Below are 288358 nucleotides of genomic sequence, written 5' to 3'. Positions count from 1 at the left end.
GGGTGATGTCCGAAGACCATACATCCTGGATGGCAGATACAAAACTTCGGGATGAACATTAGCGAATGTACCTAGGTAAGGAACTCCAGTCTTCTATGGAACGAGGGAAAAAGCTGAATTTAAACATATTAGCGCGTGCAAAGTACGACGTCAGGTACTTTGGTTATGATGCCGTCTGGTCGATGACTCATATGCCAGGTTACTATAGTTGTCTTTTGAAAGTCTAACGGAAGAATTGACGATGGTCTAGAAGAAACCTAATGACGCTACGCGGTGACGTGAACAGAAAGAAGCGAAAATTCAAGGAAAGAAATGCAGAAGAGGGTCAGAAGTCACGGTCATAACGGTGACATAAAGATCATATCTTTTTTCTTCTGCATTCCTTCTAGCTTGTTGATCTCACAGTGCTCGGAAAGGTTCGAAACGACAGATGCGTAATGAAGAACAGGACAGATTAGCGATTTATTTAATAGTAGCCTAGCATATGTTGGAGATTTGGATAGTGCACGACGTAAGTGATGTAATTTTTAGAGCTTTCTTACAAATGTAACCAATGTGATCAGCCCATGACACATAATACGTAAATATGACACCGAGATGCTCGTACTGAGATACCCTAACCATAGCGCGGTTATAGAATGAGCAACGCTAAAGAGAAGGAGAATACGTTTTTACAGAATGGCATCAGGACGGTTATATCAAAATTTATGCTTATTTGCCAGGTGTTGCACCAAGTGCAAAACCTAGCAAATGACTCCTGGAGGTAGTAACGACCATTAGAACAGTTATTCACTTCATATAAAACAAAATCAACGGCGTAAAGACGAATGTTAGAACAGATGTTAACAGGTAAACATTTATGCAGACTAAAAAAGCAGTGCCCCAAGAACGCAACCTTGGGGCACCCCAGATGTCACATCAATAGCAGTAAAGTCGGTCGAGCTGTAAGAGACAAACTGGTAGCGATGTGAATGAAAAGTTAAATTCCAGTTAGCTAGCTCAGGATTAGTTAGTGCAGCGTTAAGTTTAGGAAGGAGTTTAGAATGTAATACTGTGTCAAATGATTTAGAGAACTCTCTAAAGATGGGAATCAAGTTCACGCTAACATCAAGGTTAAGGAAAATGTCATGCGTAAACTCAACTAACTGCGCTGTCGCAGTAAAACCGCGCCTAAAGCCATGCTGTACGTTAAATACCAGGTTATGTGATTCCAAGAAAAGCGTTACGTGTTTATCAGTGATGTGATCTAAGATTTTGTATGACCGTGATGTTATTGAAATTGGTCTGTAGTTCGACAAAGACTGCTTGTCAATGGATTTATAAAGACGAAGCATTTTACCTAACTTCCATGAGGTAGAAGCAGTGGCAGATGATAAAGATTTATTGCATATGACCGCCAGACATCTTTATGACCACAAGGAATAGCGAACCAGGAATGCATTGCGTATTCTGTTCGGACTGGTTCATTTCTTGGTATTCAATTTTATTGCGAGGTTAAAACTGCCTTCATTGTTTATGTCAGTGTCACTGATTGCTTAAGAACAAACTTTAGTTGTTAGAGAAGGAATGAAGTTGAAATACTTGTTGAAAGTATGCGATATTACTGCCGGATTGCTGAGGACGTCATTATCCATTTTGAATGAAGTGAGTGAAGAATCGTGAGGTAAAATACAAGACCAAAATTTATTAGGGTTACTTCTTAGGAGATCAGGCAATTGAACGCGCAAAAAGACAAGAAATCTCTGGTCGTTTTCAGTTTTAAATAAAGTTCAGTTTTTTCCTTGTGAAACCTGTGAAGGGTTATGTGAGCGTTGGTTCGTTTAGAATGACTAAGCGTACGAGCAGGACGAGATAACTGCACGATGTCGCAAGTGATCCGGTGAAGGTTAGCATTACTTTTTTAGTTTTGATGTGCATAAATTGTTGGATACATGACTTGACAAGATCCTCAAAGTAATCAACAAGACAATTTACATCCCGTCTGTCTGAAGTATCGAAATGATCAGCTAAGAGATCAGTAATAGAATTAAATGTCCGCACAAGCGAAGCTACGGGAATCTAGTAAACGTATAGGGTTATTTGGAGGTTGGACAAGAAAGCGATAACAAAATGCCTTTATAATATTACAGTCCCTCAATTACATCGCAAGTCATTATTCGCTTAATAAATTATTATAAAATTATTAAGTAAGTATAGCCGCACGTCTGTGAGGAGACCGTTCTGCAACTGCGCGAGTGATTTGCGAATATGCGTTCGTGTTTGCGTTAGTTAGTGAGTCTGCGGGTCTGCAGTGCTATGGTACACGGCAGCGCCGAGTGTTAGAGAGTGGAGGCTGCTATTATAATTGATTGGGGTTTTACGTGTGCCGAAACAACAATCTGAGGAGAATTATGCCACAGTCGGGGCTCGAGGGTAGTTACGACGAGTTGGGTTTATTTGATGCGCATCGACTGCACGGCACACGAGCATTCTCGCACTCTACTCTATGGAGGACGCTATCGAAGCAACAAGTGCACGTACGAATATATATATATATATATATATATATATATATATATATATATATATATATATATATATATATAGCCACGAATATATCGCTCAGTTTATCTTATCGCGCTCACCATGGAAACTCATGCACCGCCTCGCACACCTTGGCTCAGTGCGGTGACTTACAGATGTAGATGTAGTGCCAGGCAGTTAGTAGCACATCTTCATTCCTTCATCGATTCATCCATTCATTTTATTTATTCTTCAGAAATACATATCGTGAAGGGTGTGCACACTCTATGATATTGGTTTTGGGGGGCTGCGTAGTTCGCCATCAACTGAGAAAGCAGGAATGTAAGAGAATTCAAGCAATACTCGAGAACAGTTGTGTTAGAAGTGAAAGAAGTAGAATGGGGGTAATAAGTTATTGACGGGGGAGATTATACTTTTTGGTACGGGTATGGTTACTACTTATCCGCGAAATATTGCTATACAGATGATGGCAACGAGGCACGCAAGAGCTTCTTTCTGATAGTCACCAATCTTGATGTAAGAAAAAGAAAAAAAAACCATTCCCCACTGAACGAATAGAGAACGATTGTGCTGCCCGCCATCCTACAGCTGCGCCAGATGGGAGGCGAAGGAAATAGGGAAAAAAAGCGCCATGCACACTGAGTCATATACATCGCGCAACTTTGTGCGTGCTGCACGGATGTAAACGATTCCGCCAGCGGCTATTCAAAATGCAACAACACGGTACATTTCTAATGCGCACTCTCAAAGGCGTTGATGGAAGTTTTGATCTTGTATGCATATTCAAGGCAGGTGCACCTTGGTTGCCCGGCCGAAGAATATCGCGCAAGTCGGCACAACGCGTTTTCGTTTGATGATATGCAACTAGCCTTACCGTCGGCTCTGAATTCGTAATGGTACAGGAGTAAAGTACCCGTTAATTCTGTTATAAACATGATAAAGCGAGTCTTATTTGTTTTGTTTTTTTCATATAGGTTGCAGCAACCTATCTTTTTTTTTGAGCAGATAGGAAAGGTGAAGCACGTGAGCAACAACAAAACCATACGCGTCTTGCGGCTATTGCCCTGCATGGTGATTCTTCATGCTACGAAAGAGTTGAGGGCGCTAATTTATTTTTGAATATCGACGATACAGAACCGCTGAATTTGTAAACAGGCTGCCGGGCAGACGTAATTATATATTAATAAAATCCGTGCGCTTGTTTTATATTGTCTGGTGAAAGAGATGAGTTGATTTATTATTCCCTATGAGCGAATGCTGCAGTTGAAAACGAACATATTGCGTCCAGGTGCGAAGTGTGCTGCAGGAGCCATAAAAGCCCTTCGATTTCCCCCGAAATTCATGCCCCAATATGAATAATGACTCGCGTACGCGTGTTTTTGTTGAAGCACGCAGGCTCTTCATGCATAATGCGTCTCGACAGAAGGCTTCTTATGGAATATCCAAAAGCCAAATACACACAACTCTTTCTTCGAAATTGTTACTCATTCACAGGCCGGCATCTGCTCACATCAACAGAAAGAAAATTACTTAGCCCATCGAAGGTTTATGCTATAATAAGGGTAGCTTTTCTAGACGTGAGTATTTTCACGAGAGAAAGTAAACACCACTCTTTCATTTCATTCAATCATTGGTTGAGTTATCTTTATTTATTTTTTGCATTGGGATTACGAGATAAACACAGAGCGCAAGGACAATGAAAGCTTGTCGTGAGACAATGACGGGGTCGATTTATGCATGTAGATGCTAGAGCCAGCAGTGCTAAACAAGTTCGCATTTTAAAAAATGAGGAAACATGACACGCGTTGCAAAACAAATATAATGGGAACCCATGGCGATCTCTTCCGCAGCGAATGAATGGCTTCGAATAAAAAAAGAAAATACTACAGCGGAGAAAGAGAGCTGCTGTCTTGCGCCGCAAAGGACGCCATTGACTACTACCAACTCTCCGAAGCTTTCGCTCTTGTAGGTAAGACTGATTTACAGTGATCACAACACCAGCCCTCAAGATTTTCCCCAGAACGGAATAAACGCCACACCAAAGAATAGCGAAAACACGCCTTAAGTGCAGGTAACTTTTCGTCACTTTTCTATGCAGTAGAGGGAGGAGTGTACATGTGTACATTACTTGTACATATGTGAGTAATTCCCACCGTTTGCCCGCAAAAGACAAATGTATTAAGGTGTACCTCACATGTACGCCTGCGAGATACACCTTTGCTTTTCTTGGCAAACAAGGAACCACAAAAATAAACTCGCGCAGAAAAGATGCGCAGGAAGAACACTGCCAAGAACAAGTAAACAAGCGAAAATGTATAAGAATGATTTCTGATATTGTTTTTGAATTAGCTCTGGAAGAATTATAGATAAACATATATTTGCGGAACAATCACAGTCCCTTTGGATCTCTTGCTTACTGCTCTACCAAGTTAAGTGCCAATACCGACTCGTATTGTTATTCAGGAAGTTGCGTAACGATGCGCGGCCGCCAGTCCCCTGCAACCGTGTAGAACACAGGACACTGCGGTTCTAGAGGTACTGCGTCCACCAGAGAAGGTTAGAAAAACACCCCCATTAGCACAGCAGGTAAGTAGCTACGTCAGGCGGCTCGAATGATGCCTGTAGAAACGTCAATGAAAACACACGAAATCATTCAGCACTTCCGGCGGCGTATTCTCTACTTCCTCTTTAAATACATTTGCACAAAACATTTGCACAAACGGTGAAATTGGTAATTTTCGCTTTTACTTCCTATTTGGCTGTTTCATTGGCTCTCTCTCTTAGTAGATTGCTTAATTTCTCAACTCCTCGCGACTCTTGCTTCCAGTCGCCAATCTTGCACGAAAAGCGTGGTAAAGGGTGACATTCGCATTGCTTATGGGCTTAATGGTTATTGCAGGGTGTAATGATGGGCACTGTTTTGCATGATTTTATTTTCCACCCTATCTAACCCCATATCACGTGCATATGGTTCCGAGAATGTGCCAGCGTTGTGACAATCCGTCGCTCGAGGAAAAAATGAAGCAAAAGGAAACGTTAAACACAGCTGGCGTTTTCTCTAGCCGCAACTCGTTCCACGGCCATACAGACCAGCTGACCACGAACTGAATCCCTTTCCAGGTCCCTGCATCAGTCTAAGCAAAGAAGGTTGAACTAGCGAAGCAACAGCGATGCGCCTGACCGTAGCAATAGGTGCTGACAACTGAACCCATCTCGAGTTAATTGCGCTGGTACCGAATCGACGAGAAAACTGGTCTTCACACCCCAGGAGATGTCGATAACTACCACCATCCAAAATCAGTGAAAAAGGCAGCCAAACCGAATAGCTGTCTCCTCAAGATTGAGTTGACCGCGCTTTTGGAATGTGTGCGAGGAGTGGTGGCGTGTCTGGGAGGGTGGGGAGACGGGGGATTATGCCGCTTAATTTCGGTGGGGGGTGGGCTTTCTCCCCCCCCCCCCCCAGGCCTCCCTCCCCCTGGGTACGTCCTGTCAGTTCAGGAACATCAACCTCGGTTATATAGCAATGTACTTAAATCACAGTAATTCCTAAAGCTCGAACGATAGAATGTTCAGAAAAATCAATTTTCTTGCTGATAAGCCGTTCAGCGGCTTACGTTAACTTAGGCAAAGCGAGCGACTCCCGAAACCAGCACTTCTACCTGCATAACAGACTTATTTTCTATAGTTTACTCCCACGGAATCCAAAACTGCCGACTCGAGTTTCTCTTTCGCATTCGGTAAGCCTCTCGCGCTGCCCGGAGGGCTTGCGAAAACCATTTTCATTTCTTCAAAGCAATGCCTCGCTGGAGCGTCGTCGCGCACGTTACACGCTCCACACCGAGAGCAGCAAGTGTACTAAGTCTGTATGCTTTAAGGCATGCGAGGCTTCTCAGACAGGATTTCATCTCGGCCGCTCGAAAACGGGAGTGTCGCGTAAATTCTCAGAAACAAAACAAAACGGAGAAACCCTCTCGATGCAGCATTTTCCTTCTGTTCAGAGAGAAATTCAATCTTCCCTAGCTTCAAAACGCGGAGCACTCGTGCGCAGTTGAAACCTCCTTAATAGCTCCCCATTACACTCGTTTCCAGTTCAGCCTCCCACACGCTATGCAGTCTCGACTTACAAAAACATTCCATTTCTCGAGAGGTGCTCCAGCTGTTCCACTGTCGTGCGCACATCGTCGTGCGGACGAGAGAGAGCCGCTTGTCAGCAGCGACTGGAGCAGAAGGCCCTTTTCGTCTGTTTGTCTCGATGACGAGCGCTCGGCTATAATGAGGAGACTGGGAAATTCTAAACGCTCTCGAAGCGAGAACGTACGCACGGCTTCTGGTTATCTCCGCCAAACGAATAAATGAGGCTCGCTGATGCAAACTGAGGAGACAGAGTTTCCGAAATCTCAGGCACGTGTCTCAAAATGTTTCCCGATGACTTTCATAAGGACGTCTCTGACTTCATGTTTGTCCCACTACTGAACGAGACTTCTTTGCGAGACCGCTGGATTTCCTAACAACCAATAATAAAGAAAAAGAGTTCGCTCACCTACGCGTGCTAGCATTACTTAGATTATGTTATTGTCTTAATGTTCAAAGTTAAAATGACGCAGTCATAATGATGATAACTATGATGATTTATTGACATCCCCTTTGAAACCGGGCGCTGACAAATGGTCACCTAGGCTGCTTGAGCTAATCAAGTAAGCTGCAGATGCTGATACCAATCTACCGCTGTGTCTATGTCTGCCTAATAGTTTTTGATGGACACTTTTTTGATGGATACTGAGGATGGATACTTTCGCATTGCATTATGTGCTGAGTTTTCTCCAGATATTTGCTGTAGCAGACACATGCCTCATTCTCTTGCGAATAACAACACCATCCTACCGCAAGAATACTCTTGAGGGCGACCTGTGTAGAGAATATCTCCACCCCCCCCCCCCCAACTGTTATTGCAGCGCCCATGCATGCTGCGCACCGTACTTAATAAAATTTCCGACATCGCCTGCACCTCCGCACAGAAATTTTCTATGTTTTACTCGCTCAGAACTGTAGTAAAAAACTCCTGGACCAAATGATCTTTCAAAAATAACTTTCCTGAAGACGTATATTCTGCATCTTCTGCACAGGTCTGCACAAGTGCTGCCGCTTCACCGAGCACGTTGCCGTCACGGGAACACGGAAGCATAACGCCCGAATTTTAAATTTCAACTCTTGTTACAACGGTTAACAGGAGTACCACGTCAGGTTGTCGCATTTTTTCTTGGTTTTCCTATTGCCTTGCATTTTCTTGCAAACTCCTTGCCTCCTCACGAAAGGAGCTGTTTTTTTTTTATGAAGCGAAGAATCAAGAAACGACGACCATTTTATTGCACGAAGGCTGGCTCGAATTGCCGCAGCAATTGCCAGGTAGTTCGCGCGTCCACCTCGCCTACACGGTAGTTGCGTCGGTTATAAACCCACAACGCTACGCACGTTAGTTTTCTGGAACGAGCACAGATGTCACCAGCCAGGCACCTTGTTTTATTAGTGGCACGTTAGAGATCCAGTGAGAGAAGGAAATGGAGAAACAGAAAGACAGGCAGCTAAGTTAACCAAGCTAAACCTGGTCTGCGCACTCTACACTGGAGATAACCGGGAAGAGAATGAAAAACGAGAGGCAAGAGCACCGGAATAAAGACTGGAGCGTGCGCACACACACAGCACACGGCGGCGTTCACGGTGCATTTAAAGGCGGTCGCACAGCCCAACCCACCGCGAACACGCGCACGCACGAACAAAAAAAAAGCGTCATCCACTCTACTTATTGCAGGGTGTTTTCGTGCCTTGACTTGCTTTCGCCCATCTCGCTCCCTTTAAGAAAACACACAGAAAAACTCACATACACAGCGAAGTTGAAGTTTATGGCCGACAACAAACCAAAAACAGAGAGCTGATATCCTTGTTTTTTCACACAGAAATTACTCTGACGGTATACAGCCGACATGACCCGCGTATCGACAACCTCTCGCAAGTCTGATTTCAGTTTAATTTTTTGTATAGCGATGCAATATCTAATAAAATCTTGAGCATAGGCCCTCAAGAAACACTCATCTATGAAGGTAGATAAAAGGTATAAAAACAAAAGTACCCGCTTTGGAATGGGTGCTGCTTATGCAGCGTATTAGGCGTGCACAAAGGTACTCCACAGTAACTCCACAACCCAAAACGAAAGCCCACCGTCATCACCGCTCACCGTCTCACGGCTGTTATTGCCCCGCGGGAACGCCAGCTCTCGTTGCAATTCTTCAGGGTCTTTGTAAACTGTCTCGTCTCGTCTGATGGTAGCGTTCGCTCCACAGCCGAATGCCATGGCGCACGGAGACGATACTTAGTTACTAAGCGCGTTGTTCCCAAAGACGTCTTAAAGACGTCGGCTCCAGAGGTTTCGTAAGCGTCCATTTGTCTTTTGCAGTGGTTCGTTGCGGGCGCAAATATTGTGCGCGCGGCGGCAGATTCCACAGTCCAAGAGAAACCTTTCTAAATGCATTCAGGATGCATAGAAAACGAGCGAAAAGACATTCTTGCATGCTTTCTGTGTGTGCGTATGCGTGTGTGTGTGTGTGTGTGTGTGTGTGTGTGTGTGTGTGTGTGTGTGTGTGTGTGTGTGTGTGTGTGTGTGTGTGTGTGTGTGTGTGTGTGTGTGTGTGTGTGTGTGTGTGTGTGTGTGTGTGTGTGTGTGTGTGTGTGTGTGTGTGTGTGTGTGTGTGTGTGTGTGTGTGTGTGTGTGTGTGTGTGTGTGTGTGTGTGTGCGTGTGTGTGTGCGCGTGTGTGCGTGTGTGTGTGTGTGCGCGTGTGCGTGTGTGTGTGTGTGTGTGTTCGTTGGTTGGTTGGTTGGTTGGTTGGTTGGTTGGTTGGTTCACGTCAGACATTATCCTTGAGGGTTCTTCAAATGGGGCAGAGTTTTTCGAGAAACTTGGCTCACTTTTGTTGCCGATAAACAGGTAAGCTTTCCCGTTTTTCATCGTGTGTTGGATCTTCCAGAGGCCGTACTTAAAAGGTCTCTAAAGATTCACTAGTGCCTCGAAAGCGGACCTCCGCTTTCGAGGCACTACGAGGCACTTTCGAGGTACGTAGGTTTCAGATCCTCTTGCAAAAGCCGTCCTGATGAATGATGGTTTTAAAAAAAAATTAAAACAAGTCTTCCGCCTAAGGAGTCGCCGCCCCAGCGCTGAAGGATCGTTTTTCTTCGGTTCACCTGAGTCTTTTCTGCCGCGAGCGGAAACTGTTCTTTTCTCGCACTGTAAATCATTCTCCGTGCTGCTAGGCTCTCGACCAAAACACGCAAAACAAACGGCACCTTAACAGTGTGTCTAGAGCAAACAATGCTGCTGTTTGCTTGCTCGGGTTTCCATATAGGGTGGAAAAATACATATATAAATTGAACGGGTGACTTAATCGTTTTGCGACGCTCCATTTCAACGTGTAAAAAAATGTTTACGTGGCAGACGTTCTATATTTTTTTTCGCAAGTTGTAAAACGTGCATGCAGGAATGATACACTCGTACGCGCTCCTGCACCATGATTTTATGGAGAAAACTTCAGTGTAATTGATTTGAAATATCAGTCGCAGAATGCGGACCAGTGTGTATCAACACGCACCATGTGCTTGAATGGTAAAGAGCAGAAAACTCTTGATATATCGCCCAGTAGAGGTTGAAATGCTTCATCTTAATGTGCTGCAAAAGATTATCAACACCGGACGTGAACATGTCTCAAGCCAAGATTTTAGCTAAATAATTACTTAAGCTTTACTAAGTAAGTTATTTTGTGGTAAATTTAGCACACGCGTGCAAGGGCAGTATTGATGCTAGACAGTGCTTACTGAGGAGTAATTCTGATCTTATCAGCACTTTCACAATAGCGTTCTGCAAAAGTTGGCGATATAAAAAACATGCAGAAGCTCCAGTGGAGTTGTCTAAGTATGCGTAAACATACCGCAAAATTTCAGATTGCCCCCTCCCTCGCAAAAAAAATTCAGTTGTCCGATACCTACTACACGCTTCCCCATGCATATTTTATAGAGTCCTATGTATCCCTATCGGCATGCAAACATCTGATCATATGGGTATTCTGTCTGATCAGTTTGTATTTCTTTAGTTTTATTGTTCCTTATCGCTTACCAAGCTGCTAATCATCTACATTTGCACTATTATAACGATCAGCTGCGCATTTTTGCGCAGATACAATATGCTTTCCTGGTGATAAATTTTCCTGGGATATTCGCCGAAAATGTTTGTGCATTAAGAGGTATCTTTGATCATTTGGGTAGCGACTGACCAAAATGTGACGTTTGTCTCATCTCTGTTTCTCTGTTTAGTTTCTTCTTTAGAGTAGCTTTAATACCACTCTAATCCCCCATCTGAAGTAACAAGCCCTGTATGTGTAGTAGAATTAGGTTAGCTTTCACTGAAGTTTCTTTATGCATTTCTAACCAACTTCATTTCTACCACAGACCTTCTGCAAAAATGAACCTCTGCATACGCGATAAGGGCTGTTTTCTCGCCTAAAAGCCTCGACCAGAAAAACTACGTATTTTTCCCAAAACAACAGCATTACCATCGTTGAAACACCACAAACTCAATATCTAGTCTTCGAGGGTTCTGCTGGGGTAAAAGATGAATTGAATGGCAACAATTCTCCCTCTAGTAGAACATCTTTCTTAGCTTATATGATGCGCATGCTTCTAACAGACATACCTGTGAGAAGCATAGGCTCTCTCGGTGAGGCGGAGAGGTCTAAATAAACCACGTTGACATAACAAATTTGGGGTGAATAGTGAGATTCAGGTATATCGGATCCAAAGCTAGGGGACACTATGAGTCATTGGCACCATCTATATAGAACGCAAGCTAGTGTGAGTATTGGCGTACGAAGGTAGCTTGGAGACGCTTGAGATGATGATGGTGGAATGTTACTGCGAGCAGACGAAGTTGTTTCGTCACCTTTCTTGCGGACGACCTCCTCAGTCCCAGAAACATTGTGACCTGGCCACCTGCCTGGCCCAGTTCACCAGCTCACACTTCTAATCAGGGTTGAGGCTGGTGAGCTGCGTCGCCCACTGCTTCGGCCTGGGGAGGGGGATAAGGGAGATGTCGGGGTTTCGGTCACATTCACATACCTTGTGGTACAGTGCGCGCGGACAAGTTTGCACCCGTATCCCTAAAGTGTGGGATCAATGAGATGCTATTTTGTGCCAAGTGAGAAAGCGTTGGTTTGTAGTTGTCTAAGTTTTCGCGTCCTCTTTCGGGAGCTTCGGGTATGGTGGGGTAAATATTCTTCAGCCTATTCGATCCTTAAGAAATAAGGGACTCAATGTAAGGGGACGCTCTCCGCGACGTGTACATAAAGAACATACAAGACGTGTACAAAGGAGTTTGGTATTTCAGGTGCGTAATGCTGCTAGGGGGCACTTTTCTAAACGTTCCTATTTTCTGGAAGCCTTCTCACTCGCGTTTCTTCCGTGGGAGGTGCAGAGATAAAGGAAGAATAGTAGTGTGAAGGCGACAGTTCTCGTTCGAAAAACAGCCTTGCAGAGAAGCCGACTCGTAGAATTTTTGAAGCCGACTCGTAGAATTTTTGAAGCGGTCGGTCGCAACACACTTCAGCCGATCAGCCCATTTAGTCGAACAACACAGCGACTGAGCACGAAAACAACCAGAAATTATGATTATCTATGATTATCTTGCATTTAAGAATGTCCACCGCAGCTAATTATACATTGCGGAGAAAGAATTGAAAGCAGGAACACCATCGATCGAAATTTCGTTATGATCTTGCGAGGTGAAAAGTTCCGGTTTGTTTTTTGTTTTTCTACGACCTGCAAATATCTGCGGGAAAGAGCAGTTCCCGAGATGAAAGCCAATCCAGACCTCTAAATTCTCGCTCAGAAGCCAACGAAAGCACTTTCTAGCAAACACAGAGAAATTCCGCACAAATGCGGCAGCTGCAATAGCTGCGTTGGGGGCTTAAGTTATTCGTATTTCAGGCAGGGCTAGCCTGTGTGCCTTTTCAGTATTACGTCCACTCATATTTCTGGCGCCAGCAGAACTCCGCTCTCGCGAGTCTTATATAAAACCACGAACCAAGTTTTCGTGCATACGCTATGCGTGCTTTTTTCTGCTCTGTTTTGAGATTTGGATACGAAGTCAATTTTATTGCGTCGGCTTAGTCCCTAAGTCGGAACTATACATAAAGAACTTTTTTTCCGAAAAGTAGCTGTTCATTTCTAGCTCTCTAATTTTAGTTTTGGTTGTGGTAAGGTTTACAGCAGGCGGTAAGCCATGTAAAATGTTAGGATTTTATCTGCGGCCGTAGTATTGATGCAGCCTGATCTAACACCCGCGAAATTTTAGACCCTCAAGACCTCGTTACGTTTTAGCGGCTAAACAAGTACCTTCTCTGATTCATTAAAGAAGACAAGAGCAAAGCTTCGCCTCATCCTTAGAATAGCTTGTGCGACGACAAATATTTCATTTTTCGCCTTTTCGCCTAGTTTACTTTTGCCTTCAAGAGCAGAGAACATTAACAAATGTAACATTCACGTACTTTCAGCTCGTTCAAAGTACTAGGTTATACGAGAAACAGTTTACAAATATTCACCCCTTAAACGTCATTCACTTTTGAGAGCCGATTCGTTATTTTAGTAATGCCGGAAGGACAAGTGGGCAATCACTCACCAGCTTACGCTTAAAGAATATGCAACGCATCAATCTTTACTCAGTATTCGTCTACCATTCGAAACACTTTAATGTCTCGCCTTACTTCTACGAAGTCATCGAGCAAACGTCACTTGATATAGCGACAAGCATAGAAAGTCTCACTTTCATCTCCGATCCAAATAAAAAAATAAACAAGCAAATGTCAGCCACGATCTCCTTTGACCGCTGACATTTCCCGGCAACTCCTGCGCCATTCCTTATTGTCTTTCCTTCGGCGTCTCACTGTGTGCCCCTTTCCTCCCCATTTCCCATTTTCCGTTCTTGGATTCCCCAAAGCTTCCCTATCATCCCCACGCTCTCCTCCCCTTTTCCCATCGCTGAATTCTTTCATTCCTGTCTCTCCCTATTCGCCGCGAAAACCTCGCCTTGCTCCTGTCCCTCTTAATGACGTCATAAAATTCGAAACGGCCATCCATCGCTGCATCGTAAATGTCGAAGCCCCCGCTCTGTGTGTGTGCGCCTCGGGCCGTAACCGGAATGACCCGAACGTGAGGTCCCAGGGCGCGCCGTTAGGGACACGTGTCGTGCGTCCCACCGTTCCATTAATACGGAGCTCGGTCGACGAGAAAGGAAGAGCGCAGCGACGAGATTGAGTCGACGTAGCGGAAAGAACGACGACAAAAGGAATTAGCGAACGCCGTCATTCGCGCTGACCGTGGACTTCGATATTGTGTATGTCGTGGAGACATAAACGCATGCCAAGCCATCTTTTTTGTGCGGACTAGTGCGATTTCCTATGCGGACATTCATTCGCGTTTTCTTCGTTTGTTCCTCTTTATTTATTTTTTTCCTGCTTGCACTGCTAGACTTCTCGAGTCGCGGTCGTTACCGTAATTGTGGCAACCCCTTTCGTCCTTAATACAGGGCTCATAGGGCCCCATAATCGGAACACAGAGAAGCGATGTAGTCGATGACATCGTAAAATGTTTGGATCCACGTTCCGGTATATGCATCGCGGTTCTGGAGCCGATCTTGTACCTGGCTCATTATGCAGCGGCTGTGGTTTGAAGAGATCGACGGAATCGCAAGGTGGAGATCGACGTCCCTGCCATTCACGCGATTTTCGAGACGCGAGAAACGACTATGGTTGCCCGGAGCTCGCAGCCCAAATCGTGCGTGAAAGAAATGAAACGTTCCGCGCTTCTTTCACGCGACTTCACATCTTCCGCGTCGGAATGAGGACCCGTGCACAAGATGCGTTTCATGCATGTGCATCAAACGCAGCAGTACACTGCTCGTAGTGCACGTACAGAAAGTAATCTCCGTCACAGTAACAAATGCAAGATCTCACCTTTAGCTTCAGTCAATATTCGTAAACAACGCGTGCACAACGCCTTATACCTGGACGCCGCGTGCATTAGAAACGTGACAGCAGCGATTAGGTTGGGCACTGTAGCGAATTTCGAGCGGCCGTAAGAATTCCGTTTAAAAACCTAGAGTACAAGGAGGCGGGAGTTGAAGGAACTGTTAACATAAATTAAATTATGGTGGTTTTATGCGGTGGAACGATGATCTCATTATGAGGCATGCTGTAGTGGGCGGGAGGTCTGGAACAATTTTGACCCCATGAGAGTCTTCGACGGGCACCTAAGTAAGTACTATGTACACGAGTGGCTTGGATTCCACCCCCATGGAAACGTGGCCGTCACGGCCAGGAACCGAACCCTCGATCTCCCGCTTAGTAGCGCAACGCCACAACTTTGCTAAGCCTCCGCGAAAGGGTGTAACACGTAACAGATTTGTTGCGACAACACATTAGAGCAACAGGAAAGAGATACAAGGCATTATTTTCGGTCGCGTTCACCCCTTCCCTCTATTTTATTTTCCCCTTCTCTCTTACCTGATACGTAGGGTAGCAAACGAAATGCTCGCCTGGTTAACCTTTCTAGCATTTATCCCTCTGCCTTCTCTCTCTCTCTCTCTCTGTCGTGGCAGAGCATCGTTTTCTCCTCCAGGCCTCTTTGTTTCCCCCGTGCCATTCAATCTAAAAGTGCGGTTACATTTATTCCCGTCGTTTCGTAGTTGTTATTGTTACCCGCGTTTTATCGGGAACCAGACTGCTTAAGTTATTTTTCTGTGTCCACTCGGTCCGTTATTTCGCTCGGCCTAGCAGCTGTCTGACAAGCCGTTAGAAATGCGAGTGACTTAAGGGAGAAAGAATGGAGAAAGAAACATGTAAAATGAAACGCAATGGGGGTTGGGGGGGGGAGGGGGGCAAAGAGACAGCTGGTCGGGCACGGCACCGTGCCATAGTAGGGCACAACTCCATAACATTCCCCGATGTCGCCGATCCCTGAAATGAAAAATCGCGTCAAAGAGGAGATTGAGGCTGACACCACGGGGTGAGCGAAGCGCTGCAAAGGAGAACTACCCGCATGGAACGGATAACGTTCTGATATGCAGAGGGCCGTGTAAAAACGTCGCGTTCACTTTTTCTTACTTTTTTTTCTTCCTTTCTTTATTCTTTTTTTTTTTTTAAGCTTTAGCTTGGAGCCATATAGGCGAGGCCGCCGAGATGTAGGAAATGCGAAAAGAGATGCTGCGGCCATATTCCACTGGAAGCTGGTGTTCACAATTCGCGGGACTTTTTTTTCCTTTTCGAATCCCCTGCAGTTCTTTATTATTTCTTTTATAAGCCTTGCCCTATATATTGTTGGAATTTATGCTTTCATATTGCTTTTTAAAAAATCTTTCTTGTATTTTATATTTATCAACCGAACGGGTGCTACTTATTTCCGTTATAATATTTGATTACTTGCCGTTTAATTCATAAGCGAGCACGAAAACAGGAAAGCTTTAGAACATTGCACGGTTACCTTTCCTCTTGAGAACAGCGAGGCAGGTGTAGACCCTCCTTACTCAACTATTTTTGGTGGCTGCTTCGCAGGCCGGCGTTGCGCAGCCTTTTATGCGTCGGCTGTGTGCGCCGGACAAGAACACCGAACTGTGAAAAACTCCACACTTATAAAAAAATACTGAAGCATGTAAACCAATGCGCTCGGATCGCCATCACCTCTACAATATCATCCACAATAGCTACACGAAAGGGAGGGAACTCAATATTTTTGTGGTACACACATAGGAGGCAAAGCAGCAGAGGTGCACCAAGAAACTGTTTACTATAGTAAGGCAGTGGTTTTCCATAGGAGAGCACCGGTCTGTCATATGCAGGAATTTACTTGTTCATTTGCTTGTATTAGCTTGCTACTGCATTTTAACGCGATAGCGTTAAGGGCCCTTTGTCGCAGGAAATCCGCCGCCCAGCGTCTCGCGTCAACCAACTTGACAGTAATTCATAATTACTGTCAAGCTGTTTGTATTACGTTACATTGTATAACACTAGAAGTGAACCTGCAATGGTTAACAGTTAAAAGGCCTTGTTAATTGTCGCCCTTTTTGTATGCCTTGTATATTGGGGGCTCGGGTGCTTCTCAAGTGAATTGATTTTCACCTTTTGCTCGAGCATTCCCGCATTTTGATGGTGCAAATAAATTTCAACTTCAACTTCAACCTTTCAGCGGAAAAGTTTTTTCCGAACCACGCCTACCCAACACGCAGGTCCTCCGTGTAGCGCAAAGTAGTTAGAGCACTAATTATATTTATCAAAGTAAAATATGGCAGAAAAATCGTAAAGTGCGACTTGCACACAATCTAGAGACACGATTGCGTCGGACTGTAATTTGAATACACGAGAAAACATAACTCTGCTACGCGGAAACTTAAACACAAACCCCTTTTCCGGCATTTATACCATGCATACAGAGGCGCGGTTCCTGGCAACACTTCCACATGGTACTCATTTCCACGCATCGCGGCCCACGCAGGAGGCCGCGCTTCTACGAGAAAGTTTGACCTTGACCATAGCATTCGTAGCCAGCGTTTCACAGTAAATAATACGATTACATAAGCTACAGTTCCCGTGAAGCGCGAGAAGCAGTCAGGGATCATTGAATGCTGTCGCGTTCGACTCTTACGAGGAAACTTTAGCTCGGCCCCAACTCCTACGCAGCCTATTCAAATACATGTAAACGCAAAAACGTTTTTATGAGATAACCCCTGGACCGATTTTAATGAAATTTGTTGCACTTGAAAGAGAAAGTTACATTCTAGTGACTGTTGGAAGCGGAATTTCGATTTAAGGCTTGAATTTTCTTAAAACTATTTTCAAACAATTGACCGTTCGAAAGAAATAGAAGCACGAAGTTTACAAATGCATAGCTCTGCATCAAAAACTGATATCACAGTTCTGTAAACGGTGTCCATTAGACCATTCAAAGCGGACAAATTCATTGTGTCACTCTATATCTTACGTGAATTTGTTACGTCGGTTACGAGGGTTTTGCAAAAGTTGTATTTCCCTATAAATAATTTTCTTTAGATTCATGTGTAACATATGAATTTTGTCCGCTTTAGATGTACTATTAGATGCAATTCACAGAATTGTATTATAACGTTTCGTTGTTGAGTTACAGAGTTGTAAACGTGATAGTTTCGTTTTTTGAAAAGTTTCGATTTTTGCCAATTTTTAATAAAAATCGACGCCCTAACTCAAAAATTCGAAACCAACAATCATTAGATTTTAAGTTTTTATTTTAAATGCGACAAACTTCGTCAAATTTGGAGCAGTGGTTGCCGAGAAAGACGAATTCTCCTTTTACATGTATTTAGATAGGAGCACCCGAGCTAAAGCTTCCTCCTAAAGGTGACGCTTAAGCGTTCTCCAAATCCTATATGCGTACATGGAAACTACGTACTTCAACGTTTCAACATGCATTCATGATCGGCTTTAAATGCACGAAGATCTCATCGACGATGGGTGGGAAATCAAATGTGACGTAGGTTGAAATCATCGAAAATACGGGCGTGGCAAAGAGAAGGGACCAGGTGATACCGAAGGCGAAAAGCAAAGATAGAAAGGGATAAAATGGCACGTGAAAGTTTGGCCGCAAGACGACCACGTTGTCCTGCAGTGTGTAAGATACACATAGTTCTTGAGTGAAGCTAAGTAATGGTGACAAAAAAAATACGAGTGCCCTTTTCCATTCGTGAAATAACATTTTTCTTATAGCGATGTCGCGCCCACGCGTGTCTCGACATGAAGTCGCAATAGGGTGACAACCACTTTAACAAAGGACGAATGTTCCTGACGCAATTAGAAGAAAACAACTGTCTGTTGGATTGCCTATTGTTAGCGAAGGTTGAACGTATGTGCGACCCGTTTTCCTGTTGTCTTCTCTTCCATCACATAAAAAAACCGAAGCTGCGGGATGAAAGACCGGAGCGTCGGTCTAAATTAAACGCTACATTTAGCCTGACGAAAGTAACTACAGTTGCTTGAAGAAAAAAAGCGCGAAAAAATGAAGTCTGCCTATCGCAATTAGCTCCAGCTCATTCAACGCGCAGTCAATTATGCTAACCTACTACACCAGCGGGCTTGCCTGGTACTCTACTACTTGGTGAGCTGTGGTGCAGGTTCGTAGTTCCTTTCTCCTCGTCAAATTCCCACAGTCATGGTTCATTGCACATCTGTCGCCAGCGGTTGACAACACGCATAAACGCAGTCGAGTGGGTCAAGGTTGTAAGTACACGTAATAACAACTAATATTAGACGAGCCACTCTCGTCAAGGGTCTATCGTACACGTCCAAAAGGTTTCAGTGCACGCTGGCTGTCTTAAATATACAGATAGCTTGAACGAAGCGCAGGACTCACCGAGGAGGAGCTACGTGTTGAGAAATCAAAAAGGCGAAGTCCACGGCAAACGCAGATGTAGGGCTATGGCACTCCTGGCCCCTTAAGCAGCCCAACGACGCCAACGGCGTTCCGTAACTAGACAGCGCAATGTCTCGAAACTTGCCTCACAATTGCGCTATCGGGAACAGATGTCCGTTATCCTTGTGTGTCGTCAAGGTGGAACACGTACACGAACACCATGTTACGAGGACAAGCACCGCCATCGCAAATGCATGCATGACTGCTGCGCATGCTACCACGACGCAGAATTCAGTTGAGTTAAGTTGTAGGCTACTGGTGGGATTAGCCTTGCAGCTCACACGGAGCACGGTGAGGCCTGCAATGTAGTCGTGTTCCCGGTACACCCTGCGTGATCGTCGTTTAACCGCGACGCTCAGCTGTTTCCGCGTGCGCTGCTGTGGCCACGCTTCTGTTTTTCTTTCTTAAGACGTTAGTCTAATCTCGCACTTCGTCAGTCTTGGCCCCATGCCGCCTTATCGCCGAGATGGGCCTCTCTCGACAATTCGGTGTCGTAAGAAAACAAAGAAAAATTCAAGAAAGCGGCAGGGGAGCACTGATGAGGCGTCACCATTAATAGGAAGTCGGAATTGGATTGTCCGATAAGCGTCTATTGTCTATGAAAGCACCTAAGCTCATGCGGATACCGGCCGCATGGATAAACTGCAATTAACTGGCGCATCACCTATGAATGAAGCGCCATGACTGGATGTCGTTTCTTCTGGCGTATCTAGGTGCCTCTATCTTTTTTATTATACGTTCTCAGCAAAAAACATGACATGAAATGGCCTCGATCGGAATCCATTTCAATTTTGGTGCGCCGAGTCTAACTCCTCTCGCAGCATCGCACTTCGTGCTCCTACCAGGTAATTATTATAGTTACTTTTAATGCGTGGGATCATTCAAGTTGTTCCAGTCTTGACATCACTTGAGCTTTCTGGGCGTGTTGGTACGTTCGCGAGAAGACAAAACATTGTAATATCATGGCTTTGCTATAGCAACGACTACAATGTACAGACAACGAAAAGAGAAAACAATTTTAAAGAAGACAGACCTCATGCACATGTGTAAATGTGTAACAAGTGAAACTTTCTGTGTTGTGTATTGAAATCTCTTCACTTCTCCTTTTTTCCACTTATACGTACTTCACTTTCATATAGCATCACTATTATGCCAAACACTCCTCGCTCAACGCGCGCTCCGATTCCGTTTGTTTCGTTCGCTTTTTTTTCACACTCGGCTTTTTCCCTTTCCCACAGCGCCACTTCTGTGTAGACGAGTTCTTCGGTGTTCTGTCGTCGTTTCGCTTCTTGCCTCTTCTGCTTATCTATTCGGGCACCTAGCGCGGCCCCACTCTGTGGATGTGGTCGATTTCCGGAATGCCCACATACCCAGTTTCACGAGCACAATTGCACAGGCCCCCTGGTGTGCGTTGAGTGCAAAAAAAAAAAAAAAACACCTGGACCTTTATTTTTTGGCTGTCGTTGAAGCCCGCCCTGCAAGCCTGTCATACAAGCCCAGGTGTCGGGTAAGAAATAGAACGTGCGCAGTGGTCATACGCGCGCACGCACGCACGCATGCACACACACACATACACACACACACACGCATACACACACACAGCCATACGCACCCACCAACACCTAAGCACACACTAAAATTCGTAATCAAGTATCCTTAAGAGGGCCCCACGCCCAGCCAACCTAAGTACTTTCGATGTAAAGAACCACTAAAAAAGAACGAACAAATAAATAAAGCATTGAGTCAAGGCAAGTACTTCTAACTTCCTGGTAAGTGATCTCAAGTGGCTGCAAGCAAACGTCACTCCGAGAAGCGAATCGCGAACTTGGAATGTTATTTTTTTTTTCACTTCAAGTGCATTTATTTTTAGTGCATTTTATGTTCAAAGCAACTGCAGTAGGTCTGTGTGAACGCTAATGAAAAAGAAAACAGTTTGCCAGGAGACGCTAGAGGTAAATTACGTGTGCGCTTCCATCTGTCAACGGAATATAAGGACGTGTCAGGTACTTTCTTTTCGAGCGCCAGCGAAATCTGAATTCCTTCGCCGCCGAAAAGAGCAAATTAGTTTTCTATGCAAGGAGATTCGATATATATATATATATATATATTGGACAAAGACGTCGCTTGTTTTCTGCCATCGCTCGCGAAAATTGTCGACTTCCCATCGGCGCCAACTTGAAAGCACCACTTCACTGTATTAGCGATGTCAGCAACTCCTCTTTCAAGAGGCATAAAGGTGTGTGTGCCTTCGTTGGGAATTCCTCGCGCTGCCGTCTCCGTCGTGCGTACGAAGCCAATTTTCTGCCGCTGCGACGCACTGCTCCAATATCGCTCTACTTTGATTTAACCTTCCCGTTGTCTTCCTCATTCCTTCGCGTATATTCTCTTCTTTCTTTCTTTTTTTTTCATTTTGCGGCCGTTCGCGTGCTCACATAAAGTTTTTCTTTTTTAAATCTCACCTTTAATGGAGATGAACCACTCCCTTTCCGAAAATAAAAATAATTCTCCGAACGACAAAAAAGAAATGATCGATTAGCCACTCCAGAGTCTGCCGCTGCTTGAACGCCAAGCCCCATAATAACGCGCACGAATATTCGTCATTACTCATTAATATTGGGTTTCAGTGGAGATGAATGGAGATAGAAAGGTGCGCGCACTGCTCAGTTGATAAGAATAATAGCTTTTGATCAGAATAATAAGGATTAACAGAGTAAAGAGTAATGCAAGTCTCGAAACAATGAAAAATCACGCGCGCCGTTGAAGTTTTCGGCCTATAACGCAGCTTCCCTCGCCGATTTGCCCGTTTATCTTCTCATATTCCCTTAGTATTGCCGTACTGCTGAGCTGCATGTCCGCTGAAAGATTGCGGCCGCTATAAGTTGCTGAAAAATGCCTCCAGAGATTCGGTGCGATATTTCGTGGTCCTCGTACATCATGTGCCAAAGGCGAATAATATGAATGCTAAGTTGTAGAACTTTCTGTTTTTTTCGTGTGTGTGAGAAAACAAATACCGCGCGCAAGCCACACACACGCAGATTTTTCCGCTGACGCTCAGCTCGCATTATTATTCTAAACTGTTGCATCCGTCAACACTGACTAGATGCGCTGAGTGCGGAGAAGGAGATCATAAAATATTACTATTGCATTTCCTTCATTTTAGTGAACTGGCAACTAGCATCCCCCAAAGCACTTTCTTTTTGATCTTTCAGCGTTTTCAAGCAAATAAAGAAATAATTGTTGGATTACAACACCTCTTGACAGGGATGCCTGAAAAGGATATGCTTGCGAAGGCCCTGCGTGACATTTATACTATTCCGAAACTCAAGTACCCTGGATATCAAATTAAATGAAGTTACGCAGTTCTCACAACGCTGATATCTTTCGTGGAAATCCATTTCTCCTTTGTGACATGGAGTAGTCAGAAATCTTTAGAACAGCATAACGAGATTATATCTTTCACGAATGAAAGAATAAAGGGCACGTGCGTTGAAATAACGCATATCGAGACAACTGGCACGAATTGTAGCAGTGCTCCTGGCAAGTGACGACAACTAGTGTGACATGGAGGCGACGGCGTGATGATGACGAAGATGGCAGGGTGATGTCGGCATGACAACGTTGGCAGGCCGACTACGACAATCCGATCGTGATCACACCAGGACGTCCTCGTTGTAAATGCTTTCGCCTAACACAGGTTGTCACGTGCGTGGGGTCTGCGCAAACGTTTAATTAGGGCCTTGCAAAACGCGGCATGTCTCCTTTGCAGATCGAACGCGCTACGTTCCGAGTACCAAAACTCGACAGGTGTGCCTGTAGAGCGTGCTTCACTACATAGGGAATAATTATGCGGCAAAGCACCTTTACTCTTTCAGTGAATGGAATATTGCGAAAGCTCGCCAAATGTACGTCCTCTCGGTCTCTTTCTGAATGTATGCAGGGTGTCGCAACTATAGTGCACCAATATTGAAAAATATGCAAATGCCATGTAGCTGGACAGGACCAAGGTAATGATGCTTGCCGTCGCTTGGAGGCACCTGGAGTAATTTAACGCGACAGCGTTAAGGAGCACGTGTCGCAGGATATCCGGCGTCGGACGTCGTTTCGGCGAACATATTTTCGAGCCCCGCATACACAGGCCTTGCATGTGACGCAAGAAATTGACTGAACTAATTGAACTTCTCAAGCAAAAGCACGTGGAACAATCGTAAACTACGACTTACACAGAACTTACAGACATGATAGCTCTCGGATTGTAATTTGAATTTATGAGGAAACATAACTCTGTTACGTGAAAACTCAACCAAAATGCTTTCCCAGTATTTCTACAATACATAGACCGGTCACGGCGTCCACCATTTGCGCACGCCGGCGCGTAAATATTGACAGTTACGTGCGGCAGCATGGCGTCAAGCGTCGTCGTCGGGGTCCTGCCGTACGTAACCCTGACGTACAACACGGCGGTGCAAGAAACAACACAGATCACGCCGTTTAAGCTGGTTTACGGCAGGAACCCGACGACGACGCTTGACGCCATGCTGCCGCACGTAACTGACGAAGAGAATGTTGACGTCGCTAGCTATCTCCAGCGCGCCGAAGAAGCCCGACAGCTCGCCCGCCTGCGAATCAAGAGCCAGCAGAGGACCGACAGCCGACACTACAACCTCCGACGACGCTTCGTCGAGTACCAACCTGGCGACCGTGTTTGGGTCTGGACCCCGATACGCCGACGAGGACTCAGTGAGAAACTACTCCGACGCTATTTCGGACCCTACAAGGTCATCCGACGTATTGGCGCTCTGGACTATGAGGTCGTGCGAGACGGCATTTCGCATTCACAGCGGCGCCGCGCACGATCTGAAGTGGTCCACGTGGTGCGCCTTAAACCCTTTTAAGGACGCTGACAAACTTCGCCATTTTTGTTCTTTTCTTTGCTACCAGTGCTTCTGTTTATTACCTTCGTTTGTTTGCAGCATCGGGTCGATGCTTTTTAAGAGGGGGGTATATTCACGTGTACTTATTCTGTGCTCTCTGCATTTTTGGTGAACTCTTTGCCTTTCGGGGTGCCTCACCTCCGCGTCTTGCGACCATGGACGCGGAGCGTGCCACAGGCCCACCTGGCCAGACGTCATCACGGCTGTCAACCGCAAGGAAGCGAGTTGGCTCCCCCAGCGACACCGAGGACACCGAGCTGTACTCTATGTCGGAAGACGACTCATCCGACGACGGCTTCATACCCGTCCGGAGTAAGAGGGCGAAGAGAAAGATCGCCAACACAGCGCCGTCACCTCCTGCGAGCACTACGACTATGAAGTCAAGGCCTGCGCGCTGGCCACACGTCATCATCTTTATGCCGGCAGAACCGTCAAGCAACCTACGGTTGCTGAACAGGCAAGCCCTCTCCATTTTTCTGGAACGTGCGGTGCCGGATCATATTAAAGACATCAGAATAAACCCACGCAAGAATATACTCGCCATAGACGTGTACAACGCGAGTGCGCTTGGAACACTTGAAGAAATCACGGAGCTTGGCGGAATCAAAATGCGCCCCTTCATCCCGATCAACGACACATCGATAGCCGGTGTAATTTACGACATTGACATTGCCATTCCCAATGAAGATTTACCTAGCCTCATCAAGCCGGCAAACGAGGGCACGATCATTACGCAAGTGCGCCGTCTTGGGAACACGCGCTGCGTAAAAGTAATCTTCAAGGGGGATTGCATACCCTCCCACGTTAAAGTCGGACATTTTCGACATCCAGTTCGACCATTCATCCAGAAGCCGCTTCAATGCCATCAGTGCTTCAGGCTAGGACACGTAAAGGGCGTGTGGCCCAACTCGCTTCTGTGTCCCCGTTGCGCTGAACCTCATGCAGAAGTGACCTGCGGTGCCACAGTTCTGAAGTGCGCCAACTGTAGCGGCCCTCACGCAGCCTCGTCGAAAGACTGCCCCCGCATCAAGAGGGAGCGCGCAGTTCTTAAGCAAATGGCCAGAGACAATTCGGCCCACAGGGAGGCAGCCGAAGTAGTCCGGCGTCGGCGTCTACGTCGGCACCGTCGTACGTCTTCAAAGAAGGCGCATGAGCGAAGCGATAGTACCCGCTCCACTACGGAACCATCTAGTCGCGACGCGAAAGCGCCCACCACTTCCACGAGGGCATCAGATAAGACTCTTTCTTTAGAGGAATGGCCTACGCTACCGAGAGGCTCCCTTGCTAAGGAACCTCAGAAGGTCACGGCGCCACCGGAGCCTTCTCCGGCCATTGATGATTCACCTAAAACAGATCAAGTCATCTCGGTGCTACGTTCCCTCATGGAGGCCATCCGAACGATTTTAGTTGAGATGGGGACACCGTCTGCTCGAAGCGCACTTAAAGTGCTGGACGCCTTAAGCCCAGTGCTTGAATCCTTCAACTAGAGAGATGGCTACCCATACCCCATCCTTCCGAAAAGAAGTCAAGGCAGCGTCTGTCATGCAGTGGAACGCCAGAGGGCTAAAATCAGGAATTTCAGATTTCCGTCAGTATGTGTACACCAATGTGTTTCCACTCATCGTCATTTGTGAGCCCAACTTGTCGAAACCAATCAGACTGTCAGGGTACGAATGTTTCATGTCATCAACAAATAGTGCATGCAGCGAGATCATCGTTTTTGTTCGCCGTGAACTCAACTATGTTTTGCAACCAATTGCGCCCCACGACGACAATCAGTATATTTGCATCACAGTTAAAAAGAACAAACTCTTGTTTACTCTCATAGGCGTGTATATATCGCCTTCCAGCAATTTCGACACTAAAAGATTAGCGGATATTTTGAGTGTTTGCCCCGCCCCATGGGTCATCATAGGAGATTTCAATGCACACCATCCTGCATGGGGAAGTACAAAGACAAATGCAAGAGGACGAAGATTATCAAGCATCGCCTACAACTATGGCCTTACTCTCTTGAACGATGGTAGCCCCACCTTTCTTCGAGGCGTGACATACGGCAGCTGCCTCGACCTTGCTTTTGTCTCCAACTCTCTCGCCAGATATGTGAAGTGGTTACCAGATATTGAGACACATGGGAGTGATCACATTCCCACCTATCTGACCATCAAAGGCTTGTCGTCTAGATCTGGCCCACGAAATACCATTCGGACGATTCAATGGGCCAACTTCAAATCTGATATGGAAGATGCCTGCAGCGAGGGCCTACCCTCTGGGTTAGAACAAACAATTAAATATACGATGCGGAACGCCACTCGCATACTGACGATCTCTCACACGCGAAACGACTTCGACATAGATTTAGAGCGACTTCGCGCACTTCGTCGCCGGGCGGAACGTCGATATCGGCGTACAAGATCAATCCATGACCTTCGGGCAGCCAGGAGGATACAAAAGAAGATTCAGCGTCGAATGAATAGACTAGCGTCGGAACGTTGGGCAACGTTTTGCCAAACACTCGACCCCCGCAAGCCTCTGTCTCACATTTGGAAAACGGTGCAAGGTCTGCGTTGCCTTCCGGAACAGCGTTTTCCATTCAAGGCACTCGCGCTTTTCCAAGGGCGGCAAGACATCGATGTCGCAGAAGACTTTTGTGCGCGAATGGCAGACTAAGCGACACGTCCAGATCCTCCAGCCCGAGATGATGTCCCCCATTCCCGAGATCGCCGCACGGACCTTCCTTTTACAATGGAGGAGCTCGAGGCGGCACTAGCACTCTGCAGGCGCTCATCATCTCCGGGTCCAGATGGTATATCATACCGAGCCTTGTGCTATCTCGGAGAATCCGCACGGATAGCACTATTGAGTCTCTACAACACCTCATGGCAGGAGGGAAATGTTCCTGACGAATGGAAAGTGAGCCGCCTGGTGCCAATCTTGAAGCAGGGCAAATCCCCGCTAGAGCTCACCTCTTACCGCCCGATAGCGTTGGCCAGCTGTGTAGGAAAGATAATGGAACGGATGATCCTTGGCCGCCTGGAATGGTATTTTGAACACTACAAGATTTATCCGAGTTCCATGGCTGGCTTCCGACGTGACCGCTCTTCCATCGACAATGTAGTCGATCTTGTTTCATATGTCCAGCACGAAAGGTCCCGTAAAAGTTTATCTGCAGCTTTATTCCTAGATGTGAAAGGGGCATACGATAACGTATTACATGAGGCTATTCTCGACGCTCTTGTGACGGTTGGCTTAGGCGGTCGAGTATTTTTATGGATTGCAAGTTACCTATCTGCAAGATCATTCTATGTATTAACTGACGATGGGCCAACTACGCGACGCTATACCAGCAAGGGCGTTCCTCAAGGCGGTGCTCTCAGCCCGACGCTATTCAACCTCGCTCTTATTGGGCTTGCTGAACACTTGCCAACTACCACTAAAATTTCAGTATACGCAGACGACATCTGTCTCTGGACTTCGGCAGTCACACGTCCTCAGATACGTGCACGGCTTCAGAGAGCGGCTACTTTGACAGCGAGCTACTTGTGTGAACAAGGTCTCAGCATATCGCCAGAAAAATGCGCCCTAGTGGCGTTTACTCGCAAACCAATGACGCCTTATGTCATCTCAATCAATGGGCGGACCATTTCCTATGTCAGAACCTACAGATTTCTTCGCGTAATTATCGACCGAGACCTCTGTTGGAGCCCGCACGTAGCTTACATGAAACGACGCCTAACAGCAACCTCCCAGTTGTTTAAATACCTGACAGGAAAGACGTGGGGGATGTCAGTAGACGCAATGCTGAGACTCTACAGAGCTCTCTTTCTCGGTTTTTTAAGATACAGTCTACCTGTACTGAACAACACCTGCAAGACAAATATTCGTGTTCTGCAAGCAGCGCAAGCTCAAGCACTCAGAGTTTGTCTTGGTTTGCCGAGATGCACGTCAACTGAGGCAACTATTGCGATTGCTCGGGACCATCCAATGCAGACTCACATCACGGTGGAAACCCTGAGAACACATATCAGACATTTGGCACGAGCCCCCTATCACCACCTTGCAACACTACCTTCAGACAGGCACCAAGCATCATTCTCGAAAACTATTGTCAAGTACAACGACAAACTTCCCTCGGGCTTCACCGCTGCATCTAAACCATCGATGCCCCTATGGTGCCTTGTCAGCCCCACAGTCCATCTCAACGTGCCAGGAATCGGGAAAAAGTCTGAGCTGTCGTCGCCTGTGCTGAAACAACTGTCTCTGCTTCTTCTGCACGAGCGGTACGCAGACCGTGCTCATATTTATACTGACGGTTCCACAAACATCCAGTGTTCGTCCGGTGCTGTAGTCGTCCCAGAAAGAGGTATTACCATCAGCTTTAGGACTGACCACCCAACGACTTCTACATCTGCGGAACTAGCTGCTCTTCGAGCTGCACTTTGTTTTGTCAATCGGGAACAACCTCGACAATGGTCAATTTTCAGCGACTCAAAGGCAGCCCTACAATCTGTACTATCAGCTCTGCGTCGCGGGCCATTCGAACAGCTCGTATTCGATATTAGATGCCTACTCCATACATCACATGAGAAAGGACATCACGTGACGTTTCAGTGGCTACCAAGTCACTGCGGCGTCATCGGAAATGAAGACGCCGATAAAGCCGCTCGGACAGCTCTTGAAGACACACAGGAAGAGGCCATACCACTTTCACGGTCCGACGCAGCCAGCAGACTTCAAGTGCTTGCACGGGAGATCACGCTCTCTCTATGGTGCACACCCAGCAGCCAGACCAACCGCAGCAATCATCAACACGACCTGCCCTCCTTGATGCATCTATGTATGCCAACCGGACTCCGCCGAAGTGAGGCCACCCTGCTTTATCGCTTATGGCTAGGGGTGGCCTTCACGAAATCTTACTCGTTTCGCATTGGAATGGCCGAGAACGCTCTCTGCAATGCCTGTCTTTGCGAGGAGACGCTGCAACACATTCTGTACGACTGTCCTGAATATAATGTTCAGAGACAGTCCATGGCGTCCGTTCTAGCGCACCTTGACAATAGACCATTGTCAGTTGCAACCATTTTCACATATCGCCGACTGAAGTCATCGCAGCTGAAGGCGACGAAGGGACTACTTCGGTTTATGAAGGATACGGGCTTGGACAAGCGGCTGTGACAGTGATGTCACGTACCGCACAAGAGTGACAGACTGTAACCAACGATGTGTGTGCTGTGTTATGTGCCCTCTATCTCTTCTCCACATCTTTCATCCCCCCCATCCCGCTCCCATGTGTAGGGTAGCAAACCGGTTAGGCAAAACTGGTTAACCTCCCTGCCTTCCTTCTCCACTTTTTCCTTCCTCCTTCCTTCGTTATCTTTGTCGGGCGACCACGTTTCGCCGCTTAACAAATGTAATCGCACAGCGAGGGACGCGCCTGCATGTATCCGACGTTTCTGGAAAGTTATCGATGCTTCTACCCGGCTGTCTGTTGTCGCCGAACCTTGTGTTATCTGATTCCATCGCGTAACGCGAATGGTGTAGAACATTGTGGAAGGCACGCGGGTCCGAACGATTAGTCTGGAACATTCGACGACTGCTCTATAAAAGCCGACGCGCTTGACCCGCTGATCAGATTTCCGACGATCGCCGACCGTGTTCGCCGCTATCGTTGTGCTATAAGTGTAGCCTGTTTTGTGGGCAAAGGTTCGCCCAATAAGAGCTAGTTTTGTATTCCACCGTACTGCTTCTTTCTTCACCGTCACTACCACGTGACAATATCTCAAAGTCCACGGAGCGGCGCGGTCGCTTCCTTGAAACACTTCCAGATGGCAGTCGCCTCCGCCGCATTGAGGCACATGCAAGAGGCCGCGTCTCTACCGAAAATCGCGCCTTCGTATATGGCATTCGCCGCGAGCGTTTACCGGTAAATATTACGGTTACATAAGCTGCAGTTCCCGGGCAGCGTGAGAAACAGTCAGGGATCTTTAAATGCCATCGCGTTTCACTCTCAAAGGCGAAGCTTAAGTGTCATCCAAATTTTTTTGCATTCCGCCTAATTAGATCATTAGTCTTCATTTATTAAGTAACTTCGCAAATATTATAGTAATATTAAATGTTTCAACGAGAAAATTGTACAGCGCTATGAAATACTGCCGATCGTCTATTGCTCAGTACGCGGTACACAAATGAGTTCTTTGCGAACATGCAATATGCTCGCAAATATACGCAAAGTGCCTCGAGCGGCCAGTCGCGCGGCAATTTGGCATTTATTCGCGAGCTTCTTTCACGCTCAGAAAAACGCTTTCTTGGGTATTCAGCTAATACTCTGAGAACTTCAATGTAGGGTCTAAAGATAACAAATGTGAGAATAAGAAAACAGACAATGTAGCGTATACAGCGGGTGCATGAATTCACTTCCCGTTGTTGCAGCACTAACGCTGCTAGCGCAAACTATTTGCTCCTTTAATATACAGATACACCATCTTCAGGAACAGATCGACAACTAAGTTTTTCAACCTTTTCCAGTCTATGCCATTTAACTCATGCAAGGCATTTATTTTTTGCCAAAGATGTTTTCTTTCTTTGTTGTTTTTTTGCAAGAATGCCGACTGGTTTCGTTTTGTAATTCTATTTTTGCTTGCAAGCTGAAAAAAAAAACACTTTGCTAAAGCTTGGGGCGACTACAGCCCTCCGCTTCGAGTAAGGTAATAAACCTGACAAAACAGACAAAGCCCCCCCCCCCCCTTTTTTTTCCGTCTCTTTCAACCTAGAACTCGTAAATGTTTGGGGTCGAGAGTCCCCCTACATACAGCAACTGTGTGTGAAGCTTCTGTGTCCAGCTCAGGTAATAGTGTTTATCGCGCCGCAAATTGAAAATTCCCTTTGTCTAGGCACGTCAGAAACAAGGTAGAAAGCGAGGAAGAAAGGGAAGTAGTTTTTAACTTTTTCATTCTATCTTTCTTTCTTTCTTTTCCTCTTCCTTTAGTTCTTTGTTTCTCTCTTTTCAGTTGCTAAATGATTTCCGGAATGTACTTCGTTGAGAGGCATTCCAAGAGGAACTTGCTAAAAAAACACCAAATCATTGCAATCATAACTGAAATTACAAAGAGACAACAAAGCTAAAGAAAACAAAATGAGAGAGAGAGAAAGAAGGAAAGGGAGGAAAGAAAGCTTGGGAGCGGGACGTCGCAGCGTTCACGTTTTTCTCCGTCGCACAGTTTCCGGAACTGACGCTTGTTGTGCACCGGCGATATTCTTAATGAACCATAACACAACCGACAACAGTACACTCCCCCCTGCCCTCCCTTTCCGATTCTCTCTTGCTAGATAATTTCTTTTTTTCTGACGCAGAACAATCACGGCGACTTCGTAATTGCTTTCCCGAAATGGCTCGGCAGTTCTCTTAACGTTCCTTTCATTTTCGTACTCCCATTTCGTTTTTTTTTTTCAGCCCCACTGCGACAACAGTTTGGTTTTTCCGCGCAAATTCTTCGTCTCGCTGGCTCTGAACGAGCACATTCTGGAAATCATTTAGCTAATTGCCGTTTCAACGCTATTTGGCGGGACAGAACCCCGCTGGGCAGCAAAAAAGAATGCGTCGTGGCATTTTCAGGCGGGGGCCGCTCGTGGCTGTGTATTGTATCGTTTAGTGCTTCCTCATTGTATATGCCATTTTTCACACCTGACATCGTGTCCTTTGTGTCAGTGCGCCTGACACCTTAAATAACCGCTACGTGAGCGATTTGCTTTGTTTTGGTCTTTTGTTCGTCACGTCTTTCTTGTATCTATATTTCTAACTCCCAGCTTCCGAGAAACCAAACGCATTCTCCTGACTCTGTATGCTGCCGTAATAGAATGAACAATAAAATAAAACTAACATTAAGAACAAGCAAATCTTTATGGGACAGAGCAGCCCATTCGAAGAACATGCAGTTTAAATTGTAAGGAACTGTAATAAGCCGTATGAACGTCAGCTGAAAGACAATGTTAATAATGAAGTTTTACCTAATGGAGCCAAACTGGGAGGAAGTGCCTGGGAATATGCCTTTTTTAACTATCCTCGCTATCTCTGGCCCTCCGAATCGTAAGCTCACGTGATCTGCATGTTAGGTCAGGTTTGTGAGCCAACAGTGACACAAAGTACCGTTTTCGCAACTCGATGCGAAACGTAACTGCGTTTCAAGGCACCGTTCATAATCTTTCGATAAATAGTTATACTACATCCTCCCGGAGCTCACAGGCTCACAAAGCTTCCCATCGACGAATGTAAATAGTCCGATAATTTCTTGCTTGAAGAATGCCACCGAAAGCGTGCTTTAGTCCTCATATTGTGAGAAGGGACAGGAACCAGCGCAGTAGTTCGATTTGCTTTTAGACACAATCACATGAAGCCTGCACGTATGGAAGGCAAGAAAGGCACAGCGAAAATTACAAGTTGTTGAAGTTGAAACGCAGAAATGATGAGGCTAAGAGAAATCAAAGCTGACAAAAAAAGTACTTGCACATCATATGGAAGACCTGGGCTCGAATGCAACCGGCGGGAAGATGTGTTTTTTTTTCCTCCACTTTCATTTTCTTTTCTGTACTTTATCACTATTTGACTTCGATGAACACCGTATGTTTTTTCCCATCTGCTGTCCTTGGCTTCAGTGTCGGTTGACTCGATCGCGAAGCGTGGTTTACTGGTAGTTTTATTCAAACTATCCTGTATAGCACCCCTTATGTGATACTCTATCCAGGGTGTCTTCAAGCCTAATTAACTCCAACGTACTGAACTTCTTCACACTTCTCCATCTTCATACACGTTTCACAGATAAAGATGAACAAGGAAGAGACACTAACGCAATAACACGGCTGGACGAAAGCGCGCACTTAATAAACGCATAATCCCATTCGGCCTCTTCCCTGCCTCGCAATGGCGGTTACGATACATACAGCAAAAAAAAAACGGCCTTTTGCTGCAGCCTGTAAGTTGTTTCCAAAAGCTCCGTATGTCTGCGGCCGAGTGAAAGAAAAAGAAAGAAAGTCGGAGAGAAGGAAAGAGGCATGGAAAGAAAGAAGTAAGAAAAGAAACGTCGAATATGCGGCTTGCTGAGGCACGTGCGCACTTATTTTAAGCTGACGTCCCCGCACAAAATCTATGGCGACACGCTGCCCGCAGAGGCGCCGCCGGCGGACGTGACCACCCCGCCCTCGTCGCGCCTGGACCATTCCGAATTCGGGCTCGGACCCGGGCCTGCAGCGGCCAGACTGCACCACGGTTCGGGAACCCTCGTCTTGTGCCTTCTGTGCTATATAGCGCCAGCGTTTTATGGCGATGGCCTGCCCCATCCGCGTCGTCTCTTCTTTATGCTTTCCGCAGCTCTTAGCTCCTTATTCTGTGCACCCTGTTAGTTGGTTCCTCCTTACGTCTTGTTTATATTTCTCGCCGGCGCGATGGAAACGGACGTCCGCCGCCGCCACGACTGCAATGCAGCAGCTCGACTCGGTCCGTAACGTGAAACCCGATGGAAGTTGCGTGCACCGAGAATTGTATCTCTCATCATCGCCGCACAGTGTAATGCGTAGCTGCGTGCCCAGATGTTCCCATGCGCGACGGATGCTACTACGAGATGGTGCTACCAGGAAGACGGCAGTTGCGATAACAGTGTAGAGAGCGTATTAAAGTTACAGAAAGCTATGATGTTTCCCCAATTTCCTACGCGACATCTTGTTTTAAGGAAATCCCAGCAACACGTGGTAACCTATATTACTGTCAGACCTTTCACTCGTTAAATCTCGGTGAAGATGGAAGGAGTCCGCTTCTGAAGTTGCACGCGCAGAACGTGCTATGCTCGCGCGTTTCAGTGGGCGTAAAACCATGGATGAGGCACAAAAGGTCAGTAAGAGCTTTGTTTTCATTGTTTCCTCGTCGTGTTCCTCCTCTCTCCTCCTCCTCCTCCTCCTCCTCCTCCTCCTCCTCCTCCTCCAAGACAGCAATAGTTTTGGGCGATCCGAACAGCATTGTCACTCAGTAACACCGAGAAATTTTGTGCACGTTCCACGTATACCGAGCTCAAGCGACGTCGTGACCACTTTTGTTTTTTTCTAGAAGCATGACTTCCAATGGACCGATAAGCTTTCTGATAAGACGTCACAGTCACAGCGCGCAGGCCCGTTGTCTAAGTCGTCTAGGCGTTGCTGAGCAGAGCGGCAGAAGTGTCGCTGCGAAGAGACGAAAAACGAAGCGATCCCAGCATCAATCACTCATACTTTCTACACCGTTATCCGGCAAAGCGATTACACTATGAAAACGATGATTTGTCTGTAGTTACATTTTCCCCCTATACGTAAATGACAACGTTAAAATTGAATCGCCTAGCGCAATAGATCACCAGGGGAGACCCTTCGGTACGCAGCATGCACATTATACGGTGATAACAAGGACGGGAATTTCCATGACGATTATTTTGCCGGACAATTAACGCTATTAAATATTTTTTTTTTTCATAAGCGCAGCAAACATTTCACTATGGGGAATAGGTGCAGATTGGTCTATATGTTGGTGAGGGGGAGGATAATATTATGACCATCCCCTTGTGCCACCAAGCACCTTGCACTCACTAACAATCAGGGTAGCAAGCAAGACAAATGTATCGCTAGGCTCATTTTAAAGCAAAGAGCTTTCCTCGTCTACCGTAACAGGTTTTCCGCATCGACCCGATTGACGTCACACCAGGATACGAATAGCGGGCATACGCCAGGAAAGTTTCAGACGGATGTGCGGCCAGCGGAGCCAAACTAGGAAAACGCGGGAAGAAAGGTTGGGCCAAGATTGTTCACTCCCCGTTGCTGACCTTGCTGTGACCCCGAGTCAGTCGCGGAGGCGTGCAATGGGGCTCTAGAAATTCTAAACAAAAAATCGAATATTCTGCAAGACGGAGTTCGTAGAGAGTTGTCTGCGCGCTAAAAAAGCCTTGACAGCGTCCTGCTGTCAAGAGGCATGTGGAACGGCAGCAACGAATCGGTCGATTGAGGATGTTCAACCCGATGTACTACGGAGTAGAACATTATCAAACATCTTCGGCTGGCTTTGCATGCTAACTATTTGGCTTAGCGCTTCGCTGTTGACTACTGACCAGGCCTAAGTAACGTTGTTGGTTTAATTTGATAATCATCTTCGACTTGTGCATGATTTTCTTCCTTATGCTGGTATCAAACGACATAACTTTTTAGTACAACGCCTTTTGTCGCTTAGGGCATGTTTGTTGAATTGACTTTCTCTATAAAAAGGCATAAACAATGGCCATATTATTGCTCCATTTAGTTTAGCGAATTCGAAAGGACCATTAAGTGGACCGAAACAATATTTGATGAGCACGAGGTGGTGCACCGGATGGTTGATCCAAGGTTTAACATATTCTTTGGGCTTCCCCACAGCAGGAAACGCGAACGCAAAAGCGTTAAAATACGCACAGTAGGCACTACCAAAGCGATAAATTACTGTGCGCTGGTGGGCCCATATTAGATGCGACAGTCCAAGCGCAAGAATCAACAGAGGAAGAGAGTAACTGCCCAGTATCTATACCAGATTGAGTGCCCCATCCATGTGAGATCGCATTTTCCTCTCAAATAATGTCGCATATAGCGTAATGTCGTGTAGCATCGACTCATTCTTGTAGTCTGCATTTTTACTAAGCACGCACTGCATATTTTTGAAATGTTCGCATTTCATTTTTTTTTTTTGCCAGTCGCCTTCCACTCTCTCGTCTCACCGTAGCTGCCAGTTGGTCGCGGGTCCAGCGACTATTTTTTTTTTTTTTTGATGTCGTTCTTCTGAATTACGGTTACAGTTTTGGAAGATTTTCAATGTCGTTTTCTGACCTAACTTTTCTATATTTATTTTATTTTTGCATTTTATTGCTCATTGGTTGGTGAGACATTAAAGAAAAGAAAAACATGATTCGAGCTGATTTCTTTCTTGCGTCAAATCTTTTCTTTTCCTTCAATACGTGATTTCAAAATTTTATGTGCTCGTTCTTTTTTTTTTTTGTCACTTCCTTCAATGAGACATTTGTAGGCTTCAAATGAAAAGCGCGAGTCCTGCTTTGGCCGCCAGAAAGAGGCTGTCAGTATTTCCAAGATCAGCACATTTCTGGCTGACTTGACTAAAGCAGAAATTCGACGAACTGTTCGCCACCAGATTGTTTAAAATATTTTTCTACTGCACTAAGGCGGCTCGAATAGAGGGTACTGTGTTTCAGCAACTTCTCCAGTACAGAAAATCAGGTGGACGCTATTTCCTGTGCTTTCTGACTCACTTTCGCGCTTCTGCAGACATGTCGAGACACGCTGCCACACACACAGAAAAAAAAGAATGAAGCGATGTCTAGGCAGAAGAAAAAAAGGAAAGATGTAGTGCCTTTCACGGTAGAAATAGGAGTCCTACATTCCGAAACGGCGAGCGCCAGCAGACTGTTACACGCAGACTTATGCAAAGGAAGCGACCTCCCGCAAAAAAAGAAAAGTCCGAGAAAGGAAACTAAACTGCGAGGCAGTAAAAGCCGTCTTTACGAGGTTTCTTCGGTGCTTCGTTTCCATATGTCCAGGAGGCAGGTATCTTCGCGTAGCTGCCCAACTTCAGACGGAGTCCGCAGACTAGTGATTTTATAGGGAAGTTCTGTACCTCGAACTCGCATTCGCGATTATGCTCACCAATATTTCTTGGGTTTACTTCGTGTTCACAATTTTCTTGCCAGCAGTCCCGCCTGCCGAAGCCTCTTCGTTGGTTAGCGTTACCATACAGCAACAAATTTTAACATCTCTAATTTTCTTTATTTCAATCTTTTCGTGTTGGAGCTGCCGCGACTGCTATACCGGAAAATTTGTCTTCTTCTTTTTAATGCGTTTTCAAGGGATTTTAAAGATCCGTGATGTCTTCGCTCATCCTAGAAAACCCGTTCTGGAGGGATTTTGCGTAATTCGATGCAGCGCAGGAATTTCGCACGCAGCAAAATCTGCTGGTGTTGTTTGCACACGATAAGCTAGATGCGCCGAATAATTCACTAAGGGCCTGCTTAAAAACTCTGCAAGTTCGAGCTGGTGATCGTAATCATCGATCAATTTTACGCCCACTGCAGGACGAAGGCCTCTCCCAGCGATCTTCCCACAAATCTTCTCTCTTTACCCCCTGACACCATCATAAGCGTGCAATCATTTTGCCGTTTTCTATAACTGTGCAGTGTTTTTCGCACAATAGCGTGCTTCCATGCGTGTAGACCGATTTCACTTTTGTACTACTGAGTACGTTCCAGCAAATGTGTATGCGCGAGTGTAAACAAAATTGGTTCCTCTAGCTTTATTTATATATAATATTAGTTTAGTTCTGAAATAAGTATCAAGTGTAATGTGCACGTTCTTAATGTTGCTCTCACTGAATTCGTAATACTCATCGGCTGGTACTAAAAAGTTCTTAAGTGCTTCAAGATATGTGCTTGCATTTGTTTCCAAGTATGCGTAACTTGGTCTGCCCGAATTTTTAGATACTAGATTGTTACGTATTTGTGTAAAGAAGGCGGAGACCCCGTCAGGCATTGTTGACCTTTTGACTCGGCTTTCTCGTACACAATTTCAGAGGAAAAATATAAAGAAAAAGAAACATGTGATTTTCTCAACAACCATTTGCTTCTCTGCCGTTCCCTCAGTTTAGCACTTACACACACACACACACACACACACACACACACACACACACACATATATATATATATATATATATATATATATATATATATATATATATATATATATATATATATATATATATATATATATATATATATATATATATATATATATATATATATATATATATATATATATATATATATATATATATATATATATATATATTACCCGCCGTGGTTGCTCAGTGGCTATGGTGTTGGGCTGCTGAGCGCGAGGTCGCGGGATCGAATCTCGGCCACGGCGGCCGCATTTCGTTGGGCGCGAAATGCGAAAACACCCGTGTGCTTAGATTTAGGTGCACGTTAAAGAACCCCAGGTGGTCAAAATTTCCGGAGTCCTCCACTACGGCGTGCCTCATAATCAGCAAGTGGTTTTGGCACGTAAAACCCCAAATATTATATATATATATATATATCATCAAATAACGAAACAAGGCGAAAGTTATGGCATGTGTTTCGGCCGGTGGGCCGGCCGAAACGTCAGTAAGAAAATACGCCATAACGTTCGTCTTCTTTTCTTTTTTGTACATATATGAAATAGAGAAAGAAAAAGAAAAGGGGGTGAGCAAAACCTCGAGCTTCCTTACTCAAGATTCCAAATTTAAGTTCTCCTCCCATGTCCGCCCATTTTTCACGCTTAAATTGGCCCCTCAATCCCGGGAAAAAACAAAGAATCTCTAGAGTGCCACTAGGGCTATATTAGTTACAGTGATACCAAACTGCGAAAGCCCGCTGGGCTTCGAAATGACACTTTCGCGTTAGAGACACAAATGTGCCGCACGAACACGAATGGCGTAGTATTTGACCACTGTCCCCCTCATCAACACTTCAATGTGAGCAGGTACCGATGCCTAAATGATACTTGCGGCATTTTTCGTGATAGCTCGTTTAGTGTAAGTAAAACTGTGGACGACAGGTTCTCTATATATTTATATAAAGAATATCCTACAAATGCAGCGTGCAACACAGGGCAGTATAATACAATACAGTAGAACACAGTACAAAGCTGTCGACCTCCTTCATTTCAGCACATCCCGGCCAGGGCGGCCGCATTTCGATGGGGGGCGAAATGCGAAAACACCCGTGTACGTAAATTTAGGTGCACGTTAAAGAACCCCAGGTGGTCGAAATTTCCGGAGTATACGGCGTGCCTCATAATTAGAAAGTGGTTTTGGCGTGTAAAACCCCATAACTTAATTTTTTTTTCATGTCAGCACGAATTATGGGTGAGAAGTCACCTGAAGAATTGGATATGGAGTACCATCACCTCCTCTTTAGATGCAAAAGGCCCTGGAAGTCTCACTATGTTTTAATACCGATAATCTTATGCGATTTCATTTGACCTTGTGAAGCTTCCCGCACGCAAGACTAAGTTGTGGAATCTTTTCATAATTTTTATTGACTGTAATAAATTGGCTGCTTTGCTAGCGAAATGATCGGCTGCCGCAAAAATTTAGATAAGAAAAGAATACAGAAAGAGAAGGCGCACTAAAATAACAGCGAAAACAAGTGGATGAATCACTAAGAAACACAATAGGAAAAACAGTAAGGCCATACCCGTAATTCATAAACAACACAAGCACAAGCAAGTCATTACAGCTTACAAGGCATTCACGAGGTCCCTGAACGCAAGAAAACATTGCAGAGCGCCTTGAATAAGACACGTTTTGCTGGGGCACGAGAATGTCGAGGTAGTTTCTTGTCCTTTTCTCCCTCTGGTCTTTCATACATTCCTTCCTCGCACTCTCTCTAAGGTAGCCAACCGGACGCTCTTCTTTTTACCATCCCTGTATTATGTCCCTTGAGTTCCTAAGCTGTCGTACACTCCCATTTGGTTTTGAATAGATGGTTTCAGCTGTGTCGCTTGACCGCATCAGCGCTATGGAAAACCGGTAATTTCAAACTTTGCCTTGAATGCAATCACACCGCTTCGGATTGCCTGATATAGGGAAATACCTTCTTTAGGGAATTGACCACATGGCCTGTGTCAGTGCTGGCGCTAGCTTACGAGCAAACGCGTTTGCTTGCAGCTACAGCTACAGCTACAGCATGCAGCTACAGAAATATTTCGAAAAGCTTCGCGACCGAAGTGGACGCGCAATCCCAGCCGCAAGAAATCTGCTGTTTTGCTCCCGCCGCTCATGGCTTATAAACAATCTTTCAACATTTCACACCTTGGCTTCATTTGTTCCTGTCCTTAGTTTTTGATTTACTTTTGCGCCCTCTTCACGTATATGTTCATTTAATTTTTTGCATACCAACTGCACACCTATATGAAGCAGTAAGCCCCTCATGTAGCATGGCATGCACCTTCAGTTTTTAATAATTTCGCATTTCTTCATCGGTCTGTCCTTGTAGTTTTTTTACAAAATATTTACTGTACAATGTGGAGGCACGGCGAAAGCTCGCTAATGATTCTGCTGTGATTCAGAGGGGTTAAGAGATAATGCTAGACTACGGGGTCACCTCTTGATGCATCACCGTAGTGTGTTTTCTTCACCGAGAAAGTTTACTGCGTTTAGTTTTTACAGCGCGTGGATTAGAACCCGTGGCACGTCCATTAGAGAGCGCAAGCCGCAAAGATTCCCTCTGGGGCTACCGCCATTGCTAAGAGCATGCTGACCTTTTTCATCATCCTTCTCTCCCTTCGTTTCTCTGTTTCTATGTTGTCGTCGTCTTTTTCACGGTCGTTCTTTTAAAGTGCACTCTTCAAAAAACTATACCAACTGCTGTTCTCTAAGTTATCCTAGGCCAGAACTTGCGCGGACAAAGTTTTCAATTCCGTCGTTGGCAATCGCTGGAGGCGTTGAGGTGATAACAGATCGCACACTTTTTTTATCGGTGACGTCTCCTTTCTATGTCAATCCTGCAGAAACTGTAATTGAAGAAAAAAGAAAGTCGAAGTACGCAGGCTTAATAAGAAACTTCCCTGGAGGATTAGATATAGTAACTCCTGAACAAAGTTTTAATTTATAGTTGAGCCATTCATTTTCACATTCATTCCTCGTAATTCTTGCACCTAGACTTTTGGCCAGGCGGAGGCTTTGGTGTTAAATTCAGAAACACCAAAAAAATTCGAAGAGAAAAAAAACGGTGTTCTGAATGCTATTTCTTATGAAATATTTCCTTTCACTTTGCTAGAGTGAGAAAAAAAAGCAAAGTCTACCTAAATATTATTTGCGTGTAGGCAATAGTGCATTCCTTGTTTTGTTGTTCGATATTAGAAGTTTGACAACGTCGCGCCTGGAACTTCGGATGATGTTAATGGCATTCAGAAAAAAAAGAACGAAAGAAAAGTGAGAAGAAACTTTTTTTCCCTCTATTGTGAAACGCACTTTCATGCAGAAAAAAAAATACCAATACATGTGCTGCGTACAAAACCAAATCACAACACTTGCATATTATATTTATTGCTAATATTTTTTCCTAATTCTGAGCATTTTCTCGTCTCTGTAGGCAGCTACTTGATATTATTTCTATTTGAGCCATATTTTCATATGAATAACGACTCCTCTTTTGTTCTGTTTTAATTTGGTGCTTAATTTTTTGCTATCAACCAGAGACAAGCTCGGCCTTCTTTGTATTCAGTGATGCAGTAAAGCGTTTTGCATTAAGCGACGGAAAATATAGCTCTGAAAAAAAATACTTTTTTCGAGACAAATTTAAATAATTTGTCTTAATTTCTCCCTGAAAAGCATAGAAATACGTGGTACAGAAAGAAGTAACAAGAGCTCCTAAATCCACCGACTGTTTTGATAACATTTTCCAAAGAACGTGTCGGCCACGACATACTGATTAGGTCACTTCTCACAAGGTCAGCGCTGTTAAGCAGCATTTTGATTGGTTTATCATTAGTAGGAGATCAACTGGAATTAGTAGATCCACTCAATAAATCTTCGGCGAAACTGGCTGCGCACTGCCCCACACTGCACACTGTGAACATATATTGATAAACAATGAGGGTGTATGCTGACATTCGCGCCACCTACTGACAACATGGGTAACTACTAAATGCCCCCTCTTTCCAACACAACACAAAATTAGGATCTAAGCTTGCGCCGTAAGCAAAGCCAAATACAAAGCATTTCCCATCAGAAGTTTTTTACTCAGCCAACCCACTTTGAAACCACTTAGCACGCGATGAGTGACGACAAGTTCTAAAATTTTTCTAAATGTTGGCGTGCCAGTCCCATTATCCTTGGCCAAAAATTGAAAGGAACTTTCTGCAATGGTGTAATTAAAGTACCAGTACTCCGGAGACTACTGGTGGGCCGATGGCTTCCCTTCTACAGTAAGATACTTTAGGTGAAGGCCTTCCACGTCACCACATATAACTTGTACGAACTCGATAACCAGCTTTAGTTATATAATCACAATTATATTCATAATAATATAAAGGTACATAATTATAATCATCACCACCATCATTACCATTGCTGGCTTGCGTATGTTCACTGAAACACGAAGGCCTCTCCCACCATTTTACAATTATCCCGGTCTTGTGCCAACTGTACCATCCATTAGGCTTGCAAGTTTCCTATACTTTCCTTTCACCACCTATAGTGCTGGGCCGCCCTCGACAGCGCTTTCCATTCCTTGGTCGAAATGTAACTCTATTCAACCACCAGTAATCTTCCCTACACATTACAAGGCCATACTTGTTCTATTCCTTGTTCCAATGTTCACCAGAGTATTGCCTACACTCGAATATTGGCCTATCTGTACGCAAATCTAACGCGTAGACCTAACGCCCGATACCGCAGCTTGAGAACTTGTTATTCAACATCTGCTCAGTGGCTACTAAGCGAACACGTGATCGTCCATATACAAATTAATGATGCATTATGTGGGAGCATATTCACACGCAGATGCTCGCACTAAACTTTCAACAAATTACGTCAGGTCGGATCCCAGCGCAATAGGCAAAATGCGACATACCGTAGTCAGGCCTTTTACCATGCATCCAGATATGTCGCGAATAACCAGTATTGCCCAGTGTCCGCTATTTGCCAATTCTGAAAGTGAGAGACGCAATTTGTAAGTTTGAGTGGTGCGACAAACTGGTTGTAGTGTAAAAGGTGTCACCACTGCGCGCGCTAACGACACAAATGCGACTCTATGCCACGCTTAGGTTTTCAGTGTAGGGGAAATAGTACATGGACGGAGATAAAAAAAAAACATGACACACGCTGAGTTTGTGTGTCTTGTTCTTACTGTGCGACAACATACAATTGGCGCTAGAGTGAACGCCTTAGGAGGTGTAAAAAAAAATCGCAAGTTACAGCCCCAGCTGACTAAGTAGAATAGCACACTCGTACTTATAGTTCATTCCCACACACGTGCCTGTACTTATCCGCTTTAACGAACGGCACATTCAATAGATGGCGATCCATTTCGACAAGCCGAGGTACATCAGCATGCACTGAAAACTACGCACACCATCGGCATGCGAGAGGGAGTCGAACTTGCGACCTCATGCTCAGCAGCGAAGCCACAGCCGCTGAACCTCTGCGGATAGTATGCACGTTATCTCGATGATCTCGATCACGACGGCAGCTTATTTGGCTGTGCGTGGCTCTAATTGACCGCAAGGCGACGCACTTAGATAATAGCACCGGAAGAAATAGCTCGTCAAGCACAGTGAAGTAGCAATACTTCGTGATACCTTCAATGCTTCAGGAAAACTTATCGTACCAGTCTAGAGTAGCGTGAGTGATTCGCAGCGAAAATCTCGAACAATTTCATTGCGCGTGGTTCGCGGAGCTATAGACTAAATTGCCTTTCACAGGCTTCACATCATTCACATGCGTTTAAAAAAGAAACGCGTCAGAGATTGTGCAGTGACCATACTGCACAAACAATAAAATTCCATTAGCCATGAAGTTTCCATCATCGACGTCATAAAGCCGTTGCTAACTGAACATGACTTTCCTTGAAGGCGTATCTCTACTTACGCTGGCGGGCTTGTCAAATTTCTGTCAGCCTAAGGCCTTTCGTTCCTGTCGATTTGGCCAGTAGCCGAAACGCGAACGCAGCTTAGACAACGAGAGACACGGTCGGGCCAGTGCTTGTAATGTGACAATAATTTGCTCGGCCTTTGAAGACCTCGCTGCACCCTCCTGCAGTCGCGCGAGGAAGCGAGACCTCATTTCCGAAGCGCGCAGCGCCGTTTCAGCGTCTTCTCCCATTCGGAGCCTCCGGGGTTTCCGGCACTGATTGATCGGAGCTTTAGCGCTAAGCTTCCCGTCGTGCCGAGGTGCCCCGCGGGAAGACAATGACTGCCAGCATAAAGGCAAGTAAGCGGCGATTAAACAGACGTATAGAGACATTCCGGCCGTTAGTGAAGTAATGACTGTGACAACCTCTCTCAAACGCACGCACAAGCGCACACACACACACACACACGCGCACGCGCGCGCGCGCGCGCGCCCCTTCTTTATTCACGGTGTTCGCTGCACTCTCTGCAAACCTTCTCGTTTATTTTTTTCTGTCTTTCACAGCCTTTCCGTGTACAACTCGTCCAGCGTTCTCTGTCGAACTGCCAGCATGAGTACTTTTTGTTCATTTATCGGCGGCGGTGAAACGGGTCCTTGCTCTAATGGCTTGGCTAGTTATGAACATGAATTTGCAAAGGGATTTCTTTTTTATTTGTATAAACGCTTGGTTCTTCTAAATGCGCACTTGATGATATCATCAGTTGTATCTGAATATTATCGTTGTATCTGCTTTCAGTTACAACGTTGAAAAGCATGACGCCTAATATTGCCACTCAACGGAATCGCTGGCGCTCATGCCGGATGTACCCAAGTGTACGTCAGCCAGGAATGTGGTTACGCCGCCACCTCGAACATTCATAATTAGGAGCACCGCATTCGAAAATTTTGTTTCCGTGATAATAAGGTCACCTTTGCCTCAGGGTTTGTTCCGGCTTAATAAGGCTAAGCAAACCGGACAATGAAACACGAGTGGCCTACTATATTGAGTTAGCTTCCCCTTGATAGATCCAGTGGAGTCATGGAATAAGACACATTATTTATGCTGGTGACTAGATAGGTGGCTGATATTAAAAGAGGGCTTCATTTCGATAGGACAAAATTATCACGCAAGAAAAGCTTGAGGAGATATTCGATGAAAGAAAATCTTTCTGTACCTTTGCAAATCTTGACGATCACTCTCAAAAATGCAGGCGTCTAGGCTCTTCATTGTTTCTAACACTAAAACCCAACAATAAGGATGCACGACTAACATTGAAAGTCTGTAGATATATTAGCGTAGGTGATCTATGGTGACCCTTGTCCTTATTTATATCCAAGAATCCGCTATCAAGTAGATACGAAAGAAAATTTTCCTTGGCAATCTTCCGAAGCCAATTCAAATAATAAAGCACCTCCCAAAAGTGTACACATATTAGACATATATTATAACATTTTTAAGTCTCTTGTAAGTTCTACTTCCTTTTGTTGCTGTACTACTGTCTTCCAGCGGCGTGGACACTTTAGCTGACAGTAGTCATTAAGCCTGGGAGTTTCATCAATCATAAATATCTCTTGCGCTCAGGAGTGTAGCCAAATCGTCAGAAACATATAGATAAATGCTCGTCACATCGTAAAAAATGTGACAGCAAGATTGCTTCGTCAAAGAGTCAAAGGAGCATCCGTCTTCGGATGTAGTTGATGATAAATACCTATGGGATCTACTAGAGTTGCTAAGGAATTCAGCTACTGATGAAATTGGAAAATTTGCAGGCGCAAATCGGAATAGGCTAGTGCGAAACAGAGGTAGTTGGGGATCTGAGGCAGAAGTCCTTGTCGTGCAGTGGACATAAAAAAAAACGCTTATGGTGATGATGGTGAGGATGATGATCGGCTACTGCGTGCAGGTTGGCATTGAAACATTTACGTTAAATTCTTGGAGGACAGTATTTTGCCGGCCTAGTTGGCGCATGATGTAGAGAAGAGCAGCTTTAAGCGTGAGCCACATGCAGGTACGTGTGCCGCCACAAAACACACACACACAACCAAAGGATCTGGAAAGACAGACCCACTTTCCTGTCTCTCCTCTGATGTGTGTGTCTGTTTGCTACAAGCATTGGTATAATGCATATTTTACTGGCACTACCCACCGAAAACAAACATAAGAAATGCAGGACCCGCGTCCTTTCCACCCGCAGCAGGAATAAAATCGCCATCCGAACGGGAGCTATCATCCTTGGTCCATAAGTTGCACGACACGTATTGCCTGTACGGCCGCAAACCCTTTCGTCCTGCATCTTCACCTCATCCTCATCAGTCGGAGCGAGAACGCATCACCAGGCTTCTTCTCAAGGACCAAGGAAGCCACTCGGTCCGACAGCTTGCGCACAATGAATGGGGCGGATGCTTGCCTTCATTTCCTGCGGACTCTTCCTCCCCCTCTGATCCGAAGCCGAGAATGTTGCTTCCCGCAGGCGTCTCTCTCTCTCTCTCTCTCTCTGTCTGTCTGTCTCTCATTCAGCGTTTCTTCTTGCGGCCCTTTCTCATTCCTCCTCACCTCTTTCCACGCCGTCATTCCCCAGGGGACTGTCGTCCAGCGTCTTGGCCCATTCGAACGTATCCTGGCAGAACCGGAACAGGAAAAACGATTACCATTCGCTCGCCTTCTGCTCTTTCGCGTTCTGTGCACTCCGAGGCCTGTTGACTTGCAGTGCGGCAAAATGGGATACAGGAAGCAGAAGAGAAGGAATAATAATCACGTCCAATTACCTCGTCCTCGTTTGTTTTCTCACTGTCTTTCTCGGCTCGCTGAGAGCGTGGAGTGTTCGAGGACTTCTCATATAGTCTACATTGAAGCCTGGCCCCTGTGTAACTAGATGTGCGATAACGTGCTCGTAATGACGCTGCTTCAAGGTCTCCACCCACTACCTCCTCGAAAGTGTTCTGTGTCCCATATGCACCGGAGCCGTCTTAAGCAACTCCGTCAGACAAATGCATCTGGCACAGCTGTTGGCACACTCTGACTGGCAAAACATTAGAATTTGTGAACGGAATTGTGTGCAGTATAAGGATGACGCTTTTATTCCTAACCTGATATCAGGAGTTCGCAATGTTTACGACGCCTATAATGTGTAGCAGTAGAGAAACAGATATGGTCATTTTCTTCCTCGTTTAGTTCTTTTCAATTTCTCAGCCATGCGAAGATTTCCCACGTCTTTTACTCGGTGCAACTATTGGTGATGTCATTTCGGCTGCGTGTAACCGTGATGTTCAAAATGATGTGTTTCACGCCGTGAGCACTGTCTGTTTCTTTCAGCGTTGGTCGTTCTGACACAGTGTCAAAGCGCTCATGTGTTCTGAAGAGCAGCCGTATAACTCTTCTCCGGTGCGCAGTTTTCCCTCCACACGTCCGTTTTTCTCCGCAACTCGGCAGCTGTGTGTTTGCGAGCCTAGAAACCAGGGAGTCACTGGCAAAAATTTTTTTCCAAAAAAATTGTGCTTCCGTAATCAAGTAACTATATGTGCTGATAAAGTGTTTAAACATAGGAAACATGCGTTGTAATTCCAGCTTATGCATGCCAAGCACACAAGCAGCAAATTTTACAACCGCACCAACACTTGCACTTTTGCAGCCCCCTGATTACCAGTGACCTAAAAACTACAGTGGAAGAATATCAGTATGTTTCAAGCGTAATCTACAAAGCACTTGAAATCTTTCTGTGTATTTGCTTTCGCTTAACTTTTGCTAATCATTTCAGTCATCGAACCACCTACTGCACTCAATGTTTGAAGTCTTGAAGAAAAGCTCATCCACACGATCAAACGTGGCAGGCTATCTCAATAACAGCCCTGCCTGTCTACCACGCATATCTGTTTGCTTTTTGCTTATTTGTGTTTGTTTTGCATTGTATTAATCTAGAATCCTAATCCCATTTCTAATTTTTCGTTAACTAGTTGTGTAGCTGTTCTACAAAAAGCAGTTACAGAAATATGTAAGGCTGTACTACCAGAATAAGTGAGCCCGTTAGCAAAGATAGGTATTCACTATCACCACTGGATCTTGGTTGTATTCCTACTTAAGCTGCGGTGTTATCTTAGGAAGTAAACATGGTGTTGTTAGAGCGCACTAAAAGGCCATTCGAATATGCCGTAAGTAAGCAGTGTAAGCACATGTGACTACTACAGATAAAGCTACTACTGAAAGTTATGCGCTAAGGATTATTTACCCTCATTTCATGAGTCTTTGGAGATGTTTCTCGAACATTGCTTGAAACTACATTATAGCAAATGTATTGCAGCTGTAAATTCCTGGTTGTTGATGTTTTCTATGTGCAAAAAAAAAGAAAATTGACCACCCTTCCACTACTGTGAAGAGGGGTACAAGCGAATCTCGGGATCCGCGGATCTTCGTTGTCGTACCACCTCGGCTTCACGCTCCCTCACGGCAAGGTCGGCACGTCGACGACGAGCCCTTCCTTGAACGAATTCCTGTTGGCGCTCATCAAACGCCGCCCGTTCTTCGGCAGAACGCACGACGCGCGGCCTGTTCCCACTGCCGTTCCTTCAACGCAGCCTGCTCTTCGGTAGAACGAACCAAACCCGGCCTCCCCATCTGACTGCCGGGCCTGAAGTGGCGGGAAACGGCGCGCGCGAGGCGAGCGAAACCGCGATCACACCCTTTTCCTCCGCCGGAGAAAGGGGACGCCTGTGATTGGCTCGTGCCTTGCGCTGTGTCTACTTCTTCATGTATACAAAGCCCCGCGTTAAAAGTCGCGTATGATGAACCGACTGTGGCTGAATCGGCTATCGTGGTGGCCTCGCAACCTGGAGGTCGGTGGTTCTAATCCAGAACTCGACAAGCAGTTTCTATTTTTGCGCAGCTTGGGGCTGTTCGTGCGGCGACACCAACGCCGACGCCGACATGAGTGAAGCAATACAGGCTTCGCCTTAAAAGGAGAGAGAAAATTACTGCCTATATACACAGCATCCATGAAATCATCCCCTTGACGACGATGGCGAGCAAAGACACGTGCCTCTAAGGGCAATGCATACTTGTGCGAGAACTGCTATCGTTACAACAAAACCTGCTCCGTAACAGTGCGCACGATATCACTGCGTGATGGTGGCGCGTCCTTTGACTGAGCTACCACCTAATGGCCAGAGATACAACCAACCATGCTACAACCAGGGACAACCAGGGGTGTCGAACCTCTTTATTCATTCTTCCAACCTTAAGCTTTCTAATCGGATGCAGCGAACACGGGACATGTAGTGTTCCCTAGTAGACATGGTTATACGTATCTCTTTCTCAGTGGTGAAAAGTTGGCCAGATAGCGGTCACACATTGGCTTGAGGCCAAAAATACGTGGCTCTAATTTGCGCTGCCGAATAACCATTGAATCATTCGTGGTGGTTGCTTAATGGCTTTTGCATTGCGCTGCTAAGCATGGGGTCGCGGTGTCGAATCCCGGCTACCGCATTTCGATGAAGGCAAAAAGCGAAAACGCCCGTGTACCGCGCGTTCGGTGGACGTTAAAGAGCCTCAGGCGGTCAAAATTGTTCCGGAGTCTCTCGCTACGGCGTCCCTCATAATCAGACTGTGGTTCTGACACGTAAAATCGCAAAATTTATATTATCTTATTCAGAAACGCTGAACTCCTTACCAGAACGTGTTCACGAGATGATAATCACTAATTCGGCAAGTATGCCTGGGCTTCACTTTTATTTGAAACAAAGGGGAAAAATCACTTTCTGCTGGCAGTTCCAACGCAACTCTCGTTCTTCGACCTCTCATGTGCATTCCTAAGTTCTGCCTATTCGCCTAGACCAACGTTAATAGATTGTTGGTGGGATTCTGAGCAGGAAAGCAACGAGGAGGGGAACTTTCTTCTCGCTATGCCAGCATGTTCGAAAGGCAGAAAGAGACTAGCAAGACTAGAACTAGGGCTTTTCTGCAGCTACCACTGCCTTCACGTCGCTTCTCCTGACTCAAGAATGGCCGATAACGATCGGCCTCGGCCTGATGGGGACACCCTTTTGTTCAACGGCCTTCTAGCGGACAGACGGGCCTCGGTCGCGGATACTGGCCTTTGTACTCCCGTTCCCATCGCAAGACAAGCGTTGGAGCTCGTTCGGAACAGGGCGAATAAAAAAAAAAGACAAGGCTATTGCGCATTGTGCATTGTCGAGTATCGGGAAATCCTTTAGCAGCCTACACGACATGAAAGCTGCTTCTCAAGGAGGAACATTTGCTGCTTCTCGTAGTTTCCGGTCGGGATACTGCGAAGTTTAGCAGCGGCAGATGCTCCGCCAAGCGTGGATAGCCATTTAGTGAGCGATGGTATCGGTAAGATGGAAAGTGCATGACTACTTTCAAGAGAAACTTTTCCGACTACCGCGTTCGATACCTATATTAATGCCTATTTCGAAATGCCACCGCTTCTTTCAAGAGTGGTTTTGAGAACGGTTCACGTATCTGGATCGGTAACTGTCTCTTGAAACGTTGAGAAATGAGCCTTACTGGCTTGTAACATCTCGAAATGTCCACACACTTTGGTGTACTTACCTCTTAGCGACATTAAAAAAAAAACTTTTTTTTTTACGTATCCATAGCCATGAAACGAGTTTCGTTTCACAGTTTCCTGGCTATCGCCTGAATTACCCATATTATTGCACAACTATTTGATTTGGCTGCGTAGCAAATTAGTAAAGGCCAGTACGATACGATTTCCCCAAAATTGTATCCTGGAACGTTTACTCCAAGTCTAATGGAATGTTGACCTTCATAACACAATTCGCAAGGAACCCGCCCTCTCTTGAGAATGCAGTTGAAACTTCTTATCAGTAATAACGTAATCCTTATGGACACATCCGTTTATCACGATGGCGGTAACATGCTCTTAAGCTCTGCAGATTGCGACACCGAGGTTTCTGAACTAGATTTTATAACGTCAGGATCCGCGCCTATCGCTGTTGGAATTCCCACTGTCGGAGTGCACTCACATGACCTGTCAAAGTAGCTCTGCAACTGACGCTTTCTGCGGCTGAGCTGTATACTGCATGATAGCATACCCACCATGATGGCCGCGAATGTAAGTGTTGAATGAATGCACCGGTCAATCATAGAGACAACATCGCCGTCATAATTACAGGACACTTACGTGTCGTTGTGTGTACTGCGGGAAGCTCTTCATCATTTCGCGGTGATCATCTTACTATTATGCGTAATATTTGTGTCACTGCTGCACAAGTGCACTATCTTTGGAGGCTGATGTCGATTACAACCATCACGCTTTAATAATTCGAGCCATTCAGCATCCATTAATAGTTATTGCTGCGTAGCGTTTGTGCACAGCAATTTCTATGTACCAAGAAAAGGTACGGAGGCCTATTCGAAACCTGTTTAGCACGACGCCAATCAAAGCACGTAGTGAAGCTCTGCGAAGCAACGTGATACACAAACGCAAATTTTTCTATCTGCACCCGTCCTCGACAATCGAATCAAGTTCCTGTGTGCCGTGTTCATCAGCTGACCGAGCAGCATTATCACCATGCTAGCTACGCATAATGATCACGTGAAACGTTGCAAATGTTCAACACAATTACCAAAGAGCAGCGCTCGGACTCAATGCTTCATTATGGAATGTCATCGGAGCTTTTCTAAAGCCGACCGAGCCTGTTTCGGAGACAAAGGATATATGAATAGCGTATGCACTAAGTATTTTGCTTTCCTTAACACATGGAGCGGCAATCTTGCGTGTAATAACCATCGTCGTGGGCAAGCGCTTCTGCGCATTCTCTGTTATTGTCCCAAATAGGAGACGGACAATAACTCGGGACTGTCCTGACTACCGTTGATGACAGACCACTTTCTGAACGGACCATCTTGGAATACTGACCTTGCCAGCCGTCACCGTATAGAGAAGCCCTGCCCCGGCTAAGAGATATCCTCCGGTCCAAACGTTGTCTCTAGAGACATCCCTTGTTTGACCACTGGTTTACTTGAAGCCTTTGTGATCATGCGAACCTCTCAATCTCGTTTGGATTTGGGCAGATCAAGTTATCGTCATCACCGACATCGCAGCAACTGCGATTTAAGCGAGGGGGCTGCACAACACGTCCAAGACGCTGCATGTGCGTCACAGCGCTTCTCTGAGAATCTCCACGGTGCTCACGATTACATGCCTATGGCCAATTTTTTTCTAATATTTGTACTCCAGGCTATAGCATATCAAGAAAACAAGAATAACTTTCGATAGGAATGCGCCATACATAACATCCTGCCGTGTCGTATTAAGGCATCCCCGTCACGGTTGCTTTAATACCCAGAAAGCAACGGAAGCGTTTATTTTTTTCCTATATTCGTAAAAGAAGCCCCCCGACATAGCCATAATAAAGCCTAACAAAGGCCTTTGTACTATGAGGCTTTCTATAAGGTCGTTTTCTTTTTTAGCAGCCGTTTTAGGAAGGCCCCGAGTTAACAAAGGGTGGTCATAAGGAAAGCGCTTTGGTTCGGCGTCAGCGCCTCAATACTGCTCTCTCATTTGTGGCGCAAAACATAAAATTTCAAGAAAAGCTAACGTACAGACGACAAAGTAAAGACGCACGTCGTCTGCTTTCACTACAGCGCGAAGGGCCATCGATCAGCATGGACCAAAGCAGACGAAACGATTCCAGGTCAGCAGACAACGGCCCCCTCGAAGCAGACGTTCGAAGAAGAACGTAAAATCGATGGTGCTTCCCGTTCCTGGAACTGCGCATAAGCGCGGGATGCTTTGTGTGTTTTTGGTTGCCGTCCTAAACCTGGTACGTGTTTGCGTGCACGTCTCCTCCCACATAGTGTCCAGCGTAACCCGTGCGACAAAAAATGGTGGGTGCGAAGTATTGGTTATGGGAGTACGCGTAGAGCTGCACGCACGCCACGGGCGAGGCGGTCATCGCTCACGTCTGGCTCGACGAGTTACTCAATCATAGGGCAGTCGTCTGTATCGCACAGACGTCTTATAGACTCAGAGAGTATATCCGGCCGCATTCGTGCCCCGACAGTTGTTGTTGCTCCCAAGTGCAACGGCTCGACTCTATGAAAGGGAGATGACAATGGCAGGCATGTAGAAGGGATGAGAGACGGGGACAAGAAATCTAAAGGAATGTTTTCGACAATTATAAAAAAGTAGGAAAGTGGGCAAAACGGAAAGACAGCGAGATTAACCAGACAGGATTATGCGGTTTGCCACCTTGCACCATAGAAGTGGAGAAACAGAAGCGTAAAATCTAAAAAGAGAAAATACCCCATCGGCCTGTGCAAAACACAAATGCGAAATAGAGAAAAACGGCACACTGAAGTGTTGTACTCGTGTCCACAGGCCAGCTGTTCTGAAGAAGCACACTGTCTTCTCTGTTTAATCGCTTACGTGATGCCTTTCTTCTGTGCACGTAATTATTGTATACTATAGCGAAATCCACTAATCGAGGGTTGTCAGCGCAGCATTCAATGTGGCTACCACAAACGCATGCAATATTATATGAAGCAAATATACAATAAAGACGAAAATGCATTGATAGATTTGTTTGTTGTTTTAATTGAAATGCAGAAATGCTAATGTAAACGGAAATAAAAATGACCGTAAGAACAACTTGGCTTTTCTACGAGCCAAATCCGCATCCTCTGCCTTACGCCTTCGACGATCTTGTAAAATGAGTTCATAGCGACGGCTGTTCCTACAACGCAGTGCCACAGACACCCTCGACGCGGAAGATGCTATGAGCATTAGTTTCTTGGCATTGGAGAGTAAGCGAATATGGAGTTCGTGGTACGGGCTGTCACCTATTACGTCGAGAAGGCAGGAGGACTGCCCCTTCATTCTTGCAAAGAGAAAAAAAAAGACGAATTGACGACCAACTCAAGCGTGTCCATAAGAGGGGCACTTGGTTGTCCAATGTTAAAAACGAAATGACAGAAAAATAAGCTATCTTAGATTTCAAACATGCTCAACTGACTACGACAGTACCACTATTTTTTTAAAAATGTCCATTTCGTTGGTAGGCACGTGGTTGTCGCCGTGGTGCTTTAGCGGGGATTAACGTTGTAGGACGCCCGCCTCGCCTACGTGAGGTTGGGGGTTCGATTCCCACCGTCGCCGGCCACCCACTGGTTGGTTCTCAAATCTGCACAAATGTACCCCGGCCTGGCGTTTTACTTTCTTCATAGATGATACGCTGGGGAAAAGGAGCTTGCGCCCTAAATTCCCATCGAAACCCTCGTGAGCACAAAAATATGACCTTTGGGCCGCTACCACGGCGGCCATTTCCCATGTGGCGCCCCAAAGTGTTCCTATAGAGGTGGGGACGCCTTCGGGTTGAAAAGGCGAATTTTGATTGGAGCGAAATGCGAAAAGGCTAGTGTATACTTGGATTTAAGTGCGCGTTAATCAACTTCGGGTCGTCGAATTTGATCTGCATCTCTCCACTACACACCAGAATCTGTTCCTCTCGCACACCCGCTTTGATGGTCGTACGCCCTTGATCTCGACTCCAGCCAGCAGCTGTCCGTGCAGCCAGAACTGGGCTGCCATTTCGATGATAAGGTTGCTGACAACAAAGTCATGGCTAGGGATCACTCGGAGGCAAGCATTCCATACGAACAGGTTGCGAGTTATCGCGGCTGTTTATTCGCTAGTTCCGCCAGTTCCCACAGGAACCGTGAAAAGGTGGCTGCTTCTGAGAAGTGCGGAAAGTTCCTGTCAACACGGTGTCCCTCATAGCCCTACAGTTGCTATGTAACATTAAACTATGCGAATAATCAAACTGAAGCACACAGACGAGCTTCTCCTGACATCACGGATTGTTATGGGATCTGGTCGGCCCTAGTGAAGCGTTTATTAGTAAATTATAACCGCAGTGTAAAGGGTATGGTGGTGCGGTGTGAAAAGAGAGCCCATGGGGTAACCGCGGTACTGAAGGACTGGCGAGGTCACTGTTAGTAGCAACAAAGCGATTTTTGAACAAAAAATGAATTACGATAGGGAGCGAAATTGGGCGAGTCGCTTGAAGCTTATACGATTTCAGCCCGAACAGGACGGCGACACATAAGGAAAGAAATTATGCAGATCCAACACGCACAATCGGAATCTGCGTGGGGCGAAAGTTTTGTGAAGCACCCACTTGAATGGCATCGAATCAAACACGATGCTTACGACTTACGCCCCAATTTCCGAGTAAGCAAGACGCAATCTGACGCAGTGCTTTATGGTTTTGCACCGTACCATTCGCAGCGTTACTGGGAAGCAACATTTATGTCGACCTGCTGTACCATTCGCCATCAAATCAGAATTGGAACCATCTGGTAATGTGAATGCCCACTGTTAAACATCGATGCAGTGACAACATCATGACGAAGACGATGCTTCTATATAGGGAAGAATGGTGAAGACAGACGTATGCTGATCAAAGTACGACACGAATGAATGGGCTAAGGATGACTGTTATTTTTTCCTGTTTTATTCCTGCGTCCACGCCCTATTTGAAGCTGGAGCCCTTGCACATACTCTCACGCGAATTTGATCTCCTGTCCACGCGCTACGAGACTTAACCCACTCGCTTATTCGGCAGGACATCAGCTGCTGCGGCTTTAAACGTATAGAAGGTTTCGAAAAGAAAGCTTCGCTATCAAAAAAAGAAAGCTCAAGGCTTAAGGCGCTCACCCATTCGGCAGGACATCAGCAGCTACGGACATAATTATATGGGAGGTTCCCATAGGAGAGCTTCACTTTCAAAAAAAAAAAAAAGACAAAAGCTGGAGACTTAAGGCCGTCACTTATTCGGCCGGACATCAGCTGCTGCGGCTTTAAAGGTTTGGGAGGTTTGGATAAGAAAGCTTCGGTTTCAAAAAAAAGAAAGCTCGAGACTTAAGGCACTCACCCATTCGGCAGGACATCAGCAGCTACGGACATAAATATATGGGAGGTTTCCATAAGAAAGCTTCACTTAAAAAAAAAAAAAGAAAGACGAAAGCTCGACACTTAAAGCAGTCACTTATTCGGCAGGACATCAGCAGCTGCGGCTTTAAATGTTTGGGAGGTTTCGATAAGAAAGCTTCGGTTTCCAAAAAAAAAAAAGCTCGAGACTTAAGGCACTAGCCTATTCAGCAGCTAAGGCTTTAACAGTATGGGAGCGTTTCGATAAGAAAGCTTCACTATGAAAAAAGAAAAAGAAACTCGGTGAACGAGAGCTTGTCCTGTGTGCATATATTTTCGCTGCGTTAGCGAACTCCTTCGCACTACCCTCAAGCTTATCTCCAACCTCTTGCCGCATTTATCATTTGGAGAACAATTATACGTTCCACTAAAATGGGCAAATACACTTTACACGCATGAAAGCATGTAATTCACGATAACGGCGAAAACTTGGGAAGATGCACTCAAGTCTGTGATGTCGCCGTTGACGTGGATGCTCAAAAGCTTTAAAAGAGATGGCTTTCTCTTCTTCACAATAATATCATCATTTTCCTCCAAGGACACGCAAAATGCCACACAGCAGTGTAAATGCCGGAGAGATATTGCTGAGATCATAGACGCGCCATTAAGGCACACCACCATACAATAGCGAAGCGCGGACGCGTTGCGCGAAGCCGCAGAAGCGCTGCGAGGTTTCTCAACATCCACCAGCCCACGAGAACGCTCGGTAATTGACCGCAGGATCGACCGAACGCTCGAGCGTGTGTGTGCGCGTCCTGCCAACGTTTCTTCTACTCTTCTCCCCTCTCTCTCTCTGCCCCCTTTCCAGGTGCGGCGGGGCCAGCCATGCAGATCTACATTTTCCCTTATGACCACTTTTTTTTTGTCCCTCCAGAGCATACCACCCTACTATATCTGAGCGAAAAAACAAAAAAGAAGACTTGCGACCTAACGCTAAAATTGACAGAACCTAAAGTGCACGATTGCGTGAAAAATGTGTTTTCGATGTTGTCGACCTTCCTATAGTCGATCGCTGTCCCAAGGAAGCCGCTATCTCGCTCTCGGCCGTTCGATGCAAACGACGCGCTCGCGTGGGCGTGGTCTTTCAGTACCCCGTCGCGAGATCAGTGCCGTGAAGGTTGCCTGGCACTGACTTCGTTCGCCTTCGTGTCCTTCGCTTCGTGAATAATGCCTACCTGTCGACTTCGCCGTCGGGCCCTCCTCGGCCCTTGGTTCGTTCTTTGTTTTTATGTCTTCCAGCTTGGATGCCCACGCCTTTGTGGGCGGCTTGGTACTCAATAATTACGTTCTTCGTCCCGCTCTACGTCCGCAGAAACCACGCCATCATGGCGTGAACGAGCGTTGAGAAAGCGGGCGACGTCGTTGTGTATCGTTTCGTAAACGGAGCTTGCTCTTAAATCATGCAGGATGGGTCACCGGTTTGCGACTCCCTTTGTAAAGACCCGCCGCGGTGGTTTAGCAGCTACGATGTCCCGCTAGGGTGTCGGCTATGGTATTTCGCCCCCATCCGACCGCGTTTCCGCGGCGGCGAAATGCGAAAACGCCCGTGTCCCATTCGTTGGGGGCACGTTAAATATCCCCCTCGTGGCCGAAAATTCGTCCGGAGTAGTCCACTACGGCCTGCCTCATAACCAAATAGCCGTTTTGAAACGCAAACCCACAGAATCCGTCCGTTCCCTTTGTAAAGACGAGACCTGAACAGGTAGGCTCCTTGCGTGTAGCAAGCTGTGGTACGTCCGATAATAGCCGAGGTTCCAAGTCCGGCATGAATGATGAAGACGTGCCATTTGTTTTTGTTTTGTTTTACGTCGGAGGATGTTAACGTTGAATCCGACTACTGCATGATCTTGCTGGCGTTGTCTTTTTCGGGTTCTCCCACCGCGGCATCCTGCCCTGTAGGCACGATGTGCGCGCGCTTCGCGCTCCCAAACTGCGGAATCTCGTCGACGTCGTCGCCTAGCGTCGGCCTCCCGTTACAGAAGCACCACGTCTTGCCCCCTCCAACGTTGAGTTGTAGCGTGCCCCAGCGCGCGATGGAGCACGTTGTTCCTGCGTTCGGGCACGAATGGGCACCTGCCTTTGCTTCGGCGCGATTATAGCGTTTCGCTGGAGCTCCTTGGTAGGCGTCCCGAAAACACGCGGAGGGCATGTTTGCGCTATCTGGAAGGTGAGGAGCTCCGACGCTTTGCCGGGGAGACACCGCACCAGCAGGTGTCATGCCGTGGTTGTACAGCTCATGCGAAAGTAATGGCACAAGCCGGCAGAGTGTACGTATAATCTTTGTTAAAATTTGCTCCGGCAAGCAAAGCTGTCTAACCTGAGCATCTTAGGACACAGCTTCTTCTCTGCATCGGCCTGTGTCATTGGAGCACAAACACACGTGGACATATTCTTCCACTTGGCGTTCAAATTGTGACGCGAAGTGAAGTTCAACAAGCAATGCTATTTAGAAAACGTATTAGAACTAGTGAAATTTGTATTTTAAGCGTAATTGTCGGCAACGCCGACTATTTGACTTGAGTGTCCGTATATTTGACAGCACAGTAAGACACATAAAACGCGCGAATCGTCTCAACTCACTGGCTTGCACAGGGGAAAATTTTGATGGATTTAAGGAACCACCACCCGAGGTAGGCGCCCGTGGTGAAATGGTTAAGGTGTCAGGCGCCTATGCTAGTGGTTCGTGGTTCTCTCTTCAGATCCTGCTGTGGGTCAATCAAATTTACAATGTTACTATATATATATATATATATATATATATATATATATATATATATATATATATATATATATATATATATATATATATATAGCAGGGCCGACAACCAATGGTCATTAAGGGTTACGGTCTGGATTCCAAGGGAAGGGAAGCGTAGCAGGGGGCGGCAGAACGTTAGGTTGGCGGGCGAGATTCAGAACTTTGCAGGGACAACGTGGCCACAATTAGTACATGACCGGGGTAGTTGGAGAAGTATGGGAGAGGTCTTTGCCGTGCAGTGGGCGTAACCAAAGACCTCTCCCATACTTCTCCAACTACCCCGGTCATGTACTAATTGTGGCCACGTTGTCCCTGCAAACTATATACTATATATATACATATATCCGGAACATCACGGCGACGACAACGCCACAGGCGAAAATTTCTTGGAGTCTTCAGTAATGACTATCGCAATAATATCCGCTGTTGTGTACATCAAGCAATAAAAACTACTTTATTTCGGTCATTACGCCGGCATTTTCTTATTTAACATTTCGGATGATTCAGCAAAATTTTGCAGCCGCCTAATGGTCAAATTAACCATTGTCGACTGTATTACAACAAATTATATAAGGCACTGCCACTAATTTTCAGTGGTTAAAAGTGTATTGAACATCCATTGAACGCAAAGAAAGAAAAATATAGAGGTGAGGAATGACACGCGAGTGCATTAAATCTGAGGACTGACCGGTAGGCAAGTGCCACATTTACTCGCATGTTACGGAACCGCGATTGTAACGCGAAATAAAAAATAACTAATTAAGAGCGCCACTGCAAGGCGAGATGAACGCAAGGAGAAATGGTACCTTTATTCGAGGAATTAATTTGGAAGCGAGTTCACTTATCTTCATCGTCTGGATAGGAAACGGCTCTTCACTTGCACGGTATTCCCAGGCGATCAGTTCGGGAGATTGTTTCGCTTTCTCAAGATTTCGCGCGACTCGGTGCGGAAAGCGTCCCCGACAAATCTTTCTGGCACTGTGCCAAGCTTGTTATCAGTGCCGAGAGCACTGTCGGCCGCATACACCGATGGGTAGCGTGTCGAAACAAGAAAAGTCTCGCGAAAGCGAAACTATTTCCGAAAGGTGTCGTCCGAGAATCAAGTCATCCGCCCCAACAAGCTGGTTTGGGATTCGTACACTTTTTCAACGACCGCGCAACCATTTCATTCGGGGATAGCACAAATGCCACTACGAGGCCCTTCCGACCGATCCGGCATTTGCAAAGGGCTCCCCGTGGGTGCCACTATCCGAGAATTGTCGACTCATCGACGTCGAGCCACGGAGCCGTGGCGGAGTCTCCCAACTCATCGGCCATAAAAATTACCCGTCTCTCGCAGCGGCCGTCATACCGATTGTTCTGAGTCACCATAACGTTGCGAATGAACGCAGTCGACGCACGAAAGGCTGCAGTGTAATGCAGCGCCATAGCCGTGACACCAGTCGCAAGCACATTGAAAAATAGCGTCGATTCCGACAAAAAAGAAGTTTCGACTTCGGTCGACTCGTCCGTCGATTGAATCGCCACGTAAGCGCAAAGGTTGCCGACGTAATGCTAAAAACCGCGGAATTCAGAATATTTCTTTCGAGATCGTAAATCTTACCGTTACTGGAATGAAACGCGAGGGTCGAGTTCAAGCGACGAGACTCAAGGGGAAAAAAAAACACACTAGCGTTACGATCGCGTAAATACGGCACTTGCGTCCCTCGTAAGCATCGACTTCATCCGGGGCGTCACCATCGAATCATAGCCGTCCTGCAACACCCCATAAGTGCGCTGATCCAATTCGCAAGTTTTCTTCGCGACGGACCGTGCAACATAAGTTCGACAAGATTGCGAGCGAGCGAGCTTGTAAAACGACCCACGCACCCCCTAGTGGGCAAATGTAGCGTTACGTGCCCCTTTGGTTACTGCCGCCCGAAGTATAGAATGGCCGGAAGCACTGTGAAGTATATACATACTAAACGCATACGTAAACACATCGAGGCAGCGGGGAACGCGCGAACGTCACACGAAAAGGAAACGCAATCTCTCTCGGTTGAACGTTGACTGACTAGCTTTGTCGCGTCGTCTCTGTTTGTTCGTGGCTTCGTCTGTAGAAAAATAAAAATAAAGTACGCCTTTGGCCACAAAGGAAAGAAAAATGGAAAGTAAATGTTCTAAAGCGTCACAAAAAAAAAAAAAGGACCACTGAAAGGTGGACTTTGCCCCGGAGCTAGCACTGCCAGCTCTCCGTAATGGAAATATGATCTCCGCCAGCTTCCCCCGCTGTGTTTGAAGTCCGCGGTCGATTGCGCGCGTACGAAATCTGGCTTCGACGCAACGCGTCCCGCGCGTGTAGCGTCATCGCGCTCGTGAGCGTGTCGATAAAATTTGCGAATACGCGGACTCAAAACTCAATTAGAAAAGAAAGAAAATTCCGGGTAACGTGCTCCGCTGGAAAGCACCGCTCGCTCTAACATGCACACGTATAATCTGCGTTATGGAGGCCGCGTTGCCGAAACGAAAAAACGAAAATGCCGATGCGCCTGCAGCTCTCTTTTACGAGAAAGAAAAAAATTCGATAGAAATTGGGCGAAGCGATGTGTCGCGAGCGCATACGTACGAGCAAAGCCCAGCGGCAAACGCGAGGCGCAACTCAATGAGAGTCATATTTCATCGTCCGTGCAAGAACGGTAAAGCCTCGCGAGATGAGGGCGTGCAAATTTAAAAGAAACTTCAGGTCGGTCAGATAAACAAGTAAGAAGGATAAATAGAAACTACAGAGTGCCGCAAGACTGGTGTATCGCACGAGGAAGCGAAATCAATATCGGTGCAAGTCAACTATGGGGAAAGTAAATACTTAAACTATAAATATGGGGGGGGGGGGGTGAGGGGGCATGTGTCGAAACAACGTAAGAATATCGCAGAGCTATACTTTCGCAGCAGTACGTTAATATACTTTGCATCATTACGTCGAGAACAGTGTTAGCTGAGAGCGGAATCCCAAGGCCTGCAATCATTTGTCAATGCAGAAGTTAGCTGATAGCGGAGCATTCGCAGAGATCGATCGAGTGGCAAGGAGTTTAGATAAAGGTCGCTAGGGTTTCGACCGAAGTCCGGTCTTGCTCGGGCTGAAGGCTGGGCTCCGGTGGAGACGTAGGAATAACAAAGTTTTTGATTCGCATATGGCCTAATCATCTAAGTATGTATCGACCTCTACCGGGTACAGCGACGCCTACCCGATCACTCCTAATCTTGTTCTGCTTAAATTATACAGTTGTAAGCAGAAAAAACAATCACGCATATTTTTCACTTACTTTAACGATCAATGTTTTAAATAAAATCGCAATATATCACGAGGAGAGCGCTCCTTTATACTGCAATAGATTTAGCTTTTTAAATGACCATGTTACTGATTGTATGCAGCTGTGTTCCACTGAAATAGCCATTTTTGTCCGAAACAAAGTTCCACAGTCGTCGATAAATTAGCTGGAAGGTTACTTTACATTCCTGTACCTGCCCCCATGCTTAAGCATACGGGAGGATTTCCCGCCTACTTTAATCGACTTCGGGTGAAGCTGCCAATTTGTTTGTTTGTTGTTGTTGTTGTTTTGGCACTGTTGTTTGTTGGAACATCCTTGAACACTGTACTCTTTATCTGCATAGGACGGAACGCTCGTCATTATAGAACATTTACCGCTGACAAGTGCAGGCCATGGAAAGCTTTCTGCTTTGCACGCGGAAATAGGCTGCCAAGTTAAGCGGGAAGGATAAAGTATTGCACGTCGCCGACCATACCTGCCGTCACATTCAGACCGTGTCGTCCACGTGCTAAGCCGATTTTGCTTAAAGCCGAAAAATACCTAACTTCATACGAGACTACTCACACGATATTTCGGACTGTATTGCGTTCAATGAAGGTACCGGATATCGAAAACATAGTCGAAATAGCGCGTAGCCGTAAGGCGCGCTATGAATAAATTTCGATATTGTAGCTTTTCGACAAACCAATTGGGATTTCAGTTCACAGGTGGTGTCTGCATCGCGACGTCATTACGCAGAAAGAGGTGACGTATTAGCAGAAGCGTGCGACGTTTCGCCAAACGCTCCGGCTTGCTCAGTCGTTCATTATGCTGCTACTTCGGGCCACGCAATAAGAAGCAGTATTACAGGTGACCGAGTGAGCTAGAACGAGTGCCTGAACATCGCAGTGTTCTGATCCCACGTGAACACTTTCTGCATCATGGCGTTGGGAGATTTGAAACGTGCGGCACGTGAAATAAAACTGAAGCCGTATGGTTCCTAGAATATATAATGTGTAGTATAATTACTGAGGATGTTCAGAGGTTTGTTAGTACTTATTCTAGGATTCCCATGTTAAGGTCTTCACTTTAAGGCCAACTGGAACAATATCTTGCACAACGTAAAAAGTCCAATTTAACTAAAGATAGTTTAGATAAAAATAAGTACCCGTGCAAAATATGACGTTTGAAATACGAGCGGAAGCGTCATGAAAATCTCACAAAAGTAGCCATTTCTCATATCAAAACTAAAAAGGAAATCGTTATCGCTTGCGTGAAGTTACGCATTTGACCTAAGGAGCGTGGCTCCTCAGCGTGGCCTCCGAGATTAGGCGGCGCTCTAGGAGCGCTGAAAAATCTCGGAGGCTCCATGCTGGGACATACTCGCACGTCATCGCGGCAAGCCCCAGGCACACGCGTCGTCTGCTTAGGTGTTGTTCAAAAGCGGCTAACGAGAAAACTATACAATCAACAGCCCTGCGGCTTCACCACGATCGCTTCGGTGGTATATACTACTGATTTATAAAAAATTTAGCCATGTAAAATTTCGTTCCAGTTGGCCTTTAAACCTAGCAAAACTGAAGCGTTCGACATATCCGGTCAGTACCCTTTATGAAGGTGAGCATTTAATAGTTAAAGCATTATTGGCTCAGCATGTGGAGGACATACATTGGACGTCGCGCCAACTATAGTCAGTAATTTAAAGGTTATTAATATATTCCAGAAAAAAATTATGCATGAATGGCGCAGTAAACGCTTATATATACCACAGATAATATCGATAGAATATTGACCTTACGAAGGCTCTCTTCTAAAAAAAAATGTTTAACGGATTGGACGCATCGCAACGGTGATTTGCCACTATAATGCCTGATTTAGTATTCGTCGTCTGTGTATCCTAGTGGCTTCCTCTCGGATTCACCAGTATTCTTTCTGGTTCTTTTTCTCTTCGCAGGTAGGTAACATTCCGCTTCACTGCATATCTTCAGAGCAGGTGGACAATGCTAGTGACTCACCTTCTGCTGAGTCATCCATGGTGAGTGATAAAGGCCTGCATGATCAGGAGACTCGTATGATCTAGCGAGAGAGCTTGCGTTGGAAACCTCATACCTGCTGTTTATGCTCTTCACTTCACTTACCTGACTGTAAACTTAATGAAGGAGCGCCTAGGAATCCAGGAATGAAGAGATACAATTTGGACTCATTTGTGGACATTCTATGATAGTTAGTGGCTAAACAGGTTATGTTCAATAGTAGCCCGTCGGCCTCGATGACCGTAGGAACTGTCAGGTGGAGTTAAAATCAGGTTAACAGAAACCCGCAGATTTCACCTGGAAGATCGAAGCGTTTCCTTTAGTATAATGAAACCCTACGAACTTGACTAAGCATGTGGAAATTTCGCTCAAATCAAAATACAAGTACAGGAAAAAGTGAGACAATTTCATACCGCTGCGTTCCCGCTGGCATGATATGAATAAGAAAAGAAGATTATATAAACTTTTAATGCGTAGACAGTACACAGGAGTGTTGAAAGTGGCGCCACGTGAAGATGACTGCGTCCTCAAGACAAGCCGTGGACACCAAACGCGGAAATCGGAACAGATCCTATTTGAAAAGAGATCTGAAAAACAGAGACCAAGCCGATTTATCAAGCCAGTTAGAAAGCCTGCTCCCCCGGGTCTCATCAGCTAATCAGGATTAGGCTCTCACGCTCTGCGCTTTCGGATTTGTTTCGAAATTGCGATCTTGCATCCGACGAGAAGACTCATTGATCCCAGTTAATGCAGTCGCAACTGATCTATCTTGTTTCCGTCCTTTCGTTCTTTGCTTTATTTTGTTTATGACTGACGCAAGCTTAGAAGTGGCAAAGGAAACAAGGCCTACAACACGCGTGGTGCGCGAACGCTCAAATGAATTCAATATTTAGAATGCGAAATAAATTTCAAGTAAAGTTCGAAGTGCTTGGTGTACCTCAGCAGAACTGCGCTCACTGCAACGTCACAATGACGTTCGCAGCTCGCCTATTGTTTTTTTTTTAACAGTATTACACTGGTCCCTATATCAGCGCTCTCTATAAATGCCAGCACGTAAATTAATACACACCATATTCCGCGCAGAGACAGGAAATCTCGTTCTGCGCTGACAGCGTGGCAAAAATATTGAAAAAGAAAGTGACGAGAAAAAAGTGCGAACGCACTCCTACAATGCACAACTTCGTACGGGATGGTGGCACCACCTGGCGAGCATGACAGAAAACTTCCCCACTGCGCTGCTTCTCTCTGACCCGAGAGGGCGCGGACGTGCTTTAGAACAACGTCTGCATTTTATTTTTACACCTCTTTCATTTGGCAAGAGATTGACACGTGCTATTTCTAAGCCGATATTACGCCGGCTACTTCTTGGCGCTCCTGATGAGAACTCATATGTTTCAGTTAAATACCTATGCGGGCATAATTTTGCAGTAATCCGTGTGTGTCCCGCAACAATCAATACAGAAAAGAACGACGCTGCCTGAAAAAAAAATGACAACCATTCCACTCTGTGAAGATGGAATGGCAGCGAAAGCACTTTGCTTTTCTTTGGAGAGCTTTGACTGTCGTCAGCTTTCGCTCACATTCCATCTTCACAGAGTGGAATGCTTGTCATTTGTTTGAAGTGTCTCATGATGGGAGTTTGTGTTTGAATAGATGATATCGTAAAGACAGTGGTTGATGTTCGATAGAGAATGTTTCTTTTATGTTTCTTTATGATCGCTGTGATATATGCTCAGTGGTTCGACTGTCACCCTAGAGAGGTGGTTGGCTAAAATGAAATCACTGCACGTCCGGTGATGCGTGGTAGGTATCATGGGGTTAGAGTAACATTGCAGGCCAAACTCTTCCAACATGTATTGCATGAACCATTTCTTCTCTGGCTTAGAAATGTTGTCCTTCGGGGGTACGCACTATACGTGCTGTCCGTTACAACGATAACGCAGCTGTTGAATAGCTTACACCATCACTTAATCAATGGCTCCTATCCCCATAGACGCGACTTCCCTGTCACGACGATAGGAGAGAAGTCAATTGGACGCTGCATTGTTGAGCGGCAACGGAGCCACCTGGGGAAGACTACGACGCTCGAGCCACTGCTGATGATGAAAGCTTTTTTGCACAATGGAGCCAGCTGTGGGAGACTACGACGCTCGGGCCATTGCTGATGATGAAAGCTTTTTGCACAACGGACGCAGCTGTGGAAGCCTACGACGCTCGAGCCATTGCAAATGATGAAAGTTTTTTGCACAACAGAGCCAGCTATGAAAGACTACGACGCTGGGGCCATTGCTGATGATGAAAGTTTTTGCACAATGGAGCCAGCTGTTAAAGAAGGCGACGCTCGAGCCATTGCTGATGATGAAAGCTTTTTTTGCACAATGGAGCCAGCTGTGGAAGACTACGACGCTCGGGCCATTGCTGATGATGAAAGTTTTTTGCACAACGGACCCAGCTGTGGAAGCCTACGATGCTCGAGCCATTGCAGACGATGAAAGTTTTTTGCACAACGGACCCAGCTGTGGAAGCCTACGACGCTCGAGCCATTGCAGATGATGAAAGTTTTTTGCACAACGGAGCCAGCTATGGAAGACTACGACGCTGGGGCCATTGCTGATGATGAAAGTTTTTGCCAACGGAGCCAGCTGTGAAAGAAGGCGACGCTCGAGCCATTGCTGATGATGAAAGCTTTTTTTGCACAATGGAGCCAGCTGTGGAAGACTACGACGCTGGGGCCATTGCAGATGAAAGTTTTTTGCACAACAGACCCAGCTGTGGAAGCCTACGACGCTCGAGCCATTGCAGATGATGAAAGTTTTTTGCACAACGGACCCAGCTGTGGAAGCCTACGATGCTCGAGCCATTGCAGATGATGAAAGTTTTTTGCACAACGGAGCCAGCTATGGAAGACTACGACGCTGGGGTCATTGCTGATGATGAAAGTTTTTGCCAACGGAGCCAGCTGTGAAAGAAGGCGACGCTCGAGCCATTGCTGATGATGAAAGCTTTTTTGCACAATGGAGCCAGCTGTGGGAGACTACGACGCTCGGGCCATTGCTGATGATGAAAGCTTTTTTTGCACAATGGAGCCAGCTGTGGAAGACTACGACGCTCGGGCCATTGCTGATAATTAAAGTTTTCGCACAACAGAGCCAGCTGTGGAAGAAAACGACGCTCGGGCCATTTCTGATGAAGTTTTTTGCACAACGGAGCCAGCTATGGAAGACTACGACGCTGGGGCCATTGCTGATGATTAAAGTTTTTTTGCACAACGGAGCCAGCTGTGGAAGAGGACGACGACGATGAACGCGCGAGCAGTGGCACTAGCGCGTTTGCGCGGTTGGCGCCGAGAATTTTTAGGTCCTTTTTGAAAAATTTGTACGACACATCTTTTTCAAAAACAACTGTTCGTACCCGTCTGCATGGGACCTCGTTGGGTCCCATGTGTGACGAGAATAGTTCAAGCCTACGTTAAAGGTTCCCGAGCCCATAGGGGTATGTTTAATTGAGCTTGGAGCACCGTCACCAGGATCGGCCCACATGATAATTTTTTCTGTTGCCAGACACCGAAAACACTACGGAAGGTTAGTTATATACAGCTTTCGCTGTATAAAGGAAGAGGGAGAACAAAGGAAACCATCGAGGAAATATTATAAAAAGAACTCATGTTGAAATTGTAACACTTGGGCACAGTAGAGAAAACAACGTCTTTATTTACCATGCTGTTTGAGTGCGGGTACAGCAAATACTATTTACGCTAGCTTTAAGGAATTCCGAGCGTGTGGGCGTAATGACGATTGTAATAATAATGATGATGACGAAAACTTGCACCAGCTAAGTGTACAGCGACCTTTTTATTCGCTAGTGCCAGGGATGTACTTAGAAGCCGAGATTAGTTGTAGTGTGATCAACTACGTAAAAACAAATTAACTAGTGAATTAACAGACACAAATTAATTAATGACAAATTGACTAACAAATAAACTAAGTTAATTAATTAGCGTCACATATTCAGTCCAGTATGTAAGTTAGGACTAATGCACCGAATAGAGTCACCGTTCTGGAATTAGTCCATTCAGTATGAATTATAAAACCAGCACTTCCTTCCAAGCGCACGAATGATACAAGCGAGGAAGTGGGACAATAGATTGTGGTGTCATACAAAAATATGGGCCGCAGTTTCACTTAATTCCGGAGCAAATCCTTTTTATTTTCTTTGTACGCTAATAGGGAAACATCGCCATTTCGGTGAACATTGCACATGAGCCACGCTTTATGAACGTAACATATTATGAAAAAAGGGGGGGTGGGGAAGTAAGGGAAAACGCACAAACGCATGTAGATGGGCACGCACACAGTTCCGCGCATCGCAGCGCAAAGCTTTAGGTGACCTTACGGCGTAAGCGTCATCAAAAATTCACAGCTCGCGCGGCCAACGCGACGCGCCGGAAGAGGAGACGAGGAGGACAGAAAAGCCACACGTGATCCTGCCCTCTGCACCGTTGCGCCAACCCGCGGCCACCCGAGGGACTACAGAAAACATACGTTCCCTTTAGCGCCCGCGAAGAACCTCCCTCCTCTCTCTCTCTCTCTTGGTTCCTCTTATGAAGTCAACGTCACGCAGGCACGCGTGAGTGGGAGGTGTACGAAAAAGGGAGGGTGGCAGGTCTCGAGCGCGGCGAAGGTTTTTTGTCTTGTCGTGACGAGAAGGCGCAAGACAGCAAGCACGCCCTGGCGCGCGCGCGTGCGCGCCAATGCATTAGGGCGTCTACCTAACGAGGGCGCTATTTCTCTTTCACCCCTCTCCCCCCCTTTTTAACGCCCTTTCCGTTCTATCTTCCTCGAGAGCATCTCCTCATTTTCCTTCGCCAGTCACCTATATCCCACCGTCTCATCAATTCCGTGCAATGCGGCGAAAGGTGCGAGTCTCGTGTACCAACAACACAAGTAGATCGAAGCGACGGCGTTCCTATATTGTCCGCCGCTGATGTGCCTTCGCGGAACGACGTCGACTTGTGCGGAACATTCGGCGAGATCTCGCAACTCATTGGCTGACATATGACTTAGCCTCCACTACTGCTGCATGGAACTGACGAGAGGGAGCGCGCGCTGCGCCGTACGTACCCATCCTCACTCTTTGCCCTGCATTCTTTGGATCGCTAGTGAAGGGGCATACTAATATATGCAAATGGACCCCGGTGATTAAATAGCCTCCTCGGCCGCCTTTCCACCTCCACACCCGTTACCCTTCCAGTGGCTTCGAGAAGTTAGACCAGTTGGCCTGATAATAGCTCGCCGCCGACCCTTTTTGCATATTTTCATGTTTGAGTTTTCTTTTTCTTTTTGATTGTGTGAGCGCGTGTGGTTGGGTGGGTTTTTCGAGGTGCTCACCTTTTCGTTTTCTTTCTTCTTCGTTCTCGCGTTGGGGAACGTAACGCCCGGAGCTCACGGTAGTCGGTAGAGGTTCCCGCAACAAACGGGGTAACCTTATGAGCAGTTGGCCCACGGGGACATGTTATCATTAGTATAGGACACGCCGACATGGTTCCCGTTGTTTCAACCGCACCGCGCAAAAAAAAAAGAAGAAAGCATAATGTGCCGTCATAACGACAGACATTGCCTTTTGCGGCGTTGTGGCGAAGCAAAGAAAGCAAACAATAAAATAAAAATAGTGTACGGACGGGAGTGCACGACACAGCTTAGAGGGCACGTGGTTCTCGAGCAGTAATGAACAGAATGCATACGGCGGCCTTTTGTTGTGATTTGGTGTCTGCAGCCGCTAACAGCCAGTAATAACTGAAGCCTTATTGCTAGGACCAAGCCACGTTGAGGTAGTTCTGAAGAACATATCTCGAATGCGTGCGTTATAATAGTATGGTATAAAAGTTACATAAAGAGAGATAAAGTGCCTTAGAAAGGCCGGCCTACGTCTCAACAGGTGGACCTATCATTTCCAAAGGGACATATCTTCGCCGTTCTCAAAAGAGTTGGTCCATCTATCGAAACGTACTCCAGCCTTTCTGAGGCCCCTTATCCCGGTTTATGTTGCTTTTGTACCTCATTGTGCTACTTCATTTGTTGGCCCCCTTCTTGAACTTCGCACGGTAAGCTGTTTAAGAGCGACTATAGCTCTCAGCCACGAAGAGTTGCCATTGGGATCCTGCACGTATTAATGATTTTGAACAGCAATCAAATTATTATGTTTGGAAACCCAGTTCATCGCTTTAAGACCGATATTTAGCCGATATTTAAGACCGATATAATAGTCGATTACGGTCACAAGTGCCCGTTGCTGCTGCTATTGGTGCATGCCACTCATTGGAAAGGACCTTCCCCCAAAACATGCGCTCGTTGCTGAATAAGGGCTCTTGAACCTCAGTCACCGAGTCAACCAATACTATAAGATACAAGCGCAACTGAACGCTCCTGTGCAATGAGAACGTCAGTGTATGCTTTAGTATATCTTCGATCATTAGACTAAAACTGTGCGAATTTTCATGTCTTCTGTCATTTCCCATCTTAAATATAAATAGCATTTACGACATTTTAGACCTTAGGTTTTTGCTTAATGCGGCACTTTCGGCTCTGAGCCACAGTTGCCTACATACCATTTTACCGTGTAACCATTTAGAGTAGAGTTCCCGAGACAAATTACCATAGGTAACTGGCGTTGTTTGCTAAGGAAGCCGCCATCACGCCAGTTCAACCAGAACAGAAATGATAGTTAGTAGGTCGGTTTCCAGAATCCTCGTCCTTCTCGCTTCGAACGGCTTCGTGACTATGCAGACAGTTCATTTACAATGAAATGTTGAGTTATAAATGCACCAAAATTGCAGTAATTATGCAGATGAAGGTAATATTGTTATTTCCGCGTTTTCAAAAAAAGAAAGGATAGTAGTGCTTCACAGTTTAGACTCATAAGGGCACTAAAGTAGTGAGCAAAACCAGGCGAACTTTCGAAGCCAGCAGTACAATGATAACACATATCTATGCATCAACCATCGTTCCCCTGGTAGGTGAACGATCGGGGAGCCCTCTGTTGATTTTAGTAGGTAGCTCTACGGCTATAACAGCCTTATACTGCCGCAGTAAAGGAGTTTAGAGCAGGAGGGATTATTGAAGTCTGCTTGGTAGTTTTCGTCCTTTATTCTAATTCCCACTTCCCGCGCACGTTCAGGGAGCAACGATCGTTATTTTGTAACCTGTAAACTACTGCTTTTGTGCGCAATATCAAACATGTCGTTCACCGAGCAGACCGTTTTAGTGCACAAGAGTATGATGACAAGCGTGGCATTAGGCCACACTTCAAATGTTGTCGGTAAGCCCTTTCGCTTTCAAAGTTTCGTCTTTCGTAACTATCAGTATCACAGAACACGTCTCGGAAGCGCCTCCAAAAAAAACGCCTTTCTCACAGCCGTATGTAACACTTACTGGGACCCAGGAGTGGATGTGCGTAAAGTAATTACCAATCCAGCGAGTATTTTTTTTTTTTTTTGGATGGCGGGTGGTTGCCTGGTGTCACGACGTGAAGTGTGAAACATAATGGAAGAGGTGACAGCGTTGACAGATGGGTCTGTGGCCATACTTCCGACGTGTTTCCGCTCACGCTATTGTGGCTGTCACACGGAGGCAATCACGCAGGCTGTATATTACGTTCTGGTTTCTTTTCTGGCGAACAACTTTTTGTATGCACGCTTGCTAAGAAAAAAAGAAGCTCATTGTCGTTGATAGGTACTAGAATGCATTGACTGTAGCACAATACGGCGGTTCACGAGATGTACGAAGCCTTAACAATATCGGTGCTGGAGCGTTTGAAATTTTCATACTGATCGTTCAGTCATACGGTGATGGTCACATGATGTCTTTGATATCGTATGTTAATTTCTTGTGACAAATTCAGTAATTGGCCAATTTTTACCGCACCTACGTGCAGAAGTGTAGAAGTGTGCTACGTGTAGGGCAACCGAGATGGAAGCTGAAGTCTTTGTACTTTTTTTTCAAGCGCCTACGTGATGCAGTGCTTTACGACATCGTGAACTTTTATTTCCCTGTCTCCTGCCAATAAACCTTAGTGTAGGTTTTGCAGCGACAGCATAAGAGAACTGCGAAAAATAGATTGTCTTCATAATCACTTACTTTTCTGCCCAATATACATGACGAAAGCACTTTCCCATAGACTTTCATTTACCCATCTCTTGCCCCCAGCTGACACCATCGAATGTCTGCAAATTTCTAATTTCATTACACCGCCTGGTTCCCTGAAGTAATTGACTTCCCTTATCTTCTGCTGACACTGATTCTGCAAGTGCCTGCAACTACATGCAACAGCCTGCCCAACTTCACTTTTTCATTTCACCTGGGACATTGTCTAGCCCCGTGTGCTTTATAATTGACACCGCTGTCTTTCTGCCCTTAAAGTTACGCCTATCAAGTCAGTGGTACTCATGCACAACTTCAACGTGCACCCCACGCTTCTAGTGAATGCTTGTAATTTTCTTTCGCGCGCGAAACTGCGCCATAAATACAGTTTATGTCTGTTTTTTGAGGGTTCATAAGCAACTCATATTTTCCTTTCCTTCTAGATTATTACCTTTCTCGCTTGCCTCCCCCTGATCCACATCCTCCCTCTGTCTTGCCCTCTATGTGTGATACGAAATGCTTCAAATCTGCGAGCGCCTGCAATAACTCAAGCGTTACTTTGAAACCACTCTGACGCCGCAACGTGACGCCCATGTCGGACGACGACCGACGCCATAATCCAGCGCAACCCAGAGAACATTACTCTGGCTTTTAGCACGATGCGGATGCACTCTAAAACATAAAGAAGAAGTACGTAAGCCGATAAGCAAACCAAACAAATCTGACGTCTGAAGAAAGTATTTGAGTGACGCCGAACGGAGTACATGAAAAGAAACGAATGAAGAAACGCCTGATTTTTGTATTGTTTGTTTGTTTTCCGATACTCGGGAAAATCCTGATTTGTGCTGCTCTATGCTGCTCACGACATGGGCGCCTCTAAAACCGTCACCTGGAATGGCTCGACAGCACTTTCCGTCCATTTCGTTCCTGCACAGCCTTTTTGGACGGCAGCTGTCTGTATAACGCCGCAGGGATGAGGAACCCTCACTAACACGTGCGTCGAGAGAACATCGCGCCTTCATGTGCGTGTGTGTGTGTGTGTGTGTGTGTGTGTGTGTGTGTGTGTGTGTGTGTGTGTGTGTGTGTGTGTGTGTGTGTGTGTGTGTGTGTGTGTGTGTGTGTGTGTGTGTGTGCGCGTGCGTGCGTGCGTGCGTGCGTGCGTGCGTGCGTGCGTGCGTGCGTGCGTGCGTGCGTGCCGAATCTGAAGAAGCTTGTTAGAGCTTACAGCTGCCGATGACTATCAAAAAAGCTTGCGCTGAAAATTTAACGGCATTGCCGCTAGTCGCGGAACTGAAAGTCGGGAGCCAAATGTTTATCTGATGCATTAGTACCACATTTTATTCACACCTGATATTACAAAACACCGCCTATGGTAAGCGAAAGCGCCAATCTATATAAATATAATGGTCTAACCACGAGGTTGAGAAGAACGAGAGTTTACTAAACCGGTTATAGTATGTAGACCAAGCTCGTACGGCACGGTTTCCCTTTCTTGGTGGTACCCTTGCGCAGCTATGTTTGTACCATGGTATTGATATTCGAGCGGTTCGTTTCTGTAACCGACGTGCTGGCAGGTCTCATAGGTATTGCAGCGCCACATGGAGCGTCAGTTGAAGTTTCATCGGCATTGCTCAACCCATTCAAGAACATGACAGGCTCAGTGTGTTATACAAGATTTTAGAGCGCAGCTATTAAGCGCCCCTTCCTGGGTTGAGCGTCGGGGTTACCGGCGTAGCCGAGCGAACTAGCGCAGCGCGATGAAAGAGCGAACGCGGAGCGCAGTGGGGCAGGAAGACTGTGGCGACAGCGAAAAAAGCGCGAGGAGGAAAGCGGTGGAGGATGGTGCAGCGGAAGCATGTGGCGGAAAACGGAGGAGGAGGGTACGGCGAAAGAGTGATAAGGCAGTGTCCCCCAGCACGTGCGCTGCGGCGGCGATGGCTACGAGATGGCGCTAGCGTAGCGCATGTCGTCTGGGAGGTTTGCCTGCCGCGGCTGCGGTGAATCGCTACCACGCCTCGCTCACGCTCTGCGTCTCGCGATCGCCCGATCAGCGAGGTAGTCGTGTCACACTTCGCTTCGTTCACAACGCGTCGCACGAGACAGATTGTCCGCGCCAGACAACATATGCGAAATGAAAACACGTACACAGCGCGTTCGCATGAGGTAGTATCGTAATCGTCGATGATTCTTTTTACGTATTATAAGAAATATCTCGGTTGAAAAAAACGGTCGTTTGAAAAGAAAAGGTTCTGGTTTTTATCGTGCTAATTACTACGTGAATTGTCGAAGCAATTTTTTCTGCTGTATTCCGCTGTCCTGGTACAAGTTATGCATTAGGTCCACTAGGCGCTGCTTGAAGGTGCGCCTGCGCAAGCACTACAATGGACTAAAGGCTGCACCTGGCTTGCACTTGTCCGCTCATTGCGCAAAATGTGGGTGTCTTCCGGAATTTTCGCTCACTTCAGTACTGCATCGCAATCTAGACTCGTGAACAAAGGAGATAACCGAAGCATTTTTGTATGAAAAAAAATATGGTGAGACGTGTGTGGGTTCACCTTCGATATCACTATTAACGTCTGAAATTTCATTTCAGAACGGCACGTGTCTTTAGCTTAGCCTTTTCCTTTCCCTTTTGCTTTCTCCTCTCTTGCCGTTTTTCTCACGAATTTATTCCATGCGCGAACAAAATTTAGCTTCAGTCTGCGCTAGTTGTGGTTCGTTACTTATGCGTTTTGAGCGTTTGTGCTTCAAATCAACCATGAACATACATACATACATACATACATACATACATACATACATACATACATACATACATACATACATACATACATACATACATACATACATACATACATACATACATACATACATACATACATACATACGCGCTCCCGCCTCACACCCCCTCCCCTTTAGAAGAACCCCACCTATATATACTGTGACGAGGAAAACATATGTCGCCTTGAAGAAGACAAGTCCACTTGTCGAAACGTTGGCTCCTGCATTCACCTTGTTCACGTTTTGCTCATCGTCTTGAATTGCCTTCTCCCGCATTCCCCGTCTTTTCTATACATACATACATACATACATACATACATACATACATACATACATACATACATACATACATACATACATACATACATACATACATACATACATACATACATACATACATACATACATACATACATACATACATACATACATACATACATACATACATACATACATACATACATACATACATACGCTGTGCCTACAAAAGAACGACTGGTATTGGTGCGCAGTTTACAGCTACGAGGGGTGGCCCACATCTAAAGAGACATTAAATCTTATTACATTTCTGGTTAACATCCCTGCCTTATCTCTTTATTTCCTCCTATTACATACTCAATGTTGGTATTTTCGTCCTGGCTACTATAAAATATATCGCTAGTTTCTTTTACAGACCGGAGATCAAAATCGAGCTCTATGCTCATATGCAAAACACCGATTTGCCTGCATAAAACTGAAAGTGAAACCTAAAGTTATCGAATATCGTTTCAGGTTTGTCGGTAACCTGTGCCATTTAGTACATACGCTTGCGTGAGTTACGGCAAGCGTTTAGATGGATCGCGCTGAGCGGCGGTCAACGAAAATGTGTAAGTGGTAAAGCCCCAAGATCGACCAATGGTGCAGGAGAGCGCTTCAGATAGCCCAACTTATGCCTAGGCATCCAGTTGTGATATCATGCCGGTGCGGAGACATTTGTCTTAAGATCTTGTAGAGATGCGCCGTGGTGGCGAAGTGGTCTTGGTATGGCTCTGTTAAGGCCGAAGGTGTGGTATCAAATCCCGGCCACGGTGGTCCCACTTCTGTGAATGCGAAATGCAAAAAACCGCCCGTGTAACGTGCAATGGGTGCCTGTTAATGAAATGCAGGCGGTCAAAACTTTTCCGTAGGCGCCATGTACGGAGTACCCTATAATCATATCTTGGTTTTAGCACATAAAACCCGCGAAGTTAATTTTTAATCATGCATAAAAATACAGTGATATCTCAGTAAACACTTCTTCGCATGATAAAGGAATAAGTGTAGGTATGTGTTAAATAGAACACCAACGCAATTCGCTTCGAGATTTTATAATGTGTTTCTCGACACTCGACGCTGGTGCCGAACACGGGTTACAGAAGCGTACTCTCTTAATTTAGAGACACGACTATGAAGACGTAAGTAGACACATGGCTTATGTCCTCCCCCGAAACATGGCTGAGGCAAAATGACCACAATGTGTCGTGCTGTCTCTTTGTCCTGTCTGCAAAGTCGTAACCTAGCGTAATCATGAATTATTTAAGTCACATGCAACCGTTGTTACCAAGCACAGGATTTCTGCTAAATTGATATGGCTTCCTTACGTCTCAGTTTCAATTGCAACATCAGGACTTCAACTGCAATTTCTTGTTTACAAGGTGTTACAGTGAAGTAATTGTAATGGAATAGTATCGTTATGAAATTAGTCGTCTCCGTAACCACCGCTTCTTCGAGTTGTCCAGCTGATATGGTAGAATTGCTTTATCAGACTATCTTTAACAAGCTTGCTTCCACTGTAACAAACAGATAAAAAAACAACACCTATGCATCCCCGCACGAACAAAACATTCTTCGCGAACACCGCAATGGCGGACTGGCGCAGTGCGACATAGCCGTAAGACGAGAGGGATTCTCAAAAAAAAAAAAAACATAAGGGAGAGCGAGCTGTCAACGACACCCAGACCTCACACACGGTGTAGCTGCCACCACCATGCGTGCATAATGGGAGGCTTGCACATTGTCTTTTTTTTTTTTTTTTTTGACCACGTACCTAGAGGGTCTTCCCCAGGCATTTGCAGTTTTCTTTTTCTATACTAAACTCAAACACTCGGCTGAAAGGGGCCAACCGCCGTCTTGGTAGATGAACGTACGTGAGCAGCCTAGAATTGGGGGTTCTAGCGTTTCCTTTGATTGTGCTTTAACGGACTTTTTTTATGCACCAGCATTTATTTTATTATCTGCCTTACATTTAACCTGTCAGCTCTCTTATTTTCGTTGTCTGCATTACGTTTGAAGCGTTCGTTGATGCGATCTCTCGTTGCAATGTTGCCTTCGTCGAGAAATGTTCATGATTAAAGGGCGGTTTTCGGTTTCTTTACTTTGTATTCCGTATCTTTGTGTTTGCCTACAATGACTGTAGTAGATTTAGAACCCTAAAGAGGTGAATCAAACAAAGCTGTCTACTAGTTACGTAGACAGGGCGCGTGAAACGTTAGAAGCAAGGCGAATTTTCTCATGGGTGGGATGTGACATGAGCTCATTCATTTATTGTTAATGAAAAGGCTGAATATTTATTTTCAGGTGGTATACTTCTGTGGCATGAGCGTATTATTATCAAAATTTGCAAATGACAACCTGATATTGCCCGGCGTTTTCATCTGAGCCTGAGAGAGTATCCTATCAGCAATGAGTGAGGTCCGTGTAACATCTGTACTGCGACGGCTCATTTACGGCCACCAATCTCGGGAACCACGCTGTTGCCTTACTGTGAGTTCTGAAAAAAAAAAAAATGGTGACTTCATGGAGGCTATTTTGAGAACATAACCTATGTGAGAGGCACGCTGACAGAGCTATACGCTAGTGTCCGCGCCCAGCAGTACAAGGGTCGTTTGCTCACTTCGCTCGAAGCTTTGGTATACTGGCCTCGGATGACAAGCCGTACTAATGAGCAATACGTGAACAAGGTGAATGATGGAGCCAACGTTTCGACAAGTGTACTTGTCTTCTTCAAGGCGACGTATGCTTTCTTCGCCACAGTATCTATAGGTGGTGTTCTTCTAAAGGGGAGAGGGTGTGAGGCGGGAGGATGCGGAAACGAGGGAAAATGGTTTTAGCGTGCGAATTGAGAGTAAAGGAACGCTGTGTACAAGGTCAAAGCCAGGGCCCCCCCACCCCGGTCCGTCAACGCACGCGCGTTAGCCGGCGTGTCAAGGGCGTCTGACACGCCGGCTGACAAAAAAAAAAAGAGAGAAAAAGAAAAGGAAAGGAAAGGAAACGAAAAAGAAAGCGGGAGGGGGGGATACGCCAAGAAATCAAACTAACTGTTGTTGCCTATAGCTTGAAGTTTAGCATAGCGAATAGATTCTAAAGCTCCCTTTGAAACGTTTATGCCTATTGGTTGCAATGTCTTGAACTTTTGGATAAGGTATGATTCTCTCTATTTCCTTATCCATACCTTTTAATACCTTATCCATATATATCCATATATATATATTGTTACAAGCACGGGGAAAAGGGGTTTATTTAGGCGTGCGAGAGCAGGAACGGCAGCCTACGAACAACAGGAATGGCCGCTGCACAGTCTTCGTTCTCGTCTTTCTTTCTCCTCTTGATCCACTCGTCCCTTTTACGCGCTTGGACGTAACATACCTCCCCTCGCAGACAAAGCCCCCTGGGCTAGTCAACTAGCTTGTCGTGGCGTGCATGATTTCAACCGTGCGACATGCGCGACTTGTGTCCTAGCAGAACGTCTACCATTGTTCGTGAGGCGCGCGAGAGTATAGTTCACTTCGCTGACTTTGTCGATGACAACATACGGTCCATCGTAGTTTGCCAGCAGCTTTTGGCACAAACCGCGCTTCCTTGTAGGAGTCCAAAGCCAAACGATATATCACCAGGGTGATATGCAACAGGCCGATGTCGTGCGTCGTAGCGGGCTTTGGAGTTTTCTTGTGATGCCAAAGTCCGCAGACGCGCAAGTCTCCGAGCCTCTTCAGCAAGGCATAGCGTATCGGCGACCGTAGGATTGTTGTGGTGGTAAAAAGGGAGGACAGTGTCGAGCGTATACCGGGGCGGCCGAGCATATAGAAGGAAGAAGGGGCTGTAGCCGGTTGTCTCGTGCTTGGCGGTGTTGTAGGCGTAAGTAATAAACGGTAGAACTTCATCCCAGTTCTTGTGATCGGACGCAACATACTTTTAAAGCATATTTGTGATTGTCCGATAAGTATATATATATATATATATATATATATATATATATATATATATATATATATATATATATATATATATTCGGCAATGTGATGCTTGGTGGTACAAGGAGAACTGCCTGAATAAGTCCTTGCATCCCGTGTACAATGAACCAGCAGTACAATTAGCGTGTCACCGACGGTATATGTTATGCGATTCAATGCGCAAAGCGTGCAACGACATTTTAACAACGCCTTCCTCTAAACTACGGTGGGGCGGCTCCAGAGATTTAGCTTCCGCGCCATTTAGTCAAGGGAAAACAATAAAGCGTTTGCTGCTTAGTTTTCTAACACGGAACATGACGAATAATTTTCTTTTTTCTTCTACAAGAAAAATACAGGGCTCTTTGTCTCGCAAAATAAAGAACAGTAGAGCGGCTTTAAAGCCCACAAGCAACACATCGTCTATTAAGCACGCTTCAGTGAAGCGCTCCGATTTAATTATGACGAGTTGAAAGTTCATCAACGTTCAAGTAAATCACAGCAACGAGGTGGTTCTGCATCGCATCCCTCTAAAAATGCGGCCCCTGTCACCGCTTACCCCTTGGCCACGCGTTAACCAGCAGACGCCGCATTCATTGAGAAACCACGGTGAGTGGCTGCAGATATAAGCGGGAGAATTACATGTAAACGCAATATGGCGTCACCGCCGTTGACTATAAACACGCACGCACACACACACACTCAGACACACACACACACACACACACACACACACACACACACACACACACACACACACACACACACACACACACACACACACACACACACACACAAAAGAGATTCCTTGATTTTGGCAGATATCGTGTTAAACGGGGTTTCACTGGAGAACTGTCCAATTCATTTGTCACATTCAGCCGCTTTTGATGCCGACTTCTCTGGAGCGCACTTCTTTCGCTGCAGCTGACTCCATCAATTCTAGGCGTCTTGTTCTCCTTGTCCATTCGACAGATACCTGTTGGCACATCCCCATTCCGGGGGATTGAATAAGAATTTCCACCTACCCAGTCCCCTGAGTTGTCTGTTTGGGAACGTCATCCAGCAGCACATACCAAGTTTCCCACGTTGTTCTAGTAAGACAAACGTGTGTACCGGCACTGCCACCTTTGCAGGTCATATAGGGGTCAGTTCGGCAACTCGTCGACGTGAAAAGCGAGAGAGCCCACTTTTTCGCTTCCTTCACTGGAACACACTGTCGACAGGATGTAAAAAAAGATGTCTATACCATTACCGGCTGGCTTGCGCATATTGCGCAAGAACAGAGGTGTCTTCACGAGCTGCAGTCACCAACACACCACGTGACTAAGCGATTGCCGATTTGAAATGGATCATTTGTTGCGAACTGCTATAGGATACGATTTTCTATCGCTCCTTATTTTAATTACAGGAGCTGGAATTATGCCAGGGTGTTTAGCGCCTACGAAGCGCACGAAACCGACCTCAGGCACTCGTATAGTTGAATATACACAATCTCATGAATTGAAATTCCATCAAACCTTGCGTTATGCGGTCCCATTTCATACGTGCTACCCTAACCAGAATGACAGAAAGCTGAGCTACTTGGTAAGGATTCATTATGCAAAAAAGGGGTGAAGCGTGCAGACAGGACACAAGAGAAGTGGACAACACGACCACCGTTTGCGTTGTCCACTTCTCTTCTCTTGTGTCCTGTCTGCACGCCTCACCCTTTTTTGCATAATCTACCTATCTAGCTTTCACTGAGACGCGAAGGAAAAGGAAATGTTGTCACTGTATTTTTTTTTACAACCTCAGTAGCCATATATATGTTCTCTTTTACTCGATTAGCTCTGCCTTATCTGTATCCTAGCATCACGGATCATTTCTTTGGAAATCGTACTTTAATAGAAAATATACGAGATTTGATATGAAAGGAAGACATGCAAACGAACGGAAAAAATATAGCATGCTTTCTTGCTGCAAACTATTCCTTTCTCAGTTATGTAGAGTGAGTTCTGCGTCTTTGCGCCAACTCGATCCATTTCTTTTGCTGTTGTACGCACTTTTTTAAAAAAAATTCCTTCTTCGAGGAGTGATAAAAAACAATCCTTCCCAAAATCGAAGTACAGAGAACACAGTGAACATTGAGGAAATTCAGCGAGGCCGAAGTTTGATTTTGTTGAATGTTACCGAGAGGATTTATCTAGAGCCCCGAAAAACATGCGCATATCCTGGTACTTTCTTATGCATATTTTTTTTTTTGTGAAAATCACTAAATCTTGTTCAGTAAAGTTCACTAAATCTATGAACTGCAAGAACATTTCCTTAAATATGAATGCACCTTCGTTCTTCCTTTATTGTTTATTTTTCACCTTCACCACACCGAGTTAGCGAATTCTTCGCAGGTATGCGATGGGCAAGAATTAGCATTTGATAATGTCGAGCCTCAATTTCCTTTCGCTCGTCCTCACAAGTGCTGCATGGAACTTGGCATCAAAGGGCCAACTGTCTCTTATAGTACCTTCTGAATACCTCCTTTCGTTCTAGTTATTGAATTGATTCCTTGCACTTTAATCCAGTTACTATTCTCGCAAATATCACATGCAACGTATACGGACCTTCGAAGGCAATTTGCTATATCTCTCTTCATCACTTACAAGAGGTGCGCAGCTATTTAGATTCTATCGACTTTACGCAAAGTTAGGAATGCCGTTATTATATTTTTAACCTTGGGAATGTTAGGCAGTACACAAAACTCACACTGATTTTTCATTCCCTGTTTGACGGAGCACAATGTGTGCCTTTACTTTTCAACGTGTTCTTTGTGGACAAACTGTTTCTTGCTCGCTACTCGATGATTGTTTAGAATACTTGAGTACCTCACCTTGGCAAATAACTCGTTATATTGCGTGAGATACATTGTATGAATAAGTCTCAATAGCTTGGAGCGTGCTTACATACCTACGTCGATATAATTAGGGGGCAGTAACGATAATTACGGGTGATTATTTCTGTAGGTTCAAAGCAATTTTCTTTGGCTTTATTGTTCTGACAAATTATTCATTGGCAGAACGTATAACTTAAGCTGCATTTAAGATATACAGCCCCAACATTAAGCAACATATTTATACATGCATATTACGTGTTTCTTGTGGCCGATGCATGCGGACGCCCCGACGAAGACGACGAACGCTTTCTGGCTCTCGAGCGGTCGGCTGGACTGGCCAGCGCTGCATTATCCTTTGTAAGTACACTTTGTAAATAGTCTCCAGTTCTTATTGCTTCGTTCGCGTAACAATATAAACTACAGTAAAGGCAGGTTATTTGTCTATACAACTTAAATGTGGCTAAACTTCCCTATGCATCAAAATTATAATAACTTCTTAAGTTAAAAAAAAACAACAATATGCTCTTATAAGTCAAAGCAGTAAAAAATTGTCAGAGTTCAGTGCAATTATCTACCACTTTTATGGAGCACGAAACGCTGTACTGGCGCCTACGTGTAAGACGCTTGCACCGTAATTTCCTCCGCTCTTCTCAAGGTGGCACTCTACAACTTAAACCTCCGCTTGCTCTCTCTCTCCCTGGTTAAACGGTGTCCTGGTTGCCACGCCCCTCTTTTCATACCGCCGAAGCGGACCGCCTGTCAAAACGACGACTTATAGGGCACACGTTCGTGTTGTCTCCACTCCCCCGCCCCCCCCTAATTTTATTACGCGTGATGTCAGCCTGACACGTGATCGACTTTTCTTGCGACCGTCTGCATAAGGTACGATCGCCCGCATTCGTTAAGCTTTGCACCTGTAAGTGCTGTTCGTCATTGGACGCCCGCCTTCTCTAGTGCGTCCAGCATCAGGATTGGCTGCGCCCTCCTCTTTCGAACAATAAAAGCCTAAACTTTTTTTCTTTTTTTTTGTGAATGCGACTCACAAATTAGAACAGCGCTTCTCATATTTATGTCGGCAGTGTATGTCGACGCTCTACGAAAAAGCGCATCTAAGGTACTTAAGCTAATGTGATGGCAAGTACGGGCACGCTTTAAGTAAATTACAGCCTCAGATTGAGTTGAGTCAAGACGCCCTTTTGATCTATAAAACTTCATTTCCGAGTCGAAGTTGTCACCCCCCCCCCCCCCCTCCCGAGACATCCAACGAACGCGGGGTGAAGTTAAGGAAAGAAAACTGTCATCAGCAACAGCGCTTTTTCTATTCGGCTTCGTTGATCAAAGCAAGGTAATGACATTCAGTGAATTTAGCCTAAAGAAGTAATATCTTAAGTGCAGCAGATTAACGAGAGCACTCGACTTCGCAAGTAAGTGCGCGGAAATAATGTAAGATACCCAGCATCGTCTGCATAATATTCCAATTATACAGTATAAAGTATGATCATTTTCAAGTTTTACGTAATTTTGAAAGAGCAGCATGTTGTTTATAACGTAAATCTAACCCTTGACCCGGATTAACGAGAGAGGTGTACATTATTTGCACGATAAATCGAAACTCATAATGCCCGCCCCTTTGAATAATCCAGCTGTAAGATAAGAATGATAGTATCTGCCATAGGCAATTTAAAAAAATTCCACAGAACTTAGAAATGATCCATCTGCCGTTAATCAGAAGGGTTCACAGAGACGCAGACGAAGACCGGATTCAGTCGCGCGCTGTATGCGCTTAAGCACGCATTTGCGCACTCGTGCAATCAACACGCTGATATCCCTCCTTATATAAATTTAGAGAGAGAGAGAGAGAGAATTCAGCGAACCTCGACTAATTGAACGCATTCCATATGGCGCCACACGATCCCCTGTGCATGTGAAGTCTAAGATATGTGAGAACTAGCGCAAGCAAGGCCACAACGCCGTCGGCGATAGAGCAATAGAGAGAGAGAGAGAGAGAGAGAGCAAATGATAAGGAAAGGTAGGGAGGTTAACTAGGACTGAGCCCGGTTGGCTACCCTACACTGGGGAAAGGGAAAAGGGGACGGAAAGATTAAAAGAAGAAGAGAAAGTCCACCGGGGATATCGTTCAGTCACTCAGTCCGGATCATAGTCGCTGACTCAATCCAGTAGCCTTCAAATATCGCAACAGAGCTTTTGTGGCCTTTTGTAGCTGCGATATGCGAGGCCATGGTCCCAAGATCTTCTTCAAGGTGAACGGTGTGCTATCTAGCTGATTGAGAGCTGTGCAGAGGTCATGTATTTCGTTTCGAAAAGATGGGCAGTAGCACAGTAGATGTTCTATAGTTTCCTCGGCACCGCAGGCATTGCAGTCGGCGCTATCAATAGAGCAATAACCTTCAAGTAGCACAAACACATATTTAAAGTGCCGGCACGTTCTACATACTCATGAGGCACGAAGACGAAGAAGTGGGCGCTTTTGTCTCTCTCTCTCTCTCTCTCTCTCTCTGTGTGTGTGTGTGTGTGTGTGTGTGTGTGCGTGTGCGTGTGTGTGTGTGTGTGTGTGTGTGTGTGTGTGTGTGTGTGTGTGTGTGTGTGTGTGTGTGTGTGTGTGTGTGTGTGTGTGTGCGTGTGTGTGTGTGTGTGTGTAGACACACCCCCACCCACATTACTCTGCTCAAGTCGAATCCATATTCATAGGTCGCGTGTATTGTTCTGTGCCCTCTTTCCACACTCGTTCACCGAAAGAAAAATGCTAACATCTTGAAATTTCTTAAACAAATAGCACCGACTCGACGACGGTGGGGGAACACCTGCAACAGCGCAATACGAGAGATTTGTTCGCTGCCTCTCAAAAGGAATAAGAAACAGAAAAATATATAATCAAAGAAGTTAGTTCCTTAAATACGTTATTCAATCTCCGTTCTCCGAGGGGCACGCTTAAAATTCAACTCTAGCCCGCCAATAAAATACGTTCAAGCGGGCCCAAGCCCCTACTTATGAATATGCATTTGTTCACGGACTTTCTTTGGCGTCTTGCGAGTTTCTGTCTTCTTTTTTCTTTCTCTCCTGCTCGCGCCCCTAGCTCGCGCCGGTTTTCCTTAGCATAGCTCCACCGATGCTCTGGCAATCTCGCCCCGTCCGTGGCTCACGGAACAGCGCCATTATTCAGCAGCTTCCTCGTAAATTTAAAAGAAACTGAGAGCGGACTGTTTCTTTTCGTCCCACGCGTTCTACGAGAAATTAGCCGATCTGAGATATATCGGAGTTTCCTTTCGCCTAAAGACTGCTAATTTGATCAACGCGTTTCGGTGCTTTGTTTAACGTAGTCTGTTTGCGCAGGTAACTTAACTCCTTGCTCGGAATGAATACCGAAACAAACTGACCAAGCGATTCAATTTGCGCAGTGGCGTTTTCCTTTCTCCCTTTTTTTACGGTTTTGCGAGAAATTAACTACAGGAATTGCTGCTATGTGTAGTGGTCCCAGGGCAAGGAAAATGCGAATATTCGATTCACAAACATGATAGCTGATGATTACCTGTAGTGGCATACTTCTTCTGCAACCTTCTCGTCGTTTGCTTTCAAAAAATTCTTGATATTCTTTTAGTTTAAAATAAGCCTTGTGTCAATCTTTTACGAAGAAAGCAATGTATTTTCGAAAAGGATAGCCACCGTTTCTTTCTATATGGGAGGGGGGGGGGGAGGACTGGATCGATAATTTTGCGAGCAACATGATTGATAGCATGTGCAATGAAATCTGTCATGTACGCTTAACTTGTAAATGTGTTCCCGTTAGGCAGGAACTGTACATGCATGATGTCCATATTATTTGGTACTCGTGGGGGTGTTGTGGAAGCCATTCAAAGCGTGCAGCACAGACAATTGTAAGGTATGTTTATAAGTCGTCCTATTTGCGCGCTAGACATGAGCAAACATTCGGCGCCCCCCCCCCCCCCCCCCCTTTTGAGAACCTGACATCTCACATCTCACATCTTGCTTATCCTGCAAAAGTGCTTTCCCATGAATCCGCATGCACAGACAAATTGCACAAGTAAGTCTGCAGATGTAATTTAAGCTTAAAATTTCCAGCCTTCAATTGTAATATCTGCAAGAAACTGCGGCATTGCCAGCTGTGCACGATGTAAGCAGACTCAGAAAAGGCAATTGTCTGAGAGCCCTTAACCTGAACTGCTGTTGCTAACAAGACGGCTCTCTCACTTGACTGAATGAGTCAATCCATAGCCATTTACTGATTTGCTTGATTCTTGAAAAGCCCCAAGCCACTCTGTATTAGTCATAAAAAATTCATACCAAAAACTCTTTTCTGCCGAGTGTGCTTCCCATGTTTGTGTCAGCCGCGCACCTATGTACACTGGTTTTTCATTTACGCACGTAACCGATATTGCAACGGAATGTTGTTCCTCTCTCTTGCAAAACAATAGCGGACGCATCTAATCGCTTCTCTAAACATAGTTCAAATCGCCCCACTTGCAGAAGGCGGACCCGAAGCCATCCATGTCACATGTCGTTGACCAAACAAGCGTGTCGCATTTCTACCTGGAGAATCGCCTCCCTAAAGATACAAATGCCCAAATGGCAAAGTACAGAATCGCGAAATTTTTACATCACTCTCAGTTGCTAGCGCCGCACAAGGCATTCACGCTGATTCATGTCCTTCCGTTTGTTCGGCACTTTCCGAAAGAAGGCGATACGAAAAGAAGCGAAAAACGCAAAAAACAAGCCTACGTGAGTGAACCTCTTCTAGGCTGAAGTAATTCAAATCAAAACCTTTCATCGTTAAACGCACTGAACACATGAACAAGGTTCCGACACAGGTCGCGTCAGAGGTACATAAGGCTCAGAAAAAGAAACAAGTTAAAAAGAAGTATTGGTCTGGGGCCGTGTTTAAAGCTAATGTGCGACAAGGAGAAGGAGTACCCGTCAAAGCTATGCGCCATTTTGATAGATCACCTGTCACTCCGGCATTCGGCTTCGACTTTTATTTTCTGTTTTTCTTTTTTTGTTCTTTCGTTCTTGACAACCGCTCCCTTTTGCGGGCATGGTCTGCTTGGCGAAGGGTGACCACATTAATTCTGTCAGCGCAGACGACGGCAAGGTATGGGACAGACGAACTGTTCCAGAAGACTAAAAAAAATGAAAAATACCTACAAGAGGAAAACATAACCTCGCTGTAGGCGGGGAGCTGGTAAGAAAAAGAAAGTGGGTAAAGGAAAATTGACTGGGAGACAAATTTGTACAAGGCGAAAATGAAGACAGAAAGAAAACCAGGCCGAAAGGTGGCGCGGCCATTTTGTACAGCACACGAATGAACGATAAAGCAAGAAAAAAATGACAAAGCATAGAAGAAAAAGAAATGCGGTTCCCGCAGAGAGCGCGGCTGGGCAGAACGCGACGCCGAAGGAAAATATGCTGCGTAAAAGGCCAGAAGCAATAAACGCAGCGTGAGACACAACTACTTTAGCAGAGTTGGCCGAGCCAGCTAATCAGAAGCAGGGAAAATAACAGGGAAAACGAAAAACAGAAGAATGGTGCACCATAGGCCAATATGGGAAGGAAAGACCGGTTAGGTGATAGGAACCCAGAACCTTTTCCCATTAGCTGACGGAGGGAAAAGCTGGATAGAAAACGGACCGATGTGCTTGGCTCTGTCTTGGTAGAAGCATCAAAAGTAGTGCCGGCTACATTATTTTTGTTTGTTTGTTTGTTCCTGGCAGCGGGTCGCTTAGCATTCGACGGTAGCGTCGCAGTGCAGTTCACGTACCATTACCGCTATGGCTCTTACCCCCCCCCCCTTTTTTTTTTTTTTTCATCTTACCGCAACGTTGCGGTACCGACCTTGAAGTTGCTTCTTTCTTTTGTTTGCCTGTTCGTTTGTTTTTCTCTGACAAGTTTTGCCAGCTAAATGAATGCGCATTATGACCTGCGTTGTTGTTCACCATGTGCTTTTTATACAGCGCCGTGTTTTTGTTTCGCTTTCAGCACGCTTCCCCAACTTCGCTCAATACTTTCGTCACAACCATCCAACTTGTTTGCTTCCGTCTTGATCATCTTGATTTGTCGTCTGCTGTCCCTGGCACGTCGTCTGCTATTGAGAAGAATAGAACGACGAAAGGGGTGGTTTTCTTCTGGTTATTTTCTGCTTCACTTCCCTTTCACGCCACGGAGGTGAGATCAGAGGCTAGAGCAATGGGACCTTGCGCACGGAAGCGTTTAATTGCGTTTCTTTGCGTCAGTAACCCAGACGGCAGAAACGCTGCGCCATTCGCCCAGCTTTTGTACGGGCGCCAATCTGATTTGCGTTGCACTCCCTCTGCGATTCAATTTCTCCCACGCGTGCCGTTCACTCCACTAGATCTGGATTTTTTTTTTTCATTTCAGAGGAAACATACTGTTTCGATTATTATTTTCCCATTGCTTATCACTTCCTGGGATGTCACTAGCACGTACGGGTAGGCTACGTATGGATGATCCCCGGCGGAACGAGAGCAATCTAGAGGTCTTTTCTGGTTGAATACAATGTTCGGTATGTTCGCGAGAACCAATTACAGCTTCCTTAACCGAACCAGCGATCTTAAGTAAACAATGTGCCCTTAAAACAATATGAGCAATTGACTAACGGTAGTTATTCTTCAAGCTAATTAGTTCTGCATATAAACTTAGGACATGAATGTTAGGTGTGAATTTGTCTCTTTTTAAAGGCCCAACGTCATGATTATGGCTACTGTTAGCATCTCCTTTGAAGCGGGGCGGTGACTGCAGTGATGATGATGATGATGACGATGATGATGACGATGATGATAATTATGATGATGGCTTATTGCCCCCCCCCCCTTTGAAATGGGACGGCGGCAAATAACCTAGCCTGCTTGATTTATTGGGTTATGCTGTACATGTTTTCTTCATTCTAGAATTTGTTGTATAGATCCACGTAAGCACTCCCTTCTATTTTTTTCCTCAAAGCTTCTCTATTCACCTTGTATCGCGACCTATTCCTGTAGCAGATCCGCTCGTATCAATCTCTTTGCTGCCTTTTTTTTATTTTTTCACCATCAGCAGCAGCAACAACACCAGCAGTGGCGCTTAGGTTCAGCTCTCGAGGACCTGGGGAGTTATTCTGCAAGAGTCCACGTAGTGGACATGTCCATTTCGTCTTCCGTTGAAGTTCTGATTGGCTGGGCTCGGCTGCACGTCCGCAGAAACCAGGAGCCCTAGCCAATCCGCGCTTCAGCAGCAGACGAAATGAATATGTCCACTATAGGTGGACCCTTACAGAATACCTCCCCTGAAGTCATGAAAGGAAGAGATGCGATATTTCTCGAATATCGGAATGTATTCGTGCAGTAGTAGCAACAGTTGTTGCGTATCTTGTCTGCGTAATGCTTTGGTGCCTAAGTTTTGCATTGCCAAGTTGGGAGCTAGAAAGTAACGAAGGCAAGCATAAGAAGTCCTATAAATGTGGCTTGGTTCCTTGTTTTGCGGACTTTAACACGCCGGGTGAGTTTGCTTTGTGGCAGCGTCAGCAAGCGGCTCCGACAAGGAATACGTAGGAAGCAGCGGTAAACGGTTGTCGCTCAGAACAAAACCCTATACTTTAATAACCCGGGTCAAGGACGCATTTTGAAATGGGCGTTCTTGATCATCGCGTTGCTCTTCGCGCAACCTGGCGTCTACGTCTCCCTTTTAGTCCTTGTCTGCGGGCGCTAAGATGTTATACAAGTTATCATATACTAACACGCCCAGCACGCACCAGCGATATGGGTGGGACGTTAAAAAAAAATAATTCCTGCGCTCGGATTTACGTTTGCCTTTCCTGTTCCTGTGGGATTCGGCATTGCCGATTTGCCATTTCTCCTTGCTATTCTTTCTTTTTTTTGCAGTTGAATTGTGTTAAAATATCTGCTCCGAAGAAAACACAACATTTAGAAGTCAGCGCCATGCTCTACGCCTTCGTGGTGTTTGTTTAATATAATTTCCAAGAAAGAACGCTTGCCGCAAGAAATGCGGCTTTTCTTGGCCTCCATCTTTGAACCAGTTTTTCAATCGCAATCGCGGTACGTTGCGCAGGCATGGGCATTATGCGAACTGCGGTAAATCTAGTCGGAGTCCGCCTCGCTGGCTGGCTGGCTGACTGGCTCTTGCGTTCATCAAGCGGAATCATTCATTACGGCGCGCCCGCATAGTACATTAATCACTGATGTTAGATGGCTCTCTCTCTCTCTCTCTCTCTCTCTCTCTCTGGGAGTGACCACTCTGAAAGTACGTGTTGAAAAACATAAACAAAAATGAAGCATGAACAAACACGCACTACGTTCGCGATACAAGCCCGTATGCCGCTTATACGCCCTTATAACAACCTCCCGCAAAGTTCACTTTGTTCTCTGTCTGCAATGAGGAATAGCGCGGAACTTCACTGTCGATGTTCAAAAAAAAATGATTAAAGATACAGCTTCATTCAATCTCGTGACAGAGGGAGGCAGAGTAAATATAGGTTGTGGAAGGCGCAGTTATTTTCCTTCTACTTAAAATTCAAACATTAAACCGGCGCGCTTGATGACCCTGAGTTTTCGCTTTCCTTGCGTATTGATTGAACAGAGCGAGCGAAGCTCATCTCGGTAAACTTTCCCGGCGCTTTCGACGCGATATTATGGCTTCAGCCCGCCTTGTTGAGGAGCTCTTCAAAGCTGTGCCGCTATGTGCACTCACTGGAAACATATACCGCAGTGTTTTACGTTTAACGTTAAGAGAATTTTTTTAACCACCTGTGCCATTCAGCACAAATGTACTTACTTAGCTGCTGACACGAACAGGAGTACATTACACTAACACTAGAAATCAAACGTGCGTCAGTTACAAATTCATCGAAGTTCTCTGATCAACTTTCAATCTAATTACTTGAGCGCACATAATGCAATATACACTAACTGAACCAAGTGATCTCACAGGACACGTTCACTTGGAAAGGATTTTGAAAGTAGCACCAGTTTTCACGTAAGTGCGGTCATACTTGGAGTGAAAATCCTCTTTTTTTTCCGACTTACTTTGTTATGAAAGCGCCTTTTTATGCACAGAAGCTCAAATGTTACTGGAACGCCAATGCATTCGGTCGCAAAGCGCAAGAACGCACATCTCGAAACTTGCGTCATCCTCAGAATTCGTTGAAAGTGGATGTGACTTTGGAAGTGACCTGCTACAAATACTAAAATGCAATATGTGGCGTGATGTACTTAGTTTAAAAGTTAATTAGCAAACCTCTGTTAAATAGTTGATCACCCCATTTCTTTCTTTTTTTATGCAAGTTTTGTTCCCCTCGGAGAGTAACCTAGATCAAGAAGTAGTATTATGCTGCGTGTCACGGGTGATATTTAAAAATTATGTCAGCAATAAAAAAGTAAAGCACCCGTAAATACAGGTAGCTATGTAATATGCTTAAAGTTTGCTTTGTTTTAAGGTTTGCATTGGAGATACAGGTATAGAGACTGCTGTCTGCCGATTAAGACATGTAAGATGATTGATTTATACCATTGGCAAACTCCTCGGTCAGGCTACGTGCCTTTGGTCCCATGCCTACTATGGCGAGTGTGCTCAAAATCAATTAATCAAATCAAACCACTGCGAAAGTTTTGTTTCTTAATATTCCTCAGGTTTTGGCTTCCCTGATCGTTTCCTCACCGGATACACTTGTCAATACAATATATAGAAAACTTAGGCAATTGGGGTATGTGCTGGGAGCTGTCTTGCAGAGCAGACGAATTACGCGATTGGGTACCTGTCCTGGCTATATACCATCTGTCTCAATGGAAAAATTCGGTCACGGGGTAAGGGCTACTGTGCTCGAACAGCCAATTACGGCACTGGGTATACGTGCAACTGGATATGTGCCACTTAGTACTTGCCCATTGCTGGGTAATGCCCAAGAACGGACGTGCAAAATTGACACAGAGGTTACGAAGCCTTAAATGCTTTTAAGAAATTGTAGCTTCGTCTCAAAAACACGTGGTAAATAACTTCGCAGAACAAATACCCGTCTAAAATCTGCGTTCAATAACTCGCTCTCTCTCCGACTCGCTTTCACACATACGCGAACACAGACGCACGCGAAATCTGAATGGACAAAGTTCCCTGTAGGAAACCCCCACGCTGTGTCGAGCGGTGGCTAACAGGCAGCACTAATCATAGCGTCCAGTTGTCTCGCAGCTCCCTCTGTCGACAAGCGCGTGCAAAATGTTCAGGGATGCATACGCGGAGTGTAACGCACGTGTGTTTAATACGGGAAGAGGAAAAAACGAAAGAAGCAAGCCACCTTCACAGTGCTCATTAATTCAGGACGCACGAGAAAGCAACGTCTGCCAACTTCGCACGCCGGGCTGACGAGCCTCGTGAAAGCAAGCGAAGGCGTGTCACTCATGTCGTCTGCTACGAGGCTGCTGCGCAGCTGCCATTAGAGCTTCGCTAGGCAGACGGCCACATCAGGTTTCCCCGCTTCCAGCAGCGAAGCAAGCCTTTCAGCAGTTCAGCATCCGCGTTGTTCCGCGCGGTTCGGGGAGCGGCTTGAGCTGCCGAGCACTTTACGGGTTTCAGCCGGATGCCTGCATAAGCCTGAGAGTGTTCAGACAGAGATATTCGCGACAGCAACACCGCGTGGCAGGCGGCAGGCGACTACGCTGTCGCACATATGGCTCCGCGATATCTGTAAGCTCTAATGCGCTGGCTGCTCGCGGAGAAGCAAGTGCGGCTGTCGTCACGCACTTCTCCCGAGAGATGGGTGCACTGCAGGGAAGCCCTCCAGTCGAAGCTAGACGGTCACAGTTGTTCTGCTCGGCTGTTTTGAAAGTATTCTTCGTTCTGTTGTCTTGAGGTGGATTGTGAAAACTTCGCTTGGGAACTTTCCTGCGAACATCTCGCAAAACATGCAATATACGTTGATTGGAATAACGTTAGTAACGAGAATTAGTATACCTGAGTCGGGAGTATTCCTCACGAATGTTTTTGTTTGTGAAATGATCGAGTCGCGTCACATTGAAAATATTAATAACATCGACATTGCCAGGAGTGTTAGTGACATTGACATGAGTGACATTATCAATGCTTGTACGAGGTTACTGCCAAGAGTGTTGCCGGCGGTGTCCTTGATGTCTGAACCTAAAGAAAGGTACTATTTGTTTCGTGTGCAGATTTTCTCATTGCTTGGAATTATGTATTTTAACGCGATAGTTCTAACGGCCCCATGTCGCAGCAAAGCCGGTGCCGGCGTCCGGCGACAACCACCTTGTGAGCCAAAAACCATTCCGAAGCACACATAGTCAACCACGCAGGCCCTCCGTGTAGCGCAGAGCCGTTACTGAACTAATTGAATTTCTCAAAGTAAAATGCGTCACAAAATTCGTAAAGTACGACTTACACACAACCTGCAGACATGATTGCGTCGGACTGTGATTTGAGCATACGAGAAAACGCAATCCTGTTAAGCGGAAACCCAAACGCAAACCCCTTTTCGGGCGTTTCTACCTTTGATGGAGTGGCGCACTCGGTTCCTTGCAACACCTCCAGATGGCGCTCGCCTTGGCGCATCCGCTGCCCACGTAGGAGGCCGCGTTTCTACTGGGAAGCTCTCCTTCGTGCATAGCGTTCGCCCCCAGCGTTTCCGGTTAAAGATGGCGGTTACATAGGCTGCAGTTGCCAGGAAACGTGAGAAGCAGTCGGGGATCTTCGAACGCTGTCGCGTTAAGTAGGTAGAAAAATACCTAGCAACCAAGGCGAGCACGGTATACACGGACGCCGCGGTATATCCTCGAGAACGAAGGGAAAAAGAACAAAGAGTCGTCGCGGCAGTAATAGGCTCGGACTATAGGGAAATCGCTTGCGCGTCGGCACGGGATTGTACGATAATCGAGGGAGAGGAAATGGCTGTTGCTCTAGCACCTGTGGAGGGCTACCACACAAATAGATCCCTTATAATTCTAACAGACTCCAAGGAAGCATGCCGAAACTACATTAACGGCAGAATCGGTCTAAAAGCGCTCCAAATCTTCCTCCGCGCTGGCCAACAGAATAAACGCATTAGACACACCATCTTTTGGGTACTGGGGCACACTGAGATTGAGGACAACCAAAGGGTAGATAGGATCGCTCGCGAGCATACAAACCGAGCGGACCTAAACAGAGATCCTGAGGACTTCATGACAGTGATACTAACGTACTCTGACACACTAAATTACCATAGAGGGACGAGGATCAAATATCCCTCGCCTCACAATACACTCACTCAAGAACAGGCAGTTTACTGGCGAAAGCTGCAGACAGGAACTTTCCCAAATTTACATCAACTATACAAAATCTTCCCAGGTCAATACAGGGACACATGCCCGTGGTGTGGCGCAATACCCACACTGTATCACATCACATGGGGGTGCAATACGAATAAGGCATTCCACAAAATAGAAAATCCCAGTGCAGAGCAGTGGGAGAGCGTGCTCTCCAGCGGCGACCCTAGCCTCCAACGGAGGCTGGTGGATCATGCCCGACGAGCAGCCACGCTCAGTGGTGCCCTGGAATAGGGGCGCCAACCATGCAGGCCGGAGATCGGCATCAACCAATAGAAGATGAAGACATCCGGCCCGACCGCTGAATTACTCTTTCTAGGGCAATAAAGTTTACTTCCTCCTCCTCCTCCACTCTGAAATGCGAAGCTTAAGTGTCCTCCAATTTTTTGTGAACATGAGCTACCTATTACCATTGAAATTTTTATACTGGTGATTGTCCCGAACTTACGTTATCGCTATCTACGACTCCATCAGTGCAAAAAGACGGTGACGTTAACGACGACGACGACGACAACGACGACGATGATGATGATCATAATGATCATGATCCACTGTTGGTTTATGGCGACGTCCTTCCATAAATGTTTCCTGTGGCAAATATTCGCTAACTAATAGAACATTCTGGAGTCACCTTCACTGAGCAATAATCTGGTAGGCAGCTATAGTTTGCCTCTGATCCAACTGCACCCATACACAGACGGGGTACCAAGCCCGGCTTCAAACGATGCCACGATCGCAGTTTGTCACAACACTTTTCGCAAGGCACGCTGATCCTACGAGCCTCGTCTGCAAAGTGGCAAAAACAACCGCTCTCGCGTGGAAACGCATTAAAACGGAAACGGGCTGCAGGGCGACACGATATAGCGATACACGCAACCGCTCGCTTCCCTAAATTAGGGATACAGACTGACTTGTGCCGGGGAAAAATGGCAGGCACTCGGGGTGACGCTCGACCTGTGTTAGCGGTGCACGCATTCTTTCCCCAGGGAGTCCATGCAGCTCGACGACAAAGTGCATTAACGCGGCGAATGCCGGCTGTCGCGGTGGAATGCTGGCTTGATGATCGCCTTACATTTCTCTGCCGTACGTCGTCCTGCGATGAGGGATTCATGCGATTTCGTGTGGCGCCATTCGTACACGTGCTCCATACTCTAGTGCTGTTGCATTGTCCCTATCATCATCATCATCATCATCATCATCATCATCATCATCATCAGCATCATCATCATCATCAGCATCATCATCATCATCATCATCATCATCATCATCATCATCATCATCATCATCATCATCACAGCAGCAGCATATTTTATGTCCACTGCAGGATGAAGTCCTCTCCCTGCGATCTCCAATTACTCCTATCTTGCGCTGGCTGGTTCGAACTTGCGCCTCTAACTTTCTCGATTTCATCGGCCCACCTAATTTTCTGCCGTCCTCGAGTTCGCTTCCCTTCCCTTGGCACCCATTTTATATTTATAATGGTAGACCTGTTATCGGCCCTAAGCATTAGGCATGACTAGCTGGGCATGGCTTGCCAAGCTCCATTCCTTTTCTCTCCAATTGTGAACTAAAATATCGACTACACCCGTTTGGTCTCTGATCCATGCCGTTCCCTCCCTGTCGCTCAACGTTACGCCTAGCATTTTTCGTTCCATCGTTCAATGCGCGGTCCTCAACTTGTTCTCGTGCTTCTTTGTTAACCTCCAAGTTTCAGCCCCATATTGTCCCTATATGCGTACACAAATGTTGCTTGGCATTCTTTTTTTCGTGTACAGGGAAACGTCGTCATATTCCAGCAACGCCCCATTAAGTGAGGGGCGGTTAGCCACCGACCGTCTGAAAAACAGCACGAGCTAGAGGGCTACACGAACAGAAGATAAACGCCGGCGCAGTTGTCCCGTACTATCCCAAGTTCACGTTCTTGGTTCCCAACTTGCATTCCCTATTCATTTTCATTAAATATCCTGGCGTAGCGTTCCGCGCAAGGCAGAGCTTCACAGGAAAGGGGATGCTTTGATGGGATCTGCAATGGTCAAACAAAGGGATATACCAGCCGTGGTTGCTCAGTGGCTATGGTGTTAGGCTACTGAGCACGAGTTTGCGGGATCGAATCCCGGCCATGGCGGCCGCATTTCGATGGGGGCGAAATGCGAAAACACCCGTGTACTTAGATTTAGGTGCACGTTAAAGAACCCCAGGTCGTCGAAATTCCCAGAGTCCTCCACTACGGCGTGCCTCACAATGAGGAAGTGATTTTGGCACGTAAAACCGCATATTTTTTTTAAACAAAGGTATGATGCAAAAGCCAAGCATTTGACAAATGACAGCCGCTGCTTTCTCGGCAGCGTTTATGTAGGCGTAACGAACGCTTCAACGCCTTCCACCTCCTCCGCCATTGACAACTTCGTTTTGAGCCAATAAGAAAAAAACATAGCTGCCTTGTTGACCAATCAGAGCTGACAAAATGTTGGAATTTCACAGTGGCCACAATGAACAACGGCACAGCTTACCACAGAGGTACGAGTTCGATGCCACGATGCGGGGATGGGCAAAATTATTTTTTTAATATTACTATTTTGTGCTGTGCGAAAAGGGCAAAAAGGAGAAGACAGTCTGATGATAGCGAGGTCTTATCGATGACTATGACACCATAACAAAAAGTACAGGCACAGTGGACTTAGCTTCGAGATATTCACTGCGGCCGCAGTAAAAACACGGCGCCGCTATGTCAGCAATTGCGCCACCACAGAATAGAAGTTTGTCCAAAGAAACGCGTCCGAAGGATTGCGCTCTGCGCCAGACTTACGCGTCAAATGCTCTCGCACACGAAATCCTCACGTGTCGCAAGGCCTTGAAACGCGGCCACATCTCGCGTATCTTCAGTGCAGCTTTAGCCACGCAACTGCTTCCTCGCTTGATTGCGCGCGCCTCTGTCAGTTGCGCCACGCCGTGTAGGTGCCTACATTCTGTGAAACAAACACGTAGTAGCCTATATACTGACGTCGCAGGGTTTGTTTCTTCCAGGCAGCCAAATCGCTTTTGCAAACCTATTCCTCCCTTCTATCTATCTTTCCAATGTTGTCCCCCACGGTAATACACGCACGACTGCCCCGCCCCGTCTTTCCGTAACGTAACGGTACGTAGCCATCCAGAAGAAATTGATGCCGTGTCCAAAGCCTAAGGGCGGCACGGAATACAAAAGTAAGTGGCTAATTTTCGGGCAAACCGTACTTGTCTTTTTTTTTTATTTTCTAACGTCTCTTTTCTTTTTCTTCGCAACCTACCTATTCTCCTGGCATTGCACCTTCTACCATTTATCATTCCACGGCATTCTTCTTTGTTTCTTTCAGTGCAAGCCCGCGCTCTATTGCACCGAGCATGAAACATGTCTGAAAAAGCCAAGTCCGAAGCCTGAGGCCACACAGAGCTGAAAACAAACGGACCGAGGATCTAGTCGTGCAGCTGTCCAAAAGGCTCTCGGGATATAAAGCCATAAGTTTTTTTTTCTTCTTTTTGCTGTTGAAATGTGCAAAAAAAGTTCATAAGAAGAAGGGACAGGCGTTGTCGTCTGGGAAAGGCTTCTAGGACTTGCTTTTTCACCGAGCCATCTGTCCAGTGTCGTGGCGTCGTCTGCATTCTTCCCCCCTTTTTTTTTGGCTGCTTATAAAGGAGGAGAATAACAAGGAACAGAAGGCAACAACAATGGCTATGAAAACGAGTAGCTGAGCAAGGCGAGAGAGAATGAAGGCAGCTTTAAAAAAGAACGGGACGGTTTTGGCCACTTCGCACATCGTCTTTCATTGGCGAACTACTCGGACCTGTCTGCCTGGCTGTCTTGGTTTTCCTCACTTTCCATCACTGTGTCGTCTGCTTAGCTTTTCATCTTGCTTTCGTTTTTTCCTGAAGTCAACGTTCGGAGAATACTGTTTTTGTTTGTCCTTATTCGTTATATGCTGCAGGTTCTGACTGCGCTTTGCTATTACAATTTTTATGAATATCAATTTACATCCTTGATTCCATCTGTAGTTATTGATTACTTCATTCTGCACATCACTGCCGTAATATACTGAAAGAGGTAGAGCAGAAATAAAGAAAGTAAAGGTGATTAGCCAGGGCTGAGCAAGGTTCGCCACCGCGTAGTGATAAAGAAGTAAAAAGGGTAGAAAGATAAAATATAGTTATGACAGTTAGTGCTTACCGGAGTAATTGACGCACTAGAATGCCCATAGTTCATTTATTAAAATTTCGAAGTTCCGAATTTTGGATAGTGGCGAAAAAAGCAATACATAGTAATTTGCCGGATAAAAAGGTGAATGCTGATCACCAACGTAGCTAAATGTAACAGGCTTATGCCTGAATCCGGGGAGAAAGTTTACGTTCGTGTTATCCCTGACAAGGGATAAGTCATTAAGGGATCAAAGGATCAAGGGATGGGGAATCAAGGAACAATGGATCAAGTGACAAACTACTCGGAGAACTCGTGGAACGGTGTTTCTTGTAACAGCCAGGTTTAAGCTTAAAAATCCGTAGATTTGTTATTAGGTACGCTTCGAAAACCGCCACTCTGAACAAAACAAAACGCAATGCATTGCAGAGGCGGTCTCTCTGAAGCAATTTTCCAGACTTGTGTATCATCGTCATCATCTCCACCTTTACAACAGCAGCCTAGTTAATGTCAACTGCAGGGCGAAGCTGTTTCCGTGCATTCTGTAATAGGTGCTGTCGACGTGTTTCTCGTGCTTGCAAATAGCAAAAACATTTATTTATTTATTTATTCACAACACCTTCAAGGCACATTGGGCGTAATAAAGGGGATGGGTAGAATGTACGTAAAAAAAAAACATCAGTAACAACAAAGCATTACCACGAAAACAAAAAATTCCTTAAATACGTTGCAGACTTAGCGCGCGACAAGGTCATTCAAATAAAGCAAATAGAAAACAACAAACGCCAAACACAGTATTAGTGAAAATATTAGTTAACTAGTGCGAGATATGTAGTCATTAATGCCAACCTTGAAAATCATTGTCTTCTATACAGGTGATTGACGAGGGAAGGTTGTTCCACTCGATACATATTTTGTGCAAAAAGGAGTCAAAGAATACATTTATTCGACTAAAGGGAACTGTAACTTTTTGCGGGTGATAGATTCTGGAAGACACATAAGCTGGTTCTTTTAGAAGTTCTTGCTTTATTAGTTTGTTCAGAAAGAAAATTTTGCAGGATAAACAGAGGCTAAGTATTTTTTTGTCTAATTTGTAAATTGTAAATTTTATTTACGCTGACATCTATCCATCTATCTATCCATCTATCTATCCATCTATCCATCTATCCATCCATCTATCCATCTATCTATCCATCTATCTATCCATCTATCTATCCATCTATCTATCCATCTATCTATCCATCTATCCATCTATCCATCCATCTATCTATCTATCTATCTATCCATCTATCTATCTATCTATCTATCTATCTATCTATCTATCTATCTATCTATCTATCTATCTATCTATCTATCTATCTATCTATCTATCTATCTATCCATCTATCTATCTATCCATCTATCTATCTATCTATCTATCCATCCATCTATCTATCTATCTATCTATCTATCCATCTATCTATCTATCCATCTATCTATCTATCTATCTATCCATCTATCTATCTATCCATCTATCTATCTATCTATCTATCTATCTACCAATAATATAGAAACTACTTGGCCGCCATCCACGGTGCAACAAACCAACGAAGTGAGAAGTCAAATTCTATCACTTTGTTATTTTGGTGGCTTGCCGTACACGTAAGCTACGCTAAACACACACACGCCCCTTCTTCCCCCCTTGTAACCCTCCCCTCAAAAAAGAAAAGAAAGAAGAATGGGGCCTTTCGAGGCTTCTCGTGTGTTAACGTTTCTCTCATTTAGGCTACACTTGCACAACGCACCCGTTGGTCCACGCACGAGATTTATGGGCTCCGCTTATGGTCCGTTTTGCAGACGCCGAAAACAAGCGAGCCGTGGTACTTTCGGAGCAAACTGCACACACATGAACACACACACACACACGTGCGTGAGACGCAGGCTCCTCTTTGAGCTGTTTGTTTGCTAGCCTGTTAGCCGCGGTACACGGCTTGCCATTTATCCAGCTCCCGAGATTAAAGAACAAACAAAGCCTCCTCCATGACCACATAGTCGCTAAGGCGAGCCTGGCCCGCCCGCTGCGAGCGCCATCTGCTCGGCTAGGCCGTAAACTAATTCGGTGCGATCAGATAAAGAAAACAGAGAGGCTAGGCGAGTGTAGCGAAGCCGGGGCAGTGTGTGTGTGGACCTACGTACAAAGGCGGAGTTTGTGCGCGCGTGTGCTGGTGGTGGTTATGACGTCAACATATGACACCTACATCGTAACACATCAGGTGTCATAAAAGGGTGCTGCGTGTAGCTGTCTATTACCCTGAGTCGATGCCTGCTAGTAATCAGGTTGGATGCTCAGAAATACAGCCATAGCTTGGTGGTAGCTGGTTGCCGGCTGCTGCCGCGTCAGATGACCCATCAGCGACGACGAACAAGCGCGAACGATGTGACTTATATTTCAGGACGCCCTTAAAGACTTCGTGTCAGGGGCTGTCCCTCTTAACGGCTGTGCCAATGAGTCGTGATTGCTCATCGCTGTTTCCGCGAGCAAGCTCCAGCTGCTGTAAGTAAGTGACAGTGGACGCATTTGTCCTTCCTCCGTGACCCAAATAGTATAACAGTACAACTCACGATAGTGTCGCAAGCATGTGGCTCCTAATGAGAGCGAGTGATTCAGTCTGCAGAATAGTTTGTGCTTTGTGTGGTTGGAGCTACGACATGTGCAACACATATCTGTGTATGTACAGTGGGACAACGCCCTTTAAATAAAAATAACAAATTATATTCCAGACGCAGAAGCTGATTTGCAAAATCTGCTCTTTCTACTGACGGTTGGTACTAAGGTACACAGGTCGCCAAGCTCACTCATCAGTCGACTATCTCACACTCGCTCAGACTCTGATTGACACGTGAGTCTGAGTGTGAGCCCGGCTGAATAACGAAACTTTGGGGTTTCAAGGGCCAAAACAACGATAGGATTATGGGGCACGTCGTAGTGATTGACTGCGGATTAACTTTGGCCACCTTGGGTTCTTTAACGTTTCTGCACCGAATGCCCAGCACACATATGCTTTTTTTTGCGTTTCTCATTGCCTTCACCGAGAGACTGTTGCAACGCTAGACAAAGCGAAGACCTCATAGAAACGTGGGAGGCTAAGCTCGTCTCCGAGGACCTGGAACAACAACCACGTCTCGTCGGCAGGGCCAAGGAAGCAGCGAAGGCCAGAGGGTTCTTGGAATGAGGAGACCTCCCACCGAGAGTAGAACCGGGGCTTACCCCGGACTACTGTTTCCAAAATAAAAGTTTATTCCTCCTCCTCAGCCATGGAAAAGTGGTCGAAGCGCACGATTGGATACCGCACCTTCGGTCTTGGCAGCGCAAAGCTAAAGCAACGATGTTACCACGGCGGGGCCCAGCTGAGTAGAATTTTTGTGAGGCTGATTGCGAGTGAGCTCTGAGCAAAAGTATATTTCATGAGGGAGTCTTACTGAGTTCTCTTTATTTTGCAGACATAATACAAACAATAAAGAAATCGGTAAAGTCAAGGTCATGGAGGCAACGTGATGCGGCGCGCAGCGTACGTCGCATGAGCGCAACAAAAAAAAACGAAGAAAGAAAGGAAGGGTCAACGAAGTATGGACGCTAGAGAAGGCATAGCCGACGTACGTAACGGTTTAAGTGAATCAATGTATAAGTGTTGATTATATTTCCTTATCCTCCTGGCTTTCTTTCCTTCTTGGTTATTCACTCTTTTCTGCATTTGTTTGTATCGTGTTTGATGCGCAATTGCGTCAAATATGCTTTTTTTAGCGTTGGCGCCTGGTTGGCACTTTCAGATATTATTTTTTCATTTTTAGGCGGGGAGTCATGTCCGCTAAAGAGTTGCAGAAAACAGCGTCTATTACTCTTCACACACACACACACACACACACACACATACACATACACACACACTTTATTTTATTTTGCCAGGCGGGCTGGTCATGGAGATAGTGCTGTCAATGGCACAATGTGGTTACTTTTCCACTATTATGTTACCGTTATATCACAGCGTTAATATTCCCCACTCTGCAACTAATTCTTAATTCTTGTGGGCACCGCCGAAGCTTGCTTCCAGACGCCATTTTAACGCGCGACGCCTATTTGATCGAAGCATACTCGCTCCGTTTCCCAATAGTGTGCCGTAGGGCGGCTTTGCCTCAACCTGTCTATATATACGGCGGTGCACCCTCTTCAGGAGTATGTTGCAATGTGTGTCATTTTAAGACTATTGGTGCTAAATACGCCCGTGTGGATAATTTTGCTTACTCACCGAGTAATTCTCGCTTTTTCCTCGTTAAGACCCATGTACTGATTCGTCTTACTTGCGACTTCCTAAAGCTCTCTGGAGGCGCGAAATGAGTGCTTGCTTTGTGTCTTTTTGCCTGCAAGTAGATACAAGACACCCAGATCCCCGATACGCCAAATCCGTGTGAAGTCTGTTAAAAAGACTGCCCTAAAAAAAAAAAGAATGTCAGGAAAACGGGAATACCTAGCTGTTGTGCCCATTGTTGTCCAGTGCGGAGTCGGACGATACGTGCTTTCATGAATCGTGATTCGATGTAGCGTTGACGATGCAGCTTTCGCTTAGACAATTTGGGGCCACGAAGGAAGGGGGAAAAATCTAGGAGGCAGCATGACGCAAGGCAGCTAGCCTCGGCAAGCCCACCCCATCTGACGGCGCTCACCATCTTCTCTCAAGGGCCTATTTACACGATGACTCTTGGGGCATAGGGACTTCATAGTTGCCGCACCTTTTCAAGACACTGTTCGGTATGCGGTAGCTCTTAGTGGTTCCCTCGCCACATATCCACCTTTGCCGTGTGCTCTGCCGTCGACTCTCTCACGCTCTACGCGCGCTCAGAAGTTATAAATTACCACTTGCGTATCATGTGGTGAGCGCATGCGTCCAATGAAGATTTCCTTGATTGTTTTATGACTAGCCTTCAAGATGTTCACGCGATGCTCCAGCTTAATCTTATTTTTCATTTTACTTTACTCTGTGTTTGGTGCTCGCGTTCAGTACCACTGACAGCAAATATGGTTGTGAGCAATGCGACTGCTGGCACGGCGCATCTGCACTTATGACACATACTGCCATAGGCAACACCGCTGTTGTCGGGGGGGGGGGGGGGGGGGGGGGGGGGTGTCCACCAGGGCTTTGAATTTTGAACACCTAGCGTGGTGCCCGACAACTAAATAGTAAAACAGCAAGCTAGTCCTTCTACAGCGTTATTGCTAATCGTAGGTAAAAAGTGGCATTACGTAGAGTGAAGTGTTCTTCGTGCACAAATTTAGCAGCGCCAACATTTACTTACGAGGGTGGCCTTCATACTGCGTCGGGCCAGAAAGGACCGACTCCTATACTGAATTGCCAAAAACGCGCACATGCACGCACGCACGCACAAACACGCAGACGAAAATACTTCCAGTACTGCCAAGATCGTGCGCCATGTTTATTTCTTGCAGGACATTGTGATACGTCAGAAATGGGGTGCATTTTATTGCGATAACAATTACAGGGACATTGCAAGATAATATTTGCCGTCGTCATCGCCTTGGCTATTGGCGTCGCCGTGATGTTCCGTATATATTTAGGTATGTTTATGTTCTATCACACACCATGCTGTGTGATATGCGGTATATGTGGATTATAAAGCCACACCATTCTATCAATAATGTGACTCGTACCAGGTCTTACATTCTTGCCAAAATTATTCCCCAGAATATCGAGAATGGCAGCCCACAAACAAATGACATGAAGCAAAACACCGACAGCGCAAGCCTTTTTTAATAAAGCTTCTCAAACATTAAAAGTGGGAAGCAATAACAGAGCACAAACCTGCAAATGGTGTAATTTTATTGGCGCGGCTGTGCACTGCTGCCATGATGGGCCAAGGAAGGAGGTTTGAAACATACCCGACACGGAAAAGTGTTGGTAAAGTCACTAAGAAAGGCGTTTCCGTTAATTAATAAACATAAATGAAATTGTCCGAAGGCAAGGCTCATACAGAGGACTTGTAGCACAACAGCTCGTTTTTACTTACTCAGCTTACTTCAATTCATACTGCCACTACAACTACGAGTCCTACACTTTGTGTACTATTCTAACATGTTGCTATCACATTCATTCCTTCCGCCTTATGGGTAAACTATGATTTTTTTATGCTTACCACACTTTTGTGTACATTTTCATTAAAGTTTGGCCTTTGTAATCTCTCTGGGTGTGCTACTTGTTAGCGTCGTATGAAGCTCTACCGTACGAAGTCTCGTACGAAGCCGTAACGACGGTCAATAAGACTTGTCGGACGAGTTGGCTTATTACGCTTAAGAAAGATCCTGCGCCAGCGACCGACAAGGACGAGAGAGTATTGACACGGACGAGTGCCTTCAGCTGAAAGTTGGCGCTTGTCCTTGTCAGTGCACTCTCAGGTTTATCTGTCTCTGGCGAGCATCGTTTCTTAAGCTATATCATCGAGAGGCACAGATGAAACACGTGAAAGATTAGAGTCCTCTCTAAGAAAAGAAGCTGTAGAAGGTTCAACATGCCGGTTCACTTCAAGCCACTGAGACTAAAGAAGCGGGGTCTTTGTCACCACCTAAGAGGTGGTACATCTAGAATTTTGGAGTACCGGGAACGCCTTCTATGATGGTCGTTTTCGGCAGTATCCCTTCAAGTGCGCGCTTATTGTCTTGTTGGGCAAGATCCGATAACCTTATTTGCTGGTTAAGCATTACGTCGCGTGAAGGGGACAGTGTCTCACCAAAAGCGACCGTGTAAAAATACGTCCCCTGATCATTTAAAAAATAATTGTTCGTGTGTACAACTGGAGCGAGACAGATACGGTGTTCACGGCAAGGCGAGCTCCTCTAATTGTGTAATGACTGTAGCCTGAAAGTGAGGAAAAGCTTCGGCCTGTCGCGACACATTGAATGCGCACTATGCGAAGCGAAAGTACGTCTGACATTTCTGAGATGGCCTTTAATCAATCTGTATAATCAATATGAGTATATGCGGGGCTACAAGTGTATGTGGCGTGTGTTAGTCTGCGTAATCATTCAGTACATCATACCTTTCACCCAACACCTGGAGTAGCGTTCCAGGCCATCAGTCAGGCAAACGACTCCAGATTTCATTAAAATCAGTATCTCCACAATCTAAGACGACTCGGGCTAGAGGGTTGCCATATATTAAGTTCTCGTTTTTATTATTTGCTGAAATACCTTTAAAATCGGTCAGAAGGGGTCGCTTGCATAAAACCTCACGTAACGAAAATCTATTATAGTATTATCACATATCTTTTCAATCGCATTACTCACGCACGTGTACTTTTGTAGCATTGTGTGGGGAAAAGAGATCATTTTCGTGCGTCCCGAGGGCGCAGGTGCCACCTCTGTAGCGCCAAGCGCGATGCAATTGGAGGTCAGCTGAGTCTCGCGCGTGGCCTTCAAGCAGGCGTCGCTCGGCAGCAGATTTGTTCAACTTGAAACGGGAATAATCGAATTCGAGCGAACGCTACTACGGTATAGTAGGTATACCTTAGCGAACTCGTACTGGTACTTAACAGGAGTTAGGAGCCTTACGAATGCGCAATTAATTTCAGAAAGTCCACGCATGCTCGGCTATGGCGCCTCCGCCTTCAGACACGCAGGATGCATAAATGGCGCGAAGAGATTCGGGGAAACAAGGCAAGAGGATTTCCAACCCCTTTGACCTAGGTGCAACGTGTCCGTTTTCATGTGATATATATATATATATATATATATATATATATATATATATATATATATATATATATATATATATATATATATATATATATATATATATATATATATATATATATATATATATATATATTCACGCGTTCATATTTTTCAAGCCAGTCTTCAATGTCTTCGAAGACTGCTCCGCGATAGCGATCGGGAACCATACGATGCAGAACGGTTACTTGCTGTGGACTGGAAAACCGGCTGCCTTGGGGTGCTTGCGTTGTGCTGGTTTCGGCCATTTCGAGATGTGTGGAGCTCCTAGAAAGAGGTGGTTGAAGAGGGGAGAACTCCGGGGTAAGGCCTAGCAGTCGACGACTACCCGCACCTCCACCAGAGTACCCCGCACCTCCACCAGTGTCGCAGTACAACGTGGACAGTAGACAGGGAGACGTTCAAGAGCGGCAGGACAACTTGTTCAAGTACAAAACAGGCCAGAGACACGTCTTCTTCATCCTCGCCGAATCCCACTGACCCACTAGACGAAATCTTGTCTTGTCTTGTCTTGTGTCCCAGACAGTGGCGCATACCAACTATGGGGGATTGGCCAAGAAGCAGGCGGTTTTTCGTATGCTTAGCAGTAAAGCCAAACTAGATTTAAATTGTGGAGCGTGAGACTAGAACTGTAATTTAGACGTGTGATGAAAATATTGTGTAGAATTTTGATAAATAAGTTAACGTAAATAAATGAAATATTAGAAAATATTGATAATTTGAGAAAGTCAGCAAGGTATTCTTTTGGTATCTCTAATAAAATTGTAAATTGCAAGAAAAGCATCCCTGTGGCTTGATCCGTTAATGTCCCTATCTTCGTTGTCGTCTGCATAGAAGAATAGACGCACTATATATATATATATATATATATATATATATATATATATATATATATATATATATATATATATATATATATATATATATATATATATATATATATATATATTATGATAGAAAATCTGAGAGGTCGAGCAGAATCAATGTTCCTACCTGCTACTCGGCGTTGGGGGACAGGGAAATTGTGTAGAAAGAAAGCATAGAGAAGACGTTGATTATGAGGATGAAGGTGGTCGTGAAAACTTTGCGTGGTCCAAGATTTTTCAAGGCCTCTTGTCCAGTCCAATTTCATGAAAAAATTTGTTGAGGTCTTCTGACTATCAGGTATTCATATGCAGCGCAGGCGCAAGATATTGAGCCGTGCGCAGGAGCCCCAACAGTCTGCGAGTGCGCTGGGCTCATGCTGTGTAGCGAAGTCTCGGGCGTCACGTGTACGGGCTCATTTACTAACCCTAGTGCTCAAACACTCTCCGCAAAAAAAAAAAAAAAAAGCGGGACCAGTACGAATAGGGAGAGATCCTGAGTGTAAAATTAGGCCGTAAGACGCCCACTGGCAGCAGCATGGATTAGTCATGGGAGCTTTCTAATGCATGAACAAATGTAACTTGTGCTCTTGAGTACGTCATCTCTGTACCGTATAATGAAAACACGCCGTCTGCAACACACGCAAGACGTTTCGCTAACCTCACTGCGGCTGTGTCTCTTATACAGCGTACGCAATTCTTTCCCTGCCGAACTCCCGCCCATATGCAACACCTAATTTATTTTTTGTTGATCTGGTTGCGTTTAACATATGACACCATTTTTTTTGTTACTTATTACATTCGTTGTTTCTTGTTTCTATTTCTGAAAAAAAAAATAAATTCTGGGGTTTCACGAGCCAAAACCATGGTATGATTCTGAGGCACACCGCAGAAGGGCACTCCGGAAATTTCGAACTCCTGGGGATCGTTAACGCGCCCCCATTGCACGGGACCACGGGTGTTTTTGCATTTCGCCCCTATCGAAATGCGGCCGCCGCGGCCGGAATTCGATCCCGCGACCTCGCGCTTAGCAGTGCAACACCATAGCCGCTAAGCCACCACGACGGGTTTCTTCTTTTTTTTTTTCTTGTTGTTGCATGTCAATCCACTACTTTATTTGTTTGTTAATGTTTTGCTCGTTCCCTGCAGCTTAGAGCACCATGTCTCGGTTTGTTATTGGCTTCCATAGCGAAAATATCCTTGCCCCCTCGGCAAAAAAAAAAAAAAAAAATGTTGTGGCCTGCTTTTAAATGTTTTGCTCCGAGACTACTCAGCACGAAAAAAAACGTGCTCGCTTTTTTTTTCTCTTGAAAGGAAATATGTTCTTTCGTGGTCGTAACGATGACTATTCTGCAAAAGCGGGTAGTCAACAAATGCACAAATGAAGGATTGAAACAAAAGATAAAGAAAGCAACGGAATGGACGTTGGAGAATCGTTATAAAGTTGTGAACCAGATTGCGAAATTTTTTACGAGCTCCATCTGCAAACTTGTTCCCAAGTATTTGTAACAAGCACAAATTATGCTTCTTGCGCCTAGCTATCAAGGCTGTTGAGAAAAAAAAATTATACACACGAAAGCGTAAAATTGACCGTTTTTGTGACAAAACTGCTACGGTTTAATGGCCCTTTCTCAGGAGCCTGAACCATCGGCCAACAGAACTTATCCTTGAAAGCACTTCTTGGCCGAAAAGAAACGGCGTCCTGAAATATAAAGAAAGGAACGAAAGCCTTTAGGAATAACCGAAAGAAGACATATGAACAAGACGGAATCAATGGCCAACAAAAGATACGAAACGTAAATGTAAGACTCTCGAGGAAAGGGGCTCCATTTGAAATCGCCCGCTATCGCTTTCCGTAAAGCAAAGCTTCCGGCGCTGCACAGGCGTTGCTCATCGACCACTTACTTCGATTCTTCGGGCCCCGATCCCGCTAGTGATTCGACGCGCGAACTTCGTGAACGGCGTTTACGTCAGCCACTTCAATGCACCTGTTCTTTCCCGATTCTATCTCTCTATTTCTTCATATTTCGATTCTTGATTTCCGCCCGTCCTCGGAACCTATCGCTCGTCTTGCACCACATCGCTTAGCTTCTGCCAAAGTGTTTGCGTTGCATCTTGTAGAACCGTTCTTGCGCATAAACGCCGCCGGGCCATCACTTGCCTTTTATCCCTTCCTCGTTCCCTTACCTACCTCGTTCCCGTAATTCCTTTTTCTTCCCCAATCCCACCTGAGTCTTTTGCGCGAAACACTCAGCCCCTGTGCCGCTTGAAGACGCCTTCGCGCGCTTGCTACTCGTCTCATCTGTCCCGCGTTCGCACGAGGTCGATGTGCGCATGCGCTCTGAAGAAGCCGGTGCGCTCGCGTTCTTCCTTCTATCCCCTCTCAGTTCTTTCTCCCGTTTCCACTCTCCCTAGTTCCTTTCCTCCCTTCGGCCGTTCCCTCGCACGCTCTGCCATCAACGCCGGAAAACATCGGCGCTGCACAACGAAGGCCTCGGAGAGGGCGTTCGGCTCTCGACCGAAGCAGTGGCGTTTCTGGCTTGCGGAGCATCGTCTCAGCTTTTGGCTCCGGTCAGAAAAACCTGCCGCTCGCCTGACGCTTCCTGTTGCTCGCGTTCGCCCTCTCGAAGTCGTTAAAGAAGTCCTACGTTAAAACTCCACGGCACCGCTGAAGAGACAAACTGGCAAGTTCACTTGCCTGGCGGCTGCGTTATTGTATCGCTCACAACGGACGTGTCCGGCAACGCAGGTCGTCTGCTGCTTTGCGCCGACGACTCGCGCCGTCTGCTTTTTGCCCAATCTCTTCGAGGATCCGCAGAAGCCAACTGTCTTCTGGACTGGGAGAGGCTGGAATTTAGCGTCGACTTGTCCTCAGTGCTTTATCCTTTCCTTCTCAATGAATTTCCTGTGTCAAGGGGGAACGGGTGAGCCTGCAGTGAGGTAAAACGGTTCTTTCTTATTCGGCTTCCCAATGCTCTGATCTCACTTGTGCTCCATCGCACGATACTGCGTGTACATGTCATTCTCTGTATGCGGCGTACCTTTTCAAGTTGTGTTTGTGAACTGAAAGCTTGACTAGGAGAAGCGAATTCCGTCTGCTGTTCTGAATCCCTACTTTACGACGACGTTACGGCTTGTGGGAAAATCATCTTTGCGCGGCATCCTCCACTGACTGGACGAAGTCGCTTTCTGGCGCTGCCGTACTGAAAGTGAACAGTGCTTTCTTCTGCTAGATATGTATATTACTGTGGAGCCGTTTTATTGCCTGAAGTAAGGTGATGCAAGATGTGCTACGGGGCGGTTCATTTGTGAAGCATCTTTGACTTGTATTGACGGGAAATTCCGGAACAGCCTTGCAGCGGCATCTGCACCACATGCGCCATGGTAGAGTCATCGTTACGAGCAACAACTTTAGGATTTACACTCCGGATTCTGTGGATACTTCTCCTGTGCCGGAACACCCTAGCCAGACGGGGTAAGTGGTGTGGCCCAGTGGTATTGCGAAAAATAGCTCGTTCCTGGTTTCGATTTTCTGTTGAAGAGTAGGTTACTGCGTCGTTGTCGAGTATATTGAAAACTGAAGATGCAAGGAGCACAAGAGAGCTAAGTTTAATGTTTCTTTTTAAAGTGAAACAATCTATGAGGCAAATTTTTTTACACATACGAAGTTATTTATATGCGTTCAGTTACACCGGCATTTCTACCCCTTTTTATGTCGACTGCTAATATGTACCTAAAGATGGCCTATGTGTGAGTAGCGAAGGATAAGTAGCTGAGCAGGTCATGACATGATATATTGTTCTTCACATTGTCCAATGCTTGCCCGTTAGGGCACAGATAAAGCTCGTTATCTTAATAGTTGTGAACTTATAGAAAATACAATTCAAGCATCGAATAATAATAATGCCTATACCCCTACAGATTAGGTTAAACATTATTCGGCACTGAAAGCACCGCGCACCTTTTTCAATGTGCAACGCTATTGAAAATGGCGATACACAAAACGCAAGCTCGGCCATAAACTGTAAAAGGGACCTCGCTCACCATTTCAAAACAATTTATAGAATCTACAGAGAGGCGCCTCTGGAGAGGAGCGCCTCCATAGTATGGAAGCGAGGTTCTCAGGAACACAGTTTCGATCAACGTCGTTCATTTCCAAGAGATGTTAAAGTTGGAATGTCCTTGCTTCAGTTATGACTGAGCTAACTATTTCCCAACGCCCGTCTGCCGCCGGAGACGTGTCCCTGAACATTGTTCGATGGTTTTGGTGTCACTGATTGTACGATTTACTGAACGGGGTCAACCAATCTTACTGTAATGCTGTGCTATTGAGCGCGCGCTTCTTGTCAAGATTATACCGGCGTCATTGCCTGCGACCCACGGGTTGGCTGCAGGCTGTGCTTAGAGAGTTCCGGTGGCGTGCCGTAAGATGCACCGCCCTGGGAAAAATAAAAGCACTCCCGTAGTCACCATAAAGTGGTCTTAAATGTCAGGAAGCGCCACCACGAGAGCCTCACCGCGCATCTTAACGACACCTGCAGGCGAAGGCGCGGCGTAGCCAGTATGCATTTGACAAAGGCTGTGACATCCCACGTACGCACCGGCGTGCACCGTATATAGGAGCGATTACCAGGCACTCTACATTCGAAGGCGCTAACAACGGTCAACTCGAATGCTAACGTATTTCTCTAAGTACTTTTGAAGGCTTATTTTTCTGAAGGTGGTGTTAGGCAAAAGTTCTAAAGTAAAGCTTTTATGTTTGTGTGTGCGTGTTTGTGTTAGAACCCTCCTGGACATTCCTGAGCACGTGTGCTGGGTTCTGCTGCTGTATTTCCCGAATAGCTGACACTCAAACGTGTTGAAATGCGTGCCTGATGGGGAGATTGGAACATGGGTTTCATCATCAGTGAAGTTCTGCAGCTCCGATCACTCCTATGTGGTCAGATAGGAATAATGGCCAAATGAATAGTGGCGAGGACGTCAACGGGAAAGGGTTTCTGGATTTCTACCACACACAGAGGAGAGGGCACGGGGACAGAAAGAGGGAGAGTAGCACGCACCCAAGACGATGCACACGACTACACTTCAGACCGCCATTCATTGGCGGTGCACTCCAAAGGACAGCAATGAGAAAAAAAAATTTTACCTCTATCATTAAGCCACCCTTCTTCAACACCAAAATCATCACTCTGACCTAGAGCCGAGGCTTGGTGAGCCAGAAAATGCCGCAAAGATGGAAAGGCAAGCGGCGATACCGCATTGAAGTTATCGCACCCGCTTGAAGTGACGTCACAGATTTCGATAGCGTGTGCTGGAACCTAGGTTAATCGTTTATAGGTGAGAAAAAGAACGGAACACCGTATTTTGAAAAAAAAAAATTGCATGATGAAGTTTTACGTGGCAAAACCACTTTCTGATTACGAGGCACGCTGTAGGGAAGGCCTCCGGAAATTTCAACCACCTGAGCATTGTCTTTTGAAGGAGTCAAAGATTGAACGCGTAAAGAGTCGGGAACTTCTACCAAACCCACGCGGCCACGAAAACATCGAATAAACACTTTGAAATTTGGGACCTCACATTCGCGTGTGTACCGGCGCTCGATATGACGCGAAATTAAAAAGAAAATGCGAAAGACTGTCGCTCGTTCATTTTGCCTTCTAATAATCAACTTATTTCAAAATTCACAATTGACAAAAACTCATTTTTTGAGGAACACTTTACCAGCATCGGCTGATTTAGTTGTTTCCTTTTAGTGTCCCTTCAAATATTTTAATTTCTCTAGGCCGGTGACGGTTATGGCTACGGTCTCTAAAGATTCACCTGAAAGCACTCTGGGGGGAAAGCTGGTCTAAAGCTGCTGTGAGAGAGAAGCCCTGGACGTCACATTGAGGAGAGGGGCACAACAGATGCTCGGCATTTTCCTGGCCTCCGCTAGAGTCTCACATTGGTTTATCGGTAATTTCAATATGAAAAGCACAGGCTTTAAAACGTCCTTCGTATGTTGATCGACTCATACGATGCCTCTTAGCTACACTTCAGTTTGCCGATACAAGCCAAGTCTGAAAGTTAAAATGTCTTCAGGCACGTCGAGCATTCACAGGCGTACTACCAGGTTAAACGCCAGCGACCAAGCAGTCGTTACTTCACTCCACATGGTAGGTGCTCTCGGGGCAACCGCGTCTTGACACACAGAGTTTGCGAAAAAGGTAGTGCACTTGCAATAGCAAACGTATCACTACAACGGAAGAACCTACGGTGCAGAAAACATGCAAACAATGATTTTTTTATGAAGGCCTGCTCCGTTTGCATATCTTAGAACGTGATCGATGTGTCCAGAATGATCCCACCGCTTTTAAACCACAATTATTAAACAGAGCCAGTACCTTTTTTATATGTTCTCTTTGCAACAAATACCATCAACTTCTGCGTCTTCTTAACGCGAAGCAGCGAAAGCTGAAGTAGCGAATGGTATTTTTTTGTACATGATTTGCTTTCTTCTGCACTAACGTTCATATTTGATCTAACTGGTACGGTTATAGTCAAAGTAAACAGTAGCATTTGCGATGAGGATCAAGAAAGAAATACCCCAAGCACACTCTTTTAGATGTATACGTGGAACCTTATGGGGCAGTAGGGATTGGCAAGAATCAGGTAGTGCACAAAAAATAGACTATGATACAGACATCGCAACCAAATTGACCACTAGTTGAGAATAAGTGGGCTATAGTCTTAAGAATTAGAGCTTGTAGAAAGTGCAAGTACATATTCTTTATAGGGGGCGTATATGACGCGTGTGGCGTACATATGTTGTTCTGATCAAAGCATAAAGTTTGGTGAGCCATATTGTCCAAGGAAGTTATACATGAATTATTTTACTACAACAACTTTTCGTTGGAACCGCCTGCCCCCGGCTCCTCGCTTTCTCTTCCTGTTAATTCTATATATGTGTTCAAAACAAATAATAATAATAATAATAATAATAATAATAATAATAATAATAATAATAATAATAATAATAATAATAATAATAATAATAATAATAGTAATAATAATAATAATAATAATAATAATAATAATAATAATAATAATAATAATAATAATAATAATTACACGCGGAACCATTACGGACAAAGCAAGCTTCATAGCTGTTGTGTACAACACACTATGTTAAACTTTATCGCTGTACGTATATTATTTGTTCTAACCAACTTCTCATTCCTACAATACCTCCGGGATGTGAAAGAACTTAACTACATAAATTAGTTATTTAAGTATTGTTCTACTAATCTGCCTATTCTGAACTAGTGGTTGTTTTCATTTTGAAGTATAAACCTGCAGCATACGAATAGCATATTATTTATATTTATATTACGAGTGCCCTCATGCCATTGCCTTCTAGATTTTCCTCGTCAGTGCTCCTAAATGTCATGTTATTGCTGCATATATCTGCCCTGAAGCCTCGATGTATAAAAATCTCAATTCCTTCTTTTTTCGTTTTCTTGTTGACGTGTCTACCGTTACATTAGCATTGTCTAGGCTTTGACAAAACTTGGCGAATTTAGCGGGTTTCTTTTATTTTCTCTACTTCTTTTCTCTTTCTTTTGCGAAACCTGCAAACCAAATGCCGCGGAATCCGCGGCTCGCGGACCGCAGGAAATTCGGAAGCGAAGAAAGGAGCCTAACGGGCGCGGCGCCGTCTGATTTTGAATGCCGCTTCCCTGATTGCGCGATTTCAGAGAAGCCCTATACTCCGACTCCCCAACTCCCGGAAGCCATATTATATAGGCCTCACACGAGACGCCACCGAAAATGCGTCGAAACGAGCCGTAGAAGTTCACACAAAGAAGGGCGCGCTGTAAGAATAGAGTCTCCAATGAATGTGCCAAATAAAGTACGCTAGAAACTTCTTTTGAATAGGTCTGCACCGTCGGGAATGCAGAAAAAAGAAAGAAGGGGGTGAAGGGTGGGAGGGAGGTGATGATGAAAGCACTTTACATTAAGGAACAAAAGAGCGTCTACTTGAAATGCAATACGGAAACGCATTAAGGAGAATGTTGGTGGCGACTACGTAACACAAAAAAAATGCATTCAAAGCTGAGGTACATATTGAAACCAACAAAACTAAAAACAAGATGAAAGAGAAAAAGATACTTACAACCACTGTTCTTTGTCAAGTACAGTTTGCAGTCAGTACGATTACTCACCAGAGCGTAAACCGTGCCCAAAACTGGCTCCTTTCGGACTGCTGCTCTTAAATGCAAAGCTTGATTTGCAGCAAGGGAGCCTGCAAAGATAAATGCGGCGTGTAGTCAGTTTAACTATAAGCGTGCCCATGTACGCATTACGAGTTCTGTGGGACAGAAAATCTAAGCCGCGGAGACTGTCCTGTTGAAAGCACATGCAACAGACCATCCCGTTCCGCTTCGCAATTTCAACTACGACTGGCACGTTCATTAGCAGCGAGAGCTAAGGAATCAGATACGACCACTTCTGTATTAAGAATGTGGTCAACTACCATCGTTCGAGCACACTGAGCCTAAAATTCAACGCGTTATTCTTCCGCTCCATTACGTCACGTGGTCCTTTATGCCTTCCGACTAGGATGACTAAGCCAGTGGCTTTGAGCGCGGCGTTTGTCGAGAGTAGGGCACCCTGTTTTGTCGCGTGACGTCATGGCCAGAAGCCCCGCAGGAGTTATGTCATTACTGGATTGTGGCACCTGTGGCCGTGGCAGTGGCAGATAAAGGGAAAGAGACAAGGGACCTAATGGCAAGGTACTGAATGATCAGTAAGCTTAAATAACAAAGTTACATGTGATCCTCTTGTCACAGTACCTTCTCAATAGCAGATATGCGCTGTGTCGCCGCTAACGTTTTAGCCAAGCTGTTCAATATAAAATTAAAAACAAATACGATGCAACATGCAATTTTAAGACGTACGGTGTTCGGTCGTCACAGACTCTATGACCGAACACCGCAGATTTAGGTGTTATATCTTGCATCGCGGTTTTAATTTTTTTTTTTCTTTCGTTGAATAGTTTCGCTAACGTTAAGCAGGGACACACGATTTGTGGAACAAGCACGCACTTCCGTATGCAGCGCAAGTGCACTAGTTCTTCCCTTTAGACTAGCCTACTTACATTTGGTCGCTTACATTTATATTTGAAACGATATATATATATATATATATATATATATATATATATATATATATATTTACGGCAGTGCAGGGAACGATACGACAACGTCCACGTAACCGTCGCATTAAGGCGTACAGCTGGACATATGTGAGCTTCGGCTTGCTAGTTACCTTGAATGAGAAGCTTTTTTTGACGTTGAGTTTCCGTCGTTACGTCCCAATGAGAGTTTATATATTGACGGTGTGCGGGCAAACAAGGGACTGGAGCCCAAGATTAAGCTTGTAACAGGCCGAAACCTCGAATTTAAGCTCCACACGCTCGTGTTGGAGCGTGGAGTCAAGTTCTCGAGGCACAGCTTCGCGACAGGAAGTGTAGCCAAGGGTCGTGCATGCATATATATACAGATGTGTGTGTGTGCGTGTGTGTAACGAAAGTTATTCGCTTACAAATAACTGCACAGAACAGAAATAGAAATGAATTCTGTTTTTGTTAAGCATGATGAGCCTTAAGGCTTATATTTGTTGGAGAGTGGCCATTCAGGTATGCGCATGTTTTGCTATCTGATTCCGTAGTGAACCGTAGGCGAGTCGGCAAACGGCACCTCTGCAGGAGCGGTATATACGCCGACTCGATTTATCTGTGACGTCATATGATGAGCCATTTCGAGCGATGACGTAGTTTCCGGGAAACAGAAGTCCGCGGGATACCTCGGGAAAACGCCGCTTCCGCGGTAAAAGCGCAGCCCTTGTACACGAGTGCCTACAGCACTTCTTTTCCATTTCTCTCTCTGTCTCTCTCTCTCTCTCCTACTTTTTTCTTCCTTTCATTTTTAGCAACTGGTGCCTGACTGCACGTTTTGCTACCAGGCACTACGATACGAGGAGTTTTCTAATCAACGAAGAGCAACTCGCGAGGCACGAGCGCAAGCCAAGCGCACTGACGCGCAAGCGTGTTATACCACCTGTCTCCGGGAGTCATTCGGGGCCCGCTAACGGCCGCCGTGTCCGAGAGAACGGGGAACACGGCCAGTTTGGCGGCAAACTCGGCCGCATTGAATCATTAACGACCCTAACACATGCACGCGCGGACGCGGCTGGAAAGAAAAAGGGTCAGAAAAGGAGTCACTCCGAGCGTGACCACGTGGTGGTGACGGCCGAAGCCGGGATGGCGAGGGCTGCAGAGATTTCCAGTTTGATGGTGAAAACGCTGTGCCGTGGGCCGTGATGGAGGGAAAAAGAAACGAAAGAATTGAAAAAGTAACCAGAAGCGACAAAGAAGCATAAAGAAAATGGAAGTAGGACGTTAGTGTGAAAGAAGATATGTATGTGTATAATTGAATAGAAAGGCAGAAAGGTGTAGTCGTAAATCAAGAACAACTTATCTGAAAGATATAATGAAGGAGAACAAATAGATAATTCATTGGATCAGCGCTGATAACGACGCCGACACCATACACCCAAAAAAAAAATCCTTAAAACGAAAAGATAATACTACGCATAAAAACAATTGCTTGATTGATTGTCTGCTTGCTTGATTGATTGATTGATTGATTGATTTATTTATTGATTGATTTATTGATTGATCATTCCAAAGGGATAACGTGGTTATGAGGCACGCTGTAGTGGAGGACTCCGGATTAACTTTGACCACCTGGGATTCCGTATAGAAATTCACTTAAATCTCAACACACGAGCGTTCTTCGCATTGTTGCTCCATCGAAATGCGCTAGCGGTCGCCTCGAATTGAAGCCGTTACCTCGAGTTCAGTGAAAGAACGCCGCAGCCACCGCAGTAGGTGACGTGTAGCGATGCGTGTTAAATGTGCGCTTAAGCAGCAACGCTAAGTCGAGCTTGTGCTAGGCAATTACGCTTGCCCAACAGCAAATCAGGCCACTGTTATCATGACATAAGGCTACGTGAGCTAGAAAAAAATATAAAGAGAAATACAAAGAACGAGAGAATGGTGGCGAAGACGCCGTGTAGTTCCCGCACCTGGGGAGCTCGCTATGACGTAATGAATTTCCATAGTTTATACTTGGGCGTAGTTTTGCTTTTGCGATATTAAGGGCTCAGTTGCGTTCCAAGGAGTAGAAAAGTCGAGACTCGCAAGATTTCCAGAACGCTAGCCTGCGGAAACCGAAAACTGGTTAAGAGACGAAGGAATAATTTGAAATTCATATACGTATGCATATATGCATACGCATTCATATGCATACGCATATATGCGTATGCATATATGAATGCATATGCATATATGCATATGCGTTGATATGCATATACACCACCGCTGGGACGAAGGCTTCAAACTTCAAAAAAAACATTTACCGTCTCAAGTTGACGCACAAATTGTTTCGCTGCTTTACGCGGACAATAAGGCCCTTCATTGTGCATACAGTGTACTGAAGGATAATTTTCGCCATACCTCGAGCTCTTGATTTGGGTTGTAATCAGCGTTCTAGGATTCGGACCCACTGTTTCAGACGCATGTAGATGAGAAACAGCCGAGAAATAAGCGAGCGAACAAAAAAAAATGTAAAATTAATACGAGCTCAGGACAGGTGAAATAATAAACCGGAAGACAAAGGGAGAATCGCGATGGATACTGGAACACGTACGGAAGGAAACGGAAGTAAGAATTACGAGCGTGAGGGAAAAAAAGACAACAAGAACAAAAGCGCGACGGCGGTCGGCTGCAGAAAGGAAACAACGCGATAAAGTGTCTGCTAACGGCGGCCGCGATGCTTCCGACTCCACGGTCGGGCAATTTGAACACCGCCGGTTGCCCGCCGTTACCGGACAGCGTCGGGTACACGGGACGAAGGAGTCACGCACTGTTGCCGGCCGCTCCGTCGTCCCGATTTCGGGTGCTGTACGTACCGACGCCGGCACCGCTTGCGCCCCAAGGACGACCGCCCCGTAATCACGCATTGTACTGCTATATTTCTTCTTTGGTTCTTTCTTTTTCTACCGTATTTTTGCCACCTTTAGCTTTGTTCCGGCTTTGCACTCTATCTTTCGCCTCTCTTCCCCCCCCCCTCTCTCTCTCTTTCGTTGTCTTTCAGTGGGGACGCTATTTCTCGCTCCTGCGAGCGTTGCTGCTCGCGAAAACATCGATCATGCCGAGCATATTTTTTTATTATTAGACCCTGGGCTCCCAGGGCTACGTATGTTGCGCCCCTGCTTTCCGTGCCCCTGCGCGTTATTTCACTTTGCCCCGCTTTGCGGCTGAGTTGCGATGAATCGAGCGAAGCCGAGAGAGAACCGTGGCGTTTTGGCCGAGTTTGGACCAACGCGGGTTTGCGTCGATGTGCGAACATGGGTCGTCAGTTTGAGTGGGAGCCTCCAGCTAAATTTACTAATTGACGTCGGCGCCGCGACGCATGTCACGCGGAGACAAAACTTTAACGCAAACGCGTGAGTTTAGATTACAGCTGCAGGGTTGACGTGTTACTCAAGGTGTGGTACGGGATTACCAATTAACGAGAGGGGGCGACACGAAGAAAATGCACCCACACACGTGTGAACGCTTGCGTGAAACGCGTTAACATGTTTCGAACGGATTAAACACACCTGCTGCATTATTACGGCATAACTGAGATGTTCATTCAGCGACCATGTCCTCTCCTCTACCTTTGCATCTATCGAAATAGCTTTTCCGATAGTATCTCACGCTTTTTTGCGTGTGGGATGATATATTCGCTCAGCTCTCCAGTTTTGCTTTGCCAATTATTTTGTTGCAAATGCTAGTTTAGTAAATTTGTCGCCACATTGCAGCATCTGTAAATTTTTCTTTGCCCTCCAAATCCCAGCACTCCTCTAGGGCACTTCAGTAAGTAAGCACTTAGGATCTCAACGTCCAAAATCGGTGGCCTGACCTCGCTTGTTTGTCATATCTCGAACACGGTATCGAATTCGCACATGTCTATACCGTATTAAGGACGTGAGTGCATGTGGCAACCCCTTGAACTCATCTCCAGACGCCCTAAATCGGGTCGCATTTCTCATCGAAACCGTGCGTCTTTTTTTCAAGCGGCAGCGCAGTCGTTTTCCTTCGCAAGTGCTCGACGCAAGCAGGTGCCGGAATCTGCATCAGCTCCACGAAGCATAACGCAAGCTAATCGCCGGACGCTCTCCGTCTCGGAGGCGCAACAGTTCGATAGCAAAGTTTTCCCCCACGCGCTACCGGCTGCTGGAAAGGAGCCTCGCTCGCCTCCTTCCCCTCGCAGCCGCTTTCTGTCTTCCCTCCGCAACAAGCCGTTTCCCTCCGACTGTACTTTTTCCCTATCTCCCCCTTTCGCTCCCCAAACAGCGCTCATCTTTCCCGGGCATCACTCTCCCTTTCTTCCTTGCAGCCGCTCCCTGTACATCCTATTTTACCAGCCTTTTACTTACAACCAACTTCTTCACTGTCTCTCCTTTCTATTCGCTAAAATAAGCTAGTATTTCCCCTTTTATATCTATGCTAGCTCCCCTTTCTGTCGCAGTCGTTCGCTGCCAGACAGACCTAATTAGCCCATTCTCGACGTCAAAAGCGGTTTCGATGATTTGCAAAAACCAGCTCGCTTTCCCCCAATCCCCTCTCCCTGAAATCCCTATTCCGTTCCGCGCGCCGAAGCTCACTTGTCGGCTCGCTCCGTCCGCGCACTCAGCGCAGCGCCCGTCGCCCGGGCTTTGCGATCGATTCATGAACTCGCCGCAGTGTGCCGACGACAGCGATTGAAGCGGCGTGCTGTTTCTCCTTTTTGTTGTTGTTGTTGTTTTGCTTTTCCAAGCAGTCGACAGCTACTTCACCAAACAGCAGACACGTGACTTTCTCTCGCTCAAATTGCCCTTTCGGTGAACTCCGAAACCGGAAGTGCCTATAGTTGAGTGCGCTGCGGCTATTGCGCAGTGTTTGGATCGCACCGCTGGTACGATCGGTTGTTGGGAACTCGGCGCTGACGCCCGTGGTTGTACCTGGGTCGCAAGCCCCAAGGGTAGCGTTGGCCTGGCGGCCTGGGGTACAACTGGAAGCATCCGAAGGTCCCGGCAAAGCATGAGTCGACTGGTAACAACGAAACAACTTGTTTATTTTAACATCGCAAAGAGTTGGCGGTCAGGTTTGACCGAAGTAGAGAGACGGGAGAGCACTTCACTCAACAGAAGAAATCGGAGCCCTCCTTTTGGCGTCCGGGGCAGCTGTTTTTATACTCTCGCAGTTGAGGGCAAGAAGGAACCCCTCAAAAGACGAGCACGTGAATGTACAATGGGCTAATGGTGACGCACACTGTCGTAGCGCTGCCGTAGCACCATGTCGAGCACGATCTCGTAGCACCCTGTTGTAGAGATGCCGTAGCACCATGTCGAGCACGATCTCGTAGCACCCTGTTGTAGCGATGCCGTAGCACCATGTCGAGCACGATCTCGTAGCACCCTGTTGTAGCGCTGCCGGTCGGGCACAATGACTGTAATGAGAGGATGATCCCTGCTTTCGCTTCGCCTGGTTCAGGCACAATGACTGGAATGCGAGGGTGATCCTTTGCGGTCGCATCGCCGCAGTCGCGCCTGGAAACACCTGGCGATGAGCGTTGCGGCGACGACGATCGGACCAAAAATGTCTGCCGCCCCGCCGCAGTCGCGCCGGCAAAACCACGTGTCGCAGGCGAATCGCAACAGACCGCCCCGCCGGGGGAAGGAGATCCCGATGGACAGGGGACTGCATCCGCTGTCCGGAGGGATGTCGCTCGATGATGCTCATAACCGAAGTCGGGCGTCCCTCGACGTTTCTTGAGCGCAGCGCACAGAGAAGGCCTCGTTCTCTAGTTCAGGTTCGCACGGGACACTGCAAAGTGACTTCGGGAGAGTTCACATTTTTGTTCTCGTTCCCGGCAAGCGTTAGAACTACGCTGAAACTCAACCGCTCAGTCAGCAAGCACGGCACAACCCTCACTAAGCCCTGCCAGGCTCTTCCCCCTTTTTATACCACTGCCTAGTTCCTTACAGTAGTCTAGCATCACTCAGAACGCGTCCACAAATTGAAAAATTGCACTAGAAAGCATATCATCACTTTGAAACACTAAACAAAAGCAATATGTTAAAAAAAAATCCTGCCTCAGGAAGAAAAACATCAGTAACAAACAATTTTGAGGCTGATTCCTACGTTAGGGGCTTCGACTTAAGCCATCGGCGTTACCGTTGAGACTCCCCTTTTTGTAACGCACCTCAAAGGAATATTGTTGTAAAGCGAGGCTCCAGCGCAGGAGGCGGCCATTTTTGGGAGAGATGGTCTGCAGCCATTGGAGAGGGCAGTGATCCGTCTCAATGATAAACCTCGAGCCGGCTAGATAGCATGACAATTTCTGAACGGCCCACACGAGACACGCACACTCTTTCTCGGTGGCGCTATACGCCTGCTCACGACTGGTCAGCTTACGACTAGCATACAGGACGGGGTGTTCTACTTCTCCATTTTCCCGTTGGCACAGTACAACGCCCATGCCTCGCTCACTAGCATCGCACTGAACAATGAACCCTTTTGTATAGTCTGGCGATCGTAGCACAGGCTGGCTTGTTAGGGCACTCTTTAGGGCGCTAAAAGCTCTTTCCTTTGTCTCGTCCCAGACGACTGTTTGAGGCTCTGTCTTTCTTAGAGCATCCGTCAGGGGAGCCGCGATATCAGAGTACCTAGGGATGTACCTCTGATAGTAGCCGGCGACACCCAAGAACGACCGAATATCGGTCTTGGTGCGCGGTTGCGGAAAGTCTCGCACAGCGGCCACTTTTATTTCAGAGGGGCGGCGACGACCCTGACCAATCACGTGACCGAGGTAGACAACCTCGGCCTGTGCTAACTGGCACTTAGGAGCCTTTACTGTCAAGCCTGCTTCGCGCAGGCGGGTTAGCACTGCCCGCAAGTGTGTCATATGCTCAGACCAGGATGCGGAGAATATCGCTACGTCGTCTAGATACGGTAAAGCGAATTCTTGCTGTCCCCGCAACACTTTATCCATGAGACTTGAAAAACAGTATGGCGCGTTCTTCAAACCAAAACTCAACACTTTAGGACGGAATGTTCCCATTGGTGAAATGAACGCCGCATACCTACTAGCCTCTTCTGTAAGTGGAACCTGCCAATAACCCCTGACAAGATCTAGGGTGGAAATAAACTGAGCGCTACTAACTTTCTCAAGGCGCTCCTCGATGTTAGGGATCGGATAGATTTGATCCTTAGTGATGGAATTAAGCCTGCAGTAGTCGACGCAAGGACGAGGTTCCTTGCCCGGTACCTCAACTAAAATCAAAGGGGAGGTATAATCACTCTCACCTGCCTCAATAACACCGAGCTGTAGCATTTTCTTTACCTCAGCCTCTATAATATCGCTCTGGCGGGGTGACACCCGATACGCCTTGGATCGTACTGGCTCTGTGGAGGTAAGTTCTATATCATGAGTAAGTACAGAAGTCCTACCAGGCCTCTCAGAGAACAGACCTTGAAACTCTTGTAATAGCTGGTGTAGTTCGGTTTTCTGCTCGGGCGACAGCGGTGCTTTACTGATAAGGTCACTAATGACTTGACCGGTGTCTTCCCTGTTCGTCACTGAGCCTAGTCCCGGAAGCTCGACCGGAAGCTCTTCAGGAACGTTTACCATCATGCACACCACTGCTTCCCTTTGTCTATAAGGTTTGAGCAGATTACAGTGGTAAACTTGCTGTGCTTTCCGCTTTCCTGGCAGACTTACCACGTAGTTAACGTCCGACAGTTTCTGAACAATTCGTGCTGGGCCCTCCCACTGCACGTCTAGTTTGTTGTTTAGCGATGTGCGCAATATCATGACCTCATCGCCAACCTCAAAACGACGGGCCCTGGCTGTCCAATCATAATAAACCTTGGCCCTCTGCTGGGCCTTTGTCATTGCTTCACCTGACAACTCCTGTGCCCTTCTTAAGCGTTCGAGGAGCTTAAGCACGTACTCCACCACGACTGGGTCGTCGCCCCTACCTTCCCACGATTCTCGAAGCATGCGAAGCGGAGATCGAAGCGAGCGACCGTACACCAGTTCAGCTGGCGAAAACCCCGTAGCCGCATGCGGCGCGGTCCTTAAAGCAAACATCACCCCAGGCAGACACAGCTCCCAGTCAGTTCGATGTTCAAAACACAACGCTCTCAACACGCGCTTCATGACGGAGTGGAGCTTCTCAACGGAATTCGACTGTGGGTGGTACACTGAGCTGTGTAACAGCTTTACCCCACACCTTTCGAGAAAAGTTGTCGTCAAAGCGCTAGTAAACACTGTGCCCTGATCTGATTGGATTTCCGCAGGGAAACCAACTCGCGCAAATATGGACAGTAGTGCATTAACTATCTCAACTGAGCTGAGTTCTTTAAGCGGCACTGCTTCAGGGAACTTTGTCGCTGGGCAGATCACAGTCAAAATGTGTCTGTACCCCGTGGCTGTTACCGGCAGAGGTCCCACAGTATCAATAACGAGCCGTCTAAAAGGCTCCGTAATGATAGGTACCAATTTTAACGGCGCCCTCGATTTGTCCCCTGGTTTGCCCACCCGCTGACAAGTGTCACATGTCCTCACGAAATGGTCTGCGTCCCGAAAACACCCTGGCCAATAGTACTCTTGCAAGAGACGGTCCTTAGTTTTCTTAACTCCTAGGTGTCCGGACCACGAACCCCCATGCGACAAGCGCAACAGATCCTGACGATAGCATTGAGGAACGATCAGCTGATCGAACTCCACTCCTCTGCGGTCTAGATACTTCCGGTACAGGACTCCACCTCTTTCCACAAAACGCGCAGTTTTCCTGGCGATACCTTCTTTGACATTGCAGCGCACGTTTTCCAGGCTGCCATCCTTTTTTTGCTCGGCTATCAAAGCCGACCGGCTGACTTTTAGCAACCTATCAAGTCCGTCTGACGTAGGCGCGATGAGCAAATCAGTAGATAGCTCTTCTAACTTTCCCGCGTCGGGCGTTTCCTCTCCAGTATCTGGCGCCTTTAACGTTACAGACTCAAGTTTATTCAGTTCGGGCGTGCTCGGAATATCAGCTTGCTGCGCCTCTGACCCTTTTTCGTTGTTTGATAACGTCGGCCCCGCAACTACCGCCTTTGCAGCGAGCTCCCGAACCTTCGATCTGGTTAAGGCCAGAACACTAGCTTCACCAAACAAAAGCCCCTTCTCGCGCAGGAGGTGATCGGACCTGTTTGAAAATAGGTACGGGTACTGGGGTGGCAGCATAGATGACACTGCCGCCTCCGTCTCAAGCGCTCCGAAAGGTCCTTCAATAAGCACTTTTGCTACCGGCAGACACACGCTATGAGCTTCCACGGCTTGCTTGATCCATGCGCACTCGCCCGTGAACATATGGGGTTCTACGTAAGACGGGTGAACTACATCCATCGTAGCTGCGGAATCGCGAAGCACTCGGCACTCTTTCCCGTTCACGAGGAGGTCTCGCATGTAAGGCTCGAGAAGCTTCATGTTCTCGTCCGTGCTGCCTATTGAAAAAAACACAACTTTTGGTGTTGTTTCCGGACACTGCGCCGAAAAGTGACCCGGCTTCTGGCACGTATAACACAAGCGCGCTCGCCTCATCTCGAACCGCTTTCTGCGTTTGGCTGCCGCCGTCTCTTTACGTTTGGTCGGACTGCTTTCGCTCGCATCCTCACTACGCGTGTCCCCCTTTAATCTCATGGGTGTGAACTTCGGCCTCTCAAACTTCGAGCCAAATTCACCCTTTTGACCGTCCTTAGCTCCGCGAGCCCGACGCGTCACAAACTCCTCGGCTAGCTCAGCGGCTTTAGCCACCGTACAAACGTCTGGCCTATCCAAGACCCAGTATCGCACGTTCTCCGGTAACCGACTATAAAACTGTTCTAGCCCGAAACACTGCAGAACTTTATCGTGGTCACCAAACGCTTTCTCTTCTTTGAGCCACTCCTGCATGTTCGACATAAGCCTATACGCAAACTCTGTATATGACTCACTTCTGCCTTTCTCATTTTCCCGAAACTTCCGACGGAACGCCTCCGCAGACAGCCGGTACTTTTTTAGAAGACTCGATTTCACTGTGTCGAAATCCTCTGCCTCCTCTCTATCCAAGCGAGCGACTACGTCGGCCGCCTCGCCGGGTAACAAAGTGAGCAAGCGCTGTGGCCACGTTTCCCGAGAGAACCCCTGCTTCTCGCACGTTCGCTCAAAGTTAACCAGGAACAAACCAATGTCCTCTCCAAGCTTAAACGGCCGCATCAGGTCAGTCATTTTGAACAATACGCGTTCTCCTGCACCGTGTGCCTGACTTCCATTACGAGCGCGTTCCATCTCTACCTCAAGACGCTTCATTTCCAAAGCGTGTTGACGGTCACGCTCTTCTTTTTCTTTCTGCTCTTTAAGTTCGCGCTCCTGTTTCTCTTTTTGCTCTTTAAGTTCGCGCTCCTGTTTCTCTTTTTGCTCTTTAAGTTCGCGCTCCTGTCTTTTTGACCTCTCCTCAATAGTCTCAAGGCATTCCGACAGCTCGTCATCCTCAGCCTCTAACTCAAGAATAGCCTTTAGCAGTTCTGGTTTTCTGAGTTTGTCCGAGACATCCAGACCCAACTCTCTTGCAAGCTCCAACAATTTCGGTTTGCGCAACGACTTCAAATCCATGGCTGCTCTGAATGCTGCTTTCTCTACTGCTTACTATTGTCTTGCCGCAAACTAACCCGGCAGCAACGACAACCACAATTACCAGCTCTGTTTCTGACACTAACAAAAAGCCTGGCAAAGCTCAGAAGAAGAAAGTCCCGCACTCACCAAACCTCGCAGCCAAGAGTCCAGCGCAGTCGTTCCGCTGCAGGCAACCAGTCATCACACAGGGCTCGTTGCACTGCTCCCGGATCGTCGATGAGCTGCTCAGCATACAGTCAACTGCATCTCTTCGCTGCTGGCCTCCGTTGTCGCGATCTCACCGCTGGCAGACAGTTGTTTGAAGTCGGAGGTGATCCCACCGCTGCCACCAGATGTTTGGATCGCACCGCTGGTACGATCGGTTGTTGGGAACTCGGCGCTGACGCCCGTGGTTGTACCTGGGTCGCAAGCCCCAAGGGTAGCGTTGGCCTGGCGGCCTGGGGTACAACTGGAAGCATCCGAAGGTCCCGGCAAAGCATGAGTCGACTGGTAACAACGAAACAACTTGTTTATTTTAACATCGCAAAGAGTTGGCGGTCAGGTTTGACCGAAGTAGAGAGACGGGAGAGCACTTCACTCAACAGAAGAAATCGGAGCCCTCCTTTTGGCGTCCGGGGCAGCTGTTTTTATACTCTCGCAGTTGAGGGCAAGAAGGAACCCCTCAAAAGACGAGCACGTGAATGTACAATGGGCTAATGGTGACGCACACTGTCGTAGCGCTGCCGTAGCACCATGTCGAGCACGATCTCGTAGCACCCTGTTGTAGAGATGCCGTAGCACCATGTCGAGCACGATCTCGTAGCACCCTGTTGTAGCGATGCCGTAGCACCATGTCGAGCACGATCTCGTAGCACCCTGTTGTAGCGCTGCCGGTCGGGCACAATGACTGTAATGAGAGGATGATCCCTGCTTTCGCTTCGCCTGGTTCAGGCACAATGACTGGAATGCGAGGGTGATCCTTTGCGGTCGCATCGCCGCAGTCGCGCCTGGAAACACCTGGCGATGAGCGTTGCGGCGACGACGATCGGGCCAAAAATGTCTGCCGCCCCGCCGCAGTCGCGCCGGCAAAACCACGTGTCGCAGGCGAATCGCAACAGGAGGTATACGACCGGCCCTGGCATTTTCGTATTATGGGCAGAATTTCCAGTGGTCGATAGGCGCTCCGCACCAGTTCCCCAGCGAGGCTGAGCAGCAGGTGTTAGTAGGGTCGGAGGCTAAAGAGCAATTTAAGGAATGGCAGGAAGGCTCTCTTATCAGCCGTCATATTCTTCCGATGCGCGATAAGACTGAAGCGCTCACTTCTATGGGAACGATTTAACGAGGAGAGTGCATGCGAATTGGAATAGACAGATGGGATGCGGTGGTGTTGCTTCAAAAAAGAATGTTATGAGTAACTTCTTCAAAAGTTAATACTGGCATAAGTGGCCTCTGATTAATGGCTACGAGAACAGGCCAATTTTTAAGTAGTATTAGTAAATGGCTTCTTATGTTACTTGACGTCATAGCTTTTCCTTTAGGCTTCCTTTTTCGGACACAGGTAGGGAGATAAACCTACAACAGCGAACAATGAGGCATCAGTGCACATTGCTAAGCAAAGGTTACTCTGACTCGCATTTCAAGTAGTCAATTCAACGCAAACAAAGGAGTTAAATACCTGCTCCACGTAATACTTATAATTACTTATCTATGTCATATTCTATGCGAACGAAAAAGGTGGGCGCCGTGGGACCCCATTGTTTGCCACAATCGTATGAAGCCAACAGACAATGAAACTAAAAGAAGCATGGAGTATGGTTGTAGTATTTAAATATAGAAATGACAAATTTCTTCATTTCAATAAAACAAGTAACTTATGCTTTCATTGGTTTCAGTGCCTATTGGATTTGCTATTCATTTAGCAAACTTAATAGCGGACAAGATAACCTGACATCTCGTCAGCCCGCAGCGGTAGCCTAGTGGCTATAGCGTTGCACTGCAAACCTTGAGGTTGCGGGTGCGATCCCTACCGCCGCAACTGCATTGTGCGGAAGCCGACTGCAAAAACGCTCCAGTACCACGCATAGAGTGCACGTTAAATAACCTAATTTCAGTCAAAATCATTCCGGAGCAACCCTCTAGGGCGAGCTTGATTATATGATCGTTGTTTTTGCACGTAAACACCAAAAATCGGTTTCATTATTTTGTTACTACAATTCCAAATGTCAGCAATGAGGCAGCCTAATATTTCTCACATGCAATCTCAAGCGCTTCCTGTACCTTTTTATTTTCGCAACGTGCTAACCTTCAAACATTCGCTTTTCGAAGGCGCCCTCCCCCCCCTTCCCCCCCCCCCCAAGAAAAGCACGGCTTGGAAAGCGCCCCCCACTGCATCTCGAAATTGTCGCCATGGACGCCAGCAGCGGATTGCGCCGAAGAGCTCCTCTTTTATGTTTCGTCGGCCGAACAAAGGGAAGATACAGTTCTCTACGACTGTGCCTCGAATCACAAGGAGAGAGAGAGTTCTATTTATCCCGGTTGGGCGCATCAATCCAAGCCGATCGATCTCCCCGAACTCCCCACTTAGTTCTTCGCCGCGCGGCTTTTGATCAACGAGATGCTCCTGGGCCACCGCTTCACCCTGGGTACATTCAGAACGTTTCTCCCTTTTTCTCTTTCTTCTTCTCCACGTGCTCCCCATCCTGTGTGCCCCGCATCCCGTATCACCACTGCGTTTGGGGAAGTCGGGAACGAGTGTCTCGGGGAAAATTACAGGCCATAAAAAAAAACGTAGTACTACCCAAAAGAGCTAAGTAAAACACAGATCAGCAGAAGCTACGGTGATCTGAATCATACACTATACAAAATGTAGATTCGAAAGAAATCATAGAGTTTACAATGGATGATGCGAAGATTTGAAGGGCGCAGACTACCGGCTTAACGAGTTGATGCGACGAAATGAAGCGGCGAGAGGGTCTTTTGTGGAAAAAGGTGACACACACATGCACGATGATTGAGTCCGCGTCGCTTGTCTCCAAGCGGTCCGCCCGCGGTATTCAGAGCCGGGCGTGTATGGATCGCGGCGTTTTTCCTGGGGGATTGGGAAATGAGTCGGCGAGATGGAAGGCAGTTGTTATAAAGCTGCCGGAATTCGGATGAGAAGAACTAAATGTGGAAAAGAGTATATGGGGGGATGAACTCCCCACAGATCATAAACTGGCGATGGAAGTGATGAGCAGTTCCTAACAAAGGACAGAAGGATAGTATCAGGGGTGGAACGTCGGGCAGGGAATAAGGGAGGGCGGGTGAACTTGGATGAAAAACTTTTCCGGGAAAGCTCCGAGGTAAAGATGATGACGCTTTTCTGGAAGGCACCGCGTAGGTCACGAGTAATGCACGACTTCGCGTTTTGGGGAGTATTAGTGGGGGTGCAGGGAAAGTGAGCGAGACCGGCTTAGGAATGGCTGCGGTTTCGGGAAATTTGATATGAAGCACGTTCGCCGAAAAGGACTGCCGGAGGGAGTAGGGAGGAAAGGGTCGACTTGCTGCGAACTCTTCGCGGTAATTCGGGTCCGCGCATTGCTCGTAGCTACGAAGAGAGGGTTATGATCGCTTCATATTTTGTATGAATTTGCATTTTGTGACATAATGTATCTTTCTCTGCATATTCCACCCTTTTCATAGGCGTGAGGAGGCTACCAATATTTCGTCGCAGTATCATCGTTCTCTTTTCGAACTTCTTTTTGCGGTGTGTACACATATAATCGAAGGATGTCGCACTCCGTCCAAATGGCAGCCCTTTTCCTGATGCGTTTCGTGCCCTTAAAGAACGAGTCTTTTCTTTCCTCTCGATTTCATTTTTTATGTGGCCACAGTGACGAGAGGGGGACTATAATTGCCAATTTCAGCAGCTCTTGTCAATACTCCGCTGATAGGGCGCTCGAATACGCGATTCGCCTAATCAGGTACCACCTTACCTTGCGAACAGTGGTCCTTGCGTTTTTGAAAGTTTAGTGCTTCTTTTATTTCAGTCACCGTTACGGCATCCTCGGGCCTACGTGTTCATGAGCGAATCTTCTGCGCTTTATTGAACGCGAGGCCTCGCCTTACCAATTAAACCGGTCATTTCTACATCGCGTCACTTGTTTCGACGTTTCCATGCTGTTTAGCTGTGTGCGCATGCAGTGTGAAATTAAAGACAGGGCGCGCGTTCCACTCTTCTCAATCGCTCCGTGGTACGAGTTCTCTGGGGAACGCTGACAGAACCTCATAAAAACGTGACTTTGCATTAAACGGCAGTTGTGACACTCAATTGTCCGCTCCCTCTCCACATTCTTTAAAAATTATTTCTGTAGCAACACGTTTAAAGGTAAACTCCACAGTCATTATGTTGCAGTAGAAGATCAAGGCCAAATCACTGCTCGCGCTGGTGGTCATTCTGTGACAAGTAGATGGCGCTGCTGGATGCCGGCCTTGACTATACCATTCTTAAGACGTGACAAGAATTGATAGCGAATGAGAACATTCACTCGTCTGCGGTCGAGAAACGTAAGATATATTTAAGGTACTGGTGAAAACAAGGCAGGGGGCAAGACCGATGGAGCTGGGGCCGTTACCACTATTGGTAACTTGTCGTTGGCGCATTACGGCCTCAGTTGCTTTTGCGCCATAAAACCCTGCATAACAAGCTTTACAATGTGGAAATGGAGGTTTTAATGATGATATATATATATATATATATACATATATATATATATATATATATATATATATATATATATATATATATATATATATATATATATATATATATATATATATATATATATATATATATATATCAAGAAGTGGGCCAAATGCAAGACTGCAACAGGTGTATCAAAGCTTGTCGAAGCAGGCTATGTGACTATTCGTCGGAGCCCCATTTATATGGCAGTACCAATAGCAATTATCGTCATCATGTGAATACACTAAATATTAAAATAGCTTGGTACAGACTGAATACAAAGGAAAGGCACTCCGGAGCTAGATATGCGAAGGCTAACTTCCCAACCTGTAATTCACTGATGTTTTCGTTCGTAAGAGATGTTTGCCTGTTACGTGCCCCTTTTGTTACTAATACGTCGGACATCGCTATTGACTGACATTTGCTCTTAGGAATACAACTAACGTTAGAACGTTTTCTTTTCTGCTTACTGACTTAGGAGCCGAATTGATAAAGTTTTTTGTTTATAAGTTATGCTCTTTCTTGGCTCGCATGACGATCGTAGAAACATGGTGACGTGATGCCCAACATCCCAACTGGCCAGTACATGATATTACGAAGTTTGATCGTAAGAAATGTATTGTGGGCAGGGGTTCCTGGGTAGAACTTAGAATGTCTGTTTTATGCGTAAGTGGTGTATATCATTTTACATCAGTCTTCCCCAAAATGATGTCATATTTACCGTTTGATTGGCGTGCACTCTTACGAACAATTATTTTCTTGAATACGGGCCGTGAGACCGAATTCACAAATCTTTTAGTTTGTAAGTTATTTTGGCCATTGGCCGGCCCACATTTGCTGATGATAAGCCCAGCATCACGATCGGTTGATGCTTCCTCTTACGAGCAATTCTAGCTGAAGGCGTTTTCGTCAATACAGGGGCTAGTGTATATAGTCTTCGTCGTTTCTGTGACTCTTTCGCAACTCCTCCTTTTTTTTTGTTTTTGCACCGCACTCTCTTACCATTCCGCCGAATAGCCCAAAATAACCCACGAGATACATTTGTCTCCATCCATGGCACGTGCGCACATTTTTTTCTTTTCCTGCTTTTTCTGAATGATCCTCTTCTGACTGAACAGGCAATACTAGAATACCATCCCCGCCGATCGTCGGCTCAGAAGACGGTGACGGCACTCTTGTGCCTTCTGAGCAGGTCTGGCTTGTGCGAGCGCCTTTGGCTCTGTAATGCTGCCGAGCACGTCTGCCTAAACCCCTCCCCCTCCATTTTCTCTCTCTCTCCCTTCTTTCTATTCCCCTTCTCCCTTCCCCCAGCGCGTGTTAGCCAACCGGACTCTTGACTGGTTAACATCCCTTCCTTCCTTCTACCCTCTCTCTCTCTCTCAGCTTCCTCCCCCGAAAGTTACCTTTCTCTTTTCGCCGCACGTCGCCCGACTGATGGATTGAAGGATGTCCTCTACGCGACACTACCGAACCCCGCTTTGCCTTCATTGCAGCGCAACCGTGCTCGGAGTGCATTTGAATGGAAATATGCACCCGGTTCGGGAAAGCCGGCTCTCGTAGAGAGGCATCAATACAGAAAGTGGAGGGGGCGGAGCCCTAGAGACGCAATCGATTCGCGTGACGCCCACAAACTCGTGCACGCTCGCTCTCCTGCACGCTCGTGTCTGTTTGCTACACCCCCCCCCCCCCCGCCCTCCCCGACTGATGCGGTAAACTGAAGGAAACGAAAAAAGGATGGACGCAAATCTACGTGCGTGACACTTCTGCACTCGGTGCGTCTAAGCCCCTTTCAGACTGATCCGTCACGTCTTCTGTCACTCGGAGACCTGCCGAATGATTGCGTCCGGGGCATTTGCATATTACGGGGCCTTCAGTGGTATGGAATCGGGACTGCGAATTAGGGGCCAGAGTGGCGAATAGGGCTGTGGGGCAATGTGTGTGTGGGATATATATATATATCTATAAGTGTGTTTGGCTTCACACGAAGCATTGATGCCCACCACTGCTTCACTATAATTTGGCATGCCTGCAATGCGCCGCGTTTGAGATTGGACAGGATTGTGCGATGGGGCAGGTCACTGCGACCTATGCCAGTAATAAACGAGGCCGCGTTGAAGAGCAAACAACTTCGTTGCCTTCGCGACACGCCAAATGCCAATCACCGAGGGTAATTGCGCGAAATGTCTGAATGGCGTGACATTTGCCGCAAATGCAAGTAAAAGAAGAACTGATTATTCTTTCCGCACTGTACCCTATACATTTAACACCTCGACAAAATATCGGCGAGGCACAGACTTAGCATTCACGTTCCCGTTCTCGCACTGCAACAGGCAGGGCGCAAGCTTAAAAGGAATGTTTTTTTTTCTTTTCTTTTTCTGTTCGTGTTGAGGCTCACTACTCATATGGGCTTCCCTTTCGAGTATAAGTCGCGACCAAGAGACATCCCCTGCACTATCATCCGAACAGTTTCCTCAACCTCCGATGGGAACGGCAAACGCCAAATGGCCACGTTCCTCGCCTTCTTTTTTTCGCTATATGTACGACGCAAGGCATGACGACTCAAAAAGCACGTGAAGCCTACATGCTGAGCCCTTCTTTTCTTTCTTTTTTAATAGTTTTGCCAGCTCCTCGAACCTAAAAACCCTTTTTAACTCAGGCCAACCGAAAAAACGAGTAGACGCCGCTGAGTGAGGCAGGTGAAAGTGACCTGAAGAAAGCAATGCGACAGCAAACTCTGCGACCTTTCCTTTCTCTCCATCCTTCTATTCCTTCTCTCTCTCTTTCGAGGTCCCAGCGAGAACGACGCGTTCTACCGAGTTCAAAAACAATCAAACAGCAGCAGCAACAACAACAACAAAAACTAAATCACAATTGAATGCTCACCAGAAAAAAAAAAATTCGGGAGTATGGAGCTGATCACACCCCACACAAATGGCCCCTAGACTGCGAAGAGGTCCCCGGATGTGAAGCCGCTGCTGCTGCTGCTGCTTCCGAAACCCCGAAATCTCTGTGGTCCATGGCTTTTCCTTAACACGCACCTCCCCACCCCCTCTTCTTCCTTGGCCCGATCCTTGCCAGCGCCTCTTTCCTTTTTTTCCCTTTACTATCTCCCTTTTCCTTAACCGATTCTTTCCTTCCCATAACAAGTTCTCCCTCGGGCTGCTAGCGGTTCTCATAGCCACTGCTCTTTGCACGCAAATGCAGTTCGGGGCCACAGCCTTTATCGTCACGCCCCGAAGACTCAACCCCGAACTCACGCCCCTTCACTGAACCTCCACCTCACCCCCCTCCCCTCCTTATGCTGCCCTGACTCGAGCTCTACGTCTCACTTCCCTATGCACGATACGGCCCTTTCTCTTCTTCATGCATGTTTGCCCCAAACACTTTTTTCTTTCCCTATTTTTTTGACGAGCGGTTCCTTGTTGTTTTTTTTTTCTCATTCTTATCTGCGGCTTTGTCGGTGCTGGTAGGATGGTTTTCGCATACGTCCTATCGCGGGCAATAAATGCGCGGGTGCTTTATTTTCAAGCGCCGTTGTGCATCTCTCCCGGCTGCCACGCTATAGATTTGGGCCGTCGATTTCACTGCGCGACGTTCTGCGGTTCTCGAAGAAACCCCGCGCTATAAGACGGAGGTCATCTGAGAATCCGCCCTTCTCCAGCCCTCCTCGCCCCTCCTTTTATTTTTGTGCCATTTCTTTTGCCCTAATGGCTAAGGCTTGGCCTTCGCAGAGTGCACTCGAGGCGTTTTGGTATAAGCAGATTCGATGGGCGTTTCCTTTTTTCTCGTATGTTTGTGCTTTCGCGCGAGAGTATATGTGTAGTAGAGACTCGCGCGCTCGAATATTTTGGCGTGCATTATATTGAACTCTTGGGCAGCGCGTGAGCAATGCGCTATTCTAGTGAGCCGAGCGATGTTCATGCCAGAGGCAGTGGTCTTAGGACAGCACTTCTGAGTGGTTTTGGAAAGCCATAAATTTCAAGTCTCTCTATAAATTTGGTGTATCCTAGACAGTGACACGACTATCTAGAAATTTGTTTTACACGATAGTGATCAAATTATGGGGAGTGCTGCGCAAATAGCAGTGTCACGCTGTTGTTTTTGTGTTCTCTTCCTCTGTCCCCGTCTTTACTTGCGGTCAATATGATATGAGCCACAAAAAGTTTCGCTCTACTGCCATAGACATCGAAGGTGCTACTCAACTCCTTTATTGCCTCGTAATCTCGACTAGAATATCGGTTTCCCCTGTTTGTTCTCAAATCCCAGCTCCTGTCCCTTACGTTATGCTATAGCTTACAAGTCTTCGCACCATCGCTCACGGCGCTTTTCTAGGCGTCTTCTAAAACACCTGGGTGAACCACCGCGTTGGCACCTCATGTTTTATGCTGCACGCACAACACAACGATTGGACACATTCCAAACGACAGCGCTAAGCTCACCGAATGACATCAAGCACGAAGAACAATAAAAAAAAAGTAGCAGCGCCCTATAGCCGATTGGTAAACTATATACTAACTATATTATACTAACTACACGAACTATGCGCTGTTGGTGACAAGGCTAAAAAGACTCAATAACGTCTAAGTTATTGCGTTAGTGCGCTCACTGGACACGCACTAACTACGGCTAAAATCATGTCGGCAACGCTTCGCTGTTCTGGTGCTCCCGCAGCCGCGCTTTTTCGACGAATGTCTAATCTAAATCTCTCGCTGGCTCTTTCGTTCAAACTTTCGTTTCACTCAACCGACGGACGCTCATCAACAGTCGCGTTTGTGAGCGCAAACGCCCGTCTGGGAAAAGTGGCTAAAGAAGAAAAAGAAACAACAAGAGATTGTAGGATTCACCGAAAACGAACGAGCGAATGCCGGAAAGGGAAGCTTGCCAGAATAAACAGAACACCAACTTGACTGGCGACCGTATCCTCCCTATTTCGCATCCCCTTTTCCCCCCACCATCGCATTATTTTTCTTTTTTTCACGCTCTATATATGCTTTGGCGGGCAGCTAGGCAGCACGTTTTGCATAATTGCTCGTCGTCCCCGACGGTGGCCCCGCGAGAAGAGAGTGTGCTGGCCGACCGATCTCCGCAAGCGCTGCAAGCGGTTATGTTTGCGGTTGCTCTAGGGAGCCGTTTTCAGAACGCAAGCCGAATTGGAGGCTTTCCGCATCCCCCTCCCTTTTCTTTTTTCTAGGACGTAGCTTTCTGCCTCTTCTTTCTATCGAAACTATCCTGCGTTTTCCTTCTATCCTTCTATCCTTCTCTCCTTTTCTCCTGTGGCTTACCGTCTATGTCTTTGTAGGCTTATGCTTTATGATTTCGGGATTCTCATTGCATCGCCATTAGGTACGCCCTTGGAAGATCAGCAAACAAGTTTATGGCTGGAGTCGGGGGCTGACGGTCAGCTCCTCGGCCTCACTTTGGCTTCGGATTTTGACGTAACGATAATTTTATCGCATTATTCTTTTGCTACTTCTTTTGCAACAACGGGCTGGAACTGCATTGCTTTGCTTAAATGTAAAGTGCACTTGGTCCTTTAATGTATAGTATGCTATAACACAAATGCGATTTCCATGCCCGGCGGATATATGGCTTTCTGCCTTGAGCAAATTTTGAATTACGCAATATTTTCTGAGATCTCCGCGGAGATCATCGAATAAGGCTGACTTTCATTCGACGTTTGAGCATGCACACGCTCTTTACGAGATCAAGTTGCCTGAAATCTAATTTTTCTCATTTATGGGTCGACCTTTTTCGACGTTTCGGCTACGTTTAAAGCTTTTGCTGTTGCGTTCTGGCTCAAACGCCACTGTCTGACTGCAATTAATAACTTATAATAAAGCCTGTCACATCAAATTTGTGACAAGGGCACGCGCACTCTCCCACTTCCACTCCACCCTCCCCTTCGCCTCTAACACAATGACGCTTTATTCCATGTACTACCATGGTACCATGGTACCCTGGTACTACAAAGCGCAGTAGCTTAGCTTCGGTAAACTTCTTGCCGCAGAGGACACAGCCGCGCTTTGTTTCCAGCTCACATTTCTTCTATTCGTCTTATGTTGTCGTACGGGGCGCCAGCCCTTCCGTTGGGAAACCTACCAAAAACCAATGCATTCAGAGCCGCCTGAGTTGAATCCAAGTGACTTGCATGTAGCGGCTATGAAAACATCAAGTTTGTTGATTTGTATCTGCGCAAGGGGGGATCTGTGATGTTCTGCGTTAAACCGGCTTTCATGCTTACGTGTAATTTCACGCAGAAGTTATAGCACGTGTCAAACCAAGCCAATAAAACAAACGGCGATTCTAAGCAGGAGAGAGTTCGAGAGAGTCGAAGTTGGCGTAAGTTAAGTCAGAGGGAGTACCAGTGAATGGGAAGCTTATGTGAGTCTGAGTGAGTAAGTTCGAGTAAGGCCGAGCAAAGTGCGATTCAATTTATCTTTTTTTTTTTACTCTCTGTTAGACGTTGTCCGAGCTTGGCCACGACTAATCTCTGCTAAGTCTAGCTTTGTGTATTCACTAGGGGTGAGCGAATACTTGAAGTATCGATTGCGAATACAAACCGTCAGTGTTTAGTATTCATTTAAAAGTTTTAAAAGGAACCATTCGGTATTTTCAAGCATTATAAACTAACCAAATAATTTGCAACAACAAAATGTACAGTCTGGTTACTCTTCTCTTTAGCCTAATCAAACTGTCTCTATAATTATCAGAAGTGTGACGGCAACAAGAGATTTTGAATCCATTCAGAAATAAAATTGATGCAAGCTTCGTTTTCAGTTTCGTGACGGAAGTCTACATGAAAACTTTGCTTTTTTTTGCTTGTAGTGTGCAATTTAGTCTTGTTGGAGACCTAGCCATGTATCAGCTTTAGCTTTCATGTTACAACCAGTGACGCTTATTTTTTCAGCGGGCCCTTTTACCCTTTTCCTTTTTCCACAACTTCGGATATGTTTCTGCATCAATTCATTTAGTATTTTTGGAAAGCTTGTCATACAGCTGACATTCTTTCTCAGATGTCTTTTGCAACTGGGCTCTATTGTTGCTGAGCGGCTATTCATGCAGCATTTGTAATGACACTTGGTGTTCTTATGTTTATAAGTGATAATTTGTTTCAAATAGTCGGCGGTCCTGTTTATACTAGTCGGCACAGGTGTGGCGCTTAATTATGCCTAAGTGTTTCTGCTGTAAATATATGACTCTGCATTCGAATTTTCTATATTCTATCCGATATTCGATACTTACTATTTGTATTCAATTTGTCTTCGAAGAAGTTGATAATTGCCCATTCCTAGTTTTCGGAGTTGGCATTGAGGCCATGCCTTCGCGAATCTGAGCAACTGTAATCATAAGCGCGAAAGAAATATGACATGAAAAGTATGCTGAAAGAAAGTGTCTACAAGAAACAAAAATGTCGTTCGTAATCAGAAAAAAAACGAATTTGAAATAAATTCATGTTTCCTTCCATAACCTATTGAGCCATCCTTACACTTTCAATCGCATTCCGCAGATTCTACACCAAGAGGAACGTATATCGAATACTGTTCTACCTATCAACCTACTGCCAGATAACAGGGCAGTGTTACCTCAAAGTATTTGTGTCGTAAAACTTTATGGGCTGACAGCTGCCAAAGAAAATCAAAGCAACAGGCGTTGGATGAAGAGGCCCTTGGCGAAGGATCTACAGCCAGGAGTCATGGCGGCAAATTAACCTTCAAAGTATATAGAGCGAGATTGACTTTAAGATGGCTTATCAGGATATCAACGCTAGCCTACATTAAGGGCTATTGGGATACAGTATTATATCAAGGCTACGTCATTCACTGCAACAAAAGTTGACTATGTGTTCAAGAAACAACGAGACGATAAGAACGTTGAAGCAAAGATTACGTAGCAGTAACAGTGGTACATGTAAGCGAATACTTGAAGTATCGATTACGAATACAAACCTTTAGTGTGTAGTATTCGTTTAAAAGTTTTAAAAGGAACCATTAGCGCTTGTCTTGTCTAGTTTTTGTGGATCATCCTTCGCGCGCTATGCTTCCAGTGTAACTATGTTTTACAAACAAGCCCAAGCCTATACACTTCTGTACATGTAAGGACGCGGAAATTAGTGTCTTTGCAGCCATTTCATTTCAGTTATGGAGATGAGGGAATGTATGTCTTGAAAAAAGAAAGAATAAACTAGTGTATAAAGTATTTCAGAAAAAATTACACGTTATATAACGCAAAAAAATAAAAACAAGCATGCCAAGAGAAAGAAAGAAAGAGGAAAATCTGGGTAACCGAATGGTTCAACAAAAAAGAAGAAACGACTTTTATGAGCATGAATGGCTCACTGTGCGCACAAACGTCTTTATTACTCCGACGTAATAACGAATCCTTGCAAAGCAACGAAGCTTGCGGTTTCAGGGATTTGCAGCCCGCCACGAAATCCGTATTGCGCAAAGCCACAATGGGTGGTAGTCTAGTACATTCAATTCTCTCAGTAATATTAACAATAACAATAATAAGAACATATCAACACGAGGAAAAAAAAGAACCTGCTCTATATAAACTTCTGAAATGTTTTTTGTTTGCATGTACGCAAGAGCTAACGTGCACTGACTATAACGACCTGTAGAGCAGCAAATAGAACTTCGGGCAAATGCGAAAATAGAAAAAGAAAACAGAAACATTTCAAAAGAAAATTGCCAAAGGTACTTATCTGCATCCAAAGGTTGTTCGAGAAGGAATAGAATGAAAGAGACAGAGTGCTAAAAAAAAAAGAGTTACAAAGCTTGCTTGCGTAAGAAATTTCGCATGTTGCTTTCTTTGGCTTTCCCCAGCCCTTAGGCAGGAAAGAAACGTTTCGTCACTACACGAAGGAAAACTCTTTTTTATTTATTTAACGCGCTGTTGCGCCCCCACCATAAAAAAAAAGAAAAAAACATCTCGCAGGCTGGTATTACCGTCAGCATGTTCTCTTCATCAGACGTTCCATCCCCATGCGTCACTTCTGTGCGCTTTACATGCTGGCTCTAAGTTTCTAAGGGCCCGTTGCGTTCGGGCAAAGCGTCGTTTGTGTCTGAAGATTTGCACCTTCGAAAATGAATTACTATAACTTTGAAAAAGTGCTTGTGGTAGCGCTTTTGGAACCTTGCGTTAATGGCTGCCTGCTTGCAGATGTTATTACAATAACTTTAGGGATCTTTTCCTAATTATCCTCTTTCGCGTTTATTTTCTTTAAGTATTTGCAATCTGAATATGTAAAAAACTTCTGTTAAGGATTGTAATTGGTATACATAAAACAAAGAAAATGTAGCGTAGAAACACTAGGGGTAATTAGTTTAATGAGGGTAAGCGTGACCTCGTGTTTTTTTTTAAATATATATTAGCGTTTCCTTCTCGAACGTAAGTAGCGTGTCGGTAGCAGCTGCACTCCCTTGCTTGCTAGTAAAACAGATTTAAAAAAGAAACGAGAAATTGAGGCAGCGACTATGAAATTCCAGCACGCTTGACTTAGTGGCAAGTATTAACGCATTACCATGGCGCATATAATGCAGGCGTCTGGAAACTTCAAGGAATAATGAAGCCATACATCGGGGTCACTAAAGCGAGTTGTCGGTGGTCCCAATGCGTTTAAAGCATCACTTATAAGGGGAAGCGGGGCCTTCGTCAGTGGAGAAAATACCGTTAACGAAGTATACTGACGCTGACTTGGCGCCAGCATTGTGAGCTCCAGCGGCGACATTTGTCCCATTTGTACTTAAGTGCATAACTGAAAACAAATTATACAAAGGAAAAGTATGTTAATATGCCTCGCAACGTGAAATATAGAAATGAAGCTTGGTCAATTCAGAAGAATTTTTACTGAGAAGCATTTTCTTTGCTTTGCCTCCAGGGTTCAGTGCATACTGAAGTGAGTAAGGAAATTTTCTCGCGTAATGAAGAAGTTGGGCCACTGGGTTACGCAACTGCTTACGTGCCACTAGTCACGTTCCCCTCCTCGGCCAATTCCACCAGAATGCCACTACCAGAATGCCAGAATGCCACTGTGAAACAAGGCGTATGGAAGCGTTTAATGTTACCATAAATGTGTGTCGCATACTTCTCTATGCAAACACCTCTTATTAACATTTGTTACTCTGACAAGCACCGCGGATCACCTTCGGTCCGCGTGATACAGACAGTTAAGAGCTACAGGCAAGCCACGCTGCGCGATGACGTAGTTTCCGGCCAAGGAAAGATTGCGGGATACATCGCGTAAAGCCACTTCGGCGTTAAAAAAAGAAAGAAGAAAAAAAAAGACAGCTAATATCAAGCCCTTTAAGACCGTTATTTTGTTAGCGAATCCTTAATTTGCCAGCCTTCGCTCGAAATTAAACTTGCCGTCAGCATTTTAATACTCATGAGACGCAGACTCGCAAGAGCGTGTGGGTGGCCCCGTTTCCACAGAATAAACCGCGCATGCACCCACCAAACCGAGAGCTTACCACAGCTGGCGTTTAATAATGTTACTTTCGCGTAATGTGCGAAGGAGACGCAGCAGAGACTTTTTCATGACCTTATGCTGGAGCCACGCTCATAATGGCGGTATGAAATGTGGGGCAGAGGCCACGTTCCGTGGACTTTATATTAAGCGGACGGAAAAGCTGATGGCGCCAGTTACCTCAAAGTGCAGGTCACGCACGCAGGTCGGACGGCTTGGAAGATGGACGGTCTCCCGTGAGCTTCAGCGATGGCGTCTACGACGCAAGAGCCTCGAATGATCAATGATGCCGGCCCTAAAGACGAACACACGCTATCCTGGAGTTATCGAGACACCGGAGAACTCCAGCGCAATACTCGCAAAGCTTTTCGCTCGTATAACTGATGCTGCCCACTTGCCGGCCGGCCGCCCTCCCTAACAATATGTCCAGCGCCAGCATTAGCTGGAATTTTCCCCAACGAACAATTATAGCATAAGTCCTTTCTTCTTTCTCGGAATGGGGGTCGAAGAAGTTGGACTTAGCGGCAGTAGACATTGTGCTCGGAATGTTCGGCAATATGTGCTCAGAAAACGACTTGTAAGTGCGCTAATACGTTTGCTAAAGGCCATCTGTGCGCAATATGAAAAGAAACACGGAATCGTGTTGCCAGAAAATTGCCAACTGCTTTGTGCACCCCCCCCCCCCCCCCCCCGAAATGAGCCGACACTTTGGCCTTCCTAAGGGTGGACAGTCCTGGGCACGGAGCTTCCTTCACGCAAATCCCGTCGAAGCCTTAAAACTTCGTAAAGGGGTTCTCGGAAACATCACACGTGCAAGTCTATAGACGGACGAATGCGCAGGCCTAGCAAGGCCTATACTATTCGTGTGTAGTCCTGGCCGAATGTTTGCCTGTACTCTACAACTGGTGTTCCCGCAAAGCCAAATTTAAATTAAATTCTGCGGTTTTACGAGCCAACACCGCGACATCAATATGAGGCACGCCTTATAGCGGGCCCCGTATTAATTTTGTCCAGCTAGGATTCTTTGAACTGCAGGCAATGCACTCTACGCTGGCGATTTGTTTGTCTGTCTGCTTATTTGTTTCCTTGCCTAGTTGCTTGTTTGTTTGTTTTTGTCTGTTTGCATTCCACCTCCATGGAAATGCGGCATCCGTGACCGAGATCTGCTCCCGCGGCCTCGTGCTAAGCCGTGCATGCACGATAACCTTTTTAGGCCCCCACGGCGTTTCTCGAGACGAAACGAGGCCACAGAGAGGAAATTAAACAATGAACGCGCGCGAATACATGACTTACTCGAGCGAGCTAGAATCCCAGAATAACACGGTGCGTGCGTGGAGTGCCCACAGCTTTGGACGACGACGACGACGACGACGAATTCCGTATTTTTCTTTCCCCGCTGTCAAGTCCAGCCGACGTTCGTCGATCCTTCGTTCGAGACACAGCTATCTCGCTCGAGCTGCGCCTGCCGCCTCGCTGCCGCCCTCCCCCCCCCCATCCCCGGAGACGTCTTTCTAGTTACGTTTTCTATTCCTTTGCTGGCGGAAATTCCGAGCGCGCGCGCTCGACATTTCCGAACTGCCAGCTCGGTCAATACTCGGCCTTGCCGTTTTCTGCCCCCCCCCCCCTACCTCGAGGCTTTTGCACCAATCCTGACGAAATAGACATGACGATAACGCAAACAAAAATAATAGAAAGAAAAAGGTTTTTGTGGGAGAGGGACACACGAGGTCAGTATTTTAACCTAACTCGGAACAAGCCTATCGATTTGCACTCTCGCTTCGTCTGCAGAAACACACACACACTCTCCCTCCCTTGTCGTGTTCTTTTCGTTTTTGTTTTTTTTTTCGTTTCGGTTTGTCCACGTCAGCGAAAGCGAGAATTTCAAAAATACAAACTCTTCATCGACCAAGAGCGAGCTGACAAACGCATGACGCATTCTTCGCACGTATGTCTGTCCATCTTGCCAAGCTCTCCACGGCCCTGACACGATTACTGCTCTTTTTCAGCTTTACAGGCCTTTTCTTAGGCTTTTTTTCCATCTATCATCCAGTAAGAAACTGCTATCCGCAGTTGCACGAACATAGAGAACGCAAGCACCTTACCCATATTTTTATTTATTTTTTCATTTTTCTTTTTTCTCGAAGTCTCACTGGATGGCAGGCACTCATGTTCGGCACTCGTATAAGCCTCCATCTTGAAGCGCACCGTATACACCACACAAGGTCCACCCACCGAACAACTTTTTTTACGTCACTGCAGATGCCGAGGGGTCTCCGACGAATTCCCGAATGTTTACTGCACCAGTGGTATATAAAGCTGCCTCTTCTTGCTTGCTTGTGCATTCTTTCTCTCTTTCTTTCTTTCTTTCTTTCGTTCTTTCCTTCACGTATTCATCCTTGCTACTTCATTGCTTGTATTTCGTTTATTCACATTTTCTTTCAACTGTTAAGTTTTTCGTTTGTTTATTTATTCCTTCTTTCCTACCGTCCCTTGCTCTATTGCACCTTTTCTTCGTTTATTCCTTCCCTCTTTCTTTCGTTTCTCCTTTCTTGTTTGTTGTGCCAATCGCATTCTTTGTTCATTGCCGCTTTTTTTCGTCCTTCGCTCTTTTACGTAGCTTCAGCTTTTCGAGAAACAGGGTACGCGGCATGTTTAAAGCGTCTCGCCGAAACCACTGTTCACTGTCGCGCGGCTCCTGGCACTACCTCTGGAAAAAGTGAAGCCCAACCCCTTTCAAGACAAGAGCATGTACGTGTAGCCGAGTTGCGAAAGAATCGACATTTCCCAAGACCGTGCAGTAAGCGTATATGTCTGCTGTTGTAAACAGCCCTCCCTCATTCTTGAAACGCACTGTCTACGAGCTCGTCGCCGATATAGAGAACTGTGTAGGGTGTACCACACAGCGCCCGGATTTTACTGACGGCTTGCGTATAGAGGAACCAAGTTTATTCTTTTTCCTCTCTGTATATTTCGTTGCTACCGAAAGCTCAAAGGCTCGCTGAGCGACGTATATAATACCCCCCCCCCCCCCCTCCTGGCGGCTTTTACCGCAGGTACACTAGAAGCAGTTTCGAGGCAAATAATGCATGCTGGCTCAAGTTCGTAGCCTAAATGTTGTCGAGAAGATTTACGGTAAGAAATAAAATGATAAGATAACAAAAATGTTTCGGCGGGGTCACACACAACAGAAATATAGATCTACGAAAATGCTCAAAATGTTCATAGCGGGCAAGAAAATATAATTTACACTTCAATTCTGATACCTACGAAGTTTATTTGCACCGTGCAGTCCATTCTTTAAAAATTCTGGCTGAGACATCACTGAGATGATATCGCTGAGATATCACCCATGGGCCAATAAACAATGTTTTATGCCTAAATGTTTGTACATTTGATAATGTCGGCAACGTCTTACTGATAGAGGACATCAACTATTCAATCAATCGATCAATCAATCAATTACTCTATATTGGCGCGATGACTGGGTACAGGCGTTCCTTTCAATGGCAAGCGGCTCCGCACCATCTGACTGACACAGTTTAAAACTTTTCGGATAATACGAAACAAAATGCTCGAACGCACAGCAGACATTTTGCGTGAAGCGCCCTCCCTGCGACTTCTAAGAAATGTCATGCACGTTACAGGCACCTCACAGGAACCACTACGAACTCTCCCTTGCGAAATCTTCCGACTGGTCTCTGCAAAGGAGGGTCTTCAACAGAGAGTGTTGCAACTCTGCGTTGAGAAATCTCCGCCATTTCTCGAGACTGCGTGGCAAGCGCCGTTTTTTCTCTCGAAAGTCTTGAAACACGCTGTCTGCGAATCTTTCGGGGTGAACCTTTATGTCGCAAGCTAGTTACCTAGCTGACATTTCCAAACAGCGTGCGTATGTACAAAATTCAAGACGCTTGTCTTGCTCTGGTCTTTTTATTTATTTCTTTTTTTTTGTTCGTGACAGCGTAGAATAAAGATGCATGCAGACGCTCCATGAGCCAACAGCCAAGAGCTTGTTGCGGCGCCATGTAGAAACAAGCGCTGGCAACAGTGAACGTTTCGAAAATTTCTCCTTGGCATTTTAAAGAAGCTCGTAATTCATAATGATGAGACATTTGGGAACAGTGCGTGAACATTTGTATACTTCATTGTCCACCGAAATTACGGTATTCATGGAGCTGGCATTATAGAATCGTCTCCTCTGTATTAGTATCTTGAAGGAACTTATATATGGGCGAACTGGCCCACATTCACTTAGAGAGAAAACAGTCGACGGACAAATTACTTCATAATTTATTGCCGATGTCTTTCGGAGATGAAACAACTAGTAATCGGTTACAAAAGTACTTATACACTATGTTAGCCTTTGTGTGAAGTAGAGCGTTAAACTTGTATGGAGAGAGACAAGAGCGCAAGAAAAGGAAACACGCTAACTTGCAACTAGGGCTTCCTGAAGAAACGGTTAGCCACAAGTGTTGCTGAGCGCGCGCTGAAATTGTTTTCTTTTTGACAAAATCAAAATGGTAAAAAAAGAAAAAAAAAACAGGGGGGAGGGTTAGAAAGTCATGGAGCACCTATCGAGGCAGATGCAATGACGTTTCTCTGTCGCAGCTGGATGACGACACTGGCGGCATAGTCAGCACGAGCTAGAAAACGGAGGGAAAGGAGGAGGGATATCAGGAGCGGGTGCACTGTAGCATCAATCTCTCTTCAGAATCAGTAATTCCTTGTGCATCAAATGTACTGATTGCGCATTGATACAGACATTTTCATGTGCGCTATAATCTGGTCGGCCTCCAGGATTCAACTTTCCAGGTTTGCTCTTCGTTCTGCTTGTGATTTCGACATCCTCAAGAAGGGCTGAGCAGCCACGGTCCCTGCAATATACTCGCAGGTACGCGCCATTGCTCCGAGCCTTCAACGATTTTGAGAGACTTCTGGATTTTTAATAAATAAAAGAATGAGGTTCAAGAACTACTGCTAAGCTTGTAAACGCCGACAGCGAACAAATGCCACCAATTACGGCTAATGCATTTATTTTTATTTTTCCGAGCCCGTGTTAAAAATTTACTCATTTTTGGTGAAGCTCCACTTTATACATAATTAAGCAGTCCTATGTAGAAGACGAAAAAAAAACACATACACACACATACAGCTCCTCGGGCTTTTCTTCGTTCTTTTTCGAGTTTTAACAGCTACACGGCGAGCGAGTGCGTGCGTCACCCACCAAGTCTCAGAAGGGACAGCGAAACCAGAGAACACGGCTTATACCAATGCCGAGATCCCTGCAGTCAGTTGGCCGTGCCGACACTGGGTCGCGAAACATCGATATTAATTTGCGCCCTGACCTCGACTCCTCTCCGTTCCAAGCCCACCCTTCTCGTAGCACCTGCTCCCACACACACACACACACACACAGACACACACCCATACCCCGCTTCCATGCACCACTTTTCAAGCGGATAACTCGAGGTCACGTAGATTGGTTCTTCGGGCGCTCCCTTATTTCTTTTCTTTTTTTGCACCTTATCAGGGCTGGCCCTCATTCTTTCGTGATCAAGAAAGTCTGTCGTGTCCTCTTTTCTTTTCAATCTTACTGTTTCGTATAGACAGGCGAACAAGGAACATCTTGCGGGACGTACGAAGACGTGATTTTGACCGGACGTAGCGGGGATGATCCGAAAGCCCAGTGTGCGTGGCTATGTATACGGTGTACGGTTAGGCTCATCGATATAACGCTATGTACTCCTACGACCCGAGGAGGGATACTTGACACGATCGCTTTTTAAGTAATTGCGTATTACCGATAGGTTACCGCTACAAACGAAGAAAAAAATTCGGTAGCCATTCCAGTCTGTGAAGGCAGATGACCAGCGAAGCTATTATATATGGTATAGTGTACAACACAGATACATAAATATTTAGGTGTTGTGTATTGTTTCACGCAAGTTACTCTAGCTTTGTGGTCGCTATGGTAGACGGCTAGGCGTTCGGTGACGACGATGGACAGGTTCTTGGCGAAGGCTATAAGTCCAAACGCGAGCGCTTCAAGGTCGTTAGCACCTTGGGATCGGTGTATAGCTCTGTAGCCCGAACCGTTCGAGCATAAACGAGGGCCGCCAATTTCCATATGGCCGCGACACGTCCACGTTGGAGTCACCAACGAGGAGGACTGGAGTTGGAACGTCATCGACTGGTTCGAGCAGCCATGCAAAATGGCCGTTCACGAAGGCCTCTACGTCGCGCTTGGAAGAGGCCGGTCTGACGTACATGGTGGCAACTACCGGGCCGTCAGTGGTCTTCACCATAGAGTTTCTCACTACATTACCTAGAGGGAAATCTGACGCTGCTGCGCTGTGGTATGCATGGGAATGCCGGTATATTGTGGATTCGGATTGGCATCGTTCTCGTAGAGACAGGACACCTTGAAGACGCGCTTGGCAAGTACCGTTCCGTCTGTCACGATGATTCATTTTCTACTAGAACAGCACATGGAAAGCTGTTTTAGCTTTATTATTACGCGAAAACATGTTTTGTTTAACTATGAGAACTTGTTATTGTGTGTATGACTACATGCTACGTAAAAAGTATCAGCGGGCCGCTAAAGTTGGAGGACAAACGACAAGGTTCGCGCTCGCTTTGAAACAGTTGGTCGTCTGTTCTTGCTTTTCTTCGCTTGGTCATGCATGGTGGGTGAGTAAAGATGTAATATGCGTGAATGGAAACATTTTATGAAGATTTTACTTTGAAAACGCGTTATTTGCGTAGCCATATCTACGTTTTAGACGAAGCCTCTTACAACACCAGCCAACGCGAGCCTCGCAGACACATATACCGTCATTCCCATGACGGCACGGTGTCCCCTTAAGAAACTCCCATAGACGGTGGCGCCAGATTACCGTCTAGGTGTTATAGTGAGTAACTCTATGGTCTTCACGGCACGCGCGTCGGCTCAAGACGCCGCGCTTTGTAGTTCTTGGGTGGTGCACGAAACGTCGTACGACGCGACGGCGGCGGCTACAAGGGGCGCAAACGACGACGATGATGATGATGATGATGATGATGACCTTGATGTGTTTGGCGCATATCCACCCACGGGCATTGAGCCAGCTGTGTAAGAAGACGACGACGTACGAGCCACTGCTGATGATGAAAGTTGTTAATGATGATGATGATGATGATGATGATGATAGTTTACTTCTGCCAATGAATGGCTCATACTCCCTTGAACAATGAACGGCGACGGAGCCAGTTGTGGAAGGAGACGATGGGACGAACGCGCGAGCAGTGCTACGAGCGCGTTTGTGCGTTTACGCGGTGGCGCCGATGGGCGCCAATGAGCTAGTTAGCGGGTTGTTCACGGACGACGGAAATGCGCTAGCGTCCTAGCCGTACAGAGCTTCGCTGTAAAAAAAAAAAAGGGTTATCATATTTTTCATACCACGGTTGGGTGCTCACGTTTGGTATGACAAAAACTTGGCATAAAGAGGCGTGAAAGTAAATTATCGTGCGGTCGACAGGCATGTTCTTGTTGCCTCCTGGATTTCTGTTATTTGATTTCTTGAATCCAGCTTGCGAGTACATGAGCTTGGTAAATCGAGCGAGAGAGAGGATAAAGGCGTTGACAGCTGACGTAGGCCTCCCCTTCCATAAAAAAAAATATGTGCACTCTTTACAACAAACGACACAACATCCGTTATTTACCAAGCAATTTATGCACACTTCTTTATAGCGAACGTATGGCAGATTCTGCAATAATAATTTTGGTATTTCCGGCTATGAATTAAACACCTGTGGTATCAGATATGTCAGCTCATGAAATCCACTATTTGTACGAAATTTAGGCGCTTTATATTCTGTGTGCCTGTAATGGAACTTTGGAGCGGTCGTGAGAGAGGGTTTAAAATGGTACGCTTGTTTTGAAAGATCACGTCGCTCCTGTTCATGTCATCTCGCGATATGAGCTGTGGTGTCTACCTCTGCGATAACAAGTATTCCACGCACATTCTATATTACAGATCCCGTGATAAGCTCAATGCATTCCTTGATTCTCGTTCTTCACGATGGACCAGGGTCAGGAACTTCAACAGAGTTTGAACCGGATTTATTTCGCATTGATGTCACGACGTGTAAAAAATAGGCAGAAGGATGGCCCGTAGCTCCTGACTGCAGCCGAGACCATTTGCATGTAAACGCGTATGATAAAAAAAAAGATAGATCGACACACAGAAACAGGGGAAAAGCGGGAAGGTTAAGCAGGAAAAGTCCGGTTTGCTATCCACCACGGGGGGAAAGGGATTTAAAGAGAGAGTGTGGGAGAAAGGAGAGTCCTGAAACAGGAGTCGGCGCCCGGAATCAAAGCGGCACACGTCACTATCGCAGTCTGTCTAACACTCCCCTAGACCACCGGTAGCTAATTAGCGCTCTGGCTGCCTTTACCACGCACGTACGTTGGGGTTTGCTCGGACAGTGGCCGGCTGTGCAACGTCTCTAGCCTGGTACATAGCACCTCCTGCCAGCCCGTGTTATGACACGGGCAGATGCACCAGAAGATGGGAAAGGTTTTCTTTATAGCTGCCAGTGCCATAGGTACACGGCTGCCGGCAGATGAAATTACAAAAAAAAAGTATGAGTTGGTGAACGCGAGGCCAAGCCACAGCTGGTACAAGTGCCATCACACCTTGGTAGCGAGTCGAAAATTATGAAAGTGACATCGCAAGCGCTCACAGAAAGACATGATTTCAGGTAAAAATACAGCGGTCCCAAGGAAAAGGAAGAAAAAGAACTTGCTCGTAAGTGATCATTGGTGACCAGTCACATATCTGAAGAACAAAAAAAGTTGCGAATTAAACCGGAGTAACAGTGGCAAGATATTTTAGGAACCAAACAGTACACACAAATGCCCTTGTGACGTTTTGGAAATGTTGTAAGCATGTACCCGTTAAAAATGAGATTCGCTCTATGCCAAATAGCGGCAATAATGTCGGCTGTTCGCTGCTATGTAGCGTGGCATTCCAGAAGGCAACACCAGCGGCTGAAGCAGTTTACTTACCGCAGTTCGTGTTTTTAGTAAGAACAGCTGAGTGTAATATACATTTAATAGAGATGAACCCTAGTAATTGCAGCTGAGTTGGTCATATTTCCGTCATTTTGCATTTATTTATTGATTTATTTTTTATATTACGCGCTTTTTTTTTTAGCTTCAATATATACTCAGTGAGAACGCCACCAGCGATTGACAGACAAACCACCGACCGACCCAGGCGAAACCGCGGGATGCTAGGCAAAGAAAGCTCCTCTTTATTACTTGCCGATGTCAGTCGCGAAACACGAAAAGGATTTTTTTTTTTTGATGATGCAGAAAATCAAGAAAACTAAAGGCTACAAATCTACAAGAGCAAGCGTTGCGTTGGCGCGCAAGAAGAGACATGCGAAACGAAGAGAATACACAAACAAACAAATTCAGCGTGTGGCGCTCTGTGTGCATTACCAGTTCTTAAGCCCCCCTCCCGCCCTCTCCCCTAGAAACAACAATGTTTAGCATGCCACACCAAATTGTCCAACTTACTGCACAAGAACAACACAAGCATGAATGGGACGGGGGAACCAAGTAGAAATTAAATATTTCAGAAAGAAACTACTGTTGAAAGGAATTCGTGAAGCCTCTGTCCAGAAAGCACGGCAGTACTCCGGAGACCCAGTAGAGGACTTCTGTACTCTTTAAGGATGACAAGACCATGCCACTAATTTTAGAGTGCGCAGTGATATTGGAAGCGTGCCTGCACTGACCACGCGTACTCGTTCCTAATTCGAATGATGGACAAGGCCAACACCAATGCATGTGGTGAAGAATAAAGCTTAAAACATCTCCAGTGCGGCTGCCTAACATACGCAGGTGAGAGAATTGCCCTAGGACAACATTAAGGCACTTATATGACAGGCCTGCCAGAGAAGAGAAGATCTTGGTACCGTGGTCTTGTGCATCGGCCATGCATAAAGTAACAAAAGCGCTGCCGCGATTCTTGATATAAGCCAGCGTGTATGGCCGCTTGTGATTCAAAGAACAATTAACACTTCATTGTGTGGTAACAGTGCAAAGTGTACATTTCGCTTAATCTTTTCTCGTCTTTCACTCCCCTTTCACCATTCCCTAGAGCAAAGTAGCCTACCGGGTTCAGCCTAGTAACTTCTCTGCCTTTCTCTTATGACTTCTCTCGGTCTCTGTCTGTTTTCTTCACTCTTGTCTCTGCACCCATTATAGGGAAGCAAACCACGTGCAACTTCGTTGAACTCCATGCCGTTCTCTCTCTCTCTCTCTCTCACTGCGTGAATTCTTTCTCTTTCGCCAGCGATAACGATAAGTCCAGGTGCATGATTCTTCAACCAACCTCTCGCCTTTTCTACGCACTGTACTGGGTTTTATAGCTAGCAGGGAACGCTACATAATGTACACACAAGTTGTGCGGTCAACGAAATTTCATTCCAGGTTGTTTTGTAGAGCTGCAGTCAATCTGCGATGCTCTTTACGGAAAAAATATTTTGACGGAATCACAACATTCACTCATTGACCCAAGGTTACCCAAAATTAAACAGAAGTTGTGCGCCCCTGTGTTTCCAGTTCGCGACGCACCATGTTTAGGTCGACAACGTGAGTGACGTGCTGTGGCTGCTAGTCGCAGAAATGCGTCACTCCGCCGGTTAGATGGTAAACAGGTTCAGACCTGCGATGTCGTCAATGTCATAAGTACGCCATTTTCTGTGACATGAATGTAGACGATTTTTCATTACATAGTAACAGATGAGGGACACCCGTATTTTTGTGTCGTGTATGACGCACTGTTTCTTCTTTCTTTTGTTTCTTTTTTTGGCAAATTCTAGCACTGATAAGAGTCCTTATAGACTATGTAGCGTCACTTGCCCGTGTAGAAAACTGAGTGTAAACAACTTCTCCATTTCTCTCTTTCTCGCACCGCTTGCACCTTGCCTTTCTTTTTTCCCCTCGTACCCGCAATGCAGCTTATACAGCTGCGCTTTGTTCGAAGCAATTACTTCGTGGCAATTCGATCCAGCGAACGTGCCAGAGGGACAACATGTTTTTTCCCCACTCTTCTTTCAACGCCACCTTCGGAGCAATGCGGTTACCCGTCGATAATCGTCCTGGCCGTGCGTGTACAGCAAGCAGTAATTACTATTAATTCTTCAGCGTCATTAAAGAGCCAGCGGGGGAAACAGCGAGTTTTGTGCATCATTAACGCTCAGGCTTTCATTACGGCTAGGTAAGTTGTTGTTCGCCAGGTGTACAGGTAGGTGGGTCCCAGATGTGAACACGGTGTCGGCGAGTTACAAAAAAAGGAGGCCCTCCGCGTAATCAGTGAACCGTTAATTAAAAGGGTGTGTTGTTATTGCCAGAGGTTCTCACTGTGGAGAGTGCAGAGGCCGTGCGGCTTAATAAGCTCGTCGAATTACCGCGGCAAACCGAACTCTTGGTTACTATTTTTCGCGTGAAACGGTGCATTTGTCTATTCTTTTCGTGTTTAAAGTGATTTTAAAGGTGAGGTTAACATCATTAGGTGCCACCGGTGGCTCATCCTCACCCGGCAAAAAAAAAATCAGAAGTAAATTCACAAAAAGCATTCAATAACAGCATTGTACCGACGAAAAAACAGTGAATAATATCGTGTAAACAAAAACGAGCAGTACGTTAAGGTTTGTGGAAATTACTGATACGGTACACAGAAGATGCGGACAGAGTTAGATTTCCGTAAACAAGAGAAAGTGGTGAAAAATGACCGAGAGCACGCACAGTGGTTTCGCATACGAGTGTGTCGACGCAACTACGCTTAACTGCACATGCGTCATCCATAAACGTGCGTGACACACACACACACACACACACACACAAACACATTATATATATATATTAAGAAAATAATTTTGCGATATCAAAAAGCACGTGGCCTTTATGTGGTCATAGCTTATAGGACTTTGTAGGTGACTAAAGGTCTATTGTTTTCATGTTAGACTAGTATGTACACATTGAGTGACATAGATTACAGTTCCAAACAGAATGAAAACGCCTACTGGAGCTTCCTTGAGAACAAGGCCACATAGTTTACAGTATCTGAGGCAGCGCCCGTTCATGCGATAACGGTTATATTTGGTACCAGTAAATCAATAAGAATCCTGGAATCACTACAATTCTTCGTCAATACTGGCCCGGTCACTTTATAATTCGATTTATATTGGAAAAGAAGTATGATACTTTCGCGGCGTTTCAACTTGAAAAGCATTGAGGAAACATTCAGGCAACCTCCACGCAACAACACGGAGCTGCTGACGCAATTACATAAGGCAGCTATATTCGGACCTACATCGAAGATTAACTTGCGAACGTGTTCACCAAAAACAAAGACGCTCGAAAGGCATAAAGGTGGAGAGAAAAGTTGGAGCACAATAGAATACTTGCAGAGCAGCGTGCACATATCAAACGCAATATTGATGAACGCCCCTCCTCGCGTAGCATCCTCTAAATTTACGCAATGCCATACGCAAGGACGCTTTGATACATCGCCGCTTCAGCTACTAAATTATAAGTCTGGGAAGGTATCGACGAACTTTACTGGCACGAAGCAGTCAACGCTGTAGTGTAAAGCCCCGTTGCTAAGCGTGTCGCAAGGAGCTTGCGTCAGCGGCGCAACATTGACGCAACAGTCATTGGCGCAAGCGGGCATTTCAAGCATTGGCCCGGCACTGTTACATTGATTATTGAATGTGCTACCGCATGTTTGGCTTAGGAAACGGTCGGACGAGAAGACTTTTTTTTGTTTTCCTTTTCTGTATTCCGATAAACAAAAGGGGAAATCTATTGCTCATAGCACGGTATTGTTTCTTTCTGGTTTTCGGCATCAAAGCCAGAGGAGAAAAAAAAGAGAAATGAACTACCAAGCCATCTTTTTTTTTCGATAATGACACCGAGATAAACGTGGGCGTTGCCGCACTCAGATGTTATATCGAGTGCAGCGAAACAGGGAGTGGTAGGCAAAAACATAGTCATCAATGCCAGCTAAAGCAGCAAAAATTGGAAGACGCTTAAGCTTCGCCTTTAAGAGTGGAAAAGCGATAGCACTCACATATACCTTGAGTTTTTCTCGCACCTCCCAGCAACTGTAGCTTATGTAACCGCAATGTTTACCGGGTACGGCTGGCGGAGAAAGATATGCACGAAGGCGAGCTTTGTGGTTCCTTCTTTTTTTTTTGATGATGATGATGCGCAAGCTACCGAGGGGGCGGCGCCGCTCCTACTAAGACACACTTCAAATGGCAGCTTAAAAAAAGCTATCGCTTAAAAATGGGTTTGTGTTTTAGTATGCGCATAACAGAATTATGTTTTCTCGTACATTCACATTACAATCCGGTGCTATAATGTCTGTAGGTTGAGCGTAAGTCATACTTTACGATTTTTCTGACGGATTTTACTGCGAGGAATTCCAGTAGTTAAGAAACTTCCTTGCGCCACACGGAGGGCCTGCGTGGTATGGTATGCGTGGTTTGGCGTGCATGGCTCGGAAATGAGTATTCCCGAAATGATGGCGGATGCTGCACGCCGACGCCTGCTGGAATTGTACCGTGATTGTGATGCGGTGTGCGTATCATTGGTTGTTCGAATAAACTTTTCCTACTCACGCCGGACGCCAATGTCGGAATTTCTGCGACACAGGGCCCTTATCGCTGTCGCGTTAAAGCCAGCCCGAACGCTCCAGCGGCACTCTTTCAAAGCCCGTCAACAATGACGGCGGCGAAGTGAAAGCGTGCGCGTGCTACAGACACAAAGGAAAACCGGCACATCTCGGTCTCGGCTTCAGTGCCTATAAAGGTAGCTCGAAATACCTTTACTATACCTACTTTGGATATTAGTGTACTGATTTTCTTGTGCTTGCTCCTTACACTTTTCGCGCAAGGATTTCAATAAATACTGCACGGTGGGACGGCCATTGAGCGCACACTTTGAACATCCCAAGTGGTAGTTAACGGATTTTTAACGGAGTCAAAGGAGAAGCCACTGGGCGGACCCAAGGGCGTTCTTTTTCTGCGCATCCGCAACCCAGTATCAATTGTACCTACACATATTTATGTGATAGGTCGTTCAACTCTGTTAATTGTTGCCTAGAAGTCGCTTGCTTGCAGCTTGTACAATAAAACGATTCTGGAAGAACTTGTTGTGAGCTACAACGTTCAGACGGTTTGTGGGATGCCAACAGACACTGAGACAGGTCGACAGACGCCATCTTGCGCTCCAATGTGCAAGTTCTGTCGGCATTTGGCATTTGGCTTTTCACGCACGCTTCCGACACCCCTTGCCTCCTATAACGTTCTGTCACACTGAATTCACGACCAAAACAGGGACAGCAGCTTTCCTGAGCACACTTGCGAGTTTACGTACGAAAAGAAAAGAACGCCGGCAGGTGAGAGGGAAGCAGCGTCCATCATCGCGTTCTCGAAACCACTCTTCTCTCATTCCCACCAGACGTATTCGCTGCGCGCTATACCTTACCGCCACTATACCGTTGCAACAACTTAGCTGTATCTCCAGCACAGCATCGACACGCTGCAAGCGAGAAACTTCCGCGACTCAGCTTTCTGCCCTTTCAGGAGAGCCGTGAACAAAAAAGCAGACGGTGGCATCGATTTCGAATCAACTGCTTCCGTTCCTTCACGTTCCACCCTCCCTCTCGCGAGCGACATCAATCTCCACGGCTTCTGATGCCCGGCAATAGATTATCGCTCTCATTCCCGCTGTCTATATAAAGTGTCGACGGCAAGATTTCGCTCAAAAGTGCGCTAAAGACACTGCTACGCGCCAGAACCTTTCGACGAGCCTTCTTCACTGGTAGGCGGTGGACGTCACGTGACGGTGACAACCAAAGAAAAGGAGGGCGGCAGTGTAAGGACGCTAAAAGCCACGTCTTGCTTCGTACCTTGTTCTAGTTCCCGCCCGTGTTCACCCTTTGTTCTATGTATCTGTGCCGAGAAAGAGAGAGAGGGGGGTGCAACTTGCGAGGTAGTGAGTGGTACGGGTTTGTAACACCAGTGTCACGCAGTCCATGTGGCGAGTTTCACGTCAGGATCGGTCGACGACAGAGCCATGTCAAAGGAAAACGTGCAGGAGTGTAGGATTCGAAGTACATGCCCGCAGTACGTTCTCTAATATTATTGTTCGTTCCTGAAAGGTCTGCTCTCTTTAACTGTCTCACGACAAAATGATTCAGGATCGGTCGGAGGGAACGCCAGGTACCGTCGAGGAGTGAGGACGTGTTTACGCCGGCTCCGCGAACAACCAAGGATTCTGGTGGTTTTTCTGGCAAAATGATCTGCGATAGTGCTACAATCGATTTTCGGAAGTGACAAGGACCCTGTGGACAGAATTGTTTGTGCCTGTGAGTCGATTTTTAGTGATTTTACGGCTAAAAAACTGTAACCGGAGCACAACGCCACGCTAAGCCTCACCTCGGCTTCGGCATGGCCCCGGCCGTGGACGGCGTCGACGGACAGCTCCAAGCCAGCGGCGGCTCCCAGAGAAGCGGCGACATGGAAGTCACGGTGGAAGGCAACGAAAAGGATCCTAAGGGACCCGACAACGAAGGATGGTTCACCGTTTTGGCGAAAAGGAGGCAGAAGACCGTGCCAGCTGGCGCGGAGACGACGCTCGGACGCTCGGCGGACGCTCGACGCGACGCGCTCAAGAAGGGAGCAGGGAAGAAGGAAGCGGAGCTATCGGTAGCATCGAACCTACCGAGACTGCCTGCCACGGGCTGGAAAGTGACTCTACGACTACGAGAAGGCCTCTCGGTGCTTCAGAAGGCACCGGAAGTGAGCCTCGGAAGAGCAGTGCGCGAAAGCGCGGGCGTCAGCCTGCAAGAGGCCAAGGGAGACCGCTTCGTGATAAACACCAAACAAGGTACGATTATCTACCACACATTATCGATGGAGAATGCTAAAAAAATAAGCAAGATAGAGAAGATCAGAATCGGAGACAAAGATTACGGGGTCGTCACGTACGTGAACGCACCGGAAAGCTGTGGGCGTGGAGTCATTCACGGCATAGAGGAAATGTACTCCGACAAAGATGTCCTACTCAACCTCAACGAGGATGAAGACAACCCGACAATCCTAGAAGCAAGAAGAATGGGCAAAACCAGAACTTTCCTCCTAACTTTTGACGACGAGGAAGTTCCACGCAAGGTTTTCTTCATGGGCGCTATTCTACGGTGCTTCCTATACAAGAAGAGGTACGAAGTATGCTACAAGTGTGGCGGACTCGGGCACAGATCAGACGTGTGTGACAATGACGAACCGAGGTGTAGAGGCTGTGGGGCAACCAGACCGCAAGAAGGACATCAATGCGAGCCGCAGTGCCAGCTCTGCGGCAAAAACCACGTCGCCGGGGATAAGAAGTGCAGGAATTTATTCCGCACCCCGTACATCGTGAAGAAGAGACGATGGGAGCAAAAACAAGCGGCCGATGAGGCGAACAAAGAGGAACTTCGTAAAAGCAGGCCAAGCGAGAGATCGAGCAGCAGGACCAGGAGCCGCTCGGAGTCCTTCCCGAGGCTACAGACGCCGCAACAGCAGACAGAACAGAAGGAAACAAGTAACAAGGTGAGCTGGTCAGGCAAAGTCTCCCAGGATTCAGAAAAGGATAGAGAAAACCAGGAGCTAAAAGAGCTTATTAAGAGGCAGGAAGAACAAATCAGAATACTGATTGAGGATAGGAAAAAGGAGAGGGAAGAATTTTTAAAGATAATCGAGGAGATGAAAAGAGAGAAGGGCGGAAACAGTACGAGACAGGAAGAGAGTGTAGGGGACAAAGAACCTAAAACAGATCGGCCCCCGCTCAAAAAGAAGAAAACGGGAGAGACAGACTCAGACAGCAAGATGGACAAAGTTACTCAGGATATTACCCTGATGAACGGAGCTATGATGCAATTCATGGAACAAACTCGAGCGGAATTTGAAAAGCGCTACATCGCCCTCAAAGCACAATTTGAGAAACGCGACTTCGCTTTAAAAGCGGAATTCGATTGGTTTAGAACACAATTAATTAACATTCAAAATGCATTGGCAAAATAACACGATCTGGCAGTGGAATTGTAGGGGCTTCCTGAAAAAGAGAGCAGTCCTACAAACATTCCTAACTAACATCGATAAACCAGATGTCATTGCGTTGCAAGAGTGTGGGAAAAATGCAAAATTGGCCGGCTACACAGCCTACACTGGGCAAGGAGAGAATCGGCAGACAGCTATTTTAGTTAAAAGAAACTTAGCAGCAGTACTACACGAGACTGACACAAATAAGATTGATCACGTCCTAATTGAACTAGTACCGAGGAAAAGAAAAGATAGAAGCCTATACGTTCTCAACGTATACAGCTCTCCTAAGCAAAAAAAGAATTGTGGCTTCGATCAGCTCATCGAAAGGTCCAAAAACATTGCAGGGAACAGCCCCATAGTCATAGTCGGAGACTTTAACGCGCAACACACGGCTTGGGGGTACAAAACCTCGCAACAAAAAGGCAGAGAATTATGGGATACTATCTCCAAGCATGAACTAACTCTACTAACAGATCCTCAAATCCCGACTAGAAAGGGAAATAGTGTTTCCAGGGACACCACACCGGACCTTACTCTCATAGGGGGACACATAACCGCACGATGGTGTAACACGGGAGAGGACTTGGGGAGCGACCACAGAATAATAGAGACGGTGGTAGAACACGGCATACCAACTCCCAAACCCAAGCAGTTCGAAGCGGTAAATTGGAACCTCTTTAGGCAGAAATGTGCCGAAAAAGTGGAGCTCAATGATTTAGGCAGTTGGAGCAAAGCCCTCTTGGAAGCGGTTGAAGAGGCCACCGAAAAGGTGGAGGCGGACGAAACGCAAGAGGTAGTAGACCGGAAAATGGTCGGATTATGGCGGAAAAAGAGGCACCTAGAGCAAAAATTGAAAGAGAATAGAAGCAATAGAAACATTAGGAGGGCATTAGCGCACCTGAACGGAGAGATTGAAGAATACGCACTCGAACTCACGAAACGAAATTGGAATAGCATATGCGAACAGATCGATCACAAAATTGGTAAATCAAATACATGGCAACTATTGAGGCACCTACTAGATCCCCAAAACAGCAAATCAGAGACGCGTAGCAACATGCAGAAACTAGTGTATAAATACGAAGGTAGTAATGGGCAATTGTTCGCTGAAGTTAAGGATAGATATCTTAAATGTGGTCCGCAACAAACGCTGCCGGACTACAAAGGCGAAGAGAACCCCCTCTTGGACAGCCCCGTCACGGTAGGAGAAGTCAGGGCCGAGTTGAATCGACTCAGAACGAAAACAGCTGCAGGACCGGACAGAATCAGCAATCGGATGTTGAGGAACCTAGACGACAAGTCAATAGTAAACCTAACGAATTTTATGCAAGAGTGTTGGGAGAAAGGTAAGATCCCCAAAGAATGGAAGGAGGCTAAATTAGTCCTAATTCCAAAACCGGGGAAAAAGCTCAGCCTCGAAAACCTCAGACCAATATCCCTCACGTCATGCGTCGGGAAACTAATGGAACATGTGATACAATCTAGAATCAGCAGATACTTGGAAGACCAAGACATATACCCTGACACAATGATAGGCTTCAGAGCACACCTATCTGCGTGCGATGTCATGCTACAGCTTAAAGAGCAAATTATCGACCACAAAACGAAGGACACGAAAGCCATCGTTGGCTTAGACGTGGCCAAAGCATTTGACAACGTAGACCACAGGGCAATCTTAGAACAATTGAATAGCCTAAACGTAGGGAGACGTACCTACGAGTATATAAAGGACTTTCTGACTGACAGAACAGTAACGGTCAGTCTAGGGGGTAACGAGGAGAAAGGGATAGTGCTCAGTAATAAGGGGACACCGCAGGGCTCTGTGCTCTCACCCACTCTCTTTAACATAGTAATGATTGGACTCCCGCACAAACTTAAGGACTTACAGGGGCTAGAACATACGATCTATGCGGACGACATCACCCTATGGATAAATAGAGGCAGTGACGCCCACATAGAAGAAACACTGCAAAAGGCCATCAAAAATTGGAGGACGCTTAAGCTTCGCCTTCAAGAGTGGAACGCGACAGCGTTCCCATCGACCCGCCAAGGGGTGTAAGACAAAGCGCTACGGCGCAGGGATGGCATCGGACTTTGCGCCCACCTATCACACGGAGAGCGTCGAGCAACGCAGCGTTCTGCGTGGCAACGAAACGTGCGCCTGAGCAAACGGAACGAACCAAAGAACTCGGTGTCTCGGAGGGGGAAACGATCTACGCCAGCCAAACGTCGTGATCGGCACGGGCAGAGAGATAGCCAGTAATCTAAAGAAAGGAACGGCGCTTGATTCTGCAACCCGCGTGGGAGCACGGCGAAGCGTCGCCAGGGGAGAGGGAGTCGGGGCCGCAACGCGCCTGGCACCGGTCCGCGCACAGCACAGCCCCAATGCGCGCATGGCGCGCCACCTGTCAGGGCAGCGCCGTACATAGAGAGGAGGGGTCTTCTGTGTTTGCCGCAAGATGGCTCTGCGTGTGCGGTAAGCGCAGAAGAAATGTAGCGGAAACGTACTTCGCTATTCGTGTAAATGCGACTTCTGTAAGTTACGTGCTCATAATTACCGATATACACCGCAGTATAACATTCTACGGCACGTTTTTAAGGCAACACCGCGTTCACTAAAAGCGCGTTTGTACCGATTTCAAGCATCGAACTCGTGGCTGAGTGGTAGCGTCTCCGTCTCACACTCCGGAGACCCTGGTTCGATTCCCACCCAGCCCATCTTGGAAGTTGCTTTTTATTTAAGAAGTGCCTGCCATGATTTATCGCTCACGGCCAACGCCACGGACGCCGACGCCGACACCCGACACCGACGCCGACGACACCGGCTTTTCTGCGACACGAGCTCCTTAACGCTATCGCGTTAATATAATTGAAGAGCACTTAGAAAAAGCCGGACTTAAATGTTCAGCTACGAAGTCGGAGGCTCTCTTCATCAGTCCACAGAAAATGCGAAAGAAAATCCCTAACCACGGGATAAAACCCACTGTTAATGGGGACACGATTCCAAACGTAAAAGCTATACGTGTGCTAGGCATGCACATTCAGGACAATGAAAGAAATACGGAAACGATTAGAAAGCTTGAAATGAGCGTAAGCCAAACATGCCGACTCCTCCGAAGAATAGCCAACAAGAAGGCAGGCATGAGGGAGGCTAACCTATTAAGGATAATACAGTCCTTCGCGATCAGCAAGATCACATACGCAACACCGTACCTTAAGCTAACAAGGGCCGAGAAAAACAAAATAGAAATCCTCATTAGGAAAGGAGTTAAAACAGCCCTAAACCTGCCACCATGCACATCTACGCAGAGGATACTAAACATGGGCATTTCAAACACCCTAGAAGAGTTGATCGAAGCCACACTAGTCTCCCAGCAACAGAGACTAATGCGAAGCAGAGGTGGTCTGAGAATTCTAGCGAAACTAGGATACAAAACTAACAACAAAGTAAGAAACACGGGATCCATCCCGTCACAAATCCGAGACAGGATACGCATACCACCACTCCCGAAGAATATGCATCCCAGTCACCACCAGGACAGGAGGAAAGACAGGGTTAAAGCGTTACAAAAATCACTAGATAAACAGCAAGGGGTGTTCTACACGGATGCAGCAGAATATGAAAGCAGACCAGGTTTTGTCTCAGTGACGACACAGGCTAACGGTGTGAACTCAAAGAGCTGCAGTACCCCGCAAAACAGTGTGGAGGTTGCAGAGGAGGTGGCCATAGCCCTAGCTTTGACTCAAAAAGGGGTGAAAATCATAGTGTCAGATTCCAAAACAGCTATCAGGAATTATACCGCAGGGAGAATCTCCAAAGAGGCGCTCAACATATTGGAGAAAGGATCAATTCCAGAAGAATTAGTGAACCTTATATGGACTCCTGCCCACGAAGGCTTGCCCGGCAATGAGAAAGCGCATGCATTGGCCCGAGAGCTTATTTACCGGTCCACCAATGCAGCCTCTACAGCCAGGGAGCCCCTACAAAAAAAGGAAGGTATAAACACTTACAGCGAAATTCTCGATTATTATAGAATGGGAAGGAAAACACTGCCAGAGGCGCATAAGAAACTAAGTAAGCAAGAAGAGATAACATGGAGGCAACTCCAAGCGGGGGTGATCTGCAACCCCTACATTCTGAAGAGATGGCACGATAGCATTCAGGACATGAGTTGCAAACACTGCGGGGCAAAGGCGGACATGATCCACATACTATGGACATGTCCTAGATACAATAAACCAGATAGGGATAGACAATCCTGGGAGACTTTAATGACCAGCTCGAAGGAAGATGACCAAAGAGAAGTCATCCGCATGGCCCTGGACACCGCTGAGCTCCAAGGAGCCTCAGCCAGCTGAAAGGGGAGGAGTAAACCGAAGAGACAGGAAGACTCTTGCCTCCTCGGGGCTCTTTTTGCGGGTGCAAATAAACGTTATTTCTCTCTCTCTCTCTCTCAGGATCGGTCGTGCTCGTAATGACACTTTCCGACCCTCGTGTCGTAAGAAACAAACAAAACACGGCAGGAAGGGGCTATTCTGCTTCCGTCTTTTTGTTCCGCTCCCTGTGCACAATACCTGTTTTACTTATTTGCTGTAGCATCGCGAAGAAGATTGTAAGGGTGCTTCTGATAAATAAGAAAGAATAGTGTCCCTTATCTTTTTTACTCACTCCCCTTCCATGCTCCCTGACACAGATTCTCACCTTGAGCTAAATTCTTCGCGACGATGCAAAGCCATACCCACTAATGATGGTTTGAGATCTCGATGCGAGTATGATTTTCCTCTTATATCGTAGCTTATCTTTTTAGACGCATCAGGCGTTTCCTTCGGGGATTCAACATTGCTTCATGGCGATTGCGGTTATTGCTTGCTAAGCCACACGACAGTTCGCAAGTCTTCTTTTATTAGCGTCCTAATTTTTAGGCTTGTGTTACCCCAAATGATAGCTGAGCCACTGGAATTCTATTATCAGTATTTCAAGGGAGTGGGTTGTAGTTGCATAAGGATATACAAAGAAAAAATCAAGATAGGGAGGGATTTTAGGAAAATACGAACCATATTTTTTCTTTGTTCGTTGATAAAGAACTTATGCGAATGCTTGAGGGGTTTTCTGCGCTGTTGCCGCTGTCGCAGATTGCAGCGTGCAATTAGAGAACTGAATGCATGAAGCTGCTGTGGCCCGATTTGCTACGCATAAACTGTATATACAGTTCAGAGTTGTTTTACGCATTTTGTCTTTGCAAAAGAGAGAAAAAAAAAACGGCACCCTAACGTAAGCTAGGGTTCATCGAGCTTCTCATTGAGCAACATGAGGTTGTAACAAACATTATAACAACAAAAAAAAAAAGAAGACTGCAACCGTAGCTCCTTCTAATGCCCTCAGGCTGCGTCATATAATCAAGCCACCTGCGGGGAAAACGCAGTCGGAACTGGTTAGACTTCTACTTTAGACTGAAATAGTTACATATGCTTCGCCTGACACTGGAACAGGATAATAGTTTCCTTATGCACGTTAAGTGACACCTTCTAAAACGAATGTCTTACCTTTCGTCCAGCTGAAAGAACTGTCGTGGCGTGTTGCATCACTCGGGGAAGCTGGGCGGAAGGGCTCCAACTCGCGTATACTAGGCGTATACTATAGCGCTTTACACGCACACGGCAAGGAACAAAAGTTACGATGGCTTTTCAGGTAAAAGAAAAAAGTGGCGTTTGCTAATGCTGCGGAGGCTGTAAAACTATCTTGTCCACAGCCCTCTGCAGCACATTGTCAAATATCGCCATACCGGCGTACTCGCCACCACCGCCGCCTGCTGGCTTATCTCGCTCTTGGCGCAGACGCTGCGTCACGGCAAACGCAGACACCTCGGCCATGGTGGCCACTCGCAAAAGTAGACGCTGAGTCATTGCGAAGGCGCCAGCTGTAACCATAGCAACACCGTAAGAACACCACTTGAGAGAGGCTTTTCGAATGTTAGCAGTTCGCTTGCATTTTCGGAGCCAGGAGAACTTATCAAACTTCGAGATTTCATAAAGCGCAACAATACATTTTTCCTTGAAAAAATTTAATATATCCAACCGGTATAATCGCGTCGAGTGGACCCTGTGGTGATCATCACGCGCGGTTAGGACATGAAAATTCAGAGCTTCACTGGCCTTGTTCCACTTTGACGTAAGTTACGCAAAAAATGCACATATATTTGTTTCATATTAACACAATTTTTAACAACCACCCATATGGTCTGGACTAAAACTCTATTTCTTGAACTATATAGGTTACCCTGACAGACACGTTAATTTGCTTGAGAATCCATGATGAATACTTTAGCAATTTATATACTTTCGCTAAAACACTTCTCAGCTAATTACTTTAAGGCTCATATTCCCATCTACACATTATAGCCGGTTACTTCGAAAGTCATATCCACTTGAAAGAAGTTCTGAAGCTGACGCCAGTTTTGACATATGCGTTTCCAAAATTTGCGGCAATATACGTCGGCGTTAGAGTGATTTTTGAGCTTTAATGTATTTCAATGTACTCTAAAAAGGTGTTTAATTAAAAAGGGAAGTTGAACAGTGCATTTTTACGGGGTCTTTGACTGCGCTTATCTATAAATTGGGGCTAGCTTCAAAATGTGTTCCAAGTGTATGTGCCTTGTGACGTCACTGGCTTCAATTCATGCATTGAAATTCGAGCGCGATATTATTTAGTTAAAAAAGTTGATTAGTGGAATGTCAATTTGTCAAGTAGCGTACTGATTTCTGGTGTATGCAATGTCTGCCTCTGTGGGTAATCAAGCACAATAAGTAGATTTATGCTATAGGCCAAGAGTGATTTTCGAAACCAAGAGTGATTTTCGAAAGTTCAGTCACCGTTAAAACAAAACACCCGGTGTATAAGCACTTCAGGTGTGGGGAATTGTCGATTTGTTTGAAAGCGTAAGAGGTGACCCGTATGCAGAAGTAACTTGAAAACACGCTTTTCTTTTTCCATAGTATACTAGTAGGACATATGAGCGAAAGTTTCTTGCGGCCCAGGCTCAATGTTGTCATGGTGTTCCTAAAACTGTCTATAAGTGGCATTATATGCCATGCACAACGACCCTTTACAGCATCATCGATAGTCACCGAATTAGCTATCAATGTAAAAGCACCGCGTGTTGCTTCTGGGATGTAGCTGACGAGCACGCAAACATAGGAAAATGGTTAAACTTGGTTAATGCGTCCCTTACGTTAAAATTTTTTGACGTCGCACGAGAGTATACGGAGCGACATTCAACGGCAAGGCGTTCAATGCACTTGACAAAAATACTGGGTTTGTAAGTGCCAATACCACGATATGATTTCAAGGCGCGGGACACTGAGGGACTGCGGATGAATTTTGGCCACCGAGCGTTTTTTGACTTCCACTAAAATCTAAGCGCACGCGCATTTCCGCATTTCGCTTCTGAGCTGAAAATTGTAAATCATTTCGCTCCCGCCAAAATGCTACTACCTCGAGCGCATGCAGAAGCGCAACACCATGTGCTACTGCAATAAAGTCAGCTGTCGTTGAAATAACAACCGATAAGCTAACTAGATTAAGGATGGTCGGACAGGTTGTAGCAAATGTTTTTTATCACCTGCGTTCCGTACCCGACAAATACATGCACCTCGGCACCGTTTGTCTCTTGGTTCGTTTGCCTCGCCCAGAGTTTTCATACGCCCCCTTAGCGTTGTCAGTAGCATCGACTGTAGCTTTCTTGTGAATCGTTGGCAAGCATTGTGGAACTTGCTCCTTGTCAAGCTGTTCCTGTGAGAGCAGTCAGTTTCATCGATCTGACAACTGTTTTTCGTCACACATCATTGTTGTCGAATATCAGATTCGGCTAATGGCAATAGGCAACACAGCAAGGCGAAGGAAATGGAATGAAGTACCCTTCCTGGGACAGCGGTCCAACTAAGGATCGAACTCATGGAGATTTCCAGGTTGATGAGTCACTGACCAAACGAAGGGTTGTTTTCGTTGTTGCACGGTTTATTAGCTAGCAAATAAGGGCGCCGACATGCAGAGAGGCTCTCACGCATTCACTAAGAGAACGGACAGCTGCAGCGAAAAGCATATGGTAGTTCAATACTGCATGCTATCAAGGGATCAGTAAAACATCTCATTTGCACTGCTCAGAACAAATCCTTCTTGCGGGCCCAGCATGTGCTTTCTCCACAATATGTCTTGCATACATGATGATAATCGTGAAGAAGAATATTTTATGCAGCATCTTTTCGATGATGCTGGGATTTACTTGAGGGCAGTGAATTGATTCTTTGCTTCTAAATAGTACTTTACGTTCATTCACATGCGCTTTAGTTTAAATAGTACTTCACGTTCAAGCGCATGCGCTTTAGTGGCGAAGGACGGCGGAGGAGACAGCGCGCGCTGAGCTTGTCTGCTGGAAACTCAGACCCTCGGCCGTCTCGATTCGACAGCGACCGAACGCAAGACTATATGAGTACAAATAAAAAAAAAGCTCAACTGAACACACACCTCTGCTTTTTCCGCACGTAATCAAAGCATTTGTATATGGTCCTAGAGAAGGGAAACGAAAAATAAACTGCCGTGAGATAAGTCACAGCAGAAATGCGCATTTTTCACGTCCGAGCGGCTGCGCGGAAGAGAAGGTTACATGCAACGTACTTTTCATGTTGGGCGTTTTGTTTACTATGCTTTCAGTATGTTTATACATGCCCGACGAAACGAGGTGCGTGGATATTCGCGCATAAGGAGACCGGACAGCAGAACAATAATTTATAGAGAGTTCTGCGCCCCGCTATAAATCCAGGAATGGCAATGGACGGGAAAAGTTTTCCCTCTTCGCAGCACCTTCCGAACCGCAGCGTCTGCAGAAGTGGCGACAGAAAATCCCCAGAAGTAAGCGACCTCTTAAAGCAAAAGATACCCGCCGTGGTTGCTCAGTGGCTATGGTGTTGGGCTGTTGAGCACGAGGTCACGGGATCGAATCCCGGCCACGGCGGCCGCATTTCGATGGGGGCGAAATGCCAAAACACCCGTGTGCTTAGATTTAGGTGCACGTTAAAGAACCCCAGGTGGTCAAAATTTCCGGAGTCCTCCACTACGGCGTGCCTCATAATCAGAAAGTGGTTTTGGCACGTAAAACCCCCAAATATTATTATTAAAGCAAAAGACAAAATATGTGCGTGGCATTTCGAGTAGCACCTGATTGTTTATAACTACTGCAACGAACAAAAATGGAATGGCCTGCAAGAAGAAAAGGCAGACACCTGATCGGTTTCGAAAGGAAGCCGTTTCTACAATTTTCGAGGGGCGCCAGGTGCCAGTCGCTGATGCTGAATGCTAGAACCAATCACAAGACACCCATGCGAAAAGACAGGAGGACAAGAATTTGTCTGGAACTGCACACACTCTGGGTGCGTTCCTTTATTCAGGTACGTGCCCTGCCTTTACGAAGGTAATGATTCCCACGATTTGCAGCCTGGAGGCTACAGGAATCTGCCCAACGAAGAGAATTGTTTGAATATGCCTTGCAACGACAATTTTGCCGAAGGAAGCGGCTCAAGCAGCTCCACAGCACGATATTACGACAGCACAAACTCGTCGCGAGCAAGTCAAAATTCTCTTTTGCCGGAGCAATTTCATAATCATGAAAAATTCAAGCTTCCGCCTTCAGGGGTCCGCCACAAGTTATGGAGAGAACCAGGCGACACAAAAAGTGCTACAAGAAAAGAAGAAAACTAGCATATTAAGCATCTGTTTACTCGAACGACGCTCACATAAAAACAGTAATAAAAGGCACCCTTGTCCTTAAAGCTTGTTTTCACGGTATTCCGACATAGCTCGCGACCACACAGGCGGCCATGTATCCCCACCTCCCATATTTTCTAGCTTCATTTTTCTAGAATTGTCTGCGTATTTCGTTTATTCTCTTGTTACTTTTTTTTTTCTCTGTTCCAAGCGCAATTCCTGGTAACCTTGCTTAATAAAGGCACGGCATGGGGCTTGTAAGGTATAATTCGAGCAAATAAATTAAAGTGACAGGAAGACATGTTGCGTCTGCTAACTTTCTTCTGCGAAGCGCAAACGCATGCGCGTTACAGGCATCAAGACACACGTCGAGCTCAGGACACAAAGAATGTGCAAGAAGGTGCGGTAGCGTAGCCAGGCACGGCCTAGCACCGTTGCTATAGCAACGGCAGAGAGACCCCGGGCGTCGCAGCGACTACATCGGCTGATTTGAGCAGAAAAATCAGAATGTCACCAAGGCGCCAGCACGCTGAAGACGTCAAAGAGTTCACGTTGACAAACATAAAATTTGTTATGAGCGAGAAATATCACAACATCGCCTTTTACGGCAACGCGCAGCTTTACATGCAAGCGAACGCACTGCATGCGTAAACTTAGGGTTCCGGTTAAGCCACTGTTTTCTATTCCTTTGTGTAAGTGTACCTTTCAGAAACGACACTATCAGAATGGCGAAACCCTCGCTTCTACATGTAACGCAAGCACTGCTACACAAATTGTTCAGTCTTATGCCTCTGAAGCATTCGCGAAGAATGCATCCAGGCAGATTGAAAACTACCCGAATCTTATGAAAACTCTGGCCTCAACCTAACAGTGCCACTTTATTCGCCATCATCATCATCATCATCATCATCATTTCTCTCTCACACGCACACAGCCTTGGTAAAAGGGAGTGCCACGTGACTTTCACAGATCGCCTCGGCGCACGCCAACGCTTCTCAGCCTGCGACATCGTGTTTGTCAAGCTCAGCAAGACGAAGAAATGATGCCGCCGTCCGTCGTCATTCTCGGAGCGCGTCCTGTCCGCGTCGCCGGTATACAGCTGCCTCCGAGCGCCTTACGACCGTTCGCGTTTACGCTTTCTTCATCCTCATTGCCCGAGTGCAGCACTTTGCGGGCGCAGAGACGGCTCGAGTGCCCGGTCGGCGTATAGAGCCCGTCTCAACACATCCGACTCGCTCAGCTTCCTTCCCGGCTTGCGCCGCCTTCGCTGGCCTCCGCGTACGCTGACCACTCGGTGACTGAGAGCGCTTATACGCAGGCCTCTTGCCGCGTGGGTAAATAAACCACCCGAGTGCTGCGAAATGTTCGTTCGCGCCAATCTGCGCCACCAGTGGCCACCGCTATTCTCGCCACCGTCGCTGATGTCGATGCCGAGGGGGCTTTCCAAGCCACGTGGAGAAAGCATGGAGGAAAGGACCGGCGAGGAAAGGAGGATCGGTCATGTCCGTGTCGATTGCCCAGCCGGCTCGATTCCGAGCCCTGCACCCGGAGGGGAGAGCTGTAGAAGAGCGTCGTCCAAGTGGAAACGTTCTTTGTGTTCTTTTTTTTTCTGTCACCCTGTGACGCTGCTGCCTCTCCGTTCCGTCGTCTCTCTCTCTCTCTTTCCTGTTTGCTATGAGATATCGATATTCTTGCGTCTCTTTTTTTACGCCTTTCGGTTACATTTGCGGTCTTTAGTTGCTCGTAGCCGTAGCCATCGTAAGCCGCTGCAAGCGACTCTCTTAAGATGTCGACGTTCAACTGCCACATCGCTCACAATGTGCTCACCGCTTCTGTGCGGTTGACAACCCCGCCCGAGCCTTTCACGTGGTCTCCCCGCCGTTTTTATGCGCTATTTGTTTCGCCATCGTGGTAGACGTTCTCTCTCTCTCTCTCTCTCTCCAGGCGTATAATGCCGCTCCCGCATCCAGCCAAATGCTGTGAGAGCCGCTTCCCCATCTCGCGAACGAGCTTATAATGGTGATGACGGCGGCCGTCTCTTGTTTTACTCCTTTTCATGATGGCCGCAGTCTTCGTCGTTACGGTCATCAGCACTTCGGCGAACGAGCGATTCACTTTACAGCTTCCGGGCCGCGTTTTTATTACATTTGCCCCCCCCCCCCCTCAATTTCACTCTCGCAAAATAAAAGCTTCGGCAGAGGCGAATCACTTCCTGGTCCCTTGTGGCCGAGCCTGGAAGCGGAAATCTCCACTTGAGTGAAACGCCGATTTGTGTGGCGCCGTGCTGCGCCCTTTGATTCTGGGCCCCCCTTTTCGCGCAGCCTTGATTTGGCGGAAGGCGAGCGTATCGTCGCGTGCCAGCATTGTGGAAACGAGAAAGGCAGAGTTTGAGAATTCACTTTCAGTTGTAGATGTTTCTAGCAATACGTGCATCCTTTCAGTTTCACCAAAGCCTCGGGAAATTTTTCGACAGTTATGTGTTGAGACGCCGATTCGAGCTGCACCTGACAGCGGAACTTCCTGCTTGCCGGTTTTCCTTTTTTTTTTTTCAGAGGCCCTACGCATGTTCAGTGCAAATGCGCTTTCACGTAAAACTGATAATTATGGAGTTTTAGAAACAGCGTACCGAAGGTAAGAAGCTGTTACCGGCCAGATGTAGGGAAGAACGCAAAATCAGTACGCAACACTGGGCGATGGATTGGCTTATTGGGCACACAAAACCGCTGGGTTATGGTGTCCTTAAAATGATCTATTGACCCGTTGTTTCGCGCTACATATGACCTACTTAGTGGCTATGCTTATGCGTACCTCAATGTGCTGTTTTTATGTGAAATATCATATACGTTCCACGTAAGCGCTATACAAGTAATTGATAATTAGGGAGATTTAAGGAGTATAATCTATGAAGGTTAGGGAGCTTTAGAAGTAGGAGACCCGAGGGCACGAAATGTGCTTCGCGTGACGTACAAAAGAACGGGAAAGGTATGTGCGAAATATCGCAGAGGGTGGTTTGGCTTTTTGGGCATGCCAAGCTGCCTGGGACGCTATACTTAGAGCTGTCTATTGACCCACGAGTGCGGGCTACATACAGGCCATTTTTTTCAATAACGATTTGTCCAAGGACAATCAATAACGGTAGGCGTATCATATCAATTGAGGTGTGTTATTTTGGTCGCGCTTGTTACTCTCACTAAGTGTACGGAAAACTGGCCGAAAACATCATTATTTAAACGGTGCCGTCCGCGCGCTCAGAATGTCCGAAAATGGCGGTTGTAATTACCCTCGTTTGTTTGTTTTTTTCTGCAACGTGCCCTGTTGTAAAAAAAAAATGCGAAGAAATATACATATTCTGGGGTGGCAGAACCCTGAAATGATTGTGAGACACGAAACAGTTCGTGGTTCTGGGATAGCTTTTGCCACCTTTGGTTCATTAATAAGCAATGAAATCGGAGTAGGCGACAATGTTTTGCACTTTTTGTTACAAGACTCAAAGTGGCACGCACTTCCAAAACGTACTGCCTGCAACGTCACAAATTTCGACACGTGACTTCGCTGAATCATCTAATACAGAACGCGCAATAGTGCGACTAAGTGCGTCACGCAGAAAAAGAAAAGGAAGAGAAGAGAAAGAGAACGTAGGCGGTGCTCGTGACGTAAACGTGACACCGTTCCTTGGTTTCGGCACTGAAGAAGGCAAGGGCGCTTGCGGATGCTAACCGAAGCGCGGCCTCCGAGATCACGGGGGCGCACTTTTAAGGGATAATGTGCCGTTTCAATCTCGAAGGCCGTGGTCGAGGCAAAGGGGGAGAGTCTCTCAGCTGGCAGCGAAGCTTGCCACCTAGTGGCAGGGAAACACCCTATTTCCCTTCCTCCTATAATAATAAAAGAATGAGAAAACTTCTTTCGGTAAGATGCCCTCTACACAAGGACTGATGAGAGCCCAAACGGAGTGGCTTTTATTTGTCAGCACTGGCTTTCTTTGTTTTCTTTGCTGCGCTACGATGGCGACCTAATTGAAGTTAACCGAAGTCGATTGCACTTTTAAAATGCTTCTTACTTGAAGAACTGATCAACAGTCGTGTCTGGCCTTCATCTAACGCATCCTATTGCGCAACAACCATATATTTCTTCTTCCTGCTGCGTTTCAGAATGGACCGCCTTCGTAGCAATGTACTGTGCATTGTAATTTACAACAGCCGTACGTGCTTCCTCAGCCAGCAAACAGCAGCCAGCGGTGCCAATGCCGCATGCCACCGACGTCCTGCGCGAAGAGAGACCGAGGAAGCAGCAGCGGCCACCATAGCCGCGAGAGAGTGTGCGTGTGTGAATCTGAAGAGAAAAGCCGGACCGCTGCGCCCAGATGCTAACTGCAGTGGGGGTGAGGGAAGACGGCGCGCCGGTTTCCGAGAGCGAGCGGGCGGCACCCGCACACCCGTGTCATGCGAACGCCTCGACGACAACCCGCCTCAACCCCGCGGCGTCGCGTCGCCATATATGGCATCGCCGTATCTGCTCTGTCGAGGCGCGTTCGCGACGTGGCGTCGCAGTCAATTAGAATTCAGCGGCCATTTCGCTACTACAGAGGCCGCTTTTTCTTCGATTTATGGGCCTTTTTGAACTTTTGCATCAAAACAGTAGAAGTTGTCGCCCTCCTTCTCATAAGACAAGTCCTTTTTGATTGAAGAATAGTCGGGCAAACCCTTTGACAAAAATGCGGACGAATTAACAGCTGCAGAGACCGATAGATGTCAATGCGAAACGTTTTTGGTGTGTGTTACACTGTTATCAAGGTTCTGAGTTGAGCTTGGTTCTGCTTCCTAGTGACGTCACACTTTCGGTGACGTCACCTACTTGATGCGTTCCTTTTCCTTCTTTCTCTTACACGAGAATGTCATCTGCGGGTGCTTGCGCTCGTTGCCATGCTGTTGTCTTCGCGTCCCTTCTAGAGTTACTCTATGAATTCCCCTTCCACTGCAAGCTGTGCAATGTTCAATTTCGCTTTAAATATATCGCTTAACCTCCAACTACATTTCCGCTTTACATCTTGATGCTACGAAGTATGCAATGGCAATTCTTACGACAAGCAGTTGTAAATGGTGGCTTTGCAAAGTATGCTACTGCTGTACCTGTTATAGATCCAAATAACTAAAACGTATGCAGGCCCCCTGCCGAAAGCGCCACAATGATTTCTTCCATTTATTTGTCTATTTATTTGCGAACTTCTTCCTCTGGTGTATTTTGCCAGTATAAGATGCAAGGTTATACAGTCGACGTGTTATGGTTTCCTTCAGGCTGTTGGTGCCCTTCACGCACGTAGCGTATTGCTAGAAATTTCATCTATGTTTAGAAATGCGCGCCGGGTGCTGAACGTCACGACACAAACAACTATTTAGCGGTTATAAATTTCCCTATTGGCAAGAAGAGGGGAGTTTATTTAACGGCCTCGTCGCACTCTTATTTTCCCCTGCTGTTTCATATTGAGACAGGTTAGGCCTGTTAAAACTGCCGTCGATAATGTCTGCTAAAGGGGCCGCATCGAGTTTGCAACCTTCTGCACGACACAGGATTGTTTACCCGACATGTCGCGCTCTCTCTCGGCCTGCTCTTGCATACTGAGATGTGTTGGGCATGCTGAAACTGTTGTGGATAACGTGTGAGCAAAGTAGCCGCTTAGAGTTTGCACCGTAGAGAACGAATCCGGTGTACTAAAACTCCCTACTGGTGGCAAAACACAGGGTTGTTCTATCGACGCGTTGCGCTAATCTTTTAGCCTACCCGCCGTGGTTGCTCAGTGGCTATGGTGCTGGGCTGCTGAGCACGAGGTCGCGGGATTGAATCCCGGCCACGGCGGCCGCATTTCGATGGGGGCGAAATGCGAAAACACCCGTGTGCTTAGATTTAGGTGCACGTTAAAGAACCCTAGGTGGTCAAAATTTCCGGAGTCCTTCACTACGGCGTGCCTCATAATCAGAAAGTGGTTTTGGCACGTAAAACCCCAAATATTATTAATCTTTTAGCCCGCTTTTGCATTTTGCCGCACGAAGCGCTGTGCTAATGCTGTAGTTGACCATGTGACAGTTGACGCGCCGCACAATGCTTGCAACTCAAACAGTTTCCGTTTTACTAAAACTCCCCATCGGGGGTAAGGCGCAGTATTTACCCGACGTGACATTCCAGCCTGATGTACGCTCGTTTTGCCGGGCTGAGGTGTTGTTCTTTTCTTCCCGCGTTTCCTCTTTCTATTTGGTGAACCCGGAAACAAAAGAACTTTGCAAGCTGCCGCTCAATTTATCTCGGGAAGGCCGCCCGAGGCAGTTTTTCCCGGCGGTGAGAAAACAAGTGGCTGGCTGTCCTTTTCGGTTTCGTTCGATATTTGCAGAGCGGGTCGGTTGCGCGTTTACAGGTCGCTACGACGGTGCGACGCCTTTTGTTATTTTGCTTTCCTTGCACCTGGACAGTGTTTCCGTTTGTGGAGTAGTAATGATCGCTTTACCCAATCGTGCACTGCTGGTCGATGTATGCGTATTTTCTCACAAGTAAACGTATACGACGTTGTGACTGAACCACCTCTCATAGCAAAAAAAGAAAAAAGAAAAGAGAAAGAAAATAACAGAGCCCTTCAATCATGTGAAGAGGGAAGTCCAGCAAAGCTGGCGCTTTGGCTGGTTTGGCAAAGATGAGGTTTTGCTACGTTGGGGATTTGCCGTGTAGAATTTGACTGTTATGAGGTAAGTATTGGGCGAAGAAAGACGCATTTGCTCAAAGGTTGCGGTTGTCATCAATTATTTCATGACTTTTGTAATCATGGCTTTGTGACCACTGTGGTACACGGCAAGTGGTTGCACATTCACTGTGTTAGTGTTCTTCCCGAAGGTTAGGTCGATGCACGATTGGCGACGAGTGGTGGGTACGCTGGGATCAGATAAGCGCGATGTCGCGGGATCGAATCCAGGCTACGGCGGCCGCATTTCGATGGGGGCGAATGCGAAAACACTCGTGAACTTAGATTTAGGAGCACGTTGAAGAACCATAGATGGTCCGAATTTCCGGAGCCCCCCCACTACGGCGTGCCTCATAACACAATCGTCGTTTTGGCACGTTAAACCCCATAATTGTTTTCTTCTTTTTTTACGGTTGCATCGGTGAAACACTTGAGGCCAAAGCGCTCCAACGTGATGTATCTACGCCCCGTCGGCTCGACTGTCATCGACATTGAAATCTCCCACGATCACGATGGATGCATTGGTGGCGGGCTCAGTCTTCCAGAAGACGTGCACCATAAACGTTTCGATCGCGACACGTCTTCGGAGGCGATGCACTGCCGCAAAGGCACCCGCTGTTACTTGACGCTAGTGCGCAGCGCGCTCGCCGCCGATCGTGGCCATGTCTCTGTGGCGAACCAAAGACGGTCAAACACGATTGGTGGATAGAGGCAATGACGTTTTATTATAGCGCAGCTACGCCAATCACGGCGCGCGCTCTAGTGCGCCGCACAGGCGACGGCCGATTTGATTGATTGATTGAGAGAGAGAGAGAGAGAGAAGGGAAGACGGAAAGGCAGGGAGGTTAACCAGACTGAGTCCAGTTTGCTACCCTACACGTGGGGAGGGGAATGGGGAGTGAAAGAGGGAGAGAGAGAGAGAACTTAGGTGTAGGATGTCTATAGTCGGGCACTCAAGTCTGTTGCCCTCAGGTAGCGACAAAGCGCTCGAACTGCTTTCTGGGCCAATGAGCTGTGAGGCCAGGCTCCCAAGGTCTTCGCTTCCGTAAATGGCCTGTCATCCAGTCTATTCAAGGCACACTGGAGGGTCGCACGTTGATTATCGAAGCGAGAACAGTGGCACAGAAGGTGATTGATTGAAAACTTTATTGTTCCACCGAGCTGAGGTGCCCGCCTCTTAACCTACACGTAGATAGGGGGGGAGGACGAAGCAGTCCCCGCGCGTTGAGGACGGTGAGTCTTCACGGCCTCAACGGCCAGGCGGATTGCTCGACGCTGGTCGTCTTCAGCCTCGCTCTGGAGTAAGGCCTCCCAGGCTTCTCTACTGTCAATGTTTTCCTTGGCCCCTGGGGAGCCAGCCCACTGCCACATTATATGGTCTAGCGTACCTTTTTGCTTACAAATTTTGCAGAGGGCGTCGTTATAGTCCCTCGTCTGTGTTAAGTAGATCCAATGTGGTGATGTATAATTGTTTCCCTGGAGGCATCGCCAAATGCGAGCGTCCTCCAGAGAGAGAGACCGAGTGCGCGCCGCGGTATTGCGTAACGTTGGGAGAAAGACGGAGCTCGTGGTGAGGACGATGCACTACTTGGGAAAGAGGCGCCGGCGGTGGAGAGAAGAACGAGTAATTGGTCAATGCCCATGGAGACGAGATCTGCCAGTTCCCAGCCCCCCCCCCCCCCCCATCAACAACTTCGCTTTTAAAAAAAAAGAACTAATGTACCTGACAGTGAAGTTCACACATTTTATGCCCTAACTCATAGTTATATGTCTATATATAGTACAGTAAAGAAAACCTACGGGATATTGATGCACTCCGGATGGTGCGATAACATGTTCCTACATGAGAGTAAAGAACAAACAAACTGGTTTCTGCTTTAAAAAAAAGGCCCTTTATACCGCATATATTGAAATGGACTATGACTTATGTGGAAATTATTTGCCAGTGGCTGAATTCAACCCCATGAGAATAAAAAATTGTCATCTCGTGCATACTGATGCTACACCCAGCGTACAAATAGCCCTCAGATTATCTTTGTTGTGATTCAGATTGCGCTGCGAATGCTAAAGTTATCCAACCACAACCTCTTAAGGCAAAATGTGTAGGGAGAGATAAAATTGCACGTGGGAGGTTATGCAGCTTAAACGGAAAACAAACATCCGACTCGCTACCATACCCTGCATAAACGGTAAAGGGAGACAGAGATGGAAAGGAAACGTGGAGGAGGGAAACAAGCGAGGAGAAATAGGAAAAGAGAGAGAGACTGTGCTAATCGGTGTGCGCATTACACGATCAGAGACGCGTTGCAGATTTCATTGAGGAACGCGTTCCGTAACCACCATGGTGGAACCTTGCAGAGAAAGCGGAATTTTAATTTAGCTCTAAAGCGTGTCGGAAATGTGTGAATGTGTGTTGAAGTCTAGCTGAAACTCGCCAGAGAGCCATAGTGCAATGTGAGGCACGCAATGAATTTAGTTTACGAACACTTCCCGAAATTTCTGTCTTCACTGCCAGCTGTAGAGGAAATGCGCGCGCTCGCTGTTTGTAAATAAATTCTTGCTTTCCGGCGGTTGATAATTCGCCAAGCGTTTCAAAGTTCTGAACTTGCACGATGGAAATTCTTCAGGTTGTTTTATTTCCACCTTTTCAGACAAACACCCATGCTCTATTGAATAAAGCATCGGATCTCTGTGCTTGGGGATAGCGGGTTTTGAAACCAACCGACGTACATTTATCGCTGCCATTTCGTCATTTCATCATTTTCATTCTAACGCGTCGTCATTTCGTCGTCATCATTGCTTCTTCGTCATAGGCGGCACTTGCATGGTTGAGCACCACAAGTTCTTGTTAAGCAATATGCAATCCGGCTGAAAATGTGTCCAACATAATTGGCCGCGTGCACTACACTTGCAACTGGTCGCTATACAACTCAATTCAATTCAATTTATTTCGCCATACATATTGTCGGCGCTCTTGGGCAAACAGCTGTGCGAAACAGCTTGACTGGGTCCAGGCGACAACATCAACGTATACAGCAGCTTGACGATGCAAACATCAGTAAAAAAACTAAATCAAGAACAACGTTCTCCGCAGAACACCACAAGCCTTGCTCAAACCTAATCGTATATCACGTGGAATAGGGGAGTCGGACGTTTTTTTTTTTGTCGAACGTCACATTCCCTATTTCTGCATTGGTTGCCAACCATCTGTCAATGAATGTGTTGAAATCGCAGCACACTGGGTTTAAGAAAACGCGTACTGCAAGCAGTTAAAAGGTTCTCCCGATAATGCTCAGCCTGATACGCTTTGATTTTACCCGAAGGTTTACCTACAGTTTCACCAAAGCATATTGCAACAACTTGCTCTCAGCAGGCCTGGAATGCATCATGCATACGGTCAACACAACTGTTCAACAGAACTTTGCTGACGTGCAAGAACGACAAGGAAATCCTGCAGACATGACACATGGACATGCGCAGCAGACTGTCAGCATACATTTAAATGCTATGCTATTGGTATCTAAAAGTAAGACATGTGGTAGCAGTCAAAACTCGTACACTAATAAAGAGCAGGCAGTCAAGTACCAAGCTGATATGGGAAGCTACAAAGGCACGCAACTTGGTCACGAGGATATACCTAGGCTGCCTAAATAGGAGAAGTGCCTGACCCCGTCACCACATCGATAACACAAAGAAACCGCCGCCTATTACGCCAGCCAATGAGGCGACCGAGTGTAGAATACTTACAAAAAGTAAATAAAGAAAGTTATAGAAACGGTGTTTCCGTGTGTAAACATAATTTGGTCGCCTTAATTCAGTATTATATAGCGCTTAAGTAAAGAGGCACTGTAAAGATTTGCTTTCGCTACTCCTTGAATGGGCGAGACTAGAAACAAATCGAAAGAGCTCGCACGGTCCACCGCATCGTACAGTCACAAAACACGTATTGCGTTCTAAGTACATGCTTTCCAAATGTAATTCAGGTATAGATATTAATCTATGCTGCGATGGACGACGCACACATATGTGTCCATGAACAGGCAATTTCACAGTTCCTTTCACAATCAGTGAGCCCACAATAAGGAAACATGAAGTGTCGGCATTGAAAGAAAAATTTGGAGGACGCTTGAGGTGCGCCTTTGAGAGTGCAACGCAATAGCATTCAAACACCTCTGACTGCTCCTCAGGCTTCCCGGCAACTACAACAGCTTATGTAACCCGAATGTTTTCCTGGAAACAAAAGGGGATCTATTACGACAGGGGATCTATAGGATTTCCTTTTTGCGCTTGATAATCGCAATGCATACTTATTAAGTTGTCATTTTTTATAGTTCATTTGGGCACGTTGTGATGCATAGAAAATGAGATGCTTGGTAGAATGTTCAATGCTAATCCATATTTGTTTAACATGAGCGCTTTGCCGTCCCTGTGCACGTCCTGTGTATCCGAGCTAATAATGTCTTAATTTTTTTGTAAGTAATTGCGACAAACTTTTGTAGTGTCTGAAAATTCATGTCGCTAAATTAGTATGTTCCAGCTATAAAAAAAAACGATCTTGTGAGAATCAACTGTAGTGGACCTCCATACGTAATAAGGAGCACTCGTGAACCGCACGCCGGTGAGCGTAAATGAAACTCATTATGAGCGCGAACGAGTGCGTGTGAGTCGAAGAGTGCACAATGTGAGTAGATGTGACTTTGAAGATATTCCTCGAAAACGGTCAGTGATTCATTTAGCGTGCTTGAGTTTCACGCGAGTTACGAAATGGCGAGTTTGAATGAAATGAGTGAGTACGCAATTTTAGAGGGGCCGTCTGTTGGGATAGTCGGTCTAACATCGTAAGTTCCAAATACAGCGCAAAATACACACATACACATAAAGAAGACACGACAGACGCGGACGAGCGATGCTACCAACTGTTCATTCCAATCACCCTCCGGCTTTATAAAGTGAGCCACGCACAAGTGCCATGGCTTTTTTCTATGCGAAGGTAATAAAAAAACATAACTAAAAAGGTGAACAATACTGCTGCCTGCTTTAGATAACATAATTCAAGAAGCTAAGTTCGGCACTGTGCAAAAGAATAGATGCTTTGCTTATACAGAGAGGGGAATTTTCGTGGATATGGAATGCTTCTAAAGCGACTCCAGCCGGGTGGTTTGCAGACTTGCTTAGCATATATAGTCCCAGAAAAAAAAAAGTGCCTCGCAACCACACGCGATGATATGGGCAACCAAATGTGCATATTTGTCCGCTTTTTTTTTTCTTAACCTTTAGCGCATGCTCCCTGAGCGGGTCGTTGATGCAGCGTTTCGTTTGGCCGATGTACACATTTCCACACTTCAAGGGAACTGAATATACCATTTCTGTCGCACACCCTTCGTGGGGTTGTTGTATTGTTGTACGCGTATGTGCATCTTTTGGGCTGTACTTGGAGTGTATAATGCAAATTTATTTTCTTTATTTTGCATATTGCTGCTCTCAACCAAGAGCATAGCATGAGGACAATGCGAAAAGACAAGACAAAAGTAGGAACGGGCTATGGACATGCAAATATGAAATTAATACAACTCTATAGATTGTAGAAAAAGAAAGGAAGGGATTAAAGTAACGAAAACAAAAGAAAGTGGTTACCTAAATATAGCAAATGGATTTTTCATACAATTGTCATTATAGAGTCTGATCTCATAATTCCGTCAGCATGAGAATGTCCGTAATTTTACCTGAATCTGAATGAAGCTCGAATAAATGACAGCCCGTATTCTAACTGCAACTGGGGACCTGAGCCTGATTCTGATGAGTGAGGCGGAGTGAGGCCGACTGCGCAAAATTTTTGGTGAGTGTTAATCTGACCGACATGGCCCGGCTGAGTAGAATTCTGGTGAATCTGAGTGCGCGTGACCACACCCGAGTAGAATTTTGGTGTGTCGGAATCCGAGTGATCTCTAAGCAAAAATACGTTTTGTGAGTGAGTATCAGGGAGTTCCGCTTACACTTCCAAGCTCTCAAAGTGATATGAATTGACAAACATGTTATCATAAACCCGCCTGTAGCTAGCCCTATCTTCTTTCCCCACAACACAAATAGGTGATTAATTCGAATGGACCGATGTCGCACTAAGAGGAAGTGACCGTGTCCACGGTATTTCTTTTATTTTGACGAAGTCTGCCTTACGGCTTATCAAAAGAAGGTAAAGAAAGAGAGATAGAGAGAACATTCATTCTTTGTTGTGTCCTTGCGTCGTACTTACTAGGCTTTTGTTTTATGCTCCTTTTTTAGTGGATCCGAACGTATTTCTTTCCGGAGAAGTAGCGAAAACGTAACTGATACGTAAGACAAAGCAAGCAAACAAACGACAGATGAAAACGACACAAACTAAACAGACCTGCACCTCGCGTGCTCTCCAATGTTCTCAGAGGGAGGTTCATAAAACATTTGTCCTCGACACGACCGACCCGCTTCCCCCTTTTCCCTTTTTTTCCCGGCAAGCAAGCTTCCGCGCGAAGGGAAGCTGCTCCCGGAACGAATAACCTGGTTACCTCGCTAGCTCAACCACCTCTGCGCCAATTTGCCCGGCGCTTCCTCCTTTCCCAACCCACCTTCCCGTCCCTTTCACGTTTCTCGGTCGTCAACAGGCCGTCGTTGTTTCCGGCCGTGCAAGCAGAGCCCCGCCAACTTGTAAGCCTTGTTTTGTTCCGAGGGAGAGGCGGGAGTGGAGCCAGAACAAAAGCGACGACGGCTGCGCAGGGCTAAAGCTCAATACGCGTCACGCACCCGTCGTGGGGGAGTGAGGGAAGAAACAGAGGGACAAGGGAATGATTTAGAGACGAAGCGGTAGCAAAAGTGTCACAGGTGTCTGCGCAGCAGCTGTACGGAGCAAAACGGAGCCTTTGGGGAAGACGGGTGCGGGTATGGTCTTATTGAGTGAAATTATTTGACCCAATCTCTCATCCCTAGTGAAGCTACGAAGGTTTACACGTGGCAGGAAATATTTTCTTGTCTGTTTCGCTGTTGCCCCTTCTGAACGCTTGTACTGGAAGGCACTTGGTGCCTTATACTCCAAGGTACTTGGCGCGCTGTTGACCGACGAGATGTGACGCAGAGCCCGTGCATGCTGGAGAGGGGAAAAACGCATAGGGAAATGTGAATGAGGAAACTGGGAGTGAACTAGGCACTAAAGGGAAGAAGTATCCCTGCATGTATATACAAGAGGGAAGAATAAGTGACCCTAAGGCTCACGGCAGCGAAAAGGCGGTATTGTACTGACCCGGCCTAGCGCGGTGACCTCGCGGGGAAATAGAGCGAAAACTGGCGAATGGCGAGTCCCGGAGGCTTGCATTCGCGGCGTTCCAAAAAAGGATGACGATGAAAGAAAATAAAAGGAAAAGGAAACGCGGGAAGTAAGGGAAATGCCATCGGGAAATATAGGAGCGAAAACCGAAAGACGAGGGCAGGGAGTCTGTGCTTTACTCGCGGCCGTGTTCAACTCTTCCTGCGGCTGATGGAAAAGAAAGGCCGGCACTGCAGAATATCCAAGGGAAAGAGGAGAAAATAGATTAGTCTTACGTTCGTAGGAACGCAGCCCACATCGGGCCGCACGAATAAATAAGGTTATGTCCCATTAGATGTATTCTGCTTGCCGACTTGATTGTCTTGCAACTTACATCGAGGTAAGAAATTTGCCAGGTATTTGATGTTTAGTACTAGGTCATGTTTATTTAGTCGCGATTGACCTAGGCGTAAGCAATTGTGAAATTGTTGGAGTGAAGAAGCTAAGTTTCGACGTCATCAGCTACGCATGCGAAAGTCATTAACTTTTTAAGTGTTGCGCGCGCAACTGAAGCGTACCTTTGATGCGGGATCAAATCCCAGCCGCGGCGGCCTCATTTCGACGCGGGCGAAACGCAAACACGCTCGTGTACAGTGCATTCGGTGCCCGTTAAAGAACCCTAGGTGGTCAAAAGTAATCAGATTTCCATCACTAAGGTGTGCCCCATAATAATATCGTAGTATCGGCACGTAAAGCGCCAGAATTGATTTAATTTTATTAAAAATGTTACTTTTTCATCTTTCACCTTATCTTTATATCGCGATATGACCAGTCCACATGTGCGTTTCAATGAACTTCTTATTTCCTCGTTCTACTGCCCATACCGCATTAAAATTTTAGATTTAGTTTTTCTGTGCATCACTCGCATGTTTATTTTATAGTGACGAGGACTAAGCGAGCGCTACTTTTAGTTACTAGGATCTCTTAACAGCCACCTCCTAATATAAGTTCCTAACGATTCCATCACATGTTGCCATCCGAGGATCTGATACGCTGAAAGTAGGCAGACCGGGCAAGGATCAAGAACAAACTCGGTGGCGCTTTATACCGCTACGTTTAAAAGGGGATGCTCGTGCGAACCATCCATCTAACGACAAATGCAATCTTAGGTAACACCTGCGAGAAGACCGAAGAGGAACGGTGCGGTGTAGCAAACTGAGCAAAGGAACACCGCAAAGAAAGAAGACATAAAACACCGTCCGTGGGCCCCGAACCGCTGCGCTCATTGACCCGGCAAGGAGCCCCGAGGACTGGCGAGGAGGAGGAGCGAAGCTGGGAAGGCAATTCGGACTACGAGGAGCCCCCGGCAACAGCCTTTACCCGACAGTGCTCAAACGAAGAGTGGAATGCTACTTATATACACCTGCATAGTTTGCATCGAACAAACATAGTTGAGTCTCCGCTCCTACAATTATTTTCGTACGTGTACACTTCAAGCGAGGCAAGCAAGACTGGCGTTGATCAAAGGCTGTATTCGCTGGAAGATTGCGAACACGTGGTCGGAGCATTCGGGTAAGCCACAAAAAGTACGATCCAAGATCGTGAAAGAGCGTTTGCGAACAAAGCTTAAGAGTAGCGGCAGAGCTTTACAAGGAAACACGGCAGCGAAATCAATCCCGTAAGGCTGCCTCTGTTGAGGTACCGGGTCTCGTCTTTTCTACGCGCAAAGCTTTCGCTTCCGATCAAAGAAGATAGATGAATGGATCCCAGTTGTCAGAGAGAAAAAGCTCTGGGTGAAAAGAAGGAATAGGGTTGAGTTCCTGCCATAATAAAGGACAATGTACGCGGAAAGGCCGGGAAAGTCATTCTACTGACTCGCTTCCTGCGATATGGGACAAGTTGAAGGCAAGGTGCGGATGGAGAAACAATCGCGGTAGTGTATTAGCGGGGGTCTCCGGAAGGAGACGCTTTGAATATCTGAGTTTTAGTAGGTATGTATATATGTATCACCAGTTGCGGAATACCGAAATAATGTAGTCGTGGTGGTTAGCAGTTGTGCAGTTGCCGCCGTCTAGTGACATTGAGTTCGAACTAGACAGTAACAAGAGAAATGCTATTATTACAATGATGGGCTTTCTGCTGTTTAGTATGTGATGTAAAAATTTGGTAGGACCATAATAAATTATTGGTATAGCAGCTTGTCGGTAAGTTTTCTCGGAAGAGATTTGCATGACGTACACACACACACACACACACACACACACACACACACACACACACACACACACACACACACACACACATATATATATATATATATATATATATATATATATATATATATATATATTTAATCTCTCTCTGTGATATATATATATATATATATATATATATATATATATATATATATATATATATATTTAATCTCTCTCTGTGCGCGCGCGCGTGTGCGTGTGTGTGTGTGTGTGTGTGTGAAAGTCCATCACACGTTTTGGAATCTAACTGTTAAAGCAGCAGACAACCGCTGAGAACATCGATCGAGATAATCTTGCTCCTGGATATGGAAAGAGTGCCTGTAATATTGATTCATACGAGCCACATTTTTTCCCCATTAACGGTGGATTTATACTTTCTTTTGTTCAATCAATCTCGCGGATAGATCACTCTCGCACCACGCGGGAAAAATCTCAATATGAATGAGCGGCCTATCACGTGACGTTCTATTTGGGCACGCGGTTCCTGATATTTTTCATTAGTATTGGAATGCACTACAGTATTTTCTGTTATGAGTTTTTCTTTAATTTACGATGAGCTGATAGGCCTTCGTTTGTAGTCAGTAGGAAAAGTGGCGCTGCCTTCGCCTTCGTCTTCGATGACTTGGCTTGGCTCGTCTATCGGCTGAATAACGACCACAGAAGCTAGCCAGCCATGACGAAGGCCTGCACTTTGGAACAAAAACGCAGGTACAAATATAAGAAAGGTCTGTACAATACCGCATAATTGTCGTGCCAGCTTTTTAACTTTCAAAAGTGGATGAAAAGGTCAATATGGTGGGCGGTGGACCACAGTTGCACTCAATTCTGCGGTACCGGAACGATGGGCGGCTACGCCAATTTGCGAGGCGGGCTAACGGCATCGCTCTCTCTGCTCAGCATTGCTGGAGGAGCGATTCTTTTTTTTTTTTCTTTTTTTTTGAGCCTGCTCAGGAGGAGAATATTTCCGCTTACGAAATATGCACGTGTTTTTGGAAGTAACCGCTGCAAGTGTAAATACTACCGAAGGTGATATTTGCCTTGCTGCATCAAATAAAAAAAAAGAAAACTAGCTCCTTTAAAATCGGTTGTCAGTCCTTATAGGCAAAGCTCTGTTGAAGCGCTGAATGAATTGCCATAAGATTACCCATTGCATTCGTGTGTCTTTGACGTCAAGAAATCTGCCGCGCACGCATGCGCACTCGCCCACCCATGCTATGCCATCTGATGATAACCCTTATATTGGTTTGCATTTCTTCAATTCTTCTCATTTCATTCAAATGTACCACACACGGCTTGGTAAGCCCTCATTCCGGGCGCGCCATAGTGTGGAAATCTTTGTTGTCAACCCGTGGCGATCATCTCAGAGAACGAGTAGGCGTTTGCACAATTTGTACAGCCCCCTTTTTGGGCCAGTCTCCCGCTGTAAATAAGTGGCACAGCCTGGAAATCCTAATCATAGCCAACAAACCGGCGATCATCTCGAATAATTACTTCGCGTTGGCACGATAGAAGTAGTATTCGTGCGATTTTGGCCTAATTCAGTTGCCATTCATTTGAGTAACGTGCTGCGCGGGTCACGGTAGATATTCACACGGAACACCAAAGTGGTGTTAAGGATAAGCACCTTACCAATACAGAATACCAATCCGGGCGGAATTCGAAATGTTCATCTCTATCTTTCCGCTGGACGACCATTTGAGTGAAACGAGTTGCCCATGAAACTATGTGTTTGGCATTTTGATCCAACATCCGTCTTTTTCCACGAGCTATGCATTTCCAATGAGTAGAAGCATGTCAGAGGGTACATCATTACGACTAGTTCGCACCAGATATCGCAAGGTACGAGGATTTAAATCAAAGGGGTCTGTCTATATGTATCTTCGCCGCCGTGCAGTTAGAATAGACTCCTTAGATCCTTTATCCATTTGTGTCCCGCAGGAGTCATGCGCGTCTGAAATAAATACCATGACAGAAAATATGAGAAAAGAAACAAAAACGTGTGCCCTAATGATTAGAGAACGGGGCTGTTGTACCTGGTGGCAGAGCTTCGATCCCAGCAACGGGCACAAGGAGGAGGAGGAGGAATAAACTTTTATTGTAGAACCAGCACTTTATGATGGCCGGGCCTAAGCTTCCCACGAAGGGACGTCGAGGGCTTGCCTCGCCGCCGCCTCGCGGGCGTGCTGGGTCGCCCAGGTTTGGTCGTCGAGGGCGGAGCTCCGCAGAGCCTCATGCAACCTCGACGAGAGAGTCGTGGCGTCAGTTTGGGTGTACTGTGCTGGGCACTCCCATAGCATATGCGGAAGCGTAGCCGGGTGAATTCCACAGCACCGGCAGTTGGGGGTAGTGTAGACGTCCGGAAATATAAGGTGGAGGCGGGCGGGTGAAGGGTACGTGTTTGTTTGTAGTAGACGCAGGGTGGTAGCCTGCGCCCGGCTGAACTTTGGGTGAGGCGGGGGGAAGATTCGGCGACTGAGGTGAAAGGCCTTAACGAGATCGTTATAAGTTGTCAGACTGTCCCTGGTGTCCAACTCATCTCCAGTGACTCCGGCGCGGTTGACTAGACCTCGCGCAATGGAGTGGGTGACCTCGTTGAGATTGGGGAGGTGTGGGTGGACAGGGCCCGCATGGGCCGGGATCCATGTTAGGGAGATTATGCTGTCTTTAGAGTGTGGTGCCTGGCAGAGGATGCGAAGAGCTTGGGGAGAAATACGGCCTTTGCTGAAGTTAGTAACGGCTGAGCGAGAGTCACACACTATGGTGTGACAGGTGGGATCTAAAGTGGCCAGGGCGATGGCCACTTCTTCAGCCGTCTCGGAAGTGGGGGTAGTGACGCTGCAGGCGTGGTGTAGGGCTCCATCGCGTGTGGCGACGGCCACAAATCGTGTGCCATGGGAGTATTGGGCTGCATCAACAAATGTGACGCCAGGTACGTGGGCAAGGGCTTTTATGATAGCTCCGGCCCGAGCTTGGCGCCGGGCCCTGTTATATTCAGGGTGCATATTTCTAGGGATAGGGTCTATGTAGATCCAGCTACGGGTGTCGGTCGGGATCGGTTGTTTGGGGCCCTGTTGCTGATGGTAGGTGAAGCCAAGCGTGGACAGAGTAAAGCGCCCCGTTTCAGTATGCGGCGAGACAGCAGCAACAGCACCTAACAAGCCAGCAGACACGTTCACTCGCAAAAAAAAAAAAAATTATTTCAAATTATCGGTATCTTCAGACGCCCCGTTATTAAAGGCGAGGTGTTAAAGGCGATTATTAACGGCGAGGTGAAGGCATACCTGAACCCTCTACAATCAGTCCCTGTTGTAGAATAAACTACAAAAAGTGTCACCATCATCCTTTCTATTGCCACAGTCTATGTCTGCATTGTTTCGGAATTGCCTAATTTGTAGTCGATATAGCGACCAGCTAATCCTTCATATTGAACGTTTCCGTTATAAGCGTGTATATATAGCCTGTTTTCCACAGGCAAAACAATTTTCCCGCAAAGCAGCAAACCGGCAGTCTTTCTGGTTGACGTTGTTTCCCTGTGCACAGGAGGTCTCTCTCTCCTTCACTACCTGTTCATATTCCCATGACCCTTCTCCCACCGAGTAGTGTAGCAAAGCAAGCGTTCTTCTGATTTCCCTCCTTGTGTATGCACTCTGAGCTTTATCTCCTCCTTGATTGTGACCTCCATCAGAGAAAATGGCGTAAGGTAAACCGCGAATTGTCATAGGTCTCCATTAGTGAAGAATCAGCGCGGTTCTTTTCTTTCTTTCGCTCTCTACTTCGCGGAAGTAGGCAAGGACAGCTTGGCTTTTGAAAACGTGTGGGCATTGTATGATAATTCCATAGCCCCACATACCTAAAGATTATTTGTAAGCGTGATGTTGTTCTAAAGCCTCTTTCGAATACTTGCGCTATCGAAAAACTGGACAATGTGTATAGCATTTACGCTAATGTATCTTTCGACATGCATCTATCTATGTAATTCAAAAGTAAGAAAATGCATGCGGTATACCTGCATAGCACAGTCGAATGACTCTATAACGAAGTGCTTGCGGACTCTGAAATAATTCGTTACACAGGTAAATTCGTTGTAAAGGTCACGCACCGCAATGCTCACAATAGAACCGGCAAAGAATAATTAATTCGTGATACAGGACATTTTGTTGTCGAGGCGATCTCACTGTATAGGCTTTTGTTTTGCATCTTTTGTTTCTTATCCTCAGACTCTTTCGTGTTGCTCTAAACGTTTAAATGGTGGTGCAGCTAGGTGGTGTAGATAGCGAGTGAGCAAGTGGCACACGTAAGATTAGGGGAGCTCGTTGCGGCACCTCAAAGCAGGGTGGACTAGCAGACAACCCTTTGTATTAAACTATAACGTCAAAATGGAATTGCTCCAAGCTGGTACCAACTAAACAAAATATAGTTTCGCCGACACATTCTGAGGACTCGTTGAAGATCATTCCCTGCGTCCCATTTTAGAAGGGTAAGTCAGCTGGAAGTGGTGCTCGAAGCAAGCATAACCAGACAACGCTGCATCAGGCCATTTTTTTTTCGTTATAAAGCTATAATCAAGAAATGACTGGACGATCACAAGAGCTCGAAGCGTAGAGTTTACAGCAAATGCCTTACCTCGCTCTCGCGAAGTTTCGCTTGCAGAGAATAAAAGAAAACGTTCGCTTTAAATGCGCGTTCTCGTTTCCTTGAGGGGCCACGTTGGCAGAAAGCATCGCTGACAAAGCATAAACGTCAGACGTCATTTGTTAGGCACTACAATATCTTCTATGCAATTTGCGTCGTCTGCTGCCAACTCTCCTGCGACTAACTCGGAAGAAGAGGAAGACAGTACTTATCCGAAGGCAACCATGTCTGCCGTGCAGACGTCGCTCGTAAATAAATAAAAAGCGGACAAAGGGGGCTTGCTAAAAGTGCAAATATTTGCACGCACAAAGAAGCTGCACATAGCCCGAAGCTCCGCTTCGCTCATACAGTCAGGTTCGCGAATTCCTGAAACCTCCAAGAAAGTGGAAGTCGTCGTCGGCGACGAGAACGGCGTACTCAGAAGCGACCGCTACTGCGCCCTTTCCTAACCTTTTTTTGTGTGTGTGCGCGCGCTCGCGAGGCTCAAAGAGGCGCCTGAAATCACCGAGGCGTATATAGCGACTTCGTGATCACCAAAAAAAAAAAGACTGAAAAGAAAACGGGATGATAGGGAAACAGCCAGGGAGCACTGGGAGTGCGATGCCGGTGAGTTTCGCAGAAGTTTGTTTGCATAACCGAATACTTGAGAAATAAATCAGGAGACGGAACAAACGAATAAGGAAAGACAGGGAGGCGAGGATCGCGAAAACAAGCAGGAGACCCCAAGCAGACGACAAAGAGAAAAAAAGAGTAAAAGTGACGAAACTGTGCTTTCTGTGCTCTGCTGTGTTTGCTTCCACTGTGCTCTCATTCCCGCCGAGTCCGTCTTTTTTTTTTCTTTCTTTCAAAATGAGGTCGGTCAAGGGACGCGAGTCCCTTGTGGGCTTTTTCCGTGAATTATGCGCATCGATCACCTCTATAAGAGCGCGAGAGCTTAAAATAAACTATTTAGAAGTGCAGTGCCATATCGAATTCCGTCCCTACCCACCTCTTTCGCAGGAAGCGAGCTTGCATTATACCACATCGTGCGACGCCTCCTGCCCCTGCGATCTTTGTTTCGTCTGTCCACTGTCTGCTCCCTTCACAGATTTCTGATAGCTCTGCGACCGACTGACGCTTTTGCCTTGCGGTAATGAGGGCCGAAAATAAGGGGGCGAGGGATAAGTGGGAGGGGAGTAGGAACAAAAATTTGATTGCTTTTGCATTGAAGAGGTGACACACACCTGTCCTCCAGCGTTCCATTTCACGTCTCGTCAAAAACGAAGGGCCAGGGAATTCTCGCATATCCGGGCCAGGCTTCGCAAGGAAATCGACCTTCGTTGCTTCAAAAGGGAAAGGAGATGGCGTTTGTATCCACGTCTCGTGACTTTCATGAAGGACCACCTATCGTACCCGAATAGTGGTCGTGCAATCCAAGCTGCGCTTGCCATCGAAGAAGAAAAATTAAAAAAAAGGTAAAAAAGGTATAAGGGTTGCAGCAAACATGCGCCACGTATTTCAACCCTTCATCCTCGCATGTGATTAGCTCTTCTGCGTCGTGAGGTTTGTTTGCCAGCAAAAGTTCATCCCCGTATTGTGAATGAAGGTACCCATGATCGTGAACAGCAACAACAAATTTTTTGTTATGGCTTCAGCACCAAATTTTGCAATTTTAGGATAGCAAACTTTAACGTATCCTGCCTTTACAAGTTTTCACTGCTAAAATAAGGGAGAAAAGAAAAGGCAGGAATGGACGAATGAGCGAGAAAACAAGCTGTAGACTTATTGTTTCCTACTCTTATATATATATATATATATATATATATATATATATATATATATATATATATTAGGAGAGAGAGAGAGCAAAAGAGAGATGCTCTCGCCGGTGATTTACTACTGTAGAAGAATACACATGTCACCATTCGCTGGTGTTTTTTTATTTCGCGTTTGCACTAACACCTTTCTACCGACGCACGTCACCGATATTTGAATTGTTCGTTCTTTCCGTGCAAGACTGTTCTTAGGATGGGGGGACCATATGTACATGACAACCGTGGCAACGTTACGAGAGCGAAAGAGAGAATAACGTGACGAGAGAGAAAGAGAGAATAACCATCTTCGTTATGTAGGTGTAGCCTCGGACAGGCGTCTTCATTCCAAAATGCCTTGCGCTCGAGCCGAGAATGACGACGACTGAGCGAGCCCGCTGGCATAACGGTGAGTGTATGAAGACAACTTATAGACGACGGTGTGATGGTGAAGAAGTAATGACGACCAGGCAATGATGAGATAAGCCCGTTCTGTGGTACTTGCATTCAGGGTACGTGAGGAGTTTCTTTCTTTATTTTGACAAAGTTGAGTTAAATACATCAGAAGTGAAGTGGAGGAAAAGCCGTAAAACTGCACAGCGAAGCCACTAAATGTGAATCGCAAGCGTGTTTTTGTAACATGTTTTTGCAGCTTCGACTTGTATAAACCTGAGTGTCCAAATCATGCGTATGAAGCGTGGTTAACTCGCAATACAAGCAATATGGGCTTAGTTTTGGTTTTAGGATATGGCTCACGTTAAAAGAAAAGCTCTTCACATTTAAGCTTCGTATATATATATATATATATATATATATGTGTGTGTGTGTGTGTGTGTGTGTGTGTGTGTGTGTGTGTGTGTGTGTGTGTGTGTGTGTGTGTGTGTGTGTGTGTGTACTGCCTGAGCAGAACAAGAAACATCGCATGGCATCCGTTAAGCCTCCTACTGGCATCCGCCCTCGTATACTTAAATTCCTTGTCGTAGTGACGTCACCTGCAACACGACACGACTGCACCGGCCTCAGTGAAGCCAGCGTTTCGTAACACGGCTTCTCCTCTTTCAAGCGCGATGGCGACACACAAAGGCATTTTCAACGGGCGAGCAACAGGCAACGCAATTTGTATGTCTTTCTTTTTTTTTATGGCTGATCTTGGCCCGAGACGCAGCGTTCTCTCCACAAGATCACCGGCGTGCGAAGCCATTCCGAAGAAAATAAATCCAGAAGCATCCGTTGCCCCTGGCAACACGTCATCCAAGTTGCTCTATACTACATAGCCGCAGGGTTCGGATGTGTAGTCCAGCCTCGTCTGCTAGCTTGGCATCTTTTTTGATGATGATCTCCGCGTTTCTTTCAACATCTGCTCAGTCGCGCTGTCTATCCACACAGTGTCTGCCAGCCAAACGGAAGAGACGTCATTGGTGTTGAAACATTCAGAGTAGTACAAACGTGTAGTAAAGGCCAGCCGATTCATGCTTCAGACGCGGACGATAAAGAAAATCAGTGCAAAAATGGAAGATGCATTTCTTGTGTCGAAATGAGAATGTTTTATCGATTTGCTAAGGTGTAATGCATTTTCTGAATGCATGATTTATATATATATATATATATATATATATATATATATATATATATATATATATATATATATATATATATATATATATATATATATATAATACAATACATGAACTATATTTTCAAAAGTATTACCCAATTTGTATTGTGGTTTCCGGAATAGCACGGCGTGAAAAAAACCGTGGCCAATTTCGCTTGCTAAGTCAACTTTGAGGTCTCATTTCTGATCTATTTTCTTCTTCACCTGGAAATGCCTTCTCATCTCGACAGATATAAATTACTGTACTTTGACAGCTTACTTATCAACTTGGTATTACCGGTGTTTCCATGCTGCCTTTGAAACAGGTGGTCGAAAATCTATAAAGCTTCTTTACAGGAGATTTTTGCGAATTGGCTCAAGCTAAGAATACTGAAGAGCGATAAAAGAAACACGAATGTGTGTTGCAACGTATGCGGGCGCGTCTTTTCATTAAGAACAAGAAACATCCAAGTTTGTTTGAAAATATTACCGTGCTTGCTATTCGTGAGACCGGACGTGCCAGTACAGCTTCTTTTTTCTTTTATACTTTTGTTTTCTACTTTACCGCTTATTTACGACCTGGCATAACATTTTTTTTTCTTCAGTGCGATATCGCTCCATTACTGTATCGTCTGCTTGGCCACATTTCTGATCGTCTGCTATCGTCATTCCAGAGATGGTTAGTACGGTCACTGTTACAAAGGATTTTCCTCTTGCTATTTTTGTCGGCTTTCCTTCACTGATGAATTTTGGGACATCTATTCCACTTTGTCTACGTCGTCTGGTTTTTTTCTATTTTCGTCTTCTGCTACGCCAGCATAGAAATACAAAGGCGTGGCTGCATTAGTGCAGCCACGCTTGTTTGAGCCACGGTGCTTGAATAAGCTTAGTTGGAAGGCAATTCTATGCTGCGGGGCAAGCTGCTCAAAGGAAAACAAAGTACGCTGCCTTCTCATTGTACCCGTGATGCCTAGCTCCTAAGAATTTAGTGATAAATGCACTTACAATTTTCTTTACTTTTTCACGCCACAAATATCTTGCTCTATTTTATTCGCCAACGGGCAGGGGGTTGCTTGCTTCCTTCGGGCACTTGTCTCTGAGGCTCTTGATTTTCTCTTTCGTGTTTTTCGTCTCCTCAGAGCGCCGTTTCAGGCTCCACTCGAGGATGTACCACGGATCTTGCAACTCCCTGAGCAGCACAGCTCCCTTGCATTATTTATCTCACATGACGTTACTTTTTCTCAGTTGCCGCGGTTATGTTTATTCACGTACTCACTTTAGAGAGTGTGTGTCGTAAGCGTTGCCTTTCACTGGTTGAGTAACTTTGACCACGACACCACTCCCGCGCTAAATATTTTGTTTTTAACCTTGGCAACACTAATGGACATACAGCTGGATACCGCGTGTCTGTCAGTCCGACCCTTCTGATACGATGTTAACGTCCAGCCACTCACTTATACCCCCAGCTTCTAGTTCATCATTGGACGAAGAAAAAAAAATCACAAGCCCCCATTCAATGGGCCATTACCAGTATAGGTTTAGTTCGATATCTCGTCTGTGGCGCGACATGGACCGGTGCTATATCCTCTACACACACAGATATTAGTTAAGATCAATACGCGCTTTGACATAGTGGCTTTGGAATAACGCTGACTGAGCCCGAGGCCGCAGGATCAAATTCCTCCCGCGGAGGCCGCATTTCGATGGGGGCGAAATGCAAAGACACCCGTGTACCTTGCACTGCGTGGCCGTTAGAGAGCTACAGATGGGGAAAATTAACCCGGAGTTCCCCTATTTCGACGTGCGTAATAATTTAGGCGTTTGTTCTTTCACGCAAAACCACAGAATTAAAAGGCGAATAAGGCTCAATTAGGAACAGTAAAGACACCTATAGCGCTCCCCATAAATCCAGCGTTGGTTGTCCGGACGGAGGCTCACGTGTGTTCCTACTTACGACAGGCGTCTTGACGATCGCATTCCGGCACAACAGCGCCAGGCATGCGCTGTTAGCACTGTTGTGACGTAGGTCTTTATGTCATTAAACGTCAAACATGGAGGTTTGGCACCCCAATAACATTGAGTTCTCTTTTTCTCCCCCCACCCTTTCTTTATTTGTCTCCCTGACTGGGTTGCTCACTTTCCTTTTTTACGCCTTTAACGCAGGCGTGCTCGTGTTCTGGTCGCCGTTCCACGACCCCCGGGTCCACGAGAACGCCCCGGCGGGTGTCCACGTGACCACAGTGCGAGCGCTAGACGAATCGGCGCCCGGCAAGCCCGTCGCCTACAGCCTGCTGGACGTCAAGGACTCCAGCTTCTTCCACTTGAACCACCTTACGGGAAACCTGACGACAGCGCGGCCCATCAACCGCAAAGTCGGCGATAAGTACGAGGTGAGTGGGAAGCCGTGAGCGGCAGGGCATGCGAAACAGGGCTACGCTGCTAAAAAAAGGGATATCGCAGCGTGTGTAGTGTATCTGCCACGTCACTATTTTGTCACGTATCGGATGCCCGGGGCCTTCCATATGGCGCCTGTACCCGGTAACTTTCGTGCGATGTGTCAACAAGCCCGTCGTAGAAAAATTGCCCTGAAGGGAGTTTTGTTATGACGCAGTTAATGTGCCAGCCACAGCGAATGAATTTTAAATGGAGATGTGAGGTTTGGAGGTCGTTTTGCACTGAAAATTGTCTGAGGTAGAATGCTGCCAAGTATTATATATATATATATATATATATATATATATATATATATATATATATATATATATATATTATATATCCAGCGTGCTGAACTTTGAAGAAAACCCCTATATATATATATATATATATATATATATATATATATATATATATATATATATATATATATATATATATATATATATATACCACACAAAGCAAATATGTACAGGGCTATGCAGCTACGCCCGCATTCAGGCATATACAAAGCTGTAGGTTCACCGCCCTAAACACAATGATACGCATTGACGCACTTCTCGCTACGAGTGGTTGAAGGGGGGCTGACGAGTGAGGTAGCCGGTGACTCGATTCTCTTTTTCTGTCGCTGTCTTTCCCATGCCTTATACGGCGCGAAAGCAGAGCATTGCGCGGCCACCTAACGCTCCCTATAGGCAGAACCACACCAGATAACCAGCTGTGTAGCTGCAGCTGGGAGGAACACCACTCCAGGGTGCATGGCACAGGTTAGGTTTAGTGCAAGAGTGGCCCTACGCGCGGCTATTTTCGTTGCTCGTGTCACGATACTGAGCGGTGTCTTATGTAGCTACGGACGTGTGTAGCCAGCTCACGATAGTTCAGAATGTGTTGTAACGGTTCACGCTTTCTCTGCGCGTGAGCTTGACGCTGAGACAAGTTCTTCCTCTTGCCGAGTTTTCTTTCTTTTACTTTACGTATAGGCCTATACCGCGATCCTTCTATGAAAGTTGCCTCCAAAAACTCCACTTATGGAAACATTAGGCGTCAAAGCAAACGGTGATTTGGCTATTTAAAAGTGAAAGGTGTGTGCGTGCTTGTTTCTACTTTGGTCCTCGCCTTCTAATTTGCTTTTATTGGATTTAGTTGTGCCATATATAAACCAGGTTGTCTAACTTGTGTGACAGCGTCACTTTAGCCAAAAGAAAAGCTTCACTGCTGTCTTTCTGACGTCATTGCCGAATTGATTACCTGCGTTTGATATAATAATTCTTGGTACACACTTATTACTATTATGCTTGCTACAACAACAAAAATAATAACATCAACTGCTGCTACTACTACTACTTCTACTACTATTACTACTACTGCTAGTACTAATACCGTGTCTGTGTTTTCCGTCCCTTAATCTCTGTTGTTTCGCGCTACCACCGTCAAGGTGCAATTACCAACACGCCCAGCAGTTCACCCTTCAGAAGTTACAACTGCTACTACTACTACTACTACTACTACTACTACTACTACTACTACTACTACTACTACTACTACTACTACTACTACTACTACTACTACTACTACCACTACTACTACCACAACCACTACCACCACCATTACCTCATTTGTTGTCAGGACACTGAGTCAAGTCCAACCTGAGGCATTTATTACGATTGCAGGCATTTACGATTGAGCTGTAGAAAGAACGCGGACAGAACGGCGTTATAAAATCGCGCTATCAGAAGGCTTTATAATATCCATCTTTATAAAATACTTCAACGTCAGCTATAAATGTGTTACACGCGGTGTTGTGTCTAGAGATGGCCACCGATAACCATATCTATTCAGATCCTGAAATGAGGACGACCCATGGCTCGAGCTCAACTCCCATTCTGCGCACCTTGCTGTGCAGGTGATCGTGGCCGCCGTGAGCCAGGGTGTGACCGAGGTGAAGACGATGCAGATCGAGGTGACCGTGCCCAACCAGTACCCGCCCCGGTTCGAGCACCCGGTGTACCGCGCCGAGGTGCACCAGACCCGCACCCGGCCCGGGTACCGGGTACTCCAGGTGCGAGCCCACGACCCGGACCCGGTGCCGTACAACGCCGAGGTCTACTACCGCCTCGAGGCCGGACCGGAGTCAACGAGGGCGCTTAGGTAAGCTGGCATTCTCTGAAAGTTCGTGAAGGACGTCTTATAGAGAATTTCAGATCTGCGGAAATACCATTAGTCAAAGATCTCATGTGCCCTTTTATTATCTATATAAACAGTTTTTAGAGAACTTCGCGCAACACCATCTGGAATAACATGCTAAAATTAGCGCAAAACTTGGAGAACCTTGCCTGCAATGTCATGTAGATATATTCGACCCGCCAGCCGGCACTACGCACTTAGAACTTTGTATCTAAATAAATTTTACACCGAGACACTACAGAAAGCTACACACATGAGCTCAATATAAGGCGCGTTTCTTATGTTTGTAGCTTTGAACTCATTAACCTCCCAAGTAACCCAACTCGATGTTCGTTGTGCCCCAGCTACATATCGACGCATATGCATATTCATTCCAATCTCGAGCTGTAAGAGAGTGGAACGCCCTGCCATCAGCGGTTATGCAGTGCACCTCAGCTGAAACGTTCGGAAAATGCATAAGGACGTCATTACAATCCTGAATATTCATGCTTGCTTCCATTCTTGTACATATATATTTTTTTATTTAAATTTTATTCATCAGCTAGTAGATACATCACATATCGTGTGTTCTATGAATTCGAGTGTCTTTCATGAATTAGAAGAGGGATTGCCAAAGTATTATATTACTGTTAAAGTGATTAGTTTATCTGTTTCCTATCAATGTCACGTTATTGATGTAAGTTCGAAATGAATTGCCGGAGTACTATACTGAGGTACAAATTCTGTCTGTTTTCTATGACTGACACTTCGATGATGTAATTCACTGTTGTAACACCCAGTTTGTATTTTTAGCTACTGTTCAAATTACCACTTTTACCCGCTGTCTATGACTGAAACTTAATCGATGTAGTTTACTGCTGTAACACTCAGTTTGCATCTTTGACAACTTATTATTGTTGTAACACGCAGTTTTATATTTGTGATGCCTTAAATCCCGCTCCGTAGCGGCCTTATGGCCAACACTATCGTGCACAAAAAAAAGTGTGCTGTCGAGCATGCTACCACTTGCCATGCAATCGTACATATCTAAGGCTATGTCACGTGATCTATGTAATATGACGTTGACAATTGTACTCCAACGAACAACTGTTAAAGCATGATTAACTTGGGCGATCGCGGAGTCAGGTACAACGTCACACAATCACTACGTAGCATTCCGGGCCCATTCCGGAGATAGCGCATTCTAACACGACAATTCAGAGCAGGAACTTTCACAAGGCAAAGAAATTGAGCAAGTAACACCTAGGCGCTCACGAAGAGCATTTCGGAGACCAGGCTGGCTTTGGAATCGTGGCCTAATGTTTACGACACCACGCTGCTCTGCTCCCGACAGCAGAGATTGGGTTGCACCGTCAGCCCCACAGCACTTCCTTCCCAAGCGAAGCTTTCTTGCCGAGCTGGAGGCACTTCTTCGTGCATGTCTGGCCACTAGCGCCGAACGCGTTTAACGGGATGGTGGCGCCATCTAGGAACGCTGCAGCGAAGAAGTAGCTCACGAGTTTAGCGTTTGAAGCATAGAGTTTTATACACTAATTACTACAGGGAACTGTGGAATGTGTAACGAGAGTTGCTAGCTTCAGCCACTATGCCGAATGATAGTTAGCACATCGATCTGCCTCAAAAGCGTCCTTTCGGCTGCACACGGCTTTGTGACCTTGCAAACTCATCATATTCAACAAATTACGTCGTTATAAGGATTTATAGAAATAATTATGAAATCGTCCGATGGCAGGGTTCGACCATGGGACGTCTAGCACACATGCCTAATTATTGAGACCATTACGCCGCGACCGCGTGCGTCGACAAGCGACATCAATCAATCAATCAATCAATCAATCAATCAATCAATCAATCAATCAATCAATCAATCAATCAATCAATCAATCAATCAATCAATCAATCAATCAATCACAAATGGCAATAGTGGACGCTAGGCGCGTTTCGATGCGCAGTTGCTCTAGAAGAAACCTACGCATCACAAACACCACGGGTGCCACACGGCACTATGGATAGTCACTGAAAATTTAAACAAGTATTATGCGCATGATGGTGCTCCATGTAAGTATGAGTATATAATATACATCATCTCCATAATTTACTGGAAATGAAATGATTTCTTCTTACGACACGCTGCTCTTTAATACTTATATTTATACCACGAAAATCACACTTAATACAGACACACGCACCTGGTTCATGAACTACCCACAGCAAGAATGCTTTGCTTTACGTAGATGTCAAATGTATATGAGTCTGCCTGTGTTTCTTTAAAATCATTATTGCTATTAAAGTGAGGCGAGACAGGAACCTAGCTAGCTAACTACTTACCTACCTGCCGGCCCCAATGTGCCAAGCGTGAGGTAAAGAATGTTCCGCATTAAAATTACACTACTTGCAGCACTGCCGTTCAAGTGCAGTGTTCTCAATGGAAGAAGTCAGTTGAAAATGCACTCATTGGCTGTAGGTACCGTGGCTTTACCGCATGACACAAGCCCTCAGGCCGAGCTGCGAAGAAAAAAAGATTGCTTTCTTCAAACCTCGTGCGTCAGATTTTTACTCTCGACTTTACCTCTATTAATAAGGGTGAAGATGCTTTCTCTTTCCTTTGCTGATTCAAGAGTAACGGGAATTGTTCTGGGGTGGCGTATAACACTGTCGCTACAGTGCGGATAAAAGGGTCTATACGATGAGCTTTAAGGCTTCACTTCTGCATCCTGCATCTTGTCACGGTGATGGGCGAGGCTTACGCTGCAGTTCTTCTCCAGCAGTCAAGTTAAAGTAGCATTCAACAAAGAATGCTACTTTAACTTGGCTGCTGGTGCTTCGCTCTCCCCTATATATGTACTGAGTGCAATGCATTTTGGAAGGGAAACGCTTGCTGCCTAGAACAGCTGCCATGCAGGAACGTGGGAGCAGCTAGTGGGCCAATTCACCAAGACATGCGCATGGGCTGATGCCGAAAACCGTGTTTGTTTGTCCACGCGTGCAAAGTTCGAAGTGTGTTTGAGCCAAATTAGAGTTGAAGGTCTTGAACGCAGAAGAGGGCAAAACAGTGCTGACGCGTGAAAATAGCACAAGGAAATAAATGTGGAAGATCTCACAAGCGTAACGTTTCACTGGGACGTCTCCCTTTCAGCATTGTGCAATGTATACTGAGGTCAACGTCCGGGGAAACGCCTATTTTTTTTCTAATGTGTAACATTAATAATAATAATATTTGGGGTTTTACGTGCCAAAACCACTTTCTGATTATGAGGCACGCCGTAGTGGAGGACTCCGGAAATTTTGACCACCTGGGGTTCTTTAGCGTGCACCTAAATCTAAGCGCACGGGTGTTTTCGCATTTCGCCCCCATCGAAATGCGGCCGCCGTGGCCGGGATTCGATCCCGCGACCTCGTGCTCAGCAGCCCAACACCATAGCCACTGAGCAACCACGGCGGGTGTGTAACATTAAGATATATAGTTGGATTAGTTGGCTGAAATGCGGCAGTTCTAGTATTAATTTACAGTTTCGTCTGATTTGAAAGTAGTGAGACTGATAGCACAATGCGAAGCTTCGGACGTGACCTTCCTCAAGCCTATATCGGGAAGGAAATGTTATCGGCACTCTTCTCCATAGGGAGTGACCCTCGTCTATCTTAACGACTATGGAGGTTATGTCAGTGCGAGTCAAGGGTTGTGTCTTCCTGTATCGCTAATGTATCGCAGGAGTTAAGGAGAGAAAGAGGAGGAATAACATGAAAGTAATTGGGAAATGTAATGATCGTAGTGGTGTAGAATTAAAAAAGGAAGGAAAAGGAAATAAAAGGAAGTAGAAAAGCAAGGAAAGGCTGAATGTTGATAGAAAAGTTTTGGAGAAGTCGTTTGCGAAGTGTCCCCGTCCGCGTCCTCTGTCAAGGCAACGAGTCAGGGCGAGCGATTTATTGAATTAGAGAACAATAATAATTTTTGTCATCTTCACTTTCAAGCATTTCATCCTATTCCTTTGTACAGAAATCACGTAAGATGCGATGCAAGGAGGTGAAACATGAAGTAGTATTTGTGCATTTTTACGCCTGGTAATGGGTTGAGCGTAATTTCTTCCCCATAATTTTATCTTTATCATTAAGGAGGGCTGTAGGTAAATTTAATTTGATGTTTTGTATCGCCTACAGATTTTTTTTCTGAGCGCCCGTAGAAGCTGACGGGAAGTTAAGATTGCGCTTGTTTGACTTTTATTGTATTTCATTGGAATTCATATATCGTTCTTTTTTATTTTTTATCTGAAGTGATTATGAACAGTGATCCCGTCGGCATCCGTGTGAAGAGAACGCGAGCGAAGTTTCTACTTCTCTAGCGTGCCTACGTTCTTCGCCAGGTACCTCGCCCTGGACGGCATCACGGGCGAAGTGATGCTGAACAGAAGCCTCGTCGACGTGGCGGACTCCACGATCGCCTTCACTGTCATCGCCGAAGACGGTGGCTCCCCCAAGCAGCAAGACCGGGCCCGTGTCGAAATCCTCGTCAAGACCATATCCGGTGAGTGCTATGCAGATAGCCTAAAGTGCAACTATATACACGCTAAACATTTCGCCATTCAGCTCTGCAAAGTACAGACTTTTTCGTGGGAGCAAGAAAAAATAATCCCCGGTTATTACGATACTCTCTGGTGCGAAACTTCAAGCGCAGCTCTATACGTGCTCTCATTTCGCGATTTATTCGCTGGCGCGGACAATCTGCCTCGTGCAGCACGTTGCAAACGGAGCGAAGTATGGCGCGACAGCGTCGCTTATCTGGAGATAGCGAGAGGCAGCGCGTGCGTGACGCATGGGCGCGAGTCACAGCAGCCGCGGCACACAGACCTCTACTCATGCAGCGCTTTGTTTCCATATATGGAATCGGTGACGCCATGGGTGAACAAATGACGCGTGCTACTCTGGCGCCATCTCGTAGCCATCGTCGCCGCAGAGACCATCTTGCACGGCAGCACGCTTTTCTTCTCACGCTTTCACCATAGCCTCCTGCTCCGTTTCCCTCATAGCAATCTCTTCGCAATCGCCGTCTTTAATACACCGCTGCGCTCCGCTTTCGCTCTTTCATCCTTCGCTGTGCTCGTTCACTCGGTTACGAGGTACGCCGACGCCGACACTCGCCGTAGGAACGAACGGGCGCCTAAGTGTTGCGCTTTAAAAGGCTAGAAACACGCCAGGCACGGAAAATTGGCGGTAAGTCGCTAAGAAAGACAACGTCATTAAAATTATGCGCACCCACCACCCAACGAGCAGATCTGAGTCATTGTGAAGTGTTTAATGATTTTCTGCAAAACTGCTCCAATTGTGCAGCGCATTTTGCAGCGCACACATTACGTGGCTCCAAGGCCAATCAGCAATGCGCGGAAACCCATGTCTCACTTACCAAGTGACCAACGCCACCAGGGATCACACTTCATCTTGGAGAGCGGATCACTTCCAATACCGCCATGTCTGGCATAAGCGCAGTTTAATATTTTGCAGCATCTCCAGGCCGTCCCACGGAACAGTTGGCATGCAGCGGACGGAGCAGACGCGCCAACCCTCGATAGAGAAGGTATAGAAAGCTTCGCTTTATTGAAAAGGAATTATGCACTTGAAGGCGCATATTTGTTGCGGCTGAGGATATCTTGCTTCCATTCGTTGTCTCACTGACTGATTCGTAGAGCCCAGCGGGCCACCGGGTACAGTTGCTGAGGTGAAACAAACGGAGCCATATATGAGTCGATTCGCAATACGAGTTTTGTCTCTTTAGGTGTTCGCTGTGCTGCCATGCGAGTTATTAGGCAAGAAATCATCAGCACCAGCGGCAGCCACGGTCAACGAATTCTGGGAGTGTTCGCCTCGACAGCGACAGAAAAAAAAATTATTACTCACATACAATTGACAACACTAGCTACGCCAGCGCCCTTAAAGGGGCCCTGAACCACTTTTACTCCAATTATATGGACACTCCATGCGCATTTCCGCCATCCACGTCGCTGTCGCCGTAAGGTTCCATATAACGTCCAAGGGCGATAAAATCGTTGCAGCGTGCTGTGTGTTGCATGTGCGAGTGAGAGTAACGCACGCGTAACGTGCACGTAACGTAGGAAAGCGGGCAGAAAGCGCGGCGTCTTACGTCGCGCGCAACGCTCCAGGGGAGGGGCGAGCGTTCCACTTCAGGAGGCCCGGGAAGCCATTTGCAAGTGGGGTGAGTCCGCCGGGCGCTGTGTTTGCGCTACTTAGTTCGTGTTTATGAGGGAGGCAGCACGAAGGTCCATCCGCTCGTTACTGCTGCGGTGCTTCTTCCCACCAGCGTTCTGACAGCAAGCTTCCGAGCTCATCGAGTGAGATGTGCACTATGCTTTTGAATTTATTTAATATGCCTTTGTTTACAACTTTATACGGCCGATGAAACTACATTACTTATTTTGTATAGGTGCCCACTAATTTGCTATCGTGATCGATGCTTCGCCTTTCAGGCGATACTGCGACTTCTTTATCGAAGGCGAGAAGCGCCTTTGAAGTTAAAATAGACTATTTCAGAAATACTTTGCCACAAAAAGTACTTCGATGCGTTCAAAAGAAGCGGAGTAATTGGCAGTCAAATACCGGGCGTGACTCCATTCGGCGTGCTCTCGTTCCTTCTTAAATGGCTTGGCACTGCTATAAGGCTACGGCCGAGCGACGGCGTGTTTACAGTGCTCCGCCTACTGAACGTCACCGTGGCGCGCAGTTCAGATTTGATTTTGGATGTTCATGTAGACGCCATTACTTCCAATTTCGGCGCCTACGACACTCCAAACAGCTAAACGCGGTTGTCTCTCCCCATCGAGCGCAGGTCTCTCAGCCAACGCACACTTCGCGGCACCTTGCGGCAGCAGCGGTATCTACTCCGCGTTGCAGACCGCAGCTACATTAAATTGTAGCGCGCATGCGCACGGTGTGCTCTGTGCACCACGGGGCTTGAGTGCGCGCTCGCGCTCATATGATCCATTATGGATCCATTATTATATTATATGGAGGGGGGGGGGGGTGACCGGCTTTGTCCGGCACCATCTTGACCGAAGGGTAAGAAGTATGAGAGCCACATCCAACTTGCTCATTTCGCAGTCCTATCACACTCAATATATATATTCGAAGTGCTGTCGCGCTCCATTAGCATCGAAGTCTGCCAAGGCTTCTAACCAGTATACCGGCCTGGAGCTAGCGAACGCTGGAAAGCGTGCGTGTGGTCTTACCTCAAGTTTCGCTGGGTGCGAGGCCACATGACACACAATTCCTACGCGGGCGTTAGCAGACGACAGTCGGCTTCTTTCGTGAGTACGTAATCCTTACCGTAATTCGGAAGCAGATTTTCGATTACTTAACCACGTTTATTAGACTGCGTCAGGACACATACAGAGTAACAGTAGGTACAAGCGCACTGGTCCAAACACCCTTTTCAAATGACGTCAGCTTTTGACCAATAGCAGCTGCGTATGGAAATCTTCGATATTACGAAATAAAGTGCCGAGAAAGGAGTCAGGACCAGGTTTCTTTTCAAAAGAGAGCGTTCGAGAGAAAAATTCGCCTCCATTCCACCGTGTGAAAGTGTATGTACAATGAAGCTATTGCGGACGTTAGACAAGCGCCACCACGCCAAGCGACCTACGTCAGGATCGCACGCACATGTGTGGAAGTGCAGCAAACGTCCTTGTTCTTCTAGGCCCTCCGCCAAGCACAAGTACCTGATTGAACCAACTGAATTTTTAAGCTAAATTGCGTCAGAAAAATTCGCGCCGGAACTCCTCTAGGAGTTGTCTAAGTATGCGCGAGCAATCTGCCACTTACTCATCTCAACGCAGCCCGCGGTATCATTATCAACGTTATGAAACTTGATTCGACTAAATTTAGCACTTATCAACCCTCATCGGTTGTTATCAAACTTATCGAACGTGATCCAAACTTTATCAACTCTTATCGGTTCTTATCAACCTGGATGTCCAGCGAAGCTATGGCAAAAACACCACTACAATTGCTGAAGGGGTCATGCAGTGCTTTACTAATGGTAGGGATGCTTGTTTTGAGCTCGCTCTTTATTGGAACGTGTGCTTTTCTGTGTGTTGTATAGGCGACATTAATGAATGTAGGCACCGTTCGCTTCATTTTTGCTGAGCGCTTGTAGCCTCAGCCTTTCGTGGGTATGAGCCATTGCATTCGCCTCACGTGACGTACGGACAAATTTCTCGAACCCCAAGCTTTTTAATCAGCACTGGCAAAACGGTACACTCCCGCTGGAGTGGAAGCTCGCTAGCATGGTCTTCATTCCTAAACCGGGCAAGTCACTCAGTCTAGAGAACCTCAGACCCATATCCCTTACCTCTTGTCTTGGTAAGGCTATGGAGCAATGTGGTTCTCAATAGGCTGGTTGACTATGCTGAAACCAACCACTTCTTCCCAGAGACAATGATCGGCTTTCGACCCAAATTGTGCACCCAAGACATACTGTGGCAAGTACAAAATTATATCCTTAACCCAGCGCCTATACGCGCAACTCGAACAGTGTTAGGATTAGACATACACAAAGCGTTTGACAATGTCTCACATCGAGCCATTCTAGAAAACATATCCAACATGAACGTAGGTAAGAGAACGTATACCTATATTACCACGTTCCTCAAGGGGCGTACTGCCACCGTAAACATAGGCGATATTCAAAGCAAAACCATAGAGCTCGGCACTAGAGGTACACCACAGGGAGCAGTACTTTCGCCTTTCCTTTTTAATACTACCATGAGTGGTTTATCCCGGCAGCTCAAAGGGATTCCTCATATCAGGCACGCCATCTACGCCGATGACGTAACGATCTGGACGTGCACTTGGTCGGATGGAGCAATTTCAGAATCACTGCAGGCAGCGGCTGACGCAGTGCAGAAATACGCTGCAAAACAATGGCCTCAGCTGTTCGCCGAAAAAATCATAACTGCTTATAGTCCAGAACAAAAATCCCGCAAATCCGGCTGCCAATATGCCCGCACACATTCAGGTGCAGGTAGCTGGACAACCGGTCCCATCGGTTCCTAAAATCAGAGAGTTGGGATTGTGGATCCAGCAAAACAAGCACAACCAAGAAGCCGTAGCACGACTCCAAACTACAGCTGGGCAATTACAGAACCTTCTCAGGAGGGTCTCCAACCGACGCACGGAGTTAAGGAGGAAGATGCCTGCAGACTAATCCAGGCTTTTTTTCTGAGCCGAGTGGCGTATGTCTGGCCTTACTTGCATCTCAGGAAGAGGGACTTGGAATGGATTAACAGTCTAATCCGAACGTAATTCAATGCGGCTCTTGGGCTACGAAAATGGACTAATGCGAAGGCACTCTTGAGTCTAGGGGTGCATAACAACACTGAAGAAATCATAGAGGCCCACAAATGGGCTCAAGCAGTTCGATTATCCGGCACACACATGGGAAAGCGGATACCTAACACTATCCGGACCAAGATCATTATCTCCCCGCTTCCCAAAAAACATGAGCACTGAAAACAGCGGTAGACGCAAAGCTAGGGCGGCGGCAATCTGTGAATGGTACAAAAATCAACCCGCCATATACATGGATGTTGCTCGCACCAGTGATGGTCGACACACCATAGCCATCACTACTGGCGGCGGACACACCATCACCTGTGCGACGGTATACACATCTTCCATCGTGGAGGCGGAAGAGGCCGCTATCGCCATGGGCACCTCCATCCCGCGCACCAAGATTATTATATCCGACCCGAAACCAGCGATAATAATAATAATAATAATAATAATAATAATAATAATAATAATAATAATAATAATAATAATAATAATAATAATAATAATAATAATAATAATAATAATAATAATAATAATAATAATAATAATAATGTCTTTATTTGTGTCCCGTAAAAGTACACGACACGGGAGACCTGCAGTAAAAGCTGTCATCAATGACAGCTTGACAGAGCCGTAGGCGCCCCATACACGGGCCAGTTACATAAGGACAAAAAAAGGCATACAATACATGGTCACATTTGAAATTACACATTACGAGCGTATAATGTAACGTACACAAAAAATAAGGCAAGATAGAAATACAAATCCGAAGTTCACTCATACAATGAATCATCACAGTCAACGACGGAGAAGTCATAAAAGAAATACCATAAATGCAGTTTCACTTATCCGCAAGAAATGACAGTAATACATGCACAATGATGGTAAAGGAAAACCTCACAGATAAAACACACATTGTAAATTGAAAGAGGGGAAACGGAACCATTCCCTCACCATGTACACTGTTAGGGATAACGGGGCAAAGAAAAACTTGGTTTGCAGAAACGAAAAATTAAGAAAGTAACTGCCTAGAATTTGTTAAAATGCTGTTGAAGTTCTTTCAATGTTATATCTTCAAGTTTAACGTTTTCATTATTTAATCTATTAAGTAACCTGGGTAATTTGTTCTGTAGTGTCTTTAGACCATACGTTGTTTTATAAGTTCTCACTTTCCAGGGCATAGTATTACGTGTAAGGCGGGCAGTAGTGTTTTCCTGTAGGTTAGCTAAACGTTGTAGAAAGGAGCTATTATTTATTTTATATTTTTTAAATGCTTTGCCTAAGATGGAGTTGAACAATTTGTCAACTGGGATCACGTTGTACTTGTCAAAAAGATGCTGTGTGTGCGAGTGATAGGGCAAGCCCTCAACAATTCTAAGGAACTTTTTCTGCAACCTATGAAGCCTGTTTAAGTTTCCGTGTGTTGTGTCAGACCATATTAGATGGCAGTAGTTCATTCAGCTGGAAAACAATGAAATATAGATTAACATCATAGTCTGCGGTGGTTGTATGTGGCAAATTCTGTATTTTAAACCTATTACTTGCGCGAGTTTATTTGCCACGCTATCCACATGAGCATCCCATGACATATGTTCATGAAAAGTGACGCCTAATGTTTTAATACTGAAAGTAATCTCAATAGGTGTTGCATTTATTGAGATAAGTTTGCTGATTGATATATGTTTGTTTTTAGCTCGAAATATTACAGCTTTCATCTTATTCTCATTTATCAGGAGGCTATTCCTACGAGTCCATTCATCTACGTGTCCATTCATCTGTGTCCATTCATTTTGCTAACGTGAAATCAGCGTCGTCGACAAGATCATCAATATCGTTACCACCTATCAATATGCTGGCGTCGTCAGCGTACATGATAAATTACACACTCTCATTAATTTTAACAATGTCATTCACATACATATTAAATAAAGAAAGGCTCTAGAATGCTACCTTGTGGGACGCCTGATGAGACAGGTAGTGGATCTGTGTGATAGGCATTTATGACAACTATTTGTTGGCGGTATTCTAGATAACAACGTATAAGAGAAGCGACATTGCCACGAAAGTCATAGCGTTCAAGTTTTTGAATTAGGAGATTGTGATTAATGCAATCAAATGCCTTTGATAGGTCAATGCAGATGCCCAAAACAAGTTTACCTTCCTCCAAATGCTGTAGTAGGTGTTCTTTTTGTGGTAGCAAAGCGAGTTGAATGCCCATTACCCTTACGGAAACCATACTGACTGTCAGTTAACAGATTCGGTTTTTGCTCAAATTCAGTTAGCAGCCTTAATATAACTTTTTCGAAAACCTTTGAAAGCACAGGAAGTATAGATAATGGCCGGTTATTTCCCAAATTGTTCTCATCACCTTTCTTAGAAAGTGAAATGACTCGCGCTATCTGCATCCTATTAGTAACGACACCTCGGATTTCATTTCCCCTCGAGCATTTAGAATCATTAACAAAAACCTCAATCAATTGAAGTTGGTGTGGATACCCGCTCATGCGGGCAACCCTGGCAATGAGGCCGCCCACCTAGCCGCCCGAGCAGCTAGCAACCGACAGGTGGGCTTGCCCGACAAGGTTGACCGACATGAAGGTATCAGCACCTTTAACGAAATGACCGTTTATTACCGCAAATCCAGGCGAATATATCCATCCCTGCACGAGACACTGACAAGAATGCAGGCCACTAACCTAAGGAGAGTACCGACTAGATCTGTACTTAGTCCAAAAGGACTAGCTGCAATGACCGGTGATGGATGTCCACCAAACTGCAAACATTGTAACTGCCCCCTGGCGGACCAAGACCACATCTTGTAGGGATGCCAAAAGAACCCTCACCCAAGAGAACAGTTTAGGCGAGCTCCTTCACACAAAGAGTGGGATATGAAGACGAAAACGTCCAACCCGCAAGACCAGATACGGTTGGCGGAATGGGCTGGATAGCGTCGCGGCGAAGCAGGCGCCACGCTAGCCCACACCGCTGGCAAAGAAAACTCGCGTCAACCTTGACAATAAAAGTTTCTTCTCTCTATCGTTGAGTGGGCTGCGTGGGTATAGAAATGCCTACGCATTTAAGATTCGTCAAGTACAACTTACAGACAGGCTGCAGACATGATAGCTTCGAATAACGACAATCTTTCCCATATCTACAGCGACTCCATAGCCGCTATCAGAGCTTTCCAAAAGGGCACGATCTGCACACAGGCTATCAGATTTGTTTCAAAGAAAGAGATTAAGAACCACTTCATATACTGGTTCCCGGCACACTTAGGACCCAAGATCGGCGACGTCCCCAACTTTAACGAGGCGGCACACGAGGCTGCGCGCGCGCTTACAGACTTCGCGGCTTCACCCAACCACTCGGAGAATAAGGACGCGCCCACTACATACAATGAAATCACTAAACACTACTACCTACAACGCAGGCAGTATAGCACGCCACACCGCACGCTCACTCGAGCTCAAGCGGTTACACTCAGAATGGTACAAACAGACACATACCCCACGCAAAACAGATTACACCATTACATGCCTGAGCTCTACGACAAGTCTTACTGCAAGAATTGCAGTACATCCCTTAACGTATATCATTTACTCTGGCCGTGCTCGCCAGCTCACATAAACTCCGAACCGGAAAAGCGCAAGTTTGAAAAAGCAATCCGGAGCGAAGAACTCGCTCCCCAACTCTGGGCCGTCCAGCAGGTCCACGACGCCGCCAGGAAACTCAACCTCCCGGTTCCGTCGTGGGAGACGCCCACTCCATGAGAGCCCTAAGCTCTCGTGGCCTGCAGCACCTGAATAAAGTTGATTTCCTTCCTTCCTTGGAATAGAATTCCGAATATACGAGAAAACATAGTTCTGTCACGCCGAAACTCAAAGACAAAGCTCTTTCCCAGCTGTCTTTTCAGGTCTATCTGAGCGGCTGCGGTCGCCACGTGGTGGAACTATTTTTGGATAGGCATGAGCCCACGAAAAAGGAAGTTGTACAGATTCGGCACATTGGGGGAACATCTTTGCAGCTATAGCTAGCTAGCTATTCAGCTCCATTTGGGTTTCTTCGAAGAGAGAAAGAGAGAGAGATGGGAAGAAGGAAATGCAGGAACGTTAACTAGACTAAGTCCAGTTTGCTACCTTACAGGTGGGGAGGGGAATGGGGAGTGAAATAGTAGAGAGAAGACATGAGTCTATACCGCACTTTCACATGCACTAAGTTAGGTGTAGGGTGCCTGTAGTCGGGCACTGAAGTCTGTTGCCTTCAGTTAGTGAAAAAGCGTTCGAACTGCGTTCTGGGCTAATGAACTGTGAGGACAGGCTCCCAGGATCTTTGCTTCCGTAAATGGCCTGTCATCCAGTCTATACAAAAGAGCTGGACCAACGGGATTGCGTAAAACAGACAGTATACGTTTGACGCTAACGCATGTTGGTGAGATAAGTATCCTTTTCATTCTTTTTTTTTTGACCCAGAAAGAAACCGCACAACCTGGGGCAAAACCGAAGGTGGTACAATGTCTCGCAGTGTTGGTAGAGTTCAACTCCGAGGAAGGGACTAGGGAATGAGTGCGGACCCCGAAGGGGGACGGGGGGGGGGTGCAGTTTAACGCAACGTCCCAATTCGTTACGTACCACGAAGCGAGAATACGACAAACTGACTACGCTCCCGCTACAGGGAGGCATGGAAGAAGGTAATTATTTCCATTAGCCGAATAGAAGCTAGTGCGCACACAAATGGTGTAGATCGTGCTATTTGGAACGTGTACGTACGTGCCAGTCACGTCGAAGAAGTATAATACAGTCGAACGTTTTTATAAACGAAGTGCCTGCGGCCTCCGTAAAAGCGGTGGTCCCGAGTTCGAGTCCCGGACCAGGACGAATTTTTCTTCAACTGCGAGGCTTTTCTTTCGAGGAACCCGTATACGTTTCCTTTGTAGCAATTGCTGCGAATTGGTGGATATCTGATTTTCCCTTTATTAATTAGTTCTCTCCATCTTGCGGGTTTCCGCAGAACTATTACGTCAAACTCTTGCCTTTGCTTTGAGTTGTTGACAAATTCGACTTCGCCATGCCATCTGCTAGCTGCCTGATTAGCTCAGATGGTAGAGCGGCTGCCCTGGAAAGGCGGTGGTCCCAGGTTCGAGTCCCGAACGACGAATTTTTCTTCAAATCCGAGGCTTTTCTTTCGAGGAACCCGTATGGGTTTCCTTTGTAGCATTAGCTACGAATGGGTGGATGTCAGATTTTCTCCTTATTAATTCCTCCTTATACAGTTCACTTCGTTGTAAACATTGCGCACCGCGCAGCTTACGCTAGAGCGGACGCAGAGTTATTCCTTCGTTATACAAGTCATTTCGTTCCAGACGTGTTTGTTGTAAAGGTATTCTACTGCAAGTTGTGTCAACATGAGAGAAGCATGCGTAATGTTCGAACATCGGGCTGCTGCGTCGATGGCCTGACTGCGGCCAGTTGCCATTAGCACTGCGCCGTTAGAGCCGAATTGTACACGCTCAAGCCTACGTGTTATCTCTCATGACCACCGGAACCACTCTGGCAAACTTTCTACGCGTCTGACAAATACTTCGACAACGCCTGTCAACGAGAAAACTTGAAAAGTCATTGTGAACCGCCTCGGTAGCAACAAAGACCTATTAGCTCAATATCTCCCAAGCAAATCTCTAAAGGGCACAAACGCGATATTGAAGGTCATATTTTGGGAGAACTTGCATTTTGAGAGCCGAAAAATATCACCGACGATTGCGATACTCCATAACGCGAAATTTGAGCGCCGCTCTATTATACGTGTATCGGTTTCGCGGTATATTGGTTGGTGCAGACAATCGACTCGTGCGGCACGTTGCAAACGGCACGAAATGGGGCGCGACTGCCTCGCTAATCTGGAGATCGCGAGGGCCAGGGCGTGGGTGGCGCATGGGCGCAATTCACAGCAGCCGCCACAGACAGACTTCCGCTCATGCAGCCCTTTGTTTCCGCATGTCGTATCGGCCGAAGCAGCTTCCGCATGCCAACGGCGAACAGACGACAGCGCTAAAACCCCTGAATAAAATAGTAACGAGTTCTTCTGAACTTTGCCGATTTCTCTCTCGCCTGCCACGTCTCTGGAGAGCCGACCCTCCTATTGGTCGTAGCGCCGTGGTCACGTGCCAGCGCGCGCTTTTTTGGTCCGTAGCAGACGTCGGCGCCATTCCCGGGTTTCGAAATCGCGCTTCGGTTGGTTTCTGGCGGTGGAGTTTTGGCGGGTAGCGTTTCGCTAGCGCTGGCGCCGTTTACGTATTGCGGCGATGCCTAGCCTATGTTGTGCTTATGGGTGCAACAATCGAGGAGGCTAGGGGAAAAGACTTTTCGTTATTGCATCCGTAAGAAGCAACGAGTATCGCAGAAAGATTTGGCTGCAGAGAATCGGCCGGGCAAACTTTGAAAATGCGCGAAACCCGCGCCCTTGCGAGGGAAGTGGCCGTTCATCAGAAGTCACTGGTATTTTTTCGGTCGACTTGGTTAGAAGCGCGAGCGTCCGCACCCTTTTTCGCACTAAATAACTTTCATAATAATAATAATATATGGGGTTTTACGTGCCAAAACCACTTTCTGATTATGAGGCACGCTGTAGTGGAGGACTCCGGAAATTTAGACCACCTGGGGTTCTTTAACGTGCACCTAAATCTAAGTACACGGGTGTTTTCGCATTTCGCCCCCATCGAAATGCGGCCGCCGTGGCCGGGATTCGATCCCGCGACCTCGTGCTCAGCAGCCCGACACCATAGCCACTGAGCAACCACGGCGGGTGTAAATAACTTTCGGCACGGTTGTAGTTGTAAGCTACCACTCGATGGTACGAAAGCCGTACTTCATGTTCTCTGGGCCTCACCGTTCACACTTCTGGTTCGGCAGGCTACACTATGATGTCGCGCACATTGCTTGGCCCACTCGTTTCGTTGTAGTTGAAACCGTTGCTAGGCTTAGACATGAAAGTTGCGCTTAATGCGTTAGTCCGACCAGCCGTTCAGTGACTCCGCTGACGATCTCGAGACTGAAACGGTGGTTCTCGTCGTTTGAGACCCCGCTGTTCATGCTACTCGCGATGCAGGTCTATAGCCTTTATGCAGCGCGCATTGCTGCCTGTATTTGTATTTGCGGGGTTGTTACCAAAGTCGGCAGTTACTGTGCCTAGGCACAGTAACTGCCGACTGCCGCAGTAACTGCCGAGTAACCGTAACGGCAGCTATATCTTGTGTGCGCATAATAAATCAGAAAGCAGACATCCGCTAAACACAGCCGAAATTATATTGGGTTCAAAAATGGCGTGCAAATATAGGTTAGTTGAAACATTTTGAACTGGGTTAGGTAAGGTAAAACAAACCTCTAACGAAGGGGCGCGCAATGACCCCGACCGTTTTCGTCGTTCGACGTTGATAAAATTGTTATGACCATGCACATGGCGGACTGACATATCAACAGTTCTTATTTTCGAAATAAATTGTGAAATGACACGGCGTGTATTTTTTTCCTTGCCTTGTATCATTTCTCAAAAAGTTGTGTCATACCAAATCTTAGCTTATTAATATTAGGATCACTCCACCGAAGACCAATTTGAAAACCCAATCCTTCGAAATTACGGCATCAAGAAATTACGGCCCGATGCATTATCAAGCCTCTCTGTAGTACGAGCAAACGCTGCCTTTGACAGATTACGGAAGTGGTACACCACCATCGGTTCTTACAGAGCCTAGACCTTACGCTTGTGTTTTGAAAAGTAAAAGGTAAATATCTACATAAAGAAAGCGTATGCTCCAATTTCTCTTGCTGGCGTTGAAGTTCAAATCAAACTGATGAAAAGGTGCCGTTCGAGAAAAAAAACCCTCCATCAGCTCGCATGAGCACACCTCCTCCACCGTTGACACCGCAATCGAAGTGATCGCAGTTTGAGTAGCTTCGATAAAGCAGTGCAACGTGGACACCGGTAGGAGTTACTAATTTATGAACCTCTCCTGTCGTAAACGCAACGACCAAATCATTGAAGCCACAGGGGCGAACGTTGGGAGCGTCTGCTAACTGTACCCGGCCGAGGTGCCCCCACCGTCGGCACCCGGGAGGATCCGAGAGAAGGAGCACCGGCATAGGAGGAGGAGAGAAGAGATGTCGTTACCTTTAGATCATTTAGGAGTTTTAGACGGCGCGCTACTCTGGCGCTGTCTCGTAGCGGTCGTCGCCGCGGAGCCCGTATTGCGCAGCGCTACGCTTTTCTTTTCACCATCGCGCCTTAGTCTCCTCCTCCACTTTGCGCCTCATGCTTTCACTGTAGCCTCCTCCTCCGTTTTCCTCCTCGCGCTGGCTTCGCTATCGCCGCCTTTCATGACCCGCTGCGCTCAGCGTTCGCTCTTTCATATTATTGTGACTCGGGGTCGAAGACGAGAGACGAACTCTTGGAGCAGACGACAAGAAATGGAAAAGCTTTGTACAATATGTACAGCTATAGCAAAAGATAGCCTGCATGCAGCGGTGAGAGCGCACCGTAGTGGTGCTGGCGACTCTCTCTTTCTCTCTCTCTTAACAATAGACCGGTCCTGCCGTAAATTCCTTTGGCGACACATGGGCGGCAGAAACGAGTATAGGGTGGGTGCTGATGTCTGCCGCGTAACATTTCCCTTTCGTCGCGGCAGCAGTCTTTTTGCGGCGCGCCACCGGATTCCTCAATTCGACCTACGGGGAGGGGTCGGCACTTTCGTGGAATATTGAAGGTTCGTGCACATAGTTGGGCGATAGAACGACAGACAGCTGAGCTAGTTGGTAAGGATTCATTATGCAAAAAAGGTCATCTTGCGCAGATTAGTTTTGTGTCTTCTTTCTTTTTTTCCTCTCACTGCTCCCTTCAGTTGATAGTCGGCGTTCGTGTTGTCCACTTCTCTACTCTTGTGTCCTGTCTGCACGCCTCACTTCTTTTTTGCATAAGGAATAGTTGGGCGAGTTGGCCTAATATGACAATTTCAAGGTTGTCAGCCGGTGTTTAAAGCTCACCACAAGGCCAACCACTTCAGAAGAATGAGGGGGGAGCGCCCGTTGCCTCGATGATAGGCTCGCAGTGTAGCACAACAATTTTTCACTGTGCATGTTCGCACGGTTACGAAGGCCGCCGAGGCACAGCGACGCTCAACGCAGGAACGCGCGTCTAAGAGCCGCGCTCTAAAAAAACCTTTCCTGCATCATTGCGCGCGAGCTGCCACTATCCCTGTATTAGCGTTACCTGCTATGTTCTCATATTGGCACGTAATGGTGCCGTCATAGAAGTATCACTCCGCGCGTTTCGCAGTGCAGTTGTTTTTGATCTATGGCGCCCTTATAATGAACAACTATTTCGTACATTACAAATACAACCTGTGGATATCGAGCTACATCAAATCATGTATTACTTGTGCACCTTTGTGCTTGCAATATGTGACGTATTATGTTTTCGTCACGAGAGGGAGCGATACGTTGTGGCTGATGGTTGAACAAACGTGTCACTACTCTCATTAGGCGATAGATAAGCTCAAAAATGCGATGCATTTCTTTCAATCATTACGCCATATCTTGTGACAAAGATATATAAGAGCCACGTTACGTTAAATTTCGTGACACATACCCGTAACTCTCTTTTATGTGTAAGGTCCTACTTTTTGGATGCGTGTGAGAGGAGGGGAAAAAGTATCTCTTGCCTTCGCAACGTTGCCGGCATCGTACGAAACTAAGTACACTGCGTTTGAGAGGTGCTGGAGAGGATTAAGATCCCAGAGGGTGTTACGGGTATCCCCAGGGAGCCCTCGCTGGTCTTGAAAGATCTATAGCTGACCTTAGAAGAGTTAGTAGGTTAGCAAATCTGTGTAACGAATTAGCTGCCACTAGAGCATTACGCTGGCCTGTTGTGTATATAAGAGCGCCAATTAAGCGTGACACTTCGTACTAAAGCGATGCCTTGTTCGTGGTCATACTTCGTGCAGAGGTGACCGTTACGCGGTGCGCACAATTTAATCCGAGGTTTGTTTGCATTACCTGCGTGATTTGCTCCAGAATAAATCAACACTCTGCGTCGTCACCGGCGTAACTAGGCAAACAACAGCAACAAAAAACCTGCATTTCGCAAAAAAACAAAACGGTGTCATGGTATTCGGCTGTGACGGCAAAACACGGCTACCAAGGCGAACCGGCGAGCATTAACGATAATAGATGGCGCCACCGCCTTGTTGCAGCGAAATGGACATAACTGTTTTTGACGCACATCTTCGCTGACGACGCGTACTTATGATTGCTTGCAGACAAAGCAGGTAGGGATTACATGGATATGTGTTATTACATCGCATGCACTGCCAAATGTCACCCTTGTGGGAAGCTTGGGCGCGAACCAGCCATCCGTTTAGCCGGAAGGTTGATGTGCACATGCAGCTGTCATTCACGCTACACTCTGCATATATCGATATCAAAACATTAAGAATCGAGGAAAAGAGGGTGAGGCCCCTGAAGTTATCACCAACGGAACTGTTTCCGCAACGCACCTACGTGTGTCCCAAAATTTGAACACCACGAAACCACTTATAAATTCTGGTATCTCATGTGCTTTGTTCAGCGACGACGCAAACATTTGACTAGCCTTGAAAGAGAGAGAGAGAGAGAAAGAGAGAGCAGGAGAACGCATTGCATTGGCAGGAAAAGTGGATGCCGTACGTAGCATGGCGTACTTGTGTTAGTTTGAGACGCATTTAGTGAACGCTGGTATTCTGTAAGACAACGCGTCCGTATGGGATAGTTGTTTGCAAACACGTAACTCAGCAGGGGTCTCACAGCCTTTCTTTGTGAGTGAAACGAGATAACGAATCGTCATTTGCTGTTGGATGCCATGCTCGCAAGGATGGTGAAAATTTTTTTCAGCGGGAATCTTTCCGTACCCAATTCCAACTGGGCAGAGAAGGCAACGTACAGTCAGCGCAATTGCTGAAGCTTCTTTCGGCTGACAAGCAACAGCAACTATCAAATAAATAAATAAATAAATAAATAAATAAATAAATAAATAAATAAATAAATCGGGGAAATGCAATGGCGTCAGGTAACTCGCAAACGAGACACGCACGATCCTCATTTTCAGTGCGCGAGCAAACGAGACGCTCGTTATCGACGCAAGCGCCCCGAGCACGAGCTTCACAAGCAGACACGTTTTATTTGCTCAGTTTTAACGTATCGGATTCCTTCTTTCCCGGACGCAGCGCCGCTTCAGCGAGGGCGAGACTTATATTTGGACGCGTCACCGTATAACGCCGCGTCGCGCGTTTACTTTCCCCTCCGTCGCTTCGGCGTGAAAAACGCCGAGCTCGACGGCCAATCATCGAATAGCTTGCCGAGTGCGTCGGCTCGTGTGTGCACAGCACTCGGCCACACCATTCGAGCCCTAAAGACCCGGATGTACAGCGCTCCTCTGCGAGAGCGGTGGGCGCCGAAAGGCGAGAATTATTGAACTTTCCATCATCGGCGTGTTGCCACCCTTCTTCGTATATGGGTAAGGTGAGAGGGGAATTGGGTCGAAAGAGGAAATATAGTCAGTATAGTGATATTTTTTAGGTGAATTTGTAGAAAAACGAAAAAAAAATCCATTTTTATCGCGACTTCTATTTTCGAGTCTTTTCCTCCTCTCAAGCGTCTCTTGTCAATCTGTGAATTAATTTTGTTGATATACTCGCCGCGTTCAAGCAACTAGAAGTCCGCTAAGGCTGCCAAATATATAATATATTCACACTTCCTTATTGCAATATTTATCCTCATCATCATCAGCATCAGCATCCTATTTTACGTCCACGGCAGGACGAGGCCTCTCCCTGCGATCTCCAATTGCCCCTGTCCTGCGCCAACCGATTCCAACTAGCACCCGCGAATTTGCTAATTTCGTCGCACCACCTATTCGTCTGCCTTCCTCTACTGCGCTTCCCTTCTTTTGGTGCCAATTCTATAGCCTAATGGTCCAACGGTTATCTAATCTGCGCATTACATGACCTGCCCAACGCCATTTTCTCCCTCAATGTCAATCAGAATATCGGCTATACCCGTTTGCTCTCTGATCCAAACCGCTCTCTTTCTGTCTCTTAACGTTATGCCTAGCAATCTTCGTTCAATCGCTATTTGCGCGCTCCTTAACTTGTTCTCAAGCTTCTTTGTCAGTCTCCAAGTCTCTGCCCGCTATGTCAGCACCGGTAAAATGCACTGATTATATACCTTCCTTTTCAATAATAATGGTATATTACACTATTCAGGCTCAGGTACTTATAGCTATAGTGAATCTTAAACTGTATGCTTCGTTTTTGTCAACACGGTGTACAGCGCAGATGACAAGCATATAACATCGAACATATGCGAACAGGATATAGGTGCGCATCTCTCATGCTTGTGCACCTATGCCTCTAGTGGCATCGTCTGCACCCGTCTGTCCTTGCCTGCCTGCGGTGGTTCCCTGTGTTGGTTGTTGGTTTTCCTGTGTGAAATAACGGTTTGGCACAAGAGCCTGAAAGCTCTATTCTTTACGACTAGGGTTAGAGTGAAGATTATTGTGCGAAGTACGAACGTCTACTGTTTTCGTGGCTTTCCAGACCTACGAGACAAGAAAAAGAAATAATAAAAATGTTGCGCATATTCCAGGCCGACACGCATGTACTCTTGGGCAGCTTCTAGCCAGATTCCCGAATCATAAAGTTGATTGTCTGAACGCTGCAACAAATTTTGGCACACTCCGGCTTGCTTTTATGGTGTCGCTTGTGCAACCGATTTCTCGATGCAGCCTGTAAGGATTCAGATGTTATTCTATGATGCAGCCACGGCCGGAAACATAAGTTGTTTAACCGAATTAGACAGATTTTATGTTTCCCTTGTAATACAATAAGAAGGTTGTAAAAAGCTGGATGAAAGTTGAGCAGGAAAATGCCCTTTGGGTAGCAGGGCAAGAACAAAGCACCGGCTAACAACATCAAAAAAGAGATATGTTAGCAGATAAGAGAAATGGTATTTGCACAAGTTCATAGACAATGTATGTAGATTTATAGAACGCCGAAAAATAACATTTACTTACAGGCTTATTCACTTTTCCACAATATAAATACCGCATGTACAATGGCGTATTACGGAGGCAAGTGTACACGATTAATACAAAGATAAATGCAATGTGGTAAATAGTATTGTGTAGATTAGACTCCCACCATGAAAACGGTGGCCTGCCGTTGTTCTATTTGACAACAAATTGGGAAATTTGCTCCCTTTTAGTGGTTATTTTTTTGGCACGACCGTCGGCATCTCAATCACTCAGCGGCGATATAATCCACAATTGATCAGGGGAGACCTTTGCTAGTTATTCAAGTCGAGTTCAGCAGATGTTTCCTTGACTATCTGTGAACTATCTGCACTTCATTGACTCTGTTTCTAGTTGACCCTACACAGATACTATTACTCGGTGGCCCAGCGTTGCATGAACCTTCGAGTGATTCGACGCACATTGAAATGTTGAAAAAGACGCGAAACAATACACGTGCAACAATACTTTATCCGCGTCCTAAACAAATTGTGAGGTTAGTAGCATAACCACAGTATAATAAGAAGAAGTGTAAGCACGCAGTTAGCCACAGGATGCGTAGCACTGGAAAAGCCGGCTGGTGACAAACTAAACGTATTGCTGGGTACAACATTACCGATATACATTGCTAAGCTAAATTATTATTATTACAATCACCTCAATGTACATAAACGCCACGCACAGTGAAGGATGTGTGGGTTAGCAGTTGTGTTCTGATCACGACACCAAGCGACACCAAGCCTGATGATGCGAGGAAAAAAAAAAGAAAGGAAAGCGAAAGGAGGTAAAAATAGAAAACGAAAAGGGAACAGACACACAAAATTACGTAGAAAGCATGAGCACCAAAAAGCGTGCTAGCAACATGTTCCACAGCACTACAGAAGCGAGTACAGTGAGTTGAACAAAGGACATCTATAGGAAGGACCATACAGCCCAACACGATAAGTTTTAAAAGTACTTCGCTAGAATAGCAGCTTGGGCTTGTTTGTTTTCCATCCTGGTGTTAACAGCGCAAGACGCAGACGGGACATGAGACGAGAAGGCGACACAACGATCGCTGTGATGTCGACTTCTCGACTCGTGTCCCGTCTAGAACATGCGCTGAAAACACCAGCAAGTGTTTTAAAGGTACACATTTTGCCATTTTCAATGTAATTCGTTATTTTCGCTTAAAACGACGGTTGGTCCAGATTGTTAGGTTGGAAGAGGTATAGCAGCAAAGTTACTAGGATTTGCAACCGGCAAAATACGTTCTTAGCTCGAATGCGAGGCATTTCTTTGCGTGTATACGCTGTAACGTGACAGTTCTCTGTGCAGTTATAACGATGGTTCGCCTCCGTAAATGTCACTTCGCTTCCCGTAAACTTTGCGTCTGGCAGGTAATATTCAAACGCCTATAGTGGGATCATACGATGGGCATTATGACGTAGAAATTTGGTTACCTTATAGATCTGAAAAAAAGAAAGTTCGCATTTAATAATTTGTACCGTCTTTAGAGTAGAGAAAGCAACACAAGGCGCCGTTCAAATCCGCATTTCCGGGATCCCGAAAACTCCTGGTACCTCAGTATGGGCGGCAGGAGTAGAAGCAAACGGGCTTTCCGTATACCACGTTCGACATCGAAATTTCCTCTCCCATAGCCAGACATTTATCGACTTTCGGTTAATGGTCATCAGCAAAAGCGCCAGAAAAGCTTCCGCACTGCATTACTAAGTACTGGGTGCGGTAGTGGTATACGGAAGTACCGGTCGATTCATACATGGGGTCGTCTCCGCGATGTTCTGCTGCGGCCGTGATTAACTAAATGGCCCAATAATGCGCCGTTCATTGAGAACACCCTATTAGGACAGGCGGGATAGAATGGGGGCCACGTTTCCGGCAGGGCACAGGCGTCCCGGTAAGTAAGCTCGGAGATCGTTATTTCGGAAAGGCCCTCCCGCATCACCGTCCGTTGCCTCATTTTTTGTTTGTTGTTGTTGTCTCGGCACTAACGAAAATGACAGCGCGCAAAAATAGCACGCGAGAAGAAGCGACGGAGACGTAGTATAGGCGGCCTTATATAAACGGCCAAGGAAACTATAATACGAGGGGAGTCCCGATCTGTAACTTAATAAGGCCGTATCGGAGTCAGTACTTAGTGAGTTAATCTCATTCAGTACGCTTTAACCGATTCTTACGTTATCGTCCATTCATGGTCGTCGTTCTTTAGAAGCGTAACATTTTACTTTATCTCTCCGCGTAAAGAACTAGCATACGTGTGGCACAAATACTCGGTGCCTAGTACGCAATGCGCTGTCCGTATAATAGCGCTAGTAGTAGTAGTAGTAGTAGTAGTAGTAGTAGTAGTAGTAGTAGTAGTAGTAGTAGTAGTAGTAGTAGTAGTAGTAGTAGTAGTAGGAGTAGTAGGAGTTAATTGCAGTTTTCAAGCTTCAGAACAGATGGTTGCCATGGCTACCACATCGCTTCAGAAAAGCATCATTGTGCGCAGCAGTCGCGAACTGTTTGTTTGAGAAACTGTGAGATTAAGGTATCGAACGAACTTCGGGAACGTCATTTCACTGGATCTCCAGATTAATTTCAGCCACCTCGGATTCATTACCGTGTTACCGAAAGCAGAGTACACGTTCGTTCTTTTTTGGGTTTTTTTGTATGTTTGTTTGTACCATTCCTGCCGTCAGAATGCGGACGCCGTGACAGGGATTCGAACCCGGAATCTTCCGCCCAACAGCAGATACCCGCTGCCCCGGCACCTCGCTGGGCCAACGCGGTGGGCAGATGAAGAACATCTCGTTCAAACTCAAGCGAAAGAAACAGAGGGAAAGAAGAGATGGGAAAGGTTGGGAGGTTAGCCGTAAGACAAGCATACTTTTTGTCACCCCGCACTGGAGAGGCGGGTAAGCGGAGACGGGAAAATGACTAAGAAATGCGCACGCAGGTGAAGACGGTCAGCGAGATAAACTTCCAGATAAATCATCAATGATTATTTCCCGAGGTAAGCAAACAGGGGAACGATTCGAGAAAGCTAGTCGCCTTGTTAAACGAAGGGTGCGGTTGGCAGCGTGTATTGGTTACACTGAGTGACTGCGCAGTTACAGTGCGGTCAGCAGATTTTCCTCTCTTCGGTCAACCAATGTCTCTCCCCGTCTACGAGTTAATTAGATTTTATGGCAAAATACCTCGTAGTCTTGCTGTCGTGCGGCGGAGCTCCTTGAAGTAATTTTCGCATACTCGGCTTTGTGGCGAATTTGAAAACAGTTTTTTGCCGAATGTTTCTGTAGGAGCGAAAACTTAAATTAAAGGGCACGCGCCGGAAAAGACGTTGTTTAATAAGAGGTTTCGTGCAATATCTCTGTGAGTAGGATTGGAGAAATATTCCTTAAACAGTCACGCGAGATGCTTGCGCCGCCTTGGTGCTTGCCGTATTGTATAACGAGTTGCGCCGTTAAGGTCGACTTTTGCACTACCATTGACCTCACTCTCATTTAGTAAGCAGTTTAATTGCTCGGATTAACTCCCATCGCGAGGAAAGTGGGAACAAAAAATTGTGGAGATCACGCACAATGTAAGCGAACCTTTTTTGGTGTCTAGAAAACAAAACGCGGGCTATGGACAACGCACTGGTCTCTCTATTACAGATCGCAGCTTTGTAACGCGACAGCCACCTCAGTATACGATCATAAGCGTACCGCCAACTCTCTCAGCCAAGACGGCGGGCTTTGCAAAGCAAACAGAAGTCTAATTCAGCCCTTAAACGTGTTGAACTACGAGACGCGACGGGCTGTTTGTTCCCCCTCTTGTATTTGCAGCTCTAGGTCAGAGCAACCCCCGCTTTTGTATCCGTAGGCTATAGGTAATATGCAAAACTCTCTCCCGAACATGCAAGACCTTACAGATGCATAATGACGCCGATTCCGCTGGTGTTCGACGCCTGGGTGACAGAGGTGCACAAACTTCAATGCACGGCGTCTGCTGTTCCACTTTTGTCATGAGGGAAGTGTTCAGTAATAATTTTTTCAGTGAGTTCGCAAGGGGTCATCGGTACAAGTGAGTCCCGCCTTATGGAAAAAAAAGAAAAAAAGATTCATTTAGGGTCGGTGGGAAAATACTTACTCCTGTTTTAAACATTAGGCGGCTTGTTCTACGAAAATAAAGTTTATTGCGAGTAATTTCCGTGCACTTAATTTGCTCATATCATACGAAATTTGAGCAGTTCTCTAAAATGTTAGCTGCTCAACAAGATACTCGGAAGATTACCGAGTTCTCCCTCAGAGCGCATCATGGAAAGCGATAGGAATGTTTAGCGCACCACCAAAGCTCTTCGTAAAGGTGTTATCAAAATACGCAAAAAGGGAGAAAGAAATAATGTAAGAATAAAAAGAACGGCCTGGCGCTTACTGGACCTCTCACAAACCCTCATTCGAGACAGGGCTCACGGAGGCTCGTCTCTGGGACGTGTGCGACGAGAAGACCACGCGAAACGCGTTTGCTGGAGAATGTGTAGCGGGAACGCGATCACTTCTGCGCGTAGTGCATCTGCAGTGCACACAAACTGCGCACTGGACAGCGTATGTGGAGTAACCCGTAGTGCTATACAGTGCAGTCACCTACCACCTGATCTCCCTTCCCATTTTTCGCGCAGTTCCCCTCTGCCCTGTGAGGATTATCAGGCTAGGGAGATACGCTCTTCCAGGACGACCTCTTCTTCTTTCTCCTGGCGTGATAAGGCCCGCGCGGTCCTTATCCGTGGCATGATAAGGGAGCGCCGCCACTCGCGTTGCAGGCGTCGCGCGTCGATGTAGAGGCGAGATGGGACGGGTGGTGGTAACAACTTTATTTCGTCAACAGAAAAGATTTGGCTAACTTTAGTGGGCTTCCAGGGTGCGTGGGGTGGCCGTCCGATCAGTTCCTCTAGTGCCACCTGTTATGGTAGTGAGGCCCTGTCTGTCGGCGACTTCCAAAGCCCAGCTGACGGCCTGCAGTTGAACCGCTGCGTCCGTGCTGGACACCGCATCCTCCCACTCTTGCTCGTTAGAGAGATGCCATTCTCTTTTCGGTTTTAGATGGGACGGAAGAAAAAAAAAACTGTCAGATTGTGCAGGTTGAAACGCATGCACCTCCGATGGCGGTATGAATACAGCTGCGCATCTGGAACGCTGTATAGCGTTTGTGCGCACAAGCGATCTCATGCCAGCAGGGAAAGGCAGAGACCCTGCACTGGCTCCGCTGTAGACCCGAATGAGTGGAGCGTGAGGGGGGGGGGGGGGGCTATTCGGTTTTGTCGTTTCCTTCTTTCTCTTTCTTTGTTCCTTTCTTTCTTTTTTGTTTTCGCAGCCAAGCGCAGTCCGAGTCAGATACCTTCGAACCCATCACGCACGGGCCACGCGACCACCATCGATAATGGGACAGCATGACGACGACGTCAATGCGCGTCGAGCGTCCGAATAAATGCTATCGCAATACAGAGCAAAGAGGAAACGACGTAATACCAACGTAACTTAAAATCCTAAGAGACGCCTGACTCCTACACGACGTATCACTCCTTTTTTTTTTTTTCTCGAGAAATTGTGTTAACGGGCGAAGAGCCCTTGTAAGTGATGTATACCTGGGCTACGCACCAAATGGTCTTCTTTTTTCCGACAAAAGGGTTCTTCTAGTCGTAACCCAGTTTTTTTGTTCGTTTTTCTTTGGTTTTGATCGCTGTTAGCGGGCTGGATTCATCGCACAATCCATGCGCACCAGTGAGTTGAGTACGTGTCGCGCTTTCACTTTGCGACAGCACTGGGGCATTGTTCCGCCACTTTGCCATGAACACCCATCCAGTCAATATTGAGTGGCGGTGCTTTTGACCTGCGACAGAAACGCCGAACAGAAACGCCGAAATGAGATCCTCATCATCTGCTACCCGATCAGCAGTTACTCAGCCGTCATTCAATAAATAATTTCGTGGTTTTAAGTGCCAAAACCACTTTCTAATTATGAGGTACGCCGAATTGGGGGACTCCGGAAATTTCGACCACCTGGGGTTCTTTAACGTGCACCTAAATCTAACTACACAAGTGTTTTCGCATTTCACCATCATCGAAATGCGGCCGCCGTGGCCGGGATTCAATCCTGCGACTCAGCAGTCATTCCTTTCGCGGTGGCTATCTCGCTTGCTCGCTGTTTTATCAAGCACGTTTGTCATTTCTTTCAGTCTTAGAGAGCAGTTCTTTTCGTACTACATATCAGCTAAGCAAAACTACAACTCAATAGGCTCCTTCTTTTTATTAATTCGGGGGAGACTTCGCTTCACCGATCTTGGTAGCTCAGTCGCATGGCATTACGCTGAACGCGAGGTTACATGTTCGATTTGTGACTGGAGCAGCCGAATCTTAAACGGACAGGAGTGCAAATACACTCGTGTTGCTGCATTTGCGCGCGCTATAAGGAGCTCCAAGCGGTGAAATAACTTATTTTGACTTCCCTACCACGGCGTGCCTCATAATCAGTATATATTTCCGTGGAATCTGAGAATTCCTAATTTTTTTTTTATAGATTTAAAGCAACTGATAAAATTAAGAAAAGGACCAGCATAGGACCGAGTCAGCCGGCCGAAGACCGTGGTAGTTGCAGACAGCTAAGGGATGCCCATGGTCCTGCAGTTGACACAAAACTAGGACGGCTATAATGATGGGGACGATACAGCTGAAACATATCATGAAGATATGCATAATGGTTTTTAATGACTAGACCTTACCCTAACGCGTCCGTCTCAACCCTTTTCCTCCCTCTGAAAAAGCCGTACTGTGGCCATTGTACAAGCGAAACAGCGTCATCGCTAACAGTTGACCGTGCTCTGCAAGAATTTTCTGCCGGTATCGCCATTTTCTTAAGAAGACTAGAACTAAGCCCCCGCTTCCTGAGCGCACATTCATGGAAGCATAATTGCACGATAAGAAATGAATAAAACGACAACTGCCAGTACAGTTGATTCCTTGCTTTACCACGTGCAAACGCTCACTTGGAACGCTTTCTTTCAGCCTACTCGATCAGGAGGACAGGAAATAAAGTACAGCCGAGTGTTGCGCAACCCCGATCGCTCGCTTTCTTCTCCCGTAAAGCGGGCAAGCTAGAGTTCAATGCGAAGTGTGCGGAAAGCACCTTGCGACGGAAGCAAAATCTCGCGCCCGAGTTGGGATATCGAAAGCGACGTTCGATCTTTTCATCCGAGAACATCGGGCGGATGCTTTAGGAGTGGCAATGTTACGGAAAGTAAGAAAAAAAAGGACGCTAGAGCACTCAGCAATGCGCGTAAACGCGCTGTCAGTGTTTACGTCTTCCGCTCAGCGCTCGCCATTCTCCCACCGCCCTGCACGCAGTGTTCGTTGAAACGTTTCCTATATTACTTGCACACATATTTCATTTGCATTGTGTACCCTGTTTTTTTCTTTCGTTCCGCGCTTATCTACGTTCTCGCGTCAACGCCATGCCGCCTTCTCACAACAACGTCAAAAGCTTTGCATAGATTGCGAAGTGTCGATAAGAATCAACCAACGCGCACATGCAGGCAGACTCACACACGCACACACACATACAAACTCTTGCACGGTTCTCAGCCAGAGTGTGCGAGGACGCTCTCATCCGTCGAACCAAATGCGTTCCGGCGGTACTCGCTCGAATGGAAAGAAAATGCGCTTCTTCCTTTCATTCTTGCTTTATCGTTGTTTCATGGCTCCCAACTTTCTCCTTGCGCCTTGCGTCGACCCATCATTTTCCGCGTATACGCTTGCTCCGATAAACAGCACAACCCTTTGGCACACGGAGACTTCGACGAAGCACTTAGATTCCTTATCAGACGTGGAATATATCGCTTCCGCGTCACCGTTCTCCGGTTATCGTGTTTACCCGTTGCTTAGTTCTTCTTTTATTTGCCAGCTCAAACTATCATTTTTATTTCGTTTGACGCGTTGTCGCCCCTTGCAGGTCCGGGTTTTCGCCATCACCTTCGATAAGTGGTGTTCCTGAACTAACGAAGTGTTCGCTAAACAAATATAACTCCGTTAGGATTTCCGGCTTATCATAATTTTGTTGTCCAAACTTTCGCTATCTCCAGTAAACTTTCTCGCTTGTCTACAGCGGCAGATAGCTGCGAAGGCCGCGTGCACCCAATCAAAGCTGCCCGGCCGTCGGATCTTCAATACGCGGAATTCTGATCAACTCATAGCACAGCTTTCAAGACACTCTCACTCACTTACACAATCAATCAATCAATCAATCAATCAATCAATCAATCAATCAATCAATCAATCAATCAATCAATCAATCAATCAATCAATCACACGATTCATCAAGGAAGCAAGCAAGAAAAAACACGCACACAGCGGCCTCCACAGCACAACTGGCAGAGCAGATATATGTGTCTTACGCAGGTGGCGCTTTGGGCTCCTACACCACGGTCGAAGCTATCACTTTCCCTTTCATTTCCCTGTGAAAAATCTCGCCTTCCGCGTAAATACGTTCCATACTTCAAGAGATAAGACCACAAGTCATCCGAGGTATCTCCGGACGCTCATGCGCAGTCTACACATTGCGTCTGATGACACAAGCTGGGACGAGGGAACGATACGAAAAACAAAGCTAACGCACGCGGCCAGAGGCCTCAAAGAGCGCCTTTGGCGCGTAGTATAAGGATGCGTGCGATCGCGGCCTAATGATTAGAGTATCGGACTGCTGTGCAGGGGCTCGAACCTACCACCTCACATGCCCGTTTCTTGACAGCATTATGAGCCGACCTCACCCACTCTGAGGTTGTATACAACAGAAAATTCGAGGTGTGTTGAGCGAACGCGTCACAGTGGACCCGAAATAACAAATTTGCAAGAAATACCAGGCGTAGAAAAATCGCTTTGATAAATACGACGGTGCAAGGTAACCCGTGACAAACGCAAAGCGGTCAATACGTGACTTTACCTCACTGTAATTACGCTATCGCATACTTAGATATTTAGCGGCGTTAAGTGCCGGACTAGTTCTTTTTTTATTGAATAGCACGAATAGCTTGTTGTTTCCTTATTTTTGTTTTTCAATATATGATTTTCCTCTTCTTTCTCCTTCCAGGCCTTCCGCTTCACTTGCATAATTAAGCGCTTCTGATGCAATGTACACGTGGTATAACACGTTTTCGAACGGCCCATCGCGGGACGCTACGGCGGCGAAATTGCCGGTGAAGGCCTCCAAGCTAGCGTGTCTTGTGCCAAACACCGGAACGAGCCAACCATTAGATATTACGCGTTAAGTTTGGGTGCTACACAGTATAGTCTTCCCAAGCCCTTCATTCAAAGGTAGTGGTGGAGAACGGATTACAAGTAATGTAGAAAAAGAAGGGAAATTCAGCGATCAGCACGTCTCCTACGTCTTTCGTTGCACACATTTTCAGTAGGTGGTGCTTTCCTTCTCCTACTTCCTCTTTAGTGCTTTAGGCTTCCCCTTGGCTTGCTGCGTGATCAATCTTGACCCAACAGCCAGCCTCTCTATCGAAGAGCTGCTGCGCTGCTGAGGCCGTGGTGATGGATACGCACTCGAACATGGTCTTCTATATTCGGGGTTTCGTCATCATTCCTGCGTTGGCTGGGTTGACACTTGATCCCTTAGTTATGCTGCATGAATACTTTTCAAGGCACCCTGTTTCCCATTTCTTGTAAGTTTATTTTTATCGTTTCGTTTTCTGTCAGCGTTCGTTTGTGTCCGCTATTCGGTAGCGTTAATGCGCGTTGCGTCAACGTGTGCTCTGTTCGTCACTCTGTCATTCTGATTTCTGATCGGAGAAAAACAATAACAGTTTCGCCTTAAGTGCTGAGCAGTGGCAGCGACAACCCGTCTCATACAGGGCAGCATGAAAGCGCCAGCTAGGCATCGGCGCCAGACAATAGATCAAGGGGCAGGGGTTGCACGAGGGAGGATTTCATGCGCGCATGCGCCAAAGCGCTGCTTCCACGGACGGATACTCGGAATAATTAAATTGCGACAAGATTTTTTAAGCGGTTGCTCAAGTGGACGAGCTATCACGTGAGCCACATAGGTAAGAGGCAGGGGAGATAAGGCTATGCATGGCTCACTTAAGAAACTCGCCATGCGAAGCAGCATAATTAGTTTTCTGTCTGATCAAGGCAATACCGTGGTCAAGCGCGGACCTCGAAAGAAGCCACCTGCCTTGTGCCGGTGCTTGTCACGGAACGTATTTTGTCGTGGACATTCCCACGCATTGCAATGCATTCGTAGGGATACTTCACTCTGTACACGTACTTTGCATATATGGAGTGCTGTTGGGGGGCATTCGGGGTCGCTGCATTGCTAGACTTGCCCTTCGATAAAGGAACCATGCAATCCATCATAGGCTGTCTTGCTGCATCCGTAATTACAACTCGCACCAGCGGAGGTAGCATTTTCACTATGCAGGGCCTGCGGGATCAGTGGCCGTAATCCGGAGGTTGGATGCGAAACAACGCGCGTTGACATTATGAAAGGCTCGTCCGGGATGCGCGCAGCAGGAACTGTGCAGAATCGCAGCAGCGCCGGCTGTTGTGATTGCGTGTAGCGTTCACATGGACAGGCATCGCAAAAAGCGTGACGTGGAGATGTGGTTCGCACGGCCGCACTCCTGCCTGTTTCTCCTCTGAGAAACAGGCAGTAAATGGCGTAAATATTTGTAAATCGCGCATGTTGTGCAAATATAGGTGTAGGACAGAACCCGCAAACTAGCTTACAGTCAATTAAGAGAAAGTATATTGCAGCCCCCATTTTGAGCATCGTTTATTTGATTCTAAATATTTTAATATTAGGCAGTATTAGTTGGGCGTTCGGAACCACACACGTGCGCAGCGCTGAAGGTTGTGCGTGAGTACCGTAGCGCGCCCGCACGATGCGGCGATAGTTGGCCGGACGCAAAAGCCGACAAGGGGATTGCTGACTTGCACGCGTAGGAACCAGCAGTGTGCTACTCAGCGGTTCCATGTGACGCCTTCTGCAACTGTGTAGCCAATGTCAGTCGCCACGAACTCAAAACACAAGCGTGAGTCATATCTTCGGCAAGGGCAAAGCCGCGGAGGCGTCAGTGCGCATGCGTACTGCGCATGCGCACTAACATTCCGCGCACTGACACTCCGCGGCTTTGCTGCGTGCGCAGAGCTGGCGCGGACGCCCAACTAAAGCTGTCTATTAAATCCCACAACACTGCGAACGCTCGTTGAGAGCACGCTGCGATATGCGTGAACGGCGCGGTGAAGAGCACCAGTGCAATTCACGCATACGGGTAGCGAGCGTGTGACGCTTAGCGATAGCTTACGCGGGTGGCCCTCGTGCCTTTTTGCGCCCTGAGCGGTCACTCCAGGAATTCGTCTACAGTGACGTGGGTTGACTAAAGGACCAAAGTAACACGCGAGCCTTGGAGAGTCTACGGCGTCACTTTTTATCTTCGTCATTGGACTTACAAACATTTGACTCCAAAGTTGCTCAGTCTCGTTTTGCACGGCTTCGCGTCCATTTTAACGCAACGTATTTCTCCTCAAATGCTGGCAGAATAACGGTCGTCGGCATACTTACGACGTTCCTGGCGGCGCAGTTAGACTGCGAATTCTCTTACAAAAATATTATCTGAATAATAGTACTATTTAGCATGATTTTTCATATAAGTACACGATGCTTTACCAGGCTGTTGCCCGCAGCAGCTAAACAGCATTACCAATTTCTTTGATGCATAGTTTTCACGACAGTGAATGCAAGGGTGTTGTTGCTGCGGCAGACAGGTGATCCGTACACTCTTCGCACTGCCAGCATTTGGCCGTTTGAACGTTTCTCTCTTGGAACTGGCTCTTACCCTGCGTTGCACAATGACTGATCTCTGATGTCCTTCTAATCTATCTCATCTCCCCAATCTTTTTTTTTTAATCTCCCATCTCGCAGACCCCCAGAACGCGCGCGCTGTCGTGGTGAACGAGACGAGCGTGCGCATCTGCTGGCAGCGACCCCTGTACGGCAACGTGTCCGGCTACGTGGTCAAGTACCGGGCGACGACGGAGAACGTCACCTCGTACGTCAACGTGACCACGGGCACCGGCGCCGACAAGTGCGTTCCGGTGCTCAAGCTGCGGCCCTGGACCGACTACGAGTACCGGGTGTACGCCTGGAACGGCCGCGAAGAGGGCATCGGCAGTCCCGTGGACCGATTCGCGACGCGAATCGACTGTGAGCACATGCTACAGAGCTAAGCAGTTTACAGATGACACGCCTCTTCGTACGCTATGCGTGGGTATAGCACAACTTAACGTCGACGAAGAAGAGAGACGAACGAAATAGTCGAAGCATGCGCTGTGCTCACAACCAAAGTTTGTTTATTAATGGGGAACGTTTATATATGTGGCTGCTCAGGCATAGCATTCACCGCTGCTCAGGCACAACGGTGAATGCGCGGTGCTTTGTCCACATTACAGTCATTTTCCACAAGCTTTCTTCCGGGAAGACGTGCACTGAACGAATAAAATAAGGAAAATTTCCCTGTGCACCCCCCTTGCACTCCCCTTTTATCGTGCTACATTCTTCATCCAAAATAAGGAGCCGTAAGGCAGTCAAATGCAATCCCCGCAGGCGGTGGAAACAATAAAATGGAGACGGAATGTGAAACCACCCACGTGCTCAAACGTAGGTTGAAAAATGATGACAAACCCAAACATAATAGAAAGTAATATGGAGCTTTCCTCTGCAGCGTCTGTGTTAGGTAGTCGGGCACGGAATGCACAACCCAAGCAATTTCTTATTTTTATTCACACCTTTCCTTGGCTCTTACAATGTCTGTTGTGCGATTTATCCTATCACGAAAATCCCACGAAAGTGTTCGGAAATGATTTCTCCCTTCTTTCTTTACCTTCTCTGCTACGAAAGCTTCCATTCACTATAAATTTTCGTGACTGTTCCACCGCGCAGAAAGTGTTCTTTTTCTCAAGAGTGCTTTGGCGTCGTATAACGTTCTCAACCCTCCCTCTCTCTCTATCTCTTTCTCTCTTAAACCTCAGACTGCCTGATGAACGTCTGCAAGCACGGCTCGTGCGAGGCCACGGACGCGCGCCCCGGTTACCGGTGCGTGTGCGACCCGGGCTTCTACGGCGAGGCGTGCGAGCACTTCGACCCGTGCTCGGAGAACCCGTGCAAGACGTTCGGCACCTGCGTCAACACAGGTCACGGCGAGTACCGCTGCGACTGCTTCACGGGCTTCTCGGGCCGCAACTGCTCCGACTTCAACCCGTGCCTGCTCAAGCCGTCCGCCTGCCTGCACGGAGGCGTGTGCCAGTCCAACGCCTCGCACATGTTCACCTGCCTCTGCGTGGACGGCTACTACGGCAAGACGTGCCACCAGTACGACCCGTGCTTCTCGTCTCCCTGTCTGCACGGCTCTCGCTGCCTGAACGAGTCGGACGTCAAGTTCAGCTGCAAATGCTTGCAGGGATACGCGGGTGAGTGCAGATCGCCGCAGCTGTGGTGTGGAGTTGCCAAGCGTTCCGAATTTAGTGGGGCTGGTCCCGAATTGTGAGGTAAATGTCCCACCTCTAGTATTGACCCCATGGGGACGGCCAGATGCCTCGATTTTTGGTATTTCTCTCTTCCACTGGATAACCGTAAGTAGACAAAATTTGTTTTTTATGAAACCTGACAAATCATTGGCCCGTTCTTTATTGTGTGCATAAAGGCAAAAGCGGGTTCCAGTCTTGTTCTAGTTCTGTTACAGGCTACAACCATTAGCAGTACGTATTTCCCTATCGGTTTCCATGTGAGCCAAGCAGTTGCACTGCATCGTTCTTATAGTAAACACTGGCGGCTCCTGGCACCGACAGGGTCGGTAACTGCCAGCCCCGCCCTCATCCAATTCCACACTTTCCTCACGCTTCTTCCCCGACTGCGTCCGCTCGAGTGTTGGCAACACCATTGTGGTCTGCTGACTTTAGAAAAGAAAAAGAAACTAAAACGCCGCAATTCGTTATCCTTTAGCGATAACCGGCAAAATTTTCACGCTTGATGCTATGCCGCACAATGTGCTCCAATTAAGGATAGTTTCAGAATACAGAGGGCACTGCCACTAGTATACAACACTCCGGGACAATAGCCATGCTGTGTGACATGCGCGGTACGCAAGTTAGTACACAAACATGTAAGCTAACAACGTGTTGGTGCACTGCTAACCAGGCGCAAATTTAAACGACAAGGTTGAACGTGCAGAGCCTGCCAGAGACATCGGACACGGAATTTCCTGGTCACTCTGTTAACTGGGTGAGCAAACCTATACCAGTCGCAGCTGGCCTTTGTCTTTAAAGGGCCTATTTCAGTGTTGGTAGTAGCGCCGGCACACATTTCAAGAGGCAACACGTAACTGCAGTGACCCGAAGTGCACTTTCTGAATGCCGCACATTGCATCGGCTCTTTCCCTAAAAGGGTAGGCCTTTTAACGCGAAGTCGGGATGATGCGTGTAAGATTTCTCGGACGATCCCACCGCTGTTACCAGTTGTAAGGGTTGAAGGTCGTAGATAGGAACTTGGGAGGAACTAGGTGAACAGGGTTTATTTACAGTATTTACATTTTAAACAAGTGATACATTGACACAGTCTAGCGCGACTCCCAAATGGAGCCCGCAGGATGAAGCATACAGCAGACGAGCACACAGCTCACGAGTACATTGACGAGAACAGAGCCCGACGACGAGCCCACTTTAGCAGCCGACAACAGCCGCTTATAAACACTCCGTTCGACGTCATCGTTCGACGACATCGTAGACAACCCGCCTTTTTGGAGGAGGAGGGCTCACACACGCACGTACGCACTTTCTCTGCCCTCCCTCTGATGGCAGACGACCTTCCAGCACTCGGAGCTGACCTTCGCAACGCGGCCGTCGTGGTGTCCATTGTCTTGCGTCCCCGTAGTCAGCTGGTCACGCCCGACCCCAGCCGGCGCCTCTAAATTCCAGAGCTGCCGTTCTCCTGTAGTCGCCACGTGTGTCAGCAGACTGTGAAGAATCCTGGGGACCCCGCACCGCAAAGCATCCTTTTGGGGAGGGGGGGGGACTCTTCTTGCTGCCGTAGTCCGCAGTTCTCTGAAGTGAGTTCATGGTTGGTTAGCTCTGTCCTCGCTGGTTTTCTGAAGGGCGCCCCCACCACGGGTTGATGGAAACACGTGCAGCGGGATGAAATAGCTTTGCAGAGCAGTACCCCTGCAGGCCGATCCTAACATGCGTTATCATGTCGTACAGTTTTCGCAGGCCATTTCCACGTGTTTTCGTGCGTGCATATTACCGCCAGACCACCACAGATGGCCGTGGGTGGTTATAACAAGAATTCAGCCTTATGCGCTTGTGCTTCGCAGTCTCGGAGTGAGAATATCCAATATGACTTGAATCTTTCGTGGTGCACACATATAGTGGAAACCCACTTCTTGTTCAACTTAAATTTTTGTTGTTGGAGCGTTCAAGCTGTAGAGAGCATATGAAGTTTCATTTGCTCGCACACGCTTTACCGCGTCGTCTTTTCAACAGTCCAGTTTTCAGTTTGTGCCGGCACGATTTTCAAAGGATCTGTGCAAGCAGGCGAGTTGAGGCAGTCTGGTAACTTATTGCAGATTAGAAATCTTTACACTGTATAGGCCTGCAACCTGTCTGAGAAAAATAACGTCTAAAATAAGCGGTAAATTTGCAAAGAAATGTAGCAGCACTGGTAGGCTCCTCTCGCGAGAACGTAGTATTCGGTGACATTTTGGTAGTTTGGTAAACACCTGAAACATGTGAATCAATGAACTTGCAGACATCACGTGCCAAAGGAGTAGTCGCATCATTTGCAGGTTTGCAGAACTCTCGTTCTGCGTCCCTTATTAGGATGGCTATCACCTCCTAACGCTTTTGTTTGGTGCAGGTAATTCCTATGCTACCATACTAAATAGAGGACAAAAATATTATTACAGTATATTCCACAATAGCAGGCAACTAGGGAATTTTAAGTTCAGCGATTCACGCATTCTCATATACGAAATGTATAATGACAGTGAAATTTATCTAAATTGTTCCAACATTGAAATCTCTTCCTTTTAGCGCTTCCAGGGCCATACTTAGCGTAGCATTGAGATGCTCACTTGGTCAATACCTTAAGAAACGAGAAACTTATATTCAATGTCTGCAAAAGTCAACTAACTCCATTTATGAAGGCAACGCTTGATTTTTGTAAATACAGATGAGTCTACGCTTCATATTACGATAACATTCCTGTATTAGAGTTCACGAAAACCTGAAACGAATGAGACTAAAGCAGACGTATTTATTTTCTTACTGATCTGGCGGACCATCTGATCATGCGACAGCTTGTCTTTTTGAAGCACGCGATACGTGATACAACACAAACACAAGCAGCCGGCGCAAGCGTGCGTACGTACGCACGGACGCAAACGCGGTCAGCAAACGTAATGACACATGTGATTGCAGTATGTGACTAGACGACTGTGTCACATTGCACGTTTCATTGCAGGAAACCTTTGCGAGCAGAACATCAACGAGTGCCTCTCAAGCCCTTGCAAGAACCGCGGTGAGTGCGAGGACGGCATCAACAGTTTCACCTGCCGTTGCCCTCCGGGTTACGGTGGCCCACTGTGCGAGCTCAGAGGTAGGTCGTTCGTTTACTTTTTGATTGCTGGAACCTAGCAATCTACTGCATGGTCGATAAGGTCACATGATTTTCAGTTTGGTTCTCAAAAGACATGTTTCTTTCCGCAAGTCAAAACACACACAAAAGGAAGACACTTAGAAGACAACACGGGCGCTGTCTTCTATATGTTGTCTTCTGTGTGTCTTCCTTTCGTGTCTGTTTTGACTTGTCGCAAGAAACATGTCTTTCGGCGAGCACCAACTAGGGCAAGAAGCAGTTCTATTGTTTCTCGAAGGTTACCGGAAGACAGCGCAGGAAGCGAACAGTTAAGCACCAGTACTTGTGTAAGGTCGCACGCATAGCGCATACTAAGAACTGGGAAAGACAGCCCGTAGGAAAGCCATTGGCAGTCAGCGCTCGTACCGTCTAGTTTGTTGTCTTGTTCATGTCCTCGTCCCTTCGCCCCGCTTCAAGAGGATTTCTGCAGACGGTATCGGCTTGATGAAGATACTCAACGAATGCATACGACAAGCGATACTGCGCGAAAGAGCGCAATACTTACGGCGCGTAAGATTTGGCCAACTGTCGCGCCACTGCTTTGCATTTCACAATCAAAATTTTTGCACCTTTTAAGGTGCTTCGTTTGTATAATGGCTGAAACGAAATCTCTGAGTAGTAAAATACATGTATAAACGTTGGTAAGGACATATTCTTATTTTAGTTTTAGCGAATATTTTAGCCTTTAAATATTATAGTAGCGACACAACCTCACGAAAGCGACATGAAATAAATTTTATGGCTATCCGTGTTAAACTCTCGTGCCAGATATTTTGGTGCGAACTAGATGGTGAGAATTAATACATTTTTTCACAACGGCTACTCACATCGATGGCGTAGTTAGATCTCTCTGTTGCGCACGACACATTTTTAGAGCCTTAAGGGTATGGGACACGGGACCATCAGCCCTCTTAGGAGCACGAAATAATTTACTGTGTACGAGAAAAACTGCACCCTATTGAACTCCATTTTTAGAGTTTATGTACTCCCGGTGAAGGGCTTTAGCTCTACCGGTGGAGTTCACTCTGCACCACGGTTGCTCTTTGCGCATTACGACCAAGTATACGGACTGGCTAGCTACTATCAAAACATCAGCTGTTCGCACCTCCATTTACTCCTACAATGTACTTTCCATGAAACAATACGCTTGAATTGGTGTTAAACCCAGCATTTACACGACCTTTCAGCCTTTGAACTGTCATCTCGAGAAATCTACAACTCAGTTCTCTCGTCATCTCAACAGACGCCTGCCCGGAAGAACTGCAGCAAACGGACAAGGGCACATTCCACTGGCAGCCCACAGCGCATGGCTCCGTGGCCAAGGTCGAGTGCCCGTACGGTGCCTACAACCCGGCCAGCGAGTACAAGTACGCGAGACGAAAGTGCCGTCTGCTGCCCAGCGGACAGACGGGCTGGATGAAAATTTCGGCGCAGCACTGCCGGTATAAGGTGAGGTACACGGGACAACACCAATCTCTTGAGTTTAGCTGGTAACTCTTAACGAAGGCCGTAATTTGGTTTAGTTGGCCTGCCATACTCGGAACCTAATCTGCGTACTAACAAACGATCCAGCGCTTTCTCGATTTCACCCGTTCAGATTTTCAAACAAAGAAGTCTGAATTAGGGTAGTGCCACTCATTCATCTAGCCACCCTCCTCCTTATTTCGCACTTCCGCCATTGCCCCTGCGTGATTGGATCAATGCGATCACGACGCATTTCCGCATGGCCGCACGATCACAAGATGCCCTAAATTGACAAAGACGAACCTAAGGCTGAAGTACACACAGTGAAGATCACACACAGTTTTGCATCTTATGGCCATTCTTTTCATTTTGGCGCTACTCAGCTTTCCAGTGTAATTCTTAAGTAATTCTTAAGTGAGTAAGATCTGTCGAGATGAAATCTTGTCCAGCAACATTGGTTATTGTCGGAGTACACTGACATTTTTTTGGTTAGCCGTTCAGATGACACGTTCTTGTACGGTGCACAACTTTTGTCTCGGTAACAATGCGCATATTGCGGATATGAAAGCAGTAAAGATTCATTGCTGATCAAATATTTAAGAAAGAAAACTGTACAATAGAAGACCTAATATTATTTATAGTAGGTTATGTTTTCAGATGAGACCACTTCGCAGAGGATGTCTTGTCCTTTCTGGTAACTCCTGCATCCTGCAACCGTCAGCAAAGAAGGAATTATGGCTTTTGCGCCATTATCGATTGCTCAGAAAAACGTAAGAGATGCGTAGAAACGTCGTCTAAAGCCGAGGCCGAACAACTTTGGGGTTTCCTGCCTATTATGGGGCTGTCATACTTACCATAGTGTTAGTGGCCCAAATATTTTTACGAATGCTTCTTGTAAATTGGAATTTCACAGTAAAGCTCACCGTGAACTGGACGAACCAACTGGAATACTGGCACTTAACACAGCTCATATTAAAGAAGACGGCGTCCACATTAGCGTTTTGTTAGTTTCTGTAAATTTCTTAGTGCAGCAAATAAACCATTACCTTTAATTGTTTATAGGATTCGATTACTTGCTCAACATCTGTAAGAATAAATAAGAAATTATTGTGCCCCATACTAAAGGCGTCAAAGTCCAGTTTCTGAGCATGCGGGAATTCACACAGGGCTCGTGTTCTCAGGGGATGAAAGAGCGAGGAGAATTATGAAAGAAGGGAAGAAAGCATAAGTTTACACTGGTGTTCATCTGCCTGCTGAGGTCTTGTCACATGGTTTTATAAAAAAAATTACTCTTCTTTTAAATACTGCTGCACTTTCTCACAGAATAAGTGTTTATTTTCCTACTTTTTGAAAACATTGTCATGTAGAGATACTCATTTATTGTTTTTTTTTCATTTTGCGTGGTTAGCGTCTATATTTATATGGTACGTTGAAAAGGATTCGACATCAACATCGACGGAAGCAGCACAATATCGGTGAAACAAAAGTAAAACGCCATTTTTGGTACTAAATAAAAGCAGGCAAATAAACCGGCCTAGAGTTCCTTAATGTACCAACTTTGTTCTGCTTTTTTTTCTGACCCATCGATAAAGGCGCAAAACTCATATTCCCTTCTTTGCTGACGCTTGCTAGATACAGGAGTTACCAGAAAGGAGAAGACATCATCCGAGAAGTGGTCTCGTCTGAAAACATAGCCTACTATCGAGGCGACTGCGCTATAAAGAATATCAGGTCTTCTATTGTACACTTTTCTTTATTAAAAAATGTGTAACAAACAAAAAGATCAGAGTGTTTCATTATTCAAGTTTCTTTATTACACCCTACTTTACTGTCTTGTACAAGCAGTATAGGGACTTGACAGAGGCTCAGCTGGGCTTGCCGTCGTCTCAGCGTTTAGTTAGGAGACTATAACGGAGCGATGGCTGTGACGCTACAAACCAGTTGTAGTCCGAGTCCGGCTTTGTTCCTCGGCCTTTGGCTCACCACTCTAGCTATGAAATGACGACAGCTTTCATGATGACTTGTGGTTATTTCATAGTGTTATAGCTAGCATGTAAAGTTCAAGACTAACCTTTGTTATTTTGAACGTTTTCTTCCGATCTTGGGCCGAGTTTGACGACGGTCTCTGAAGTGCCCCATCATTGTATTGCTGTGACGCAGAGCTTTCAGACGGCGGAGAACATCACCTCCGAATTGGAGTTCCTGACCCACGACCCGACCAACATCAGTCCTGAACAGCTGCAGACCTTCGCTGACAAGATTGAGCCGGTTGTCGAATACGCCATCAAGGATATCAAGGTAAACCAAACGCTGAACCTGCAATGTTGCAAACACTGACACCGAATGCGGAAATTTGTTAGGAATTTACGCGCATCCGTGACTTGCTGGTATCTATGTTTATTACGGTAGAATGCGAATTCAAGAGGGCATGGCCAACAACGAGCTGTCCAGCGTGTGTGTGCGTGTAAAGTTCTGTGGACAGATGCACGGTCTTCCATGTCACCTGTTGACTATTTTCCATAGCGCGTGTAATTTTCATCCACTATCGTGACTTTGCTCACGCGTGACCTTTATCATACTTAAGACTTTCTCGAGCATGTTCCGACGGCAACTAGTTGTCTTCATCAGGAGGTTACCGTTTGTGCTTACACGTATGGGTTCACGCCTATAACGTTACACTTGCGTATCTGCTAATAGAATTTTCGTAAGGAGTGTTCCTAGTCTCAGCAATCGGTTTTCTGTGAAATAGCAAGTCCTTAATTTACGAGGATTCGGACTCTCTCTTTCTTGAGGTTAAAGACAGCCGTGTTACAACAATTAGGAGGTGTCATAGATATATTTTTTCTTAATAGTATTGCTTACAAACAGAGTGAGAGAAGTGGTTCTTGTGGGAAAGGAAGTAAGGCTGGTACTATCTTCTGCAACCCATGTAGGAGCACGGCTCAGCGCCAGCAGGGTGGGGGAGATGGGATTAAAAGAAAGAGAGGGTAGAAGGGAGAAAGGTAGAGGGTCGTCCCAGCAACATCAGAGCAGCTCAGCCGGGATTGCCCAGTGGTTTCGACCGGAGGAATAGGCTGGAGGTAGACCGTATAGGAGGTGGCCCAGTAGAAGTGAAGTAGTGGCGGATCAGGAAGGCCGAGGTGGGGGGATGGTCGTCAGGCCATTACCTTTGTAGAAATTTCCTATAGCCTCGCCAAGAGCTCCGACGAGCCGAGATACTCGACGACACTTAGGAAGGCCGGTAGCTGATTACAACAGGAGAAGAGGATATCTTCCTGTCGTGAACATAGGAGCCCCAGGCGGTGGAACTCTTGCAGAATTCGGCCGAGGTGCTACAGGTGAGCAGGGCAGGCCAGCAGGAGGTGCTCCAGAGTCTCTGGTTCACCACAAGAGGCACAAGCTCGCGAGGTGGCTTTCCCAAGGCGGTGCCGGCGGGCTGCCGTCCAGTAGCAGCGAATTCGCAGTCGGAGCAGCAAGAGTGGGATATAATCGTAGGGTTTGAGAGGTGGGGAAAGGGTAGGCAGTCGACAACCAGCAGGCGATGTTTTCTTCGTAAAGAAATGCGGTTCTCGTTCAAGTAACTTGGCGCATACATTCCAATGCAGATTGCACAAGCCATGATTCACGTGATCAGCAACTTCCTCGCCCTCAATGACAGCGTCATCGCAGAAGGAGACGCGAAAGGAATGGCTGTTGAAAAGTAAGTACTCATGCAGCCCTCACTGCCCTATTGACATGGCCAGCGAAGGATATTGCGCAAAGGGTTGACTTTAATTTAATAGTATTAAGGAGGCATCAGTAGTCGCAGTGTTTTCCAGAAGAAGGAAGCGGTCGACAGAAAGGCTCGTTGTCCATTTCTGTCTGTCCGTGACTGCACGCCCAACCTTTTTTTTTTCTAAAGCAAATCCATACGAACCAGTCCAACTTTCGGTCATTCTAAGCGCCGTCCCCTACGCAACAATCCACTCAATTCGATTGTGCCTGAGTTCGGGTCCACCAGTCCTAGTGTTCAGACGTATAAGAAGAGGTCTGGTGAACGAACTCTGTAGGTCCTAGGATCCTTTCTTGCCCATCTCTTTATTTAATATTTCTTCTAGTTGAACAGCTTGGCTAACGTTAGCCGGGGCGCCTTTATATCTCTCTCTCTCTCTCTCTCTCTCTCTCTATATATATATATATATATATATATATATATATATATATATATATATATGTATATATACACGCACCCACCTTTTGTAGCCGTAATGGGTGCTTTCACGGGATGCTCTACGTGCAGGCTGGTATCTGTGGTGGAGCGATTCACCTCGGAGGTGGTGCTGGGGCCTGGAGCGCTGATTATCGAGAACGAGAACCTGGTGGTGAAGGCGGTCGCCTGGTCGCCCAAGCTGCTGTCTCAGGGCCAAGATTTTCTCAGCTTCTCCCTTCGCTCCAACGGAGATCACTACCTGCACGAGGACTTCTCCGGGGACGGCGACGAGCAGGAGAACGGAGATGTGAGCGGTGGTCGTTTCGTTCCTTCTTTTTATTTTTTTTGACAAGCTGCGGAGCCTGCCGTCATGTTCAGCTCATTGAGAAAAAGAAAAAAGAGACACGTTTGGAGAAACACTACAATTACATGTTTTCTCGCATGATAAGCTTAGCGGACTTTGCCGAGTTGACAAATATTACGCAAGGAAGAGTTTAAAGGCAGGCTATCACTGTGACCAGCTGTGGCGGAGAATATGAACTTCCGCTCTTCTACGTAGACTCTAAATATCGGCTGAAATGTATTCAAAGAACTATTCAAGATAGTTCATTGACATTCGGAAAAAATATTGCCCAGACGAACGCTTATGTATGTGAAAAGTAAGCGGAATTGTAAGCACACCCGCCCTGGTTGCTCAGTGGCTATGGTGTTAGGCTGCTGAGCACGAGGTCGCGGGATCGAATCCCGGCCACGGCGGCCGAATTTCGATAGGGGCGAAAACACCCATGTACTTAGATTTAGGTGCACGTCAAAGAACCCCCGGTGGTCGAAATTTCCGGAGCCTTCCACTACGGCGTGCCTCATAATCAGAAAGTGGTTTTGGCACGTAAAACCCCTTAATTTAGTTTTTTTTAATTGTAAGCACGTGGCCCTCATCTAGATACGTGATGACGCTAGTAAGCCGTGGCTTATCTGTTTTCTCAGGAAGCTCTCGAAGAAAACAAACATTGTTTCGATCAATCAAGCAGATAAATTTTACTTCCAAGTGATATAAGTATTTCCTATACTTATGAATACGACACGTTAAGGACCTCATAGCCAACGTACTTTCATCAGAAGAATTTGCCCCGCATTTTTTGAGTCAGCCCCCGTAAATTTTGGTGGCTGCTCCTGATGCCAGAAAGTTATGCTTGGTATACGGCATTCACATATTGCTCGGACGCTTCTGTTCCTCCTTACCTTTGCGCCGATGGTGTGAATTGACACTTATCTTCTATTTTCACTCACTGAATCTTCATGTTTTCTGCTTTCCCCAACAGCAACCATTCCGCGATGCCTCTCATTAGTATTACCACGGCTGAGTTCCCAAACACAATAGTAGGCTTAATACTAGTTCGAGTGTTCCTACACCACACAATATTCTCGATGAGATAATAAAGAGCTCATTACGAGCAGCTTCAAGCAAATAATTTTGTCATCTTCAATTGCAGGCCGTTTGCTTCCTACGGACTGCACCATGTTGCAAACCAGGGCTGCACCAGTGTTGAACTTCGGTGACCACCTGAGCTATCGACTTATCCACTAATTTCAATACCTTGTCTCGCACATAAACGTTTGGAGCATGTCATTTAATTGCAAGTCGCATCACATCTCTACATTATTTACTTCTTTTTCCTTAACCAACATGAGTGCTCAATGGCACACTCCAAGTGATTCGAACAGGCGTGAAAAAGGATCGAGGATCTTTGAAGTGCGGCAAGCACGCGGTCGTGCCTTATTTTTTTTATATTCAATAAAGTGTTTACTCACTCACTCACTCACTCACTCACTCACTCACTCACTCACTCACTCACTCACTCACTCACTCACTCACTCACTCACTCACTCACTCACTCACTCACTCACTCACTCACTCACTCACTCACTCACTCACTCACTCACTCACTCACTCACTCACTCACTCACTCACTCACTCACTCACTCACTCACTCACTCACTCACTCACTCACTCACTCACTCACTCACTCACTCACTCACTCACTCACTCACTCACTCACTTACCCGGTACGTTCTGGTTAAGTAGGAAAGGCATCTTTGAACTTCAAATAATTGTCGTCTCTGTGATGTACTGGCAACTATGGCAACTATAAAAGCGTGTTTTATTGGCTGAAATGGTGGCACCATGTTTTGTGATGCTCCCCAAGGACTCTTTGAAAACGACCTCGACGTAAATGATCTTGTCATGCAATATCTTAAGCCATCTAAAAGCGATAACATTCTGCCTTTTCACATGCTGTTACAGATTGGGTTGCACAGTTTACGGGTAACTCGCGCGTAAGGCCGCAATGCAGAACGAATTGTAGCTTCACGCTCACATTTTAGTCAAATATAGTTTTGCAGCTGACAGCCTTTTATGATCAAACAGACTTCCCGCCGGACTATTTTTCGCTGTTGTCGAAGTGTTTCTGTTCGGCACTCTTTTAGAGAGCTGCTTACCTTGTTTTCTTGTTTTGTGCTTGTTTTGTGCTCGTAGACGCGGATATGGTTATTTTGGCAGCCATGTGCACAACTAATGAACTTACGTTTATATCTGTAATGAATGTAATGAAAGGAATTCAACCATTTCTGGTACAGTCCCCTGTAGAATTTGGGTTTCGTGCCTGAGGATTCCGTGTTACGCCGGTTCAGTTACACCCGTCACCAAAGAAACGTTGAAGGACTTCTGTTTGCATGAAAGAGTGGCAAATATTTACAGCAACATATCCAGTTGCCTAATTTGGCACAAAAGAAGTTCGTTAAGGAGCCGAACATACGTAGTGGCACATGCCCCGTAACCCAAGTTGGCGTGAAATTAGATGGACACGAATAAACAGCAAACTGAGGCAAATTCTCAATAAATGCTAATCGCGTTCAAAGCGAAAGGCACGAAATGACGGAGCGTTCACTTGCGAACGCCGGCTGCGTAATGTCACGCTCCCTCGTAGTTTACTTCCTTCCTCCATTGTCCAGATGCATAGTCGCAGCGAGAAATCACGTGTCACCGTCGGGTGCCGCAACCTATCTGTCTCGAAGCCCTATTTCGATGGAAATATATTTTGTTAAACTGCGCACGAATCTGCATAGGGCTTGCTTTTATGCAAATCGGCGAATCGTTTGCTTTTCTGAGACGTGAAGTGTTGCTGTTTATTCATCAACTGATTCGCAGTTTATTAAACGTGCAAAGCATTTTTTTAGCTATGCGAAACCAAGCGAGATGGATGTCTGCAGTAAGATGGAGGCTCGAGGCGTTTAACCATTGGGTAACTACGAATGTCGTTGGGGTCAATCTTGCGACAATGGGCCTTGACATCTCCTGACGAGGACAAGCGCCTCCGTGGGAAGGTTGGCTCAGGCGACCTTATTTAGTCAAAAAAAGTTACTACCACAACTGTACAAAGGTTTTAGAGGTAGTTTTCATTTAGGTAAGTTTCCACTTTAGTGAGCATTTCGATCGGTGCTGAATGGTATTCTGCTACAAAGTTCTATTTTATAATATCTATTTGTGCGTTCTTTACTTACGCGGCGCTACGCAGAACATCGTGATCGCCATCCCTTTCGAGGCGCTGTCGATGGCCATCAACAACTCTCTCCTGGCGGCCGGTGAGCCCTACCGTCCCATACACGAGGTGGAGAAGGGGCCTCGCATCGCGTTCATCTCTTACCGCAACGACAAGTTCTTCCGGCCTAATCGCCACAGCCCGGTGTCCTTGGTCAGCGCAGGTAAAGGCGTTTGATGGTAACTACTTTCGGGATATGATGTTTTCACATTCTCCAGATGGCGTAGGGGAAGTATGCCCCACATTACATGTGTAACAAGATGAACGCTCTAAGCAGAGAGGGAGGCTATAGCCGCCTTAACAAAAAAAAGATGAAGAAAAAACCACAATTGAGGAAAAGTCATGATAAGCTCATAAACCTTCCCGATTTGAGAATGATTTCTTTCATGGCTGCTGCAGCAGGAAACAAATGCTAGGCCTACCTGGGGAACAAATAAATGGCAGCTCAGAAGGCCGTTCAGTTTGTTTAAGTAGGAGTACTGAGGCGCTGCGTATAACCCTATTTCAGTCAACGTCAACGAAGCAACCACAATACGGGTAATTGTAATTTCCCTTTCAATTGCTCTGGTCGTTGAACGGTCTTTATTGTGTCTTATTGTGTCTGTATTGCTTTGGTCGTTGAACGGTCTTTATTGTGTCTGTATTGTGCAAGCACCAGCAGATGGAGCTTTGGCTCCATCTGTTGGTGCTTGCACAATACAGACATTTTTTTTATTGTCAGTGACGAAGAGTTGCTTTGAGTAGTATTTTTGGTTGTTGCTCAGCAACAACCAAATACAACAATGCGCAGCATTGATGAGTTCACATCTGGACTTTCTGTGTGTGTTTGGCTGTCTTTCCCGGTATCGCGAAGGTGGCCGTAGTCATCGTGAAGCCAAGTCCTCACCCACAGTTTCGTTCGGACCGCGGGGATAAGAAAATGAAACTTTGTCACCTGCCCTAATTATAACTCCTGGGTGTTCCTGGGGGGGGGGGGGGAGCAACGTTCAGCCTATAGAAGTGGGCGGAAAAACCACTGTGCTATCGGCGCCATTTGGTGGATACCGAATTGTGCAGCGTATAGTCTCAAGCGCCGCAGAGACTACGAAAGTGCCATGGAAATTCACGCGACTATCTGAAGTGGCCGTAGCGCGGAGTGCTTTTAGTTGACGAGGAAACCGTCTCCTGCATTGCAGTAGAAAAAAAAAACAATATTGTGTGCATGACAGTGTTCGTTGAGAGTCTCCCAACATACGTACAGCGGTAGAAAAATCGTCACGTATCATTGAAGAGGACAAGGGGCCCGTATATAGTGGTCATCTTCGCGTTAACTTTGTCACCTTCTTCTATAACCCTGCAAATGACTCCGGCTACCCGAATCAACTAGCGCAGCTTCCGGCTTCAAATGGACACATGCGACGAAAACAGTTTTTTGCCCGAGTACGTAGAAACCGCACGCTGAGTCTGAGAAGAGACTTATAGTACAGGCAAGAAAAGACGCTAGAGCAGAAGGCTGGTCGAACAGCCGCAGCTTTTTGTGAAGTCGTGGTAGATTTTGACGTCGTAGCTATATGTAGGCTAAATGGGTTTTAACTGCAGAGGTATGTTATTTAAAATAAAGAAAATGATATAGGCAGAAAACAAAGAAAATAACAGTTTAGGGACCCACAGACACACTTACAAAAGTTAAAAAAAAAACGAGAACAAACGAACCATAACAAAAAAGACGATTCACTGCAAAAAAAAAAAAAATACAAGTCATCCCTATCGCATTTCCCGTGCCTGTGCGTACTTATATAAATAAGTATTTTACTGCACTGAAAGCTGTTCTTTCAAGGTTACTAACTGCCTATGTTCCAAGTATAGTTTTAAGAAAGAATGGATGATTTCGCAGAGCCTTATGTTTAAAGCGAGTCTGCTTCCTTTGCTGGGCGCTTCAATGAAAGGTCAAGCGGCGAGTCGGTTACGTCCTCGCGTGTCCCCTCACCCCAAACGTGGCGTGGAGCTTGCGCGATGAATTTTATAAGGTGCCTTTTGTATGCCGCACCAAGTCGAAATCGGTGAAACGACGTTCCCTGACCCACCCGTGCCCCCTTCGCTGTATTTTCCCATCCACACTGAGTTTCAGCCCACGGTCTCCAGCCTACAAAATTGATCTTTTGGGACTTTTCAGGAAACTTTGCCGCAGATAATCTTCTTGCTGAGGCGTTTCTGCTCTCACCTTGTCAATTTTTAATCTGTAAAGATGTAGCACATTGCACTCTAAAAGAAAGGAAGACTAAATTTAGAAACACTCAAGAACTTTTGCTAAGGCGAAAGGCCCTAGACGCTCACACACAAAAGAAGAAGAAGAAAAAAAGAACTGAGATCTGAGATAAATCAGTAACGCACGGCGCTGAGCTTTCTGCGCGAAAGTGAAAACAAATGTATATGTTGACTTTCCTTTTCTTTTCTTGTAACGCCTTATAGCAATACTAACGATAACGTATTTCTTAAATAATAGGTATACAACCGAAGCTTATTCGGCGTTTCACTTTCTTTAGTATTCCCTCCATCCGCACTGAGAGTGCCTGCTGTTGTCGCAGTATACGAACGACTTTAAAACAGGAAGAATCCCTTATGCTTGCTGTTTTTTTTTTCTTTTCCTTTCTTTTGTTCCTGCACCGGCACTCGTCGAAGGCGGCGCTTGCAGTTTGTAACAGAAACGTTTCCGTCCTCCCATATACTGTCGCAGGCCAAGTCGTGCTCTCCGCGAAGATCGGCGACAGCAAGATCGAAAATCTCACCGACCCCTTGGTCTACTCGTACCCGACGTACAACGCCGAGAGGTACATCTGCGCCTTCTGGGATGAGCGCCGTGAGTATCGATTACCGATTCCTGTGGGCAAGATTCGCTTCGAGACGCTAGTTGTGGAGTATAGATTTGTTAATGAATTTCAAAATATTCCCGGCTTATATATACCTAAATGCCAAGCTATAGCGCTGCACACTCTTAAACAAATGTACGGCCGTGAACAAAAGTATACAGACCACGGGGCCACCAGAAAAAGAGAATTTCTTCTAAATTAACAGGCACAAACGGAAACAGAAGAGTGGATTAGAAGATTAGCAACGCCTAGTTTGGACTGCATCCTTTGGTTTCAAGTTACACTTGCAGGCATAGGAGCAAATCAGTTTTATCACGCGATCCCTGGTCCCTATACTTTTGCTCGCGGGTGTACACCCTTTGGGTCGTATCTTGCCACACAGCGATATTCGTCATCTATCTCGCTTGCGTTTTCTTTCTTGAAAACGCTGCGCTCGCTACTTTCCTGTCGAGAATGCTTTGTCATGCTGATAACGCGCATGCCATTCGTGACTTGCAAGTACCGGATGCGCAGCGTTAATGAAAGGAAATGCGGAGAAGAAAGATGACGATTGTCGTTGTGTGGCAAGATGTGACCGAAAGGGTGCAATATTGTTTAAGAGTGCATAACGTTTACGTTTAGCGAGTACATGCGCAAATTGCGGGTGCGACGTATAAGATCTTCAATGATGGGGCATCGCTCCGCATAGAAAAACTACATGCTAGTCCGGTGAAAATTGTGAATTTAAACGACGACAAGCTCGTTTGAGGGAGTGAGGTAGCAGCAGCTCTGAGTGACCCGAGCCTCGTCGCCCGTATCTGTTAGCTGTTTGCATAACGAGGACGAAGGCGGCTTTGCTAGCCGAGAGAATAATAGTAACGAGAGGCGTTTGCACAGAGAAGTACATCACGTCTCTCTTATTACGTCTAAGGCTCCCTTAATCCTTGTGTCCCGTAATGTAGCCGTGTGAAACGATGAGAGAAGCCGCCGCAAAGCGCGACGTGCTCAAGCCAGGCTTTCGTAGCCTATACCCTTGGCAGTTTTGCAAAAGTTCGTTACGTTTTTCGACGCGAAGAGGCGATAACTCGGGCCATTCGATATGCGCAACTGGGTATGGGACAATTTTGTTCTCTCTCCCTCCTCTCTCTTTCTCTCTCTCTGTCTCACCATATATGTTCTCTCTCTTTCTCTCCACAATTCTACATCTGCGTTTCGGCCATGTGTTTTACCGTGAATTTGCTCAAATACAAAGAACGCTGACAGCAACGTCTATCTGTATGTTTTCAACTATATACGTAATGGATATATATCTTTTTGCACACAATACAGAACATCTAAATGATACCAGTGCCAGATAGCATACTTCTAGTCAATGACTTGGTTACCCTAGAGAGTCGGACATTACTTGCACACACACACACACACACACACACACACACACACACACACACACACACACACACACACACACACACACACACACACACACACACACACACACACACACACACACACACACACACACACACACACACACACACACACACACACACACACACACACGCACGCACACACACACACGCACGCACGCACGCACGCATGCACGCACACGCACACACAGACACACACACACGTTAGAACTGGCAGTGCAAGACAGGGGTAATTGGAGATCACAGGGAGAGGCCTTTGTCCTGTAGAGGCTAGAAATATGGGCTGCTGCTGCTGATGATGATGATGTACAAACAAGAGAAGAATGGAAACCAAGGAGCTCGATTTTTGTTAATCACGACCATAGAAATCTAGCATACAATGAAGTTAAGGAACGGATATTTCTTTGAATTCATTACCTGTTAGTTGTATATGTATATATATATTATTTTATTCATGTACCCTGAAGGTCCTTTTATAGGCATTACATAGTGGGTTACATAACATTACATAACATATTACGGTGAATAAATAATGAAAACGAGCGCCATTTGCTGAGAACAGAGCTTGATAAAACATACTACAAAACACACTGCAAACGCAGAGAACATAGTGGGAAAAGTAGAATTAAAATAGTAGTGGCAACAATAGAGAATATTGCAATTCTGAGCAGTCGGCACAATACAATTCTAACAGTCGGCGCGCAATAAGCACTTCAGTTTTCTAACAAAAACGTCGTGGTTATCGACAGAAACAATTTCCGCAGGCAGCTTATTCCAAGGGTAAGTGGCAAGGAACAATGGCGAATGACGCATAAGCTTGGTACGAGCGATCTTCGGTTGTACTTTAATCGGGGAAGGATGCGATGGGCCGGTTTGATATGAGACTCTGTGAATGGCGCAGAATTGTAATAATAATAATAATAATAATATTTGGGGTTTTACGTGCCAAAACCACTTTCTGATTATGAGGCACGCCGCAGTGGAGGACTCCGGAAATTTTGACCACCTGGGGTTCTTTAACGTGCACCTAAATCTAAGCACACGGGTGTTTTCGCATTTCGCCCCCATCGAAATGCGGCCGCCGTGGCCGGGATTCGATCCCGCGACCTCGTGCTCAGCAGCCCAACACCATAGCCACTGAGCAACCATGGCGGGTGGCGCAGAATTGTAACAAAGTTGGCGAAAGTGAGATAGCAGGGTAGCAAGTCTTCGCGTTTCCAGTGAACATAAATTTAGACGCGATTTGATATCAGTAATGCTGTAGCAGCGAGGGTCCTTCCTTGTGATAAACCTAGCGGCCTTATTCTGCAATGATTCGAGTTTCCCGGGAAGGTATGCTTGATGCGGATTCATATATTCAACGTGTGATGATATACTGTAGATGTGGGCCGTTTCTTGGTGGAAAGGTCGAAGGAAGCGAAATATCATCTTGCATTAGGGGATTTTGTGCATTCAAATTATTTCTGAATATTCCCTCTCATTTCAGGTAAGGAGTGGTCTACCGCCGGCATAACGACAAACCACTCGACAAACGTGACCGTGTGCTCCTCGACGCATATGACTGCCTTTTCGCTGCTCCTGGTATGTACCTTAGGAGAGAGCACTTCGCATCGAGCCTTTGGTGACAGCTTACAGATTTCTGCTAACATAAACGCGACTGTCGTCGTGCCATACATAGCGTTTGGGTGAGAAGAACTCTGCCTATCGTGAGAACATACAAAGAAGGTTCATATTTCCTGCATATAACCTTAATGAATCCGTATCGCGCTCACTTAACTATCCGTATCAATGTGGGTATATATTGTCACAAAGTAATGTTCTTTTTACTATGACAAGAGACTAATTTATCAAATACGCATCCGATTTGCTATCCCAGTGCAGTAAGAGGGGGACGCGGGATTATAAAGAGGAAAAGGCGAGAGTTTTGTTGAACCCATGCGCGCACAAAGAAAATGTCAAGGGATCGTTTCGGTCAGAGGGACCCCTGAATCCTGAAAAGAAATTAAAACCGCCGTAGCGCCTTCAGGGCCGTGTTCGTTGATGGGCAGGTTGAAGTGGCAATGACTTGATGACCTGGCGAGGTTAACAGTGTCTCCATCTAAATAAAATTCGTCCCTTGGATAAACAGACGCTTCCGTTATCGCCGAGTGTGAGACGCATATGTGAATTTGGTAAACCTAAACTAGCTGAATGCTACATTCATCTATTCGTAAGTTCAAGCAGTGATTGAATTTCGAGTTGTAGTTATTCGATAAGGCACTCCACGTCGTTTTTCACTATGATGTCTTCTCTAGCCAATCAATGCAGCGATAGGTGACGCGTGCTTCCTGATAGCCCCACCGAACTTGCGAGTAGCCCGGCGATGGCATCATTTGCAGGTCCGGTACGCGCTGATCCTAAACAGTCAAACTTGTTCACTTCGGTCAACACGGGGTTCTCGTGAACGACGGCTTGAAACTGTTCCCAAAAGGAACGCCAATCGCCAGCAGTTCCGTAAAACATTTAAAGTTCCAAACATGGAAGCCTGACGCCGTGACTATAGGAGTTGGTTCCTCCCCCCTAGTATTTTGGTGAGACAACAAGTGTACTACGGTTGGCTGGTAATTCTGCGTTCGGTGCGTAGGTTTCGATGAGTAAGTAACTACCTTGTCGATATGCTCAGCAGTTCGGAATAATACCATTTCGTGGTCGGTGCTCGTAAGGTGCGGCTGTATTTCTCGATCTATAGATTTCAGCTCGCTGGTCGTGCTTTCCAGTCAGTTCGCGAGTATCTAAAGATCTTTGCAGGCTCGTTCGGTCATTCGTTATGGCCGCCTCAATTTCGCTGACTAGCCTCAAGGGTGCGCTGTGCTTTGCGCTTGCCTTTAACCGAGTCCAAGATGACGGCCGGTTTAAACGAGACGGCCTGGAAGATCGGGTGGTCACGACGGTCACCAGGCGGTTATCAACCTCCACTATCATTGGTGCCATCGGTCGACTATGGTTCCCGAGTTTTGGCACCACTTGTAAATGACAAATGCCTTTAGCGGGCAAGTTAAATACGTTAATGCGGTAAGAAGTCATCCTGATTTGCATGTAAAAGCAAAGCCAATGGGGTGTTCGCGCGCTCTTCGCGCCAGCCGCGAACGGAGCAACTTCTTCTGCTTCCTCCTAAGTTCCAAGAAGGATATGGTGTTAGAAAAAAGGATTTCCACATATTGCGGACAATTATATATTACCTAGCTTGTGTGCCAATCAACGGCGAGCTCTGTGTTCACGAGTAAGTATGGTTGACAACGGCTTACGTTAGTCAAACGCGCCCGTATATCGTATTCAGACGATTCCACATGCGATATGCACAAACCTGAATTTAAGTGGAAGACTCGTTTATATTGCCCTATTTATTGCTCTGTTTATTGCTCTGTGTTCGTTTGTGATCGTCCCTTTCTCGCATGTGTGCGTCTTCGTTAATGCTAATTTCCCTGAGCAGAAGATGGAAAGGAAACACTTCCACGTATTGTAAACAATGCTGTAATACTGAGCTAAACCTGTGTATATGAAATTTTTTGCTTTACTGTGCGGTGAAGAACAAAACAGACGCGGACAAAGTTGAAAAAAAATTATTTCAATCTTGACGTTTCGCAGTTGTGCATAAATATTCCGTGTGGGGCTTGTTAAGTAGATTGTGAAAAAGTTTCTTGTGTGGAGGCCGAAATCTCAAGTTCTTAAGGATGTCTTTTTCACCTTGGTCGGACGTCTGTTGTGTTTTTCGCCACAATTCTACCCGATCAGATGAGACTTCGTCAAACCGTCGAGTTCAGCCCTACCCCACGTGCGTGTACCATTTGACAAGAAAAGTACTGAAGCAAATGGTGCTTGCTTTGTTTCTGTGCATAGCGCGTTCTCTGTGAATGCATCAATGTTCACTCGGGCCGAAAAGTATGTGAAAGAGTGACAAAGAAGAGCTGCCGCCCAGGCAGCTTGAAGCGCTTTATTCTGCACAGCATGGACAGCTAGTAACAATAACAAGACACAAATACAAGGACCGAGAACATAGCTTCAGCAAAACAGCAGTTACAGTAATACATGCAAACGTATATATAGCTTTCAATGATGAATGAATCCACTGTTGGCAGTCTCGCTGACTTTATTTCTCCTTTTTACACACAGCAATATTCTGGGAAACTGAGTAATAAACAACACTGCATTGATTTGATTTGGTTATATATCTTCCAGTATTGCGTGGACAGTTGTCGCTAAGTAAAAGCCCTTTGAGTGCTGACCTCAACAACACTTCGTTAATTCACATTGGTTATCTTACTGTAGTGTTAGCAAAGAGTCGCAAGTCAAAGCCTCTAGCTCTCAGAACTCACGTCATTAATGCGTCTGTGAAATCTGATACTCATTGTGCAGGGCATCGCGCATCTTACACGGCTCTCCTGGAATATATATGGCCTATTTTCGCTCGTGCCACACATGGCACTGAGCAAGAAAAAAGACAAAAGCAAATCGCCGCTCTAAAAAGTGCCTCGAGCGCGTTGACATGTGGATGGTCGTCTCGCGAAGTTATCTGAAAGACAACCCTCGTTAGGAGGGGGCGCGTTAATCAAACAACGTTTTGTCATTGTCATCAGACAAGTTAAAACGCATACTTCGTGCTTTTCGAAGGAAAGTAAGCCTTGCGGGTATAATTTGACTGTCTCGTGATGGATCTGCTGGTGCTTTTTTTTTTGCCGTGCATACTGTACCGGTAGTAGTAGTAGTTTAGTATAGTTTGCGTCGTTGCGTTAGCGCCAGTGAAGAGGACCCTGGCTCTCTCTTGGGTGCAACCAGAGTTTCACGCACTTTGCGCGAGACAGGCAGAGGTTGTTTGTGATAGGGGCGCATTTTGAATAATAGAGTCATTAGGCGGTTCTCCGGAGCTATCAGGTTTTCATCTACAGCAATGCCCGCATGCCGTGGATGTGCTAAAAGTTGGTTAAAAAGGTTGGGCATAAGTTTATGTGTTGATCAAACAAGGAGAAATGTGTCGCGTGAAGATTGGGAAAAACGTTTTGCCGATGTCTGGATGATGCGAAAATTTTCGTAGGGTATATATACTGGGCCAATAAGCACACTACGAGCGAGGGAACTGCCAAGTTGTGGTTCCAGTGTACTTTCAGTATACCGTCGTGCAACGCTGCAATCAATCATTGCGCACTTAAGGCGGAACCGAGAACAACCAACAATAATTTATTTGCGTAGTTGCCCGTCTGTGCTCGAAGAACACATCAATACCGCCCCGGCGACAGCGTCATGGGAGCGTGGCGCCGAAGCCGTTCTTAAATGCATGTTTCGGCAAGTGCCAGGATTAATCACCTAGAGTAATGAAGTTAGAAGAAGGGCCGTCTGATTTATCACTGTCAGTCCCTGAATTTTTGCGTAGCTATATTTTTTTGCACATGACGTAACGCTCGCAATTATAGTTTCAGGTTCCCCGCAAATCTATTTTAAAAAATACCGCAACGCCGGAGACGACGACAGCAACAGTAACGCTGGTAGTCACATGTCACGACACGTTGTTCACATAGGGTTGGTAATATCGAACGAATGATTAATCCATTAATCGATTGAATGTATTCCGCGAAACGATTAATCTGCATCGGTATCCACCTATGATTTTAATCACCGACTTAATCGATCGGGCCTGTTCGATTAATCGTTTTCGAGAGTTTTGAGAGGAGTGGAGCAAAAATTTAAAATCGTACTGTAATGACGGCGGTGACTGTGTGGTTGTGGTAGAGTGACTGTCGACCGTTTTTTCCGAGTCCCGAGTGATGCCGAGCCGATGGCTTCCCCTCTCTTTCTCCACACGCCACCAGGCCGCCCGAAGCCGGAGGCTTGAAACGTCCTCGCAATATAAGTCATATCTTATCATATCAATCATATCAGTCATATCGATGCAGTCGTTGATCGTCGTGCCACTCTAAGTCCAATAAAACATGGCACAGCATGCACGCAGGCACGGAGCCTGTATTTGGCATAGCCATGGAGTTTATGTCGATTCTAGCCAATTTATAACTTCCGAGCGTCTATTGTGACATGCTGGTTGTGCGGCCATTAAAAAAAAACAAAAACATGTCGGTAGTTTCACCCAAGCATCCCAGCCAATTCACATTCCTTCGCTCTGTAGAAAAGAGTGCGTGTTTTAAAATCTCAAGCAAGCAATTTTCTTTTCCATGTGCATGTTGTCATTTCTTCCACAGTATAGTGGAACTTCACTTTCGATAGAATAAGCGCCAAAACTGACGGCACACAAGAAGAAATACAGACAGGACAAGGCGCTACTTTAGTAGCGCCTTGTTCTGTCTGTATTTCTTCTTGTGTGCCGTCAATTTTGGCGCTTATTCTATCGAAAGCTATGCACCAACTAGCCCCACAACGTGTTTTACTGGAACTTCATCTTTACCTATTACCATCTTTTTTACTTCTTGTTTAACTGTACTGTATAACAGGGATTCAGTATTGGCCTGTATCTTACTTAATTCTTCTCCAAATGCCATTTATAACATATGTTGTTTATCTTGACGTAATAGTTCTGTGGAAACACGCAAGGTGGACAGAGGTAATTACTAAAAGGAAAGTGAGGCATTCACTCAAACATAGCTAAGTGCTACAAAGGAAACCCATACGGGTTCTTCGAAGGAAAGCTTCGCGGTTCAAGAAAAATTCATCCTGGTTTCTTCAACCGCGAATCTTTTCTTTCGCGGAACCCGTATGGCTTTCTTTTGTAGCACTTAGCTACGTTTGAGTGAATGCCTCGTTTTCCCTTTATCGTTTATTTTTTTGAAAGCCACTAGTGCGAACTATATTTAGTCTTTAACAAATGAAATATTAGTATTTATCAAAAGTTTATACACTTGTATTTCTAACTTGATTTCACCTCTCAAACATTAACGTAAGGTATTACAAAAGTAGATAGGTGTGTTCTAACTTTCCTAAAAGCGCCTGGCAAAATTTGGATTAAACAATTAATCGACAAAAATATGCATAGAAAGCGATTAATCGATTAAAGGCTGAAATGGTGAATGATTAATCGTTAACGGAATAAAGAAATTAATCGGCCATCCCTAGTTCTTCAACAACGACGTGCTAGAAACGTTATTCTTTGTATTGCTGTCTCTGCATGGGGGTTATCGTCGAAGAAAAGAAAAGATAAGAGTACTGCATGTTGAAGTTTAGGTGGTACACCCACAGGTCAGAGAATATGACAGGTCGTGGCAATAGTCGCTCTGTGTCTATTGGTCAGACTCTGCGCCGCATGATGGCGCCACTAACGCTGCTGCTGGTAACCCTGCATTTCACACATGGCAAGGCGAATGCGGACTGGCTAAAATTCTCCAATAGGAAGAACCTGCTGCATAATTTGCAATGCGGTCGCTGTTCATGGTGTGAATAAGCTCAGAAGCACATCACAATGCTTGGCAGTCCTTGTGCACTTAAATATGTCAGGGCTCAAATATACTGTACAATATATGTCGTACCTAACGATTGAAGTAGTTCCGTAGTTCCAGGGGTAATATGTCGTACATATGAGTGTCGCGATCTCTCAAGTTCGACTTGAAATAGAATGACCACTAAAGGTTCACGTGCATATTGGAACATTTTTGCGAGCCATGTGCTGTTTTCATCTCGTGGATAACTGCGCAATGCCGATGTCTCACTAGGACCCTCTTCCGGGAAAGACCACGGCGCGCCACCACTACCGGATTCTTTCGCTCATATCCTACGTAGGGTGCATCATGTCGGTCGTCGGGTTGTTCTTCACGATATTGACCTACGCTCTTTTCAGGTGAGCCACTAACGCTGGACGCCTAATCGCATATTTGATTGACGCATGTTCTGCTATTGTTGGCAATGCCGTTCATGTTGTTCTTATGTGGACAAAGTCATCTGGAGCAATTCATTCAGGGGTGATCCTAAGATTCGGAATGAATGCCATTCAAATACAGTGTGAGTGGCTGTCGTGTAGTTGGCCACAACTCAAAGATGATAAGGTGGGTTGAGCACGTAACCATCTTGACCGTTGGAACTCAAGTAAATACAGGGAGTTCAGTACACAAAACAAAACAAAAAGAGATTCAAAAGGGGAATTGGAGTGGTTGTTTTTTACTGAATATCGCGGACAGAACTATGTACAGGACAAGACAGTTTCGCTGTACAGTGCACTGTGTCGTGACGGCTGTGCAAACCTGAAAATTCTGCAAACGACCTATATAATAATACTATAGGGAACTTGCTGCAACTTTAGAATAATATAAAGTCACACTTGTATTCATGTCAACTTTGCAATTCTATAAAACAAGCACCAATTCGCCGGCATCTATTGGCAATTACCCGCGCAATGAATTGAGCTTACAATTAATATTCAACTAGATATCCTGCGCTATGGAAAGCGATGCAAAATTATCTGGGGCACCAATGAATTTTAGCCTTAGTTTGAGGGAAATATTGCCTCAAAATTCAGGCTTCCATTAAGGTTAAGCACACACTGTCTTCAACTTCAGAATTGCGACATGTTCCCCGAGGTATGTATTGAAAATGTACAATGAGGTAAGTATCCGTAAATTAAGTAGTGGCATAGTTTGCGGTTTACTAGCGTCTGTAGGCGTCATTAACGCTTTGCTTGAAAATTTCACCGCTTTAGCTCTAGAGCCGCGTTTTCGATGACTACTCAATCACCCGGGGCCGAATACACAAATCAATAATACGCGTAAACACTGTTTGAGACAGTGCGGCCGAATTCACTAATCATGACTGGCTGCCTGCCGTCTTCTTTTACGAACACTTGTGGCATCAGAACATTCCGGCATACAGAGAGAGAGAGAGAGAGAGAGAGAGAGAGAGAGAGAGAGAGAGAGGAAGGACAGGACAGGCAGGGAGGTCAACCATACTAGCACCCGGTTTGCTACCCTACACTGGGGTTGGGGGAAAAGAGAATAAAAAGAGGGAAAAAGGGAGAGAGTAAGCACGGAGTGCGTGTGGGAGGATGCACAGGGGACACTATACAAACAGAACTCGCTGTGTTGCCGACGCTCTTCCTTTCCGACAGGTGCCTGAACAAGGACCGGTCCGGCAAGATCCTGCTCAACCTGTGCTCGGCGATGCTCTTCCTGAACGTCTCCTTCCTGCTGGGCTCGCTGCACGAGCGATTCCCCAGGCTCGAACTGTGCCTCGGAGCGGCCGTGGCCACGCACTACTTCCTGCTCGCCTGCCTCGCCTGGATGGGCGTCGAGGCGTCCAACATGTACCAGATGCTGGTGCACGTGTTCGCCACGCCAGAGACCTGTTTCATGCTCAAGCGCGTCCTCCTCGCCTGGGGTGAGCGATCACAGATCTATAGTATTACACATCCCCACCCGAAAACTATACAGCTAGTAAAACAATACGAAGGCATTAAAAGGGGACGAGCTCGGCCTAATGAGGGGTGAAGATTGACGCAATGCCGGGAGGAGGGAGGTTGAGCCTACCGGCGGCAAGTTCTCTGTTCGTCCACCTACGTTTCCTCTTCCCTGTTTAAAATCTACGTTTAAATCTACAGTGAGTTTTATACTCGTCTTTCCTGGCTTCCTTGTCTCTTGTGTTCATACTGTCGTGACAAACTTTAAATCGGAGCGCTCTGTTTTCCTTTCCTCATCTGTACGCCATGTGATCACGGCTTACGTGACTATGAAATTGTAGCCCATCCCATCAGTATTACTTGTCCCTGCCATAGCCTAAATTGTGTTTCCCTTTGCAATGGCCACTATTTATTAGGCTTACAGAAAGGGTACATGGGGGGGAGGGGTGTTTGTTAGTACTTGACACTGAAATTTCACCACGTAAAGTAAACAATAGCGGGAAGGAGACAACACATCCTGAGTGCTGTATCTTGTGACCTCTTTTACGTGCTAGTCTTCTTTCCTCTTGCCTCGCCGGAATGTCAACATGACGCCGCCAATTGTTGTTACCCTCGTCTCCGAAAGCGAAGTTCCCATTGTCGAATTTATTCCAGGGGCTGAGTATCACTTAAAGTATAAGGCTCGGTCAAGGATACGTTTGCCTTATTAAAGCTTTAACTCGGGCGAGTTGGTTCGTACTTGGATAAAAACGCAGCTCGGATCAAACAAGGACAAGAATAAATGCAAAGCTACGTCACAAGCGCTTGTGATGCGGCTTTGTGTTTTTTCTTGTAGTTGTGTGCACTCACGCTGTGTTTTTATCTGACTTTACCACAGTGTTTTCCGACGTAGTCTATACCGTGTGTCTCTCGTAACCACAACAATAGAAAAATATGCAAATACCATGCAGCTGCACAGAACCAAGGTAATGTCGCTTGGAGCAAGTCACTATTTTTTCGTATTTCGTCGAATGACATAATTAATTATCATTATTGCATAAACTTCTCAAATATTGGATTCAGAGCTAAAGTGTCAATGAAAAAATTGTGAATCATCGTGAAAAATTTCAGATCCGGCTTTCTCTTGTTCAATGCGCTGTACATAAAAGTTGCTTCCAACCTGAAAAAAAGCTTGCGAAACACTATAAAGTGTGCATTTGTTACGCAGCAAAACACCGCTTTGTGTATTGTGGCAAACAGCATTACCTTGGTTCGGTCCAGACGCGTGGTACCTGCAAATATTTTTTTTTAAATATTGCCCAAGTTGCGTGGAGCACATATCATATGATTGGGTGATATATCTCTCGGCTTCGCCATTCTAGTGGAAAGTAATGTAGCTTGCAACACCTGCCGCACGAGGTATCCTACTCAATGTCTTGTATGTTGATTTATGTTGAGGGTTTATGCATCCAAGCAAGCTATTTTGGTTCCTGACTAAATGTGCCAAAATATTCATGCTAGCAAACTCCAACACAGAGCCTTCACAAAAGCATTTATATGACGATTACGTTTCCATGAGATGTTTTTCCATACCTCGTGCGGAAGCCACCGTGAGAATTGAGAGGAAATGGCGCAAAATGGCGCTCTAGTCACGCACTAACCGGCCCAAATGCTTACGCCTCTGCAGGTCATCAAGAGAATCACGTTTACATTGGTCTTGAAGAATATAACAGCTCTATATGCAAACGTAGTTCAATATTTGGGTCCACATGGACCTATATTTCTTTAAGTACCACTGCTTATAAATGTCATCTTGAATTCCAGGAATACCGGCTGTGATTGTTGGAACATGTCTGGCCATAGACTTGGAGCCTTATAAGGATCAAGACGACTAGTAAGTTGACGCATACCCAGGTTAATCTGCAGATGTTAAAAACATGTACTTGAGACTTACGGAAAGCGGTGACAATTATTCTTTACTGGCGAGAACAAATGTACAGACACTAAAGACGCACCGTTCCATCTTAAAGGCAAGTTGCAACCGCGAGATAATTCTGAATCTCAGCTACTTATGCATCTCTTAATGCAAACTATTGTATACCTCAACGTGCACCCTAGAAGCACGCAATGAAAATTTCGCAGCTGCTGTCTTTCAATGTAACTAGCTATCCTAAGTTGAATTCTATTTAAGACAGTCCTAGTACTTTCTGAGAGAGAACAATTTCGCTCTCCCTGTGGCCGACCAGCATCGAGATCAGGCAAGGCGTTCCCTTTTCGAACGTTGGCTTGCGCTCTCGCGATTCGTCGGCGCCGCGCATTAGTCAGCGGTCGTCTGATCGTCGAAGCGGGAGTGCCACTTGATCGCTGCCTACTCCGTGACGTAGGAGGCAAAGCGAATGTTCAGAAAGTCAGACACCTGTTGGGATCTCGCCACAGAGGGAGCAATCTCGGCCAGGGGTTTCGAAAGCTCTTGAAGAGGTAGTCAGACGTGGAGACAAGCGACTACTTTCGTATATGAAGGTGTTGGTGGCGGCAAGCTATGGTTCTTGCTAGAGAGTGCGAGAGCTATTATAAATGCTACTTCTGAACCCTGTTAAAGCCATCCGCACTTTTTGTTTCTATGGTCTGCTCTGAGTTTCGAGCTTAAGCAGGGTAAGACGGTGAGTGATTCGAGTTGTCCTAAGTGTGCTTAAGCACTGACAACAGCATTCACGCAAGTGCGGTTGCGTCGTGCCAGCACATCACGTGATCACACTCAGTCACCCAGAGTAAGCTCGGACAATATATTGCTCGTAGAGTGTGTCAAGAATCCTTGCGTGATTTATCGTTTTTTTAAACTCTATTCAAGGCTATATTCGATCAACACAAAGGGACTGAGCTTTCGAGAAGACATGCCAGTCATTTAAATGAGAATTTTTCTCTTGAATGTCGTATCATTTGTCCATCGCCTTGCGATTTATATAGACATCCTGTACGGTCGTCTGCTTTCTTTAGTTTGGAGTATCTTTAGATCCAAGCGCTTATTACGCTCATGTTTTTTAGCCCGTTTAATAAAACAAAACATCGGATAGACGACCGATGTAACAACCTAATACCTTCGTCTAACGACGTCCGAAAATCCTGAGAGTTCGTGCAGTAAACATAAAGCTTTTTATAAAACACAAACCATCTCCCTATAGAATAAGTTTGAGATATGACATGACACACTTTTCGTCGTGCACAGATCTGCACTCCTAACACACTCAATCAGCTAATTTTTACCACAGAAGTTTTTGCAAAGCTGAACGTAGCTCTATTGGGATTGATGCAAGTCAGGGGCTATCGTCAAAAATTAACTGTACTGCCACTTTCATTCCTTCTCCAAAAGTGTTGCAGATTTCTCTTCTCAAAACACAAGTCTATCGCAAAAGCCAGAATCATCAGTCCACAATATTTCACCACGTCAATGCAAAATCGTTGTTTACAATGCAGACGTAGCAAAAAAAAAAAATTCGCTGCAGTAACAAATATACCCGGCTACGCTGCGCTAATCACTAGTAACCTACATTAGCATACTTTTTTACAACACATTACCTACAAGCGCAAGAGTGACGTTAACTAGATACATAAGTAGTTCAATGAAAAAGGTTTTCAATCCATCTATTCTGTTTCTTTTTTGTTATTCTAGTTGCGTGATATCACCCAGAAACCCATTCATCTACTACATCGCGTTCCTGGGAATTTCCTGCTTCATACTCTTCGTCAACTTGCTCGTCTTCATCATGGTGACGCGGGTGCTGTTCAAGCCGCGCATGGCCGAAGCGAACGCTAAGGCCGCCGACCACAACTCGTGCTCGGGCTCCAGCCCCGCCGCCGCCGCCGCCAACCCACCTATCACCGTGGCGCAAGTTCGCGGAGCCTTCACCGTCATGACTCTGCTGGGCGTCACTTGGATATTCGGTGTGTTCGCCGTGGGCGAAGCCAAGACCGCGTTCCAGTACGCCTTCTGCGTCTGCAACTCGATGCAGGGCTTCCTCATCTTCGTGGTGAGGGTGCTGCAGTACCCGGAGGCACGCGCGTCCTGGGCCCAACTCGTCACCACGGGGACGTTCAAGAAGCACCGCGGTGGTGCGGTGCCCGCGGGTTCCTGGTGCGCCAACTCGGATCCCAAGCAGAACAGCCATTCGTCCATGGTGCGGGTGACGTCCTGCAGCACGGACAGCACGAGCACCGTGGTCTTCAACAGCAATATCTGGAACAAGGGTGGCGGTGGAGCAGCAGTAGGTGGCAGGGACCACCACACGATACTGCCCCGTTTCTCGGGCGTCCGAAGGTTGCTCAAGAACTCGAACGTGCAGAAGGACGACAAGAGCGTAGCAACACTCCCTAAGAAGTTAAAGTCCTCGCACAAGGTGAATAATTAGTGCTTTGTGGTAGCTTAATGCTTGCGATAGCGTGCAATACAGCCATCAGCAACTTCGTCGATGACGCAATGAATCTCATTGGTCGTGAAATTACTTCATTTAATGTTTCCTGTTAAGAGTTATGCCGTGACGCTGCCCAGGTCACACTTGCAGGTGCAATAGTGGGAGTGTTATTCCAGTAGGACTGATTTTCAGCCCCAACACCCCCACTCTCCCCTGCACCACCAATTTAGGTTCATAGACAGTGCCTTATAACGCACCTGTTTTCCGCTTTACGTCTTGCCCACAACAGTGGAAGACGGCAAGAGTTATTTTAATACTGAAACCCGGGAAATTGGAAAACTTACGGCCAATTACCTTAACTTCATGCGTGGGGAAATTGATGGAGCATGTTGTCCAGACCAGACTGATGGGCTTCATGGAGCAGGGCGATCTGTGGCTACATGAGATGGTCGGGTTCCGACCTCACTTGCGTACGCAGGACTTCATGCCCCAAATCAAACATGATATAATAGACTCAAGGTGTAAAGATGCAAAAGCATTTCTGGGACTGGATCTCACGAAGGCTTTTGACAACGTAAAGCATGAGGCGGTCCTGGAAGGGCTGAACAAGATTAATGTAGGTACCAGGACATATCGATACATCAGGGACTTCCTGATGGGAAGAACTGCCTGCATGAGGTTTCAAACTCTGTAATCCCCCACAATTGCGTTAGGAAGTAAGGGTACGCCCCAGGGATCAGTGCTGTCTCCCCTACTCTTCAACGTGGCTATGAGAGAACTCCCTGAGCAATTGGTAAAGCTCGAGGGAATAAAATTTAGTATATATGCGGATGATATCACCCTCTGGGTCAACCTGGGAAGTGATTCAGCCGTCGAAAGCCTGCTCCAGGCCGCCACCGACATCATAGTCGATTACGCGGCCAAGAGAGGCCTAGCATGCTCGCCGCAGAAATCAGAATTGTTTATATACAATCCGAAACACTTAAAGTACAATATACCAATATATGTCGCGTACAATATACCAACAGTCATCCGGCATGCACGTTGTCTTCAATATTTGTAATTTTGCGACGTTTACTTATGCACAAAATTTTTGATAGAACAGCTTGTCATGGGCTTAGTCCAAACAGAGCGTTTAAATTTATTTTTGGGGAGAGAGCATGCTGCTCTTTGAAGCCTAACGTTTTTTTTTCTTTTCTTCCTTGAAGAAATAACATTCGTTTGTCACACTCTCGTTTCTGCACTGCAGGTGGTCACTGACGAGACTGACTCCAAGGAGAATCACAAGGAATTTTACTCCTCTGAACATCAAGTCACATCTGTGGTTCCAGATCTCTACTCAGGCCAAGAGCGGGAAATTATAAAGACCAGCAGCGTGAAGGCCTCTGATCTTCTGAATCATTTCAACGATCAGTCGCGCAACATGACCACGACCATGGGCCTGGGGAGCGAGCAGAAGGCACACATCTTGTTCGCCTACGCCGGTGGTGAGACCACTCCTATTCGAATCAACGGCATTGTGCAGTCACCAATGGACAAGCCCAAGCTGGAATCGTTCAGCACGTTTCAGAGGCCATCGCCTGTGCCAACGAGCACGCCGAACCTTCCCGAACTGCCCCCTTTCTGGAACCTGCCTCAGGAGGCGGCGACATTTGTGGCAGAATCTTCCCAAACTGTTGGTTCGGACCGTGGGCCTATTCGGAGCTCCCTGAAGAGTACTGAAGAGACATCGTTCTCAATAGCGAATGGAGGCAGCGTTACGATAGCGTCCTGAGGGCCTAAATATCCGCAGGTGGCTACTGTGTGCCCCTTTTCCAATTGAGTCCCTGGGTGACAAACTGCCAGTGTTTTAGCATTCCGCAGACGAGCCGATACCTTGCCGCTCATTAATTTTGGGCTTATGCGATGGGGCCTCAGTTCAACAGTAACATAAACTTTCCCGCGATGCCCCTCGTCTCGTCCGAGAATCAAAGAGAGGCCAAAGCATTGTCATCTTTTAGTTCGTGAGAACAATCACCGTCTGTGAGCGGCGACCACATGGAACTCTTTTCGAGCACACTGTCGGTAACGGATCGCTGGGCGCGAATGCGTTCATTCCCCGTCACACGATAAGGGCACTGTTATCGAGTCAGAAGTTAGTGCCATGGGGCAACCGTTTTCAGCGATGACAAGGTGCAATACTTGTAAGCCGAATCGCAAGTCATCTTGGGGTGTGACTTAAACGGGGCGACGTCGTGTAAATTCACGCCGCAAATGTGTCGAAAGTGCGGCCGGTGTAGTTGCCGCTGAAGCCCTAATGTAGGTGGTGGAGCAGAACACGTGATGAAGAGGCGACGATGGCGCGTCCACTGTGCACAGTACAAGGACTTGGAACAGCATTCTCAACTAGAATTGTTGGCCTTCGCATGTGGTGGTGTCTTGTGGAGATTAGTGAGCACGACGCCATGAGAGCGAGAGACCAGGAACTCGAGGGCGTCAACTTGTTATTTGTTCTTGTTGTTACGCCTTGCCCTTGAACGTTCAGCCATAACCTTGGCCAAAAGAAGAAGGAAAAAAAAAAGCGCTGCGGCCTTGCCAGTCTTGACATTTTGCTGCCGTGGTTTGTTGCTGACTTACTAGTCCCATTTAATCGTTTTTGAAAGAAAAAACTGTTTCCAAATGTCCTAGGTGTGCGATAAGTCAACGTGTATGAAATGAACTGCCAGTGAGAATGTGCTGGTGCTCTATTTTGCCGTCGTCATCACCGCTCATACTTGTTTATTTGCTGGTTTCACTATGGCAGGCGGATGAAGGCTCAAGAGTGCCGTCTCGCCTGAGTTAAAATCCAATTTGCCGGTGTTTGAAGAGCTCAGCACCAAAACGAGTCAGCAAATTTCTTCCCTGCTCTCTTCTTCTCTCATTCTCTGTTCTTCAGGACGTTACAACGTTCGTTTTTCGAGTGTTATTTTTCACTGCCATGTAATGCTAACATTGAGCATTGCTGTGCAGAGAACAAAAAAAAAAGCAAAAATGATGGCCGAGCGACCTGTAATTGTGCTCTTGCGCATGTCTCAACAGGCGTCTGATCGTCGGAACGCCTCAGCAAGGCAAAAAGTGGTGTCTTTCGCACTATACACAAAATATTTCACCTGCGAAGGTTGATTTAGAAGAGTTACTACTGCTATTCAAATGTATTTATTTCAAAGATTTAATCCCCCCTTTCATGTTGTGAGGCTCGAATTTGTCGAAAGCAGCATTCAAGCGCAATTATTGGGAAGATAAAGTGGCCTATATAGTAATAAAAAATAATCTGTGTTTAAATATTTGAGCCGATGCTGCTTTCTGATAAAGCTTCTTCGCTGCCTTGAAATTTATTGAAACGCTCCACTACCCTCCCCCCCCCCCCCCCCACTTGAGTTTCTTTGCAGACATATACCGAAGATGTAATGGAAACGTGTCTGACTGTTATCTTTAGATAAGATCAGCGGCTAGCGCGTTTCGGCGCTCAATTTGGACTCACGTGGAAAGGAATTGCTGACCCACTTGGCAGACACAGCGTCATGTGACCTAGGACTCGCGAAGCGCGTACTGCAGAACATCAGCGCAGACTACAGCGGCTAGCTTCGCGATTCCGTCTTGTTAAGACTGGCCGCGCTCGATAAGAATAGGTTCGCTATACAATCAGTCGCGTACGTTAGTATGTCGTATGTATTGTGTTGCAAGCGTTGAGGGAGAGCACATGCATCGTACCGCACGGATGCTGATCAGTTCAAAGTTAGCCATATATTCCACCCCGAAGTTGGTATCGCCAAAGGGCAAGCCTCAAGGCGGTGCGTCAGGCGAGTCGGCATTCTTGTGGGTCTTCCTCGCTCCTCGGGACCTTTTGATTGTGGCCTCACGGTAAGAGTGCTGCTTTTACATTCATGTTTACCTGCTATGTCCATCTTTGTACAAATACCTGTGCTGCATCTAATCTACCACAACACATGCGCATCTACATTTCGAAAGTTCCTTAACGTCAGTGCAGACACCATCGTGCAGGCGAAGCCATTTTTGCCTGTTCAACCGTGCTCTTTTCTATGTGTGCGTGCGCGAGTGTGTGTAAAAAAAGATTCAAAAGTGTTCTCGTCGGGCCATTTTGATGCATTTACGTACGAATGAGTTCGTAAAAAGGCTGAAACAGGATGATCTTTTGAGATACTGCGTACGGAATTCGTAAGCGAGATCAACTGACCTAGTTATCAATTAAAAGAAGTTGGAACGCAACGTATCACCTCAAACTGTGCTTCGACGTACGCATCAGCGGTTTATATTCTGTGAACCGAGCAGCGTACCACGAATTAGTAGCGTGTGATGCATTGATAGCCGAATGTTGTTTCGAATGGTCAAAGCAGTTTTGTAGCCTATTGATTTATTTTTCTTAGCGTCTACCAGTTCGTGGTTGTGCGCTGAAGATAGCAAAGCCTTATCGCTTTCTACATATATTTACAATTTATTCACATAGAAACCTGCTCAGACAGTGGGAACAAGGACGCCCCTTTCCGCATATTTTGGCAATTGAAATTCCCGATCAACAAGTTTTAGACAACTGAAATTTATTTGATTGGCCGGCACCAATTTCGATGCGACAGTGACAACGCTTTCATTTAGTGTCCTATATTTTTTTGCAGTAAGAGGCTATTCCATCAATATCTTGATAGCAAGGAAATATACGTGATCATAAGGGCTTCAAGTAAAACGCACTTAAATAGGTTTTACTAACACTTCTTTAAAAAATAGAATGGGCTAAACTAAGCATCAGGAGAATTACAGGATAAGAAATTTACCTATAACAATCATTCTCGCGTTTTCCTAAGCAGGTAAAGAAATGTTACCATACCAGCAGTGGGTTGGGTATTGACATGCCTAGTGAAAAAGCCTTAAGTACAATTTTTCTTGCTCAGCTTTTCTAATACTGTCGTTTTTTTTTTGATGGAATACTTTAAAAGACATGTCATAAAAGATTGCACTGATGATGTTACAGGATTCGGATGATTTGTCCTTAGCGAAACCTTCCTTTGCACAAAGAATTACATGGCGGCCTTTCGAAAGGACGCAACGTATTTTATGAGAATCTTGCATCCTTTATCAAAGGTGCCGCGGGTTAGGTTACGTGCCACAGTTTCGCAAAGGCATTGCAACAAAAGCAAACAAAGAAAAAGCTGTCGTTGCGTTTATTCTGGCAATTACTTAACACAGTTAAGAGCCCAAACACTCGGAAGTGTTTTTCGCTGATCCCACTTCAAACCATTCTATCTGTGACGGTGAGACGCAATTTCGTTTTACGAAATTGATATGTAATCCTTTTTAGAACTGCCATAATTGTTAGTACATACCAAGTTCATACGGCGCTATCTATGTCCAACTCGCGCCACAGGAGTCTTGTTTTTAAATTATGGGGTTTTACGTGCCAAAACCACTGTCTGATTATGAGGCACGCCGTAGTGGAGGACTCCGGAAATTTCGATGACCTGGGGTTCTTTACAGTGCACCTAAATCTTAGCACACGGGTGTTTTCGCATTTCGCCCCCAACGAAATGGGGCCGCCAAGGCCGGGATTCGATCCCGTGACCTCGTGCACAGCAGCCCAACACCATACCCACTGAGCAACCACGGCGGGTGCGCGCGACAGGAGTCTGCATTTAGCGCACTCTCTATCATATACAGGCACGCACTAAGCTGCTGCACATTCAAGATATCGGCTAAAATAACTTTATGGAAAGTCATTCAGCGTTTCTTTCACGGGGGGGGGGGGGGGGGCTCTCTTTTTTCATGGGAGATTTGTACAGGATTAGACAACCTCCGTGCTCTAAAGTTACAGCGCGCTGTTTTAGTGTTGCTCAGCGAAGAATAACTAACAGATATCGTTTTTAAATATATTTTCTTTTCTCTTGAGCTGTCAGTTCGCATATGAAGTGCATGTACATGTCATTCCTGAAAAAAAAAGAACAAGCACGGGAAAGAAAAAGCAGTCTAGAACCAAGCACAGTCTTTTCAATTACCACTGTGGTTGAGGGACCGTATGGTGTTGCACTACTGAGCCCGAAATGGCGGTTTCGACTCCCAGCCGCATTCCGAATATACGGAATGGAGGAAATTTTGTATACCGACGCTTCGAGTTAACGCTAAAGAATTACACGTGGTCAAAAAGTTGCAGGCTTTCTCTACGGCCTGCACATAAACCCCTCTACCCCTTCGAGGCCTCCGATAGTGTTTTTGAATTGTTAAAAGCGCGTTACTGACGGCACTTAGACAAAAAAATAAATAGGACAAGCGCGGCACTGTGTTCGTCTTAGCACATTTCTTTGCGTAGTGATTTGTAGGTAAATCACTTTTACAAGTTAAAATGTATTACCAGCTCGCCTAAGCACACATCCTGCTAAGGTAAATAGTGCGTTTCCGGACCTGAAACTGCACGGCGAGTTGTGAAGGACGCCGTATACATGTGGGCTCCCGGATAAACCGAGACCACCTTCGCTCTCATCGAAATACAGCTGCCTTGACTGGTAATCTAACTCGCGACCTCGTGCTAAGCAGCACAACGCCATGACCACTGAGCCATTTTTTTAAAAGTAACGCTGAAGAAAAGCACATTTTCCTTTCACAGTGTGAGCGATACGGGTGTGCTGATCTGATAGACACTTAGTTCTTTGAATAAAAGCTCGTTTGGCACCTCCGATACGTATATATTACGGATCGCAACATCAAAGCAAGTCTGATAGCTGCTATTCGCTAACGTGGCAGTTTGGACTTGGCGATCCATTGCAATCAGCACTGACGTAACATGTTGCCAACGAGCCCAGCGTTTTTATCTCTGTCCCTTATTTTACAGTCGTCTACCACGTGGTACGTCTGATTCTGGCGAGTGCTTTCTTTTCCTTCGGCCCGATTGGAGCTTCGTGCTCGAGCGAGAGTCCGGCAGCTGTTCTCGATTGCGATGGCGATTCTTAAGGATAGTGTTTCCTGTTTTCTTGCTTTGTGTAACAGCGCGGAGCGTTACCCGTACACGAGGGAGCGCGGTTTCACCATTCGGAGTGTGTGTGTGGACGTGTGAGTGTGTCTCGTGTTTCGTGCGTCCGCGATTCTCAGTGTCTTCTACATTACGCGGCTTTCTTTCCCCCTCACTTTCCTTAGACGGGCGGTGACGCAATTCCGTCCTCTGTGTTGGCGCGCCGCGATTTACCTCTGTGATGTGAAAGAGGGAGGGGAGGGGGGCCCCCCACACTTAATGTATACGGTGACGATCCGATGATATGGATGGAAGACGAACTGCTAATTGCAAATAAAAACGTTTCATGACACCGTCTCGTGTTTATTAATGAGTTAGCTTTAGTATTGCCAAAGTGAAAAAGAAAGTTGTGTGTGTGTGTTAAGTGTGTGAAGTGTGCAGTTGACGGTGGTCTGCTACGTATACCGCCGTCAGTTGCTCTTCGATCCTCGATGTGGCACGACGTGTGTCGAGTGAGCGCCTGAACAAGATTTTGCAGTGTAGTGAACGCCATTTATATCTTGTATTCAGTACCTCAAAGAGGTGCTACGTAACGCTAATGCATGTTTCTCGTGTTTACCGATGGTTTCTTTTTTTTGTTGTTGGTGTTGATGTTGTTGTGTTTGCTTGTTGCAGTCCACTGCGCACTTTGCCCATTCATATAAACAGCTTTCTTTATTTTCAGTGTAAAAGCAGGAATAATGAGCTAAAATAATCTGTTGAACTATAAACCTATAGACGCGGGCGACACCTTATATCAAGCGTGTAGTAATTTTATTGCCACATCCTTCCAAAGGCATTTATAATCTGCGTGAGACCCCCGCCGCATCGCTACCGACAATGAAAAGTGGCCGTTTTTTTACGTATAAAATTTCGCAGCATGGAGCTGCAATTTAGGGTTAAAATGGAAGAGGAGGAATTATGTGCTGTTATGCCTGCGCCTGTGAATTTAGCGGAAAATAAGAGAAATAGCAGAGAGGGGAAAGTCAGTGAGGTCAACCAGACAAGCGTCACCTTACACTGGGGGCAAGGGAAAGGAGGATAAAAAGTACAAAAGTGGAAAGAAGTGATCTCTTTGTGTCCAGTGAAGCGCCGTGACACCAAAGTCAAATTCCAGGCTACGGGCGAGCCATGGAGCTTACTCGAGAATAGCACAAAATAAATTTTATCCAAAGGACCTGAGAATCGGCCACACTATTCACCTACATGGAATGCTGATGGGAGCATGTGATCGCGCCAAACTGATAAAGCAAGTACTTTTTTTTTTCAGAGTTGTAACAAATTACTCGACAATAAGAACTGACTGCATAGGCCTTCGTGCCACTAGGATTTTTCTTAGGTAGGCTATCACTTAGACTGCAGCAGGATTTCCTTGGGAGGATCAGTTACCACGGTGGCACCGAGGTGGTTGGGCCGTACAGACCACGATCACACGATCAAGCTGCGTCTTTGCGACACGCTCTTTCAGCGTTGCTCAGGAATCGTGAAACGAAGGATTGTCGCCGAAGCCAACGCTGCGACAAGGGTGCTTGTGGAAACTTCGTCTTGGAGCGACATCCCTTTGATCAAACGCTGCTGATCACTTCCAGCCGTCGTCATCCTGAAACCTCCTGTAGATCTTTGGTTTTTCTGATGTACTACCACCGGAACCTAATCTCTGTGGCAAGCAGATGCGTTGGGAGATCCAGAGCGATCAGCTTTAGCGTTCGACATCGATCTTTTATTCGCTGTTGGTCGCACATTTTGTGCTAGTAGCGCTAAAGTACGCTAGCTGGGCTCGGGTACCGATAGCGTTCCGCTCACTTTCAGCCCCCCCCCCCAAAAAAAAAACGGAGTTTGCCACCCCCCTTCGTTTCTTTTTATAGGAGGCTCCGGGGACTGCGACTGCACAACTTTATAGCGACAGTTGTTAATGTACATTGAGCGCAAATCCATCCTTTCCCCGGGCTACATTCTGGGACGATAACTTTTGGGGGATACTTTCTCCTTCACGAAAATTTGCGTGACTACAGCGGTGGACACATCGGCGCCTACCAACCACAGCACTACTCGCACGTCCAAAAGCAGGTTGTATTATGGTATACGTTTGAGTGGCTCGTACCGCACTCCAGTCAGGTTTCCAGCGATGTGGTTGACGGTGTGAGTGCATCCAAGCGCTCTGAGTTAAAGCGCGGTGCTCTGAATAAACCAGTCGAATGCGTCCCGAGCGCTCGACTTCGAAAAGGCGGATGCTGATCACACCGCGAGAGCGCCGAAGAGCGTTCGAAAGCACAGAGCCTATTGCACCATTAATCTGGTTTCACAAGTTACCGTGCGCCCACGCATACAATAGCGGCCGAAAAGTACTATGGCGGTGGAAAGAAACGCGAACAGTGGAGCGCGTGGCCGAAACATAACTGAAGGTGTAGTACGCGCCGTCCAGTCATCACCATTGACAGGCGAGCACGTCCGGTTTGATCGCGCTGTGCGACGGTGCGCCCCCTATCTTGCGATATTTTTGTTTCTTTGCTGCTTCCGTTTTATTTGAAAACGAGTAAAGGCGACGGTACGGTAATGATAACAGCGCAAACGGTACTATCGCGACTAAACGAAACGGGAACCGCGGAAAGCGTGGCTTTTGGCACCGTCAGCGCTTGTGCGAGGATACGCGTCCAAGTATCATATGCTTTCGCTGTCACTATGTGGATCTCTGCTTTCAATCGGCGCCACCGTAGCGCCTGACATGACTGGCAGATGATAAGCTTTCCTTGCCAGTACGCCCGGCAAGTAATATGCGGCCCGCTTTCATGCTGTGACAATGCTTGTGTGCTTAACAGAACTGAAGCGTTAAGTGCGGGCTTGATCGTCGCTGCCTCACGGCAGCGGTGATCATGGAAATAAAAAAAAAAGAACAACCTTCAAGAATAAAAACGATGATTTGAAGTGGAGCTGCACATGCGCGATCTTTTTTTTTTTACTTTACGCAGCTTTCATCCCACCTGATTCCAGCAAACAAGCCTTAGCGGGCGCTGCTCCGTGAATGTGCGGGGTGCCATCACAGCCGAAGGCTTGGGTCCCCTTATACGGCTAAATGAACGCTTCACTGCAGCACAATACTGTAATGTAATCGAGGAGGTTGTCCTGCCTTTGCTTTGGATGGGCCATTCAAGAATGGGCTGTTTTATTATCAGCATGATCTTTCTCCAATCCATACTTCAAGTTCCACCCGCCGTGGTTGCTCAGTGGCTTTGGTGTTGGGCTGCTGAGCACTAAGTCGCCCAATCGAATCCCGGCCACTGCGGCCGATTTTCGATGGGGGCGAAATGCGAAAACACCCGTGTACTTAGCTTTAGGGGCACGTTAAAGAACCCCAGGTGGTCGAAATATCCCGGAGCCCTCCACTTCGGCGTGCCTCATAATCAGAAAGTGGTTTTGGCCCGTAAAACCCCATAATTTAATTTTTAATTTTACTTCACGTTCCGTGGAGGCTTTGCTAGAGAACCTTGCCATCCGTAAATTTTCGTGGCCCGCAAAAGGAGCGGACATAAATCCAGTTGAGAATGTCTGGCAAATTATGACATCACGCTTGTCACGTCTGCAGCCCCATAAAATGAACAAGGGCTCCCTTTGGGCTGCTGTCCACGCCAAGTGGGACAGACTTCGCGGCACTGAGCAAACACAGACTAAGGCGCATGGAATCCGTCATCCTGGCCGGAGGATACCACCAAATATTAATTAATGCAAAGTATGTTTTTATCCAGCAAATCTGCTTCGTGATTTCCTCAGACTTTGTGCCAGCTTGAGCTTTTGTTTCAGTTGTTCTTTATATCCTTCTTATGGCTGGCGGCCATTTTTCCAAGAAATTATGCCTTCTCGACTGTCGCGGACAACATCAGTCCCTTTCCACATAAGTATGAGGCTCGGAGCAGGAGCTATGGCGCTTGAAAGTAACCGTTGGCTTGACGAACCAACCGACTGAGCTACCTTTCCGGGCAACTTTGAAGGATCACGAGTTCAAATCACATGTTATGTTCCTTTTTTCCCCCTTTTTTTCTTTCTTTTTATTGTCTTTTCCTTCATTTTATCACTGTACGGAAACCCTCCTAAAAAAAAAAGTATATATCCTCAATTATGTGTGGCCACACATGTGCAGGTCATAAATACCAGGTTCTCTAGCCGAGTGCCATCCATGCGGTATAACCGTGCTCAGATTGGTCCACCTTGACTGATCAAATAGGGCACCACTGTAGGTTAAATGAGGCGTACAACTCCTGCGGGACCCGCCGTGGTTGCTCAGTGGTTATGGTGTTAGACTGCTGAGCACGAGGTCGCGGGATCGGACCCCGTCCACGGCGGCCGCATTTCGATGAGGGCGAAATGCGAAAACACCCGTGTACTTAGAATTAGGTGCACGTTAAAGAACCCCAGGTGTCGAAATTTTCGGAGTCCGCCACTACGGCGTGCATAATCAGAAAGTGGTTTTGTCACGCAAAACCCCATAATTCAATTTTTAATTTAACTCCTGCGGGGACGGTAGAGTATCCGTCTCCAGTGCAAGAGGACCGTGATTCAAATCCCGGTGCCGCGCAATTCTCCACCGGAAAATACAAAAAAAAAACCGTGTGTTGAGAAAATTGCAGAAACAGGCCTGGAGTGCGGCCTTATCCCGGTGACCAGAACCGGTAACGCACTCTCTCACCAGAGCAGGATTGGCCACCCTGGTGCAGTACTTGGCCACAGCCTCCTATACCAATAAACTTGCTATGGTCTGGAAGCATGAAAGCGTGCCGCATTTTACTTGCCGGGCATATTGGCAAGGAAAGCTTATCACCTGCCAGTCATGTCTGGCACTCGGAACGCACACGCGGTGCGATAGCGCCAGCAGGAAAAATATTCTAGCGCTACTGTGGCGCCGACTGAAAGCAGAGATTCACCTAGCGACATTTCTGATTATGAGGCACGCCGTACTGGAGGGCTCAGGAAATTTCGACCACCTGGGGTTCTTTAACGTGCCGCTATCATATGAGAGTTGGACACGTATCCTTGCGCTAGCGCTGACTGTGCCAGAAGGCACGCTATCTGCGGTTCGCGTTTCTTTTCGTCGCGATAGTACAGTTTGCGCTGTCATCCTTACCGTACCGTCACCTTTTCCCGTTTTCAAAGAAAACAAGACTATCGCAGGATAGGGGGCGCTCCACTACACAGAGCGATCAAACCGGATGTGCCCGTCTGTCAATGGTGAAGAGTGGACGGCGCGCACTATACCTTCAAGTATGCTCCGGCCACGTGCTCCGCATGTTCGGGTTTCTTTCCATCACCATAGTAAGCGCAAGTGCCTTAAAATTCAACACGCCACTCCATGCCCTGAACTTCACCTGTGAGCTAGACGGTTTCACGGGCGCGCCGACCACTCGTCCGTATTTCACGCTAATTACAACAGTCGCGTACTGCAGCTTTATTTCTCCAGTCAAACAGTATATGGGAAGTTTAAGTACAGCGTAAACATGGCACTAGTTGTGTTTTTCAGACTCGCCAGCTACAGCGGCCGTCAGAATGAGCCGAGTCACCCGCCTGAAGCCGCGTATGCGGTGGTAGTCAAGCTTAGCCACTGATGATACGTCAGGTAAGGGTGGCTGGTACAATGAGGTGGACCCAGTTGTGTGACCGAATACTGCATAGCACTGGCGAAACCACTAGGTTGTTGTTTAGGTAACCACGCGAAATTGTTTCACCAGTACACAGGATATTTCACGGTATGTCGTGATATCTAGGATTTCTTCCCTGCTCTTCGTGTAAGGGTTAGTTATGACTGAATCCAGAATAATGAGATGCAGCTCCTTCCGTGCCTCTTCCCAATCGACCACGCCTTCGGGATGTATGAGCTGCAACGTTTCCGAGGCATTCCTCTCATCCCGTTGGAAGGACCCGAGCTTTGCTCTCGCAGGGCTGTATTAGGCGGCGAATGCGCTACGCTTGCGCTCAGAACGCCTCAGCAAACTCAATGAGACCTGCACCACAGTGCGCATGGCCCACAATCTTTGCGGGCGCTCACTTGACTTGCCCTCATGTCTGTCTTTCTCGAAGGTGGTGGTAGTCCAAAATGCGGGCCAGGTTGTCGGCATTATGCGAAAGGTATATAACGAACTCAGATGTGGACCAGGCGCAGTTTGATGCGTTCGAGGAAAGCCCGTCAATGGCTACGGGCGGTTCTTTGTCTACCATTCAGATTGGCTATCGACGAATGGAAACATACAATGCGGCAGAGGTACGACACGTTTGAAGAGAGATACGCCCAGGAACTAACTGCGTCAGTAGCATGTCGTCTTCGACGTGTTCTAATTAATCTTATGGTCTCTTTGACTCATCCCCCGAAGCAGAGTCGGGCAGATCCGGCGTTTCCCGAGCTCAGAGGTAGAGGACAAGCGCGCAAGCCGAACGCACGACTTGCTCTCGTAGGAGGAAATGACAGATACGAAACCACGAGAGCAGCGACGTGGCGCTGCGATGACGTTTCAATCTCGGTGACTGCTCCGACGACAGGGCTCGGAGCGCCTCAGAGCGCTCCAAGGTTGAGGAGAGCAATCGAGAGGAACCACCCGAACGCAGGGCGCGCACCCTCTTTCAACCAGCCGAAGACAACCACGCTCGCGAGAGCGCTCCAGAGCGCTCGGAAGCGACCAGCCGAAGATGGCATTATTTTTTGTTTAAACATCCGTGGCGGCAACAGAGCTGATGTGACCCATATGCCGGCTTCAATACGTTCACAATGCTGGTCCGCAATAACTGCGCAAGATTTGTTTTTACTTACACGTGCCAAAGTGTTTCATCTTGTCACACTATTTGATTGTAGTTTTTTTTCCTCGCGAGAAAATGACAGCAGCTTAACTGAAAGTGGGCCGAGCGGGCAATTATTCATGGTAAAACCACAACGCTTACTTGTAAACTACCTGAGTTCTTCGTTCCTGGCGTTTGCTGTAGTTTTACCACGAATAATAACAGCAGCGCCAGCGCATCAATTTAACTGTTTGGCTTGCGGCCTTATGCTCGCCAAATTTATAACCCAATTCCGAATCAGTCAGAATACCCATATGGAGAAACGTTAAGCTAAAGGGAAGAAATTCATTTGACCAGAATTTTCGAAGCTGAGGTTCCTGCATCCACCATCAAATACCTTATATTATTTCTGTTTTTTTTTCTTTTTTTTCTTTAGTTTACAGGCATATTAACCACAAACCTAAAATGACCTCCAAACAGCTTTATTTACTCAAGCTATTCTTATAGATGAAGGCTTTAAACGAACGCGAGCCGTCACTTCTATCTAACACAAGAAGCTCTGTCATACGCGAACAAAACAACGCAGGCGCAACACAGGATTGGCTCCAGTACGCTGAACATGCAGGCTATAGCGCAGCTCTCATGAGATGTCATATCCCGTTTATAAGCGGCACATGGTAGGGAATGACGCTTAAAAATAAGTTATCTGCATTGCAATTGAACTTGAAATAAGATGTATATAGTTCAGCAAATGTTATTGGTGTTTATTTATATAAAGTTATTTACTAATGATTGAGCTTCACATCGCCGATCGACGCCGCTTGCGAGAGCGGCGCGTCATAGAAACGCTAAAAGGAGCCAGCAGCTTGCCATATCATTCCGCCAATGTCAAATAGCGACTACTACATTTTCCTGCTTTGGGTCGTTCATTGCAAGGCTGCCTCAAAAGCAGTTATCACTGCGTTCTTCCCGTGCACGACCGTCTTTGTCTACAGTGGTACGCTGTGCCTCTACCCTACTTGACCCTCTCCCCACCTGTCCCCATCATACTCGCCCCTTCCGAATACGGGACTACTTCATCTCGCGCAGGAATACACCGCTTGCCAGCCCGCAGCGGTACCGCATTGCCATTCTCGTTTCTTTTTTTTTTTTTTTCAGTACAGCACACACTCTGCCAGAACTCATTCCCTCGCGAATATAAAGCAAACAGTTTTGCTCGCTCTACTCAATAAAGCGCCGGCAGGTTCCACTTCTCGAAATTCAGTTTTTCCATCAAACGCATTCAACCTTTGTTCCCTACGTTTTGGCAGACAGCATTTTGCAGTGCAAGCAGGGGGCGCTCCGAAGAGGAGAGAGAAAAAAAAAAAAGAAGTGCCACACAGACTCGGTGTTCTGGGAGAGAGCTCCATATTGCAAAATGAAAGTGCATTTCGTCTTCCAGGTCGCCAGTTTGCGTTTACGCAACGACGAGCATGTTTCCCACCTGCTCGTAAATTCATTCCATCCACCTCCGAGACGAGCGTCCCAGTGCTACGAAACTGTCGCCGCTTGCTTACCCGGAGAGTTTTTTTTTTTTTTTCCACGTGCTTACGACGCGTTTTCTTACCACTATCGTCGCACACACGCCCGTTTTTTTCTCCGTCTCATCTCCCCATCACCGAACCCCACCTACCTCCATCTATTATTTTCTCTGGAAAGCTTCAGCATCCCACCTCCCTCCCCCAATTCCCGTTCTTTTATTAAATTTCCTGAAGCGTAAAAATGAAGCTAGAGTGCCGAGCGCTGTCGAAGTTTTCACTGGGAGTAGCGGCGAAGTCGAGCAAAGTTGAAGAAATGCCACCCAAAATAAAAAAAAAGCAAGCGATAGAAACCAGATTTTACGAAAAAATTGAATAGAAGGAAGTTAAGAGGTAAATTAGAAGCATCTTTCCGAAGTAATTTGAAAAGACTTAGCGCCTCGGTTGTTGCTGTTGCGAACCTCTCCCAGTTCATTCCGAAATATCAGCGCTTTTTCACGTCCTGAGTGCGAGATGATCTTATGCTATCATTTTTGGCTACGGACGTTTCTCCGCAGTTCCGCGTTATATACGTGGTTTCTTTGTGATATGATTTGCTCAGTTCAATTTTTAAGATTCCCCATGCGCTAGACGTTGTAAGAAATGTCATAACGTATTCGGAGGAGGCGACTTTATCGCTCGGCAGTTCTCGCCGCGTGAGCCGTTGATTTTGCCTTCGTTCCAATGAAACTAGCCGGGCATGTGCCCAGATGCAATGTTGAAATAAATAATTATGGGGCTCTACGTGCCAAAACCACTTTCTGATTACGAAGCACGCCGTAGTGGAGGATTCCGGAAATTTAGACCACCTGGGTTTCTTTAACGTGCGCCTGAATCTCAGTACATGGGTGTTTTTGCATTTCGCTCCCCATCGAAATGCGGCCGCCGCGGCCGGGATTCGATCCCGCGACCTCGTGCTCAGGAGCCCAACGCCATAGCCACTGAGCAACCACGGCGGGTAGACGCAATGCTGAACAGAATACACACTGAAATGTCATTTCTGCGCGGACTTTGAGCGCGTATAAACTATAGTGGTTTAATCTTTAGCTAAAATGACTTTTTCTACTTTGCTCCGCACTTCTATCAGAACGTTGAGCAGAAACTAAAGGTCTGCCGCAGCATGAATATAATGATGATATAAACGTGACATGCTCAGATGTAAATAAGACAACCAATGGGCTTCTTCATGCATTTGAAAGAATGCGAGCAATGGTCTTTGCCACCCATTTTGATGCGCATTGCATTGAAACGACTGTAAAATGAGGAAACTTCATTGCTCACTTATCCGAAACGCGCTAGCAGCCTACTACTCTGCACGTACACGACCCTATCGGGAATGAAAGACCGGAAAAAAATTGTTAGATACACAGTTAAGCGAGCATGCCTCTGATTTAAAAAAGTGCAATTTTTGTTAAAAGTATACTGATTACATTACTTGCCACATCCCTCTCCCTCCGCTGACTACAGGCTATTTAAGGGAGTTTCTGTCTGTCGTAGACCTTGAGCTTCGACACTCTGGGGAACGGAAACTACGATCGCAGTCGACATAGCCAGGTCCGAAGTATATCGGACAACAAGTAACAGAGGAATATCGCACAACGAAACTGAAAAAAGAAATCGTATGGCGAAGCGGCGAAGTATATCTCATATGCTTCTTACGAAAGCTACGCATCAAAATTACCACAGAGAAGAACGCAGGGGAACCCCACCGCGCAGTCAGAACATACGAAGGCAATATGATTCTAATGATGTACGTCGCATACCGCGATCGAAATAAGAAAAGCATCCCGGCGTAAAAACAAAAAAAGAGCTCGCACGTGTCGTGTTTCCTCCACCTTCATTCCGAATAGATAAAGAACTTGTTTGTCCACAATGGCAACGAAGGCCACGCGCATCAATCTTCGCGCTCCAAGAAAGAACCGCTTTGCAGATGAACAGCCTTCTAAAACGGCAAGCTAAAACAACCGGCCTATGCGGCCGCATACGCTGATCCGCTGTTGCCCTCCAATCTTCTTCGGCACTCTCAATATTTCAAGGAGCCACACTTCCGAATTTCCCTTCCAATGTTTACAGTCTCTGCGGAACACCTCGCGCGTAATCTGCGGGCGCGCTTTCTTGCAAATTGCCAAACGATGTGTTATGTGTTACTTGGTCCTCCTATTCGTTTTGTATGTTTTTCACCATTCTTTGTGCGTGAGGGCTCTATGCTCGAGTGCGGGCGCGCGTCGCGGAGCATTCCTTGCGAAAACGACGCGCCCGAACGTTATGGGTTTTGTTATAGGTTATAGGTTTTGTTATAGTTGATAGGTTTGTTATAGATTGTATAATAACAGGGAGTGCAGTGTCCATGGGTGAACACAACTATACCAGCTCGATTGATGGGGCGAGGATGGAAAGAAAGTCAAAGCATGTATGCTTTAACTGCAAGCCTGCTTTTCTGTTTCAAAGGTGCGCGTAGTTAAAGGAACGAAACCGCCTATAGCAGTGATAGCAAGAGAGGGCTGATAGTTAAGGGAAAATGTCTCTCATATCATTATTGTTTGCCTTGTACATGCTTCTTTTTTTCCGGAGCGTCATTCGACTGTGAGGAGCTCAACAGGATGCAATGAAAAAGAAAGCCCATTTTGTTCTTACAGCATGGATATCAAGTCGGCAACCTCTCCTGATCAAGAACCTTTGAACATGTTTTTACTCATAGGGCTACTTCATCACCAGCATTGCCATCGTTTCACTATGCTATTGCTTGCTCCACGATAGAGCTCCAGCGAACTATAGTAGCAAAAAATTTCGCCTTTATTGCATTTGCATCAACATACTTTGTTTTATACCTGCAACTTATCAAACTTCACCATGCAACCAGCTCTCTTTCAAGCTTGAGTGCATCTTCTTTCTTGTCTTTAAATCCTTTCTCTAACCATGGTCTGCGAGATCCAACAGCGCTCATTTGTAACGTGCACCGGTGCAACTTCGGAAAACGCGCTCTAACAAAAAGCATTGTTTATATCTGTTGTTTGAATGACCATGTCTCGCTATACTCTAATTCCTACACTTTGGATATCTTGGTGGAAAGCTCATGCACTTAAAATAAAATGCCAAAGCAATTTTTTTTTTCTGAACGTACATTTCAAGCAAATACATAGGCAAGGACATGATGCGTGTCTAACACGAAGGCTACTGTCAAACTAAGAGGTACGCATTTTAGGTTAAATTGTTTAGCTATGTTCCCGTTTTCTTTCTCGGTGCAGTGGAGAGTTCGTGCTTTCATAAAGTGCAAGCCGAATGCTGAAGGAGATAGTAATAGCACAATATAGATTTCTTTATCCACTCCTCAGCTTCGCTGCTGTAGACACTATAACCGAGAGCCTGCAGCAACACATGTATGTATATATATATATATATATATATATATATATATATATATGTATATATATATATATATATATATATATATATATATATATATATATATATATATTTATATATATATATATATATATATATATATATATATATATATATATGCTGAAACTTCATATGACGCAGTTCAAGGAGTTTTAGTTTCTTTGGCGGTCGAATATAGTTTGTCATTTTTATCGGCAGGACAATTGTGTTTCTTTAGAAAGTGGTCATGTATCCACGAATCTCTGAGAGGTTTTATAGAGAAACGCAGTTGCTTCTTTGTGTACATTGCTTCAGTGCATACCGTTTTGTTGTAACGAGATTAAAGTGCAGTGGATTGTCATAGCATATTATGTTTTCTTACGCTAATAAATACTACGCGAGAAAAATAGGTTTTCTCGAATGGTGTAGGTATTGTTCTATTTACTTTAATTTTCGCTATGCTGGAAGAACCATGGCTCCATTCCCCACGGGCAGTCACTGTTCGGAACGTAACGTGGAAGACATTATAATCAAAAGATAGGGTATTTCTAAGCAATAGCTTATACAAATAGAGATTTACCCTCAGTTTTCAGAAAGCGCTTGAATGTTAAAACAATAAAAACGAAACAATAGCGTTTTCGGAGGAAATTGCATCCAGCTGCATTATTTCTCCTAAGAGGTCATATCGAAATGGTCAATGCGTTTTATTTTACATTCTTTTTTTTTTTCATTTTGGTGCGCGTGGAAGACATGACCTGTGAGCCTTCATAAAATTGAAACTGAGTTTGTTCTTGAAACACTTCTAGCAGGAAAAGGAACGCCAAATTCCAACCGAGAAATATATTCGCGAAACTGTACTACAGCGTCTAGAAATCCAGATTTGGCTCAGTTACGGTTCATCCTACATGCATACGTTGCGTTCATGCAGAAAAACGCATGCGACGCATGCCACCGAAATCTATTTAAACTTGAACAGAAATTTGGGCGAGTTGGAACAGGTATATTGTGGAAATAAACGGTGCCACTTTAACGGAGACCGTAAGCAATGAAGAAACGCACAAGCGCTGAACCACTCTCAACAAAATTTTTATTGAAAACGTGGGTACAAACAAGTAATGGGTGCGCTAAACGTTTTCAAGAAAAAAGGTAACGAGATGGGCTTCCCTGTTCAAGTACTTAGAGATGATGAGCTGCAGTTCTCAGGTCTCAAATTAAGGGCGCAATCTAGTCAACCTTGTTGGAACATAGCCCTAGATCTGGGAAACCTTTGTTAGGTTACGGATGATCGCGCTGAAAGGGCTGAAGCCGGGTATAGCCGTATCTTGTTTGAGTTCTGCTGTCGAGAGGTCATGTTGTCGCTCCTTGCTTGATACTGTGTTTTCTCAAGCGGGAAGGCTAAGGCCAGCGGGATACCCAGAGCACGTTATGATGAGAGACTCCGAGAAAATTTTACAACGTGTTATGGAATGCGGTAAAATTTTAAGTACAGAATGACAGGAACCAATCAGGTTGTGGGTTCTACCATATTTGAATCGTCTGTCGCACATTTAAGAGAGTTTCGGCCTCCGAAATGACGTCAACGTTGTTTTTGTTGCAACAGTAATCAAATGAACACCCCAAGCGAATTTCTGCCGTCGTTCCTTGCGGTTACAGCCTAGGCGCAAACATTACAGCACTTGCGGTTACAAATGTTATAGACTTGTGAATTGTAGAAGGTTTGAGCATGGAGCTTGTTGGTACATTGATAGTAACTTGGGAAGAGCTATAAATGACGCGGCAAGAAAGACAACACATTAGCACAGACTAACTTTAGTGACTAATTGAGACTAGGAGTGGGACGCTCGCAAACGCTGTATACCAGCCTTGCGCTTAATCATGACGTGCATTATGGTCTTACTCTGCACGATCGTAACAATAATTTACCGCAGGTAGCAAATCTCTCGGATTCCATAACTATAGGCATGGCCACCGGCGCTTGCAAAAACACTTTGCTCTACCAAATAGAGAATTCTCTAAAGGATGTGTTAGTTATCGTGGCACTAGCGGTAAGAAACAAACCGGCACCATAGGTAAGAAACAACGCGGCCTATCAATGCTGGGACCCATTTCCATCAATAATGCACATTTCTTTAGCCTACTTTCTTTCATTCATGCTACAATATCTTCCAACGTGAAATTCACGAAGAAGTTCGAACAATTCCTTGGAGCAACGCACCGGATAATGAATCAAAACGACTTTTTTCGAGTCTACGACATATTGAGAAATGTCATTTCTTTGGATGGGAAACGGCGACAAAAATAGAAACCTCAAGCATTAGAACTAGGAAACATAGCCTTCTAAGCTAACTTTCTTTTTGTTCGTTTCTTTCGCCGCACCTTCCATGCAGTGATACGGATAGCCTAGTAGGGGAGCATATACTTTTGCCCGACGCATTCTTGAACGTCCCATGTTTTGTTCACGCCGCGCAGCTTCGTCGGCGCATCATTCTCCGGAGGCAGGGAAAACGCAAAGGAGACGCAGGTTCTCGAACGAAGGACTTGATGCTCTCGAAAGTAGCGGCGTCTGCATTTGAAATGCGCCTCCCACTCGAAGACTTGCGAAAAAGTGCCAACAGCTGAATAATTTAACGAAAAAAAAAGTGCCGTTTTCCTGTTTTCCCTCGGCATTTACTGAATCCTTATTCGTCCTTTCTTCGACGTTCTAGTTTTTCTCATGCCTTTATTCCCGATGTACTACTGCTTCTTATTCTTAAAGGGGTAGTTGTTTTTCTCACTGACGGTGGTTTCTGAACCCCTGTCGGTCGTTGCCATCTCGTTGAAGGTATATGCGCGTCAGCGATGCTTGTGCGCCATTCGCTTCCCCTTTTGAACGAAGATACACAAGACGCCGTGTCACCCCCTGAAAAATTCAACGCGAGAGAATTTTTGAAGGAAGGCGACGTCTTCGAGTACCCAGCGAGTTTTGAAATGCAAAAAAGGAAAAGAAATGAAGTACAAAGGAAACCACAAATGTTGTGCCCAGAGGAGATTTTTCTCATGCGAGGAAACAAGTGTTTGTGTCGCGGAGAAATAAAATTTGCGAGTGTCACGTGTGCTATAGAATGCGCGGCGTTGGCTGAAGGATAAATTGAGGTGGGCGTTTGAAACAAAGCGGGATGGGTCAAGATGGAATGCGGACGTCTACGTGGAATGTTGGAGGAAGTCGCTTAGCGCGTGCTGTATCGTTCTCAGATTCGAATACAGCTCGCAGATAGAGCTGCTTCTCGAAATGATATTGTTACCGACTGATATGTTACGAAAAAGAAAAACTTCTTTCTTTCTTGGAGTTCCCCGCTCACTACTGGATGTACCCAATTATTCCAACATTTGCTACCCTAGTGCAGGGTAGCAAACCGGAGGTTCTAACTCTGGTTAGCCTCCCTGCCTTTCTCTCATTTGCATCTATATCTCTCTCTCTCTCCCACATTTACTGTACTTGTATAACTGCGATTGGTGAGTGCAGAGTTTGTAACATTTATCAATAAACGACGTAGTTAGTGCTATAAGTGGGTGTTAGACAATTATACCGAACGCAATTAGCGCAACTGTATACTAAGTCGCTAGCCTAAAACGCATATATCGAACCCATTCTGGCATATTCCAGTGTGGGTTCGATAAATGCGTTATAGGTTAGAAGGATTGTATATGTGTCTAGGGGCATTAACTGCATTTGGAATTGGTAGCTGAAGTCCAATAGTAACAGTGACTACCTTGTCTGTCTGAACTGCTACTAACTCTATACTTAGCGGCAGAAGTTATGGGAAACAGTGACTGCTGGAATAACTATGTAGTAACCACGACGAGTTACTTGTATTTCTTTTTTTTTTTTTAGAGTGCATGCTTGAGGTGTTATCGTCTTCGTCTGCGACGGCACAGCAGCCTATACAAACGCTGACAACACAAATATGATTCAAACACTTTTATAGACGGCAGCATTTTACATCCGAAATTATTTTCGTGATGAACATTTTGCGTAATCGCATACAAGTTAACTTGAGAAAAGAAAAACTGAACACAAAGTGCACTAAGATACACAAATGGCCGCTCCATCAGATAAGTATAAAGTCTCTAACCTGGTTACAAGCAATAGTTTCGCAGCTAGGAATGACTGAACAACAAATGATCGAAAAAGTGCGGCCACCGAGGGGCCCGATTGTTGCTAATCGCAACCATATGTAGCCAAACAGATAACGAAACCAAGGAAATCACGAGGCAAGTTAATTCAAGTGAAGCAATAATAGGTTAAGGGGAAATGAAACTGGACGACCAAAGGGCAGCTTGCCGCAAGTAGCAGACAAAACCCACGACCTTCGGAATCGCAAGTTTCACGGCGAGGGACAGGAATCCGGCGGCTTTGATGCCTTCAGGCGGAACACGAGGAAGCGTACGAGCATGATCGAGCGCAACGTGCTTATATTGAGCGAGGTGGTTCCTAATGGAATTGTCCAGCTGGGTCGTGTTTTCACAACTTGCAAATGGTCGCTAAGCGGCCACCACGCTTTCACAAACACCAACGAAAGCTTCGCTTCAACGGATTCCAACACTGCGTGGGATCGGCACATTTTTTCTTTTGTCCACTTTTATTTCCCCTTAATCTATCGCTTCTACAGTTAAATCATTACTACATCTAGTTTCCCTTTCGCTTCATCATTTGTAGGCTTCATATGGTTGGTAATATGTAATGGTCTATGATTCATCCGACCTGTACACATAAAATAAAATTACTATACGTTCGTCATAGCACGGGCATGTAATTGGGCGGGCCGTATTAGCTGTGCGCTCAGTTACAAAACCACGAAATCAATTTTTTTCACCTAACTGAATCCTTCCAATAGCACATTTGCAGAAGCCCTTGCGAGGAACAAACAGAGCAGATATATGAAACCCGATCGACGATAACAGCACGTCGGCCCCCGTGAAAGTTTGCTAAAATTTAAAAAAAAAATGTAGCAGCTACTCTTATGCGGCTGTTTTACGATACAAATTGTGGACATAAGAGTTCCGGATATCGAATGTCGAGTTGGTTAGAACAAGTGAAATTGGCATAAACGTTGGTTAAACATATGGCTTGTCTGTTCTATATAGAGCATGATTCACTATGATGACGATGTTTGCAATAATCGGCCGAGTTCGACTGTATTATTCAATCCGTAACGCCACCAGATACGTGATTTTCCTAGCACTTGACCCTGGCAGACACCTAAATCTGAAACTAACAATAGTATAAACTTGCCCGGCGAGGTTTAATTTTAATATGCACACAACGATATGCCGTGGAGGCTCAGTGACTGCAGTGTTTAGCTGCTAAAAGCGGGACCACGGGGCCTCATTTGTGGCAAAGGTGACGGCATCTTTATGAAAGCCTAAAGTGAAACCACCGGTGTTCTACGCTTTGGGCCTGGAGGTAAAAATACCAGGGGATTGAAATTAAGATCTCGGTATTACGACGTCGCTTATAGCCTTGCCTGTTGCTTTGAGACCCTAGAACTTCATAACTGAATTCCGTACGCAGCAGCGCGAGATCAAACGTAAGGTGACCGATTCGACAAATAAGTAGGGGATAACGAAGTCCTGAAGGATGCGTAGCAGCGATGCACAACTATCAATAG

At 46.2% G+C, this 288358-nt stretch overlaps 1 protein-coding gene across 1 annotated transcript; it reads left to right on the top strand.

The window, feature by feature from the left end:
• The first annotated feature begins 109435 nt into the window (after window positions 1-109435).
• Window positions 109436-266986, top strand: LOC142558501 (uncharacterized). The gene is made up of 19 exons (XM_075670628.1): window positions 109436-110375; window positions 195188-195414; window positions 197361-197605; window positions 202000-202160; window positions 232004-232285; window positions 233110-233547; window positions 236594-236728; window positions 238011-238216; window positions 240392-240529; window positions 241837-241931; window positions 242511-242727; window positions 245993-246179; window positions 248730-248852; window positions 251758-251852; window positions 257957-258081; window positions 259342-259610; window positions 261433-261502; window positions 263276-263999; window positions 265264-266986. The coding sequence occupies exons 1-19, from the start codon at window positions 110282-110284 to the stop codon at window positions 265786-265788; spliced, it is 4356 nt and encodes a 1451-aa protein (XP_075526743.1). The 5' UTR covers window positions 109436-110281; the 3' UTR covers window positions 265789-266986.
• The last annotated feature ends 21372 nt before the right edge of the window (window positions 266987-288358 follow it).

The sequence above is a fragment of the Dermacentor variabilis genome, chromosome 9, assembly GCF_050947875.1.
Source record: "Dermacentor variabilis isolate Ectoservices chromosome 9, ASM5094787v1, whole genome shotgun sequence".
NCBI classification, from domain to species: domain Eukaryota; kingdom Metazoa; phylum Arthropoda; class Arachnida; order Ixodida; family Ixodidae; genus Dermacentor; species Dermacentor variabilis.
The sequence above is the reverse complement of the archived record's forward strand: the minus strand, read 5'-3'. Positions and strand labels throughout refer to the sequence as shown.

Coding starts and splice junctions, on each gene's coding strand:
- LOC142558501 (XM_075670628.1), top strand. CDS start 110,282: ATGGTAGAGTCATCGTTACGAGCAACAACTTTAGGATTTACACTCCGG. Junction 110,376..195,187: donor GAACACCCTAGCCAGACGGG/GTAAGTGGTGTG, acceptor CCTTTAACGCAG/GCGTGCTCGTGTTCTGGTCG. Junction 202,161..232,003: donor CCTCGTCAAGACCATATCCG/GTGAGTGCTATG, acceptor CCCATCTCGCAG/ACCCCCAGAACGCGCGCGCT.